Source organism: Podarcis melisellensis (genome assembly GCF_964234715.1).
Source record: "Podarcis melisellensis genome assembly, chromosome: 8".
NCBI classification, from domain to species: domain Eukaryota; kingdom Metazoa; phylum Chordata; class Lepidosauria; order Squamata; family Lacertidae; genus Podarcis; species Podarcis melisellensis.
Genome location: NC_138540.1, coordinates 45016268 through 45292323, shown reverse-complemented (window position 1 = coordinate 45292323; position 276056 = coordinate 45016268). Strand labels below are relative to the sequence as shown.

The 276056-nt window shown below is 44.0% G+C and overlaps 12 protein-coding genes and 1 long non-coding RNA gene across 22 annotated transcripts; 4 read left to right on the top strand and 9 right to left on the bottom strand.

Annotated features, from left to right (window-relative positions):
- Positions 1-2116: 2116 nt before the first annotated feature.
- Positions 2117-21981, top strand: EXOC3L1 (exocyst complex component 3 like 1; the record flags this gene model as incomplete). The annotated part of the gene is given in 15 exon segments (XM_081920307.1): positions 2117-2159; positions 5386-5465; positions 5469-5546; positions 6870-7089; positions 7648-8320; positions 8975-9092; positions 10984-11109; positions 11248-11348; positions 12751-12861; positions 12978-13119; positions 14023-14148; positions 14757-14912; positions 17080-17204; positions 17780-19989; positions 20370-21981. Coding segments are annotated over 14 exon segments (2286 nt in total). The 3' UTR covers positions 17967-19989; positions 20370-21981.
- On the bottom strand, positions 21825-25961 carry LOC309375021 (leukotriene B4 receptor 1-like; the record flags this gene model as incomplete). The annotated part of the gene is made up of 3 exons (XM_081920387.1): positions 24069-25961; positions 22250-22296; positions 21825-21997 (listed from the first exon to the last, which is right to left on the bottom strand). The coding sequence occupies exons 1-3, from the start codon at positions 25064-25066 to the stop codon at positions 21825-21827; spliced, it is 1218 nt and encodes a 405-aa protein (XP_081776513.1). The 5' UTR covers positions 25067-25961.
- A 1895-nt stretch (positions 25962-27856) lies between these two features.
- On the bottom strand, positions 27857-30585 carry LOC309376370 (leukotriene B4 receptor 1-like). Its single transcript, XM_081922659.1, has one exon. It carries the CDS (start codon positions 30571-30573, stop codon positions 29596-29598), a length of 978 nt encoding a protein of 325 aa, XP_081778785.1. The 5' UTR covers positions 30574-30585; the 3' UTR covers positions 27857-29595.
- A 548-nt stretch (positions 30586-31133) lies between these two features.
- LOC309376369 (leukotriene B4 receptor 1-like) lies at positions 31134-33037 on the bottom strand. Its single transcript, XM_081922658.1, has one exon. The coding sequence runs from the start codon at positions 32147-32149 to the stop codon at positions 31151-31153; it is 999 nt and encodes a 332-aa protein (XP_081778784.1). The 5' UTR covers positions 32150-33037; the 3' UTR covers positions 31134-31150.
- A 1444-nt stretch (positions 33038-34481) lies between these two features.
- On the bottom strand, positions 34482-67323 carry PSKH1 (protein serine kinase H1). Of its 2 annotated transcripts, none has more exons than XM_081920383.1 (3): positions 67205-67323; positions 60831-61849; positions 34482-41534 (listed from the first exon to the last, which is right to left on the bottom strand). In XM_081920383.1, the coding sequence occupies exons 2-3, from the start codon at positions 61749-61751 to the stop codon at positions 41217-41219; spliced, it is 1239 nt and encodes a 412-aa protein (XP_081776509.1). In that variant the 5' UTR covers positions 61752-61849; positions 67205-67323; the 3' UTR covers positions 34482-41216. The 2 variants fall into 2 exon arrangements, with proteins under 2 accessions (XP_081776509.1, XP_081776510.1); XM_081920384.1 differs by lacking the exon at positions 67205-67323 and adding an exon at positions 66729-67086.
- Positions 67324-82525: 15202 nt separating this feature from the next.
- NRN1L (neuritin 1 like) lies at positions 82526-96446 on the bottom strand. Its single transcript, XM_081922822.1, has 3 exons — positions 96359-96446; positions 84732-84903; positions 82526-83716 (listed from the first exon to the last, which is right to left on the bottom strand). Exons 1-3 carry the CDS (start codon positions 96411-96413, stop codon positions 83431-83433), a joined length of 513 nt encoding a protein of 170 aa, XP_081778948.1. The 5' UTR covers positions 96414-96446; the 3' UTR covers positions 82526-83430.
- A 183-nt stretch (positions 96447-96629) lies between these two features.
- Positions 96630-100559, top strand: LOC309375074. Its single transcript, XR_014170799.1, has 2 exons — positions 96630-96718; positions 100338-100559. It is a non-coding gene; the product is annotated as an uncharacterized lncRNA (long non-coding RNA).
- A 773-nt stretch (positions 100560-101332) lies between these two features.
- On the bottom strand, positions 101333-134464 carry EDC4 (enhancer of mRNA decapping 4). 2 transcript variants are annotated; one of them, XM_081920258.1, is made up of 29 exons: positions 134298-134464; positions 129190-129346; positions 128560-128671; positions 127473-127572; positions 127119-127308; positions 124694-124841; positions 124193-124297; positions 122745-122854; positions 122287-122370; positions 120809-120904; positions 120320-120422; positions 119749-119929; positions 118430-118502; positions 117709-117800; positions 116713-116909; positions 115938-116026; positions 114981-115134; positions 113669-114132; positions 112147-112245; positions 111180-111332; positions 110387-110423; positions 108778-108958; positions 107162-107317; positions 106519-106634; positions 106106-106271; positions 104465-104651; positions 103819-104038; positions 102641-102804; positions 101333-102176 (listed from the first exon to the last, which is right to left on the bottom strand). In XM_081920258.1, the coding sequence occupies exons 1-29, from the start codon at positions 134371-134373 to the stop codon at positions 101984-101986; spliced, it is 4203 nt and encodes a 1400-aa protein (XP_081776384.1). In that variant the 5' UTR covers positions 134374-134464; the 3' UTR covers positions 101333-101983. The 2 variants fall into 2 exon arrangements, with proteins under 2 accessions (XP_081776384.1, XP_081776385.1); XM_081920259.1 differs by having other exon boundaries at positions 118430-118499.
- A 5803-nt stretch (positions 134465-140267) lies between these two features.
- Positions 140268-161120, bottom strand: NUTF2 (nuclear transport factor 2). Of its 4 annotated transcripts, XM_081920460.1 has the most exons (8): positions 160966-161110; positions 157523-157640; positions 155107-155259; positions 151877-152001; positions 148571-148642; positions 146165-146263; positions 142805-142958; positions 140268-140815 (listed from the first exon to the last, which is right to left on the bottom strand). In XM_081920460.1, the coding sequence occupies exons 4-7, from the start codon at positions 151973-151975 to the stop codon at positions 142848-142850; spliced, it is 381 nt and encodes a 126-aa protein (XP_081776586.1). In that variant the 5' UTR covers positions 151976-152001; positions 155107-155259; positions 157523-157640; positions 160966-161110; the 3' UTR covers positions 140268-140815; positions 142805-142847. The 4 variants fall into 4 exon arrangements, with proteins under 4 accessions (XP_081776586.1, XP_081776583.1, XP_081776585.1 ...); XM_081920457.1 differs by lacking the exon at positions 142805-142958 and having other exon boundaries at positions 160966-161107; XM_081920459.1 differs by lacking the exons at positions 142805-142958; positions 155107-155259 and having other exon boundaries at positions 160966-161108.
- A 6967-nt stretch (positions 161121-168087) lies between these two features.
- On the bottom strand, positions 168088-170703 carry THAP11 (THAP domain containing 11). Its single transcript, XM_081920430.1, has one exon. The coding sequence runs from the start codon at positions 169103-169105 to the stop codon at positions 168287-168289; it is 819 nt and encodes a 272-aa protein (XP_081776556.1). The 5' UTR covers positions 169106-170703; the 3' UTR covers positions 168088-168286.
- Positions 170704-172557: 1854 nt separating this feature from the next.
- Positions 172558-198301, top strand: CENPT (centromere protein T). 2 transcript variants are annotated; one of them, XM_081920283.1, is made up of 16 exons: positions 172558-172787; positions 174928-175027; positions 181235-181328; positions 182793-182923; positions 186008-186041; positions 187455-187597; positions 187787-188026; positions 188872-188905; positions 192030-192172; positions 192352-192885; positions 194450-194668; positions 194883-195104; positions 195549-195645; positions 196441-196605; positions 196856-196960; positions 197917-198301. In XM_081920283.1, exons 1-16 carry the CDS (start codon positions 172647-172649, stop codon positions 198041-198043), a joined length of 2529 nt encoding a protein of 842 aa, XP_081776409.1. In that variant the 5' UTR covers positions 172558-172646; the 3' UTR covers positions 198044-198301. The 2 variants fall into 2 exon arrangements, with proteins under 2 accessions (XP_081776409.1, XP_081776410.1); XM_081920284.1 differs by lacking the exons at positions 187455-187597; positions 187787-188026; positions 188872-188905.
- Positions 198302-198770: 469 nt separating this feature from the next.
- TSNAXIP1 (translin associated factor X interacting protein 1) lies at positions 198771-219232 on the bottom strand. Of its 3 annotated transcripts, none has more exons than XM_081920313.1 (18): positions 219102-219232; positions 217964-218252; positions 216605-216631; positions 215048-215138; positions 214179-214276; positions 211701-211830; positions 211213-211306; positions 210732-210928; positions 209871-210006; positions 208691-208860; positions 207367-207526; positions 206632-206762; positions 204423-204551; positions 203234-203395; positions 202747-202856; positions 202065-202188; positions 200835-200941; positions 198771-199098 (listed from the first exon to the last, which is right to left on the bottom strand). In XM_081920313.1, the coding sequence occupies exons 2-18, from the start codon at positions 217990-217992 to the stop codon at positions 198837-198839; spliced, it is 2157 nt and encodes a 718-aa protein (XP_081776439.1). In that variant the 5' UTR covers positions 217993-218252; positions 219102-219232; the 3' UTR covers positions 198771-198836. The 3 variants fall into 3 exon arrangements, with proteins under 3 accessions (XP_081776439.1, XP_081776438.1, XP_081776437.1); XM_081920312.1 differs by lacking the exon at positions 219102-219232 and adding an exon at positions 218841-218952; XM_081920311.1 differs by lacking the exons at positions 217964-218252; positions 219102-219232 and adding an exon at positions 217828-217902.
- Positions 219161-273542, top strand: RANBP10 (RAN binding protein 10). Of its 2 annotated transcripts, none has more exons than XM_081920331.1 (14): positions 219161-219293; positions 220173-220284; positions 231557-231609; positions 243623-243790; positions 250758-250780; positions 255910-256094; positions 257668-257780; positions 258847-258955; positions 260525-260673; positions 268995-269190; positions 269550-269674; positions 270715-270857; positions 271982-272093; positions 273030-273542. In XM_081920331.1, the coding sequence occupies exons 3-14, from the start codon at positions 231561-231563 to the stop codon at positions 273158-273160; spliced, it is 1503 nt and encodes a 500-aa protein (XP_081776457.1). In that variant the 5' UTR covers positions 219161-219293; positions 220173-220284; positions 231557-231560; the 3' UTR covers positions 273161-273542. The 2 variants fall into 2 exon arrangements, with proteins under 2 accessions (XP_081776457.1, XP_081776456.1); XM_081920330.1 differs by having other exon boundaries at positions 270712-270857.
- The last annotated feature ends 2514 nt before the right edge of the window (positions 273543-276056 follow it).

Genomic DNA, 276056 nt, shown 5'->3' with positions numbered 1-276056 from the left:
ATAGCTCTGTCCGGTGGGCTTGTTATGATCTCCTCTTTATGAGTGGTGGACTTCTGTTGCCAAATGGTTAAATCAGTGCACACTCAATGATGCAACATTTTGTTGCGGGTTCCACTTGTAGGCTCCCGTACTGTAAATAGCAAACTACAGTAGTTTGCTACTACAGGACAGAAACTTTTCTTTTTATTTAAGTCAAATCTTTTGCAGAACTGAAAGAAATCACATGACTAGAAACATCCAATTTAGGGACTTGTGTTTAGCGATTTAATCCATACAAATCCACACACCTTTCATGCGGGAACCACTGCCCCATAATGGGTAGAGAGCTGATCTTCAGCTCCTGGTTTTGGATTCCTGCCCACTGATGGCCTAAGCTTGAAGCAAGTCACTCCTTTCCCATCTGCAAAGTGTAAACGCTGATGATCTATCTCAGGGTAGTTGTGAGAGCAAACGAAATAAGAATTATGCGCAAAGTGTTATTCCATAATAGTCATCTTTGTCCCAAAAAGATTTATAAAGAACAGCAATAACTTTCAAATCTAGGACCTTACTGCCATAAGGCACTTATGACACCCCCCTATTCCAAAGTCTCTTGCTTTTCACCTATCTCAACATCTGTATATATGTCCTTCTCGCCTCTCTTAGCCCTTGTGTGTCCCAGTTATCACTGTCCTCAGACACAAACTGTTTCCTGCTGATTTGATAATCTATGGTTGCAACTGGTTGGATGGATGGGTTATCTTACCAGATAGCACTTACATTGAAATACTTCTTTGGCATGCAGATCACAGCTGAATGGTGGGTGTAGCAACCCACTTTAGAAATATCTGGTCTTGCAGTGCAGGGGTGGGAACTGGATTTCTTACAGCTTGAGATCCCCCTATAAGCTGTGCCACCACATTAATGCACACCCAGTGGAAACCATACTAATAGCTGTCAGGCAAAAGTTTTCCTCAGTGTTATTTACCGGTAACTCTAACTGAGCTCAGCTACCCCAGTGTAAGTCTGAATGCAAGTTCAGCTAGGAATACACTGGCATAGTTGGCTCACCCCAGCTCACACAGGGCTTGGCTGGATGAGCAAAAGCTTGCTGGGGCTGCAGGGCAGGACTTAAGCCGAATACTATCTCCATTCATTTCAGTCATGCGACCTGGTGCTGTGCTGTTTTTATTGTAATTATTGGTATGTTTTAAACATATTTTATATATTATATATTTTTAATTCTATCAGTGTTTCATTGTATTTTAATGGTTGATTTTTCTATGTTTCTAGTGGTTCTTGTTTTACCTGTAAGCCAACTTGAGCCCTTTCAGAGGAAAGGAAATAATGTAAAATAAACAAATAAGCAATAACTATCCAGGATGGGGCACACTGACTAACTCAAGCAATTGATTAGATAACCCTTTCATTGAGAAAAGAAGCACTTCATATTATTTGTCTCTTCAGCCACATTATATGTGTGTGTTTTAACATGCTGTGTTAGGTTCCAAAAAAGGAACTCAGTATATTGGTCGTCAGTTTATTTATGGCCCCAATTCAAGGTGCATTAGTGTTTAAATCCCTGTATGACTTGGGCCCCAAATATCTGAAAGAACACGTCCTCAGTTGGTAGAACATGAAAGTCTTAATCTTAGGGTTGTGGGTTCGAGTTCCACATTGGGCAAAAGATTCCTGCATTGTGGGGGTTGGACTAAATGACCCTTGTGGACCTGTCTTCCTCCTTACTTACAAGTTAGGGGTTGATTCTGCTTGTCATTCTGCCTGCCTGTCTCCACCTATTGCTGATCTCCCTGCCTTCCTTACTAGTCCCAAAGACCAGTAGCTACCGCTGAAGGCAGAGGGACATGCAGGAATCTGGTGACCACAACCCAGGCATGCATATATACCAGAGTTGTTCTGTGCTGCTTAATCTGCATTCCCTAAGAATTAAACTTTCAAGTGCATTTTCTGTTTCCTCCGCCCTCCTGTTCCTACATCCTGAGTCTATCTGCAGTGTTACAGAACAAGCCCCTGAGGAGCTGGAAGTAGTATCACTGACGGAAACTGCTATTGCTGGCTCTGCTTCCTCTGCTCAGCCCAGCCCTAAGCTCTGGACCTGTGCACTGCAGCTGAATCTATGGGCATGTCTGCAGAGGAGGACGATTCCACCAGATCCAAAGGTAATGGGAAATGCAGCTACAGGATCCCAGTGACCGTACCATTCAGTGGGGTGGGGTGGGGTGAGGTGAGGCATATGGGGCCCTTCCTAGATGGGTTTTGGGTAAAGCAAGTCTCCTAGCTGTGTTGATTTCTTTTTCTCTCCCTACTTGAGAAAGAACTCCCTGTTCTTGCAATTGATGAGGGAAAAAATACTGTACCTGACATCTCAGCACACGTACAATGAATGAGGTTATGATTTTAAAGTGCTTTCCTTAAGGAGGAAGGTGCCAGACAATTTTAGCCTAACCATCAGTATATGGGTGCCGGGCACCTTCCACTTTAAGAAAAGCACTTAAACTTTATCCACCTGGGCTGTGAGATGTCACGGATACTTTTTCCTAGATAATACTGCATTTTTGGGGTCATGCAGGAAGGGAGAGGTCTCAGAGAGAGACTTAGATGTCATAATAACTGTCCTTTTTGGAAATAAATGGGCTAGAAAAATCAGAGCCAGAGATTGGTTTGTCTGTCTACTGTCTGTCCTCACTAGGAGCAATACCATAGATGCTTTAAAACCTTACTGTGTGGTGCTCTGATAGAGGACACTTTTAAATAAAGGACTGGCTCCTGACAGCCCTTCAAGTAGAGAAGTGTCCTCTGAAAGCAGGACACACGGCCACTCTAGTGTATGCCGCTATGTCAGGTGCTGTCAGTCTAGAGCAGGGGTCTGCAACCCGTGGCTCTGGAGCCGCATGTGGCTCTTTTACACCTTTGCTGCGGCTCCGGGGCGGATACTAACGAGGGGAGGAGGTGCATTGTGCGCCCCAACACTCCCCACTGTGGCGGGTGCTGTACTGGCTGTGATGTCGCATGGGGGCAGTGCGTGTGTTAGTCACGCACCGTCCCGACGTCACCTTCCTGCCCGCCACATTGTAAGGGGCATGTACGCTGGTCACTGTTTTGAAGGGGAGTGAAGAACACACACACACAAAAAAAGGTAACTTGTTAATTTAACGTTTATTTCTATGAGGAGGAGTAATTCTGAGGGGTCAAACAAAGAAATAATAAAAAAGTGACAAAAAAGCTATTTTTATAATGACGAGTTTTGCGGCTCCCAGTTTTTTTTCCTTTGGAAACAGGTCCAAGTGGCTCTTTTTGTCTTAAAGGTTGCAGACCCCTGGTCTAGAGTCTAGAGTCAATGTGGAGCAGTGGGTAGAGTGTCAGAGTAGGCTCTGGGGGGCCAGTGTTCAAATCCCACTCAGCCATGATGTTTACTGGGTAACCTTGGACCAATCACTGGCTCTCAGCCTAATCTACCTCACAGGGTTGTTGTTGGCATTATATGTGGGACGTAGAAGAACCATGTATGTCAGCCTGAGCTCCTTGGAGAAAAAGGTGGGATATAAATGAAATAAATAAAGTAGTGCAGGATTGGACAACATGGTGCCTCTGGATGTTGTTGGACTCCAACTCCCATCAGCCACAAGCCAGCTGGGCAATAGTCAAGGATAATAGGAGTTGTAGTCCAACAATATCTGGAGGGGACACAGTGGGCTACTTCTGGTCTGTAGGCCTCTTATCACAAGGTGAAGCCTGGGGTTACAACACCTTCATGCTTTGGATGCAGAGGATAGCAATGTTGGGTTTCTTTACATCAGCCTTCCAGATGTTTTGGATTGCAACTCCCAGCAGACCCACCCAGCACAACTAATGGGCAGCGTATTTCAAAACATCTGGAGGGCATCATATTGGGGAAGGTTGATCCTACATGGTACAGATTTGCCCAGTCATTTGAATTCACCCTTTATTTATTTCTTTAATGAGTTTCAAACCACTTCCAAACTAAAGTTTCCAAAGCAGTGTACAACAGAAATATTAGATATTCAGTGGTACCTCGGTTTAAGAACAGCCCTGTTTACGAACTTGTCGGTTTACAAACTCTGTAAAACCGGAAGTAGTGTCCCGGTTTGCTAACTTTACCTTCAAACGGTGGAAGGGCATCGGTGGTGGGAGGCCTCATTAGGGAAAGCGCGCCTCAGTTTAAGAACAGTTTCGGTTTAAGAACGGACTTCCGGAATGGATTAAGTTTGTTACACTGTATGTAACATTTAAGAAAGCAAATCTTAAAAGTCTTAAATTACAAGATGCCATTAAAAAATAGCTGAGTCACTCCTGAGTATAAAACGGCTGAGTCACTCCTCAGGGTAAGTCCTCTTTGAAAGCTTTCAATAGCTGCCTAAAAGCCCAAGTGCTTGTCTAATTTCACCAGGGAGCCGATTCCATAGAGCTGAAGCCACAACAACACTTAAGTCCTGGGTTTTAGTTGACCTCATGCATACATCTGCAGCATGCAGAACTCTTAACAATGCCCCCCCCCCCCGAACACAATTGCAGTGGAGGCTGGTCCATTAGGGCAAATGGGGCACTGCCCCACCAAGTTAGATCTCCCCACAGCCACCTGCCAACTCCTTACTAATAACCAGTTCAAGGGGTGGCCCTGGCTATTGGAACTCGGGGAATTGCAAGACTGTGAGGGCAATAGAGCATTCCTAACAACTCTCAGCACACTTAGCAAACTACAGTTCCCAGAATTCTTTGGGGGAAGCTGTGGCTGTTTATAGTGCAATAATCCATTTGCCTTTGCGAAATTTCCTATCTTCCAGCCTCCACCGCAAAGTTGCTGGATGATCCCTCAGGTAACCTGACCCCAGGTTGTACAGGGCTTTGAATGCTAAAAGCGAAAGCTTGAACTAACTCTGGTAGCATGCTAGCAGCCTCATAATTGCCGGTATGCCTATTATAAATAGAACAGCTATTCTTTAGTAGAGGGAACAAAATAAAAAAAAAATCCTTCCAGTAGCACCTTAGAGACCAACTAAGTTTGTTATCAGTACAAGCTTTCGTGTGCATGCACACTTCTTCAGATACAGTAGAGGGAATTAGTTATCAGACTCCAGACACCCTTCTAATGCCCCCTCTCCCGCCTTGTCTCTGAAGCCAGACGTCTGACAATACAAGTGTGCCTCCTTTCCCAGGTCATTGTGTCTCCAAGCCCCAGAAGCTTCCCCTCCACCAATATTCCACCTCTCCCCCTAGGCTATCCAGACTCTGGGTAGGCGGTCACATCCTGTTTCCTTCCTGCATTCCAGGGGAGCAGCTGGGGATGGAAGAGCAATTCCTGTCTTGCAAAGACTCGCAGCTGTATGTGTGGATTTTCTTCTTCTCCCTCTTCCTTCTCTGTTTTAGACCAGGAATGGCCAGAAGTGGAGAAGGCTGAAAAATTAGCAAGAGGAGCTGCCTTAAAATGGGCATCTGGGGTCTTTTACTGACCTGACAAATTGGAGGGCCTTGAGGAGTATCGGATCCGAGAGATACAACGCAACAGTTCCATCCAATCCCGCATAAAGGTTGGTAGTTGCAGCGCTGGAACCAGTGCTGGCCGGTGCCCATTGGGATTGGGAGGGCGGAAGTCAACATGAAGTGGAGCCACATGCCAATGACAAGCAGACACAACTGATTCTAGCTTTGTCACCATCCTCCTCCCTGCTGAGTTCTGCAGTGGCCACACTGAGTAAGGAAGAGGAAGGGGCAATGCCACCTCCTGAACCCATTGTAAGTATGGAGGCAGGCAGTTGGGGGATGGGTGACAGCAGACTGAGGCTAGTGGGGCAGTGCCCCACTCGCCCTAATGTACCAGCCTCCACTGACTGTTCCCTGAACACCTGGGTTGGCTCTTCCAGCTTTTGGATGGCCATTGGATGGGTTCACCAGAAGGGTCATGTGACCAAAGGCAGCTGCACCTTCTCCCAACCCCTATCACTTGCGGCGTGCTCAAAGCGGGCAAGGGCTGTTGTTGTTTGTAGAAAAGAGAACCAGCAGGATCAGGGAGTTTCAGGGCTTGATGCTGAGTTATGGGCCTTGGCAAGTGCCCATCAGTAGCAATCCCAGATGCCAGGCCTTGGCTATGCCTAGATTTATTTATAAACCACCCAATAACCAAGGTTCTAGGGACGTGGGTGGTGCTGTGGTCTAAACCACTGAGCCTCCTGGGCTTGCCGATCGTAAGGTCTGCGGTTTGAATTCCCACGATAGGGTGAATTCCCGTTGCTCTGTCCCAGGATAAAACTAGATTAACACTAGCAGCCTTGGCAAAAAAGGATTTAAATCCAAAATCACCCAACACCAATGCCAGTGGGGTCCCAAAGGTCCAAGTGGAGAGGTGTGTCTTTATGACAGCTGATATACTGATGATGCCTGGCACACCTACAGAGGCAGGTGATGCCACATCCAGGACATCACAACAGAAAAGACCCTATCCTGGGTCACTGTGTGTTGGGCATTGCCCAAAACCTCGGTTGTCAGGTTGGCATATACTAGGAGAGCCACTCTTTCAAGTATTAATGCAGCTTGATCCTGAAATCTCACTGGTTTAAGCAGCCTTGATTATGAATTTAATAGAACAAGGGTTTGGAGATCCAGATATGAGCTTTTCACACTAGAAGCTGCATTAAACTGAGTCAGAGCTAGCTATCACAGTATTGTCTACACTGACTGGCAGCGGCTCTCCAGGTTTCAAGCAGGGGTCCATCCCAGCCTTAGTTGGAGATGCTGGGGATTGAATTTAGGACTTTCAGCATGGAAAGCAGATGTTTTATCACTGAGCCACGGCCCTTTGTCCTGCCTGTGAAGTCTCTGTGTCTTCTTTGCCACTTGATTCTCTCTGTCCCTAGTCAACTGTGCAGTCCTACCTAGAGGGTGTGAGCACAGGCCTGGAGCAGTTGCACTCAGCCACTGCAGATGTTCAACATGTGCGGCAAGCATTGAGAAACATATGCCAGTCCTTGGCATCCAGCACTGACTCTTTTCAGAGCCTGCAGAGACTACGGGAGGTGGCAGTGGAACATGCCCAGCTGGGTTCAGTTGCCCAGACATTGCCCCAACTTTTCTCAGGTGAGCTTCAGTTTGTAATTGTGTTATTTATTATTATATCCACTTGTTACATCTGTGCCTCACTCTTCACCAAATGGTCCCAGAGTGGGTTACAAAAACCACACAATTAGAATGAGTGCAATGAACAACTAAAATTATGAAATTAAACTGCAAAACAATCATATCAGAAAAACAAAACACCAGCACAGAACACTCAGCCAAGGGCTTGGGTAAAGAGGCTATTCAGAACCTCAAATATCTATATGCCATTGCATCCGGAAAACTGCATGCATGCAATTCCAAAACACATGGGATGACCTTCTATATATCTGCAAGCAACGCACCTACCTTTCAGCTGAGACATTTCCCTCTCTGGCTTGATCGTCTTGCAGCAGATAATCTTGTAGAGGAGCTGCATACTTTGTACAGCACCCCTTTCCCCCTCATCTGCCCAGCCCTTGGACAGAGGGTTCCAAACCCCTGCTCTAACCACTGCTCTAACCACACTGGATATCATTCCTCTTTCTTCCCCAGATTATGCTTTTGAAGCCCTTTCTCCCTTTCTTCTTCCCTACACAGTACACAAACTCCTTTCCGAGACCTTTGACCTTCTGCAGAATAACCACCTGCTGGAAGCCCATGCAGGATTCATGGAGCTAGAGAGTTTACGGGACAGCATCCTGTTCCAGCTGCATCACCACAACCTGCTCAACTCCTCGCACCTGGCCAGTGTGGAGTCCTACTTCAGGGGCCTCCTGGAACTGAACGATGCCCTTGCCCAGCACCTGTGGCACGTTGTGGCCCACAGCACAAGACTGGTGTCTGAGGACCCCTCCCTCTTTGTGTCCACACTACGCATTATTGAGCGTGAGGAGAGCATTGATGCTGCCTTGCTGCTTCAGCTTCCTTCTGGCTTCCTCCCGCCAGGGCGCCCCAAGTGCTGGAAGCAGAAGTTCTTCCAGGTTATACAGGACACCATCATCGCTTCCCACTTCCAGGCCATGCCAAGCAATGCCCAAGGACAGCACCTTGCTCAGCATTTGGCATCCTTGCAGAACAGCATCCTGGCTGAACTGTGTGTTGTGAAAGACCTGATGGCCCAGTGCTGCCCGCCTCACTACAATATCGTCGCAGCCTTTGCTGCCATGTATCATCAAAGCCTCGCCAAACACCTGCATCACATCCTCACTCGGGAGCTGGAGAAGCAGGAGGTCTTTACTCTTCTCCAGTGGGCACTCCATGTCTACCCAAGGTCAGTGCTCCTAATGGCAGGTGTTGGGGAAGTGAGGGGTCATAATTTTTTTTTGAAAAAGAAGTGCTGGGGCTTACATTTGCCTACCGCCCGTAACTCTGACTTGGAATCCCAAACACCATCCATCTGAAGCACTCGTGGGCCACTTTAACAGTCATGGCTCCCCCCAAAGAATTCTGGGAACTGTCGTTTGTGAAAGGTCTACTTCAGTGGTGGCCAAACCTGGCCCCCCAGCTGTTTTTGGACTACAACTCCCATCATCCCTAGCTAACAGGACCAGTGCTCAGGGATGATTGGAATTGTAGTCCCAAAACAGCTGGAGGGCCAAATTTGGCCACCACTGGTCTACTGAGAATTCTCACCACTCTTGACGAAGCAGAGTTCCCAGGATGCTTTGGGGAAGCTGTGACTGTTAAAGTGGTAGGATAATGCTTTAAACAGGTGGGTGTTTATCCAGTCATGTTCTCTGTTGTACCAGCAGGCAACCGTCGGGTGGCATTTGCAAAGAAGCAGATTTGGCAATGGGCTGCATTTCCCCGTACAAGAATACTAGAAATATGCACATATAATCCTGCTTCGGGTGTACTGAACAGCCTGAATGTGGAAAGTTGAACTTAGGTACCTTTCGCTCCTGACCCTTCTTGTGTTCCACAGCTCAGAAATGATGACCCACCCAAGCCTTCTACCTGAAGTGGACATCACAGTCTTGGGTCCTCTGCTTCCTGTGGATACAGTAGACTACTTGGAGGAGACCTATGTAGGGAAAGTACAGGTGAGTCGTGAAGACTATGGGGAACAAAATGACTGTGGATATTGAAGCAGTAATATATTTAGATTTGCTGGTTGGCCTAGAAACCTGGGTGATGGAGAGTGTTAATATGAAGTTCTCCAAATATTCAGGCAGAGATCTTTTTTTACCAGTGAATGTGGAAATCTTCCATCTGAAAGTCTAGAGAGCTGCTGTGGGCTGGATGGACCACTACTGAGCTAGAGGAACCAGTTGTCTAACTCAGTATCCAGCATATTCCTGTGAATAAGGGATAAGTGGCATATTGCTGGATGCCATGCTATGCTATATACAAAGTTGTGTAAAGCGTCCTTGTTGTCTCCTCTTTCTGAAGAAAAGCACCTTCAGGAGACGCCCATTTTGAACAGGTAGGGGGTAGATGAGGCAGTGGTGCTTCGCCCTTTTCCCACCACCCATTTTCCTGGTCCAGATTGTCTCCCCAACTGATTTGGCCCTGCTCAGGGTTCCAAACTCAGGCAACCACGCACATGGGACTCTGAGGGTCAAGAGGGTGATTTGGAGCAGATGGGAAAATGGCTGGTGAAGAAAGGGCTAAGCATTCCTCCTCTGTCTGCTACTTCTCTGTTCAAAATAGGTCTCTACCCCAAACTGCTTTTATTCTGGATAAGTAGCCTTCAGACAAAATGTGTTCTGGAGTTTTCATCGGGCACTTCCAGATCACCTGTTTATTGAGCATTCATCCTGATTTGTTTGCTGGGGAGGTTGGAAGGTGTTGGCTATTTAACGAACATTCATCCTGATTTGGGAGACAGGTTTGCTGCATGAGATCAAATCCCACCCAAAAATAGCACAGAAAGTGCTACCTTTCAGGGAAACAGGTTTGTTGTTGCAAGACCTTCTAATCAACTATAATTGAGCAAACCTGAATCTGCTGGCCTGTGGCTGAATTCCACCTGAAAATAGTGACAGTCTGGAAGCATCCATTGTTTCACAGCAGTGGAGAGAAATAGGGATAAAAATAGGAGGTGGCAGGTTTTCAGGAAGACCAGAGGTGGAGGTCGAACACATACTGCAGGTCATATCCACACAGAGCTATATCTCCCAGCACCCTTAACAAACTGTAGCTCTCTGGATTCTTCGGGGGAAGCAATGTGCATTAAATGTACTGTGAATGTGTGGTGTGGATCTGAGCCGTATGTACTGTATATCAGCTGCCCCACTAAAGAGATGTTTCTCATCCGCAGGAGAAAGGAGCTAGGCAAATGAATATGAACACTGCTGGGGTTGTGAGTGGCTTGTGTGCAGTGGAGCGTCCCTGGTCTTCACTTAAAAAGAGAATACAGTATTTTTCGCTCTATAAGACGCACCAGACCACAAGACGCACTTAGTTTTTGGAGGAGGAAAACAAGAAAAAAAATATTCTGAATCTCAGAAGCCAGAACAGCAAGAGGGATCACTGTGCAGTGAAAGCAGCAATCCCTCTTGCTGTTCTGGCTTCTGGGATAGCTGCGCAGCCTGCATTCGCTCCATAAGACGCACACACACTTCCCCTTACTTTTTAGGAGGGAAAAAGTGAGTCTTATAGAGCAAAAAATACGGTAGTTACTCAGGTCTGAGAGCCAAATTTGTCCACCCCACCCCACCCAGGCCCTGGGAACTTTCCCCAGGCTATACCCATGAGTGCTTTTTCTTGGCTGGAATGTGTCTGGATGGAAGATAGAGAGCTTCATGTGGAGAAATTAGCCCATATGCAAAGGTGACATTCACATTTGTTGCTCCGCCTGCTTTTGTCTCCAGCCACACCCACTATAGGCACTTGGCCCTCAGAAGGTTATCCAGACAAAAATGCAGGCCTCGGGGTGAATAAGGTTCCTCAACCTCTGTTGCCATAAACCATCTCCGCTTGTTCTTCTAGGCCAGCTTTGCTCAGTGGATGCAGAAGACGCTGGAGATGGAGTTTAAAGAGTGGTTCAGTGAAGAAGAGCCCGAATCAGACTATCAAGGCTGCTTCCAGACCAGCCTTCCCATGATTGTCATGAAGGTCAGAGAAGAAAGACAATGCACTGCAGGGAAGCCTACCTGATTCCTGTACAACGTGTCCTATTGGCTGCGGAAGCAAAGCCATGTGTTTGATCCCCACTCATCCAATCGCCTTCCTCTCTTCCTTTGCCTGCCCCAGATGCTGGATGAAAATATCCGAGTGGCATCCCTCATCTCAGATACTCTGCAGCAGAAGTTGTGCAGCATGGCCCTGGAGGAGCTTGAGGTCTTTCTGGGCAGGTCAGTTCTCTCTCCATGCTGCTGATGCAGAGTAGGGACTGAGAGGCACAGCTCAGTAGGGAAAGCATCATGACTCACCTGCTTTGCATGCCAAAGGTCCCAAGTAGGGCATCTGCAGGGAGGACTGGGAGAGACTGCTGTCTTAAACCCTTGAGAATTGCTGCCCATCAGTGATGACAATACATTGACGGACCAATGATCTGACTCAGTATAAGGTAGCTTCCCATGTCCCTAACATTAATTCACCAGCAATAGGACCTTCAGGCCCAGCCCAATGAGACATCTTGGGTTCTTACTTGAGTTTGGTTATCATTCCTGCTAAGGGTCCCTGCTCCTTTCCCCTTTCTTTCACTGGAGGGCTGTGGAGGCTCATTTCCCTAATCCTGCTCCAACTGAGGCTCCTTTTTCCTTTCAGAAAACCTTTAGTGGGCTTGAAATGAGGTATACTATTTCTGCGCCACAAGAACACCCCTGAGGGATCAGACCAAAGGCCTGCCTAGTCCAGCATCTTGCTTCCCATACTCTGTGGGGATCCTGCAAACAGGACATGAGTGCAATAGCTCTCTCTCTCCCCCTCTTCTGGGGAACCAGAAGAGGCATTACTTCCAGATCTGTCAGTATTATGCAAAAAGAATTTAAGCCCATACCAGAAATGTAGGTGGGTGAAAGCTCTGTGTTGACCTAGCACAACAAATCCAGTTTAAAACAAATTCCTAACTTTTTGCAGTTAGGAAAGTGATAGAGAAATGCAGTAAAAATTGTAGGATGGGCAAATATCTAATAGAAAGAGGTAAAATCAACTCGCAAGCAAAACAGGATGAATCCTCATTGTTGTATAATCACCACACAAACAAATCAGAAAAAAGCTGAGTAAAGACCAAATGTAGTCTAACCTCCTCATAAGCTCAGTAAACAAGTTGTCTGCCTCCGATCCTGGAGGCAGTATTTAACAATAGTGGTTAGTAGCCATTGTCCCTTCATGAATTTGTCTAATTCTTCTAAAGCCATCAGAGGGCGCTTCAAGATTATAAATTCATTCATCCCAAACTGTAGTTTGTTAAAGACACGTTTTCCTTACAGATTTATGATTCCTGCGGAAGAGGCACTGACTGTTAAGCCATGCTGAGAAGCCATGCTGAGAACTGTAGCTCTGTGAGGGGAATAACAGTTTCCTAGGAACTCTCAGCACCCTTAACAAACTACAATTCTCAGGATTCTTTGGGAGAAACCAGAACTGTTAAAGTAGCAAAAGTGCTTTAAATGTATACTAAAGATGGGGGCGTAGGTCTGCTTATTCTTCATCATATGTGGAACTCTGCACTGTTTTGCTCTCAAGACAGATGGGGGGGCAGGTTGGCTACTGGTGTGCAAGATGCCATGACAACTGCTGTGCTCTCTACAGCCTGTATGAAGACCTGGTGGGATTTGGCAAGGAGCATCAACGAGAACCTGCAACCTCCAAGTGCTATGTGCCTTACTTGCTATCAACCCTCAACAACTGCCAGGCTCTCAGGTATTCCCAACTCCTGTGATTGATTCCTTCCACATGCCTGCTGTATCTGGGCTTCTCTTGCTAGCAGGCTACATGCAAGCCCGCTTCCCAGCTATTCCTCTTCCCTCCACTGGCAGCACCTCCATTGCAGCCCTGTGTGAAGGCAGATCAACATCCTCAGAGGCCAGCAAGATGTCATCAACCCTTCACGTTGCCCTGGAGAAAGCCCAGAAGAAGGCATGCCAGCTGCTGCTGGAGGAGATGCTGAAAGATCTGCAGGTACCCATTGTTATTAAGAAAGCCTATGGTAGAGGTGGGGACCCGCAGCCCTAGGGGCCAAATGTGGCCCTGCAGGCCTCTCTGTCTGGCCCTTGGCCATGTCCCTTGCTGACCCTGTTTCACACCCACACACGAGTTTTTCCCAGGCTAGAATATACCCCTGAACTTTGACAATGCTTCCTGCTTGCCTGGATGGAAGATAAGAGAGCGTTGTGTGAGATTGTGAAAACTAACCTACTGTGTGAAGGTAAAGTCAACATGCATTGCTCTGCCCACTTTTGCCTCTGGCCCTGCCCACCAGTGGCATGTGGCCCTCAAAAGCTTGCCCAGAAGGGAATGTAGCCCTCGGACTGAAAAAGGTTCCCCGCCTCTGACACATAGTAAACGGATTAGAGATTCCCACTTCCAACTGCCCTAATACCACCATGAGCACAAATAATGATGAATGCAGTTTTTAAAAAAGATGTCTGGAGGGGTCCTGAGTGCCTGTGCTTGCAAGCAAGCACAAAGATGCTTGTGGAGCCCTAGTTTGCAGCAGCCAAGCTCCTGATGAGGGTGAATGGGTGGAAGCCAGGCTAACTATCTGCTCTGCCTTCACAGCTATAGATCTTCTGCTCAAAGGAGATACACCAGAGCTTGACCCTGCAAGAGGCAAACCAAAACGGGTCTTTTAAAGGCAACATAACATGTAGTATTTGCAGAGGAGCTCTATGCCATTTTGTAGGTTTGCCTGTATTCTTTGTTGTTGCTGTAAGCCATTCTGGACTTCCTTCTGGAAGGTGGTGTGTGTGTGTGTGTGTGTGTGTGTGTGTGTGTGTGTGTGAGAGAGAGAGAGAGAGAGAGAGAGAGAGAGAGAGAGAGAGCTTTTTAAAACAACTTAATACGTCCCTTGTTCTGTCCCAGCCTCCGTTTGCTCAGATGCCCTCCCGTCAATGGCTGTCTGGTGAATCCCAGGTGCTGAGCAGCATATGCGAGGTGGTAGAAATGCACATGAAATTCTTCTGCAGAACTCACAGGCCAATCAGCATGGTAAGATCCCTCCATAGCTGGGGGCTGACAGCGGTGGGAAGATCTGTGCACTGCTGGTTGGCTAGCTTCAGGGAGGGTGGTCTACCATTTGAGTATTGCCTCTAGATTCTAGAAGTGGGGGGTCTGCAGCCTGAGGTTTACATGTGGCCTTTGGGCTTTGGATTTCAAGTGGGTGAGGGGGGCCTGGCAAGAAAGGGACAGGGAGCCAAGACTGGTGGAATGACAGAAAGCGAGGGTAAGCTCTCTGCAAACTTATCAGAAAGAGAAAGAAAATGGGGTGGAAGAAAGAGACGGGGGGAGAGGGAAGAGAGAGAAAGAGAGAATGTGTCAAAGGGAGGTCCTTCCCACTTTTTGCTCTGGCCATGCCCATTGCCAGCTTCAGCGCCACCCATCACCAGCAAGATGGGGACAAACCTAGAATTAGTTATCTCTGCCTGCCATTGGCTCTGGCTCCCCCTACTGTTGACCTCCCTGCCCCCTGCCCTACCAGGCCCAGTGGGCACCAGCCACCACTGCAGGAAACACACACACTGCATTTCTGCCTTTTGTCTCAGTGCAGCTCCCATTAACTAGAATGACCATGGCAATTTTCCCCCCTTGATGTCCAGCACCTCCTGTCAGAGACTGAGCGCTTGGTCATGAGCCAGTACGTGAGGGCTCTCTTGCAGAAAAGGCTAGTCTGCCGGAACGCTGAGGAGAGAAGCCGGATGGCCAGGCAGATGGTGCAGGATGCCTCTCAGCTGACGGAGCTCTTTTGCAGCCTGGTGAGAGAAAGGAACAGCTAACAGCTATCATGTTTTGCCAAACACGTTCCAAGGATGGGGCTGGCAGCTGCTGGTGATCACAGAGGAAAGGGAGATTGACTTTGCTCACCAAGCTGAATACAGAGTTGTGTGTGTGGCCAGCAAAGATTAAATATGCATCCAATAGGGATGAATAGATCATTCTATTTCCAGATCATGTCAGTTTTGCATGTGTTCATTCATAAGTTAGTTATTTACTATTTCCACATCAACCAGCTATTTGTTTAGTTTTAAACTGGGGGGAAATTCACATTTTATATATGCAGTTTAACCCAAAGTACACATTTTTGCATATTTTTGAGCCATGAACTATATTGCAAAATTTTAAGATATTCAACAACTGAAGGATAACTGCATTTGTCAGAGCTGCCCGAGGTCCCAGCTCACAAAGGACCAACGCCAGTTCGTTACTATTTACAGAGATCTTTATTGCAGTTCAGTTTCGATTTCAAAGCCGTGGCGCGCAGCCCTACGTCTCAAACTCTAGACCGCTGAAGCTCCATCTGAATCTCCTCCCCCCAGACACCAGTTTAAGACTCTAGCCTTGCTCCACCTCTTCCTTTGCTCTTTTCTCCTCTGGGTCCGCCTGTCCGCTGGGGTCTCGCTCCTTCTACACTCTTCTGACGCTGATTCCCCTGAGTCTTCCCCCTCTCTCCGGCGAGCTTTAGGACCTGGTTCCCAATCCTGGTTTCCTGCTGTGCCGCGCGCCTGCACATTTGAACTTGGCGCGCACGCCCAGCCAGCAACCTTCCTCCTGACCGTTACACTGCTCCTGTCACTGCTTCCCCCTTCAGGGAGGCTAGCTGAACCTGACTTCCCCTCCGTTCCCTCACTCTGCGATGGAGGCGTGGTCAGCTCTGGCTCATCTTCTCTCCCTGCTGGGGGAGACGCTGGCCCTGATCCATGGGACCCTTCCCCCCCACTACGCTCTGGTGGGGAAGCTGGTCCTGATCTCCAGCTGCTGCTTTGGGAATCCCCGCTGGCCTCTTGTTTCTGGTGCGTCCCCCCTGGGACTCCCCTTGCCCTGGCCATGGGCGCCCCCCTCTGGGAATCTTCTGATTTGCTGGAGAAACTCATGGAATCTCTCAGGTCACTGTCATACTCCCCTACGCTTCCCTCAGATTCTTCCCCTTCGCTCTCCATTCCCTCTCTCCCCTGTGCCTCTGCTCCTGAGCCCCTGACAGCATTCTAGTTCCTGGATTAGTCTGGGAAGTAAGAATGGAATAAATTTACTTAAAATGTGAACTGAGCAAAATTTTCAACCTCCCTAGCATCTAGTTGCACGACTTCCGGCTTTCAAAGAAACCTGTGCAGGTTTCTCCTAGGGCCGAACTATTGGGAGATCATCTTTGTTGGCTAGCAAGTCTGGCCGATAATACCAAGCTAGAGTTGCTGCTTACTCCTGAGGTGTCTTTGCATTTCAGTACCTGCATGAAAAAGTCACATCAGGCAATCATCCTTTTGGTCAGGAGGTGGCAACCCAAGCCAGTTTGGTGCAGCAAGGTGGGTTGGGGTTGGGGAATAAACAACTGTGCAGAACACCTGGTCATGATGCTGGCTCTGCCAACAGCTGCTAGTTGTTCCCTAGTTGAACTTTGTTTAAGGATGCTGTGGAAGGTAGTCTAGCAATGACTGGGCTGCTCTCTGCTTTAATGTCTATGGTACAGTATCAGGTAGGTCTGACGCAGTAGAAATAAGAATAAATAAAAAATTGTCTAGTAGCACCTTATAGACCAACTAAGTTTGTTCTGGTATAAGCTTTTGTGTGCAGGTATCTGAAGAAGTGAGCATGCACACAAAAGCTTATACCAGAACAAACTTAGTTGGTCTATAAGGTGCTACTAGACAATTTTTTATTTATTTTTATTATGGCACAGTATGATACGGTATTCTTTATCTATTGAACTTGTATACCATGTTATATTTATTTTTAAAAAACCTCCGAGAGGTTTACCCATCTCAACAAAAATCAGTGTATAAAAATGCAAAATCCACATGCAGTATAACTGCAACTGCTAACAGTAGTAATAGTCACTCGACAATCATAATTCATCTTGCAGCCTCCACATTGGTCCATCCGTTCTGTCCTCGTGGTATGATATAGTTTGTCTCCTGCTTCCTTTCCCAGGGCCTGGAGGAGAATGAACAGGCTCTCAGAGTGATTGCTGACCTGCAGGAGCTCGTCAGTCTCAAGGACCCCTCCATGCTGAGCCTGGAAGTACTGGGATTCGTGACAAAATATCCTGATATCAGGTAGGGCACTCAAAGCAAATACACTTTCCCATCTTCCACCACTGCTTCCCCAAGCACTGGATTTGCATTTTGCCCCTAAACAGGAAGCACAGGAAATACAACACAGAGAGAATCATTGTTCTTTTCCAGCACTGTGAGAGCTGGAATTCTTTTGCTTGGAGATGCCAGGTCTTGGATCTGAGGCCTTAGGCATGCCTTCCGTTCTCCAAATTCAAGGCCAAAAACATTTTCTGGCAGTCGCCCCAGCAATAACGCAAGGGTAATAACTTTCCAACCTGCAGGCTAATCTTGGCCTGCCAGGGGGTTCACGTTGGCCCACAAGGCCATTTCCACCAAAGCAATCTTCCTTCAGCACTGGCATCAGGTACCTTTCCTCCAGTGTACCTGAGAACAGCAGCCTAGCTAAGGGATTGGAGGGTAGGCCACAATGGAGAACACACAGCTCTGTTCTCCAACTCTCCACTCCATCTGCTTGTGGAGTGGCTGCCTGACTCTTTCTAAAGGTAGGGCCAGTCCTGGTTGGCAGCAGGAGGCCAGGGGAGAGGTAACACGTTTTGTGCCTATTGTTTCACCAGCGAAGACCACGTTTCCATGCTCCTCCACTTGCGTGGCGACATCTCTAAAGAAATCCACAACAACGTGCTGGAGATCATGGTGCAGAATCCTCAAGTACTGCCTGAGAACTATCGCCCAGTTTTTAGCAACATTTTTGTTCCAGCTCCAGAGCCACCCTTCTGCCTTGGGAAGTCCAAATGTGCCTGATACGTCCACAGATGCTGCTAGGCTGCTCATCTCTATAGCTGCATTGCTAACTTTGCCAGGATGGTAGCTGGTGACCTCTGGCAAGATGGAACTTGAGTGAGGATTGAGCCTGTTGGTTGTTGTTGTTGTTTTTACATTCCAGCAATCCAAAACACATGGTGCCATTTTGTGGGAGCGTGGCAGTGGGAGCAGGGGCAGGGCTAAATTTAGTCAGTTTTGTGTGCTCTCTCCCATATTCACAGCCATGCACAGCCACATGCAGTCTCCTTACCATGTGTGAGGAACCTTTGGCCCTCCAGATGTTGCTGAACTACAATTTCCATCATCCCTAGCCAGTGGCCATGTTTGCTATGACTGTTGGGAGTTCAGCAGCATCTGCTGGGCCAAAGGCTCTCCACACCTGCTCTATATTCTATGCAAGATAATACACAGGAATGGTTGTCTATTACGCACCAGTTGCACTAGTTTTCTGTGGGTTGTGTGGTTTTGGGTGTTAATATATGCTCAGATCACATCCACACCCAAACCCACTTATGAATTCTACACAGTATATGAGTGTAACACTTGTGCAGACCAACTAGTACACTGAAGCCCATCTCTTGTAGCATTTAGAAAAGATTAATATGATTGGCAAATGGCACCAAAGCCAGTTCTGGCCTCTACTCCCAAAAGAGCACTGCTTATTGCATTGTCATTACAAATTATGCAGACAGCGTAATGTGCTTTATCCTAGAACTATGCAAATCATGGGGCACAATCATGGAGCACAAGAGCAACATATTTATCAATTCATGCTTAAGAACCGAATATGCTTGCTAGATAATGTTTTCTAGATAAATAGCATTCAGTTTTTCTTTTCTAAATTAAAGGCATGTAGCCCTTATGGTGAACACGGCACTTAGGGAAGACAGGCTTATCCTTTTTTTTCTTCCTAGTGCAATGGGATCCAACCACTCCAGCATATCTTGGGCCCTAAACTCCTGGCCAATCAGGAAGGGAAGAGATAAGCTGCCATCTCTTTGCATGCTAGGTTCGCTGTGGGGATTGGGGGGTGTGGATTTGAATCAGTTCACATTTAAAGGTGAATCTACCTAATTTGCCGCTTTGCTATCAATATGGGAACCAAAACACAACCCATTCATCAAATTAGCACTTTTCTGAATCTTGCACTGCATTTCTCCAGCCAAGCAAAGTGACAAAAATGCAAATACTGAGGTAAAGTGTGCATAAATAAATATATATGTTGGTGAAAATAGCATACCAAAGTGCAATATATTAGGGGAAATTGCTTTGCAAAAAAGTTGGCAAAACTTCATGCGAGAGAAATTCACACTAAAATGCTGGTGAATTTTCATGAGAACCTTTTTTATCTTTCTAACTTGCAAAACTGATGTGGAAATGTGAACAACTGAACGTAAGACTGGAATGCAAAACTGGGGGAAACCAAAATTAACAGATTCACCCATCTCTAGTCCCCTGCAAGGATAGAGATAGAGTCTTTCTTCAAATAGAGGACTGTCATCTGTAAGGTAGTACATAGGGTTACCCAACCCAACCCTGGTGTAAGGGCTGCTTGCATGGTGGGGTAAGTGTGGATGCAAAACAATTCATTTCAAAATCTGTTGAGTACGCATCTAGAAATCGTTTCTGATGTCCCTGCAGGGAAAAACAGAAGTTCTTTCCCCCACCACAAGCCACACATTTTGAAAACTACAACCACAAGGAAGTGATGTTCTTTCCCCTCCCTTAACAGGTATAAACATAAACTTGCATTTCTTTTCTCAAAAACACACTTTCTCATGGGGCCTTTTTCAAGCAAAGGGTTTCATCAGCTACCTGCTCACAACACCTGCTCTTCAGGGATTTACCACTACCAGATTCATGAGAAATAATAAGAAATAAAGGTTTGCCTCTGAGCATCTACAGAGTGCAGTCCCCTTAACCCCAGCTAACCACAATTGCCTGCCATGTTCCATGTGCACCATGTGAACTTCACAGAACAATGCCACTCCAAAAACAATAGGTAAAGGTAAAGGTACCCCTGCCCGTACAGGCCAGTCGTGTCTGACTCTAGGGTTGTGCGCCCATCTCACTCTAGAGGCCGGGGGCCAGCACTGTCCGGAGACACTTCCGGGTCACGTGGCCAGCGTGACAAAGCTGCTCTGGCGAGCCAGCACCAGCGCAGCACACGGAAACACCATTTACCTTCCCGCTATAAAGCGGTACCTATTTATCTACTTGCACTTAGGAGTGCTTTCGAACTGCTAGGTGGGCAGGAACTGGGACCGAAAGACGGGAGCTCACCCCGCCGTGGGGATTTGAACCGCCGACCATACAGTCGGCAAGTCCTAGGCACTGAGGTTTTACCCACAGCGCCACCCGCGTCCCACCCAAAAACAATAGAATGCAGCAAAATGAAAGCTCCATCCTTGGTCGACCCCTTTCTCCTTTCACCACTGGTACATGACCAGTATGGTGAGGGATCTGAAAACCAAATCCTATCAGAAATGTTTGAAGGAGATAAGTGTGTTTAAATTGGAGAATAAAAGATGACAAGGTGACATGATAGTTGTCTTCAAATTCCTTAAGGGCTGTCAAGAAGAAAATAGAGCTGATGTGTTGCTTTAAGTTATAGCCACACCATCCATTTAAAGCTCCCATATACACACATGACTTCTCCTAAAAAAACCTGGGGACCTGCAGTTTGTTAAGGGTCTCCTCACAACTCCCAGCACCCTTAAATAGTTCCCATGACTCTGTGGACGCTAAGGATTGTTAAGAGGCCCACTATTCCTGTCACAAAGCTACAATTCTCAGAGTTCCCTACGAAAAAGTATCGACTGTTCAACCACTCGGAAACAGTAGCTCTGTGAGGGGAATAGGGCTCTCCTAACAACTTTCAGCAGCTTTAACAAATCACAGTTCCCAGGATTCTTTGGGGGGTGACTGTTAAAAAGTGGCATAATGCCACTTCAAATGTATTGCACATATGGTGCCTAAATCTGGAATTACAAATGCTACATTGCACTAGTAGTATCCTTAGCAGATTTATCATCCACAAATAACTTGGCAAAATTGGGCTTTTGTAGTCCCCCATGGAAGTGCCATATAGCACTTCAGAGAGCAGCTTAAAAAGGCTACGGTCCCTTGAATGTCTGTTATAAGCACACGGATTTCTAATAAAGCCTTTGGGTTCTCTTTCTAGAAAACATCGCATATTCATATTGGGGTCTTTTCCAACCAGAAATGTTTCTTATGTTATGTCATTTAATAACCTGCTGTATTTTTAATAAGATTTTTTTGATCATACACAATACATAGTTTTATTTACACTGGACGGGTGCAAAAGGAACAAACCCAAGTCCCAAAAGAGAAAAAAGAAAATGGTGTAACTGTCTCAAGAAATGTGATTCAAATGATGTTATTTCTTCATATCCAGTGAGGATCATCTTCTTATGTTTTAATTCTTTTTCAATATATTGAAAAATATGTCTAGCTTTCAGTAAGTTTACTGTTGACTTTTATCTCCTATGTTCCCTTAAATTCAGTTAACATCTGTTTATGCATTCTTAGTATGATGTTGTTCAATTAAAAGTTCTGAGCAGATTATATAGTGCAAGGTGGCTAACAAAAAAATTGATTTAAAGCTTGGTTTCTGGTTGTCTCTGACTGACAAAGCCTGCTTTTGAGAGCACCTGTCCTCTGGAACATACCTGGCAGCAGAATAAATGTCAAACTCTGGCCTGGAACTTCAGAAACAATCCTGCCAAAAAGTTATTCCCCCAAATGGGCTTGGTGGCAGTTGCCCCCTCATGACAACTACTGTTTTCTTCTTCCAGGAATGTAGAACTGCCAGGCTTAAGAGAAGTTATAAGAAAGAAAAGTTTGCCTCTGAACATGCACAGAGTATACTTCATTTAATACCAAGCAACCACAAGCACTAGTTATTCCCACCTTGATTTTATATGCCATATGCAAATGATGAGAGTTCATGCACAAGGCAATGCTGTTTAATGTTTCATCTTGGGTGACTTCATGCCTATAAGAGAAGAGTTTGGATTTGATATCCCGCTTTATCACTACCCGAAGGAGTCTCAAAGCGGCTAACATTCTCCTTTTCCCTTCCTCCCCCACAACAAACACTCTGTGAGGTGAGTGGGGCTGAGAGACTTCAAAGAAGTGTGACTGGCCCAAGGTCACCCAGCAGCTGCATGTGGAGGAGCGGAGACGCGAACCCGGTTCCCCAGATTATGAATCTACCGCTCTTAACCACTACACCACACTGGTTCTCCTACAATCAACAGGAGTTTCCCCAGCTGGGATGTTCCACCTGCAAACATAATACCACACAACAGATACTGGGTCCATTTATTTTAAAGACCTTCTTTGGAGGTCTTTAAGCAGAGGCTTGACAGCCATATGTCAGGAGTGCTCTGATGGTGTTTCCTGCTTGGCAGGGGGTTGGACTCGATGGCCCTTGTGGTTTCTTCCAACTCTATGATTCTATGATTCTATTTTATTTCACAATATTTTAAAGGCACTTTTCTGGAGAAGCCTATTGAAAGCGGTTTATAACATTTAAAAGCCTCACAATGAGTGAACAATAAAAAGACTATTTATAAGCAAGCCTGCAAGAAGCCACCCAGAGTGACTGGGGCAACCCAGGCAGAAGGGCGGGGTATTAACAACAACAACAACATCTTAGACCAGTGCTATCTCAAAGTGGTGCCGTCCATAAGCCATTGCTAGTCCATGCTGAACTCCACCACAGTCCAGGTTGGGTGGGACACTTCAGAGATCAAATGTACTGATGCCTGGCACATTGGGTGGGCAGGAATTGCTGGATGACTACATCAGATAGTTTAATAAGTCCTGCTCTCAACAATAATACATCAAACCAACGTCATACCTGTAAGGCTAATATCAAAACAATAATATTCATATTATCTTAGATATCTTATAAAATACAGTATTATATTATACCAGGTTCCATCCCCCAACCACCTGCTCTTTTAGTAGTAGTAGTAATAATCAGTGCTTTTATTTTTAAAAATGTTTAGGGGTACTCTCATTTTCCTACTCATATTGAAATACTGCCCTTCAATGAGGCCAAACTTAGATTCACAAAATGTTTAGGGGTATGCGTACCCCTCCTTGCCCTGCCCTGAAAAAAGCACTGGTAATAATAATAATAATAATAATAATAATAATAATAATAATAGTTTATTTATACCCCACCCATCTGGCTGGGTTTCCCCAGACACTCTGGGCGGTTCCCAACAGAATATTAAAAATACAATAAAACATCAAAGATTAAAAACTTCCCTAAACAGGGCTGCCTTCAGATGTCTTCTAAAAGTCAGATAGTTGTTTATTTCCTTGACATCTGATGGGAGGGCATTCCACAGGGCAGGTGCCACTACCAAGAAGGCCCTCTGCCTGGTACCCTGTAACCTCACTTCTTGCAGGGAGGGAATCGCCAGAAGGCCCTCGGTGCTGGACCTCAGTGTCTGGGCTGAACGATGGGAGTGGAGACGCTCCTTCAAGTATATTGGGCCGAGGCAGTTTAGCTTCAGATATACCGTTGTCACTGGAAATGAATATCACAACAGTTGGAAACTAGAGGCTTCCATTTTGCTGTTTAGCATCAGTAGGACTTTGACAAAAGGGCTGCTGCATTCACCTACTGCCCTCGGTACCCAAGTGCCAAGCAGGATGGAGTAAAGGAAAGACACCTCAGGGCTGCTAAGGCACATTGCTCTTTACAGATGCATGTTCTGAGAAGGTCTGGAAGGGACAGGGACAAAATGAATACCGGTATTTTACAGACTTTTATAAGAAGCAGGTAACAGACTGGGGTCAGGCAGAAGAGTTATGGGCTTCAGTAGACAGACGGAGTTCTCCACATGGGATAGTTGCGAGCAAACCAGAAATGTGGTTGCTATGCACATAGAAACTTGTCAGGTTCAAGAGAAGACCCCAAGGGAATCTTTCCCTGCTGCTACTCCTATTACCCCCAGAACTGTTGAAATCCACGATCATGTGCTTACATGGATGATACTCAGTTCAAACCAAGAAGTTTTTGTTATGAATCTGCCCTACCTCTTGGTGGTTGTGGTGTTAGCAGATGTTTCATCAGTGTCTTCATGCAGCTTGAAAAATAACTTGGCAAAACTGGTCCCCTGTAGCTCCCCACGGAAACTCTGTGCAGCAAAGGCATACAGGATGGGGTTGACAGTGCTGCTTAAAAAGGCTACAGCCCAGTGAATGTTTGAGACAACCTTGTCGGCATGATCCAAAGTTTTTGCCACACCTGGGAAGGTGCTTTGCAGCAACAGTGCACAGACTGTGAGGAGGCTGAATATGTGGTAAGGGAGCCAGCACACAAAGAAGCCCCCAACCACAGCAATAATCAGCTTCTTGGTCTTCATCTTCTGATGGAATTTCAGAGTCCGAACCTTCCTTGCCACGCAGGAATAGCAGATGGCGATCACAGCAAAGGGGATCACAAAGCTGAACAAAGTCTCCACCACGTTATCCACAATCTGCTGCCATTGGGCACCATACACATCATCTGAGCAATCTCCTTCCACATTCTGGCTCGATGTGAATATCAGAGTTGGAGATGCAAAGGCAACCGCTAACAACCAAACTGCCACTAATGTTATTTTTACCACATGCGGTCTCCGCCACCTTTTGGAAGCAACTGGAAGAACCACCACAGCAAAGCGATGCAGGCTCATCAGGGTGATTAAAAAGATACTGGCGTACATAGTTAAATAGTTAAAGTACACAAGGAGCTTGCAAGAAGCCTCTCCCAAGTTCCAGCTGGTCGCAAAGTCATAAATCCAAAATGGCACTGTGAGCAATGCCATTAAGTCAGCCATGGCTAAGTTCAGGATGAGTGCAATGGTGAATGATCTCCGGGGAAACTTGGTTAGGATGATCCAGAGCACAAAGCTATTCCCAGGTATGCCAGTCAGGAAGCAAGCACTAAGAATCAGGTTTGGAAGCAAAGTGTGCTGCACCCACAAAGTGTCCACCCCTGTGTTGTTCAATCCAGTCTCTGTAGAACTATTGAGAGCCATTGTGGATCTCATTCGGGGATTAGCAGTTGCAAAGAGTGAGCGAGCACCATCTTATATAAAGGTTCATGGTAAATGCAGAGGAAATGGCCTGGGGTGATGCAGTAACACGGCTTCTCGAGAAATTCATGCAATCCATCATATCCTTCAGCTTTCACCTTCTGGCTCTATGTGAATATCAGAGTTGGAATGCAAAGACAATCACCACAAATCCTGAATTCTTATGATGTTGATCTTCACTTTCATACACAAATTCCCATGCCTATTAACCTGGTTATTTAAATAATGATTAGTTACTGCCTTTGATAGCTTTATCCTCTGCAAATCTATCTAATCTCCTTTACAGCCTTCCAAGCTAATGGCCATCACCACATTCAGTGGTACAGTATTGAAGTCAGACAAAAGGAAATACTTCTTTCACACATCACATAATCAAACTCTTCCTACACAAATCCAGAGTGGAGTTTCTAAGGCGGTTGGATGGCATCTTGTATGCCTCCTTCCGGCAACTCCTGCTGCCAAGCTGATGCCAAATGTCTTGTCTTGCTTTCCTTTCCTCTAGACCACATCAGTGGGGCCAAGAGCAGGGTAGGTCTTGTTGTCTGGGCAGCCCAGGACCTCCATACACACTGCCCAGGCTTGCACCCCATAGACTCCACTCCCAAAGGTGCACTCCTCCATCTCTTGACGACAAACTGGTCCTGGAAGGGATGAGTAAATATCTTGATTTCCTATTACTTCATGCAAAGATCAGCATACTAATCATGTCTTACCAGCTAAGTTCAATTATCAATTCCTGTAAGAAAGCGTCAGGCTCTGTACAATAAAATCTTATTCTAGGAGTAAACTCATGATTCAGAAACATACAGAAAGCCAGTCAGTCATTTCTAACTAGGGCTATGTCCCTTCAACTTCAAACTCGTCAGAGTAAACCAAATGATAAATAGGCAGGAACTTGCATGTAACAAACACTGGTTCGAAGTCATAATGGTGTTACAACATTCACTTACCCATAGTTAACACTGACCAGTTTGTCATGTTCAGATGGCATGACAAGTCAAGAGCAGAAGCAATGGAGGAGGGAAGGGAGGGAAAGAAACCACATAACCTCACTTCTTTGTTCCTATAACATTAAACCACAGTTGAAGGTTCTGTTTGGCTGAGGCAACTCTCTTCTTCCCTAACACAGATGAAGTGAGATGGCCCTATTTAAGCAAACATGTGCTCAGGAACCAAAGCAACCTAATTTCACCCAGGTAGAGCTTAGAGTCATGCTGTCCTCATTGTCGGAAGGCTGCAGCAGCCAATCAGATCACATGAATTTTGTTTCCAGTCTCTGAACTTGAGGCTATTTGCTTCATTTCCAGATATGTCTATAATGTTTTTAAAAAGCAAGTCTGCAGGAAATTAATTAGGTATTTTAATGTCCATTTCTCCCAATAAAAAAACTTATATACAGTTGTGCCAAATATATGAATTTTTGCAAGTTATTTTGTCCTAATAGAACACATTTTTGTACGTTGTTTTGACCAATATACACATTTTTGTATGCATTCTGGGGTTGCAAAATTGCATTGCAAAATATGGAGAAGTGTGACATTTTAAAGAGATCTGTTTTAGTTTGTATAGGTTTTAGAAGTGCAAATTTTGTAGGTTTGAATTATGAATTGAACTAATTTCTTCCCTGTGCTGACCCTGAGGTGAGGAAATGTCAAAAGTGTAAACACTTTGGTGACACTGGAAATTCCTCAACTCCATGGTTCAGGATTTGCTGTGCAAATCCTAAACTTAGTTTTGTTTTATTTTCAGAAGGAGGGATAGGAAACATAACAACTCATTCCAAATTGTTAACTACAAATATCATACACAACTGGAAGTCTTCCCTCATTCATTCACACACACACAAACACACACACAAGGCAACCACCCTGATTCCATGTCTGAAAATGTAAGAGGAAATTATGCTCTTTCGCCAGCTTCAACAAAAACAGGAACTTGCATTTCCAAAAATTGCCACACAAACCACACTTTCTCACAGTGCCTTTTTCGGACAAAGTGTTCCCTTAATTATCTCCATGTGGTCCCTTCTCTTCAGGGATTTAGCACTACCAGCCTCGTGAAAAAACGATAAGGAAAAGTGCCCCCAAGTGCAGCATGCACAGATAACAGCTTCTTTGAATAGGAGTTGTGGGGGTTTCTGGGATGGGGAAACAAAGCAGGTAAAGCACATTGGGTGAAGACACCCCACTTACTTTCTGGTGGGCACAGCAAGTACAAATGCAACTTGAAACACAGCGGGGGGAGGGGGAGGAAATGCCCTTGCTGCACTTTAAGGCACTAATGTGTACATAGCCCTAATCTGGGGTAGCAAAGAATTGTCAGATCTTCAGATATTTTAAGACGGCTAACATGTCCCTGGTAGGCAGTGCTTTTCTTCTAGGAAAAAAAAGTGCCAGTACCTTGAGAATCTTCAGGGGGGAAAGCACTGCTGGTAGGTCTTTTCCATGCTAAACTTACCAAGTTCCTTCAACTTTTACTCAAACAACTTGTTTCCTGTCTCATGGATAATCTGCACTGCCCTCCTCTAAACCTATTCTGTTTTTTAAATAAATACTTCTTAAAGCATCCAAAACTAGACATAGTATTCCAGGTGGAGCCCAACTAGTGCAAAATAAAGTAGAACTTACCTGAAGATGGCATCATATCATCTCAGCTGCTATTATTATCATCATCATTATAATTTATATACCACCCTATACCCAGAGGTCTACCCAAGATGAGAAAATAAGTTGTCAGCCATTCCTATGTGTCATCATTGTTTATTTGTATGCTGTTTTTTCATCATAGATCATGCTCAAAGCAGCTTAGAACTTCAAAAAGTTTACATAATTCATGAGCATTTGCAAGACAGAACAACATGTAAATAGTTATATAAACAATAGGCTAATGAAAACATCTCTTATTAATAAATATACAATAAGATGAAACAATCCACTGATAATTTTTAATGAGGACTAATAACACCCAAAATAATACATCTTCAAAATTAAATCTTGACCCTAGCAACAATCACCAAGCAATAATACCCCATCTCGAGGACTTTCGGGAGCAGCAGAAGCCTTTGATGCTTAGGGGTCACATAATTACTTAGTTATAACTAGGTGTCTCATGCTGCCCTCCCTGTACCATGTATTTGTGTATCTATGTGACATACAGATAGATAGATACAAACTGCAAACATTTTAACACCAGCCATTTAACTTCTGAATGATAACTTTATCATACATTAATTCCCATTCCATCCCCACCCCCTGTTGGGGCATTCAAATTCTTGTTGCAATCAACAATGATAAATTAGCACCAGAAAAATTGATATTTGCATTTTCACAGTTTGAAAATAAATTTTACAAACTAAAAAAATGATGAATTAACTCAACATAAGTATTGTAAGAGTATTGCTGCTAGCTGTGCCCTTATTCAAAATACTTTAAAAGTTTGGGCTTTAGCAAAGGAATGCTGGGATAACAGGATAGCCAAAACAGATTCCCACCAGACACAATAATATTTCAAGGTGATATTTCTGGTCAGCAATTTCAGTTCTGCAGCAATTTCTGCAGGTAGAAGGTTGACTTGATTATTGTAAGCACTGGAAAACTTCGGGAAAGAACCTGCCATAAGCATCTTCTATCTTGGGTACCCAAGTAGCCAGCAGAACTAGGGATGGGGGGGTAAATTCAATTCATTCATATTTAAAGATGAACCTACCTAATTTGTATTTTTCTTAAAAAATACATGAAGTGAAACAGCCATTTAAATCTGCACTTCTTCCAGTTTTGCAGTGCAGTTCTCCAGCCACGTAATAGGTACAAAAATGCAAGTGCTAGATGAAAATATGCATATCATTGCTTATATTTGAGAAAATAAAACACCAGTCTGCATTTTTTTTTTTGGTGAAAATAGCTTTGCAAAAATGTGTATATCAGGTTAATATGCATACAAAAATGTAGTTACTAAAAGAAATCCACGCTAAAATGCTGATGAATATTCACGAAGACTTAAAAAAAAACTGATGTGGAAATGTGAAGAACTGAACTTAAGATTGAAAAAATGGGAAAGTGGGAGAAACTGAAATTGATAGATTTGTCCATCCCTAAGAAGGACTGAGTAGAGGTAGCACATCTTAATGCAGCCAGGGCTCATGGTTCTTTCATGGAGATATTGTGAGGTGTCCTGGTCAGAGCAAAAATGTAAGCAGGTAATAGCCTGGATACAGGTAGGAAAGTTGCTTGGATAGAATAGACGTCAAGAGTTCTCCACATTCCAAAGTTGCTAATGAACCACAGATAAGGTTGTTGCTGCACACAAACACTCTCTGAGTCTCCCTCAGATTGCCAGGTGCCACAACAGCATTGTGTTGGTCTCACATCCATTATTTTACCCCAGCAACCTCTGAGGTTCTTCCTTTGTTTATTAATATACACAGAAAATGCTCGTATCAGAGGAGGAATATTTTAGTCTAAAGTTACCCCCTTACTCCCCTGGAGTTACAGAGCCTGCACTGAAGCAGTACCTTCTCTAGTAAGTTTCTGCTCTGTGTCTTCCTGCATTTTGGCAAATAACTTGGCAAAATTGGTCTCTCGTAATCCCCCACGGAAGCTCCGGGCAGCAAAAGCATAGAGGATGGGGTTCAGGCAGCTGCTTAAAAAGCATACGGACCCATGAAGGTTGTTTAGCGCTTCAGTTGTCTCTAGCAAGGCCTTTGCCTTCTCCGGCTGAGCATATTTCAGCAACAATGCAGAGATTATGACGAGATTTAAGATGTGGTAAGGCAGCCAACACACAAAGAAAGCACCCACCACAGCTGCAACCAGCTTCCCAGTTTTCATTTCCTTGCAACGTTTCAGAGTCCGAATCCTTCTCATCATGCAGGAGTAGCAGATGGAGAGAATAGAAAACGGGATCACGAAGGCAAACAAGATCTCCAGAACATTGACTGTAAGGCGATGCTCATCCGAGAAATACATGTCATCCGTACACTCTCCAACCTTGTTCTTGGTCGATGCAGATATCAAAGTTGGGCATGCAAAGACACCTGCCAGCAACCAAACTGCCAGCAACATCCTGCACACCACATGTGGCCTCCGCCACATTTGGGAGGCGAACGGAAAGACCACAACAGCAAAGCGGTGCAGGCTCATCAGGGTGATGAAGAAGATGCTGGCATACACAGTTAAGTAGACGAGGTAGATGAGAAGTCTGCACATGACATTTCCAAAGATCCAGCTGTTGAGAAAATAGTAGATCCAGAATGGCGCTGTCAACATGACCATCAAGTCAGCCAAGGCCAAGTTCAAGATGACATTAATGGTGAATGAGCGCTGGGGGAACTTGGTAAGAACCGTCCAGACCACAAGACCATTCCCAGGCATGCCAACCAGGAAGCAAGCCCCGAGGAAGAGGCTTGGAAGCAAGCTGGCCTTCACCCATGACACCTCTGCCACCGTGTTGTTCCCATACATCATTGTAATATTGGGGGGAGCCAATGCAGAGCTCAGTCTTTGCAAATTGGTGTCAGAAAATGAGTGAAACTACAACACCAGTGCAAAAAGGAAATGACTGGGGCTGATGCAGATGATGTAGGTACATTACCACATTTTCTCAAAATGTTGGTAAAAGCCAAACATTGCTTTTGAAAGGGGGCTTCCCCTTTCTGTTCTTGTACTCAAACTAGGACTACTCAACTGGTTTGCAACATATGTTTATGCTAAGTACGGAAGCTCTGTCATTGCAACCTACATGCCCCCGGAATATATTTACCTGGGTACAAGGAGGAAAGTTACTCGGCTAGGATAGACATAAAGAGTTCTCCACATTGGAAAGTAGCTAATGAATCACAGATAAGGTTGTTGCTGCACACAAACACTCTCTGGGTCTCCCTCAGATTGCCAGGTGCCACAACAGCATTGTGTTGGTCTCACATCCATTTATTTTACCCCAGCAACCTCTGAGGTTCTTCCTTTGCTTATTAATATATACAGAAAATGCTCATATCAGAGGAGGAATATTTTATTCTAAAGTTACTCCCTTACTCCCCTGGAGTTACAGAACCTGCATTGAAACAGTAATCTCCTTAGTAGATTTCTCCTCTGTGTCTTCATGCATTTTGGCAAATAACTTGGCAAAATTGGTCTCTCGTAGTCCCCCACGGAAGCTCCGGGCAGCAAAAGCATAGAGGATGGGGTTCAGGCAGCTGCTTAAAAAAGCTACAGACCCATGAAGGTTTGTTAGAGCTTCAGCTGTCTCTAGCAAGGCCTTTGCCTTCTCCGGCTGAGCATATTTCAGCAACAATGCAGAGATTATGACGAGATTTAAGATGTGGTAAGGAAGACAGCACACAAAGAAGGCACCCACCACAGCTGCAACCAGCTTCCCAGTTTTCATTTCCTTGCAGCGTTTCAGTGTCCGAATCCTTCTCATCATGCAGGAATAGCAGATGGAGAGAACAGAAAACGGGATGACGAAGGCAAATAAGGTCTCCAGAATGTTGACCACAAGGCGATGCTCATCTGAGAAATATATTTCATCCGTACACTCTCCAACCTTGTTCAGGCTTGATGCAGATACCAGAGTTGGGCATGCAAAGACACCTGCCAGCAACCAAACTGCCAGTAACATCCTGCACACCACATGTGGCCTCCGCCACATTTGGGAGGTGAACGGAAAGACCACAACAGCAAAGCGGTGCAGGCTCATCAGGGTGATGAAGAAGATGCTGGCATACACAGTTAAGTAGACGAGGTAGAGGAGAAGTCTGCACATGACATTTCCAAAGACCCAGCTGTTGAGAAAATAGTAGATCCAGAATGGCGCTGTCAACATGACCATTAAGTCAGCCAAGGCCAAGTTCAAGATGACATTAATGGTGAATGAGCGCTGGGGGAACTTAGTAAGAACCGTCCAGACCACAAGGCAATTCCCAGGCATGCCAACCAGGAAGCAAGCCCCGAGGAAGAGGCTTGGAAGCAAGCTGGCCTTCACCCATGACACCTCTGCCACCGCGTTGTTCAAGTGTGTGTCTGTGATGTTGAGAAGAGCCATCCTGTGCCTCCTGCAGAGCTCAGCCTTTGCAAATAAGTGTCAGAGAACGAGTGTAAGTAGAGCTCTAGTGCAAAAGGGAAATGACTGAAACTGATGCAGTTTGTACATAAATTACCACATTTTAAAAAATGGTAAGAACCCAACATTTCTTTTGAGGTGGCTTCCTCTTTTCTCTCTCTTTTGCTCAAACTAGGACTTCCCAACTGTTTTGCAATAGACAAATATGGAAAAACTCTGTTATTCCAAGTCACACGCCAACAGAGAATGCATGCCTATTACACTCAATTGCTAAAGTGTTGAGAAGGAACTACAGTATGCTTTGATGTCCTGGCCGTGGTCACACTGCACTATTACATGCAATGGCTTTTTAGGGTGAAAAGAACTGCCTTGGAGTGACTACCTTAGGTGTAGACCTTCAGCTTACATTTAAAGCAGTGATATATCACTTTAGCAGTCATGCCTCTCAGCAAAAGCTCCTGGGAACTGTTGTTTGTTAAGGGTACTGACTTGTTAGAAGAACCCTTTCTTTTCACATAACTGCAGTCTTAAAAGTGTTTTAATAATCAATCTCTCTTCCCAGTGCTTGCAAACTCTCACCACTTGGACACATGTGGAGCACGGAACACCACGTTTCTTCAGATAGTTCTATAGCTGAGCCATTAAGCACGGGAATTAAAAATCACACACTTAATTTTGAATGTTGTGTTTCCCATTCATAAAGAGAGAGTTATGAGGAATAGATACTGTTGGAGGCTTTGTGGGTCCTGGTGAGGAAGCGTTTTGGTCCAGCACCAGCACCTGGTCTAGCAACTAAATTGGGCCTTCTGCTATGATCAGCTCAAGGACACACAGAGAAGTGCAGCTGCCAATAAGCTGCTTAGTCCAGATGAGGGGCCCATATAAAATAAGGAGTACCAGATCTGATGTTCCCTTGGGGCACTAACTGAAATAGCTTTCCTGTGGACAGCTGCTGCTTACCTAGACCTGCTTGGCACTATCTGTGGTGAGTAATGCCAGTGTATCACCAAATCAGGTCTGTGCCACCCGTGGTTTTTCCTTCCTTCCTCTCCTTGGGTAGTGACTGATGGAGAGACAAGATAAGCAGCTGCAGTCAGGTCACAGTTGAGAGAGAAAGGTATTGCAGCAGAGCCAGTGGAATGGCCCTGCTTCCAAGGGTGCCAACATGAATAAAATGGGGGGGGGCAGGTGAAGCCCACCCTGCATAAGAGTGGATGGCACTCTTTGTGTTGTTCTTGTAGAATTCAGCAGGCAGGAGAATATGGACAAAGCCAAAGTTAGTTGTCTCTGCTTGCCATTAGCTCTGGCTTCACCTACGGTTGAGTCTTCCTGCCTTCTACCCTATCAGTCTGAGTGGGAACCGGGCACCACTTTGCCTAAACTTTCCCTACCTGAGGTTGACTTGTTTCAGTAGCAAGTGGCTCAGCTGCCAATCTACAGCAGGTAGATATACTCCTAGTGACAGTAAGCTAGTGCCAGCAATACTGGGGCAACCGTATCACCACATCTATGATCTATATGCTGCGGGGACATGCGCTTCCTCCTGCCAGGTAAAAGTGCTAACTCAAAGAGAGTCAGAGATACTGAGGAAGCACTATGCTGAAAGTGTCTTTCTCCAAAAGCATGTGTTAAGCATTTTTTTCAGATGAAGCACCCATCCATGTAGCTTAGCTTCTCACGCTACACAGCACCTACAAAGATCCCAATTGCCTCCATGTGCAGATACAGAATACAACCGTCTGAACTCTGGTGGCATAGATTCACATGAAAATGTGATGAGGATACAAGAAATCTTGGATTACAACATCTATTTTCTCAGGCATAACTTCTCACACTTTCAGTTTGTGGCTGTGTGTTGGAACTTTACTGGGGAGTGGTAAGCTCATGTGATTTCTGCTGGATTGAATCACGGTTCCATTTTCAGCAATGCGTTAGGTAGATGCCGCTGGGAAGCTGACCCACTTAATAAATAATAATAGTAATAATAACTCTCCAGTCTTTCATTGTCATTAAAAATATCTTTGAAATACACATCATACAAACCACTTTGCTTCAGTCTCCATCGGGGGGGGGGCATACAGTACTCCATCCTGTGCTCAGCAAGTAATTGATATCCCAAGAGCAAGATATAGAAATATCAAACAGATGCAGATGGAAGAAAAGCAGAAGAAAGATTAGGAACTTTTGCTATCCTGAGAGGGGTCCCTTCATAAAGCATGCCTGAGCATAGGAACCAATATGAAGACATTGACAATGTATTCAATAAAGCAGTCACCACACCACACCCACCAAATGAAATACACTGATCACTAAGTGAGGATCAACACTTTACTGAATAAACAGAATACTTTTACAAATTTAAAAACAGACTGAATACACAAAATAAATAATTCTATACACTAATTTCAACATTACAGGTTAATTGACATGTATCAAATCACACTCTGAAAAAGTAGAGATTCCATAGTGTAAAAAATAAAAGAGGCACCTAAGGCAAAAATCACAGACATGAATACTTGAGACGAAAAGTAAAATCTCACTGTCCCATTGAGAACAGGGAGAGAGAGATTAGGAACAATCTTTTTTGGCAACTTGAGTGTGATGAGCAGGGGGTGGGGGGGAATGTCTGAAAAGTGAAAGCGAGTTCCTTAAGACTGCAGTGGAGGACTTCCAAGAAGCACTGCAGGGTCAAAAGTGAACCATTCACGGGACAGGGGAGAAGATAAGGGCAGGTGGAGGCCAAGAGGTGGCACCCCCCAGTCCAAAGGCCACCAGACTGCAGGCAGCTTGGAAAGTAGCCTGCTACTAGCCAGAGACAGTGTGTCTTACACAGTGCAGTCCTGTGCATGTCTACTCAGAAATAAGTCCCACTGAGTTCAATGGTGCTGACTCCCAGGTAAGTGGCTATAGAACTGCAGCCTTGTTTATTTAAAACAGTGGTTTTCAAAGTGTACTCCAAGAACCCAGAGGTTCTTTGAATACTTATTAGTGAGAAAAATCAGTAGCGGCAAACGAGCTTTCCCAATAGGCAGCTTGCCCATCACTACCAATCTTTCCCAGCAATGCATAGCCAGTAGTAGGTGTGTTGTGTTCTAAGGCATTCTACTTTAGTACAGGTTAAATGGCAACACCTAACAAGGCCTAACCAGCAGCCTACAAGCCCCAGAATCCTCTGCAGTGTGCTGGGGTTCTCTGATGGGCAAGCAGGGAAGGGTTCCTTTGCAGACGAGTTGGGCTAGAATGTACACTGCAAATGGAAAGCTTGAAATCCACAACTTTATAAACAACCTTTCATTACACACTACAGAGGCAGACAAGCAAAGATGAAGCAGAAGAGAAGACCGAGTGATGGAAAAGCAGAGACAAATGGATTTTTCAACACAGGGGCTGCCCAACCAGAAAGCAGGGCACCTGGTTGTTTCGGATAGCCACCCTCAGTCAATTAATGCACTTCACATTCTTTGCAATGTCTCTGCTAGTGGGGGACAAATGCTGCAGCTGAGATCCACAGAACAGTGTCAGGCTAGAAAGTGCCCAGTGGGAGATTTTTTTATTTTATTGCTCCTCCCTTTGAACCGGAGGCCCTTGTGTCATAGCAGACTCCCAAGTTCAAAAACTGTCTGTAGCAGAGCATGGGGGAAAGGGGGAAACAGGAGTACGACAAACAGAAACATGGAAGACTAGTTGATGTGCATTACTAACTGTGCAGTTCTTTGGAGCTTGACTCAGGGCTGCAAGTGAACCCTGGATTTCTGAGGGCAGAGACTGATTGCTTCAGATAAGGCACTGGTTGGCAAATGCAGCATGAAAATTGTATAAGGCATGCAGAACAGGCAACTTTTCAAAAGGTATGGAAAAGCTGCATAGGCAGAATGATGCAACCGAGCCCCCCTCCTTCCTTCCTTCCTTTTTCTAGTGCTCCCCCCGGGCATTTGCTACTGACAGATTTTTCAGAGGACCATCTCAGCTGTCTCATATTTGGATTAAACAACATGGTTGACAAACACGTTTCACTCAACTGCAATGAAGACAATCCCATACTTTTGGTGTTAGTGTGTGTCAGAGAAGAATGCAGCCTCAGCCAGGGCATCCCAGGCCACTGCTTGGCCACCAAACCAGAGACTCATGTAATGGCAGGTTCAGCTGTCTGTCTGGTTAGCCAAGGGCCAAAATACACATTATGGCAGCTAAAAAGTGCCATGTTGCCTTCACTATCTCCCTAACATGCCATCACATCAGGGACTTCCCCACCAGACTTCTTTCCTTATAAGGTAGCAATTGGATGAGGACAAGGACAGCTCATGCAGAAGTCTGTGCTTCAGTCACAGTATATTTCAGTAGCAGTGGCATCTGCACTCTAAGAAAGGGACCATATAACTCTTCAACAGATGAATAAAGTAATCAGCACATCAGAAATAAAGACCAAGGGAGCTTCCAGATGGGGGTTTAAAACTGCTCCACAGCATCAGAGAAGGAAGAAAGGAGGACGTGGAATGGGGGGGGGGGGGGAGAGACATTTATTCCTGCAGATTGTGCTACCTGTAGCAACTCCATTATTATTTCATAAAATTTATAAATCACTCAATTGTAGGGGGAAAAGCCTCAAAGTGGCTGCATTACACATGTTGCTGTCTCCCCAACCTGGTATCAGCACAGGGTTGACATATCTTCCTTCTGGCTTACTAGTTTCAGGCATGCTCCATGGCCAGGACCAGTGGTTGTTTTTTTCTGGGGGGATGTAGGGGTATGCATACCCCTTAAAGATTTTGTGAATCTAATGGGAGAAGAAACTAAAAAAAAATAGTTTCTTCTCTAGCACAGTGAATCGTCAGTTCGGTTGCTACCCTCGACGGCGGCCTCATTTCCTGTCATGGTGTTTCCTGAGTCTCAGACAGAATGAGAGTACCCCAAAACATTTTTTAGGGAAAAAAGCACTGGCTAGGACCCAAAATGACCATGCAATATTGTGCGAACTTTGGGAGGCTCTCCTTTATGACTGAAGACCTCTGTGCTGGCTCAACATGCTACTCCCCAAAATTCTTGGGGATAGTCTTCAATGCTGTACAAGGAGTGGAGGACACAGGAAAAGTTGAAGAGGGAGGGAACACCATCTGACATGCATGTGGAAATGGTTTTGTAAGCCGAAGGACCTCTTAAAGCCCACTCATGTAGGAGCATACATGAGTCCAGAAAAAGAAAAGGAAAAAACTCCATTTGGAAGCATCCCAATGCACCTCAAAACAGAAGCACCACAGCTTAGAAGGACCAAGCCAAAAGGTTCCCTTGGAAGACCCAGCTCTTCCAGATTGTTTCAGCTGGCCATCAGAGTTTGCTTAGTAAGGCTATGAGGGCAAGGAAGCCTCTATCCACTGCGAGTGTGGGCTTGGTCCCATATGGAGTGGGGGACTTCAAAGAACTAGGCATTAATGACTGGGGCACTGCCTTTATAGCAACAGAAACTAACTTTCCCAACACTAAGAGCAGAGACATAGCAGATGCTAGCCTGTCCCCTTTCTGATTAAACTACCCCAAGGCCCTTTGTCCCAGCAGAATACACCTCCTTATCCCTGCTGGCTGGTGTTAAGGCACAATTACACTTCAAGGTACTATCCAAAGGGGCAAGGGCAATTTTGGAAACCAGTAGGAGGAAGTCATCATGAAGAATCTGCTGATACAGAAGGGGAACTCATGTACACAGAGTACTTGGAAACCAGTAGGAGGAAGTAATCATGTAGAATCTCCAGGCTCAAAAATGTGAGACATTTCAAATGGCACAACCCAGTTAGAAGCTGCCTCTTGTCCATGATACCCCTATCCCCATTCCCAGTTATGTCTCTGGGGTGAGTCCTCTCTTATCAACAAAAACGTCACACAATCTGAAGCTGGCATTCTCTGAAGTGGCAATCATTGACCTTCTCCCATTTCACAGTGGATAGGTGGATTTTGCACCACTAGATCCGAGATGCTGTATGGGTTGGTTTGTTTTTTACACAGTATTGCTAAGTTCCAATATATTTACAATATTTACTGTTCCAACAGGGAGGGAAGGGGTGGTATAAGATAGAGACCAACGTCAACATCTAAAGACAATTCAGTACCCAAGTGTTGCCATCTTGTTGCTTTTTGTTTTTAAGCAAATGCACACAATGAATCCGGTTCACTGGCATGAACTCTGAGCAGGAGAAACAAAAGCTTGGACTAAGAGTTCTGGAATCCAGGACGGAACAACAGTGAGAGGTCATGTGGTCATTTTCTTTTGACCTACAAACTTAATAATTCCTTAACACAGAGATTTCTCACCACCAGGGCTGTTGAACATAGGCACCTCACATTTGGCAATTTCCCCACCGTGTAACAGAAATAACTGTGGGGGAAAGTGTGAGTGAGTCTAAAGGAATAAGCCTCTATAAAATTGGTGTCCTATCCAGAATAGACAACTGGAAATAGAGAGACGAGGCAGAGACCTTTACCACTACCACCCATGCTGGGGTGTTTCCTGAAGCAGTCACATACACACCACAAAAGTCAATGGAAAGACCAGTGTGCCACCAGTAGTGGGCAGTACTCACTGGTGACACATAAATAGCAGGTGCATCTCCAACTGCAAAGTAACCTAAGTGAAACCACTGTATGAGATAAAGCCAAGCATCAATAGGAGCCTGGTTACTGACAGAGAGTATGTTGGACCACTAGATGTCACCCTAGGCTGAGAAACTGGTTCTGCATAATGTACCTCTAGAACTACTGCAGGAACACATGGACATGAATCAATCCCACTGTAGTGGATTAAAGCTTCTTAAGCACACAAGCTGTGTGTTACATTACTTTTCCTATGTAATGCTGATGTCTCAACAAGGTGAGGACAAGGCAGACTCACATCCTTACTAATGAGCGATTCAACATCACAGCTACTGCTGCACCATCACTCCCTCCCTCTCTGTCATAGGAAAATGCACACCTGGGCTACCCCACTGCAATGGTATCACTCCCAGACACTTCATACACCTTTACTCTTAACACCTCCACTGAGTCACTGTTCATTGGGACAGGAAGTGCCTTTGTTGACGTCAATAAAATTTAACTGCCCAAAATGATATGGCCACCTGCCTACCATGACTGACGCAATGTCCTTAAGCTGATGTCTGACAATGTATCCTGACACATTAACCAGCACAAGAGAGTTGCTCTTGGAAACAGGATGTGCCACCAGAGGCTGGAAGTAGCTGGTTTCTGTGAAACAGAGCAGCTGATGTGAGGGCACAATGCCAATCATGAACAGGACAGAGAAATATTGATTTAAGGTTGGAAACTCCAATAGCTGCCTTTTTTTCTTGACCTTATCTACTGGGGTGACTGAAAGGGCAGAACAACAAGACTTGCTCCTATATCCCAAATAAATTTATCCCACCCCCAGGCCATCCTATTATTTCAGGACTCTGGTACCTCATTACATCATTTTGCTGCACTTTCAGATAAAAGTCTAACTGGAGACAGAAAATCCCTACAGAAACACGTTGTCTCTCTGCTCAGACTGGCTACTGACTCTGGCAATTTGCTGCTGTAATAAGCACCAAGCTTGCTGTCTAAATTTTTTTCATATTACTTAATTCAAGAGGCAGCTCTGGTGTGAGCACCTGATTTGCTCTCTGGCTCTTTATTTGCAGCACACTAAAACCAAGGGAAAGTGGGTTAATCCGGGGGGGGGGCATGCAGCGTAGATTATCTTTGGGTCCCTTTAAGCTATGTGATTTTATGATTCTAAGCTGCATTGCCTGCACCCCAGTGTGCCAGCTGTAGAGGCAAGCACAGCAGTTGTTTGAACCCACTCAAGCCTTTAGTGAGAGAAACAGACTTTTGATGTCACCCCTGTGATGAGAGACCCCCCCCCCCCGGTGTGTGTACAGGAGGTCAGAAGAGGAGAAGAGGGAAGAAAGCTGTCTGATGTCTCCTCAGTCACTTGCAATGTTGCAGTACTGAGTCACACATCTGAGCACTGATTGAGTCAGAATGATGACCGGGTTTCCTATAATTCATTCCAGCATTAAGTGGAAAGATACAACAGAGAGCAAGATAAGGCTCTAAAATAGTGGGAGAAAAAGCCATTCCCAGCCAACAAAATTAGTGTAGTTAAGGCACAACCATTTCTCCAGCCTTCAACACACAGGACAGTGAGAGGAACAGCACTAATTCTGATTTCCTCCAACAAGTATCAAAGGAGAATGTGGTCCCCATTTCACAGCTGTATGGATGGAAAGCAGCCATTTAAGTGCAAAACCAAGTGAAAACTGAAACTGTGAAACTGCATAGCCCAAGATTCAGAGAGCTGTGCACAGTGTTCCACACATGAACTGGGACTTACAGGCTCCCCTACCCTCTCTCTTGGGTGCAGAAAACCCCCAACTGATGTCACAAAAACTTCTGGGGCAAAAGGCTGCAGCCAGAAGAGGAACTCAGTAATCTCCTTCTGCACCTGTGGATCCATGGGGTTCCATGATCCTGATTTTAACCAACAGCCTAAGTCAGCAATAGCCAATGTGGTGCCTTTCAGTTATTGCTGGACTCCAACTCCCATAAGCCCCAGTCAGCATGGCCAGTCAACAGAGATGACGAGCTGTAGTACAACAATGTTTGGGTGGTACCATGTTAGCTACCCTGGCCTAAATCATCCCTGTAGCATCCAGACCCTGTAGCAACAGAGGCTTGCTAGATAAAACTTGGGAATCAATAAATAGGAGTAGCAAAGATTCTTGGCTAGGGAAGGACTCTTCTGCGTGGCTCCAGTATTTCAGGCAACTAACTGTAGACTTTTTTTCCAGGGCTGGGCCAAGAAGCAGGATTTTCTAATCCCCTGACCCTACACAGGTGAGATGTGCTCCCAGGGGCAGCAGCATCCCTAAAGCTCCATCTCCCAAGGCAGGAAGGTGGACATAGGAAGTTGGGCTTTGAGAGAAGAGGGCTGGAGCTTGGGGCCCCCTCACTTAGTGAACACAGTGCAGAACATGTCCCAATGACAAAGAAAGAACAAGCCAGGCAGCCTCCTGCTGAGTTGTCAGCCATTGTACTGCTGCTGGTAGCGCAAGTTCAGCTCTCGCAGTTCCCGCTCCCGTACCCGCCGGGACTTATTGGATTTAGTGGAGCGGCTGGAGCGGGTGGACTGGGCAGACTTGGTGCTTTGGCAACGAGATGATGCCCTCTTGAGGAGGTTCTGAGATATGGAGCGGTGCAGGTTCTTCATGGAAGAAGAGGCAGCCATGCTGACCACCCAGGGGTGCTTTAAGGCTTGAAGAGCAGTCATCCGGTCACTAGGATCCACTGTGAGCAGACGGTCAATGAAATCCTTAGCGAGATTGGACACGCTGGGCCATGGCTGAAAATTATAAAGAAACGGGGTGGGGAGAGAAGAAAGCATTAATTCTAAGGTTGGTAACAAACAGACCATCCCACAATGGAGTAAGAGTGGCAATGTGCAAGCAGTCTTGTTTTAAATAAGTGTGCATTCCTACCACACTTGCTCTGGCAAGTGGAAGGAACCACATCACTTGCCTCGCCCTTGTTATTCCTTCACCCAGAGCAGTGTAAGAAGCCACAGATGCTGATGTACATTGGCAGGTACATGACTGGAGACTAATGGATTTCAGGGCAGCAGAACTACAGTGGCAGCAAACGTATGATAATGAGCAACCATACTGCTACATCTCTTAATTAAGTTTTGTGTGAAAAGTCAAAAGGCATTTACTAATACTTGGGTTTTCAGTATTTGCACTCTGACAGAACTTCAGAATAGTTCTAAACATGCTAAATCAATAGTTTTAAAAATCAGTTTTGGTGTGTGTGAACACTTTCACATGTATTAAGAAACTTGCTGGATTATCTCCCATATCTCCTGAAATGGGTTTTCACTGTTTTCATTATGCTTTTTTAATTGTTTGTTTTGTTGTATATTTTAATTATGGATCTTTTAATGTTATTGTGTATTTTGATTCTGATTTTATAGTTGCAAACCACTTAGAAGCCATTTTGGCATGCAAGCAGCGTATAGATTAAATAACAACAAAAACAACAGTAATAATAATATTATTTGATTCTCCATACAATAAATCCTAGATATTATACAACAATACAGAACATACAGTATTTCCATAGGTTCACAAATTGGAGAATAATTTCCCCTTCGGTGCTGCTTACAGTTATTTATCAGCAAAGCTTTTGTTCTCTTTTTGATACAGGATTCAGACAGTATAGAAGCAGGAAGTCTGGGGCACATGTGTGCTTTTAGGCAGATAGCAATAAATACACACACATATATACTTTGATGTGCTATTGAAACCTCTAAAAATAAACTCCTACTAAAAAATTTAAGCAACTCTTGAATAAGGAACTAGGATCCCAAGTAGACAACTGGAAATAAATTACCACCTTCAGCCTCGACAGACGAGTCAGCATTACCAATCCAGTTAAGTGGAGCTAAACAGAAACAAACTCCCAAACAAGAGGGAATTGGATTTCTTATGCTTTCAATTACTCCCACGCCATCAGAAATGGGGAGTACAGAGCACTAGTAATTAGAAATCTCTTCTGGTCAGCAAACACAAATCGGTTTATTGATCTGTTTATGCTGCTGCAGGTTTCACCTGCTGTACTGTATGTATCTTTGGCTTGATTTAATTAAGCTACCCTCCTGAAGAAAAAAGGAAAAAAGAGTATATCCTGCTGAGGTTATAGCCAAGATGAGTTTACCAGCTTCTTTGTCAAGTTCCTGACAAAGTTGATCCATTTCACAGTACCACAGCAGCAGGGTTGAACTTTGATGGAAGAACGACATCAATGGAAGCGGGGGGTAGGGGAGAAATCATTTTTACAGTATAATCTTTCACTTCTCCCTTTCAGATTAATAGAAATTGAGCCTTAAAGTAACTTGCCCAAAGAGGGTCAAAGTATACATGATATTCACCACATCTTGGAAGCCCGATGATTGGGATTCTCTGCCACTTAAAAAAAAAAAAAAAATCAAAACAGCAAATTGCAGATTCTGAGGGGTGTGTGAGGGATTTTCAACACGAAACAGTGATGGAGAAAATGTTAAGGTAATCCTCCCCCAACCAAAGTCCCAACTTGGATCAAGACTCTTGCAGTTCTGCAAACCTTATGAGGAATGTTTGAGGGTGTTGTTGGGTATGTTTAGTCTGGAATAGAGGAGACTGGGAGGAGATAAGATAGCAATTTTCAAATATCTTAAGGGCTGTCACAAAGAAGATAGTGCAAGCTTGTTTTCTGTTGCTCCAAAGGTTAGGCCCTCAATGGATTCAAATTACAAGCAAGGAGATTCCAACTAAACATTAGGAAGAACTTTCTGATGGTAAAAGCTGTTTGGCAGAGAGGCAGACTAGCTCGGAATGTGGTGGGCTTCCCTTCATTGGAGGTTTTTAAGCAGAGGTAAGCACGTGAGTCCTTCTTATAGGTAAACCAGTAATAAGGCAAGCACTATAGCTCAAATGGAAAGCATAAGCTTGAAATTCTGAGATTCATCCCCTAACATCTCCAGGGAGAGCTGGGGAAAGACTCTTGCCTGAAACTACAAAGAGCTACTTGTTACTAGTCAGTCTAGCTCAGGGGTAGTCAACCTTTTTTTACCTACTGCCCACTAATACATCTTTCTTGATGGTGAAATTTTCCTACCACCCACCAGTGCTCAATGGAAGGAGGATTCAGCTTGTGCCATAGAACCTCCTACCGCTCACCTAGAATCCTGAAACACCCAGTGGATGGTAGGGACCAGGTTGACAATACGATACGATACGATACGATACATCTTTATTGTCATTGTCCCATACAGAACAACGAAACTGAAAAATCTACATAAGTCTAGCATAAGTCTTGGTCTAGCTAATGCTGAGCTAGATGTACAGTTGTACCTTGTTTTGTGACTGGGATCTGTTCCGGAGCCGCTAGCTGAAAAGGACGCAGGGCAAAGTGCCACGTCTGCGCACACAAGTGGAGCGGTTTGCGCTTCTGCGCATGTGCAAAGAGCGATTTAACGCTTCTGTGCATGCGGCAAGACCAGAAGTAACTCGTTCCGGTACTTCCGGGTTTGCCGTGGACGTTCGCCGGAATGGACGCTAGACGAGGCGGACGTTCGTGGAGGTATTACTGTATCCTATGTTCCTATGACAGCTCAAAGCTGCCCTCAAGTACATGTTTAGATGAGCACATGGATTCTGCGTATCTGCATTTCATTGAACAAAGCCAGTCTGTGTCTTCCTTCTGTATTTCCTTTCTCCTGTAATACATTGTTATTTGGGGCCATACTGTTTTTAAGCCCAACAGCAAGCTCCCCTGAGCGAGACTGAACTACAAGTCCTCTAGTTGCTGATAACTATTGAAGTAAGAATATAAGAGCCTCCTGGATCAGACCAACAGGCCATCTAATGTAGCACTCTGTTCTTACGGTCAGTGGTGAACTTTGGGCTCTCCAATTTCAATGGCACCCTGCCTCTCATGCTCTGCTCTACAGCATTGTTGTGGTGCCCCCTGCAGCATGGTACCCAGTGTGCCGCACCAGTCTCGTTACCCTAAAACCGCCTCTGTTACAGTGGCCAATCAGATGCCAATGGGAAGCCTGCATGAATGACCTCAGCACAAGAACATTCTCCCCTCCTGCAGTTTCCAGCAACTGGAATTCAGAAGCATACTGTCCCCCAACGAAGCCATTGTGGTTAGTAGCCATTGATAGCCTTATCCTCTGTGTATTTGTCTAATCCTCTTTTAAAGCCATCCAAGTTGGTGGCCGTCACTGCCTTCTTTGGAGTGAATCCCATAGTTTAATTGTATGCTGTTGTGAAACATGTCTATTTCCTTTGGCTCAGTATTAAAGGCTTTATTGTGCAACACCAAGTCTGTAGTGCAGACAGAACCACAGCCTTGTATAGAGTGAAAGCTTGTGAGGAAGGCAACTTTTGTAACACCACACTCTCTCGGATTTCTTGAGGAGGCAGTTCGATTCATCACTAAGCCCTGCTGTGAACTAAATGCTAGGGTTACTTTACTGGAAAGTGGATTATAATCTTCCACAGTGAGACAAATGAGTTAATGTCTGTTGTAGCACAAGGGAGCTTTCTGGATAGCAAGAAGAAATACACTTCTAATCCTGCAATAAGCTTCCAAGGAGCTGGTCTTGCCACCAGAACTTTCTAATCTTGTTTTTAATCTTACATTAAGATAGATTAAATAAAATCTGAACCACTCATCTAGCTTAAAAACATGACCAAAGGTTCTTGGTCCATAAGGAGCTTTCAGCGCCAAGCAAGCAGTTACTCTCCATGCTTAAAAATAAATAAATCATAGAGGCCATTTCAATACATAGCTACTGTGCACGTGATGGGCTGACCAGCAACTTAATATAAATTAAAATCTGAACTTTACTCACACAAAAAATTATCTAGACTGTTCATCTCAGTCACAAATCAGAGCTAGGCATACTACTGTCAGCCTTTTCAAAGTAGGTGACAAAATGGGCACTGCAAACTGTGCTGACATTTGCATTTTAGTGCAGTTTAGGGGTGTTAGTCCAAAACCCCAAGTCAAAAGAAATGGCCCACACTTCCTCATAAACTCTTCTCATGGCAAGGGCAGACATCTGGACTAGGTATGTTTATTTTGATCTGAGATGAGATCCATTAAAGAGTTGGGGATCCAGGTGACTTCTGTCTGTGATGCACCTTAAAGGTTTCCAAGCAAAGAATTCAAAGAAGCAAAAATAAAAATAGAGCTACTGGATTCCCAATAAATTGCAGCAAGCAATTACTTCCTTCACACTCTTGGACCAGCAGAAGCAAGAAAGCAAGCATTACTGCCATAGGAAGGGTGAGCAGCCACAATGAGAGAGGACTGATGGGGGCTCTCTGCAACTGGCTGTAGTAGCTGTTGGAATCCTTAGTTGCTGCTACAGTCACCCAGAGCCTTGTTTACAAGCTCCTGTGTGAACTAGGACAATATTTTCCCTGTAGCCAGCACTAATAGCAGGAGAAGCTTGAATACTTTATCCTTTATCTGGGCCTCTTAAGAGAAAAAAGTAGAAACTACCACTGCCCCTCTCTGACCCGTCCCCATACTCAGAAGTATTGCTTGTTTTAATGTTCAGCTTAAAAATTCTTTCAGATGTAATCTGGGCTGGAAAGAATTATATCACAGTACTTCTGGCCTCACAGTGCCAGCCCCCAACAACAGTGACCTTAGGGCAGGCTTCCAAGGACATGCTTCTAATTCCTGAACAAGAAGAATAAAACTGGGATCAGGAGCTGATCGGCTAGATGAATCAGGACTGCCTGTGCAACAACAGGCATCTCCCAGCCTAGAAGAAGCACAACTCTATCATCTTATGATGATGTGTGCTCCAGGCTTTCAACAGGGACAGCAGTGTAGAAGTTTTTCCCTTCCACAATTATAAGCCTTCCTCACCAAAACTGTGGGATCAGCTGTATGCATAGCAAGATGAATAAGACATTGAGAAGAATTGCCAGTACTCCTTCCAATAGATTCTTGTGCCATTGATGAGGGGCCTACCAACATCTAACAGGAAAGTATGGGTACCTAGGAGTTCTAAATCAGACCAGGGTGTGTTGAGGCCCTGAACTATACAGCCTCTAAAACAGGAATGGGGAACCTGTCTTCTGTTTAAAGTTGCATTCGCTTGGGGATAATCCGTCCAGGCACACATGGTAGAGTTGGGCTTTTTAATTTCTGCCACCCCTTCTTCTTCTCTCCTATAGGATCACTCTTGCCAGAGATCTGATCACTTCCAGAGAGCTTTTGAAATTAGGCCCACCCCTGCTCTTAGATGACACAATTCATGACAGATCTTAAGCAATGGGCACTTGACAGTATCGGGAGGGAGGAAAAAAAGGATAAGAGCATGACAAACCCTTTAATAATCCACAGCACTATAAGGATATGCGGCCATCTGGTGCCATCATCTCCTATAACCTAGTTTTCTCAAATGAAAATAGCCAACGTGGTCTCCATTGCACAAACACCTTGTTAAAAAGAGGTCATTGGATAACATACAACAGACACACATCATCCTAAGAAACAGAGTCTTAAGACACAGGCATACACTATGCACAACTAAAGGCAGCCACATTTAAGACCAAGCACTAGGCAAGCTTAAATGCATCAACCCACCCAAGCAAGAAATACTTTTTTCCTACACACCAGAGAAAAGAAGTTAATGAATCCTGAGAAACAGATTGCCAGGCAGTTGGTGGTAGTCAGCAATAGCCTGAGCAAGCCAAGCAGTCAGAAACCCTGTAAAACACTGCTCAAATGAAAAAGTAAAGCCGCCGTAAACAATTGCTGCATCTTCGGTGGGTACCATCCTCAACAGGCACCACCCTTATTTTGTACTGTCTGGGTTACTTGTGTTTCTTAACAACACAGAAGTACAGAAACAGATGGCAGTCCTGTACTCTTGAAGGGCTGTAGATCAGTGGCAGAGCACTGGCTTTGAGTGCCATAGGATTCAATACCCGATGTCTCCATATAAGGCTGGGAAACTGTGAAACCCTGGAGAGCCTCTGCCAGCCAGCATTGACAAAACTGAGCTAGAAGGACCCATGGTTATACCAACCCAAAAGCAGGTATAATTCTTGTCTAAGGTAGATCAAATTCAACACCAAGAAATACTGGATACTGCAATATGCATAGACTATGCAAATTTAGAAGATTTATAGAAGTTATTCAGCTAGTCATGGGGAAAGGCAAGAAGTTATATAGGCCACAGAAACCCTGCTGACAGCAAATCCTCTTCCATTTGCTCCCCACAATTTCTTTTGATAGTATACAGGCATTGCCAACACACTTTCAAGCTTCTCTTTGCTACCTTGAGGGCTGGAAACAGGCATTTAAAGAAAAAGGGAGAGGAGATTCTCAGGATTCTAAGTCATGCAATCAAAATTTGTGGAGACACAAATGTACACCTCCCAGCCTAAACTGCTATAATAGACTCTCTGCTGCAAGAGTACCAGAGTGGCCCATTTCTCAAATCAGGGCAAGGATAACTATATATAAATTTGCCAGAGACTGGACGGGCTCAGCCAAACTAAATGTTTGGTTTCTGAAGCGGTTTTTAAGCAACACCAATATCATAAATAGTGAAAACAGCAATATAGCAAGGAATGGGATGGGGTGGGGAGTACAGAACCACAAGGGAAGAAGGGGAACAGAAACACTGGCCTTGGCTAGGTTGGCCCTAGCCCTAATGGGTTTATTCAGCTGACTGCCTACACATAGTCACTTGCTCTGCTATTAATAGTATTGCTCCCCTGGAGTAGCATCAGGTTGGTTCCACCACTGTGCCTATACTGCATCAAAGCTCCCAATGCCTTGCCCCTCTCCCTCTCAGTAACTGGCAGTGACCTGCAGTGTTGGGAAGCCAGGAGAGCAACATATCACTGCTAACAACTACTGCTCGATGGCACAGAGGGTTTCCCTGGTGCATGGTAAGGTCCCATCCTCCCACTGAAATTACATCTGGCTAATAAGACTCTTTTTTGAAACCTAATTGTGACATTGGGACAATTTTAGAGGCCCTACAGTAGGGGAGGAAGAGTTGTGGCATGTGTGTGGTGCCCTGAAGCATTTTTCTGGTTTGCTAATGTGCCCACAGGCTCAAAGATGTTGGCAAATCCAGGTCTACAGGAAGAGTCTGGTGACTTGACACATCATGCAAAAATAGACCATGAAGGGCTCCAGATGTATCCACTGATGTGCCTTGATAAATGAACAATATAAAGGAAATTTTGTGCTGCCTTGTTTTAAGTGGGTACTGGCAAGCAGTTAAGCCATTATCAGATCTGGATGTCACTAGGAATGTCACTCCATATATCTCAGAAAGTTCAAGATGACAGACACGTAACTATACAAATCTCTTGAATTGTACTCATCATGCAGTCTCTACAAGATTTGAACCCCCTTTGGTCTAGGATAATACAGCTGTAAGTTAGTTTCCCAATCACTCTGGAAATCAATCTCCTGAAATATCTCAAAACAAAGGCTCCCCCAGGAGAGACGTTCCTCATGTGCAGCATGCCACAGTATGGGAACTCTGCAAGCTACAAGCCACTGGGCATGAATCTATATAGCTGGGCCGGCAAATCCAGTATCAGCAGGTGCTACAAACAGCTGACAGCGGGAAGCTTCCTCCCCATAACCAACTGTCTGAACAGCTTACCATTTAACCAATCAATGCTTGATTGGTTGCTTGAGCTGATTCTCAGGTTTTAGCAGAACCACACAATTCTTCCAGAAAAGAATTTAGGTCCAAACAAATAACTAATTGGGAAGCATGTTTGGGGACTCCAGACTGGCACTCTCCCAGAACTGCAGGAGGGAAAGGAGGAGAGGGACAGACAAAGCTACCAATTCTCAGAAAGACTGGACCACACAAAGGGTGGTGGGAATAAAGTAAACATAAACCAGAGCTTGGACAGAATGATAAGAGACATATTTGAGCAAGCAGGGTGGGAAGGTCTGCTTGGTTTTTGGAAGAGTTCAATAAACCTTCTTGTCTTTACAGTAACAGTTGCTCTTAAGTTTGTGTTAAATGTAGTAAAATGTAGGTTCTCAACTTACAGTGCATATAGTTATGGCAGCTACAATAAATTATGCTGGAGATTAAATAAGGTTTCAACTATAAGAGAGTTGAAAAATAAACTGATTGGGTTTGTTATGTCTATATCAATACAAAGACTAATAGATTTGTTGAAAATGGCTTTGCTTTTAGTAGCTTTCAGAAGAGTTGGATTTCTCCAGCTGGGATAGCTTGTCAGAACAAAAAAGTCTTCAGTTGTTTCTGGGAAGGGCAGATAATGGGCACCTGCCATATCTTGACAAGGGATGCTATTCCACAGAAAAGGAGCAGCCTTCATCTAGCCCACCACATTCTACGCATGTAAAAACACACTGATTCCTGGACCGTCCACGGACCAGATTTAGAAGGCAATTGGGCTGCATCCGGCCCCTGGGCCTTAGGTTGCCTACCCCTACTCTAAAACTCCTAATGAATGCTCCCAATGGTTTAATGTAGATGTTAAATAGCACCGGAGACATTATTATGTCCTGTGGCACCCTATAGCTCAAAATCCAAGGGGCTAAGGAGCACTCATCCAATGCTACCTTCTGGAACCAGCCGTGGAGATAAGATTGAAAGCATGGCGGAACAGTGCCCCTGAAGCCCATCTCCCAGGTGGATGCCATGATTGATGATATCAAAAGCTGAGGAGAGAAGAAGAAGAGTTTGGACTTGATATCTCGCCTTTCACTCCCCTTAAGGAGTCTCAAAGTAGCTAACAATCTCCTTTCCCTTCCTCGCCCCACAACAAACACTCTGTGGGGTGAGTGAGGCTGAGAGACCTCAGTGTGACTAGCCCAAGGTCACCCAGCAGCTGCATGTGGAGGAGCGGGGAAGCAAACCTGGTTCACCAGATTATGAGTCCACCGCTCTTAACCACTACACCATGTTGGCTCCCAGAAATAGAAGGCACAGTTGCAACATTTTTCTAAGAATGTATAAATCTTTAGAAATTTTAATATTAATGTAACAACAGTTTTATACATGATTTTCTGAGGAGCAGAATATTTGTAATAATTTACAGATGTTGAGTCTTTTGGATACTTCCATCAGTTTATATTCATGACAAATGTATCAAGATAATCTATTGTATATTTACTTATTTATGATAAGATTTTGTGTATTTTATAAGATAAAAATATTGTATTAGAAAAGGAAGAAATTTTCCTTCTGGTGTAAATGGCAAGAAAAGGCCTCTAGGTCACCAAAGAATTGCATTGTATGTGTGGACTTAGTATGGCAGAAAGAACAGGCTCTTCTGCTGGCTCCATATGCAGCTGAATAGATTCACCATATTGCCTGGTGGGTTCAGTGGGTTCCCATTGTGACCAAAAGAAACATGCATTATTAGTTAAACTAGTTTGGTTTCTTTCTTTTTTTAGTTTTCCAGGAATGTTTACTTGGGTTATTCACAAGGTTTTGCAATGCCCTGTGACGGGGGGGGGGGGGGGAGATGGAATTATTTGCATTATAGCCCAACTTTGCTGTCCTCTACTTATACAACTTGCCAGTCAGTTGTGACGTAAGGCCAACATATTTTGCTCTCTCTTTAAGCATGGCAAATCAGGCTTGTGTCAAAAGGGACCCAAGCCCAAAATATTTTAACGGTCTGTTGAAACTATGTATTTGTGATGTCAAGACGGTGAACAAATAAGTCTAAAAGGGATGCAACAACTGAGATAGCCTCTTTACTCTTCAGGGGATTCATGCTGCAGAAGAAGTCTTCACTCTATTCTGATGGGAGACTATCCCTCTCATTTTATTAAATGGACTGAGCACCTTCAGAAGGCAAATAAACTACAATGTGTACTGTGCACTCTGTCACATTTAAATCAGAGCTAGAAGCTTTGTGAGTGTGTGCATTTGTATGCTTGATTTGATATTCTCCACGTTCTCTAAATAATCACATTTATTTTAACAAATGCAATACTAGTTTTGTCCCAGTATTACTCAAGGAACTCACTTCCATCTCAAACAAGTGTTTGATGTGTGATTTTCAAACTATTTCACTTTACAGTGGTACCTCGGGCTACAGATTCTTCAGGTTACAGACTCCGCTAACCCAGAAATAGTACCTTGGGTTAAGAACTTTGTTTCAGGATGAGAACAGAAATCGCACTAGCGGCGCAGCGGCAGCAGGAGGCCCCATTAGCTAAAGTGGTGCTTCAGGTTAGGAACAGTTTCAGGTTAGGAACGGAACTCCAGAACGAATTAAGTGCTTAACCTGAGGTGCCAATGTTTTTGGAGAAAAATACTCTCCTGGAGACTCAAAGAAGTTTATAATTAATACACCATAATGGAAAGTAGACATTTTACAGAAAACAATACAGATGCTTAGTAATTCATAGAAACTGACAATGAGAAGTGTCAAATTCAGCTTGCAATACAGGTCCAAATATAGGTCCATTCTCCCCTTCCCCAAAGAAACATCTTTACTACAGGATATCTGGTTACTTCGAGCAGATTTGCACTCACCCTAGGTAACCAAGCAGGATGTTGGCATTGCTACATGAGTTTCTAATTCTGCAAAAGTTTCTACCACTGTTCCAGTTAGTTAGCCACACAGCTCAGCACAAAACCACGTCAACTACATCAGCACTGCAGATAGACAATATGATGCCCTTCAGATGTTGCTGGATCCCCAACTCCCATCAGCCCCAGCCAGCATGGCCAATGGTCAGGGATAACGGCAGTTGTAACCCAACAGCAACTGAAGGGCACCACGTTGGCTACCTCTGCCTGAGATGAACAGTTGCATTAAGGTCAGGTGTAGGAGATAAGAAAAAGAGGCAGAGCAAAAAAGGCTTCTGAGCCTCATCATAGAGTGTGCATTTGTCAGGCTGACCTCAACGTTCCACCTCAGGCATGGAGACAGCCTATTTCAGGCTCTTTTCAATGTTCCTCCGTCTTGAAAGAAAAAAAAATGAAAGAAAGAAAGGGGGGAGGAGAGAGAGACCAGAACACTCTGTCTCTTAAGTAGAGGCCCCTCAGGTCACATGCAGCCTTCACCCATACTCGCTCAATGCTCTCTTCATCTGGGACGCAAGAGCACATTCCTCTGTAAATGGATTTCTCTTCTCTTCCAGGAGACAGAACTCTCAGGTGCACTTAAAAACAGTTCCTCTTCTCAGTAAAAGCTGAATTTTCTAGCCTCTATTTATTCCAGTCAGAATTTTCATTGATTTGTTTGTTCATTCTTGTACATACGCACAATTTTAGGCCTCTGTGGGAAATATGTGCAACATTTAATGCATCTCACACATGGTGGGGGTGGGGGTGGTTCTAATAAGACCACTAGGAAGACAATCTTAAAAATCCAAAAGTTGCTTCCAAAGCACCATCCAAGGAGACAGCCAAATCTTCACATCCAGCCAAAAAAGCACAAAGTGGACCAAGGAAAGTGAAACGCCTCTTTCAAAGGGCCCTCTAATTTGTGCTGTCTTTGAATGTATTTCATTCATCATGTTATGTTTGAAGCAGCCAGTGTGGCCAAGCATGGAAAACATCAGATTGAATTTTACCTTCCGAGCACCCTTTCTACAGGTAAGGAGGGAGTTGGAATGAATAATCCTTTGAAACAGGCATTCAGACCTTTCAAATTTCAAAAAGAAAATCAAATACTGTATATCAGTCAATGGAAAGAAAGAAACAACCTTACAGTCTCAGTTGGGTTAGTTTCCTGCTGGGAACATTCTTCTGTAACTATTGCAGGAAAGTCAAATCCTCAGAAGACTCAGAAGAACTGTGCAGTCATTTAGAGGGATGTATGGAGAAAAAGGATTAACCAAAAGACCTCCTGCTCCCTCGCTGTTACAATCAGCCACCTCTTGAATGCCCCTACTATCAAAGTGTGGTGGAAGTCTACCAAAGTCAGGACCGTTTTTGTAACAGTGCCAAATGTGATGGAGGGGGTCAAAGAAAAATCACTTTCAATTTTCTGGGCTCTTACTGGCATTGATAGTTCAATCCTACTCAAAAGAAAACGCAGTGGAGTTCAGTGGAGCTTATTGCCAGGTAAGTCAATACAGGATTGCCGCACTTTATTATTATGGCTATATTTTCTTGTTATATGCTATGACTATGTTGTAGTAAGCCATCCAGGGAGTTATGGATTGACAAGTGGGTACAAAAGTTAAAGTGGCAAACTGCCTGCCTAAAGTTGATGTTTAAAGTATAAATATTTTTAGCACCAAAATATCTGACTGCACGATATTTTATCTGTAAGCTGCCTTGAATCCCTGTCAGGGGAAAAACAGGGTATGTATGTATGTATGTATGTATGTATGTATGAATGAATAAATAAATAAATAAATAAATAAATAAATAAATAAATAAATAAATAGTGGTAATAATAATAATACCATAACATCATAAACACACATCCCTGCTAGTAAAGGCAAGCCAAATTTCCATTGAGATCAATGCACATGCACTGAATTCCTGCTTGCTTTTAGATGAGACTTGGGAATGTTTAGTTTTCTTTTAGGGCTGTGCACAAGAACACAGGAAGCTGCCATACACTGATATACCATTGGTCCATCCAGCTCAATATTGCATGTGTGGACCAGATCTCCAGGGCTTCAGAAAGGGGTTTCTCCCAGTCCTACATGGAGATACTGGAAACTGAGGCCTTCTACATGCAAAGCAGATGCTCTCCCACTGGCATCAGCAAAAACTGTCCCTTTATTTGCACTGCTCCTCCTGCATCCCCACATGGCACACAGCCCTTACATGTTTGGGATACCAATTCCCAGGAGTAAACATGTTTTTGCATTGAGGAGTGGAGGAAAAATCACACATATTTACGATATCCCAATTTTATTTGGACTGTGTCCCGTGAAGCTGACTTGGTGAAGTCATAGCAAAAAGCTAAGCTTGAGTGTCAAATGGGAAGAAGGCAGATGCTATGGTGTTAGGAGGAGCTTAAATACAAAGGCAGTCTTTGAATATTTATGTTATGTTCCTTTCCCTTTCCCTTTTATAATTCTGTATGCCTCCATTTCACACTAACCCAAGCTAATGTCAACCAGAAACTGTTATGCACCACATCGTGTTCCAGGCTAAATATGCAACACGACCCTTCAAAGTGCATTGTGCGTCAAGGTGTTTAAGCCTCATCCCATCTGAAGGTGGTATTCATCAGAGAATAAAAGCTGGTGTGAGTCACAAAGCAAAAGGAAGGGGGGGTGTGACGTTGGTGGACCATTTACTCAAGCGAGTCAACAAATATCCATGACAATAGATTTCAGCCACTCTTTCAAGACAGATAATGCAGCCTACACTTTTTAAATTATGATCAGGAAAGTTTACAAAGTATGTTTTCAGGATTCTTACTTTGCTTCCAGTAACTCTAGACATGTCCTCTAAAACATTCCCCGCAGATTCCACTGGGCTTCTTTAGTAAGTAAAAGTAGATCTTGAAGTAAAAGCCAAGGCAAAGAGGATTTGTTAAATTTTTATCCTGCCTTCCTCCATGTTGCTCAGCATGGCATGTATGGTTCTCCCCTTCCCCTGTGAGGGAGGTTAGGCTGACAGACCGACTGGCCCACATTTACTCAGTGAACTGCACTGTCATAGTCCAACACTTTTAATCACTGCACCACACTGGTTTTCTCCCTGACCCTTTATCTCCCCTCTTGTGGAATGCTCTCTCCAGGGAGCCTTGCCTGGCACCTTTGTTACTATCTTTAGGTATCAGGCAAAAACATCCCTCTTCTCCTAAACAATCTAGGGTGTTTTAAACCATCGATGGCAGGCATTGTTTTATTTTCTTTTTATGGTATGTGTTTTTGTGTTTTTATAATGTAAACTGCCCTGTGATATTCAGATGAAGGGCAGTAAAAAATTTAATAATAATCTTTGTAATGCTCTTCAGATGTCAGCTAGGTTCAAAAGAAATATCGTATTTTTCGCTGTATAAGACGCACCAGACCACAAGACGCACCTAGTTTTTGGAGGAGGAAAACAAGAAAAAAAATATTCTGAATCTCAGAAGCCAGAACAGCAAGAGGGATAGCTGCGCAGTGAAAGCAGCAATCCCTCTCACTGTTCTGGCTTCTGTGATAGCTGCGCAGCCTGCATTCGCTCCATAAGACGCACACACATTTCCCCTTACTTTTTAGGAGGGAAAAAGTGAGTCTTATAGAGCAAAAAATGCAGTAGTAACTGACTGGCTCAAGGGCACTCAGTGAGCTTCATGGCTCAGTGAGAATTTCAACTCCATTCTCCCCACTCCTAGCCTGACACTCTAACCACTACAATGTTCTGGATCTAAGACAACACGCACAGAGACAGAGCAGCCAGGAAACACAAACAATATACGGAAGAATTTGAGAATGCAGCAGTTCAAGCGAAAGGCACCAAAGAACGTGGGGGCAAGTAGAAATGAAGATACCAAAATGATGCAATTTATTTAAACGAACTTCCAAGTTGTTCTATGCAAAAATTATTTGCCGGAGTACCAGTCAACTCTTATGATGCCTTCTAGGAGGGGCTGCTGAAAGGCTGAGCCACTGAGGCCAGACTGACAGCATTTAAGATGCATGGCAGCATAGTTGGAGAAATTGGATAGAGATAACTTTTTCTCCCTCTCTCATAATGGAAGCTGAATGTTGTATGATTCAGCACAGGAAAAGCAATGTACTTCTTCACACTGAGCATAGTTCAACTATGGAATTCACTCCCACAATTATGTATTGGTGGCCATCAACTTTCATGGCTTTAAAACAAGATTAGATAAATTAATAAGTAACTATTGGCCATGATAGGTATGTTCCGTCTTCATTGTTGAAGGCTCTAAATACAGCTTGCTAGGTCACAAGTAGGGAGAGTGATGCTGCACTCATATCCTGCTTCTGGGATAATAGGATGCTAGACTAAATGAGCCTTTGGCCTTATTCAACAGGACTCTTTCCTCTTCTTATGACATGCAGCTAGTGGCTTCCATTATGGGTGAACATAATAGTAAAACAACTAACTGTTTGCCTGCCACTCTGTCAAACGTAGGCTCCATGCACTATTGCAAATATTACTCAGAGCTTGCCAGGACTATAACTCTCTACAGCACTACACTGTCTGTTTCAAGACAAACGGTAGGAAGAGAGGGAATCATTCCAGATGATATGAATAGTGACCTGAGCTTGGGGAACAGAATGGCAGTGGTATGGGGAATTGTGGTGATGCATGACATGGTAGCATTCAACTAGAAACAGAAACAGACTCTGGCCTGAGCATTGCCACTGTTGTGACCAAAGGACATCTTGATCTTGACTCAGCAGGGGCACTAACAGCAGCAAAGATTCTGCGGAGATAACCTCCTGCCCAAAAAGATGGAAAATCAAGGTGGAAGACATGGCTAATTGGAACCTTGAAGAGGAGCACTCCTCTACGAAGGTGATGATACACTGCAACATTTTGTTGCAAGTCTTAGTACTTTAACATTGGCAAAGTGCTTTCAAGAAGAAGTAGGCATAACTCAGAGGTAGATCATTTGTTTTGCATGCAGAAGGGTCCCAGGTTCAATACCCAGCATCTCCAGGTCGAGCTGGGAACAAATCCTGCCTGAGACTGCCTGCCAATCATTGTGAACAATACTGAGTAAAACAACCACCTGACTTGGTATAAGGTCCTTGGTTCCATGTATATTTTCCTGTAATTTTTACAACAATCCCAAGTCTGCGTTTTTATCCCCCATACTGTAGATGGGAGAACCAGGGCCGTGAGAAAGTAACTTGCCTAAAGCAGCTTAATGAATTCAAGGTAGAGGTGACATTTGAAGCTGGGACTTCCTGATTTATACATCAGCCTCTACACTACACCAGCTCCCAAGCACTAAGTTTCCCCACAGGCCAACAGCCTCCAGTACCTGTACTCCACATATTATGCCAAGTTGCAAATAGCTACTTCTCCCTTGAATTCCAACTTTTAAGTAGTTGGAAGCCTTCTAGTTTGTTGGCATCAAATCAGAAATGCAAAAGAGTGACAAGATACATTTCTGAAAAGCATGTGAACTCTCCTCTCTATTTGAAACACTAGAACAGAAGAAGTTTTCTGCTATGTTACCTGTAGGATTTTTGACAGTAAAACTAGCTCCTTCAGCTTATTTAGCAAAGCCCTGATAAAGCAAAGAAAGAGCAGCAGGGAGCAGGGTGGCAGGGGAGAACACAATTAGTTCCTGATGGATAGGCTGTACTGATCCAGCTTCGATAAGCATTGTAACCCTTACCTAGGGAGCTAACATCATCAAAGGGCTTGCCAAGTCACTTATCCCCAGACTGCCTTAAACGCCATGCCTTTGCCATCAACTCTATACCATCAGGAGCCAGAGAATGATAATTAGAGTAGTTGAGGTCAGCAGAACCTAAATGAGCTATTAAGGTATAGCTTTCCCATCAATTGCCTACTAGCCTCTTGAAAACAGACACTCTGCTCCAGGAAAAGAACCCAAATTGTAAGCTCTCTTCATTTCTCAGCCTGAATATCAGCTTTCACATCTCTCTCTCTCAATGTTGTTGTTTAGTCATTTAGTCGTGTCTGACTCTGCGTGACCCCATGGACCAGAGCACACCAGGCACTTCTGTCTTCCACTGTCTCCCGCAGTTTGGTCACACTCATGTTTGTGGCTTCGAGAACACTGTCTTCTCTTCTCATGAGGTGGCCAAAGTATTGGAGCCTCAGCTTCACGATCTGTCCTTCCAGTGAGCACTAATTTCCTTAAGAATGGATGCGTTTGATCTTCTTGCACTCTCTCTCAATAGGACTCCACAATCTCAGTTCAGCATTTGAGGCAAGCCTTGTCTTGGAAAGTACACCTTTTCTTTTGGGGATAGGAAGAGAAGGAAAAACATCTAACCTTTTTTGGATTATTCTATGATGCAAGTTCTCTGCCTGTGAAATTCTATGAGAGCCTATGTTAGCAGACACTCTCCTCCCTGGTTCAAAAGCACATTTCTTATGCTTTAGCCCAGAGGGTCACTGCAGGCGAATCTATAACTCTATGATCGGATCTCCACAGACATGCCTCTTGGGAGTGCCACTGTCAGATAAAAGTGTGTTCATTTCACAGAGTTAAAGCTAAAAAGGGGGGGTAGGGGCCTTTCTGTAGCAGCCTTTTTCTCCCGCATTCTCAATCTTACACTCAGTTTGCCACAGCTGCATCCAGTGCAGTTTTAAAGGATTTCTGTGTAATAAAAGTTCTCTTAATTTGTTTTTGGAAGGCCAGTGATAAAACAAGCTTATGGCTGATTTCTTCCCATTACACCAGAAAAGATAAGAAGAAAACTGATTCTCCAAGATTTATCAGGTTAGCAGAAGCATGGTTTCTTCAAGACACCCATTATTGGGGGGGGGGGGAGCTAGGGAGCCTACCACCCGCTATCAGCTCTTTGACCTACTTCTCCATTGATTATCACTCATTCCTAAACACTGTGAAACATGTTGCTTAAATCAGTGCCAGGACATAGCAGCTGTCAGATTCATTCACAATTCACAAATAGGGAAACTAGTTGGATCATCTGGATTCACTGGCTGTGGTCTACATGAAGCAAAACAGGCATGTCAAAATAACCAACAACAACAACAACAACTACTACTACTACTACTACTACTACTACTACTACTACTCTACAGAATATAAATGGGGTGCCTACTTACTGTAGGTTACCTACTTGCTTGTGAAATCTGACTGCCTAACACAACCCAGCCACAAACATACAGAAGCTACAAGTCAAATCAAAGAGTGACCAACTGCACATTATTTGGAAGACTTATCAAAACCTGCACAGCCATGAAAATTGCCTCAATGTTTTCAAAAGCAACTTATATCCTGATTTAGCATCTAGAACATTACACCCCAAATAATATAAAAAGGACTCTTCATCCATTACTGAAATGTCATCACAGCCTGAGAACTAGCAAGTACCTCGTTTGTTTTTCAGTCAGTTATTTTACTGTCACTTCTCAACCCCCGACTGAAAAATTGCTCTCTTACACATATAAAACATTTGGCTCAGTTCTTGCTGAGATGCCACTAGGGGCAATAGTTGAATTATTTCTATTTCTGAGTGTAACTTATTGAAGGAAGTATAGAACTTATCTCTACAGTCATATATTCTTCTTTCTATAACCATAAGACACACAATGAAGCAGACCAAAGCAGTACAATAACAGATTTAATTGATACATGCCAGCACCTCCTAGAAATAGCCTCTAAAGCATTGCCTCTCCAGAGAATGTGTGCCTCTCCAAATATTACTAAACAACAGCTCCCATTCGCCCTGGCCATTGGCCATGCTAGCCAGAGCTGATGGAAGCTGGTGTCCAACAACTTCTGGAGGGTCCACTGGTCTTTTGAACAGCACCAGACAAGACTCAGAAGTTAGATTTAGCTCCATCTTTCCTGAGGACAGGCAGACTCCTAGAGGGGAATGGCTTTTCAACTCATCCCATCTGAAGCTGTTGTAAAGACTTGGCAGAGCTCCCATGCATTCTTCTATCTTCCAGAGGAGTAAGGCCTCCCAAACTGCTTAAAAGCCAACCATTCCAATTCTAAAATGTTAAATAATGTTAATTTATGTAAGAAAAATAAGAATTTTTGTGTTAGTTTAATACTTCTTTTACATTTTTCTTCTTTGCAAACCATTTTGAGAGGATATTTTTTCTTTAGAGGAAATGCAATACATCTCCAAAAAATGGATAAATGACTCTCAATTCCATTTCTGAAAAAGCCTGGCCTTACCACCTCCCATTAGCAGGGGCAGAGATTCCCACTGCTTGGAAATCACTTGTTACTTTTGCTTTCACCCAGACAACCTCATTGTTGTTGTTTCTTGTAAGACATTTTGTGCAAAAGGGGGCCTAATTTCTGAAACAAAAAAACATACACTATATATTCTGAAAGCAGTAGCTTTTAAAGGACCAGGGTTGCAGTAGGCTTCAAGATTTAAGGATGAGGGTGTTTCCTGTAGAGACCAGAGATTTCAGACCATCACAGAATACACTGGCACAACAGGCACTCCCTTGCTGGAACCTTGACACACTCACCTCCCCTGAGTAACTGTACTTTCCTTTCAGAATTTGCCGATACAAGCGGGTGCGGTTGTCATCTTCAAAAGGCATAGTCCCACTTAGTAGGATGTATGAGATCACACCCAGTGCCCACATGTCTACTGAGTTTGTGTAGGGCTTTCTGACCAAGATCTCTGGGGCAATATACTCTGGTGTCCCACAGGTAGTCTTCATTAAGCAGTCGTCTCCCTTCTTTCGAGCACTCGCCAGCCCAAAGTCTGTGATCATTATTTTAGAATCCATGCCTGGGTGGTAATAGAGCAAGTTCTCTGGCTTTAAGTCCCTGTGAGTTATGCCCAATGTATGTAAGTATTTAACTCCATCCAACACCATTTGCAGCACTCGGGTAGCATCCCTTTCCGTGAAGGAACCTTTGGCAATGATTCGGTCAAACAACTCCCCTCCAGTGGCCAATTCCATCACCATGTAGACACGCTCCTGAGTCTCAAACACTTCAATGAGCTGGATGATATTGGTGTGCCGAACACGACGCAACACACACAGCTCTGACTCACACACTTCCCTTCCTTCACGGTACTTAGTCTCTATTAACTTGATTGCATACGGCTGCTTGGTAGCCTTGTGCTCCACCCGTACTACACGACTAAAGCTGCCTCGGCCAATCAGGGCTTTGATATCATACTTGGCTGTCACTCTGGGATCAAATTTTGCACGGTACTTTGCCACTCTGTTCTTGCGAGGCTCTGCCTGTTCCACATGTGGGTTAGTGTGACGAGGAGGAGAAGGGATAGCAGATTTGATGGCATCTCCATCACCCTTGATGAAGTGCTTATATATGTCAGTTTTATAACCAGTATATGGCTCCACCTTTTTAACGAGATCCAAATGAACATCCTTGGGAGGCTCAGGAAGTACTTTGCTAGTCCCACAGCCCATCACTGAATGGTACTAATCATCCATCAAGGTGTTCTCCCAGAGCAACACCAGAGCAAGCATGTCTGGAACAATTCCAATCTCCGCGACATCCCAGGAAGCTGGAGTGGAAAGAGAGAGAGAGAGGGAGATGAGCATACTATATTTATTCAATAAATGCCCCCTTGCTTTCTGCACATAAGCTTAATTCAGGTTTAATGCAATATTTGAATTCTTAAACCACAGTTTGTGATCACCAACAAATCAGAACCAATAACTACAGTTTGAAGTAGATTTGCAAACCATGGTTTGCACAGCCTGGCACCCATTAGAATACAACTTCCACCATCCCTGGAGTTGATAGGAATTGTAGTCCAAAACATCTGGAAGACACCAGCTTGAAGGAAGACTGACACAAACCATACCTCTGTGTGATATCTGAGTTGAACCATATTAATAACCTCAATTCTTTCTCCTGCTTATTCAATCACTTGGAAATTATCTCTACTATGACTCAGGAGACTTGGCTTCCCAGAAAATATAATTAGGAAGGGGGAGTGTAAGTGTGCTTTAAACCACAGCTCTGTCATGAAACCAAAGGAAGAAATGCCACAACATCAGTACTTCCACTGATAAGCCAAGACTCGGACATTCTTAGTTCTGTGCTAACTCCATCAAGTTAAAAATAAAATGATCCAACAATTCTGAGCATCTCAAGATAACTTTTAGTACATATACAGTTCAAACTGTTTCAATATATCAACCCAAGTCCTCCCAAAACCAGTTGGCTAGAGCATCCTTAATACAATCTCCAGTAGAGGAAAACCTGTAAGTTAATTAATTGCATCCAAAAATGTGCAGAGATATTGTGAGAAAGGGAGAAAGTCACCAGAATCACTTCACGGGTATGAAGTGCTCACATTTCATGAGCATCTGCACCCAAATTATAGGTTACCTATGAAGCTGAAGACAGGAAATTGATGCTGGAACAGCGAATGTTTTCTGCAAAAAGAATATGGGAATGCAATGGAGTCTAGCAGCTGTATAATTAGAAGGCATTAAGGCTTCTAGCTTAGCATAGTTACTAAAAGTAAATTTCACAGAAGTCAAGAGATTTCCAAGTGAACTCAGTATTTGTCTATTTGTTTGGCTGATCAGCATATTGACCTACAGTTTGGTTTGGCACCTTCTTTTCTCTATTGTTCCTTCTAGCAGCTGGAGCTAGGGTTGCAGATGCTGAATGCTGAAACTGTTGACTCTCAAACAATACTATCAACATTATCATACAGATTACACAGGTACAAAATTCCATTAAAAGCTTTAGCATTTTCTGCTGCTGGGCTAATATTAAATTGCCAAATAACCTTCCTTACCAGGGTTTTAAAATATTTCAGATTCCTAGGAATTAAGGATCAAATGTTTCAAATAGAATAATAAATCCTTAGGTGCCAGAATTACATTTTACCAGTCTCATCATTTTTTCAGACAGATCTTTGAATTGGCTCGCTTTTTGGAAAATGAGGACCTTCCATTCAATTTATCAAAAGATAAAAGCACCCCTATATCCCAACACACCACAGAAGGTTGCTTGATTTTACAGTGTTTGAAGATTATTATTATTATTTTTTAAAAAAATGCTGGACAGGAGTTTGGTAAGTTGCCTATATTATGTCACTTTCTCAGTCTGAGTTTTCCCATTCTGGTCCACGAAAGAGGAAAAGATGTCTAAACTCAAGCTACTCAATGGAAAGTACTAGAAAGCTGCTGGATCTTCTCAAACATCTTTTGCCATTGTATATTTTACCTTTCCTCAAACGTACATGAAACCTGAGCAACCGTAAGAGAATCCCATCTACTAAGAGCAGCTAAACAACAGAATTTTAAAGGCATGTCAGAAAGAAATGCAGCATTCCACTTTTGAAAAAACAAAAAGCTTAAGGAAGTCAGTGTTCAAAAGTTAACATTTAATCCTAAAAATCTCTTTAAAGCTAAACCTAAACCTCCATTCACAGGACGGGAATGATCTTAAGGCTCAAGAAGTAGAAGGGGAAGCAAACTGCAGAGTAGAGGACATTCCACCCTCTGCTGATGGCTTACCACATGTCTTTGTCACTTTAAAGCACCTGTAACAAACATCAATCATGCACAACTGGCATTCAAAAGTATCAGGAAAATTATCTGAAGTGTGGCATTACTCAGTGTGTTAGAAGCATGCCTTTCAAAATAATCTTTAAAAAATGATGAGCACATTTTCTTCACACTGCAAAGTCAAAGCAACTAACCTTCCCTAATTTAATGCCCTCCAGACATTTTGGACTCCAGCTCCAACAACTCCAGTCAATGTGGACAATGGTCTGGGAGGACAGGAGTTGCAATCCAAATTATCAGGGGGCCACCAGCTTGGGAAAGGCTGGTGTACATACACATACAAACAAACACACACACACACACACACACACTTTTCTTCCTTATGAATGCTGTGAGAAAAGTTAGCACCTCAAGTTTTCCTGTTTTCATCTTAAAGGTACCTGTCATCATATTTAATTTTTATTCCTCCTTCAAATGTCTTTTTAAAAAATTTGCGATATTATAAAAAAAGATTTATTGTGCAAACCCTTCACAGACTGCAATAGAATTTCAACAAGAAAATGTTTTGAGAACTGTACTTTCAGAAGAGTTCAGATGTACCGTATTTTTTGCTCTATAAGACTCACTTTTTCCCTTCTAAAAAGTAAGGGGAAATGTGTGTGCGTCTTATGGAGCGAATGCAGGCTGTGCAGCTATCCCAGAAGCCAGAACTGCAAGAGGGATTGCTGCTTTCACTGCGCAGCGATCCCTCTTGCTGTTCTGGCTTCTGAGATTCAGAATATTTTTTTCCCTGTTTTCCTCCTCCAAAAACTAGGTGCGTCTTGTGGTCTGGTGTGTCTTACAGAGCGAAAAATACGGTACTTCCTTCCAATCCTACACAAATCTCAGGGGTGGAAGCGGGGGGAAACAATGCTTGTCAGTGCAATCAGGTATTGTCCCAGAACCTACTAAGGAAGTAAAATATTTCTCAATATTCGCCTAGAAGGCCGTTATAAGGAAGTGATTGGAATGCAAACAGAATAGCCTGGTCTTTATCTGGAGTTGATGCCTCTCCTATTAAAACTATCAAGGCATTGAGAGATATTGCAGTAGCTGCACCAATAGCCACCATCTCTCATATCTAAAGTCAACCTTGCTACTGCAGGCAGGAATGAAGGTAGGTAACAGACTGGTAGAGTAACAACTGCATCCTCTTAGTAAATCAGAGCTTTGAAAGGGGCAGTCACCATCTTGGGGTGGGGGGAACTAGCAATACTACACTTATTTTGTTAATTTATTAATCACCTTCCATATATATCCCAAGGTAATTTACAAAAACAACAACACCCTACTTAAAATAGCTTTTAAAATAGTACAAACGATGAAAACTATAGGTGTTTATTCTGTAGTGTTACTAAAACTAAGGCAGATACCTTTTCACCCAGTTGGAAATGCCTGTCAAAACAAAATGGTCTGCAGTCGATCACGGAAAAATGAAATAATAGGCACTTTTCATATCTGAACAGGAATGCTGTTCCACAGAAGAGGAGCATCCATGCTGAAAGCCCAGCTTTAAGCTATTGTGGAGTAGGCTTCTGATATTCTACTGACTTCAAGGAGAAAACTAATGGGTATATAAGCAAAAAGGTTGTCTCCCTAGTAAGCTGATTGAAGCAGTGGTTCTTTCTGTAAAGAGGTCCTGTGGTTTTAAAACTGTGTAACGTCACTCACAGACCCTGGATCAATTTCACTCAAATTCCATGGAAACCAGGCTTTGTCCAGGCCTCTCTTCTTCAAGTGCAGGTAATTCTTGTGCATCAGCACTTATTACAAAAGCCAATAATGCATAATTTTAAGGTTTAAAGATCAGGTGTACAATTACTTTACCAGTGCAACTTTACTATACCGTAACCATGCAGATAACACCCTTCATATTTATTCAGCACATGTGCCTCCCAAATCTTGCTTGCCACAGGACAGTCTAAGAGATGGCCACTGCCCTGCTCCTCTGAGAGAGACTATTTTTGAAAGGGCAGTTTACAAGAGTACCACAGGAGTCTGGTGTTGACCATGTGTACCATGAAATTTTAGCATGTTTCAAACTGCTATGAGAACACAAGAAAATGATGTGCCCATTAAAACCCTTGTTCTCTGTAAACAGTCTTAACAAGTTTTATTCCATGGCACATATTTTTAAAGCTTTCAAGACAAGATTAGACAAGGAGTGATCATGTAGGAAGAAAACTTCAGTCACAAGTAACAAGCTGTTTTTCACCCTTGTTTTTCTGTTTTATACATTGACAACCTATTCTTCCTCTTGCATGTTGAAGTAAACCGATGTGCACCCACACAACACTGAAGCCTATACTTAATCCTCCTCCACCTTTTTTTCTACAAGCATAAACAGGGCAGCAATTCTGTATACGATGCATGTATGGAAGCTCACTTGATTTCCTGTGAGGGCCAGATATGTTAAGAAACAGTAGCAAGCCATATTTACTCCCATTCATTCTCTCTCATTACACTCAAGAGTTTTCAGGTAACAGTCAACCAGAGCTAAATTCTACCAGCATCAAGCTATAGAAGTGAATAATACTCCCAAATTACTTAATGGCAGACCAATCAGAGAGGAACCAAAACTCCAGCACATGCTTTGCAGGAAGGTGATCCAAGACGGAGTACTTGAAATCTTCAGGTAAAAGGATCAGGGAGCAGGTGATTTGAAAGACCTATGCCTCACATCCTGAAGAACAACTGCTACAAGTGATGGAGAACATGTGTGCTTACGCATGCTATAGGGCAACTCCCATCATCTCTGACCATTGGCTAAGCTGGTTGTGGGTGATGAACTGGGAGCTCAAAACAGTTAAGAGGACACTAGGTTGGGAAATGCTGGAGTAGCCAATGCTGGACTAAACGGACAAATGGTCTTACCTGGCACAACGCAGCTTCCTTTATTTAAGAGATAAACAATTCCCTTTCCTTGACCTTATGGTGACACCAACTTAACGGGACTAAGCACAGTCAGCACCAAAGCATCTTCCTTCTTTGCTTACTCGAATTCTAAGGACAGGCGCTGCCCTACTAGAGCTTTGAGGCTGACGGGGGAAAGAGCTATGAATGCCAAAGAGGAGCAGCCTGAAGTGCTACTTTGGGCAAACGGAAGGACTACAGAGGCTCACTGCGAAAGCCCTCAAGCTCCACGCCAGGCCGGGGCGGGGGGGACGGACCTGCAAAGCAGGCCTCGGATACAGCACGAGCAAGGGAGAAATGCAGGCCCCTCTATGGTCTGGTGCGCCCAAGACATCCCCCCCCCCCGAGTCAAGGCCCCGCCAAGACCACGCCGAATAGCAAGAAGACCATGTCGAGCTCAGTGCCTTCTGCGGCCAAGTCGCCCCACACCGACTCACCTCAGCCCGCGGCGGGGTGGGCGCCGGGTCCAGCCCAAGCCCAAATGGGGGGTTATGGCCTGGCGCTCGCGTCATTGCGTCATCAGTGAGCGCTCGGGATAACAACACACATGGCGCGCGGCCGCTTTCCCCGGCTGTGATTGGCGGAGGCGAGTCGTGGGCCGCGCTTAACGCAGAGGGGCGGGAGCGGGGGAAAGAGGTGGCCGTGGTTGTCATAGAAACCGAGGCGAGGCCAGGAAGGAAGGAAGCGGGTGCCAAGAGCGGAGCTGGAGCCCTTTACAGGCCCGTGCGGGCTGCCTTTGAGAACAGGAGGCGGCGACTGGCGCGCCCCTTGGTCGGTCTCCCCTCACGGTTGTTTTCTTCTCTGTTTTTGCTTGCCTTCATACGAATACATTGTACACATGCGCCTCTTTTAATATGCGTTTGTTTGCTTAATGCGTTTTTAAAATCTCGTCTCACCAAACCGTGACAGTTAAAAAAAAACAAAAAACCATCACCGTTTAAGTTCTTTGAGGTTTATATTCGAGGCTTACAGCAAACGCAGGGCACGTGAATTATAAGAACGACACAAAACCCCTCCATATTCCGTGACTTTTTGGAAATACTTGCATTTTTTCCAAGCTGGGTGTGTTAGAATTACCAACCAGCAAAAAAGACCAGCAGCTGAGACGTCCCTTGCCACATCTGGAGGTCTGAGCAATAAGGAATAATGAATAGCAGTAAGAGAACAAAAACACAGCCGAATCGAGACAATTTGCTCCCCACCCGCACCAAATCAAGCCACCTATAGCAGAAATTCTAAGCATTTCTGCCCTTCCCTGGCACAAAAAATACAGTAATAATAAATCCAATAACTATTTACTGCCCTTCCATGCCACCCAAAACTAACCGCCTCTGCCTAAAAAATACTAAATAAAGCATATCCACACTCATCAAAATAAGTACAGCTTAAAGGCTGCGATCCTATACAGGCTTACCTGAGTGTAGATCCTATTGACTGAAGCTGTATATCTGAATAGATGTGTATAGGATTGTGCAGAAAAATGACAAAAAGCTCCCTGAAGACTCAACATGGGATGCAGCAGTTGGTTTTATTTAAGCGGGCTCTTTAGGGATTTTTTCATGTGTTGCCTACTGCTGCATTTTTTCTTTAGCTTGTAAATTTAGTTGCACACGCATCTGAATTTCTTATTTACCATCTAGCCTGACAAAGAGTTGAAAACAGCCAGTTGTACTAGATGACCCTCTTAGTCCCTTCCAACACTACAATTCTATGATTCTATTTGATGATAAAATTATTTCCCTAATATGGATTTTAGTGTTACAGTGTAATCTCACCTTTTGGCAGTATTGCTCTTCTTTTCTAGAGTTTCTGTCAGCAAGCTATGCCCTCCTGTATGAGAGCATAAAGAGTTCAAGCAGAGTAATCCATTTCCCATAACCCCCAGTTTTCTGGTTTCCTCCTTCCATTAACACTCAACATTCTTTGGTACGATCCTCACTCAGCTGGTTTTTGTGGGTTCCCCTTTAATGTTTTGTACTTCGGATTCCCCTGAGGATGCTCATACCACTCCATCTTATTTTCTAATGCCCTTGTTTTAGCTCAATCTCTGTCGGCACTTACCACCTGAGTTTGCTATTAGAAAGAACAATAAATAATAAATAGAATCCATCGCCGTAATCCAGATCCTAGCATGGCAAAGAAGTCAGGGTTCACCATGGAGACATCTGTGACAACTAATACATGAGACTGGATAAGAAAGAAACATACTAGACTGCTTCTTGAGTGGCCAGTTCTAGGACTATTAACTCACTGAAGTTTGTTCCCAGAGTTACTATCCTCTTATTGCTCAAAATTGGTACAGTTTTTTTTAATGGGGCTACTTTAGTATAAGAGGATTGTGGCTTTATGTCTGGATTAACACATTCTCTTCCAATTTAACAAAGCTGAAAGTGGAACGGCATGGGACAATATTTAAATCAGAGATGAGGTTAACTGAAAGCTTGGATGCACAAGCAATAAAGTTTGCTCCAACTGCATTTGCCTTTTGCAATAATAATATCTGTTTATTGCCCTTCTGACACATGATATCCTACAAGGGTAGCATGTCCTCTCTCCTTTCAAGGAATGCAGGATTCTTCATTGTTCAAAGGCAAAGAGAGAGAAACCACGTGCAGCAGCTGGGCCTTGGAGGCAAGCGCCTACTTCAACGGATGCTTGAAAGTGCCAGTCAGGGCAGGCGGCAGCAGTATTATTTACATATTATTTTATTAATTAAAATATTATACTGTCCTTCATGTGAAGATCACAGGGCTATTTACAAAAATTGTTGGGCACCTCTTGCGGCCAATACTCCTGCAAAGGGCCCACTGCCATTTCCTGGAGACGACTGCTGGTCTTGCTCCTCATCCTCATTGCGGTCAATGCCTGTGTTCACTTGTCATTTCTAGCATGCAAACAATCAGAAGAGTGAGGTGATACAGCAGCATCCTCTGCCTGCTTTATTCTCTCTCCATGTCTCTCTCTCTCTCTCTCTCTCTCTCTCTCTCTCTCTTTCTGAATGGTTATCTGAATGGTTGCATGGATTGGGTCCAGAAGAGAAAAGCAAACAAGTTTGAAGATGTGCATTGCAGAACAGGAGTGCTAAGGTTGAGGCCTGCTGAGAGCACCTGACTGACCTCCAAAACTGGAGCCGGCTGCACTACATTTATCAAATTAATTGCAGTAAATGAGACTGAGTCACATGCATTCAATAAGCCCAAAGATGGAGATGGGTCTGGACTACCTAGGAAGTTTGTGCTCAATTTGTCTGTTGTCATATGTGAGAGCTACTCACTGTTTGTGCCGACTGAACCAACCTAAAAATCACAATACGGGTCAAAAGAAATTGTGTCAAATCAATCAACAAACTCCAGGTCAGCAGCTCTACTAGCCTTGAAAACATTCAGGGTTTTTGTGTGTGTTTAGTATAAAGTCTTTAAATTTAGAAAAAGACCACCTCAGAGACAGGAATGTTCACTCTGGTTTCTATGAATTGTCATTTCTAAGACCCAATTAGTATTCATTAATTCTTTTGCAGAAATACCATCCTGTTTGTCCTTTGGAAATTGTAAACAGACACTGACATCATGTTGTGTGATGTGGAGGCAAGAGTTGGCCCCACTCCTGGATTAAGCCTCTACTTGACTCAAAAGCAAGCTTCTCTCATCTTTACTCCCCGATTCTTTGGATACTTCTCTTAACAAAACCACTTGTTTTCTTGTGGAAATAATTGTCTGTTGTGTGACATTAGTAGAAAAATAATGTTGCCTGCAAAACACCATTCTTTTGAAAACGAATACAATTCAGTTCATTATCCCATTGATACTAGGTCACCTAAATATTGTGTGATAATGTTTCTGTGTGCTGCAGAGATATTTTGTTGTCTGCATTTATAAAATGGTTAATTATAAAAACTTTATGTCAAACAAATAGTGCTTGGGTATTTTTCAGTTTTTGAAAACTCTCATTTGGAAAATCAGTTCCCTCCCCCTGTTCAGATCTATTGTTGGGATGGGGACTCAGGTCACTTCAAGACAAACTGCTTATTGATTTATCCTGATTTATTCGCACAAAGTTTGCAGGGAGGTTAAACGATGCTATGTCAAGCAAATGTTACCCCAAATTTCCCAGGGCATTTCCCCATCAATTTCCTTGTCACAAAAAGTCAAATTAGGGGAGTGAATTCATTATGCAAGAGCTCCAAATCAGTTTTAGTTATGTGACCTGAATTTACCAATATGTGAATGAATCCCACCCCAAAATAGCAAAACTGTGGAAGTGCTTAAAGTCTACTTCTTAGTCACAAACTATTATTCCAAGGAATCCCAAGGTAAGGGGAACGAATGACTGTTGCCCAGTGAGGATGTTTTTTAGAATTCCTGAGTAACACCACATATGAAGCTGCTAGTATTCTGTGTTTTAATTACTGACATATACAAGTGGAGCTGCTTTCCCTCACCAGAACTTAGTTCTCTGCCAGTAACAAGAGCAGGCTACATGAGGCATCTGATTTTGCCAGATGCCTGGGGCAAGGAGAACATGTGGCAAAGAAGGTGCCCTTCTCAGAGTGCAAAAAAGGCCCCTATCAGTATCTGCAAATCTGGATGGAGGCCAAAAGGAATGGATTCATGTTCAGTTAATTCTATTTAAATCCAGCTTCACACCGAATGGGGGCAGGGGTCTTCTCGAACTGAGCTTATTTTGGTAACAGCTTGAGGAAATAGCAACTTGATCCCTTGCAGAGTTAGGTGCACCGAAGCACGCTGAAATCAAAAGCTTGTGTGGTGTGCCTACATTGAGTTAGGATCAGACCTGCAACCAATACTTCTGTGTTTGTGAGGAAAGATGACTCTAGATCAGCTGTGGCCCCTCACCAATCTGCAATCTACTGCTTGCCGGTATGTTTTATATAAAACCTCCATGCACATGATACATTTAAAGCACCCAGAATACTGGGAACTGAGTTTGCCCCTCATAGAACTATTGCCAGCAGCCTTAACAAACTATAGTTCCCAGGATTCACATGCTCATGTACGTACACAAATGTACATTCACCCAGTTTCTCTCCTAAAAACAAAATAGGAACCCTATTTTACCAGGGACTAGTTTCAAAAGTAGGAACTACCCCTGCTATAAAGAGATATATGAATCACATGGAAAACTACCGCTTCCTGGAGGTTTTCCTGGATTACGGCTTGCTTAAATCATATGACATGATAGAGGGAAGTTTTGAAAAAAGCTTGTTATTTACCAAACTGAAATGCCAGAAACTATGATGATGTTGGGACCTATGGCGGTGTAACCATAAGATCCCATTCCTTTTTCTCCCCATTGTCCTGAGAAAGAAGGTTCTTTTTTTCTCATTGAGGTAACACATCTAGGGACATTGCAGGAAACTAATTGCAGGAAGTCCTAGCCCTTGGAGAATGAATTACCTGGTAACCATTAGCAGGACAAAACAGAGTAGGGCTCTCCTTGGCTCAAGGGATTTGTAAAGATTCAAATATTGCTTAAGATGGTGTTGGCCAAGCAGTGATTTCACCTTGTAACAACACCTGCTCAGATCTTGGACTCTTTGTGCAAGACCTCTGTGTTGTTGTTGTTTAAAAGGGGGGGGGGGAGTGTGATGTATGTACTACAGTTTCACAGAGTTAATTGAGTTGGTTGTTAAACCACACTAGGAATTGTAGCCCTGTGAAAATGGAAGTCTCCTAACAGCTCTCAGCACCCTTAAGAAACTACAGTTCCCATGATTCCTTGGGGGAAGTCATTACTGTTTAAAGTGGTATAATAGTGCTTTAAATGTATGGTATGGATGTGGCCCCAGTATGCTAAAGTGAGAGAGGATTTAATGTTTCACATAGAGAACCATACCGCTCCAAGCCAACTCTGACTTTTGGTCAAGCTATCCTCTCGGTGCAGGCCCTGTAAGGATCATCAATATTCCAGCATGATCTTAAGAGGGCACTGTCATAGGAATGGTCTTGGCCCCCACAGCTCTACTCCACGTGCCCCACTGCTGTCACACAGCTGCCCAGAATAGTCTCACCATCTGGTGCCCGGCTTCTCAACAATGGCTGCAGCGCAGCATCTTCTCCCCACCCCCGCTTCACAATTACAAAGAGTGAATTTAAACATCATCTCCTTTTAACTCTCCCTTCTTTTATCCTTTTCCCCCACCCGCCTGCCCCTCCCAATTCAGGGAGGTTTGTCCCTTAGCAAAGAGAGAGGGAGGGAGAGAGAGAGAGAGAGAGAGAGAGAGAGGAAGAGAGGAAGAGGAGGAGGATAATGTCTGCAAAGCATTTAATCTTCTGGCCAAAGAACAGCAGAGAGCAAATTAGGATTGACTCCAATTAATTTGCCTTGATGGGCAAAATCTGGAGCGCAGCCATTTCTAGGAATTAAGAACAAAGGCAGGGAGGGTAAAGTAGGTCGCTGGAGAGTTTTGTAATGGACAAGAGGGGTGCGCTGTGTCCATTTCCCTTGACGAAGGAATCAATCACCCACCAGTTCAAACTAGCTTTCAAATAGCTGTACAAATTGCAGGCTGAGTCTCACCTGCAACTGGGAGACAAGAGAATGCAGTCAAGAGTCTCTATTGGGTGAATTCATTTGTGTGCGCACACAGGTAACAAATGATGGCTGAGAATGGAAGCTAAATCCAGGCTGGGAATTTCCTAAGCTTGAGCCTCTGTCTATATTGCTTTTGCTGCCCTCTTAGTCCAGTTGCCTCCACCACATTCTCTTCCACCCCCTGATGGTGTCTCTAGAAGGGTAATTTCAGATGGAGGATGTCCTTACTATACCTTTAAAGCACATTTGAAATGCATTCTTTCCCTCAAAGAATTGTGGGCGCTCAAGCTTACCCCTCACAGAATTACAGTTCCCAGCAGTCCTTAACACGCCACAGTGCCCAGAATTCTTTGAGGGAAATAATGTGTTCAAAGTGTGCTTTAAAAATATACCATGCACACAGCCTAAGCGTCAGAAGAAAAGGCGAGAGTGGGAGAATAGTATTTCCCACAAGCCACAAGGGGGCTGTTCAAACCTGTGCTAGTCCACATAGTTGACTGGGCAATATGAGGATTACTGTGAGTGGCACAGGCCAAAGCAAACAGGCTTGAGCACAAAACCCTGCTTGAGCCCCACAACACCCTCGCCCTGAAGTTTCCTCCTGTGCTAATTCTGCTAGTCCGTGTGAACTATTCTGTCCTGGCTACAGGTGGGACAGGGCATGAGAGGTGGCTAAGACTGGCAGTAGTCCAGAGGTGGGCAGACTTCAGATTTGGCAGGTCTACTTTAAGATCAAGGGCAAATGGGTGGTTTTCATGCTTTTAGTTAAGGATGGAGAACTTGCAGCTTGAATTTGTGTCTGATAGCAGAAAGGCCGTAGCTCAGTGGCAGAGCACATGTTTCCACAGGAGAAGACCAGAGGTCTGTCAGCCAGAGTATTCTGAGCCTAGAAGTTTTTTTCCAGTATCATAACTGAATTGAGCTCACAAGATTGTAGTCATTGTGCCCACTAACTTACATTTATTATGTAACTAACTTACATTTATGAATGTTAATGTGTCTACTCTAACTAAAAGTTGGCTACAAACCACAGTCCTTTTACACAGCAGCCTATTCCTGGTTACTCACACACCTTTTAATTTCAACCACCTAATTTAAGTGGGAAAAGTCATTTTGTTGAGAACAATTTTGTTAGCAGCAACTGAAACTCAGAAACCCTTGCTATAGTCCAGTTGCAAATCACCCAGAGATCTACAAGCAAAAGCTGATGTACCTTCTGTCCACCTCTGGAATAGTCAGCCCAGGTAGGTCTCAAATCACAGGACCTTGGACAGCTCCAAGCCAGAAACTTGCTCCTTCCAGGTCTTTGACTTTGTTTGTTTGTTTGTTTGTTTGTTTATTGTTTAAAAATCATATACCCTTCCCAATGCATCTAAATTGCTTATAGCAATTAAAAATGAAGCAATCCCATGAACACAATAAAACAAGAGCATATAAATAGAAATAGACTCAGCAGATAGGAACATTATAAAAATGAGGGTCAACCTTAAAATGATCATCTGCCCACCAAGATAAACGGCATTTATTTATTTGATTAATTTAATTTATGGATTTCCCTTCATCCAGTTACAGGGTGGTTCACAATACAATAATATAATGCAATTTTTAAATTGTACATAAAGTGTTAAATGAAACCCAGAGTTTACAACTTTTCATATTGACCCAGAATCTTAATTCTGGCAGAACTCAAGGACTCTCCTGGTTTGCAGCCTAACCTCTTAAGCTTAGTTCTCTCTCGCAGGTCAGCCTGTGCCTGGACTGTACCATGGCTCACGGAAGAGAGGTGGATCCTGTGTCTGAAGGCTCATCCAGACACACACAAAAATGGAGTCTGAATTGGAGTCAGAAATGAGCTTGTAGTGGATAGCGCAATGAAGACGTTAACCCAGCTATATACAGTGGTACCTCGGGTTACATATGCTTCAAGTTACAGACGCTTCTGGTTACAGACTCCGCTGACCCAGAAATATTACCTCGGGTTAAGAACTTTGCTTCAGGATGAGAACAGAAATCATGCTCCCCATTAGCTAAAGTGGTGCTTCAGGTTAAGAACAGTTTCAGGTTAAGAACGAATTAAGTTCTTAACCCGAGAAACCACTGTAAAAATGAGGCAACTTTCTTGCTGGAGATCATAAGGAAAGGAATTGAAAACAAAACTGCCAATATCCTAATGCTGTTATACAAAACTATAATGCAACTGCACTTGGAATATTCTGTGTTGTTCTGGTCTCCTCACCTGAGAAAAGATATTGCAGAGCTAGAAAAGGGCAAGTAAGAATGATCAAGGGGGTGGAGTAACTTTCCTGTGAGGAAAGGTTGCAGCGTCTGAACCCATTTAGAGAAAAAGCGAGGAAGAGGCAAAACAATAGAGGTGTATAAAATGATGTGTGGCGTGGAGAAAGTGGGCAGCGGAAAGTTTTCCTTCCTCATTCGCAACCCTTGAAATTGTGGACATTCAATGAAGCTGAATGCTGAAGTACTCAGGGCAGTCGAAATAAAATGCTTCTTCCCACAGTGCAAAGTTACACCGTGGAACTCACTCCCACAGGAGTCAGTGATGGGCACTAGCTTGGATGGCTTTAAAAGAGGATTCGGAGGCAAATGATATCAACGGCTGCTGGCCATGATGGTCACACTCTGTTTCCAAGGTTCTCTGCTTCTGATCACCATTTGTGGGAAAGCGCAGGAGGGAGAGTGCTCTTGTGCTTGGGTTCTGCTTGTGGGCTTCTCCTAGGCACCTGTGACCACAGGATGTTGGATTAAATGGACCATTGGCCTGATCCAGCAGGCTCTTCAGTTCTTTTGCATGTTCGTGAGGTAATAATGAGTTGTTTTCTGTAGCTCCAGAAAGCTGAACCTGAACCAAGGGGTTCAAATGACAAGAAAGGATATTTTGACTGAACATGAGGAAGACCTTTATTGACATCTCAGGAGACTTTTACAAAACGCCCTTCTACCCTATCAGGGATGTTGTACAGTGTTGTCATCATGGCTGGACTTTGGGGCAAGAAGCCCAGGGCCTCATTCAGCAGAATGAGCAGGAGGACCCCTCACCACAAACATTGCAGGGGCGGCTTACTACATTTTGAAGTGATAAAATACACATTACCATCTAAACAACAGCCTCCCATCAACCCATGTAAGATCATATACAGTAGTTCAAAGTCTAAAATTGTATAACTGCTACACTGGGGGTAGAGTAGTGGATCTCCTACACTGGCAACAGATTGGACTAGGTGCAGTGATGGATGGTCCATTAGGATAAATGGGGCATTGCCCCACCAACTTTGGTTTGCTCCCACTTGCCTGCTTTCCTAGTTACATCTTGTCTAGGGGTGACACTGGATGTCAGATTCCTCAGCAGAGAAGAGGACGGTGGAAGTACTTGGCTCTGTCTGTCACTGTCTCTGGTGCCACCGACTGATGGGCCCTGTCTTCTGCCTCTCCAGTCTCATTGGGCACCAGTCACTACTGACTAGATGACAGTTGAGGTGCTTCCCAAATCTACAATTAAGGCTGCGATCCTATGCACACTTAGTTGGGAGCAAGCCCCACTGAACACAGAAGTATGTAATTTAGAGTATTAGTACACACATAGGGCTGGACTGTTATCAGAGTCATGCTTCCATGTGCCTGAGCTGCCCTTTCACAGCAAGTTTCTAACACTGATAGCGTGTTTAGCTGCTTGCTTGCTTGTTATCTGAATGTTGGAGAGAACCTTGTATTTGTTCCATCTTGCTGCCTTTATGGATTCCCAACTTCTTCCTTCAGAAGTGTAGTTGGTATTCAGTGCACCAGACACGTATTTCTTTGTATTGTTCAATCAAGCACCATCTAGGGGCAGGGTGCATTGTCCACACCCAGCCGCAGCCTCTTCCCAGCACAGTCCCTCTTACCTCCTACGCAGTGCATTCTCACTATGTCAATATAAAATCAAACCCAAATGAAATAAAACAAGAACAGCTAATGTGAGAGGGCTCTTGGTTCACCTATGAATAGTGACTGATGGGGATGCAGAGAGTGCAGCCAAACAGGTCGAAGAACAAGCAGCAGAGAGTACAGTTTGTGTGGGTTGTCACAGATCCAAAAGAAAATTTGGTTTGTCTATTATAGGCAAAAACAGGGTCAGCTAATTGGTCTGTAGCAGTAGTTCAGCTCCTGGGATTTTGGATCTCAGTCTAATAATAACAACAACAATAATAAATGTAAAACACTTTTCTATTTACATGCTCAAAGCATTACCAGTATAGTCCAGAAATTTATCAGAACAAAATTCAGAAAGTCACCATAGTGTTTCCTAGGGCCTGTGTAGCATTAGAAACCTACACCTGCTCTGTCAAGATAGATAATATTTTCTGTTTTCTGATCAGAGGAAAAAGGTTTTTGTCACAAAATGCATACCTGTCAGTTTTGGATACAGGTATAATTTTCTGATAACCAAGTCTTTAATTCCACCCAGCATCATAAACATACCTGCCAGCTTTGTAATGCAGTTGTAACTTCCAGAGACATGTTAGGCTGTTGCATCAAAAAGTAACACATTTATTAAGGCATAAGGTGAACCTTTCTTCAATACTGAGGACAGGATAATATCTTCCATTGCACCTGAGGGCAGGAGGCTAATTTAGGAGGGCCAGGACAGACTGTATGGCATGCACAGCTCTGTCCTCCATCAGAGGGTAATGGCTGGGAGGCTCAGAGGGATGCTACTGCTGTCTCCTCAGCATCTGCTACCTGAAGGAGTCACCCCATTCTGCCTAGTGTTAGGGCTGGCTCTGGCATATAGAAAGATTTTTTTTAAAAAATCCAGCAAAACTACATGTTTGACTATGAATAAACTGGTGGTTAATTCATGTTAAGTGATCTATAGAGTATGCCCTGGATAAGTGATTCATCTAGTAACTACTCAGGCTGAGCTGGGTATCCTCTGTTGTTCACACATACTATCAGCCTGGCTTATCCTCTTAGCTGAATCCTGCAGATATCCAGCACTAATTCACCCTTAAACACAGGCTTGTTGAAATTCTAAATGAAGAATAGGCAGATTATCTGCCCTGCTGGCTGCTTTTAAATGCTGAGGGACCTTGCAGGGAACTGCTGAATGTGCATATTTACAGAGGGCAGCCCTTTCCCTGTCCCACCCCCCTTGCTACGCACAGTTTAAAAATTTGTTGGTCAAATTGCTTGATTTTGATTTTGGCCTTTCCCCCTTCTCAACAGATTTCATCACACCAATTGTGGATTTTGGATCAGTAGGACTTTGTGTGCTCCCTCCCCTGACCAAAAAAGACAGTTTAAAACTAAAAGTAAAAGCTTAGGATGTACATTTGATCCTGGCTGCAAAGGGAGGACCCTTAAAATAACCAGATCATCTTGTTATTGCTATGTATCTCCTGGTCTCTGCACTTGGTTTCTTTACATCTCAGTGCCTTGTATGCCGCTTGGGAAAAGATGGGTGCAAGGCAGAATAATGTGGAAGAAGAAAACGAATCAAGCACTGCAATCAAAAGTTGCTTTTCCCCTCTAATGTGGTCTAGCATGATCGTGATACCAAGACAATGTCCCTGTTTGTCTGGGCATATAGCAACATAGCAGCCTATGCCTGGGCCTTAAGGATGGTTGCAGAGGTCCTGCTTGTACAATCAAAGTCAGATGAGGCACAAGTGATAAGGCTTTTTCAGTGGTAGCCCCACATTTGTGGTACTTCATCCTGTATAGCTCCTCTTTCTCTCTGATTTTAAGAGAGCGCTGCTATATCAGGTCTCAGTCCCATCTAGTTCAGCACTCTGTTCTCTCAGTGGCCAACCAGCTGCCCATGAGCCTTAAAGGCCTTTTTATTTAGATTTAAATAAGTTAGACCTGATATCTAGATCCACTTAAAGATTTGTGCTGGGTTTTAAATTGTTGCTGGTTTGTTTGATAATTTTTTACCTGGATTGCTGCACTGAATCGGGGTGTGTTTTATGCTTCTACATTCCCATTTGCCGGAGTCTTGTTCTGGACATGGAACAGATAAGGGGAATTTGGGGTAAGGGGAACTGGCAATTTGCCTTCCCATTTCCATTGGAATACTCAAACATCCCTATCAGTAGATGGGGAGAGCTGCTATCTGAGATCCTGGACAGCTACTGTCATTCAGACTAAACAATACAGACTAGATGTATGAATAGTCTGCTCAGGTATAAAGCAGCTTCCATCATCTAGTTTGCATCAAAGGACCTGGAGAAATTGCTGCAGGATTTAAGTAGAGTGTGGAATTTCAAGTGGGATACCTGGTGAAGGGACATAGGAGATTAGAAGAAGACACTTTACCTGCCTTAGCCCATTTTTCCATTCAGTGAGATATAGCCTGGTGAACAGAGTATCTTTCCTCCCCTGCTTGTCCCAGTGCACACCTGCTGCTATATTAGGCCTTAACAGGGAAGAGACCGTTTCTCCCTGAAGCGTGCCAGCACAGAGCGTGGAATGGAAATAAGCAGGGGGCCTTTGGGGGCAGAGGCTCTCTGGAGGCACCAGACTCTTGTTTGTGCCTTTCAGAAAATGCTGAGCTCATTGCCCCAGAGACAGCAGCTCGCAAGCCCAGATTTCTGTCATGTTCAGGTACAAGAAGCACAGGCTAAAGAAAGCCAAAGATTTAGGGCTGCTTTGTACAGGCCAACAACCACCCCCAGGTCACTTCCCACCTATCCCTGAGTACCAGGTAAAGGTAAAGGATCCCTGGACAGTTAAGTCCAGTTGAATTGGACTGTGGGGAATGGTGCTCATCTCTGCTTTCAGGCCAAAGGAGCCAGTATGTGTCTGCAGAGTTTTTCCAGGTCATGTGGCCAGCGTGACTAAACAGCTTCCAGCACACGGAACACCGTAACAAGTGTCGGGGCACAGCACTGCATTGGCACACTCCTGCTACAACTCAGCAACCACTGCAGCTCTTAAAATCCTCCAACCAACATTGTAGAAAGCACAAGGATGAAGCTTTGGAGCCTTGACATTATGCAACCCATTTATCTAGCAGAATATAGGAGCCCTGCTGGATCAGGCCAAAGGCCCATCTTGTCCTGCATCCTGTTCTTGCACTGATCAATCTGAGGCTTCTGGGAAACCTTAAAGCAGGACAAAACGCAACAGCACTTTCCTCACTTGTGACAATCACAGGCGCCTTGCCTCCGACAGTGGAGGTAAAGCACAGTCATCATGGCTAGTAGCCGATAGCCATTGACATTAATATGCCTAATCCTTTTTTAAAGTCACCCACACCAATTACATTGGTGACCAACGCTGCTTCCTGCAGGAGCCATTTCCAGTTTAACTATGTGCTGTTACTGTCTTTGGTCTGCCTTAATCTTCAGCTTCATTTGATGTCCATAAGTTCTAGCGTTATGGGAGAGGGAGAAAAACTTGCATCTATTCACTGCCATGCATACCTTTCTCCTCTTCTGTCATGGACTACTGGGCTTTATTTCAGTGCAGAGTCCTGTATCTGAAATGCAGGAACCAAGTAGTGGAAGCTTCTGACGTGGACTGAAGTTTCCTCCATCATTCTAACCATAACGTTTAACTTCTGTTTCCCACCTCCTCAACATAGCCCAACCATCTTTAGGTATCATCACAGGAGAAAGGCCCAGGGGGGTAAAACAGCAACAATTTCCCGTGCAGAATCAGTGCCTCAAGTGATTAAAGTAGTTTAGAGGATCTGGCCTGAGCAGAAGCTGACTGTCCAATCCAGCTAGGATTTGGCCCATTCAAGAAAAATAACAAAAGAAAGAGACATTTGAAAACTGAATAACGAGCAAGATCTGTGCCATAGCGGCGGATGTTTGCCCCAAGGTTGGAAGCAGCCATTGTACCTGCATGCCCTGGGCCATGCGGCAAATGCGTAGAGGGTGCCAGGAGATGTATCAGAACTGCAGCCACACTATGGAAGGGCTTAATTGGGCTAGAAACAGAGGTGGGTGTCGAGGGCTCAGGAGAGGCTTTAAGCAAAAAGGCAGATTAATTACATTATGGGCAAGCAGCGCTGGGAACACAGAGCTGAAATCCAAGCAAAGCCGTTAATACCCTTAATGGGGGGAAACATGTGCCAGTTAGCACACCCTCTCTCCTCCCTCCCACTCCCCCCCATCCAACACCAGAATGCATATATCCAGCGTCCTATTGCTGCAGACACACCACAGAGTTAAAGCACACACCTGGCTCCAACAACCCTGGGCACTGGAGTTTGTTAAAGGGCGCTGGGAATTGCAGGCAAACTGTGAGGGGTACACTATGGTTCCCAGGATTCTTGGGAAGAAGCCGCGTACTTTATAAAGGACTGGCACTCAGAAGCAAGATTGCTACTAGCATATATAAAGAGGATGGTGTGCCTGAACAATAAAAACGTTTGGAGGTTTGATATCCTTGGAACAAAAATATTTTTTTTTAAAAAAAGGCCAAGGAAGACAGCTCTCACTCCAGGAGGCATGGGGTCCCCTTATGTTGCAGTTCTCTGAGCTCATTTACCCCCAAACGCTGACTTCTTCCAAGTTAAGTCACAAGACATGACAGGCAGAAAGGCTCCCGGCAGCAGCACCCTGCAGGAACGGCAAAAGCCACCACACAGGACAAGGCAAGAGAAATGTAAAAGTGCCTTTTAATATAAATATATAGATACATTTGAACAGCTGACACCAGCAAAAAGGGAGGCCCAGGACTTCCATTGCTTACACATTTGTCATTCCGCATCTTGGCCAACAGGTACCTGTGTGCTGGGAACAGAGGGGATCTCTGAACTGAGACTGGGCTGCACAGGCAAGGCAGCCCTGGACGCCCCCTTTAGGAAAGTGCTTCCTCCAAAAAGCCCCTCTCCACAAGGAAAAGAATAGTGCAGAAGTGTATTCAGGATATGACCTTGTGAATGGCAAGAGCATATACTACCCCTTCCCCAACCTGGTGCCCTCCGGCTGTTTTGAACCACAACTCCCATCAGGGCTGATGGCATTGTCACCCCTAAATATCTGGAGAGCACCAGGTTGAGGAAGGCTGCCACAGACCCCCTCTCACTGGCAAAAGAGTTGGTGGAGGGTGCTCCGTTTATCATCAGGTCCAAACCAGCTCCCCTGCCAGCTGATCCTGGTGGGTGGAAAGCATGTCTGGAAGGGCACTGGGCTGGGAAATGACCTACCCATGGGGAAATGCTGTACTTTGGAGGCATAAGATGTCAAAAACCCTGCAAAGGGTAACCTGGAGGGCTTGAACCTCTAGGGCAGAGAATTATATAATTCCCAAATAAGTATACTGTAGCACCCACCTGCAGCCAGTATAGATCCCTAAGGTGTCCAAGCTCACTGGTGACAGCTGTGCTCCCACTGAATCAGGTACACAGAGTGCTGCAGGACGGGGGAAGGCTAGGACAAGAGTGCTGATGTCATGTCACATCCACACACATTACCTTTGGCACTCTCGGGGACACTAGTCACTCGGCAAGGATGCTGTAAGCAGCTGGGTGTACTGATGCCTTTCTTACTGGAATAAGGAAGCAGGGAGGCGGTAGCTTTGAGATATTACCCCTAGGCAGAGTTTCTTGGGTGGTACAGGATGGGGAAGGACCATGGCTCAGTGGGCGAGCATCTGCTTTGCATGCAGAAGGTCCCAGGTTCCATCCTCAGCATCTCCAGTGAGGGCTGAGGGAGACTCCCTAGCTGAAACCCTGGAGAGCTGCTGCCAGCCAGTGTGGGCAATAATGAGCTAGTTGGACCAATAGTACAAGGCAGCTTCCTATGTTCCTAGCATGAGGCTGGGGAGCAATGGAGATGGACACAAGGGGCAGTGTAGGCAGGAGTACAGGGCACTAGAGCTGCTGCAAAGTGCCGGCTGGTAAAAGTAGGGCACACGGGGACAGGAAGAGCACCATTAGCCCAACCCAGCCTCTTTGAGCAGGGCAAGACACAAGGCAGGCAAGCCCATGGCATCCTGCCTCTTCCACCCAGTGGGCCTTGTGCCCCCGTCATCAGGACAACGCTGAGCACCGCTGCCGACTGCCAGGCCCGATCCCAATTTCCCTGGCAGGCAGCGGTGCTGGGCCACTGGTCTGCACTGTGGTGGACAGGAGGGAGGGAGGCCTCCCACTGCTCCCTGGCTAGGCAAAGGGCACCAAAGCCAAGAGAGCCACAAGAGTCAGGCTGCCCACAAAGCTGGGCCGAGGCAGCCAGGCTTCCCCCCGCAAGGTCTCCTTGTTGGTCTCATCCATATCTGAAGCCCTCCCGCTGCCGGCCAGCTGGGCCCGTGAGCTGCAGAGGTCGTGAAGGTTGCCTTGGAACTGGATCTTCCGGGACTCCTGCCGAAGAGACTCCCAGATTTTCGCTGCCTCCTCAGGGCACCGGGACAGAACCTGGGTGGCACAGGTGTGGAAGTCATCCCAGGACCTGCAAGAAGAGGAATCTGCATGAGGAACAAGCAAGGCACCTCACAGAAGCAGCAGAAGCAGGAGAGCTTTGGCTAGGCCTGGGGTGGGGAAGTGGTGGGCCTCCAGATGTGGCTGGGACTCCAACCCCAATCAGCCCCAGCCAGAATGGTGAATGGCAGCCTTTGCCAACCTGGTGGACTCCAGGTGTTCTGGATGACAACTCTCATCAGCCCAGCCTGCCTGTTGGGCACCTTGTTGGCTTAACCACATAGCTGATGGCTACAGACCTGCCCCTATGACTACAGTCGCTCTGCAGCAATCTTTAAGAACCACTGAGAGTCTGTGTGGGGTAGTGATTAGACTGCCGGGCTAAGACTGAGAGGAGCCAGGTTCAAACCCCACTGAGCCATGATGTTGATTGGGTGGTCCTGCTTGCGTATTTCCAATGGACATCTAGCTGGCTACTGTAGGAACAGGATGCTGAACTACATGGGTCTTTGGTCTGATCCAGCAGGGGTAGAAGAAGAGTCATAATGGATCAAAGCAAAGGCCTGCCTGGTCCAGCAGGCAACCAGATGCCTATGAGAAGCCCACAAGCAGGGCAAGAGGACAACAGTTGTCTCCTGTTGTTGTTTCCCAGTAACTGGTGTTCTTCCTCAGAGGTTCTATATAGCCACCACCATAGCCTAGCTGTGATATCAAGTGGCTGCAGTATGGCATCCAGCCTCAGAGAGCTACAATTCCCAAAGTGGCTTAACAATCCATCCCTCTTCCCAGGGAACTCTGGGAATTGTAGCTCTAAGAGGAGAACAGAGGGTCTCCTATCAACTCTCAGCACCCTTAGCAAACTACCATTCCCAGGATTCTTTGCAGGGTGGGGTGGGAACCATGACTCTTAAAGGCGGCATGATACAGCTTTAAATGAATTGTGTAGATGTGGCCATAGTATTATGTTCTATAAGGCAGCTGTCTGTCGAACGCCCACTATGGGCATTCTTATCTACAGGTATTTGGAAGAAGGATCCTGTACTCACTTGCAGATGATGTCCAGCTCCTGCTGCTCCTGGATGCTATCGTCATCCGGCTGCTGCTCCTGCTGTGCACTTTGAGCCATGCTGTCCCCAAGGCTGATGAGGCACTCAGCAAAACCTTTGTAGATGGTGTTGCACTTACTGCCGGCCACACTCACCGGCTCCTCGGACAGAACTGCAGAGGGAAACAAGCAACACTCAGCTTGTATCATCTCCAACACAGATGGGCAACCTGTGTCCCCAAGGGTCACGGACGGCTTGTACTTCGGTTCATGGGGCCTTCAGCCTAGCCTGAAGCCACCTTGTTCCATCTCACCAGGCTTCCGCCCTTCCTTGCTATGCATTTCCTCCTTATTTTTTCTGGCTTTTAAAAACATTTCCCGATATTTCTATGTACTTTTGGAACAAGTGGAAGGGGTGCCATGTTCCTTAGTGCAAAATAATTAGACATTTTGTTTTGGATTCTGCCCCTCAGTTTCATTGCCCCCCCCCAACTGTGAGAAAACAAATTTGCAGACTTTAGTCATGTTAAGTGTGCATTTCTGTGCATTTTACATATAACACTAAAGTCAGAGAGGAGTTCTTGTAATAAGAATAAGAAAATGCTGAAGACTACCTGTTATAACAAGGATTGGTTAACTTTACAAATTAGTCAGCAAATGCTCATCTTAAAAAACCTCCTAAATATGGAAAGTCTGAAAAACAGGCAAATCTAATTAAATTGGTCTGGTCAAATTGATTCAAAGCCAGATGACAAATCAGCTTTAAAAACTCTCTTTATATCACTAGACAGCCCTCATAGTGACCCATACTGGTTTTAAATATATATAGGTGCCAGTATCAGAAGACACAGTAATTCTGACCTTGCTGCTGTCAGGACCTCTTGTTAAGGTGCTAGTCTGACTGCACTCACACAGACACCCTCCATTAAAGCTGACTTGGACCATTCTTGGCTGGGAGACACTTACCTACTCAAGGCTGACAGAGAAAACACAGTAAGATGTCCGCAAAGTAGAAAAACGATTAATATTTTAAGTGAGCTGGCCTAGTTCAGTCTGATCAAAACACATCCGTAGGCTGCCTCACTCCTCTGAACACACCAGCAGGAAAAGGAACAGCCAGAAGATTTGAACAGCAAAGCTGACGAAGACGGGATTCCCCTCGGAACCGGGGAACCCCCAAGAAGCTGATTAGCAAACTCTGAAACTGCTCTCATCTCTGATGACCTCTGGCCTAGGCAGACGTAATGGGAACAGGCTGAATCAGGTCCAGAATGACAAAGGCCTCCAGTCCCCATCTGCACAGTGCATTTTGAAGCAGTATCATACCACTCTGAACAGTTGTGGCTTCCCCAAAGGAATCCTGGGAACCGGGGTGCTGAGAGACATAGATTCCCCTCACAGAGCTATAATTCCCAGAGTTCCTTGGGAGGAGGGACCGATTGTTAAACCACCCTGAGAATTATTCAGAACTTTATTTTTTTGTTTGTGTGCAAGTACTAGGAGTGTGCTATCTGCCTATAGAAGGGCAGTAGGTTAAAGGAAAGAGGGCAGTTGTTTGGGGCAAAGTGCAGAAAATCAATAGAAGGTTTAGCACCCCAAGGATCTCCACTTTCATTTTAACAAAAGAAGTTTCTAGTCCTCAAGTTGTTCAGTTATGCTCAGGAGTATGGGGGCCATGCCTCATGAAGCCTGAAAAGCCAGAAAGAGAAGCAAGTCAACCTGTACAGTGGTACCACAGGTTACATACACTTCAGGTTACATATGCTTCAGGTTACAGACTCCGCTAACCCAGAAATAGTACCTCGGGTTGAGAACTTTGCTTCAGGATGAGAACAGAAATCGTGCTCTGGCGGCGCGGTGGCAGCAGGAGGCCCCATTAGCTAAAGTGGTGCTTCAGGTTAAGAACAGTTTCAGGTTAAAAATGGACCTCCAGAACAAATTAAGTACTTAACCCGAGGTACCACTGTACTTGCAATAACAAATAACTAGGATCTAGTGCTCTGCATACATTCTTGCCCTCCTGCCATTACCGCTATGTCACCAGCAGTGCAACAACTACAGGCACATCTCAGCCAAACAGCAGCCAGGCATCTTCCCATGCTGCCCAAGGAGATGGAACCAAGCACAGAGATGTAGGTGAAGAGCATATTTCAGACAAAAAGCAATTCACATGCTACGTCATATCACTTATACAGAATGATAGAAACCTCAAGGGCTAGTAACCCATGTCATCGTTTTAAATGCAAGATGCTCATGTCATGATTCTTAAAAGATGCTGCTGTAAGAATCCAAACTTCCCCAGATTGCACATTAGAACATAAAAAAAGCCTGCTGGATCAGGACAACAGCTCCCAGTGGCCAACCAGATGCCTGTGAAAACCCCAAAAGCAGAACCTGAATGCACTAGCGCTCTCCCCACTAAGGGGAACATTGCCACTATGGCTATCGCTGCATGCAGATGATAGGGTATTTGCCATGCACGCTTACTGTTGAGTAACCTTGCAAGAAGCTGTGCAACAACCTTTGCTGGTCACCCAGGGCAACCCGCCAATTCAGGATGGGAAGTCTGTCGCACCCGCAGGTGGCAAGCCATATGTCAGCTTGAGCCCATAGTCCCACCATGAGATTAGCATTAATCAAATGAAAGTCACATTGCAACTCAAGGACTCTAATTATTTATTTAAAGACATTTTAACCTCTACGTCCATGAGGTTGGCACAGAGCTACCAGTGTCACTCCAGATTTTTAGGGTCCCTTGGGCAAGATACTCTCTGTGAGCCCATCACTTTGCTGCTGTCAGTTCTGTCATTTGCCTGCCCATACCCTTGCCCAGAAAGAGAGGGCAAAGTAAGGAGGGGAAGAGAAGGTGGAACAGAATAGTCCAAACCCCAATGGTTGCAAAGGAAGTCACTAGTGGAGTGTGAAAGATGACGAATAGCAAACTTTTAAAGTTTCTGTTCCATGGTCTCACCCAGATTCGGAGGCGCTGATACATTTCCTTGCCAATTGTGCAAGGGACCAGGTACATGTGCACTGGTATAGCTCCCTGTCAAGGGCGCAAGGGAGCCTAGGTATATCTCTGCTCATCCCTACTCTAGGGATTAGTCAAATGTGGGATAAGCAGCCTCATATAACTAACATTTTAAAGTCTAATTAATGCATGAAGGGGTTAAGACCACAGAGTAAGCTGTTCTGCCAGGCTTAACTCATCTTGGGAGGGACTATCAAGACTTTGTTCCTCTTCAGTCTACTGGATGAACTCAGCATGTGAAGAGGCCAAGATGGTTGTTCCAGATTAGCTGCATGGCTCTCACAAGCCATTCTTGGGTTCCTATACCAATAATTTATGAACTTCCACCATCTTGGAACTAAACTAAGTCTTACTGCCTGTGCAACTTTTCTGACTGATGTATGGAAAAAGCACATGAACCTGACCTTTGAAGAGTGTAAGTAAACCAATTTTAAACTTACCAAATGTGTGGTCTTTTCCTATGCTGGGAGAAGAAGGAAATTTTGGAACTCAGAAAGGCATATTTTAAAGGTCTAACAACCTATACTTCCATACTTTACTTTGCTGCATATTTTGTGATTTTAAATCTCTGCTGGGGTACTCTCATCAAAAAGTACTTGCCCCAAACTTGGATCTTGGCATCCAGGAATTCTTCTTTATACCGCCCCTTGAACCTTCATAATACGGCAGATGAGGATTATAAATGGTAACACCTAGTTTTAGCCTGTTTTGTGGCTGTGTTGATAGGAAGTGCAGAGATCTAAATTCTAATCCTGCTTTCTTTCCCCCTCCAACCCCCAACCTTTGCATGAAGCTTGTAACTTAAAAAAAAAAGGTTGGGGGGGAGAGGGAGTTCAGAGCATATACTGTGAATGCAGAAGGTCCCAAGGTCAATCTAAGCATCTTTAGTTCAAAGCCTTTCAGGTAACAGAACTACCCTCTGCTTGTAAAGCATGTGGTTTGCCACTGAGTTATGACTCATTGGCTAGAAGACTCAGTGGCCTCATGGTAGAAGGCAGTGCCATAAGCTACTTCTCTGTGAAGAACTGAAAGCCTAAATATTCCAGTGCCCATAATATTCAAAGCAATAAAATAATTATTTGGAACCCACAGATGGGCAGTGCCCTGAAGCAAGTAGAGGCTGCTGCTTTAGGTGGCCGCTCAGGGGTAGAGGGGAGAGAAATCTGATTTGTGGCAGAGTCTGCTGTGATATTCTCTCAATTGAGCCACATATAGACAAACAGGAGCTGAGTAAGGGCACAGTTGTGGATGAATGCACAGGTCCCATTTAAACCAATGATGGTTGTACAGGGGAACATCTAAGTAGGTTGTGGCCCATGTGAATTAAAGAAAGAGAGTGGGGCTTGTCATGGGATTATTCATGTTAGGTATCAAAATATATGATGCTGGCTCTTTTGGGATCTCTTGTGAAACTCAAGTAACATGCCAACAGTTTCAGTAGCAACTTGATACAGATAAGAGTTGGCATGTTACTTGAGTTTCACAAGAGATCCCAAAAGAGCCAGCATCAGATATTTTGATACCTAACATGTGGACTGAGTTTTCTGCTTTCTAAACAACGAAAAGGACGACTGACTTTGGGACTTAGGCTAAAACCCTACACCCACATACTTCGATATAAGCCCCATAGGATTAGCTTTTGAGTATAGGCCTGCCTGCACTGTTATTTACTTAGCAATCCACTGTCAATATCTCATTGAAATGAATGAAGCTAGGCTGTATCCATTAGCTATAATTAACAGCCTATTGAAACCTATTTCTAGCACCAGGATTCGGTACTGGAAAATTTCAAACAAAGTCTAGACTCAACCAAAAGGATGGTAAACAGGATAAAACATAAAAATAAAAAGCAACAGAAGCATATTTAAACACATGACACAGATGGGCATAAATGCATAATGGATTTCCAGTTACAGAACTTGGGATTCTGGTTGAAATTTAGTACAGGATTATTATGCTTGATCCTGCAAGCATCTGGGGGGTGGGAAGGAGATTCATTTGACACAATTTAAACCTTTTGCACCAAATCTGGAAGCCAAATTTTATTACTGACTGAAATTCAGTAATAAAACTAGCTAATTCATGCTTCTCACTCTAAATCAGGAAGAGGTTCAATATGAGAAATAATATGTTCTGTGCCATGTACTTTGATATTTTTTGTAGTCTTTTTCATTATTATTATTATTATTATTATTATTATTATTATTATTAAGGAATTTTCTTTTGTAATTTTGGTTGTCTATATTTATATGTATTTATTTAAAGCAAAATAAAAGTATATATGTGTGTGTGTGTGTGTGTGTGTGGATCTGAACTTGGTGCTACAAGTATAGGTTGCAAATGTAAACACACTGCTCCAACCCCTAGTGGGGGGGAGGGGGTTGGAGATTAAAGAAAATGAACTCCCTCCCACCATTAGCATCCAAAGAAAAGTTTGCTGTGGGGTGGGAGATGCCATCCATAGAACATTCTGTGGGCATACACAACAGGAATTTAGAACTATACCAAATCCAGCCAAAGAAGGCACTTTACATGAAGGAATACTCTATGTTTCCATACCCAAATGTTCTGGTGCTTAATGGCTGAATTCTGCCATTTAACTTCCGAAAACATTGTGTTTTATCCAATAATTTCCCCAAATGTGTATTTCAATCAGGATGAGTGGCTGCAGCTTCCTGAAGCCACAAAAATTTCTACCAAAAACTTTCTGAAGAAATCTTTTTAAAACAAATTGCAACTTTCATATGCTTCACAGCAATGAGAACTTCTGCTTCAGCAATCATTCAATCATAATAAATGCCCTGAATTCTTCTAGAGAGGACCTGGCTCTTCTCAACTGACACCAGGGTTGGGAAATCCATGACCTTCCAGAGATTATGGAGACTGCACCTCCTGCAAGACCCAGCGAGCTAGCATGACCTCTGGTCAGGGATGGCCACAGGTTGCCCACCCCCATCTCAGAATCACAGGGTCAGAAGGTCCCTACAGTCAACACTGCTGAATAAATATTCCATCTCTCTCTCTCTAACACACATACCACAAACAATGTCAGCTTGTAGGATGGGAGTCTGTGGCCCTCCAGGCGCTGTTGAATTCCAATTCCCATTAACCCCAGTGGGTAATGGGATGGTTCCTTAGCATTGTACCACATTAATTGTATATGGAAAGGAAGGATGAGCTTGAAGTGTGTGCTACCTTTGTGGTCTGAAGCGTATGGATAGAAGAAAGAGATGGGACCCCTCTGTGGGCAGCAGGAAAAAGAGAAAGCTGTACAAATTCCCGCCTTAAAATATAGGTCCCTTTCCAAGCAAGAGACAGGCATAGAAAGGGGGGCAGAAAAAACGTAAATAGCCAAAGGTGGAAGAAGACAATTGTTGCTGAGATTGCATTCATGTCTGCTTCTTTCTTTGTTGCCACCGATTTATTAAAACCAGTTCCTGAGCAACACTTGGAAGAAATGTCCCTTATTAGATATCTCAGAGGCTGCTGACTCTATAAAGGGCTGAGAGAGCTCCTTCATGGCTTGTCCAGATCTTATTAGGTGGAATAATGAAAGAAAAGATGACCCAGTGGCCCCATAATAGAATAGATAGATACTTCATGCTCACGAGCGTAATATTAAAATGTCTTTTTTAAAAAGGGAGGATGGAACTACAGAATACTCCTTCTCTAACACACACACACAATTATGGCATAGCTACAGCACAGACTTGACACTGATTTAATTGTCATTTCCTCTCCTGAGAGAACACTGAATTTTTAACTTCTGGGAGGAGAGAGGCTAGGTATCTCAACCTGGGAATTTTCTGTGCTCTCACCAAAACTACAGTTCCCAGGATTTTGAAGGGAACCATCACATTTAAATCTGATGTGTACACATATACACATACACACTTACAGAGAAAGAGATACTTGAGGTGTAGATCCAGATAGAGGTGGACAGATCTGTCAATTTTTCGTTTTTCTTAATTTCTCCTTTTTTCCTAATCTTAAATTCAACTCTCCATACTTCAGCATCAGTTTGTGAATTTTGTTTAAGCCCTTATTAAAAGTCACTAGTATTTTAGTGCACATTATCCTGATTTATGTATACAATTTCCCCTAGAAACACATTTTTGCAAGCAATTTTCCCATTTGTATTTGTTTTTCACTTGTTTATACATTTTATGCACATTTTACTCTAGAATATAGATTTCTGTGGACACTACTTGGCCGGACAGCTGCATCACAAGATTTGGAGAAGTGCAATTTTAGAAGGATGACTACGTTTCAGTTTGTGTATTATTTCAGAAAGTGTGAATTAAGTAGATTCCAGTGAAAATGCCAAGCAAATTTCTCCCCCTTCCAATGTGTGCTGCTACTACTACTATTTTATTATTTGTACGCTGCCCATCTGACTGGGTTGCCCCAGCCACTCTGGGCAGCTTACACATGGTAAAACATTAAACCTTTAAAAGCTTCCCTACACAGGGCTGCCTTCAGATGTTTCCTAAATGTTATATAATTATTCATCTCCTTAACATCTGATGGGAGGGCATTCCACAGGGTGGGCGCCACTACCAAGAAGGCCCTCTTCCTGGTTCCCTGTAACCTCACTTCTCACAGTGTGGAACTGCCAGAAGGCCCTCCGTGCTGGATCTCAGTGTCCGGGTAGAACGATGGGGGTGGAGACGCTCCTTCAGCTGGGCCGAAGCTGTTTAGGGCTTTAAAGGTCAGCGCCACCAACACTTTGAGTTGTGCTCGGAAACATCTTGGGAGCCAATGTAAGTCTTTCAGAACCTGTGTTATGTGTTATATGCCCACATATTAACCAACTGGAACAAGGTGAGTCAACAAATCACAGATTTGTAAAGCTTCCTAATTACCTCACTGCCTGTCCGTCACTGGGAACATTGCTCTGACGTTGGAGAGGGGGCAGAACAAGAGTATACTCAGTCTCAAATGTCAGCTGCACTGCAAATCTTCATTCATTCTTGTCCTTTCCAAACTGACACTGCCACACCCCAGGCAGGGCAAAAACCAGAGAGTGCCACTATGGCAGGGCCAGAAGACAGAAGACAACCCTAGGCATGTACTGTATACTCAGAAGTAAGTACTGTTGAACTCAGGTAAATGTCTATAAGATCACAGCCTAAGAGGATAACCAAAACAAGGTGTGAAATATTCCATGAATTGTTATGCCAGTTTGTGCCAACTATTTCTGATTATTACAAGTAACCAACTACAACAGATGTTCTAGAGATGATCTTGCAATTTATGCTTGAATGTGAGGGATCACAGCTCAGGGGCATATCACATGCTTTGCATGCTGAAGGCCTGACATTCAATACCTTAGCAGATCTCCAGGTAAAAGGGTCAGGTAGAACAGACCACCAGCCTGGGATCCTGAAGATCAGCTACCAGAATACACAACAAAGCAGCTAGATTAACAGACTGGAAGCCAGGTGATCCGGGTTCAAACCCTTGCTCAGTCATGAAGTCTCCTGGGGGATGTTGAACTAGCCACACTCTCAGTTTAGCCCACCTCACAGGGTTGTTGTGATGATAAAATGGGAAGAAAGGATGGAACAAAAATAGCACATCATAATGTGGCAGCTTGCTGTATTCCAAGTAAGTCCATCAGTCCATCTAACTCAGAATTTTGTGCACCAGGGATTCCCAATCTCTTCCCCACATGGACCACCTGAAAACTGCAGAGGACCTTGGCAGACCACTTAAGGGTTTTTCTGACAACTGTAGCAACTATAATGTGCTGTGCTGAAGTCTGAATACAACTGGTAGTCCATGGACCAGCTTGGGAACCCCTGAACTACACTCAGGGTTTCACTCTAAGGTCTCTCTCAGCCCCACCTGGGGTTGCCAAGGAGTCAGCCTGAGACCTTCTAGATGCAAAGCAGATGCTCTAACCACTGAGCTACAGCCTTTCCCCTAATGATAAATAATTCATGCTAGGCTAGAGGAACAAACAAAGGATTGTAATTAACTAACTTTTGCTCAGGGTAGATGCACCGAAACAAACAGTCCTACATCAGTAATGTTCATTAATTTTAACAGGTCTAGACGGGTGGAATGCAACATACTTTGTAATACAATCAGAAGCAACAATTGCTGGAATTGTTGCCTCCCTCCCATCCACAGATACATCACTGCAACTGAGGGCACATTGGGGTCACTGACCGTCTTTTCAGCGTCAGGAAATAACTCTATGCCAGTTATGCCAAGCTCAACTGAAACGCCACGATTCAAGCCACAATGAAAACTCCATCCATCTGAAAAGACTTTGCCAAGCTGAGCTAAAGACAGCTCCAGCTCCACCAGTAAACCCCCAGGGGATCCATTCTGGGCAATTGCATGGCAATGTGGTGCTCTCTTGCTCCAGATTCCAGATTAACAAGGACACCCTGCTTCTCTCACACACACACACACACTCACTCATTAAAAGAGCTGCCACAACAAACCTGTTAGTCTTTTAAGGGGCCATTAGACTTTCTGTTATGCTTGCTGTAGCAGACTGGCACAGCTACCACCCCCACCCCCCACCCCAGAACAAATTCAAAATACCAGTCCACCCATAGGAAGGCATTTGAAAAGGGGGGAAGGAAAAAGGAAACTAATTCAACCCCTTTTTTCTCCACCTTGATCGTGCCAAAAAAAGGGGGAGGAAGAAGAGTGCTTTCAACATGTGAAGCCATCTGTTAGAAATATTGGATTGTACCCAAGTTATACTCCTAGTAGACACATTGAGATTGATGGACCTAAGTCATGTCAGTTAATTCCAGTAAATCTACTCTGCGTAGGGGTAACACTGGATACAACCCACAATGTAGGATTCCACATCCTTTGTTTGCCAGCGTGACAGAGGATGCAGCTGTGCCAAACTTCTCCAACCTGGTGCTCCCCCAGATGTTCATTGGACTCCAACTCCCACCTGCCCCTACATGCCGCATGGTCAGAGATGATGGGAGTTGTAGTCCAACAACATCTGAATGGCACTAGGTTGGAGAAGGCTGAGCCATACCACCAGAAAACGGACCGGTTGTTGGAGATCGTGGTGCTGAAGAAAAGGCACCCCGGGAGAGGTGCTATACGAGCGCGCAGGGTTTCTAAGGTGCAGGAGAACAAACTGGCGAGCCAGAGGTCTCCGCTGCTGGCCTGGCAACGCAGCCGGGGTTTGAGGAGAGGATCGGAACGCTGGTCTCCGGTGTTCACACACTTAGGAGAAGGCGCGCACGGCGCCTCCATTCATAGCAGGCAGACCGCAGACAGGAAGCAGGGAGATCCTCCTGGCGCGGAGCCCTGGGCTGGGGGAGGGAGAGAGGCAGTCTAAAGCGCTCTGAGCATCGCAGGGCAGGACTTGGAGGCCTTGGAGGCCGATGTTCTGGGTCCTATTTAGCAGGATGAGCTGAGGGTACCCCCCAAACGCAGCGGGGCTTACATCCTTAAGTAATGCACTTTTGCCATTAGATCGCAAAATTAGATGCACAGGCGCGCGGCTGCAGAACCAAGCAGCGGCATCTTCACGAACACTTGTCACATAATTGTAGAGTTGGAAGGGACTCCAAGGGTCATCTAGTCCAACCCCCTGCAATGCAGAAATCTCAACAAAACCATACAAGAAAAGGGCCATCCAATCTCTGCTTAGAAACCCCCGAGGAAGGAGAGTCTGCCGCCTCTCATGGGAGTCTGAACCACTGTCAAACAGCTCATACTGTCAGGAAGTTCTTCCTGATGTTTAGTTGGCATTCTCTTTCTTGTAACTTGAATCCATCGGTTTGGGTGCTAGCCTCCGGAGCAGCAGAAAACAAGCTTGCTCCATCCTCCCTGGGGCAGCCCTTTAAATATTTGAAAATGGCTATCTTATCTCCTCTCAGTCTCCTCTTCTCCAGGCTAAACATACCCAGCTCCCTCAACGGTTCCTCATAAGGCTTGGTTTCCAGGCCCATTATCATCTTGGTCACCCTCCCTTGCACATGTTCCAGCTTGTCAATCTTCTTAAATTGTGGTGCCCAGAACTGAACACAGTATTCCAGGTGTGGAGTGACCAAGGCAGAATAGAGCGGTCCTATGACTTCCCTTGTTCGGGACACTATACTATACAGCCTAGAATAGCATTAGCCTTTTCTGCTGCTGCACCACACTGAGGACTCATGCTCAGCTTGTGGTCTACTAAGACCCCTAGTTCCTTTCCGCATGTCCTACTGCCAGTCCAGGTGTCCGCCGCCTTATAACTGTGCAACTGGTTCTTCCTGCCTAAGTGTAGAACCTGGCATTTGTCCCTATGGAAAATAATTTTGCTCGTTTTGGCCCCGTTCTTTCATCGCGAGCATCACACACACGTGCAGCCCAAGCCGATCCGCGCCCACTGGGACACAAGCCCCGCTCCCGAGCTACCAAGCAGGCGCAGCGATGCTCGCGGTCTTCCTTTGCTCGAAAGACTTTGCACGCCTCTCGTCTGTCCCCTTTGCACGCTCCTCCGAGCGCCGGGCTGCCCTCTCTCCCCACCCCTTACGCGGCTGGCAGCTTGCACACTCAACTCCCTCGCCTCTTGCACTCCCGTTGCACACTCGCCGCCCTGCTTAGACATCTCTGATACTCACCCAGGTGCAGCGGGAGCAACAGCGCCAAGGACCCCAGCAGCGCCCCGCAGCCCATGGTTGTGCCGGCGCTCAGTTCCAGCGGCAGCAGCGGCTCAGTGCGGAGCCAGGCGGGAGAGCAAGAAGCCGAGCGGCGCCAAGCGCCTCCCCTCTCGGCCCCGCCCCCGCGCCCCGCCCCTCGGATCCGGCCCGCGGAGCTTCGCCTCGCGGCCTCTAGGAGCGGGCCGAGGTGGAACTGATCTGCGCACCTGCCCTTTGCCGAGCGCCCACTCCGAGCGCTCGCGCGGAAACCTGGAGCAAACTATTCTCAAATGGCACAGAATCCATGCAAGTTCCTGGTGTCGTCGTCCTGCACTGCAGCTCGTAAGGAGCTGAAGTTTTCTCTCTCTCTTGCCTCGTCTTAACGTCCCTAGCTCCGCCGGAGCCGCAGTGCGGTGGCTGCCCGGGCGGCAAGCTTGTAAAAAGTTACTCTTCGCTCAACCCTCGAAGCGGCTGGCCGCAGATGGAGGAGAAGGCGGTGGCGGCAGCAACAACAACAACTAGGGCGCTGGCGTTGCATAGATCAGGGAGCAGCAAATAGCCCGACTACCTAGCACCACCAAAATAACGGCCAAATCCAGCCAACTTATTTTAACACTTGGAGCAGAAAGCCCTACAAGCACCTCTCCTCTTCTTGGCTATAAAAACCGGTTTTAGGTTCTACTCCGAGTAGACCTGTTGAAATTAATGGGTCTGAATTAGTCGTGTCTATTAACTTCAATGTATTCCTCTGAGTGAGTAGAACTTAGTTGGTTGCAACCATTTATAACAAATAAAATAGCTAACAATGAGTTGCCTAGGCAGCCACCCTACACAGTAGGATTAGCCGGATTTAGGCAGGGGGACTGACAGGTGCAGGGGAAGGCAGGGAGACAATGGGTTGCCTTCAATGCAGTGCTAAGGCCATGGAGTTGCATCAGCACAAGGATTTCCCTTGCAGATTGGAACCTCTTTCCCCAGCGTGCCCCCCCCCCAATCTATTTTTGGGTATCCTCCCAACCCTCCAGAGCAGGGTATAGTCAGGAGGGAACTTGGGGGAGGAGAGAGGGAATTCCCATTGCTCTAGCAGGAATCACTGTGCCGGCTCCCACTAGTGCAATAAGTTACTTGAACTTGGCCTAAACAGTATGTGAAACCAGAGCCAATGACAACCAGAGCCACATGATCTGTTCAAAAGTGTGCCCACGTGTCCACTCTTAGTCCATAGACCACAAGTGAGACCTTGAGGTCATAGTAAATAGCTCGATGAAGATGTCGCCCCAGCTTGTGGCAGCCATGGAAAATGCAGATTCCATGCTAGGCATCCTTAGGAAAGGAACTGAAAACAAAACAGATGCCATTATACGGATCTATGGTGCAACAACATTTGGAATACAGTATACAGCACTGGTCACCTCACCTCAAAAGAGTTGGCAAAGTTTCCAAACAGGGCAACCAAAATGATCAAATGGTGTGACTCTCCTGTGAAGAAAGGTTGCCACGTTTAGTTTGAAGAAAAGGTAAGAGGTGACATGATAGAAATGGATAAAATGATGCCTGGCATGGAGAAAGCGGATAGAGAAAAGCTTTTCTCCCTCTCACAAAATTAAAACTTGTAGACATGCAGCAAAGCTGAATGTTGGAAGATGTTCTGGACAGATAAAAGAAAGCACTTCCTCAGGCAGCACATATGGAACTGGTTTCCACAGGAGGCAGTGATGGCCGCCAACGGGAATGGAAATTAACGGAGGAGAGAGCTATCCGTGGCTACTAGCTGCAGCTGTAGCAATGCTTCTGAATACCAGTTGCTTGAAACCACAGGAGGGTAGAGTGCTCTTGGGTTCAAATTCTGCTTGCTTGGTTCCTAGAGGCAACTATTCAACCACTGTGTGAACAGGATGCTGGACTAGATGGGCCATTGGCCTTATCTAGCAGACTCTTCCTTGTTCTTAGGCAGAGCCAACTCATCCTAGTTTTGTCTACACCTGTTTCCCTACTGTCCTATCCAATGGCAACACTGAGATTGAGGGAGAGGAAGCTGACCGTGAGTGCCGCCCCATGGACCAGAGGATGCAAGTGAGCAGGCAAGCAGGCAGGTGTGGGCTGGAAGAGGACAGCTTGCCTCAATAAGGAAGACGGATGCATGAGAGAATTGCCCTTCTTTCCTAGCCCGCACCCCACTTGCTCTCAGATCTGAGCAAGCTGGCCAGCCTCTGAGAGGCAGGCATCTCAGCCCTTCCCCACCCCCAGCCCTGGCACAGAAGCCAGCTGGGAAAGGGATATTTCCCTTCAGAATATACTTTAATCCCTAAAGCCCTCATTCCCAACTGCTATCTGGCTCCAGCCTCTTCACACACACACAAACACGCACACACAATTGTTTTTATTGTTAAATCACTTCAAGATGTTTTAGGAATGAGTCATAAATGTAATGGAAGTGGTATTGAAATGGGAGGTTAAATGGTCTTTTACAATGAGGGATTTTTATATAAAAAAAACCCCAAGCCTGTTACTCAGGAACAACTCCTTGTGAAGACTGGAGACCTGGGCATGGGTGGGTTGCAATTACGTCAAGTATCTCATTTGTTGTCAGACTCTCAGATCCGTGACCAGACTCCCTGGCTTCTTACACAAGTTCAGAGGGTATTATATTGAATAGGGTTTATTCTGGGAAAGGATTGGTTGCTGAACTTTATGCAGAATTATTTAATGTTATTTTGGGCCCAAGGACAGGATTGGAAACTATTTCAAAGACAAATTTGAAAGCTAGATTAGAGGGGGGGGGAATCAGGTTGGAGCAGCCAGTAGTATCTATATTGGCAAATATTAGGAAAACTTAAATATTTAACATAGATGATATAGGACCCCCAGTTCAGATCTCAATAATATGAAATCTTGTTCTACACTGCTGACTGATTAGTATTCTACAGCCTTTAAATGTGTTCGTGGGAGGCGGTTATTGCTTTGTTGTTTCGGTTTTAACTATTTATTTGTGCCTTTATCTTGTGTGATCTATTAGATATAATATATAAATCTAATAAATTACACATATACACATGCATGTAAATAACTTGTAAATTTTTACTAGTTGCTGTGCGTTTATCTATTGTACACAAATGGAAAATGTTACAGGAGTCAGATGTGATGCTCTGGTATAAAAACAAATGGAATAATCCTGTATATGAGATTACATACTATCTTAAGGCCTTACAAGGATTGGCTTAACCTTCAGGATGTATAGTGGAATTTTATTGTGCATGTAAACATGCATCATCTACATCAACAGCTCCCAAGAGTTTGTTTTGAACTTTGGAATTACTGATCTGTTGGGTTTATATGATGACTTGTTAGGTTTTCCAGGTTGCAGAAGAAACCATAAGAAACTCATAGCAAGTATTGCTTCAGAGTACACTGCATGTGCGCAGGTGGAAAAGCAGATTTGCAAAGTGGTCCCAAGCACATTTTAGACAGTGGTAGGAAGAACAAGAAAAAAAAGTACGCTCCAGCATTCAAACAGCACCATGTGTTCTGGTGAAAGAAAAACCCTCTCCACAGCAGCTTTCTTGTTCTACTTGTAATTTAAAAAAATGTATCCCAGGGATGTTGAATGCTGCAACATCTGCCTTAGCCCACAAAAAGCTTGATGCCCTGGCAACAGGAATAATCTCATTGGTTTGTCACAGCTATAAAGCCTGTTAAATGGCTTTCTTGCTTCTTGGGTTGGGAGCAACTGGGGGCTCTAGAGAGCCACAAAAAAGGGGAGATGCATTGAACCAATGAAATACTAAGGAAGGAGCCAACAGCTGGTGACCTGCAGTTGTTTACTTTAATTTTGGGGGTGCGGCTGAATTTCAGCCGTTGACACTGTGCATCCCCTCTCAGTCTGGGCCAACTGTATCCTGCTTGATGTTCCAGTGTCGGCAAAAGTGTACATTACATTCTAGCTGTGATTTTTTTGTATCAGGTTTGTGTCCCTAAAGAACAACACTGACAAGGATAGAGACGGATTTAAAAGGAGGGCTGGGGTAAGAAGACTGCTGAAGGTTTACTCCAGGAAAATGCATGTCAGATGTCACAGAGGCACCCCACCGTGGGACTGATAGCAATGTAATGAGGGATGCCATGAGGAAGAGGCAACAGGAATAGCTAAGGCTGTGGCTAAATAAACATGGCATGATGAAGCTTCTCTTTGAATGAATGACTTGTACATTCAGCAGGGTTCATGGAGACGGGCCCTCTGGCTGTGATAACTGGGAGAGGGGGAGGAAATGCCTCTTCAACAAGCAGTCTTGCTTAAAAAAAAGCCTTTCCAATTTACCTGATATCACTTTGGTTTGGCAGCTTCAGGCATAAAAAGGGAGTCAGAATCCTCCCTGAGGATGGGTGATGGTGGGGATTAAATCTCTCAGCCAAAGGGTCACATTTCTTCATAGCTAACCTTCCAGGGGCTGCTTGCCAATAAGTACATTTGTTCATATGCCCCCCTAACTCTCTTTTACACACACACACACACACACACACACACACACACACACACACACCAGCAGGAACCATCAAGCTTGGAGACTATCCCCTAAGGAGAGGCAATTAGGCTTCAAGTCCCCACCCTGGACATCTATACATTTGAGAACAACCTCTCGGACAATGAAACTTCTTTTCCAAGACTACTTGGGGAGGATTTTGGCAGAGGCACAGCACACAGAGAGGGTTAACCCTTACCTACCTAAAGGCAACCCCGCAAGGTTCCTTCCCAAAGCAATTAGGCTTGAAAACAGCTTCCTATTGGCTCAAAGGCTGCTTTCAGGCCTAATTGCAGCATGCAGGGGTGAGGGTGAGGAGGAGTGCTGTAGGCCATATCGGGTCAGTGGCCTCAAAGTTTCCTAGCCATCAGTTGCAGTGTGACCAGCGCTGACTAAGAGAGTGAGCTCCCCCACCAGGCCCAGAACGAAACAGAAGCAGTTTTTTTTCCTCCAAAAAAGTCATTTATTGAACTTGTTAAACATTATTCAAAAATGAAAGATTAAGAGTCTAGATAAAAAGGAAAAAAGTGGTGTAAAAGCAAAATAATAATAATAATGAAAGGAGTTGCCTAACTCATGAACATGCTCCACCACACAAAGAACCAACGCTGCTTCCCAGGACGGGTGGGCTTCATGAACCTTTCATCCCTCACCCACAAGCAGCGCAGGTGGAGGCAATACTTCACTATGGCTGCTGTGACTCACAACCCGCTGGCCCCTTTGACCTCCGACTACCTTGGCAGGGTACTCCTGAAACAAAAGGGCAAGGCTTGCCAAGCTCTGCCAAACCCCTCAAATTCTTGGGGAGGGGCTCCAAGCTAGAAAATAGGAGGAAGATGGGATTAGTGTCTGCGCATCTAACTTGTACAGTACAAAGAGAGGCAGGTGGTGGGGAGGGCCATGGTCTGCTCACACAGAAAAGAACTGGATTATACGGGGCTAACACAGCTGGGGCTCAGACCCTTCTATCCATCCCACACATCTGTAGCGCGGACGTATTTTCCCAGCGAGAGCATTAGAAAAAGAAAAGAAAAAGCCACATTTGGTTAGCAATGATGGACGCCCTTGTGGAGAGGCTGCTCGAGCCTTGTTAGGACATGCTGGGTGTGACCAGGCCTTGAAGCATGATCATGAGTCGGCGGGCCGGCTTGCTCAGGGTATTGTGAGGCTCTGCCTGCAGGAACTGGAAGAGCTTCTGCCGCACTTGGTTCATCACAGAGCCCATGTGGTCGCGGGTGATGGGGTCGCTGTGGTCTAGATGCATCACTGCCTCCTCCAGGTAACTGCAAAGGAGAGAGCACAGCACGGTTGTGATCCTGGCTGCAAAACTGCAGGCATGTGTATACAATGAGATTCCATGAATGTATAGGGAATGGGCAGAATTGAGCTCCCCAAGTTTCTCAAGTTTTATGTGTGAAGAAAGCAAGTTTCCAGACCTTATGGATGCAAAGATGCACTTGAAGGTATGTGTACAACATTTGTCAAACTCAGAAATAAGAGAGATAGCTGAATAAGATGTCTAGCAGGTGCAGCTGGGCCTTTAGTGTCCTGCACGGCATCCTTCCATGGCCAGCAAAAACAGGCTTGTACAAAGTAAGATAAATAACGCAGGTTTTCCCCAGATGCAGGAATTTTGTCTGCATTTTAAAGGGCGGAACATACAGGGCCCTGAAGTAGGAAGCACTTGCCACTTCCCTGTGGAAGAAAAGGATGCATCTACTGTTAGGCACTACTGGGCGATACTCACTTCAGTTTCAGTTCTGTCCGAGCTCCCAAATCTGAGGAGAGCTGCTGAATGAGAGACAAGAGGACAGGCTGGGACAGTGGGCAAGGATGCTGCCCAAACACTTGCTGAGGGTCAACTGTCTCACAGACGTAGAGGACTAGGTTCAAATCAGCTGCAGTGAGAGCCTGTAGAGAGAAGAGAGTGCCCTGGTTAAAAATCTACATTTCTAGAGAAGCTCAATATGGCTGAATAAGGCTTTGAGCACAATAACGCGGTACTCTTGGCCGTTTTGTTCATACATTGCTGAAAGCCGCTTTGGATACCATCTTGTGGAAAAGCAGGACACAAACAAATGAGTGACTGATGTTAAATAGCCTGCTATTGCTGTTGGCACACATACCACCATCCAACTGTGTGCATGTATATATAGCGGCCAATTTAGGATTACACTTTGTGCAACTGATGAAGTGGAGTCTGGTCCACTAAAACATATGGCGTCATAAATGTGTTAGGTCTCTAAAAAGGTGCCACAAGCCTCTGCTGTATTTGCTGCAACGGATTAACACAGCAATCCCTCTGAATACTGCCAGTCAGTTTCACTGGGAGGTCCCAAGTTCTACTATAATGAGAGAAGAATAAAAATATCTCTATCTACTTTCTCCAAACCATACCCTATCTTATAAACCTCACAGACTTAAAAACACCGATGGAAAACAACCCTTTCCTCAAACCTGAGTGGAAGTATGAAAGACACAGCAACTGTTAATCCATGCTAAACTGCCTTGAACACACAACATATAGGTTGGTTATATATGCACCAGCAGGGCTACGTAGTCATGCTTAAATGATACACTTTGAACTATAAGACAGCTGCTCTGGGCGCCCCCTGCTGGTTCTAAGGCAGACCACCAGCTGCCCCTTCGTGACTCCCAGAAAGATGCCTCTAAAAAGGATGGGGAACCTGTGACCCATCAGAAGCTGTTGGGACTACATCTCCCAGCATCCCAGCCCACTGACTATCTGGTCGGGGCTGATGGGAGTTGGAGTCCAGCAACACAGGGGTTTCTTCTCTTTAAAAACCTCACGGTTCTCTCTCTACTGAGCTTTGTGCCTGCTTCCTTGAGGATGTGGCCATCTGGGTCCTTCAGAGAGCAGTTGCGTAGCCGGTGTGTTGCCTCTATGGTTGGAGAGATGCGTACCTGCTGGAAGGCTTGATTCAGGTGCCCCTGCTGCAACAGCTGCAACACGTGAGCCTGCTGGGACTGGAAGTCGAGGTGAGTGGCAGGGATCGGAGTGCCTGCAGCAGAGCGCATGGCCTGCATGATGCTGGAGGTGACAGCAGCCTGCTGCTCCTTCATGGCCATGCTCACCTCCCCTTTGATCACCCGCTGGACTTGGGCCAGGATGGACTCCTGCATGCTGGAGAGAAGGGGGAAAAGGGAACTTGGAGGGGCTGTGTAGATCCAGGGGGGCAGCGGTGGGGGGACAGAAGTGGGAAGTCTGCAGGAGCAAGAGACTGGTTGTACATAATTCCAGATAACGTTCCCATTTTGTTCTCTGAACATTGTGCCCATTCCCAAGACAGAGCAGAGGAGACCCTGGATCTAGGGAAGCTTCCAATACTGATATTGCCCAGCTGGTAGAAAACTGCACTGCTTATGACCAGTGTGGCAGGGCAGGGGAATTCCAAAGCGGGTGTGTGCCCTGTTTCCTCATCTTATATGTGAAGGATCAGATGAGTCAGTTTCATGCAGATCTCAGGACCTGCTGCTATTAATGTGGCACAAGGCTCTCTGTTTTGCCCTTCTTTCTATGGGAGATGCCCCCATCTGCTCTGCCACTCACTTGCCCACGATGACGTGAAGCTGATGCTGCACCTCGGAGTGCATGCTGGCTGTAATGGTGGCTGCCAGCTGATCAGTTGTGCTCTGGAAGTTGTTGACCAGCTGCCGCAGCTGGCTCACCACAGAGTCCCGGGCATCCTGCTCTCGCGCTTTCTTACTCTTCATGTGGGTCTCCAGCTGCTGAATATCTACAAGAGAAGATTCACAATTACTCAAAAGCCAGCTGGGTACCATTGGAGTCCATTCCCACGGCCTCTGGCCTCTCTACCACATCACCCTCAAGTCCAGCTCCCCTTCATGTTCCCGAAGCTTTCATACTTTAAACTCTGCAGCAAGGCACGAAAAAAACACACAGGAGTTTTGTCTAATGCAGGGGTGGGCCTCACCTGTGGCCCCCTGGGTGTTGCTGGACTACGAACCCCATCATTATGTTTTTATATGTGCTGGAAGCCGAGTGGCTGAAAAAACCCAGCTGAATGTGTGGGGTATAAATAATAAAATCATCATCATCATCCCTGGCCATTGGGCCATGCAGGCAGGAAATGGTGGGAGTTATAGTCCAATAACATCTGAAGGGATGCAGGTTCCCACCCCTGATCAAAGGCACCTTTTTTATTTCTGCTGAGGAACAGGGGTTTTCTGAATGCACAATGTGAAAATGCTTGAGAGAGATTTGGGCCATTGCCTAAACTGCTGGTCTGGTACGCTCACATTGTGTTTCTCCAATGGCAACCACAAGACTCTTTACCAGGAACATTGCCCCATTCTCAAAGGTTCTGGGCAGTAAGAAAGGAGGAAGCATCTCACTAACAATTCCATTTGAACCCCATTCAAGAACCTTAAAGATTTAACAAGTATTAGGTATTCTGATCTACCAGCTGAACCCTGACTCCTAGAAGCTGACCTGAAGAGGAAGACCTTCTCAAGGGATGCTCAGGCATTTTTTTTCAAATGGAGAGGGCACTAGTGTCTTGAAGCAACCACTGAGAATGCCTCCTGGTTCACCCTTTTTGTCATAAAAGGTACTGCTAAGAAGGCACTTGTAGTTTAGGAGAACGAGAAGGGATCTCGTGGAGCAAGCAGGCTCCAAAATATACTGCTGTTCAAGTCAAGGAAGTGCTTCATCAGTCAAAATCTGAATCATGAATTGTGCCCTAAAATCAACAGAAAAATAGTCTGTAGGACTGGATCAATGTGCCACTCCTGTATTCTGCACCAGCTGCTTAGGCCTGAGCTTGACAAAAGGTGTTGTAGCTTTATCACCTTAAGAGCAGTCCCGGCTAGCAGCCATCACTGGACCATAAGTCTACATAGCCCAGAATTCTGTTCCCACACTACTTAGCTGCTTCTAGGAAGCCGACATGCTGGAGAAAAAGGTATGAGTCTTTCTACATAGCCTTCTGGTAGCCTCCAAGCACGGGATGTTCCATTTAACCATAATGGCTGGTAGCCTTAAGAAACACTCCCCTCCAGATTCATGAAAGAGAAGCCTATCAAGGCTATTGGAGATGTTGATGGCTTTTCAAAAGGGCATTCCTGCTTTCTGGAGGCTCTTTATTGCCCCACAGTTCTGTAAACTAGTGTTTCCCACGACTGACAGTATACAAAGCTGAAAAGGAGAGAAGCAGAGAGTGGGGCATACATTCTTGTGTGCCTTGCTTGAAGGTGTCATTGATCTGCTGGAACATTGATTGACAGCTCTTCTCAAAAGCAGGAAGCACCACACTCTGGAAGGCCTCCCTGTATGCCGACTGCATGGGGCCCTGCAAGGCATCGGCAGCCGCCCGGGCAATGGCATCTGTAAGGTTCTGCAATTAAAACACAATCACAGCTCCGTTCACTGAGGTTTCTGGTCTAAAAAGGTGTCGCAGCCATCAAAAATATGAGGTGATGTCTGGCCTAGCACATCAACACCTTGAAAAGGCGCTGAGAGGCAGCAGTGTTGCAGCTGAATGGGCAGCCTGACCAGCACTTGCTATCCCAGCACCACGAACCAGCTTCACTCCCGGTCAAACTGGCAGGAATCTGCTCCCAGCAGCCAACCCCACCCATTACCTTTGATTTCACCAGTTTGGTGACGTTCTCCTTCAGTGTCCCCTCAATGGCTGTAAGCTTGGTGGCAATGGTGTTATTCAGCTGCCCAGTGATGGGATCCAAAGTCTTGGAAACACCTTGTTAGCAGAGAGACAACAAAACAACAGTCATGCCCCCATTTTATCCCTGTTAAATAAATGAAGAAGTATATGAGGACCTTGGGAGAGGTCCACGCCTGGACCATCCCTTGAAACAATGGCATCAACCCTTCCTGCTTTATTAACTCTCCAGGGAGAAAGAAACTGGAATATGTCGATTATCTGTAGCAGAGAAAACTCTCGGGCTCTGCTCTCAGCAAATCCTGGGAACCCAGATCTTCACTGGGCTGGCTGCATTGCCTTTCCTGTTTTTCTCTTCAAAATCCAAACCCCATGCCAGAAAGCTTTCTGGACACCACAGGATAACCACTTACTGCCGCCTTTGTCAGCTTGGTGCTCTACAGATGGACCAACACTCCCATCAGTCCCAGCCAGCACCGATGGGAGTTGTAGTCTAAAGCAGTGGGGTCGGGGGGGGGGCAGGATGGAGAAGGCTGCTCTACTTCCAAAGAAGCACCTCCTTTGTTGTTTTGCAAACTGATCAGAATCCAAGATGCGGGACTTACACGGGGGCACCGTCTTTTTCATCTCCTCGCGGATGGTCCTTTCCAGCCGGTTGCAGGCAGCCGTGGAGAGGGACTGGGAAAGCTGCTGGGACAGATGCTCCTGCAGTTGCCCGCTGCGCTGCTGTCCCTCAGCTAAGGCCTGGTCCAGCCTCCGCTCTGAAACCGCAGGAGTTAAGGAAAGCAAAGGGAGAGACCATGGCTCTGCGGTAGGGGACATGTATGGCATACGAATGGTCTCTGCCACCTCCGGCTACAAAGGAAGATGCAGCAGGTGCTGGGAGAGGCCTCGGCCCTCAACTCTGTGGACAGCCGCTGCTGAGCTAGATGATCAACAGCCTGACCTAGCATGGGGCAGCTTCCTCCCAAACCATCAGGTAGGATCCTCATTCCTCATACCTTACCAGCACCGCTACCACCAACACGAGCAAAAAATAATTGAAAAAAATGTTTTTATATACACCTATCTGCATATATTGCCTTTGGAGTATAAACCCTACTTCACAGGGCTTTTGCAAGGAAAAAAATAGAAGAGTGCTTGGAAGAAAAGCAAGATACAAATGTAAGAACACAAGAAGAGCTCTGCTAGATCAAGCCAAAAGCCCATCTAAGTCCAGCTTCCTGCTCTCACAGTGGCCAACCAGAAGCTTATGGCAAGCAGGACCTGAATGTTTTTCATTAAAAAACTTTTTATAATGCAGGTTAACAGTATATATTTAGTTTTATTTTCTACAAGTGGTATTTCACGCCTTTTCTTTCAGGACTGGAACTTAAGAGGCTCTTCTCATTGAAAGGGACCCAAGCACTAAGGCAGTTGTTTAGCCTTACCTACAAAGAGAGAGAAGGCAGAAATAACCATTCCTGGATAACCTCCGCCACTGAAGGAAGAGAGGAAACTATGGAATAAATTCTATGGACAAATATGACAAAGGTCTTAAAAGGTGTGCACAATCAACACATTATATTGCACTCATTGTTCCAATGCATTCTAAAATTAATGATTTAATATTAAGAATATCACCCATTTTCTTTGTTAGACTGGTATGGGTTTTTGTTTGCTGGATATTTTCTCCTCTGTCACTCTTTTTATAGCAGGGGCAGGGAAGCCTTGTCAGCCCAAGGGCCACATTTCCTTGGCAGCCATCTCCTGGGGGCCAAATGTTGGTGGTGGGTGTGGCCAGAGAAAAAAAAAGTGGGTGGAGCAATGGATACAATTCCTGCCTTTGGACAGCAGGCAACATTCTAGCCTTGCAAAAGTTAAGAGGTTTTACACACACACACTGAATCTCTCCGCTGTTCACCCAGAGAAGCAGGAGGCCAGTGTCTTATTCCAGCTAAGCAAAAGCATTCAAAAGCATGGAGTAGGACTGATGAGAGGCGTGGCTTGGGAATGGGGTTCCCCACTCCGGGACAGAGCAATGGCTAAACTAGACACAATAAAATTTAATGGACATTTCCCTTCACTCCATAAAGCAGTCAGCTATATTTAAATATGTGGTTTTAAAAAAGGATCAGGGATTCCAACAGAAACTGGCCAGAGTCCTCATAAGCGCTCAGCTTTGAATGGGACAAACCCAAGACAGAGTAGGTCCCAGAAGGCATTTTTCTGGGAAGGATACGCTCCTGCTCTTGCTGGGAATCCACCACTCGCTCAATGTGGCCCATGAGGGAGCTCTGCACAGCATCCAGGTGGTCGGTGAGCCTCTGCATGAGCTCCATCTGGTTCTGTCTCAGTTCAACAATCTCCCTCTGCTGGGTCCTCAGAAGAGACAACAGCTCATCCTGGTACTCAGGAGCGACCTATTGGAAGAGGAGGCAGGGGAAATGTAAGCACTCCAAGCACTCTCAGTGGATCCTCTCTGTGTTACATGGGAGGCAGCAACATAAAGAGTTCAACCCAATGATAGGGAGCCACTTTAGAGAAGGGCAAACAAAGCAAATTTAGCAAATCTCAAGATGCAGAAAGTCCCAGGCTCAGATGAGTATCTTAGTGGAGGAATATGGCAGGTAAACCACAGGCAAATAAAAATATGAAGAAATATTTTAATTATTTATTTGTGCTTTTATCTTGTGTCTTTATATTGAGAACTGCCATAAGATCTTTTGATGAAGGGTGGTATATAGTAATAGCAGCAGTAGTAGTAGTAATATGAGGATCAACCACCTAAATTATTGAGTGTTATCTCAATACTGGGTCATTTTAAAGAATAGCATGGAATAATCAAGCTCCAAAAAGATTTCTTGTTTTGGTATGGAAATAATAATAATAATAATAATAATAATAATTATTATTATTATTATTATTATTATTATTATTTATACCCCACCCATCTGGCTGGGTTTCAAAACTCTTGACATCTGTTTTACTAAATAGGTTCCATTAGTGCTTCTAGGCTTGATCTGAAACACAGACCAGGTGGAGTGTGTGAGGCAGAAGCAAGAAGAAAATCATATTCAGTGTCTGCCAGACATCAATGCAATCGCAGAAGAGCAATTGAATTCTGAGTCAATATTTCTCCTGAGGCAGACAAAGCTTTTGATTGCCATGAACAGATCTCAACATAATCTTTCATTTTTGGATTCCCAAAACAAATTTAGTCGATGGATGAGGACAATCATAACAGCTGTAATTGATATGTGTACCCCAAAACATCTGGATGGCACTAGGTTGGCGATGGGTGAACTATATAAAAAACAAGCAGTGGCCAGAGTCTTAGCAAAAGGCGTCACACCAGAACATAATAATGTTAAAAAGGGGGCATAAGACATGGGGGTGTCCATTTACCCACTTCTCCACCTTTTTAAAAACTGAGTGTTTGAACTCTAAGTCTGTAGAATTCCATAGGAGGAAGAGATGTAGGGCATTCCCCCACAGAAGGAATGTGGCACTGGTATGCCTTGTCCTGATTTCATGTGGGGAGTGAGGGGAGCAGAGAGAGAGAGAGAGAGAGAGAGAGAGAGAGAGAGAGAGAGAGAGAGAGGAGAGAGCCGAAATGAACAGAGCTATAGAAGGAAGGGAAGCTCAGTGCAAGCAGTGAGTTGGAATCTCTGGCAAAAGTGACTTTTCCCTCTCCCTGCAGCTTGCTAGAGGAAGAGGGTTGAGGAGGGAGAGAGAGAAGAGTCCTATTTTTGATCCCTGACACAATAAAAAGTTCCCCACCCCATCTTTTGGGAAGAAAGAACTGAAAGCTTTGCTGTATATGGAATTTCTAAAAGAAAAATACTCACCTGCTGATCAAAGGCTCTTGGGGACTGTTGCACATCCCTGGAAATGAAGGGAAGATGTTAATGTGACGACTGCGTGAACTGCACATCACAAGCACTGCATGCATAACCAGGGGGATTATACCAGAAATGTGGCCTGCTACAAATGTCCTGGCTGCTTCAAAAAAATAAAGCGTGTCTTTTCTGGCTTGGAAATGGCTCTGCTACAGGGTGGTTACCTCTACACACACACACACACACACACACACACACACACACACACACACCCCAATTGAAAAGTACAGAGCTGAATGAAGACTTAAGAATAAATTTTCTACACTTCTGCTCATCTCTTCTTCCCTAATGACCAAGCGGAGGAACAAACGCAGGATTCATTTCTAATTTTGCCAGTTTCGGGCTCGTTGATACGTGCAAAACAGGGATCATGGTTTAAAATAAATCCCAATCAGCTTCAAAACAAGCCACCTTCAAGCCATCCGTGGGTTATGATGTCGCAGCCAGATCACCCTCACATCACAGTTATGAAGCTGGCTTGTTTTGCGAACTAGGTTTTTTTTTTAAACCCTGATTCCTGGTTTGTACGTAATGACAAGCCAGTAATTGGGGAAGAAGCACAGAATCCTGATTTATTCCTCCTCCTGGCTGAGGAGGAGCAGAAGAGGGGAAAGCTAGAGCCTAAGGCTTCACAGGTTCACAGAGGCTTGGTCACTTAATACAAACCCTACCACCGTTTCCAGCCTTATAAGGAGGCTCCACTTTGCCACCATTCCCAACCTTCCAAGCAGCATATGCTCACCCATCATCTTTCTTCCCCTTCCTCTTTAGCTTTGGGGATGCTCGAGGCGACACTTTGGCTTTCCAGTCCTTCACAGGCAGGCGCTGTGCAGCTGCTTTGGCACTAAATCCACCAGACGTAGAAGCCAAGCTTGCAACTTCATCATCATGGTCACTGCAGAGGGAAGCCAGTCCTGATGAGTACTTGCCCCAACACAGCAGTCTTAAGACAGACCCTTTGGTCAGCAACAGAAAAGGGGCAGAAACCACCTAAGTGGAACTGGGGTAATGCACCAATTGACGCTGCCACAATCTTCTACAAGAAAGCTGCCTCTAGTTTCAAAATTTAACAAAGATAGCTCCACTCTTATCTAAGGGACGCAGCTTTGTACCATCATGATTAGCCAGCCTGTGGCACTAGTGTCACAGGCAGAAGGAGCCTGAGGTATTGCACGTGCCAGTAGGGCATATGCTACATCCAAATTCCTAGCCAGTTCTCAGTGTAACCGGGTGGAGTTACTAAGTGTTTTTCCTTTCGCTTCTGTGTAGAAGCAGAGTCGAGTCATAGACTCTTCTGTTGTACTGCTCAGCTGAGCAGATATGATTTGTACAGTCTTAATAAAGTAGCAGTAGACTATGGACTCCTCTCTTTCTTTTGTGATGAGATGCCAGAAGATTGCTAGCGTGCTCCTCTCAGGAGGGAGGGGTCGCTTATCATCGGTCTCTCTGGACTGAAGGTGGATTCCAGGCAGAGAGTGACCTCCGGAGAAAGGCCCCGGAGTGTCTGGGATGCTGGCACCCTTCCCGGGCGGGCATTTTTCCAACAATAAGCAGCCAGTTGTTGCATGCAGAAGGTCAGAGGGCAGCATGTGTCCTCAGTGAGCAAAACGAGGTGAAAATTCAACTGATTCACTGTGCCCAGAAACGTCCGCTGAGCCCATCAGAAAACTGCAAAGGGGAAAGAGAGGGGGATTGGCACCTGCCAATACCTTTGTTCAGCGCTGGCATCCTGGCTGTCGTGCTGCAGGAGGTGGTAGCTGTGCCTGTGGTAGGAGCTCTTGTGTTTTTCTTCCACTTCATTCCTGGGGCTAAGGGCAGGAGAGACCGGGGAAGAAGAGGAAACAATTCCATCACACTGAATTTATTCTGCCTCATTTTATTTATCTAACTTTCTTATATGCCCCTTTATGTTACACAGACTTCAAAGTGAGTTTCCATAGAAATATACAGCTATAGTAAGAAAGGGTTGTATAAGTACTCAGAGGAGACCCACTGAAATCCATGGGCCTATGTTAGTATTGCCCATCTACTCTGAGCAGAACTAACATTGGCTAGAACTCAAAACAAACTAAGTATCATACCATTCAAAGTATACAAAGTAATTCTTAGCAGTTTTCATGCCACTCAACAATGGAACAAGAAAGAGGGCCGAATTGGAGAAAACAGAGTCGGCTCCAAAGACTTTTATAATAAGCGAACGGGTCTGGTAAAACCCATTAACGTGGTGGCAATCCATGCTTATGAGTGGAGGATGTTCCATAACGAGGCTGCCACCACATATAAGGCCCTCTTCCAGGCCCCTGCATAATGAGCAGCACTCACAGGCAGGACCACTAGTAGCACCCCTACTGCTGGCTTCAGGGCTCGAGACAATTGGTATGGTGGGGTACTCTGGCAAGTACTGAAGTCTCAGATCTCATCCATGCAAAGGATGGGAGCTGAGCACTCAGGTACAAAGTAAGTGCTGAAGCTTTCATTTCTGTGCGAAACACGCAGAGCAAGTATGATATTCTTTCAGGCTGGTCTGTGGGCTCAAACCAAACATAGCCATTAAAAGAAAGGGTCAAACAGTAGAGCTGGGGTTAGGCAGCAATTGTGTCAATGAAGACTTATTATCTCTTATTTTATTTATAGCCTCCAAGGCAAGGCACCTTACTCTTCTCCTCCTCCATTTTAGCCCTACAACAACCTTCTGAATTAGGTTAAGCTTAGAGATAACAAGGCCACCCAGTGAGCCTCGTGGCCAAGAGGGGATTTGAACCTGAGTCTCTAAAACCTTAGCTCAACAATCTAATAAACGCTATGCAACACTAGACATGACTGCAATAGGTGGAGGGGAAATGGCAGAGCACAGGCTTTGCATGTAGAAATCCCCAGGTTCAATTCCTGGCATCTCCATTTTAAAAGAATCATGTGACAGGGCTGGCATAGGCCCCTCTATCCCTGACATTCCACCACTGCCTACTCAATGGGCCAGATGGACAAATAAGCTGACCTGGGATAAGGCAGCTGCTGATGTTCCTGTGTAGAAAGAAGATGGGAGTTCAAGACAACATGTGATGGCCCATATCAGGGAACTTGTGACCCTGGACATCATCTTGCTGGACTACAACTCCCAACATCCAAAGCCATTGGCTGTGCTGGCTGTGGCTGATGGAAAGAGGACTCCAAAAACATCTGGAGGGCCAAGATTGGTGCTTCCCCAAAAGAAAGGAAGGAGATAGCAGGTACCTGTCTGCCATGCTGTTCCTGGTCTCTCTGGTGATGTCAGGGGCAGCTGGCCATGGTTGGCTCACGCCAGCGTCAGAAGCCACGTTTTCCTGAGGTAAGGCTGCCTCCAGCAGCGAAGGCGCAGTCAGCATGTCCACTTCATTGGGGGCCATGTCCAAGGAGTGATGGCTGTGCTCCGAGCTGTGACGATTCCGCGGGGAGAGCAAGTGCAAGGCTGATGCTGCGGAAGCCATACTGTCCGCATGATGGTTGGAATCCAGGATCTCTGTGGGGAGCCCAGGGGGGCCGCCTCCAAAGCTGCGCTGCAGGGTCTCAGAGGCAATCTCTGGGATGTCCTGAGACATGGCGGTAGAGGCAGAGGAAATGACGTCTGGGGAGCGCTCACGAGTAGGCGAAGACTGGGGCACCACCAGAGGCTCCACTTCCTGCCGCTCTAGCGCAAGAGGGGCATTCCCTGGGGAAACCTTGACCAGAGAAGGAAAAAAGTTAACCTTTTCCCTTCCATTCTCCACACTACCTAGGAAGTTTACTTAGATGCCCAATTGTCTTGACAACCTTCCTTCCTAATCCCATTTTTCTTTCTTACATTTTAAGTATATATAGACTGCTTTTTGGAAGATGCCCCCAAAGCAGTGTACAATTAACACAGCAAATCGAAAACATGATGATGATTTGTACATAGCGAGGAAACAGATTAAAAGTTTTGCAATATTTACTGATCATTTTATTACTTTGTTTTTAGTAGGCCTTTCCCTTATAGAGATTAGGGCAGCATATATGATTACCTCAGTTTTATCCTCACAACATGAGATAAGCCACAATTCTATGATTCTAGGTGGCACAGGAAACTCAGGACTGAAAAGAGGTCATGGGGAATACCTATATATCTTTAACACACAGCTTGATAAAACTATATGTCTTGGGACAGCTTACATAAGCAAATATATTTTTCTAAACATAATGACCACGTTGGGGCACCCCTCTTCCTATTTATGGGGAAGAACACATGCATTGAACTCAGTATGGCAGAAATCAGACAGTATACCCGAGACCAGTGCACTCTAGTGAGGCGTGAGGAACCTTTGGGCCTCCAGATGTTGGTTGGACTCCAACTTCCATCAGCCCTAGCCAGCATGGCCAATGGTTAAGGTTGATGGGAGTTGTAGTCAGTAATATCTAGGGAGGGGGACTGGTTCCCCACCCCCTGTGCTCCAGTGGCTTTGGGCACCCATCCCACATGCACACAGTGTAGACGATGACACAGTCAGCGAGAAAGGTAAATCTTTGCATGTTCATAGAGAATCCACCTTACCGGGATGGGGGCCTTTGGGGTCAGTTTGTCAGGAAGGCCAGGGAGGAGGACTGAATGACTTCGAGGGCTTGTCTGCAGACTTCCACTGCTGCCGCTTAGGGTAAGGCTACTATCAAGCTGCATCTTTGGGCTCAGAGACACTTCTTCAGCTGGCCTGCAGCGGGCAAAAGGCAAATTTGTCCATAGAGGTTACAAAAGAGAGTGGTCTTGCAAACCCCAATTAAAAATCAGCCCAGGGAGAAGGTTTCTGACCACAGCATGCTTAAGGAACTGTGCCATTGACTTTACTGTCCTATGGGACTGTCACCCAAGCAATGCTCTCTAAAAGAAGACTTCCTTGGGGGACACTGTATGGGAGAAGCTGAAACAATGAATGCTAAAAAGCTAGAAGGGGACCTACAAGAGGTGGCCATCCATTCCCTCAAGTAATTCAGAGCTGTGGTGAGAAGCTAGTGGGAGAGCAGTGACTGCAGTCTTACTTGTCTCACTATCTGTTAGTACATGAGAAATCTGAAGCCTAATGGCCCCTCGTGGTTCTTGACTGGTAAACAATGCTGAACTGGCCTCTGTGCTCTTCTATATCCTACAGCTATATTCCAAGGAACAGGGGTTCTTCCCCTGTCCTGCAAGTCTAGGATCCTCCACTATCTGCCTACAAGATCACTTCATTACCAGCCTCTGCTATTTATTCCAATTATATGAAGCAAAACCTACAAATCTCAGGAAATGTTCTGGGGAATTGAGCCGAAGAACAAAGGGGATGCCTCTCCTTGGGAATAGGAATAGCGCATTTGACAGCTGCAATTCTGAAGATGACAGAAGCTCTGCCTTAAAAAAAGCTCCCTGAGATATCCATGTGAGCCATTTCATTTTCATGCCTGATTCTGAAGGAAGTCTCCTTGCCCTTGAAAGTACTCAGTGGGTAGCACTGGGAAGGAGTCCTTGCCTAGGGCTTACCTGGGAATGGAGGGGTCACTGACGGAAGAAGTGCTCATGGTTGTGACAGCTGTGAGGGAACTAATGCTGCTTCCAGGTGACACCGTGACCTGGCACAGAAAATTCAATGGTGTTAGAAAACTCTGCCAGCAAGCATTTTAATTGAATACATACACAGTACTGCCTGCTAGTAAACACTCCTCTTGTGCTATATATATATATGTGGAGTAAATTAACTCTGCACCACATGAAAACTATTTCTATTTTGCCATTATAAGAAGCACCACACTTACTCCTTACTTCTGCTTACAATTCTGATTTTCTTAAAGCTTGTTTTTAACTTTGACTTTTACTGACATTTTAAACATATATTTTATATTCTTTTAAGCAGCTCAGAGGTTTTACTTACAATTAAGTGCATAATTGCACAATTAAGTGGCATACAAAGTAGTACAAATTGGGTCAAATAGTTAATTCCAATTAGTGCTTAGAACAGATTTGAGTAACTGCTGGCTTAAAAATATATACAAGGAACAAAGGAAATTGCTTCTCTGTTCTTTGTTGTCCTGAGCACTATCTAATCCAGATTTCCCCAACATGGTGCTCTCTAGATATTTTGGATGACAACTCTCATCAGCCCCGGCCAGTAGAGCCAGTAGTCTAGAAGTCCCAACATTCCAAGCCACAGGTTCTCCACTCTTGCTATAAGGAACCCCAAGTCTTTTATGTTAAAATGTCCAAATTGAAGGCAGCAAAGGAATTTGCTCCCATCTGAAACACACTCTAAGGAGGTTACCTGCTGCAGAGATGTACTGGGAGTCATGAATGCATCTGGAGTCATGAGCTTGGGTTTTGTGTCATTGGAAGGGGAGAGGAAATCCACGGGAACAGATAACTCTGAAATACGGCGCAAGTCAGGCTGTGAGCCATGCACGGATCCCTTCTCTGATCCAAGCCCTTCTGCGCCCAGGTCAGCAAGGTGATCTGGGAATGCTTCAAAACACACCAGAAAGTTTAAAAGCAACTTGTACAGAGAGAGAAAACAGACTTATATCAGATCAGACTCTTTGTTCATGTAGCCCAGCATGGTCTACTCTGCCTGGCAGCAACTGAAAATGCCAGGGACTAAACTTAAGGTAAAGGTACCCCTGCCCGTACGGGTCAGTCTTGACAGACTCTGGGGTTGTGCGCCCATCTCACTCAAGAGGCCGGGGGCCAGCGCTGTCCGGAGACACTTCCGGGTCACGTGGCCAGCATGACGAAGCTGCTCTGGCGAGCCAGCACCAGCGCAGCACACGGAAACACTGTTTACCTTCCCGCTATAAAGCGGTACCTATTTATCTACTTGCACTTAAGTGTGCTTTCGAACTGCTAGGTGGGCAGGAGCTGGGACCGAAAGACGGGAGCTCACCCCGCCGCGGGGATTCGAACCGCCGACCTTTTGATCGGCAAGCCCTAGGCACTGAGGCTTTTACCCACAGCGCCACCCGCGACTAAACTTAGATATAAATAAATGTAATCAACAAGCCAATACATCTTCTGATGTACTCTACCACTGAATTAAGGTCCCTTTCCTGAAATGAAGTACCACAATTGACAAAAGGATTGCCCACAGTCCAAAAATAACTCAGCAACTACAACAGACTCGGGATCCAGAATTCTCGAGCACTAGCAAGAATTTCCATTGTCAGCTTTGAGACATAGCAAACTTTCAAATTAGGGTACCTTGATATCAGACAGGATAGTCAAATTAACAAGGAAACACAAACATTTTTTACAACAGAGGACTCACCAAAATCTTCATGGGAGCCATGGGGAGGAATTGGAGCAGCTGTGTCTGGACTATGGAGAGGCTGGAATCTGATCTGCACATCCTGAAGGGCTCTGCAACATCCAGATAGATTGTTTTGGTTTACAAACTCGGCCTCAATAGGCAAACACCATGCTAAACAAGCAACGTTGCTTTGTGCAAAAGAAAACGAGCAGCAGACAGAGATTCCATTAAAACAGTGTACTCCACTGCCACTTCTCATTTGCATCTGACACTTGTAGCTTGTTTGCTAAAGCTTCAAGCACAGGTGCAACTGGGTCCCCACTGCTCCCCTGCACACGCATGCCTTGTGATCCTGCAATCCACAACATCCCCTATTAAAGAGAGGTTCATAATCCCAACAACTAAATGTTTGCATTATCTGCACCTAATATCTGCATTGCATTCCAAGTGCAGAATGAGGGTTTATTTGGTACATAAATGGAATTATTTTGGTGAGAACCACTTGCATTATGATGTAACCCTTTGGTCACAAAGCCCAGGACTGCTGTTTTGGGAGCAGCAAGCAAAAGGTATCTCTGTTTAGAGGAAAAGCATGCAAGGTCACTCCAGGGCAGTTAAGAGGCAGTTAGTTACCTATGGTACCATCCCATCTTGTGGGCTGGCAAAAACTGAGCCTGTAAAGTCTTGTTAAAAACTTAAAAGGCAGGCCTGGAGAACAGCTGTCCTACAAAATACTCACTTGGTGTGGACACAAAAGAGTTTGATAAGCACCCCCGCTGCTGATTCCACTGCTCCAGTACCTTGAGTACCTTCTAGGAAGAAGAAAAAAATGGATGAAATTTTATTTTTCTTTATAACAAAATATATATACTGCTTGGTTGTAATAAAACCTCTAAGTGGTTTACAAAACATATTAAAATAATCAGTAAAAACAGAAACATTTCAAAATATTTTTTTAAAAAAACATGTTTCCTTCCATGTTTAGCAGGTAAAGTCTCCTTGCTCACCTTCTGAGTAAAGTAGGATAAGGCTGCTCACAGCGTAAGAAAGTGCTCAGGATGGCTGCTCTGGGACAAAAGTACAAGCCTTACCTGCTCTCAGGCAGAAGGAGCCAAGGGGGTATGTACCATTCTAACACTCAACACTTGAGAAGAAAGACTATGACAGAATTCCAGTATCGCACAAAACCATGGTTTGTGCTAGCAGCAGTTTAAAAACAAACCATGGTGTGCTCCAAAGATATGATGAAACCATCATTTATACTGTGTGTTTTCTTGCCTACTTCCTGTGGAATCCCTGGGATGCTGTCCCTTAAATGCTCTGCTTTGGCCTATTGCAAAAAACTGACAGTCATTAACAGTCATCAACAGGTTTACCGTACCCACTGAGTCAATCACCCATCTCCTACCACCCTCCTGAGAAAATCCCCACCCCACCCTCCCACTGTATATAAAGGTCTGGCGACTTCTGTTTCAGTGTATCTGAAGAAGTGTGCATGCACACGAAAGCTTATACCAAGAACTAACTTAGTTGGTCTCCAAGGTGCTACTGGACAATTTTTTAAATATATTTCGACTGCACCAGACCAACATGGCTACCTACCTGAATCTAGCATCATCTGTTGTTTGCTTCTGTTTTGGCATCTTTGTCTTACACTGTTGATATATTGGCAATCACATTAACAGCTGAGACCAAAGCAGTAGACAAACTGTTAGCTGGGTGACCACCAGGAACCCAAACTAAGAGCCACTCAAGTACTTCTGTTTCCATCCAATCAGGCATGGCGGACTCCCAAACCAACAATTCAGACTTCAGTCCAAATGGCAGGTTTCAAGTCAGCTTCAAACTATGGGTTTCACATTATAGTTTGTGGGCCAATGACCAATCATGGTTTACAGGTTTGGACACCATGACAAACCAGTTAAACTTTGTAAACCATGGTTTTGTGTGACTAGAGAAGCAAAGCTTGCCTAGCATTTGGGGAATCAGGCTAGCTACCAGAGAGACAGTCATCTTTCTCTTCCTTACTTTTGATGAGACACATCTTTTATCACTCACCTGCACTAAGGCCATCGGTCTCCTCTTCCGCTGGCAGGACCTCTGTGTGTCTCAGCCGGCAGCGGCTGACCACCTGGATGCCAAAACTCAGGACTGGATGGGTCAGCAGAAACTCTGAGATGGAGCTGAAATAAGCTTTGCCCTCCTCCTGGTTCTGCACAAGTTCCATCACATACAAGACCTAAGAGGAAAGAATCAGGTAGATACCCTGTAGTAACGTAAGCAATAAGGGGCTCTTGTACCAGGAAGGACACAAGTGCACCTGCACCTTGGGCCAAGGAACAGGCTAGGGACAATGGGAGAAGCCAACACACTGCCTCTCCCCAAACCCAGCATGAAAGTTGGTCAGCAGTACTGAACTAATTCTGGATTCACAGATCTTTTCTGAAAATGAGAACTTTTAAAAGTTTACACCCACTAAAAGGAACCGAATGCTTTGCTTAATCAAACAGCTGCTGCTAGCCCCAACCATCTCTTTTATATGTTAACAACAGGCCCCACACTCCCTAGCCTAGCAGTATTGCAGATGCCTTTTCCTCTTGCACCCAACCTCTCAACAGAACTTGCCTACCTTTCTCTGCACATCACTCAAAATCAGGTATTCTGCTGAGAGATCCAGGCAGGCCTTCAAACTAGGAAGGACACTCATGGAGCTGAATATATCCGGAGAAAATCTGAAAATGACACAGTGAAAACAGTTTCCCTCAGATGTCTACTAATAATCTTTCTCTTTAGTGACGTGTTGTGTGCATTGCTGAAGCCTGCCTTTTTAGGTACATAGAGAGCCGCCTTATACAGAATCAGACCATTGGTCCATCTAGTTCAGCATGGTCTACTCCGATTCTCCAGAATTTCAACCAGAAGTATTCCCCAATCCTACCTGGAAACACCAGGGATGGAATCTCGGAACTTCTGCATGCAATACAGATGCTCTAACACAGAGCTAAATCATTGGCAGGGGGACAAAGACTGTTAGTTGCCCTTCTCGGTTATCCTTCCACACACACACATTCATTACGGGCTCCTACCATGCACAACTGATGACTAGAGCAATACTTACCGGACAGTCTGTAGGCAGGTCCATGATACAGTGCACCACATCTTCAGCTCTCGATTCTGTTCTGCTCCTGTGATGAGAAACCTCCAGAAGGGAACTCTGCAGAAATGAAAGGATGGATGAGAAGGAACGAGTGATGACTAGAAACGGCTATTTTGCTTGCTCCATAGCTTTATTAATTTGTTTGCCTTCACACTATTCCAGCCACGTGAGTGGGGAGTCGGGATGTGGGGAGATGTTGGCTGTGCTCTGTCACGTTCCCAACAGGCCATCTCTCCAAGTCCTCCACACATTCAGGCTCAACTTTTGCAATGGGACGCCTCCTCTATCTGTGTAGGCTTCCTGCGTCATACAGAACTCTCAACACGCAGGGACCTAAATCATGTGGGGCGCCTATAGAAGTAGAAAAGGCTCCCCACTGCAAGACCTCAGCCAAAATCCATAGAAGTCAAGATAGCTATGAGCCCTCAGGAACATAATGGAGGTGGTGGGGCCAATGAGCACACCCCTACTTTCCTTCTCCAATTGTGTAGAGGGGTGAAAGCCTGAACAGCAAGCCTCTGAAAATTCTTAACTGGCAGATTTTCTCTCATACAAGTTGATGCCTCTTCTCAAAAACAACTAGATACCAGACTCTCTTAACTGGCTGATTCTCTTTGCTCAAACCAAAGCATTACAAGATTGTGGTACAAAGACTGGACCTACAGGACATGTGAATTGTACTCATGTGTGCATAGGTAATCAGCATACCATCAGTTGCTGGGAGCCTTAGCCCATTCTCCTGTGGGTCTGCTCCCGTCTGTTAACTTCTTGCAAGGATGGGGAAGGAAGAGGAAAGAGGGGTTGTTCCACATGGGTGGAACTGCCACTCAACATCTGCTCCTCATTCCATGCTGTACTTGGGAATGAGGGGCAGGTAGGTAAGTATATCAACATTTCCTGGTACAGCAGCAGTGCTAGGTCATATTATGCCACACTCTACTCTTATTGCAAACACAGGGGGAGTTCGTTTTCCAGTAACTTGATCCCTATAATTTACACTATCTTAAAAAGAGTACAGAACTCAGGAACCTTAATAAAGCTTATGGATCAACAGGCAGCCAGAACTGACACCAAATTTGAAGCCAGAGACTAGGTTTCCAGTTTACGTCAGGCTCATAGACACTCCAGCCACAAGTGTTCAAGTAATGAGGGGAAAACTACAAGGCATGCCTATGTTGCATCCCACAATGCTTCAGAAATAATCTTTAAGTTAAAATTACAGACATAAAGGCTCCTCCTTGCCAGCACTTACACCTGGAGGAATAGAGGAACTAGACTAGAAAGTTGTAAATGACTGATCTGTAGGGTCCTGTTACTTTATTATAGCAATGAACCTTCATGGGGTAAATACAGAGCAAATATATTTATTTTTCCATACCGTCCTGCTTCCCACCAGAAATGGGACACCCTTAGCAAATAAAAACAGAATCATGTCTTACTCTGGATCTTGTTTTTTATGGTTGTCACAGAACAGCAAGCAGGAGAGAGGTCTCCCATCATGAGGCTTCCATTCATGCAGGCACCTAGGTAGGAAATCAAAGAAATGATGACTGAAAGCCCGCTCCTTCATAACTGCGGGTGTGAAATGGCTCCTTTAGGCAGCAACTTGCTCTCAAGAATCCAAACATTGTTTACAAGTGGACGGTCAGACAATAGAGCACAAGAACTTTAATAAAGCTTGGAGGTCAGATGCTTTGGACCACAATTTCATCAGCTCCAATCAGCATGGGAAAGAGGATGGTGTGAGTTGTAACCCAAAATATCTGGAGAGCACCAGGAATATTGTTGTAGAACAACAAAGTCATGCCAAATTAGGACTATGTTTGGAGCAAGGGACTGGGCATGTAAGTAGGTTTGAGGCACACAAAATCAAGAGACACTGAGCTTCTGAAGTTACCTTGGTTCATCCTGCCCTTCTATGTAAATCTGCCAGAATTTGACAAAGCCATCATGGCTTGCGGTGGCCAAGACAGTTCCATCTGGGGAAAGGGCTCCCTCACTCAGACGCTAGAAAGGAACAGGGGGAAAAAATCAGCTTTCACTCAGCAATACAACTTTAATGAAATACAAAGCAATGACCTGGTTTGCACCCAATGATAAGCTGTGGTTTATTTAGCTTAAATGTGCTTGCTTATGCCTGAACCCAACCTGGTCAACTGTGGTTTGTTTGTGGCCAAGAAACCAGAATACTGTATGTAATCATGCTTTAAAACTGGCTTATGAATCGTGGCTTGCAATAGCCATGGCTTCTTATTACACCTGAACTTAACCCTGGTTTGTTTTGGTCCCCCACCCCAGACCATGACCCAGCTACAGATGCACAAGTGTTTAGAAAATGCAACCAATGTAAGGTGAAATAAGCCGTGGTCACTTTGCTCATCTGTCATCCTGGTTTGTTCAACAAAGCAAAGTTACGAGTTAGTGTTACATGTGGAAAAACCCAACATGGTTGTGCTATACATGTGAATCACATTAATAACCTGATGTTTCTTTCCTTCTTTCTTTTTATACAGTGAGTGATTATCAACTTTTATATCAGCAGCAGCACATATTGCCAATTTGAGCCAAAGTACTTTCGATTTCCCAGGTGTTCAGTATGTTAAGTTGATAAAAAATTAAGACATTTGGGGGGATATATGTTACGGTACTTTTTCATTCTGTATTCTCCAGGTGACAGCCTCCATCACCATCTTGGGCTCAGCTGCCATCAATGCACTGACTCCCTCTGGCTCTGACTATTTTAACTTCTCCCACTACCTCATGCATCTTTGGATCAGTGAAGTGTCAAGCACCTTTCCATTCACAGCAGGACTCTTACCCAGTCATGCTTTCAAACATCACGCTGTGCCCTCTCACCTCACTTCCCATTTTAAAGAGGCTTCTTTTGTCCCCAGTGCTGTTAAACCAAGACATAAAGCTGTGCCATACAAAGAGCCCCCTTAAGAAGAGGCTGGAAGTTTTCCACCCATAAGTGTGCTTTGAGGGGGAGGGAAATACTGTCACAAAACCACACAATGGAAAGGTGAAAAAGATGCCATCTTTACTTGTCGAGTCATAAAGGCCTGTTCTTTGCCATATGGGAAAAGCAGGATCTCAGCAACAGTCTAATAAGGGATGATAGGAGTAGTAGTTCAGCAAAATCTGCAGAGCCAAAGGTCCTCTGCTTCTGGTCTAATAGCTCACACACTCCGACCCTTTTGCCATTGATCCCATAAACCAAGTGGATGAAGCCACAGGCCTCTTAAGAATATTGAAAACTGTTGGATTAAGGAATTAAACATACGTAACAGATGGCTCAGCTCTGTAACGGGAGACAGACACCAATGACAGCAGCAGAACTCTTACCGTGCTGTGACCTTTTACCACAATAAAGCCCTCTTTGATGCTGGTCACTTCCACTGGCCATGAATTATGATTGGCTCGGATTATATCAAGGTCCCAAACCTCTGCCTGCAAAATGAAGAGAAGAAGGAAGTACACAAACTGCATACTGAAGCTCTGCCAGGAGTGAACATAAAGTCACCTGCCATTCCAGTTACCACCTCGCTCTGCATACACTATCCTCCCATGCACTCTGCACCATCTCCTGTGTTTATTCCTCACAAGTACCACACCCAAAAATAGCACAACACAACCACACTTGCCAGACTTACAAAAATAAAAGCAGAGGCTGACTTGATAAAACTTGTACCGGTTTACATGCTGTGAGGTGCTTTGTGCATGGATGTATAAGAACCTGGAAAATTGACCTAACCATGGGGCACATCTTTCTAATTCCTTATATACAACTTATTAGTACCTCAATACGAACGACCGCCTTACGAAAGAAAAGAAATCAAAACTTACCCTATCCTCATGTAAGAGTGCCAGGGTCTGACTGCCTTCCTCACAGCTCTCCTCATTCTCATCTGGGATGAAGGGACACCATATGATCCTCCGGGAGCTGTTCAGAGGAGTCCCATCAGGTCGCTTGATGTTTACCAGGATCTCCTCCCTGATCACCAAGTTAAGGAACAGCTACAAATCACTTTCCTTTGTAGTATCAACTGCTTTGTGATTTATCCCAGATGTAGTAGAAACAAACACACAGCCTTGCATAGTCGGCTTTGGGAAGGCAGTGTGAGGGCTGAGTGGGGGATGGGGAGAATCAGATTTTGGTCTCACTCCACCCACTATGCAACAATGCAGTGTGTGGCCCACAGGATCCGTTTTGAAGTGCTTTGAGACCCACTTGGTATGACAAGTTGGGCCGCCCTGTGCTAGGTAGTAAACTAGGATTAAACCACAGCTTCCTGGTTTGGATATATTGGGTAACTGTGGTTTAAGCACAACAATAATAATAACAACAGTAATAATTTATTATTTATACCCCGCTCATCTGGCTGGGTTTCCCCAGCCACTCTGGGTGGCTTCCAACAAAATGTTAAAAATACAATAAAACACATGTGACATACGCGTGTGAGAGCTTGATGTCTATTCTCATCTTAATGAGCCATAGTTTATTAAGCCACAATTGTTACTGGTGAAGGAGACCTTTGAGTCACAATACAAGGAGTCAGAGTCTTGTTTCCTGAGTGGATAACTTGCAAAAAGAAAATATGTATAATGCTTGGATGCTGGCTGGCAGAAATACCCGTATTTTTCGCTCCATAACACGCACCAGACCATAACACGCACGTAGTTTTTAGAGGAGGAAAACAAGAAAAAAAATATTCTAAACGAAATACAGTGGTGCCTCGCAAGACGAAATTAATTCGTTCCGCAAGTCTTTTCGTCTTGCGAGTTTTTCGTCTTGCGAAGCACGGTTTCCCATAGGAATGCATTAAAAATCAATTAATGCGTTCCTACGGAAACCGCCTTCAGACCAGGTCCGGGGACAGTCTGTCCCCCGACCTCTTCTGAAGGCCAGCGGGGGGCGAAAGTCTTTGCTCCCCCCTGCCTGCCTTCCCGGGAGAGCGGAGAAACGCAGCGCTGCGTTTCTCCGCTCTCCCGGGAAGGCAGGCGGGGGGAAGCAAAGACTTTTGCCCCCCGCCCGCCTTCAGAAGAGGTCCAGGACCTTCTGAAGGCGGGCGGGGGGCAAAAGTCTTTGCTCCCCCCCGCCTGCCTTCAAAAGCCGACCGAGGGCTTTTAAAAGCCCCCGGGAAGGCAGGCAGGGGGGACAAAGACTTTTGCCCCCCGCCCGCCTTCGGAAGAGGTCCTGGACCTCTTCTGAAGGCGGGCGGGGGGCAAAAGTCTTTGCTCCCCCTGCCTGCCTTCAAAAGCCCTCCGGGACAGCGGAGAAACGGGCTGCGTTTCTCCACTCTCCCGGGAAGGCAGGCAGGGGGGAGCAAAGACTTTCGCCCCCCGCCAGCCTTCAGAAGAGGTCCAGGACCTCTTCTGAAGGCGGGCAGGGGGCAAAAGTCTTTGCTCCCCCCGTCTGCCTTCAAAAGCCATCCGGGATAGCGGGAAGCACTTCCCTGCTATCCCGGACTGCTTTTAAAATGCTGGCGGTGGGGAGCAAAGCCTTTTGGCCCCCGCAGGCCTTCCTGGACCTCTTCTGAAGGCCGGAGGGGGGGAAAAGGCTTTGCTCCCCACCGCTAGCATTTAAAAGAGGTCCCCGGAGATTTCCCTATGGGCTTTCTTCTTGCGAAGCAAGCCCATAGGGAAATTCGTTTTGCGAAGCGCCTCCAAAACGGAAAACCCTTTCGTCTAGCGGGTTTTTCGTCTTGCGAGGCGTTCGTCTTGCGGGGCACCACTGTAGTGGATATATGATTTTTGTGGTTCATGCTGTGGCCACAGACATGTGATTTGACAGTGAGTTTTGAGTAGCCCAATGCAAAAATCCTGAGGATCCATGCTTTGTAACCATGGAGGAGGGAAGGAAGGGGAACCATGGATCCTCTGCTCACGACTGCAGCAGATCCCCCCCGCCACCCGCAGGCATTCGCTCCATAACACACACAGACATTTCCCCTTACTTTCTAGGAGGAAAAAAGTGAGTGTTATGGTGCAAAAAATACGGTAAATACTAGTACATAAATACTAGTACATCTCTTTAAGGCAGGGATGGGGAAACTTTGGCCTTCCAGATTTTCTCAGTTGTCAACACCTATAAGCCCCAGGCACCATGGTCAATGGCTAAGAATGACAATATCTGGAAGGTCACAGGTTCCCTGCCTAAGATACAGAAATAAACAGTGCCCACTTCCTATCTTGTAGTTACAAAGTTGCCTAAGTATCTAACAACACTGCAGCTATTTCCTACGAAGAACAGTACTGAGAGATAAGATACTGGATTTTTCCATTCTCCATGGCCAGGCGCCAGACAAAGAGGTTGCCAGCTTCATCCAGGCAAGCGAGCTGGTTGGAGTTGAGGTGAGCAAAAGCCAGGTCTGCCACTCCACCTGTGAAGCCCTTCAGCAGGGTTCGCTCTGCCGTGCTAACGCTCAGAACCCGAACCATTGCAGAGCCATTGCTGGCACCTGTCAAAGAACAGCAACAAGAAAATGACAGTTAAGATGGCTGAGGCAATGCCAGTGCACTTTCTACAGGTGTGGGGAAAGCAAGGGGACCACAGTCCAACACAAGGCCACCACAAGAAGCCTAGCCTAGCCAAAAGAACCAAGTTGATGGAGAGATGCCTCACCTCTAATGGCATATGCCAGGTAGGCATTTGACACAGCAATCAGGTTACCATAGTAATATTTCTGCTCCCAGTCATACCTGGCCACTGGCTGGATTTTTACCTGAAGGGCAAAAAGGAAAACAAAGACCAGCTGAAGTGTGGAATTAAATTCAACATTTGCCAAAATAGGGACAAGGCATCCATCGCTGAACATAAAACTGTAATATCATCTATATATGCTCAGGAGAGAGGAAACAGCCAACACCTAGTTCAGGAGTCACCAGTCCTGTCCCCTTCTTCAAGAGATGCTGGGGACTGAACTGGAGACCTTCTGCATGGAAAGTATGTGCTCTGTGTGGCACTATGTGAACGAGTCTTTAGGGACCTTTGGGCTCTTATACCGTAATCCTTCTTCCCAGGTACCATGATTCCCACTGCCCTCTCTGGTTTGCAGAAACTGTTTGGGATGAAATTGCAAGCTACAGTTTGTCATAAACCAGGAGAAGGCAGGGAGGGAATCATGGCACATGAAAGGAAGGTGACTGGAAAGGAACTCGGGGACGTGGGAATTCTTAAGGACTTTTTCATATATCATCAAGTGGTTAAAGGCTACATCTGAACCAGCCCAAGACAGCAGTTTGAAGCTAGTGCCTCAATCCCCAACCTCACACAACCATTTTCTTGTGAACAAAGGCTTCCCATGGCACTTAGGCCTGTCACCACTGAACATTAGAGGGAATGCTAATATGCACAGAAAACAGGCTATTCCAAGACTGAGGCATGGATGCCTGCTTTAAAAAAAGTCTAAGAGAAGCACCACAGTACTCAATCCGCCCCTCCAACTTATTACGCTCTTCAGCCTCATTCACCAGCAATCCAGGCACTGACTCCTTAAATCAGGGCTGAGGAACCAGGTCTCCAGATGTTGAACTCCATCTCCTATCAGCCCCATTCAGCATAGCCACAATGGTAAGAGATGGTGAGAGTTGTAGTCCCATGACATCTGGAAGATCTCAGGTTCCCCTCCCTGCTTTACACGCTTGAAAAGATGGCAAGTGGTGCCCCAACTGGTTTTGTACATTGTCCAGATGAATCTTTCCGCTTTTACCTTGTTGCTCCCTCTAGCTTTACTGGTGATGCTAGAGTCGCTGCTGGCTACTATCTCAACATCTTTAGCAGTTATCACCATACAGGTAGAGCTATCATCTCCAGAGAGGCAGCTAAAAGAAAAGGAGAAGAAGTACTCAAAACAAAAGACCTCAAGGACAAACAGCTTTTGTTATGGAGAGCTAGGGAAAAGTTAGGGATATGACTACTGAAGGCCCCCAATTAAACATACATGCCTGTTACTATGAAGTAGCAATTTTACCACTTGTCTTTCCTGCTGCAAATGGTCTTTCATGGACAAATGAGCGCTTTACTGGAAGCAACACAAGACAGCAAACAATGCAAACCACAAGTTGCAAACCTCAATCCCAGTCCCTGTCAATGAAGCCTCCATTATTGTACAAAATGTATCCCCATTAAGCTGTGTATGAATGTAGTCCCTCAACTGTGGAGACAACGCACTATCTTAAATTTGAGTCTCTCTGTATCAGAAGCTACAAACAATGTTACACAACTTTAAAGCAGTAATCAAGAAAGCTGGAAGCCCAGTCTTTGTAGGAGCAATTACCGAGCTGAGATTTTTCAGCAGACCCATGACAAGCTCTCCACTTTCTCCCACCAAGATACCTACATGACTTGCTTCTCCTGAAGTGCTCCCAGAGGAACTGCTTGGGGTACTGGCTTCGTCAAGGAAGCTCCATCTCCAGATGCTATGGGATCTGGCACCAGCAAGCCATTCAGGTCTCCATTGTATGAAGTGGATGATCTCTGGTTTTCGTTGACTGAACCTGAATGGGGGGAGGGGGGAACAGAGCCAATGTTCACATTTATGCAGGCATTTAAAGGGTCATGAAAGTTTCTGAACCATACAGTCTCCCTTTGATGGTCCCCTGTCCCAGATGAAAAGAACATAACACGGGAGAGTGGTTTCATTCAAAAGAAATGCCAAACTCTCTCTCTTTCTACTGAAACAGGAAACAAGGAGCCCATCAATATAGTAATGTTCTAGAGAAGATATGAAAAACATTCTGTCCAAGGACAGAAAACCTGAATCAGTGGTCCTCCTCTACAATTAAAAGGTAAGTGTTTTGCTCAAGGAAAGACGGCTTGAAGATATAATGCCAATCCTGGCCTAACTGCACTGGCTGCCGATTAGTTTCTGGGCCCAATTAAAGTGCTGGTTTTGACCTATAATGCCTTAAACAGCTTAGGACTGCAACACCTCATGGACTGCCTCTCCCCATATGAACCGACAATCATCATCTGCAATCATTATCTGAGGCCTTTCTTTGTGTGCCTCTTTCGTGAAAGGTCCAGAGCAGGGGTCAGCAAACTTTTTCAGCAGGGGAGCAGTGCACTGTCCCTCAGACCTTGTGGGAGGCCAGACTATTTTTTTTTAAAAAATGAACCAATTCCTATGCCCCACAAATAACCCAGAGATGCATTTTAAATAAAAGCACACATTCCACTCATGTAAAAACACACTGATTCCCTGACCATCCACGGGCCAGATTTAGAAGGCGATTGGGACGGATCCGGCCCCCGGGCCTTAGTTTGCCTACCCATGGTCCAGAGTGTGGCAACACAGGAACGGGACTTTTCTGCAGTGGCTCTCTGTTGGTGGAATGCTCTCTCCAGGAAGACTTGCCCGGAGCCTTTGTTACATATCTTTAGGCACCAGACAAAAATATATCCCTCTTCTCCCAGGCCTTTGGCTAATTAAACAAACTATTGCTTTTTAAACTGTGTGTTGGAGTTTATTTGTTTTTTGGTACTGTTAATATACTACATATTTTTGTGATTTTATATTGTAAACCATCCTGTGATCCTTTGATGAAGGGTAGTATAGAATTATTAATTCTTAATAATTATTCTTATTATTATTAATCAATAAAAGCATGATGGATGATGACATAACTACACACAAAGACTATTTCAGTCAAAGGCTAGATTAAAAAAGAAAGTTTTAGAATCGCTATGAAAGCTCAACCGAGACGTAGTTCCTCTAAGCACTTCAGTTCAGTGAGAAGCCTCCATACTATGAGAATAAAGGAGAATGGAAGGGTGGGCAGGGAAAATGAAAAATGTGGCCTGCTTCTCTTTTTGGTTTGAAAGTCATAACTGAGAAGGCTTGCCTTCTAGCTGTGCCTATCCTAATGAGCTGTAAAGCATGGAGCCAGTAACACCACTTGATGACTAGGCTTCAACTGGGAAGGATTGTGTGGGGAAAGGTATTCCCCAAACTCTTGATGGGGCTATATGATTTTGCCAGAACACTTAAAAATCTCTGGATAACTGCCATTCCAGATGCTGACTTCTGTTTGTTCCCGAAGGCTAGAATAGACCTGGGAAGGGAGTTAGAAACAAACAGGCCGCGGAATTAGAGAAAAGACAAAAAACAACTTTTCTAGGCAGGTTTACCAGTAGCAAGAAAGGACATATGGGACAGAACCTATTTCTACTGTTTCATGTGCTGTGAGAAGTTGGGGCTCAGCAATCCTGCTGGGTAGATGTTAGAAGGTCAAAATCAATTGCTTCAGCCATCTTGAGCCAGGGGATTGTTGTGGAGAATCCAAAAACCCAGGGCCAGAGAAGTCAGCTGATGATCCTGGGTAAAATTCCTACCCAGTCCCCTTAACTGATGACTAATGCTAGTTTCATACTAGAGTGCAGCATGGCTCAATGCCATAAAGTAACACCGTGAGAAGAGGAAAGGTAGGTGGGTGGGTGGCATGTAGGCAGAGCACACAATGTTAGTTCTGTACAGACAGTGAATGGACCACAGGGGGAAAGTTCCCTCTCTGCCCTCCTCAGGCTAAGTTCCCCCACCCTTGCCAAGCCATAATCTGATTGTGTGAGGAGACACAGAAGGCATGCTGAGGAAAGGCAGAGCTGGCTGTTGTGAGCTGCCTGCCTCACATACGATGTAAGTTCCACCCAACCAGAACACAGGACCCTCCGTGAAAATGGGGTCCCAGCCTTGTATGAAAATGTGCATGCCTATGGTCATAAGCTCAGGGGCACAGCATATGCTTCACATGCAAATGGTCCCAGGTTCAATTCCTTGCATCTTTAGGTAGGGCTGGGAAAGATTCTCAATTGAGGATCCTGCCTGAAGTCTGACTGGAAAGCAGCTGCCAATTTGGGTAGAATCAAAACTGAGTGAGATGGATCAATGCTCTGGCTTGGTATAAAGCAGTGAACAGCAGTGAACGATGTCTATATATTCCTATGCTGATCAGTGAATCACACAGAATACTAAGGATCAACTTTCGCTTTCATTTCACTTAGTTTCACATGGTTTCTTGTGGTTACAGGGACAGTTGAATAACAAAGATAACGCCTACTGGAGGAATCAAAATCCAGAGCAAGTTCAAGGAAAGGAAAGTAATAGTAGCAAAGGCATTTCCTATTTTCCACTAGAATAAAGAAATTGCCTACTGCAAATTGAGTTAATATCCATATCATTGCCCTCCACCCCCAGTAATTCTGCTATCAATCCACACTCTGCCCTGGGATATGTCAGTGATCTGAATATAGTAAGTCCTTCCTACAAATAATTAAGAGATTGGTGAATACTTTACAGCAGAGCCTTTGCTCAAAAGCTGGATATACATGCAGCACAGTAGGAACTAAACGCCACCATCTAGCCCAACCGAGCTGGGTGAGGTTATGGCAGGAAATGTCAACAGGCACAGTACGCTGCTCACATGAAATGGTTACTGCTGCAAGCACCATGGAAACAGTATCTCACAAAAGACAAAAAGGGAGGGATCTGGCTGGAGAAGTTCAGATAAAAATCTAGGATGCATCCTGCACCTAAGTATACTGTATTAGTATTATAATATGTGCAGATAGGTATATCATATTCATAATAGCCATTCAGTTGTTTTTACACCAATGGAGAATGACAACATTGCCCCCATATACCAATGTTCTTGTTCATGACTTATGAGGCTAATGCAGTTTCCAAGGCAGAAATGTTGTGATTTCCTCCTCAAATAAAGTACAGCACAGCATGCTAATTAGACACTTTACTAAAGCAACAGGTGCATTCCAAACTATCCCTTTAAAGACAAACCTCTTCCATACTCTGCACTGCAGATATTTCTAAATTTATGAAATTTCCAAAACTAGAAAGCTACTCGCTCAACTTTGTCCATCACTCCATCCCCACATTATTCTTACCACAATACTAACCAGGCAGATCACCTATCAGTGGGGAGATAGCGTCTCAGCAAGGGCACTATTTGATTTGGCTGCCTTGTCATGTCCAGTGCAGGATACATCCTGGAGCACTGCCCAGACCTCCCTCTGGATAGGTAAGGAACCTGCTCAGGTATGACTCTGGCATAAGCCACAGTCTTACCCCTACCTTCATCTTTGCCTTGTCTGGATTCAATCTCAAGTGTTTTGTTTATGTCATCCATTTGCCTGTGGCCTCCTCACACTGTTCAGATCTGAGACAGCCATTGCTGGACACTTATGTAATGAACTAGAAACCTGGGTGTCAACTTCTTGTTAATTATATCCAACTCTAAAGCTCTGATAATATTTCCCAGCACCTTCATGTAGTTGTTGAGAAACACAACTTGTGGAGTACCACAACTAACTGTGCCCCCTCCAAAAAAAATTCTGAAAGCAGCTGGGTAGCGGGGGGAAAGGCATAGAAGTGGGAGACCAGGCACACCAGATATATGTTCAGTATACAAAAATGTTATGATCTACAGCAGGAGTGGCTAACTCATGACTTGGTAAGTCAGATAAGGCCATCATTTTTTTCTGGCCCTACAAGACCCTACCAAGTGGTAAAATAGGGTTTAGATCTGACAACACTATTGCTAAGTCCTCCTTCCAGCTTGAGAAATGTAGCAAAAGCAGCTATTAATACAGAGAATTACAACTGGAATATGACTACAAAAACAAAGAAACCAAAGAACGTACATTAAGGAAAGGTCAAGTCATCCAGTATTTGCTAAAGAGCCATAGAATAACAGTACTGAATCACTAGTTGTTCATTCTCAGCGCCAGCTTGAGCAGCCTGGCCAACCACACCTTGCCTAGAGTGCCTTCACAAGCATCTGCAGATATATGACACCAGACTCTGGGCTGCAGGCTTAAAAAGCTGCAGGGGGAAAGGGCCTTTGAAAAAACAAGCAGTCAAAGTCAAACCAAGTGCCTGCTCCATTAAAGAAGGGGGCGGGGCAGAAGCAGAACATGAAGGGGGTGGGGTAGAAAGAGGCAGCCACGTTTGAAAGAAAGCTGAGCACCACACTCCACCAAAAAGAGCAGAAAGTACTGATGCAAGAGCCACTGTTGCAGAGGACCTTTTTAGTCAGATGGGACTTTTTGGCCCCAAACGGGAAGCCCCATCCTTGAGTTCTGGTTACTCAGAAGTAGGTCTCCACTGTGCTCAAGGAGGCTCACTTCCAAAGAAGTAGACGCAGGATTGCAACTCCCTACCGTAACCCGGCACAACCAGACAACAAATCCCATCATGCTCCGTTGGGTTTACTCCCAAATAAGCGTGTATATAGGATCGCGACCCCCTGGGCTCTTCTCCCGCCCGTCGCCTCCCGCCCTCCTGCCAGCGCAGTTGGCGCTTTCCCGCTCACGCGGGATGGGCTGAGCAAAGGGGAGCACCGCCGCCCGAGACCACGAGCCTCTCACTTCCCAAAGGAGCTGCTTCCAAGGAAAACCCCCCGCCTTCTTTTTAGGGTCCCGGCCCGAGAGCCTCACCGCTCGGCCGATCCAGCTTGAGGATGTCTCGGAGATGCTGAGTCGCGTCCTCGATATCGATGCTCGCGGAGGCCATTGGGCCCCGCCAAGTCCGCCAGCAGTACCACAGCTACCGCGGCTTCCACCGCCCGGACAGGCCAAACCCCGCTTCTCCGCCCCCACTTCCGCTTCCGGTCCGGTCATTGCTTTCCTTCCCCCAGGCAAATGGTATCCAGACGTCCGGGTTCCGCCTCTCCCAGCAGAGAATAAATACAGATAGTGTACGAGGCAGGCAGAAGCGCGCAGCAAGGAGAACGAGGCCCGGGAAGAGGGCCCCCCTCGCACGTACAACCTGTGGCCTTTTAAACTGTGGGTAGCTGGGGGGTATTGTTTTATATGTTCATTTATTATGTATGTTTGTATTTTTACTTTGGCCACCTCATGAGAAAAGACCCTGATGTTGGGAAAGATGGAGGGCACAAGGAGAAGGGGACGGCAGAGGACGAGATGGTGGGACAGTGTTCTCGAAGCTTACCGGCATGAGTTTGACCAAACTGCAGGAGGCAGTGGAAGACAAGAGTGCCTGGCGTGCTCTGGTCCAGGGGGTCATGAAGAGTCGGACACGACTAAACGACCAAACAACAACATTATGTATGTCTGTATTTTTATATTGTAAACCGCACTGTGATCCTCGGATAAAGGGCAGTATAGAATTTAAATAAAGATAATAAATAAATAAAATTAGTCTGGGGTTAATTTGGGGCCCTAAAAAATAAAGATACCGAAAGGCGGGACAGTTCTCTGCAGGAGGAGAGGCTACAGCTTGAGCTGCAGACATACATCTCCTGGACGTTAAGCCCCAAATGAACACACAGCGTCACTTCCAAGTAGTATGTTAGGTGGTGCTGCCAAATTATTATTTTTTAGCAGAATTTATACACTGCTCAACCTTAAAAACCACAGAGCTATGTATGTATGTATGTAGGATCGCCCCAATGAGCGTCACTATGTTTGGGTCACAAAGTCCCAATGAATGTAATATTTGAGTGGAGTAGACCTGATGTCTTGACTCCAAAACCCCCAAACCGTATGAAATAAAGATGGATGACACCACTTGTGGAAGCAAGTTGAGAGGCAGCGTCACCTAAGATACGAAGGGATTTTGCATTGCAATATCGTAGGATGCGCTTCTTACGATTCAACGGTTTTTTAGTCCCCACTGTTTAGTTTTTTCTCTCTCTCACTTTTAACTCACGCATATCCGTTTGTGTAGTGCGTGCGTACACACACAGACAGACACGCTAGTCTAGAATAATCTGGCCATTCAAAAGTTTTCCAGTTATGCGAAATCCTTATCAGAGAAAGAAGCACGTTGAAAATACTTACCAAGACAGGAAGATGATTTGCATACAAATGCAGGCATTTTCAGTCATTTCAAGTATATTAGGCTGCGCTCTGTTCCTTAAAAACACCCTGCATGTCAAGCAGACAAAGCTGTAGGGACAGCTTCTGTACCATCATTTTCAGCACTGCCTTTGTCTGTTGACTTTGGCCTGTTACACAGAGCCTCTGTCAGTTTAAAAATACACCAACCCTATTAATATAGAGAATAGCCTGTAGCATACAGAAAATGAAATACTGTCAGCAGCTGCTGTACATAAGTAACTTGTCCACTGTTATTGATAAATTACTTGAAATTTTTTAACTTTATGGAATTAGAAGTAATTTCACCATCCCTCTCATTTCCTTAGTTTTGCATGAACATGTGCAATAACCTGTTAAACCCCTCCCCCAACCCACAAGACATATTAAGGCAAGTTCTGCACAAAGCAGTGAAAATAATCTCTTTTATATTTCCCAACATTGTTGTTTTAAGGTTCCATAACAGGCTTGTTTGACTTAGAACATCTGCTTTGCATGCATTAGACCTTAGGATCAATCCTTTGCATATTTAGGTAAAAGGCTCTTGGGTAGTAAAACCTGGAAAACCTCCTATCCCAACCTGGAAGAATTGCTGCCAATCAGAATAGAGGCAATGCTAGAAGGTTCTTATCCACATACTAAATTATTCTGTCAAGAACAGCAACTTTCCTTTATCCCTACCCACCTCTACAAGGAAAATTACACTAGATTTCTAAATGGAAAAGCTTTCCTGGGATACCAAGCCTAGAAATGCACTAGTGTTGCTATTGTTCCCCAAATCCACAAACCACATCTAAGGTGGTAGTACCTTTCAGGCTGTGCCTCCACTAACCTTTGGCTTGTTCTGGTTCAAAACCTTTGCAACATCATTGCAACAGACAATTCACAACCAGAAATAATGCCCGTGTTATTTTCTTTCCTCCTCAGTCCCTTTCCCTTGAATGTCATGCATTTTAGATTGTAAGCCTGAAGGGAAGGACTGTCTTATGATTGACATTTGTAAGCCATTTTGGCCGCCCTTTTTGGCTTAAGAGATACATATTTTAAATAAAATAATTTTTATAACACATGATGAATACATACATGGACCGCAAAGGATTGCATAGCATGATGTAGTTATCCCCATATTGTGCACTGCAGTGTACATAACATGAAAATTTGCCTTAATAACCTATAGAGGCAAGTATGCGTGGCTCACATTTCATGTATTCTGTTATCTGTAGACTGCATGTCAATAACAAAACAGAAAGTTTACCCTTCACCAGCCTTCTTATCAGCCCCAGCCAGCATCACCAATGATGGGAGTTGCAGTCCAGGGAAATGGAGGGCACTGTTGGGAAAAGCTATTCTACAAGTAGGCATGTTATCACACATTTTGTTCTTTCAGAATTCACTAAGTGGTCAGGATAACTATTCTCTTTGGGGCTGATCCTCTCCAGGGTGGGTGAGACATGGGAAATTACATGGGAAGGAAAAGGGGCTGCCACTATTAAACAAATGGTGACAATATTAGGCTTGTTCACATAAAGTGCTGTCCCTTCCCTTTTATCACTAGACAACAGGGAAAGTGGCCACAAGATTATTATTTCAGAGATGAGAGATGTCCTCACAAAACAATCTAAACACAGATGAGTTATGCTGGCCCCCTATTCTTATGCTGCCTCATGAAGCAAGACAGCACACACTTCCTCACTCTTTTTCTGGTTTCTAGTCTTAAAGCAACAGTATTTGTTAAAGAGCCTTTATTTAAACATTTGCTGCTGGTACAATCTTAATAAGTCAAGATTATACAGTAGATATGGTATAGGTAGGTAGTGCTGTTCTGCAATTGAAATTCTGCATTTCTACAAATAGTGTTTTTCTCCCCATGTACATCAAGCATCTGCTATAAAGCAGTATGTAAGCTGCTGCAGTTTTTGGAACATGGTGTTTCTACTGTCAACTGATGACAAGTTTTGTATAGAAGCAAATTCTCAGTGCCTTCTTTTGTATACCCCTCACAAAAAGGAGAACCCTACCACAATATTAACTGGATCCAAACCCTGCTGTTTTGGGTGCTGGCCTAGAACTGCAAAAATACACTTATGGAGCATGTGGCAAGCCATGGTATGTGGCTGATGGGCTGTGCTTTGGTAGTTGCACAGGTCTGCTCTATGTATTGCCCCAAAGCAAAGTAGCACTTAGCAGTTTTATGAAAGAATTTACACTGTTTTCAGAATGAGCAGTTTAACAGCTTTCATCTCCTTACACATAATCTACAATCCTAGATCAGGCTTTCTATCATATACCTTCTTGTAGCAGTTTATAATATCCTAAGGATGTTTTTTGCTCTGAAAACAAATGATTACAAGGCAGTTTCCATTAAGGGATGATAGGAAGGATGGATTTCTCCTTCAAATTGGGTTGGAGAACACAGCTCTGAGCAGCCTCTATCTATTGACTTTAACATTTTCTCAAAGGGCAAGCCAATTTTTAATAAAATGCCATAAGATGATGTTGTGAAGTTGACACAAGATATTGGGAAACAGTCACTCTTCTCTCGTGGATGATAATAAACATTCCTCATAAGCTTGGCCAAAGAGTAATGCCCCCCTTCCAACAAAATGTTGCCTGTGAAAAACATTCTCATGGTGTTTTATAAGGCATTTTGTTTTCATATGGCTATTAAGCAAAGCTCTCACCAAGACTTATACAACATCCAACTCAAAACATGGTACCCTATGATGACCTCACCCAAAGATTTTCATCTGGTGTGCTAAATTTAAAATGAGGCTATCTGGAATTGCCTCATCTTATTTAGATACAGAGACAACCGTTTCCCAATAGTTGCCTGATCACCTGATTTGAAGGGTGAAGTTCTAAGCAAACTTGGCACTAAGTTCTACACATCATTGGGACTTCTGCAAACTAAACCTGTACACATGCACTAAGGCATGGATGCCAGCCTAAGCTCTCTTCCACAAGCACATTTTAAATTCATGTAACTGGCTGTTAACCAAAATCCTTGCAATGAAGTGATGTCTATGGAACTACATCTCAAGGACCATAAGCGGCAGCTGTAGTCGCCCCAAAAGCATTGGCTTGCCAGGGACAGTGACAGTCCTTTAGATCACTTCTGTGTAGGAAAATGAAAGCACAAAAAGAGTGGGTGAAGTAGAACGATCAGAGCAAGGAATCCAAACCAGAGCGGAGCTGAAATGGACTTTTGTAAACCATCCAGGGGGGATTAGAAATGTACCTTTATTTCAGGATATGCTTGGAATTGCATACCTTCCTTGCCTTGGTTTTTATATTGATTTGGTGCCGACTACAGCCACGGGGTGAGCTCCCGTTGCTCGGTCCCTGCTCCTGCCAACCTAGCAGTTCGAAAGCACGTCAAAGTGCAAGTAGATAAATAGGTACCGCTCTGGCGGGAAGGTAAACGGCGTTTCCGTGCGCTGCTCTGGTTCGCCAGAAGTGGATTTGTCATGCTGGCCACATGACCTGGAAGCTGTACGCCGGCTCCCTCGGCCAATAAAGCGAGATGAGCGCTGCAACCCCAGAGTCGGCCACGACTGGACCTATTGGTCAGGGGTCCCTTTACCTTTACCTTACCGCCACCTATCAGTAGATGTGATAGCAAATCCATCCCTTCAAGAGATCTTTTTCCATAGTTGAGAAAAACACACTTACTGTTCCTCCTACTCATTGGCATATGAAACTAAACAAGTATCAGGTCAAGTGACCAGCACAATTTGGAAATAGCTCAATTAAACTTTAGGAAAGGCCCATGGATGCAAGTCTGCTCACCTCATACTAAGCTCATTAATAAAAAATCCTATAAGGACCTGGCCATTTTGAAAATGTGTTGTCTCCACCACTATGTTGTTGCAGCAAATCAGCAGAGAAAAACGTATTTGGAATTTTCTTAGCAGTTTGGTAGTACTGGTACTATTTAATTACTGAAACACTGCTATTGGTGGCATGTGGGTGCTGCTTACTTCAGCAACAATACTACGATAATTCAGGACATTATCCGAAGCAAGCCACAGGCAAACGTAAAAAGTAGTGTGATTGTACTAGGCTAAAGTTATAGCTTGCTTTAAAATGGCTGTCCTGGAAGGGCAAAACTCTCTAAACAATTCATGATGATATACGGACCCATCTCTTGAACATTAGAGGAAAAGCAAATGGTATGAATATGCTAAATCTTGAGAACTTAGTGTAGAGAAACAACCCTGGAAGCCTGGAAAAAGTACATTCTACATTGTTGTTTTTATGCATGGTTTTCCATCTATTTCTGTAAGAAGGACTGAAGAAAATGATTGATGCTCAGTGTAATGATCTGCTTTACACGTAAGTAATTAATATAAATCCGTATTATGACTTTCAGGGGAAGGAAATGTCTCAACTTTCAGGTATATGGAGCAATTGTTAAGCCTTAAACAATGGCAAAAATGTACTACAAAAGAGCTATGGAGACGTTAAGAACTTCAAAGTTCTGCCAAGTCGTGCGTTTCCAGGCTAGGTATTCAGATGTATAGCTGAAGATGCAAGAATCTAGTTACATAGTGAACATCCAACAATGTAAACTGTTAAGAAAATTTCATGGTTTTATTGTATAATGTAGCACTGAAACATCTGAACAAAAAAAAATAATCAGTATCTCAGCTGGATTCAGGCTGCCGTTCTTTCCTTTCCTTTTGCTTCTTTGGGCTATTAGAGAAACTTGTCAGTACAGAAACACAACCTTTTGCATTACGGATGCTTCCCGAGGCATGCTGGTAAAAACACACATTTCCTTTGTCAAATGCAGCTAAGTCTAACTTCCAAACATCATGCACAAGGAACTCTTCTAGTGACACAACATAAACTCTTCAGAAGGGCATGTCGGACGCAGGTCTTGCTTGCTTGCCGTGGTGTTGCAGGTTTGTGTATGATATTTGGAATGTTCCATGAATGTGATTAATATCTGTAAGGAGGAGAGGAGAAAAGAAAAGTACAGGTGCCTCGGGGATGCTGTCTCAACCAAAGTTGTGCAATGCTAGCCTGAACATGTCATTGGTGCAAACCCAAGCATCATTGATGTTCTTTAATAGAAATATCTGGTGGAATCCCATAATAGGATCTTCATCGGCCTGTGAAGACAAAATAAAAATAAATTTTAGAAATTCTCTACTACAGCAAATGTCTAACAAGGCAAATTCCTGCAGCTGGTGCCAAATGCTGTCATGCATACTTCACCTGTCTGCACCAACATTCAGCTTTCAGATTTATCATGTCATCCCTGTGCTAATGAATTAAGGTAGGCAAGATTCTGACATGCATTTTTGAGTCTTAATGATGCAAAATTGCAATGGCATGGACAATACTCAAAGAGCAGTAGAAACATGGAGATGATCCATTACCATTGTAGCAATTACTGCTGCACTACAGATAATGTTTATGCTTATGGAAGTTGAGAATTATAAGCTTCTTGAGAATCAATACAACCCCTTAACAACAATTTGAGGAGGTAGTAGTGTGTTTGAGAGTTCAAGGTTAAGTCCTGCTAAAGCCAACAAAATAGGCCTAAGGTTTAGAATGTACAAAAAGATAGGGCAAAAAAAATAAAAAATGGGATGGTGAGTGGTGGTCAAAAATTTGAAAAATGCCATGTCCTTATAACAATCACTAATATATTTGGCATAAGAATGACTCCCTTCAAATAGGAGGAATAAAGCCATTACAGTGACATTCAGTGGGGAAAGGCTGGTAATTATTGACTTGTTTACATCTTCTAGAATATATACCAGTACATATAATGTTGTGTTTCAGCTCCATATAATTTTTCTGCAGAATTCCATGGAGCAGTTAACTGTGAGCTAGTTTGCCCATAGTTTAGAATAAACTATGGTTTAATGCATGGGCATAGCCAGGATTTTTTTTTAAGGGGAGGCAAGCATTATTGCTGCGCGGGGGGGGGGGGGGGAGAGAACTGAGCTATCTGTGTTGCAATTGGGCACTTAAGTGTTTTTCACTCCCCCTGGCTATGCCCATGGTTTAATGCAAACTACCTGTGTGCACCAGCACACTGCTCTTAAGTGCCTACTCTGCTTTTTCCCTGTTCTTGCTGTTGCCAGGGATGAAGCAAACCTACATGTCAAATATTTTGAATAACTAGAACTATGACCTGTGCTTTGACTGTCACCTTATCCAAAAGATGGCTGCACTCAGCAGATTGGCTCCAAATCTAAAAATGCACTCTGCACTCAAATATAACCAGATCTAGATTCTAAAATAAACTTTAATGCATACCTGTCCATGCCATTCACACACACAATCTCCACTGAAGCTGAAACAAGTGGGCAAAAGTGACTTCAGAGTGCCATAGAAGAGACATATATAAATGCTTCCTAAATAGAAAGTATTTTTGCATATCCCCGACATTTGTTTCTCCCTCTGCTTATTAGCAACCAAATCAGGGAGGCCCCACAGACCCATGCTATACATACCAAGAGCCATTCTTACTGCTGCAGTTTAAAAACACCTGCCAAATCCTTCTTAAAACCCCACTTTTTCTGTAAAGCCTTTGTCTTAATTCTTATCCCTAACTGAAACAAAACCTAAAATAAATACATTTGCTCACCCATTCTTTGCCATTTCCCTTTCCCATCTCCTCCAATACTCTTGTTATTTAAACAGTAAACGTCCTGAAGCAGAGACCCAACTGTGTTTATGAGCTGCACATTTGTGGTGCTTTAAAGTGTAACCTGACCTTGGCTTAAGGGCATTTTGCTGATCTAAGAGGAATCTTGCACAGATATACCTACAGGCTCTAGCCCAGACAACTCCAAGCACAACAAGGTGAGTGTTCGTTGTGTGTCACACAGATGTCCTAGATTTCTAAGCAATGCTAGATCTAGGATGTTAGGCAAGCAACTGACTGGCATAAAAAGTTATGCTAAATTAATTCCGCAGCAGCTGGTTCCAAGTGGAAAACTCCATTTGCTCATTTCAAAAGCCACAACCCTGAGATGAGCAGGATTCTCATTCTTCAACCCTGCTTTAAGAACACACAAGCAATGTCCATGCTCTTCAGACTGCAAGTTCAACTAGGATACAGGAGCAAGCAGTGTGCTTCTTACTCAGTGAGGACTGTGAAGATCAGAGGTAGAAGGCGGCCAGAGGCTAAACATTGTGGAGTGCTAGCCTGAAGACTTCATTGGTGCACACCCACGCACCTTGTAAGCTTTTCAACAAAAAGGTCTGATGGAAACCTAGAATTTGGTCATCATCTGCCTGAGCAGAACAGGAGAGAAACCATTACTAAAGTGATAGGCTCTGTAGATACAGAATGCCAGTCTCCTTGCAGGATTCCATTATGAGTGTATTTACTGCACTTAGAAAGAATGTTCCAGGCATGCAACAGGTACCTCTATGGTTGCCAATTACTCAGAAGCAGTACAATGAGGACAAGGACAAGCTTAAAAATTAGTAAGATAATTTCAGTCCACATTAAAGGGACCACATTAACTTTTTTCCTGGAGGTTTTTGTAATGGGTGATTCATATAATTTCATTCACAACAATAAATCTTCCAATAGCTTACAATAAGCCACATGCAAACCATGAACTAAAAGCCTGCAAACTAAAGTTGCTTATCTGTGAAGCTTTGAACAGATGAAGCTGCCTTATACAGTCAAACTATTTTTCCACCCAGCCTTGCACTGTCAATTCCAATTTGCAGCACCTCTGAGGTCTTTCCCATCCCTTCTACACGCAATCATTTGAATAGCAGGTGTCATTGGCTGAACCTAGAACCTTCTGCATAGAAAATACTTGCTTTACCATTGAGTTTGGGCCCTTTTAATTTTATTACTAGCATGAAGATGCCAAGTAAACTCTGAAAGGTTAGCATAAAACTTACTAGAAAACAGGTGTTTGTCTATAAAGCTACACTAAGTAATCTTTATGTTTAGATAGAGATTAACTTTCTTCTTTCCAGAATCTATCTTCCTAAATGCCCTCATCTGCCAAGTGATGCAACAAGTATGCACTGATAATGAATACTAGTGATATCACACTGACTACTCTTTTGGACAGGGCAACATGCAGAAGATATAGGAAGCACCACTGATCTGCACTTTCCCATTCTGCCTAAAAGTGCCCGGGAAGATGCACATGATTCATTTCTGGCAAGACATAGAAGTGAATCCCTTTCTCCTTGCATCACTTCTGAAACAGCATTCAGAAAAAAGTATATAAGCTTTATCTTCTATTGATAAAAAATCACCCCATCCATACATTAATCCTTCTACATAGCCTCTGTATATAACAAGAAGATGTGCATTCTTTTAGATTACTGCTTCACATGTTGGCTTGAAAACCTGTAAACAGGCTCTCGTTCTTGGGTGGGCTAGCCTAGATGCTGACACTCATGTCAGCCATACTTCTCAGACATCGCACAAACAGCAGTTTGAAGTGGATCCAGTGCGGGTAATAATCTTTCTGAAGCTCATTAATTCCATTTTCATAGGACTCTCTCTACAAGGACACAAACTCTACATGCGTTAAACTTGTTTCAGACTGGTGCTGACTGTGTATCAGCACCTAGGACAGTGGTGTCCAAACTTTTTTCAAAGAGGGACAGATTTGATGAAGTGAAGGGCCGTGAGGTTTTTTTAAGGATTTTACCCCAGGACATAAACTGGGGCCAAATTAAACCAACCAGCAGGCCAGATTAGGCCCCTGAAACAGACTTTGGACATGCCTGATCTAGGAGGTGGAGCTAAATTGTTTCTCCATGTAAACCTCTTTGTGTGTTTAGACTGAAGGCACAAAGAGGACTTCCATCCAAGCACAAAGCTGCTAAAGGTGATACCAGTACTGATGGGCACATGGAGAGTAATGTGCACCCCCTTGTTTTTTCATGCCACTTTTGCAGGCTTCTCTTCAACTCTTGCAGTAAAGTTAAACTCGTAGCAATTTCCAAAGGGGTTGTTCCAAAGGGCTGTTGCAGCAAAATCTTGTAGCAGCATCTTAAGAGACAAACTAATTTATTATGGCATAAGATAGTAGTCTTCAATCTTACAGGACTCAGGACCCACCTTTAACTACAAGCATGCATTTGGGGACCCATTTCTCAATCTTTTTCCATATAACTGCATGCAGTGGTAATGCTGTTGCAACCCACCTTGGACAGGACTATGATCCAGTAGTGGGTCCTAACCCACCAGCTGAAGAATAGTGGTTTGAGCTGTCATAAGCTACAGCCCATGAAAGCTTTTGCCACAATATATTAGCCTTTGAGCTGCTACAAGATTCTTTTGTTGTTTTTACATTCCTAGCAGGTATTATGAAGTAAAAGTATTTTGAAGCTGGGTTACATGTGGGGCAAAGTGTGTCCATATGCACCTAACACAGGCCCAAAGACGGAAAAGTTCTTTGTGCCTCCTTCCGATGGGCCGTGTCAAGGGACAACACCTCTGATGTGTGACGCAGTGCTTACCAAAGTCTTTGTGACCAACATTCCAAGTTCACTGTAGCCAGACAGTTTTCTTTAAAATTGTCCAATTGAAAGTCTAAGTTTTCAGAGAATAGCCTCACAACCCTGCCTGCTCACGGGTGTATTTCAGTTTCCAAGGCAGCACAAGATAACAAGCTTCTTTAACCACGGCTCCACCTAGACATTTTTGTTTAAGCTCCTCTGTCAGAGAGGGAACAATGCTGTGTGTTGGTTAAGGCCCTGGCTCTTCTTTCCATCAGTTGTAACAAACTTGCTGACTCCTTTGGTTCCTCCCCTCCAACTGGTAGCATGAAGGCCTTTACACCCACATCAGTCAAAACAAGACATAGGAGTATTTAACGTTTTCAAAGACAATGCAACATACAGTGGTACCTTGGTTCTTTAACAGCTTAGTTGCCTAACAAATCAGCTCCCAAACGCTGCAAACCCAGAAGTGTTCCAGTTTGCGAACGTTTTTCAGAAGCTGAATGTCCAACGCAGCTTCCGCTTGAGTGCGGGAAGCTTCTGCAGCCAATCAGATGTCGTGCCTTGGTTTTCGAACGGTTTCGGGAGTCAAACGGACTCCTGGAACGGATTAAGTTTGAGAACCAAGGTACCACTGTATTAGAGGGGAGGGACGGGGACCCCTCTAAGAAACAGCCCTGGTCATTCAGCTTCCATGACCCAAGCAAAAGTAGGCCTGTTCACTTGAAGTGCTAGAACAACCTGCCCTAATGGATTAGACCTGTTTCATATGTAATTATCAAACTGTGGTTTGGCAGTCATGAACAGGCTTTGGGCTCAAACACACCTACTCCCCCTCTCCTCTTTGTGCTCTAATTCTCTCTCTCCTTGGTTTGAGCAAACCAAAGAGTGGGGGTGAGGGAGGCAGAGGACATGTGAGCCCAAAACTCACTTGCAGTGGCTAAACCCTGAACTGGTTCTGAAATTGGACTCCAACTATTCCTTTCACAGGACCAAAAGTTGAAAAAAGCACTTACCTTAAGCTGCCCAACTACCATACTGAGTATACAGCTGTCAGGCGTGGGCTGATGGTCTTGCGCTGTGATACTGTGCTGTATTTTCTGAAAGGGAAGGCTCTGCAAACAGAAACAGAAAAAAATGTAAAGTTTTGCTTAAAATTTTTATGGTTAAGCTCATCTGTGAAGCAATCTGTGGCACCAAGCCAGGTTCTTAGGTGTTGAATTAATTCTGAAAATGCAAGCACCCTGAAATGTATTCATTCAATCGCTGACCAGTTTTTTGTTTAAAACAGCATGTGAAAGGCCAAGCCAGGCTCCCACATTTTTGGTCATCATGGTAAGCATATTGCTGCTTTCTTGTAAGCAATTCCTCCCAACCTTGCAGCTGCGAGGCAGTAATTGTACTAGCCGTTTCATGGTGATTCCCACCTCCTCCCTCCCCTGCTCCAAGGGAAGCTGATGTGTGTTTAAGCTGCTGCTGCTGCACTTAAGCTGCACGTCATGAAGATGTTTTATAGGTGGTACTTGACACCCATGAAATTATCAAAAATGTATAAGGTGGATAATAAGTGCTGGAGATGCAAAGACATAGAGGGCTCCTTCTACCATATGTGGTGGGAGTGCAGAAGGGTGAAACAATTTTGGGAGAAAGTACACACTGAATTGAAGAAGATATTAAAGTACACGTTCATAAAGAAACCAGAAATCTTTCTTCTAGGGATATTAGGACAAGAGATAAAAAAGGAAGATCGCAGATTGGTATACTATGCGGTTACGGCAGCAAGGGTAGTATTAGCCCAGAAGTGGAAACTACGGGAAACCCCAACGGTGGAGGAGTGGAGATCTAAGTTGTCGGATTACGCAGAGTTGGATAGATTAACAGGAAAAGTTAGATACATAAGAGACCAAGTGTTCACCAAAGATTGGGAAAAGTATGTAGATTATCTGGAATGTATTAGTGAAGGGCAAATAACGCTAAAGGGATTTAGAGACGCACTGTGAAAGACTAAGAGTTATTGTGCAAAGCAAACAGGAATTAGGAATCGGTATAATGACAATATAAGTAATGAAACGTGTAATTTTATTTATTGCTTCGAATGATTTACGGACAGGCTGAAGGAAGTCCCGTAAGAGACGACTATGTTATACGGATGATATGGAAATGATAATTGCTGTTTATTACTTTTAATTTTTTTTTCTGTGTATTTTTTTTTGTATTTGTGTGTTACCTTGTGTTCTTTTTGGAAATAACTAATAAAAAAGAATTTAAAAAAAAAAAGCTGCACAGCCAACAAGCCACCCTCCCACCTTATTTCCAGCTCTAAACTTGGAGCTGGGGAGGGGAGCAAGGAATTATTCCAGACCTTGTATAGTGTGTCATGTGAAATCAACAACATAGGAAAGTGCAGTCATATTTTTTTGGTCTATTAAGATTAGGCAAAAATTGTGGACCTCGGAATTCAGCCCTGTTAAGGAGAAACTCACCTATTCCAAAGGGTGTTTCTTTTGAGCTCCATTGCTGTTCTCATTCTGGACAGAGTACACACAAAACAAGGAAAGAGAACCTGTAGCCTCCAGATGTTATAGATAATAAGTCTGGTTATTCATTATCATGCTGACTGAGGCCAACAGGCATTCAGCAACATGTAGATGGTTGCCAGAGACTACCATTTCCTCTCACTTAGGAGAAGCTTTATCCTGAGACAATTAGCATGTTATAATCCCAGAAACTGTTGCAAGGCTGTATCTGCTCTCAGTATACAATATAGACATGCGTGCAAAATAAAAGACACTGTATAATCACTTGTTGTATGCTTAAAAACTTAAAACCATCTTTAAAAGCATCTGGAGGGCTACAGGTTCACCACCCCTGCTTTATATAGACTGCAACCACGATGAAAGAGGATGCAACTGTGCTGTCTGGAACACATGCAAATAAGGTTTTGTATAGCTAGGTGGCTAACAGACTGAGCCACAAATCAGGATGCCCTGGGCCTTCATCTGCTTGGAACTCAAGAGATAGCCTTAGGCTAGACACACCTCCTCAGACTTCATCTGCAGTCTGGAGATAATAAAACTGAACCACTTTACTGAGTTAGCACTAGAACAAAATAATGCATGTGAAGCACTTTGAACATTCAAGTACACTATGTAAATCTAAGCGTGTGTTTTTTCATCCTCACTATCACTGAGTCCAATGGGACTTACTTCCTAAATTAACTGTGCTTTACATTTCTGGAACTGAAATAACTACAATTTCAGACAGGCAGATTAGAAATGCAAAAGTGTGCAGCCTGAACCTGCTTTCTATAAATAATACAAAAGAAGTAACACCAGAACTTGGCCTGCACCAAAACGCAAATATTTCAAAAATAATTCTGAGCTGAACAGAAATGTCAGGCGATGAAGAGGACAGGAACTTACTGAGAGTTTTTCAACAATAGCTGCTTTGCCCTGAAATTGTTGTCCTTCCCATGTAAGGCATGAGGCATCTATCTAAAATTATTAAAAGAAGAGGGAGAGGGAGACGGTAAAAATCTGCTTGGAAAAGTAAGATTTCATTTTGCATAAAGAAAACAGCAATAGTTATTAAACTCTCTCAGCTACACACAGAAACAGAGAGCAGTAAGTTTGCACCTTTTTCAGAAGGGCTAAGCACAGGCTCAGCTGAATCAGAGGTTGGCTCCATGCCAAAGACATCCAGCAAATTTTGAGTCCTAGTAGTGCACCACAGTAGGCAACATCCTCCACCCCAATCACAGACTCCTTACTTTTGGCCCGTACAATAAGGCTATATTTTGTTAGTATAGGGTATGTATTTGTTCTACGCAGCAACTATAGACCCACAGGCCACATTTTGCCTTCTAGAAGGAGGTCTACAATTTGGCCTTGCTGAACATGCCAAAAAGTGCAATTGCCAGGCCTCCCCACCTGTCAAGACCTTACCGCCAGGGTATTTAAGTTTGGGAAGGCCAATTTTTTTGGGTGGGGGAGTGCAGGCCATTGGACTTTACTGCCTCAGTGCCTTCAAACTGCTTAAACCAATGCTCTCTGTCTCGACTTGGAACAGGAAAAACTAGCAGGGTATGCATTTGTGCTGAAGAATCTTCACCCACATCTCCAGCTTCTAAGTTGGGAGGAAGCTTGGTTGCTCATCATGCTTACCACTGAACAGTGCCACACTTAAAGCTTGCCATTTAGAAAATTGGCTTTTGCTATTTTGCTGGGAAGCCAATGGATGGGGTGGAGGAAGGCTGTGGTCTCCCATCTTTGCTCCACTCTTCCAGCCAACTACCTCTTGGTCAAAGATCTATAGTCTAACCTCTCCCTGTTCTTGGACCCCCAGCTTTCTAGCTCCCATCTACTTCAGTTTATACAGCAAATCTTATAAATCTAACACTCTTTGGTAACTTATACACTATATGGAACTAAGAATGACCAAAGTCAGTCAAGCACCATTTTTAAAATTGTCATTCCAATAGCTTTCATGGCTTTCCCTTGTGAAGCATACACTACTAAGAACAAAAAACAAACAAAAAAGGCAGCTGTTGAGGTCCTTCATTTCCTTAAAGTTTTAACAATACAGAATGATGCAAACTGTCATTCAACACCCACATAAAAAAGAACTGCCAATTGTTCAGAGCAGCTGCGATTCACTATTTCATCCAGGAGCATTTTCCAATTGGATCTGCAATCTCTACCACCTGCCATTCTTCACCAGAACCTTTGGAAGTGAAAATTGACCCGCCAATATAAAGCCAGATCACTTGCTATGAGTAGAAGTGATGTGGCCTGGGCACAGAAGTTATAAGTAGCATTTCATTCTCACCTAAGTAGTCCAATATGCTTAGCAATCATCCACATTTTAATATGGCTAGAAGTCAAATTCTAGCAAAAATGCCATTTTTAATTCCCTCCAGAAAAATAATTGTCAGACCAAGGAAGAATTCCCCACTTTGTTCCCAGGCTTTCTTTGCTTTTAGGTACTCAAAACCTTAAAAATTCTGAAAATCCATTTCAATTTATTCCATGAATAGTACTAGAGTATGGACGGCATCTAGTAATAGCAAAGTATGAATGCTTGAGGTAAAACACATGCTTTCCTGCCAACAAAGTTTAGAGTCCTATGTGCATGCGCATCACTCTTGCATTCTGATGCATTCAGGCAGGCCCTAAATGCACTTAGTTCTCTTGAAACACTCAGGCAATGCCAACCTAAAGGTCAGGTACAGCCTCTAAGCTATATACAATGTATTGAAGTGTATTTTGAACCCTCCCCAAGTTTGCTGACAGGAACTCGGAGAAAAGACAAAAACTGCATGTGTAAAAGTTAAATCAGCACTGTGCTGCTGATCACGTTAGTCTAAGCATTACTAAGGCTTCATTTCTTTGTTTCATATTAACAATTCATCCTGTATTACTGATCTGCCTAGGAGATCCTTGTTTATTTAGAAAGGCAACTGAACATCTAGAGTGGAAATGTCACCATTTATTAGAACTCTGGTTTCTCTTTGGAACAGTGGTATGGAAGGAGTGGTCGACACAGTCACTCCCAAGGGCCTCTCCAGCACTGCAGAGCATGGTTAGACCCTGGTTTTCCAGGGAGTTATGGGTGAAGCAGGAGGTAGCAAAAACAGACAGAGCACAAATGGTTTAAGTCTCCTAGCAAGCGTGACTTTGTGCTGGTGAGTGTATAATTATGCCTACCACATGGCAATGAAGAATGTTTACTTCACTGCCACAATTGCATCCTCTAGTAGACATCCAGCAGAGCTTCTCAGGGTGGCGAATGGGTTGGCAATATATGAACCTTCTGAGGCCTGCTGTGACACATTTTAGAGCACTTTTAAGGTAAAATCATTTGCATTCATTCTGAATTAAACAATAATGTTTATACAGTATCAGAGGACTGTCTGGAGCACCATTTTGTCAAATTGTGGGGCATTTATTTCAGCTGCTGTATGCTAAGAATTTGAACAAGATGCCTGAAGCTGTTCAGCCAACTAAATCTGCTCTTGATCCCTACACTTCATGTCTATAAATGCTAGGTAGCGCCTGACACACAGAGGGAAAAACAAGCTCCATCGGTCTGTTCCTCCCTAGGTTTGAGGGCAAGAGCGTGATGGCGTCTTCACCCAGCGGTATGCTGCGGGAGCAGTGGGAGTTTCACCTGTGATATACCATCAGATGAAGGCGCCATGCTTTGGTAACCTCACATTCTTGACTCCTATAACTTGCTTTACTGTAGCTACTGTAAAATGAGGCCACTAGAACGCCGAGTGGTGCATCAAATCAAAGTCATAGAACATGTTGACCAATCAATGGGGTAGGTAATTTTCAACTGACTAGAATATCTAAGCAAGTCATTGACCGAATAAGACTGCCTATTTATAACTGTGTATGTCAGAAGCGGGAAACCTTTGGCTCACCAGATGTTGCTGAACTAGTGTCCATAACCTCCAGCAAGCATGGCCAATGGCCAGGAATGGTGGGCGTTGTAGTTTAGGCACATCTGGAGAGCCAAAGGCTTCCCACATCTGATGTGTATCATTTGGCAAGTGAACATGTCCTTGCCTTAATTCTCTCCCTGATAACAAGATTGCAACCTACTTCACAGGGCTGTTTGCAAGAGTTTGTAATGGACAAGCACATAAATGGGGAGGGGGGTGTTGGAATAATTGAGCAATAGTTTAAAATAATCAAGAAAAATCTGTTACAATAGCTACTTACGTATATTGCTCCTAACTGAGTCCTGTCTGTATCAAATAACTGGTAGTAATGCTGTACAAAGCTGGAACCAATCTGCTCCCAAATAGGCTTGTCTCCCATTCTGAATCCTCAGTCGGAGCCAGCAACTGAAAAAGAAAAAGCAGTGAAAACTGACAGCCCAGGGCAATGAAAGACTGTAACAATACAAGTACAATAGGCTGATCTTTTACCAGAATCGTCCAAATTTTTCACTTAGCCATGATTTTCCTTCCTGAGGATTTGAGCATCACACTACAGAGAACTTTCTCCAGTTTACATTGCTGTAGTGCAGCGGTCTGTCTGCAGCATATTTAGGCACCAGCATTAAGGCACTCCTTGGTTCATACCATGACACAGAGGAAAAGAAAACTATGGCTCTTAAAAGCATGAAAAGTCTGCTCTGTAGCAGTACCCTCCTCCTTTGAGCATTTTTGGCCAACATACAACCACCAAAATTAGAACACAGAATCCAGAAATGTATCATACAAACTAGTGACATCCAATTGTTTAGTTGTATTAATACAGATGTGCAATTCTCCACACATTTGAAACAAGCAGCAAACATTCTCAGCTCAATTGGTAGAGCATGAGACTCTAAATCTCAGTATCATGGGTTTGAGCCCCACACTGGGCAAAAGGATTTGTGCACTGCAGAGAGTTGGACTAGAATCAGTGTTTCCCAACCTTGGGCCTCCAGCTGTTTTTGAACTACAATTCCCATCATCCCTGACCACTGGTCTTGCTAGCTAGGGATGATGGGAGTTGTAGGCCAAAAACATCTGGAGGCCCAAGGTTGGGAAACACTGGACTAGAGTTGGTTCCTTCCAACTCTACAATTATACAATTCTATGACCAAGTGTCAACCTGTTGGTGGCCTTCATGCTCACATATGTCACCGAAGCACCTTCAAGTACTCATCCTGGCTAACTTGAAGCTGGGGTAGGCTGCCAAAATTGTGCTGTGTTGTAGAAGTACAGTAGTGTGCTCAAAGCTTTCTCTGTCCTGTGTCCTTAAAAGGCTCATATACAGGAGTCACTCTTTTTCCTTTTTTTTTTGCAGGCCTTGACAGCCAAGCAAAATCAATTTGTGCCACAACCCTAGCCTCCAAGGAAGTGGACGGGGCCTTCTCTGACATCATGTTGAGCTCAGGGTCAGATGAAACCACAGGGATAGAGCCTCTGCCCTTCTCCACCTCAGCAATCAGCTGGGGCTCATCCCTGCTGCACTGAGTCACATATATACACAAACAGCAGTAATATGTCTCACTGCTTTCTGAGTACCTGGAGAAGAAAACTCTCCCTCATGCTGCACTGAATTCAGGCACAAAAAGCAACAGAACTTATTTGGGAGCATCCAAAGCTTCCTTCCACCAGGTCAAATTATCTAGCTCAAAATTGTCTTCTTGGATTTTCCCTGAACTCTAATATTCAGAAGGGAAGGAAGTCTTCCTGGTGCTGTGCTCATACCAAAAGCAAGCTGGAAGGTATATTGGGGGTGGAGGTTATAGCTCTTGAAGGCAGTGTAGAAAAAGAGAGCATTTCTGTGCACACTCCACTGCCATAGATGCTTGTTATATTTTCCCTGCCTATCACAGTTCCCCTGTCTTTTCTATAATGCTGGATATTGTAAAGGAAGGAAGCCAAATAACAGCTGCATTACTGAAATATAGTGCAGTGATCTGGAAATCTGCCCAGCCTAATAGCAAGAACAAAAGGTGACAGCGAACTTGTATGTCCCAATTTTCTATGATAAAGCAGAGCCAAACACAGAAGATCAAAGGAGTCCATTCACTATCTATTTGCAAGACTGTTCCAACTCTACAATTCTGTATCACCAATTTGGACATCACTTTCCTTCTGTTGACTTAGATCAACAACTTGCTACACTGTAAACTTCAAGGCAAAACTTTAAGAGTAAGGGGGAACTATGCATTCTTCTGAATGGCAGCAAACAGAAACACACCTATTTATCGTGTAAGCAGATCACTAAAGTTGCAAGGTAGATGAACGGAAGATCAAAGTAGATGAACAGAAGATCAAGGTAGTTAACTCTCCAAAGAGGATATTATGGATTGGCTGATTAGCATGGGTAGCCTCAAGCATTTCCTACAAGACCACCAAAGCCATTTAAAGTGCTTGGTAAGGAAGAAGAAGAGGAGTTTGGATTTGATATCCTGCCTTTCACTCCCTTTAAGGAGTCTCAAAGCTGCTAACATTCTCCTTTCCCTTCCTCCCCCACAACAAACACTCTGTGAGGTGAGTGGAACTGAAACTTCAAAGAAGTGTGACTGGCCCAAGGTCACCCAGCAGCTGCATGTGGAGGAGCGGAGACGCGAACCCGGTTCCCCAGATTACGAGACTATCGCTCTTAACCACTACACCACACTGGCTCTCCAATAAAAACTGGCTCTCCGATAAAGGACCAATTATTCTAGCAGGACATGCACAAAACATTTAGATAGGTCTAATGTTGATAAATTTTTGAGGCATAAAAGGAACAAAGTAGAAAGCTAGAGAGATTGATGAGAGAAAGCTCAGGGTAAACAGCTAAACTGTCCAATGTTTTCTGAGAGCAAGTACACACAGCTTGACTTGCACATTCATTTTAATCTGGGATTAATGTGACCATGGAAACATGGTCAGTCAGTTCTGAGGTGGTGTTCGGAGTTTCTGAATAGACATCTATTCTTTAAAATCCTACATAGATCCAAATTGAGAGCCAGCATGAGATTTGTAGGCATTTGGGCAACCAATTAACCAAGCTTTCTCCCACCCTGGCATAGATAAATATCAACATCATCTAAAAATTCAGCAGTGAAGGGAAACCAAGACCTATTGGTAAAGCTAGCACACGGGGTGGGAGTGGGGAGCCATGAAAGTATCTGAGCAGACTGAAAATAGGATCCTAACTTGTAACTAAAAAAATAATTCCTATGGGTCAGGGATGGTGAATATGTGGTACTTCAGATGTTGTTGGACTACAATTCCCAACATCCTTTACCATTGACCACGTTAGCCAATAACATATGGAAAACCACAGGCTTCCCAGCCCTGCTCTAGACAATGCTTTGACAAGCCTCAGCCCATAATAGAAGCAGTTTGCTCATCTCTTGCAATGTAATTGTGCCCCCTTCTTGAATGAAGAGCTTTCCTAATTTATTTTGATTAATCCATGTACCAAACACAATATCCAAGTGTTCTCTACTGCCTCACCTCTGTCAGTCTCTCTTGTCCTCTGTACAGTTGCCAGGTAGTTCTAAGATGTTTTAGCTGATTTCTGGGAGCCTGTTACTGGATGGTGTATTAGTTTCTGGTTTAGATTATTGATGTACTTTGTTACTAACTTAATGTGGTTTGCCCACAGCCCTTTGGATAGAAAAAGAAAAGAAAAGAAAACCTTAATGGTATAAATCTACTATTACTTCTCTTTTTAATTTTGGTTCTTAAATAGCAGTTAAAGGTCAGTCTGCAGAGTAGGCCAACAACTTTAGCACTTTTCCCTAGGAGCAACGCAGATTGTTATTACTACAATAATTCCTTGATCCTTACCAGGAGGTAGACCCAACATGTCAGGCACTGAAAACATAGTGAAGTCTGATGCTCAGATCTCAAACATAACAGATTTTTTTTGTTTTTAATTTACAGTCATACCTCGGGTTACAGACACTTCAGGTTGCGCGTTTTTGGGTTGTGCACCGTGCCAATCCCGGATGTACCAGAATGGGTTACTTCTGGGTTTAGGCGCTTTGCGCATGCGCAAATGCAGCGGTTGCGGGTTGTGAACGCTGAGGGTTGCGAATGTGCCTCCCGCATGGATCACGTTCGCAACCCGAGTGTCCACTGTATATCTGAATTCTAAAAAAGATTTGTTCTTTTTTTTTACACAAATACAACATACAAAATCACATTGGTCACTTACATGATAATGAAGTGTTACTCTAATATCTAGTGCTTTTTCTCATTATGCAAACACTCATGACCAGCGATGGGGTACCTGTAGCCCTTCAAATGTTGCTGGATTACAAATCCCATAATTCTTGACTACTGGGTATGCTGCCAGGTTCTGTTAAGAATTGGGAATACAGCAACATATGGAGGGCCAGGGGGTTCCCCCATCCCTGAGGTATCTTCAGCTCTCTATGACTTTGTGGACCAGATAAATGCCTCTTCTTATGGTATGATTCTCATTCCCTTCTACGTGTGCATTAACATTTAGGGATAATATTGCCTTGCACAAAAACACTGGCACCTTTCCTCATCATAAAATCACTTCACAATGTGGTTAAAATACATTTCAGGATTAAATGAAAATGCAACTATGAGAAGGATGCATATCTAGGGTGGGGAATATTTGTGGCTTCTTAGGCCAGACCCTTTTATGTGCCTGTTGTCTTTGTCCATGGAGTTTTCTTGGCAGGGATACTGGAGTGGCTTGCCGGTTCCTGCTCCAGACCCTTATCAATACTGATGGGGGGGACGACTACCAACCTGTCAGTCACCTTACATCATAATGATATCAGGTGCAAAGTGCTGCTAAAATAGGGTGTTCTTCTCCTTTGTATTAACAGCAGTTTGAACGGAATCCAGCTGAAGTAAGCAGGATTTAACCTAAGTTCATCAGCTGAAGAACAAGCATGCACAACCAATGCATGATTTAACACTGCCCATCAAAAGATGTTACAAGTGATATCAGCTGGTGAGGGGGCTGTGGTTTGGGGGAAATGGCCTCACCAGCCAACTTGAATCCCCTGGTGGGTCAGGGTTGGCCTGTGGGCCTGAGGTTTCCTACCCTTTCTTTACAGCACCAGTAGGTTCTAAACTGCTTTTGAAACTACTATATATGCTTTTGGAGAAAAGGTGGGATGCAAAAGTTATAATAAATAAAATAAGCATTAACATGTTTGACACCAATACCCTTCTCAACCTTGCAAATAAATCCACAAACATTAGCTCACAACATGTTTTACTACCTCTTCTGTTTATTTCTGGGCATGGTAGCATGTGCACTGACTACATATTGTTTGGATCACAGTAATGTGCTATATATGAGGCTGCCTTTAAAGAGCTTTTCAAAACTTCAGCTGGTTCAGAACGCTGTATCTGGGCTTGAGCAGGGCCTCTTAAAGGGACTATGCAATACCACAAAAACAATACCTTCACTCACTACCAATTCATTTACAGGAACAATGCAAAAAGCCTGGGACAATATTACTTGAAGGACTGCTATTTCCAGTACGAGCTGACACAAATCTTGAGATCTTCCAAAGAGACCCTTCTCAGTGGCTATACCTAAGCTTTCTCATTCTCTTCCCCAGGGAGACCCATCTAGACCCTCTCTATGACATCCTTCCGCTGTCAGGTAAATATGTAAATATATAACTAAAAAAGGCATTTAGCTTATGGATTAGCTATATTTTTAAATTTTTACCTTAACATGTTCAAATACAATTACTGTTTGCTGTTTTATTACTGACTAATTTTATCTGGTCTTATTTTTATTTTATTGTTAGGTTATGGTTTTTCCCCAAACTACTGTATTTTTATTATTATAAGCCGCCTTGAGTGCTACATGTAGAAAGGTGGGATTTACACTGAAAGAAAGAAATAAATAAAAGGAAAAAGAATCAACCTTTATAATGCTTCTGTGCCTGGTTGCCTGGAGGAGATTCATATTCGCCACAGGCGAGTGGCTGTTCTTTCTAAAGAGCAATAGTCCACTCAGTAGAAAACCTCAATCTCTGTCATTCCTAATGGCAGGCAAAAAGAACCACTGTTTTAATACTGTATTAAATTGAGTTAATACTGTATTGTTGATACGATAACAAGAATATAACTTTCAAGGATAAGCACAGGCTAGGGAGAAATTCAGTTTTGTAGATGTATCCATTACTGACTTGAAGCTGTTCTGCTGACATTTTGTTGACTGGAGCGTATGTTCAAGAAAAAAAATCTACTGTTCATTTTATTTCCTACCAATAGTACATGACATAAGCATCATCTTAAGCACTTGGATTAATCATTGTGACATCCTATAGAATCTACAAATGCTTACATTCAAATCTGTATTCATCACAGTCCTATCTACAGATAACTGCATTGTTCCTATGCACTCTCCTCCACCAATTACTCACAATACTATACCCAGTTCCACATTGCACAAGACTAAGGAGGAATGCCTCACTCACTGTGGAGTTTTATCAGTTTCTTGGTTTCATTTGTACTAACAGAAATCATTAAGTAAAATTTGTAACTTCATTTTTCAATTTTAGGAGAGCACTACATTGCAACACTGCAACATTCATAGCTATTACAGTGGTACCTCGGGTTAAGTACTTAATTCGTTCCGGAGGTCTGTTCTTAACCTGAAACTGTTATTAACCTGAAGCACTACTTTAGCTAATGGGGCCTCCTGCTGCCGCTGCACTGCCAGAGCACGATTTCTCTTCTCATCCTGAAGCAAAGTTCTTAACCTGAAGCACTATTTCTGGGTTAGCGGAGTCTGTAACCTGAAGTGTATGTAACCCGAGGTACCATTGTATTTTATATTTAAAAATCCTGCAAGGTCAATAAAATGGCAGAGGCACCAATATGGGTTGGGGGTAACAGTTTGTTCATATAAAAAAATATTTTATTTTGATTAAACACATAGATGTGCAATCCTGCTCTTCAATAGTATAACAATGAAAAGCACCACTGCCACAGCATTAATCTATTATATGGATCAGCCAGCTATGTGCAGTTCATAGATTTTATTTATTTTTTAAACATGTTTGTGATTTCTGTCTCTCCAAGATTATAACTACTCAATAAAATTCCAATAAATTAAAACTTTTCTTGAGGGAAATCCACCCTCCTTTTTGAACTCTGAAGAGGTAGGCTAAGATGAACCACTCTGGAAAGCGGTTCCAGAATGTAGGGGCCATGACTAAGAAGGCCATTTCCCTGTATCTATTCTTGGATAAATGAATATGGAGGAGTCCCTGGCAATTGTAATGGGGAAGCAGGTTCAGAGAGATGCTGGCATTCTAGGTCACTCTGGCCCCCAAACATACATGTTACATACCTATGCCTAGCATACTAGCTCTTAAAATGAACAGACACTAATATCTTCTTAAAGCAACTACTATTCATTCACTAGTCACCCTTTAAGGCACCTTTTCCAATAATGCCAGTTGCCTCATAAAATTGAGCAGCATATTACAACTGTATCAGGGATTAGGAATATTTTTCCTGTTGAGGGTTGCATTTCATTGGTGTAATATGATGCATGATGGTGGTAGATGGGACCTGAGCCAAAAGTGGGCAGAACATAGTGAACTTGGTCACACAGTCAAGCCAGGCACATCTCTACCTGTCCCACACTTGATGTCACATATGTGAACACAGTTGGAAGAAAACAGTATTGCAGAGCAAATTTGGCACACTGGCTGCAAGTTCTTCACCCCTGATATATAGGAATACGTTTTATTTCAATGCTTTACTTGTCATTCTAACACTGATGATCAGCTGACTGCTGCAGTTAGGTGGTATATATCTCAATAGACGAGAAAAGCCTTCTGCAACATGATGCCATTCAAAGACTGTTAAACACCAATGTGACGCCCTTCAGAACAGTACCTATCTTTCTTAACTACTAGGCATGCAAGCTGGGAGTCCAATATGCAGGACACTAGGCTAGAGAACGCTGACCTAAAATATCTCATATATCTTCCGCACTTTTAAGAATTCTCACATATCTGCTTGCTTCCTACCCCCATTCAATAAAAAAATCAAACATCTCAATATCTTGGATCCTAGAAAACTGGTGGCAATTTCTAGACACTTGATGGGGGGGTTGAGATTTATATACCAGCTTTATTTCATCATGGAAGGCAACATACATGGTGGTCTCTTATCAAGGGTCTTACTAGACAAGACTGTTCTCTCATAAGCTCTCAAGGCCATGCCTTGGGACAACACTCTTCAAATCACTTAACTTTTCTCATTTTCCAGCAGATAATAACTAATGTCAATCCACCTTGGATTTCATTTACTTGGATACTTTTGTATCATACATAGTTTTTGTCACCTTAGTTTTTTTCTTTTACAATTACTTAATTAATAATTAATCTGAAACAGAAAAATTCCTGATATTAATACCCAGGTCAAAATAATATTCTTTTCTTGTTCAGAAAATTATTCAAACCTGTCAGTTCTCAAATTTAATTTCTGATCATGAGATTTTTTTTAAAAAAAAACACCTTCAAGGATTTCATCAGGTCAGTCCAATGAATGGCTCAGTCTTACTAGCAGGCTTGGGAGTTCAAAAACAAATGACTACACTTTTGTTATTTACCTGTAGTTTTCGATATATGCTTTGTCACAGGCAACTGGAGGTAGCCCTCAGAGACCGTCAGTGAACCCCTTTAGTACATTCACTGAGAAGAAACTTCCACTCAGGTAGGTGGGACTAGGGTTGCAGCCTAAGTTTTAATGAACCACTTCCTTTCAAACAAATTTCGACGTGTAGGGCCTTAACGTTTTTGACAAACTCCTACTAAAACCTATTGAATATCAGGCATTGACCGATTGTAAAAAGGACGTGTTGGAGCAAAACCTGTCCGAATTGCAATTAACAAATATAAATTTGGGGAGGGGGAGTTCTTTGCCCAAGGCCTCAAACTTTCAAACAGTGCGCTCCCGGTGTATCCAAATAAGAATCAAGAAGCAGGTAACGGAGAAAGCGCACACGTGGGAAAGGGCGGACACATTCACACATGCACACCCACATGGGTTTATCACCCCCCCCCAAATGCGTGGAGAGTCTTACACGATCCCATGCTATTAATCACTAGCAAACAGGGAGGGGAAGGAGAAGCAACAGAATTCAGTGGTAACTCAGGAACACACCCTTATCCTCGCCCTTCCCCAACTCCTAAGGCCTCGAAGCAGCCGAAAAGAGAGGCGGGCGGGCCGGCAAACAGGCGGACAGCGCCCAGGCCCAGCACAGGAGTTTGAGAGGCGGGAAAGAAGCCCCGCTGCTTCTATGTCTTTCACTTCAGGTTTCCACCTCAGGCGCCTCGCAGTACTCACCTCGCAAGCTCCCCCTCGGCTAATGGCGGCGGCGGCGGCAGCAGCAGAGGCGGCGGCCCCGAGTGCGGCCCGAACCCACTCAGCGCTCCCTCTCTCCGCGCTTCGCCCGCCCTCCCCGCCTCTTCCGGCCACGCCCTCTGGCGCGCGCGCGCCGGCCATGCTGGGAAAAAGAGTTCCACCCGCAGCCCTTCGACTCCGGGACGCCTCTGAAAAAGGGGGAGCACTACAACTCCCAGCATACAACGCGCGGCAGGCTCTCCGGGCAAAGCATTGTGGGGGTTTGTTTTGTTTTAAAACGGTTTGCGCACGCAAAAAACCCGAGGGCGACGCCCTTCTGAAGCACCAAATTTACTTTATTTGACTTATATACCGCCCTTCAACGTAAGATCACAGGGCGGTTCACGCGATAAATCTGCGGGATGCAGTCAGGATAGCTTTGCTGAGAGCGAATACCTTCTGTATCATGCATTCTGCCACATGCAGCATGGGGTTAATGGCAGATGCCGTGCCTACAGGATGCCCCGCATCCATCTCTGGCAATCTCCCGCCACATAGGATCAGGGATGGGAACATCTCCGCCGAGCATACTGGACAGCAGCTGTCAGCCAGAGCAGACGCACGCTATGTCATAGTAGTTCAGCAATGGCAACTTAATACTGTATGTTCAGACAGGGTGAACAGTGCTTTATTTGCTCCACAAACGATGCCTGTGTTTCATCTGTCACCTGGAGAACTAGAATAATAATATAATAATTAAAAACTTTGCTTGTGTAAAATGGAGTAAAGGCATTTGTCGAAATTGATCTTCCCAACACATTTGCAAGTATATTGTTAGAATTATGGAAGTGAACCACTTGAAGTAACAACTACCACCTTTGTTAACTTGGTGCCCTCCAGTTGTTGGACTACAGCTTCCATCAGTCCTAACTAGTATGCGAAGACTGATGGGAAATACAGTCCAGCAACTTCTAGGGGGCACCAGGTTGGCAAAGGCAGCGTTAATGAACCTATGCTGTACAGACAACATTATGTTTATCTGTGGTGGGATCCACCACATAAGAAAATGTTTAGTAACACCACAACTTTAATTAAACCAAAGGTAGGGCTGGCCTTAGAAAAAGGTGACTGACTTTGTTGCAGGGGGTAGCAGACATAGCTGTCAACAGTCCACAAATAATAAGCCTCTTAGAGCAAAATATACATCAGGAGGCTTAGTTTGGTCAGAATTGAGTATACACTTCCAGAGTTAATGCTAAATACTTTACTTCTGGTAAATGAGCCACTATAGCTGCTAGAGGGGTGTAAAAAATTGTGTCCCAGGCTTTTTTGTCTGCCCATGTACTATTTGAATCCAAAGGGGCACATAGGCTGCCAGATGTGAAATTTATATAGCTGCAAAGGCTGAGGCTGCTGAAGAAGCTAGAGATCACATTGGCTGGGAGTCCTGGAAGACCTGCTCCACCTGGCCTGGGAGAGTGAAACCCTGATGACTCCAGCTACAAAAGCTGAGGCTGCTAAACAGACTCTCAGGCTGGGGTGCTGTTTTGTGGGGGTTACTTCTTTTGTGTTGTTGTTTTTGTATCTTTGCTTTTTATTTTGTTGTGATTTATGTGGAAATTATTCAGTTTGATTTTGTATTTTTTAATGCTTAATTTATTGTTTATGACTACATTTGTTATGTTGTAGCTACGTATTGTATGCCACCATGACCATGATTTGGACTGTGAAAATTGAATTATGTGTGTATTTATCCTTGTGCCTTCTGAGCCCTCTCACCATCAGCAGAGAGCAGCAGTAGTGTTGTGATCTTCCACCTGCACTCAGCCTGCATCTCATATTTGTATAAAGCAGAGATGGGTCCAGGAACCAAAAGACTACTGTTTGTGACAGTGAAACGAACAGCAGAGAGAGAGAGAAAGGCCAAACCCTGCCACCTCCCTGTGAAGGGGAGAGAAGGGAAAAAATGCTAGCACTTGACCTAAGTGCTGCATAACCATCTCTACCCAGCTCTAAGATTCTCTGATTCTATATGGATGCTTTAGCTGAGATTCCTACATAGCGGAGAGTTGGACTAGATGACCCTTGGGTCTCTTCCAGCTCTAAGATTCTATTATCTTCGCATGCCTAGTGGCTTTGCTGCTACAAAAGCAACAGCAAAGATGCTGAGGCTAACAGGTGATGTCTACCTTATCTCCCTGTTCCTCCTGTGTACTGGTAGTTAAATCCTGCCACTCCATGAAGGGGAGACAAGAAGGAAGAAAAAGCAAAAATGTATGGTGTGGGAGGTGGAGCAGGCTGGGAAGGGGGCACAAAGCACAGGCACTTGGCAACTGTGCCATGTGCCAGCTCCTTCTCCCTTACTTAGAAGCAAGCCTCCCTGAATTTAAAGGGGCTTCCAGCCAATAATGCTTACATAGGGCTGTAGGCTTTGTTATGGCTAGATCCAGATTCTTTTGAAAGAATAGAGGTTTGCGGCTCATTTTATTACATTGCTGTTTCCCACCTGTCCTCCATTATAGAAACCTAAGGACTCTAATGTGGACTTCTGGGCACCGACTGACCAGACTCAGAACTCCTTCACTTTAGCAAACCCCTCGTGGTTTCAGTCAATGACTGGGATCCTGATTCATGGCAATACAGGACTCTGAGGCTACCCATGTAGTCCAAGCAGAGGCCAAACATATGTTATAGGAGGGTAGAAACCTTAGACACTATGCATGTAAAAGTACAGGAACACCGTTCACAAAAATGTTGTCTGAATGTCCAGCATAAATGTAGTCAGAAAAATGAAAATCCAGTATAGCTGCAAGTCAATTAGAAACACCAAGTCAGGCAAGAAGATCCATTATTCCACCATACACAAAAAATTATGACACATCACTAGTTGTCAGTTCACATTTGAGAAAGAAAAATGATGAAATCATATTAAGAATTATGTGGAGCCTGGAAAAAGAGACTTGTATATCAACCTGTTCTGATTAGCAGAAAGAAAAAATACATGTGTCAGTTGCAACCATACATACTCTTCATCACCTTGTCGTGGTGAATGGGCTTGCACATTCCTATGACCCTTGTGAGCGAAGCCGTCAGGAGTCTTGTACTTCCAGCAGGGTCAACTAAGATAAGGTCAAGGGGAAGGTGCTAGACAAAGAATGAGCCAAGACGTCTTCAATGGCAGAACAGGCAGAAGATAACAAGCAGTATGTTACAAGCGTTGTGAAGGCGGATGAAGGCTGCAGCAGATAAGAATCTACCAGTCGTCGTGATACTCATGCCATCAGAATAGAGCTTTACTGCGAAGATTGTTTGTTGGTCAGCGTGCACTGATCTACACACATAAAGCAAATTCACAAACAGGCGTCTTCCAAAAATCCATCCCAGATAAGAATGGCTTTCCAAGTGAACCATTCACAGTGGGATCAGGTGTTAAACAGGCTTGTGTTATCATCCCAACTCTACTTACTATTTTCATTGCCATGATCCTACACTTTGTTGAAGTGAAACGCCCCACTGAAGTAAAAATCATATATCGAACAGATGGAAAGCTCTTTAATCTGAGTATGCTGAAAGAAAAGAGTAAGGTTACCATAACTTCTGTCATAGAGCTTCAGTATGCTGATGGCAATGTAGCATGTGCACACTCAGAGAATGACCTCCAAACCATCCTAAATATCTTCAGAGAAGCTTACGAAAAGCTTGGCCTATCGCTCAACATCCAAAAAAACCAAAGTGCTGCACCAACAAGCACAAAACAACCCTTCTGCAGAGCCACAAATCAAACTCATTGGTGTAACGTTGGAAAGTGCTGAACACTTTTCCTACCTGGGCCGTTATCTTTTCACAAGAGCCGACATTGATGCCGAAATCCAGCATCGCCTGAGCTCTGTGAGTGCAGCTTTCTCCTGATTGAAGTACAGAGTGTTTGAGGACCAGGACATTCGTAGGGAAACCAAAATGCTTGTTTACAAACCTATTGTACTACCAACCTTACTGTATGAACTTATAAACGCCATCTCCAACTCCTCAAAATCCAGCAGGAAGACAGGCAACTAATGCCAGTGTACTGAAAGAAGCAAAGATCACCAGTGTCAAAACAATGATTCTTCAACATCAACTTTTTGAAATGGTCATGTTGCTTGGATGCCTGATTATCGTCTTCCAAATCAACTACTCTATTCCAAAGCGTAATGCTGATGGTCAACAAAAGATTTTTAAAGACTCTTTCAAGGCAAATCTTTAAAAATGTAGTTTAAACACCAACAATTGGGAAACACTGGCCTGTTTGTGCTCCAACTGGAGAACAGCCTTTACCAAAGGTGTCATGGACTTTGAAAACGCTCAAACTCAGGATGAAATTAAGAAACGTGCTCAGAGGAAGGCATGTTTGGCAAACCCTCACCATGATCAACTCCCATCCCGAAACCTATGTCTCCACTGTGGAAGGACATGTGGATTCAAAACGGACTCACGGTTATGACCGTGTTCATGGAAGACAATCTTACTCAGCTACAAGTGATCACCAAAGAAGAAGACCTTGCAAATAAAAGTCTCTTAACCAAGTGAGATAGAAAACAAAACACTGAAATGTGTTTAATCAAAGCAGAAACAAGCAAATGCCATGGAGTAGGTGGAGGAAGAAAGAACTATTAGATGTTACAGACAAATTACAGACTGCAGTACTGTATAACAAAAACAAAATATATTTTATTCAAATTAAGCATATTTGCTAGCACCTCAGGATAACCAGTAAACTAGAACAGTCCAACAGATAACCAGTCCAGTAATCCAAGCAACTGAACGTATTTTAGTGCATAATGATGGTAGAAAAGTACCACGACTTGTCACAACACACTTTCGAAACACTCTCAGCCAGCTAGAATGCACCGTCTATTTACAAAGAAAGAAAACTAGTGTGCTGCTTAAGGTCTCAACAGATGCATACAGAGCAAAATGCAAGCTGTGTGACCAAACTTGACCTAAGCACAACACATGGCAGTAAATTTGTCTGTAGTTTTCTTCCCCACTTCAGAAGTATGGGGGGGGGCAGCACAGAAATCTGCTAAGATTGGAAAAGAAGATAGTTATTAAATTTAAAAAAATACTAGTTACAAGCTGAATCATGTTCTAGCAACTTCTAGTCAAATAATTTGATACAGTCTACTATCTTGTTCAAACAACAGACCAATTCCCCAATGACTACAGCAGAACATCCATGAAATCCAATGAGGCTAGATTTTATGGTGTGCTGCTGCCTCCTGCAATAAACTGCAGAGTCAATTACACCAAGAATTGAACATGTTTTACGACCTACAGTATATATAGTCAGACGAACAAGGGACATGTAAGAAATAGGTTTTCTTTATGGTATTTTTTCAAGCTTTATAATTGTTTGAGGGAATAATCTCCCCCTCTCCATTTTTTAAAAAAATATTTTCTTCATTGCTTTTACTGTTATTGGTATATACAACGTATATAAGCAATACAAGCTTGTGGTTTCTAATTGAGATTTGTTATATAAAATATAAAAAATACTGTAACAAAAAAGAAAGAGAAAAAAAATGGGGCAGATGGCCATTCTGACACTAGCCAATCCCTGCCAGTCACAATAGTTTCAACCAAAGGTATTTTTACACTTGAAAATACAAGCCAATCTACATGCCTACAGTTGTGATTTTTAGTTATGGGTTTGATAAACTCAAAAACTCTAGCTATTGCATTGTGTTTTTCTTTCTTTCTTTGTGAAATGAGATGTTCTGGCATTCTCTGCATAGCCATGCAGAGTACACACACCGTTGTGGACTCTTATTTGAAGTATATCATCAACCACACTGAATACAATAATCAGAAGCATCTATTTGGTGCTACACAGACATACAAATATTGGTGGGGTCTCAACATCTATTTCTGACAAAAGTGAATCAGGCTATAGGGCAGGCTGCTCTCTAATCTCTTTCCATCTTCATATCCATGGAGATGCAAACTGGCTCATAAATATCTAAAAAGTACAAGTGTATATCACAAATTTATCAGTCCATGGTTGTGATATTAACATCTTCCAGGTTCTTAACAGAGAGTGTTAGAATGCCAATTTATTTAGAAGTATGAAAGGTTTGCAAAGCCACTGTAACTTAACCTCATTCCTCTTATGCTAGCCAGATTGCATCCCAGTATATCATATGTGAAAAGGAAATAAGCCACACAATACTGGTTTACACAAGAGAATATTGAATCATTGCTTAAGTAAAAGAAGCAGTTGTTGAATGCCATGATGGGCAGGGAGTCATCCAACTATGGCATGGCCATAATAATCCCTTGAAACTAGAAACAGAAAAAGGGCAAAACACCAAATATAACTGCATCCTAGGAATACAGACTCCAGTTGCCCTCTTTAATGATTAAGAATGAACTTGGCATCAAAAATGGCATACTCCATATCAGTAGTTTGTGGGTGGGGGATGACAACCCACATTTTCTCTCTCTCTCTTTCCATAAAGAGAAACAAACAAAATCCACTGATGGCCATGGTTTCTAAGGCGTTGATCACCAATACATTTACTGCAGAATAATCATAGGAAAGTGCCATGACTTTCACTAGACTATTCCAGAGTAAATGATTTACAACCCGAGTGTGCTTGTCTAGAAAGTAACTGTTATTGTTCCTCAAAATTAGCTTTGCACTAAATTTAATCCCACTGGTGACAGAAGCTTATAGCCCTACACCCGCCCACTTAATGGAAACATCCAGCTTTACTAGAGACATTTTCCCAGCAATGCTAAAAATGGACCAGCTCTCACAGAATCAACATTACTGAGAGTACCAAAGCAGCTGCTGTCTGCTACTGTGCTTTGAACAGGACATAATACGAGTAGAGCATCAGCTGATAACCAATAATCCAAACTGTACCCATCTTTTTATGTATATAAAAATATTGTTGTAGCCAACTCCTGGTGGGTACTTCTCACAGAAAAACATGTAAAAAGTGAGTGTGTGGGTCCAGTTAAGTGTCAGCCTGCTCACACACCACCCTGGGCTTCCTGACAGGAGAAGGAAATGTTGTCAGTACATAGTCAAGAACTGGTGATTTGCCTGTCACAGTGTAGACCTGACTGAAATGGTGTGGAGCACCATTTGTCCTTGCTACAACTGCCTGCCTGCCTGCCTCCACCCACCCACCCCCCCCCCTTCGTCCTGTTTGGGCATTTCTTGCCACTTCTGTTCGCAAACAATACCACACAGGTCGATTTGTGCTCGGTCCCCTGCCCTACATGAAACAAGCAACTTGAAGAGCAGGACCCCAATCCTAAGGAGGGCACGTATGTCTCAGAGACCATGGCGCTTGCGAGCCACCCCTCCCATGCTGGCAGCATGCAGCAGGCGGTCCTTCTCCCGGATCTCCTCACGGAGTTGGGCTTCGGACAGGCGCAGGCGGCGGATGCTGCCCTTCATCTCCTTCATCTTCACCTCCAGCAGAGCAATGATGTCCCGCTGCTCGTTCAGTTTGCGCAGCAACTCCTCCGACGTGGTACCCGACGACAGTGAGTAGGAGTGGTCTGGCGGGCTGTCCACCAATGGCCCGTTATCTGTAAGGAATGCCAGGCTAACAGGGCCCCCGATCATTGCCCCGGGGCCTCCCAACATCGCCCCTGGGGCCCCGAGCATCGTCCCAGGACCTCCCAGCTCCACCTGCACGGTCAGGTCCATAGGCTTCACATCATCTCCTGCGCCTCCTCCCCGGGGCACACCTTGCCCAGCCGCCGCGGCGGCAGCAGCTCCCTCCTGCAAAGCGAGCAAGACCGCGGCTTGCGCGGCGGCGACCGCGGGCGCCTGGGGAGGCGCGGGGGCGTGGCGTGCGCGCCGGTTCCCACGGGCGCCCTTGCGCTCGTTGACGCCCCGCAAGGGGAAGATGGTGGGCACCCGCACCAGGTAGGACTTGCGCCCGCCGGGGAAGTGCTCGGAGCAGACGCGGTGGCCCGTCGTGGGCTGGAAAGTGCTGAAGCATCCGCTCACTCCGGCCCGCGACACATTCTTCAGCCAAAGGCGGCGCAGCTCCGCGTCCTTCGGGAAGGTGTAGAAGTGAAGCGCCTTGTCTCGGTGCGAGTTGTTGTAGCAGCCTGGCACGCAGCACGTGAACCCGGGCATGGTCTGTGTGGTGTTTCGCTGCGCCCTCCTCCTTTCCCTCGGCGGGCCGAGGCAGCCGGGACTACAGATCCCACAAGGCCTCCCGATGCCGAGTCCCAACGACAAGGCGAGCCTCCTCCGCCACCGCCACAGCAGACCGCTCTCCGCAACAGCGCCACAGGAAACGGAACTACCCGCCCCACAAAGCACCGCGCCGCCGCCGGAACTACGTTTCCCACAAGGCACCACTGGGCGGGGCAGCTACGGGAGTGTTTAACTTGGCCACAGAAGAGCGGGAGAGAAAGCGGGCTGGGGATTCCACGCGCGCTCTCCAGCTTCCCACAATCCTCCGCGCGCCCCACAACTTATTTGGAAGGCGGCTGGAGGCTTTATGAGGCAATAAATAAATATAAATAGTTGGCCTTTGTTTTGGCTTGTGCTGTAATAATATTTGTTAGTCTTTAAGGTGGCCCAGGACTTCTTATTTGTTTGCTGCAGCAGACTAACAAGGCTCCTCGCTGGAATTTATTTCGAGTCCTCCTCTGCATGCTTACCTGGGAGTAAATACAATTGAAGCCAATGGATTTTGCGTCTGAGTAGACGTTGGTAGCATGGCAGCCTGGACTGCGTTCACACGACACTGCTAAAGTACATTCTTTACTTCACATGTATTCTGGGCAGTGCAGTTTACCCTTAGAGTTTCAAATCCCAGCCTGAGAGTTGATGTGGTAGTTACAGTGTTGAATTAGGACCTGGAAGATCAGGGTTCTAATCCCTACACAGCCATAAAGGTAAATCACTTTCAGTGTTATAAAAATTTAGGTTGTACACACATAGCAGACACACATTCCACAGAAAACCAATCTTTCACCCATCAACATTTAGGAAATATTCCCTGAGAAAAATTACACTTTATTTTAGCAAATAGAACAATCCCAAAAAGTCATTTTAGCTCTCCTAAATCTGTAGAAGGAAATATCTTGGAGAAACTTTTCCCAACAGTCATTTCACTTTCAAATCCTGACTTAACGTCATATTTTGTGTATGAATGGGGTAGGCCTGTGCATTTTTAAAAATGCATTTCTATACTGCTGCTTAATGATGTGGATGTGGTACACCCTAGAAATTAATAACTGCTAGGATTTTGGTTATTTGTGGAATGAAGGGATAATGCAAGCTGTAAAGGAATTCGTGGGCTGGGGTATTCATACCAGTCTAGCTGGCTGGGTGAACAGCAAACCTGTTAGCATGACAAAAAAAAGGTGTTAATAAGACATCAGAGAAGGATCCTTTGCCCTGGGGAGTCAGATGTCATAAAGGTTCCTGGGGTAACTGTGTGTTTGAGTGGATAGGAAAAGGGAGTTTTGAAGCAGGGATTCCTGGGAAGAAGAAGGAGGAAGAAGGACTGAAAGCCATCTTGGCCAGGCAGAGGAAGGGTTGCTTGCAATGCCATAGGCCATGCTGTAAGATCTTGACTCCCTCCATGCAGACTGAAGGTGTAAATAGGTGAATAAACCATGTTTCTTAAAGCACAACAGTCTCTGCTGTGTCTTCTATTATCCAAAGGAACACAGACCCTGTGTGTGTGCCTGAGAACCCATGGGCTATTGCCATCGCTCGACAGAGAAGAAGAAGAGGAGTTTGGATTTGATATCCCACTTTATCACTACCCGAAGGGGTCTCAAAGCAGCTAACAATCTCCTTTTCCCTTCCTCCCCCACAACAAACACTCCCTTAAGGTGAGTGGGGCTGAGAGACTTCAAAGAAGTGTGACTAGCCCAAGGTCACCCAGCAGCTGCATGTGGAGGAGCAGAGACATGAACCTGGTTCACCAGATTACGAGTCTACCACTCTACCACACTGGCTCTTTTGTAACAATATTAAAAGGCACAATAATATAAAAAATAAAAACTATTACATATTAAAAATTAAAAGCACAATGTAACAGAATATAATGCAGATGCAACAGGCCAAAAAAGAACCAGAAGTGAAATTACATATATGCAAGTACCTTATTAACTGCCCATACTTTTGTGTTTTTAGCACTTTTAATTAATTGGCTGTGTATACACTATACCTTTGAAGAACATTATTTACATCAAAGAATCCTGGGCACTTGTAGTTTGTTGAAGGTTGCTGAGAATTACCTCAGTGAGGACTAAATTGCAGTGCCCACAATTCTTTGTAGGAAATAATGTGTTTCGAACTACAGCACAAGCTTTTGTGCACTGAAATCCACTTCATCAGATTCAGTAATCTTCAACTGGCATGCATGCATACACCCACAACCACCCCCACACAAAGGTATGTGAGGGAAATGTAAAAGTTAAGAGTTAAATAGCAATGAAATACAAAAGGCACCAGGCTGTACATCATACATTTAAACCATATTTCTTTCCCCAAAAGAATCATGGGAACTATAGTTTACCCCTCACAAAGCTACAGTTCCCAGCACCCTTAGCAAACTACTGTTCATATAATTCCTTGGGGGATAATAGTGTGCTTTGAATGTAGTGTGTGTATGCAGCAAATATCAACATGGCTGCAAAAGGAGTACAGTGGTACCTAAGGTTAAGAACGTAATTCATTCTGGAGGTCTGTTCTTAACCTGAAACTGTTCTTAACCTGAAGCAGCACTTTAGCTAATGGGGCCTCCCGTTGCCGCCGCTCCGCCGCTACACAATTTCTGTTCTCATCCTGAAGCAAAGTTGTTAACCCGAGGTAATATTTGTGGGTTAGCGGAGTCTGTAACCTGAAGCGTATATAACCTGAAGCTTATGTAACCCGAGGTACCACTGTACTGGCCTTTCAGTTCATTTTCTATGGGTTAACCCTTTTACAGACATGTTTTCATATATTGAGGCTCACTCTAGATAGTAGTGATTCTGGATTTATACTATTCTAAAATATCCCGCGCTGAACTTCATACATGCAAGAACTTACGTTGCACCACTCTGTAAGTTACAGAAATATGAATATTTATTATTAGGGCACAGTCAAGTGCTAGCCAACCATATTGTCTCAGTGTTTGATCCTAGGATGGGAGACCTGTGAGTGGCCCTTCAGATATTGCCGACCCACGATCAGGGCTAACTGGAGTCATAGTCCAACAACATCTGCAGAGCCACGCTCTTTACATTCATTACAGTAGTTCGAGGAATGCTGTAAATCTAGACATCCTTCTATTTCTCAGCCTTAAATCATCAGATTAGGGAAACGGGGTGAGCGGAAGTATGTGTTGGCATAGAATGCGCCCATGTGAACTTTGAGCTCTACAGGTGCATCCACGTACCGGGTTTTATTCGCTCTGTACAGTATTGGATCAGGGAGGGCGCATGCAACAGTAACAGACAAAGGAGCCTCCGCTGTAGCTACTTTCAACGGCAGAACTACATCTCCCAGCAACCAATGCGAGAGGCGACGACCCGGTCGTGGGCCGAAGCGAGGAATTATCGCGAGACTCTCTCAGCTGATACCGCTTGAATCCCTGAGCGGGAGAGAAAGAAGCTGGCTTCGGCAGCCGTTTGAGTCTCGCGCCTGCCGGCCCGTGGCCGTTTGCACTATGCGAGAGACTCGCCTCAGCGGCCGCCTGTCGGCAACTAAAACGCATAAAGAGGCAGCCATGGCTACTCGGAGGAGGTCGCGCGAGGAGAAGCTGGAGACCCCACGGCGCCTGAGGCGGTCTCTGCGGTTGGAGATGAAGGTAAGATGAAGGTACCGGGCGGGGCAGCACGGACCCTAATTATCAGTTATAACAATTTTTTTTATCTCGCCTTTTCAGGATACGTATCTTTCCGAGCAGCATCCATGCACTTTTAAAAATGCACGCATGTGAAAACAATAAACATTTAGTAAGTCACAGGGATCTCAAGAGTTGGCCCTGAGGTCTAACAGGAGCAGACTCGGGTGATTTCTTCTTGCCCTTCTTTATCTCCTTTACAAACGAGCTGGTTTTTGTTTTATTTTTACTTCTTAGGTGTATATTCTACTATTATTGTAGTATATCCTTCTCCCCCCCTCCAAGGAACTCAGGGCTACAAAGACCGTTCTGACGGCATTACCGTTTTATCCTCAAAATAGCCCTGTGAGGTATGTTAGGGTGAGATACAGCATTTTGTCCGTAATCACTCCAGTAAGCTTCATGGCTGATAGGGGATCTGAACCTTCTCTTGGGCTGTACATGCACCATACGTTTAAAACAGTTCCCCCCCCCCCCGCCAACCATGGGTCTCCAGTTGTTTATAGACTACAGTGCCCATAATCCCTGACCACTGGTCCTGCTAGCTAGCAATGATGGTAGTAGTCATCTGAAAACAGTTGGCGATCCAGTAAAAACAGTGTTTCCTGTTTGGGAAACACTGATTTAAAGCATGGTCGTCCCCACTTCCCAAGCTTGGGAAGTGTAGTTCACCCTTAACAGAGCTACTGCGAACAGTTTCCAGAATTCCTTGTGATGGCAGAAATGTGCTTTAAATGTATGCTGTGTACACAGCCCTTAGGCTGGTGCTCTTAACTGCTATATCACCTAGGTTGCTGAAGGAAATGGCATAACTTTGCAGCAGCCTGTTCCTAATGTGGTTACTTTACTCATAAATTAAGCCCTACATAGGTGTTGCAAGAGTGGGGCCTGCTCCTGTGCTGAGCTTCTGTCATCACTTGAAAGAAGGGCACTTTTCACATACGTACAAATTATAACTGAATCATAAACTGGAGTTTAAAATCAGGTTGTAATCTTAAGTCTGCTTTCTTGAATGTTTGCTAAAATCAAATGAAGGTATTAGTGAGTCATGTGTTTCACTTAAGTCCTCTTGGTGCTTACAAATTTATTAATTTATTACAAATTTATTAATATAAAATAAAATCCTTTTTAAAAAAAAAAAAGCATACTCTAGTATAAACCAGCTATGTACAATAGAAATCTGAACTATAGAGAACAGCTTGTTCTCTCTCATCAGTCTCAAAACAGGATTCAGGTAGCTTTTCAAAAGTTCCATACTCTCCCTGGGATTAGTAGGTAGACAGGAAAGGTAGAACTACTTGTCATCAGCATTTAGTGGCAGTGCAAACCATTATTTCCCCCAGTGGCTTCATGTAGATTTTGAAGAGCTTGGTGGTATGATGAACTCTTGAAGCACCTCACAAGCCAGAGGACACAAGGTAGAGAAGAACATACCCACCCACCACTGCACTACCTTCATCAGCATTACATCAGGGTCTTCTGTGTAAATAAATAAAATGTTTGGGGGGATTTAATATGAGTATTTTACTTCATAAAAACAACCTCTAGTCAGTCTGCGCAGTAACTATCAGACCTTACTTGAACCTATCAGTCATGGACATTTCATGTTTGTTTATTTCTGTGGGACTGGGGTTAGACCCAAAGCAGAGAAAAGCAGAAATGAGCAACACTGAAAAGAAGAGCAGAAGACAGAGTTGTCCATTGCTCAGGTTCTTGTATTCCCATACTTAACCTCATTGTAATGGCTGCTGTTCAAAAGAAAGATTGTATATGGGAATCATTAAAGACATTCCCTCAGGAGGTGAAACAGTTTTGAAAAACATATGCACTGACATGGAGGATCTAGTTTCTAAACGTGAAACAACAATAATACTTGGTTATAAATTAACAGATTTAATGTTCATATTTGTACTATTGTTTAGGAAATATCTGAAGAAGTAATCAATGGAAAACTTGATTTAGATCAATGGCTTATATTGGCCCTTTTCTTGCTGGTTTAAAGCACTTTGATTTAAATCCATTCAATCTAAGACATGCCCTTAGAATTCTGTTGTAACATAGAAGTGTGCTACCTGGCTTCAGGAGTGACTTTTTATCTCCCCAGGAGAGACCCTTCAGATCCATGGCCTATCAAAGATCTGGTGCCTCTATTTATACGGATCCAGTAACACCTCGAACTCTATTCAGGAAGGTTCTGGAGACCCGTAAGTAGGGGATAGAAGAATGTCTCTGGTGCTGTTGAGTAGAGGGAAGGGGCAGTCATAGGAAACAGCATTATACCAATAGACAATTGGTCCTATTAGTTCAATACAATTACTGATTGGCAACAGCTCCTCAGGGATGAAGAAGAATTCTGGTCCTTCCTGGAAATGTTGGGGATTGAACCTAGGACCTTCTGTATAAAACCTTCTACCACTGACTTCGGCAGTATGGTTTTTTTGGTAAAGCTGCTACAGTATGTCCCAAAACTAGAAGACAATTGTTACTCCTCCAAACAACAGGGACAAAGTGTCATTTATATAAGTGTCAAAGCAAGTGAGGAGTAACCCACTTCAGTACAGTATACCATTCATCCTCTGAGAATAAATCTTCACATTAAGTTCAGTCTCCTGATGCATTTCTGAAACTAATATAAGTCTAATAAATTGAACATATCTGTCAGGGAACTGACATCTAAAGCGCCGGAGGCGCAAAGGCTCACTGAGGGTGAGAGAGCAGTAGCAGCGGAAGAGGGAACCAGTAGAGGGCGAGCAAGAACTCCAAGGGAAAGTGAGTCGGAGGGATGGCTCAGAGACGCTTCAAGCGAAACCAGTGGGGAGGTCTCAGGACCTCCTATAGGGACACCCACACCTCGACGGAAACTGTCACGCCGAGAGGCCAGACGACGTGTTTCCGTTAAGGAGCTTTTATGTTGGAAACGTTTCCGAAAGCAGCCACTTTCGGATTCTACTAGTGATTGACGCAGCCATGCTGGAGGGGCTCCGTCACAGGCAGAGGTTTGAAAGCCTGATCAAACTCTGAGGGACTTGCATTTTACGCACAAGCAGCTCATCGTCCCATCACAGCAATCCGAAAGTCTCCGAAAGCCAGCTTGTGCAGGGAGAAGCATCATGAGCAATCCAGCCGGAACCGGGGAAGCAGGAGCAGCTGGAGGAGGTCCAAGCCTGGAAGAAAGGTACAGGGCGTTGGAGATCCAGTTGGCGCTGCAAACGGCGAGGCTTGAGGAGAGGAGGGCTCAGGATGCAGAAAAGGGAAAGGAGAAAACCACCCCGCTCGCCAGAAAGGTGCCAGGATTGGTGCAGAAATTCGGGGGGGATCCCAGGAACTATCATGCCTTTAGAACAGAGATGCAATACGCTCTAAACTTGCAGTTTGATGACTTCCCCGATGAGGAATCGCGAGTGGCGTATGTGATTGGCCATCTCGAATCCGGGGCGAAAGATTGGGTTAGACCCCTGATGGCAGCGAATAATGAGATCTTAAAGGACACGAGGAAGTTTTTTCGTGCCATGGACCTGATGTTTTCCAGCGATATTGAGCAGGGGGTGGTGCGAAGGCAGTTAATGGCTTGCCAGCAAGGAAGCAGATCTGTCCGTGAGTACTGGACTGAATTTACCATGTTGATTCACAAATTGGGGTGGGACCTATCGGCGGAGCCCATCCAAATGCTTTTCGAAGAGGGGCTTTCTTCAACCGTCAAAGATGAGCTTTCCCGGGGCCCCAGGGCGGAGTCTATGGACCAGTTAACCAAATCTGCGCTGGCCATAGGAGCGCGCCAGGAGGCGAGGGCTATGGAAAAGCGGGAAGGGAAAGGAGACCGTTGGAGGGAGTTCCGCATTCCAGACATTCCAGAGCCACCTTTCCCGCCGGCAGAGCCGATGGAAGTTGGAACAGCGCGGGCGCGCGCAGTTTCAAATCCCAGTGAAGGGCGGAAAAAGGAGGGAAAGAGCGCCAAGAGATGTTATCTCTGCCAACAGCCAGGGCACTTTGCCAGAGTTTGCCCACAAAGAAAGGAATGGCAAGGGATGGCAGGAGCTGTTGGGGGAAAGGAAGAGGAAGGCAAGGAGCAAGTAAAAGCCAACGCCTGGCTGCCACCGTTGGGGCACAGCAGCCAGGCCAAAGAGCAATGAAAGTGCCCATGCCAGAACCCCCCAGACCCGCTTTAGTGATAGAGGTGTTACTAGAACTGCCAAACGGACACCCACTAAAGGTCAAGGCGCTTTTGGATTCAGGCAGCTCCTGTAATTTCATGAGTAAGGAGTTTGCAGCTGAGCACCAGATACAGACTATCCCTTTAAGTAACCCCTTGCAGGTGACTACGATTGACGGCAGAGAGCTGTTGGGGGGAGAAGTTAGCCAACAGACTGTCCCGATGATAATGAGAGTGGCAAGGCACACCGAACAGATAGCGTTTAATGTGGCCATCCTGGGAGGAGCGCCCATCATTTTGGGGATGAGCTGGCTGGCGCTACACGATCCGCTAGTGGGCTGGCATCAGAGGGTGGTCTCCTTTGGGTCAGCGCATTGCCTAGAACACTGCAAGGAGGGGAAGGTTTCGGGAGGAGACAGAGTCACCCTAGCGGGGATGGAAGTGATGGACAAAGGGAAGGTGCCCCCGCAATACGCAGATCTGAGCAACGTATTCAGCGAAAGGGAAGCAGACAAACTGCCACCGCATAGACCCTTTGACTGTCAAATCAACCTACTCCCAGGGGCCCAACTCCCAGTAGGCAAGTTGTACGCCATGTCAGACAGGGAGATGCAGGAGCTGAGGGAGTTCATTGACAAAAACTTGAAGCGAGGTTTCATCAGAGAGTCCCGAGCGGTGGGGGGCAGCCCAGTGTTCTTTGTGGACAAAAAGAACACAGACAAACCGAGACTGGTGTGTGACTTCAGGGCCCTCAATGCAGTGTCGGAGCCCCTGGCTTTCCCTATGCCCCGAATTGATGACATTTTGACCAGAGTAAGGAAGGGAAAGATTTTTACAAAACTGGACCTGCGGGGGGCGTACAATCTGATACGCATAAGGAAGGGAGATGAATGGAAGACCACCATGTTTACCCCGTTGGGAGCCTTTGAATACCTCGTTATGCCCTTCGGTCTACAAGGGGGCTCCGCGTGTTTTCAAGCTTTTATAAACCACGTTCTGGGACCTTTGCTCTACAAGAATTGTGTGGCCTTTTTAGACGACGTGTTGGTGTATTCGGAAAATGAGGAACAGCATGTGAGGGACGTTCGAGAAGTGTTGGGCAGGCTGCAAGCCAACCAGCTGTGGGTGAAACTGGAGAAGTGCCAGTTTCATACCAAGGAGGTGGAATTCCTGGGGTACCGCTTGTCAGACAAGGGATTGGCCATGGATCCAGGCAAGGTCCAAGCGGTACTGGAATGGAAGACACCGAAGACCAAGAAGGACGTGCAAAGATTCTTGGGATTTGGGAACTTTTATCGGAAGTTCATCAAGAACTTTGCCCACTTGACGGCGCCCATCACCGACTGTCTCAGCAGCAAGAAGAAATTTGTTTGGACGGCAGAGGCGGATCGAGCCTTTGAAGAACTGAAAAGGGCTTTCGCCTCGGAAGAACAACTTCTGCATGTGGATTTACGAAAACCCATGAGAGTGGAAACAGATGCATCCGACCGGGCGGTAGGGGCGGTCCTTCTTCAACCGGGGAGGAGTGCGTCGGAGTGGAGACCGTGTGCCTTCTTCTTGCGGAAGCTGAATAAGTCCGAGAGGAATTACACGGTGTATGACAGGGAACTACTTGCCATTCACGAAGCATTCCGGAGGTGGAGACATTTATTAATTGGGGCACAACACAAGGTGCAAGTGTGCACCGACCACAAAAATTTAGAGTATTGGAGAACAGCTCGAGTGCTCAACCAACGACAAGTGAGATGGGCACAGGAATTCTCCAAATTTAACTTTGAGATTTGTTATGTGCCAGGCCCAGAAAACGTCAGGGCGGACGCGCTCTCACGCAAACCAGAATATTGGGAAGGGGAGGGGGTGATCGAAGAGAGACATGTCATCCCGGAGGACCGCTGGGTGTGTGGGGCGGCGATGGTGGGGCAACGAGAACTGGTGGAGGAAACGGAAAATGATGAATATGCCCAGGATAAGCTCAGAGGTCTCAGGGGGGAGGGCGAGAGCCCCGGAGGTTTTGAGGAAAGAAATGGGGCATTGTATTACAAAGGGGCACTGTATATACCCGAAGGTGAATTGAGGGGGAGAGTACTCAAGCAGTTGCATGATAGCCCCACGGCGGGACATTTTGGGCAACACAAGACCATGTGGTTGGTTACCAGGGAATTTTGGTGGCCTAAGGTGAGGGAAGATGTAAGGGAGTATGTAAGAGGGTGTGACCAATGTCAGCGAGCCAAAGGGGAAAGAAGGGCGCCGGCAGGGTTATTAGAACCTTTACCCACACCAGAACGGCCTTGGGAAGCGATATCAATAGATTTTATGACGGATCTGCCAAGGTCCAAGGGGAAAACAGCCATCATGGTAGTAGTAGACCTGTTAACTAAGATGTGCCACTTTGTAGCATGCTCACATGCAGTCACAGCGGAAGAAACGGCGAAGTTGTTTGTGGAACATATCTTTAGGTTGCACGGGGCTCCCTCGAGGGTGATATCAGATCGAGGCAAACAATTTACTTCCAGGTTCTGGAGGAAGCTCATGAGCTTGTTACACGTGGAAGTCAATTTTTCAACTGCCCGGCACCCTGAAACCAACGGGCAGGCGGAAAGGGCAAATGGCATTCTTCAACAATATCTTAGGTGTTATGTCAATGACAGAAAGAACGATTGGGTCGAAAAGTTGGCGTTGGCAGAATTTGCCTACAATAATGCGGAGAATGTGTCCACAGGGATGAGTCCCTTTTTGGCTAATTACGGGTGTCACCCCAGGGCATTTCCAGGGGAAGGAGGGGAGAGATGGAGCGTCCCAGCGGCTGAACATTTTGTAGAAGAGATGGAAGCCATCCATCAGCAGCTCCAGCTCAACTTAGAAAGGGCTAAGGCACAATATAAGAAGCAGGCAGACAAGAACAGAAGGGAAGGTGAAACCATAAGGGTGGGGGATCAAGTGTGGTTGTCAACCCAAGGGTTGCCGTTCAAAGGGGGTTGTAAGAAACTGAGGCCCAGAAGATTGGGACCCTTTGAGGTGATTCAGCAGGTCAACCCGGTAGCTTTCAAACTCCGATTACCCAATCACATGAAATTGCACCCAGTGTTCCACAGGTCGTTACTGTCACCATACAGGGGAGGAGGTGAAGGGGAGCACGTCAGGGGACCAGCCTTGGAAGAGAGGGAACGCCGCAACCATGTAGCGGAAATCCTCGATTCCAGGTGGAAGGGAAATCAGGTGGAGTATTTAGTGGCGTGGGAAGGGGAACCGGAGTCAGAAAACACCTGGGTAAGTGCGCAGGAAGTCAATGACGAGGTTTTAACAGAAACGTTCCATCAAAGGTTCCCGAGGAAACCTCAGCCGATAGCAAGGTTTAGGAGGGAGTATTTCGGCACCACTGATGAGGAAGAGGAAATGGAAGGGTTCGCGGAGTCGGAGTTGGAAGAGGGAGTGGACTCTGATGACGAAGAGTACCTAGAGAGTAGGAACAGCAACAAGTGGAAGGAAGTGTTCGCTACGTCGGAAGATGAGGGAGGTTCTTTCAAGGGTTTTACCTCCTCACCGCCAGTAGGAGAGGAGACGGGAGGGGGTGAAGGGGGCCCTGGAGGGGAGGTGGATGTCAGGGAACTGACATCTAAAGCGCCGGAGGCGCAAAGGCTCACTGAGGGTGAGAGAGCAGTAGCAGCGGAAGAGGGAACCAGTAGAGGGCGAGCAAGAACTCCAAGGGAAAGTGAGTCGGAGGGATGGCTCAGAGACGCTTCAAGCGAAACCAGTGGGGAGGTCTCAGGACCTCCTATAGGGACACCCACACCTCGACGGAAACTGTCACGCCGAGAGGCCAGACGACGTGTTTCCGTTAAGGAGCTTTTATGTTGGAAACGTTTCCGAAAGCAGCCACTTTCGGATTCTACTAGTGATTGACGCAGCCATGCTGGAGGGGCTCCGTCACAGGCAGAGGTTTGAAAGCCTGATCAAACTCTGAGGGACTTGCATTTTACGCACAAGCAGCTCATCGTCCCATCACAATATCTGTCTGCCACTTTAAATATTCATTTAAAAAGTTTGTTTTGCACAATGCTATTTTGAGTATGGTGTAAAGGACAAAGTCTTTTTTATGGTCACAGTCCAGTTAAATCTCTCTTGTCTATGGCAGTGTTACAGTCATTATTCTCTGCTTTAAAAGTGCAGTTAGACATATTTTTCCCACTCATCTTCTTGCTGCAATTTTAATTTGCTTGGAGTTCCATTAGAAATACAATTTGTCCATGTATTCTTTTAACAGAGCCAATCGTCTCCCCTCTTGTTCCTGAAAAACCTGATTCCCCCAAACCAGTGGAGACAATAGTCCAAGCTCCTTTGGAGAGTGTACCCTGCAGGTAACTAAACATGATTAAGGCTGCAATCCTAAGCATATTTCTTTGTAAAATTCTTTTGAAAACCTGTAAATTTTGGCCAGGTTGTTTTCTTGTGTTCTTGCAGTACGTTATATTGTGCTCACTGACATTACGTAATGGAACAAAAATGTAGAAGTTTGAGGAATGACTATTCAGTTTGTAAGGGATGATGTGATGGATTCCGAAACGTTGAATAGCTGTTGAATGGTTGCTTTAGGCAAGTGGGAGCTGGAAGTTAACTTGCTTTGCTCCTGGAAGAGGACCAAATTGAATCAACCAGCCATTTATAATAGCAGAAGTTTTAAGACAGGGATGAGGAGCCTGTGGCCCTTCAGAAGTTGTGTTGGACTTAAGTTCCCACCAGCCCCCACCAGTGTGGTCAGGAATGATGGCAGTTGTATTTCAAGAGTTGTTGTCTAACAGCATCTGGAGGGACACAGCCTGTCAAACTCTACTTAAAGAGGTAATGGGGAAAAAATATTTTCAGAAGCTTAATAACAACCCCACTGCTTATGTGGCAACTCTTCTATTTTGAGACACTTTCACAGAAGTAGGGCAGCAAAAGTACTGAGTGGCTAGAAGATGATGCAGGCAATAGTGGTGACTTGGCATAAGACAGGTGGTTCTGAGACTGAACTTTCTGCACTTGGCTGGGAGAAGAGGAGAACAGCTCAATAACAAAATACTTGCAAATTTTATTTTAAGTTTGTGTGGGCTTACATTCCTTTATAATGTGCTATGAACACTGATGGTGCTACATAAATAATTTTAATTATAGCTAACAGCAAACAGATTCTTTCTGTAGTTTAGTCTGCTCTTGTAAATAGTAGGTGGTCCTTAATTAGCAATGAAATATATAAAGCTTTTTTCCAGCAAGACCATACAGAGCACAGAAGTGTAATTAGACACATGGATGATGACTAAGAGCATCTCAGTATGCTGCTAATATAGCTAGTATCCTGACATTTCATAAGAGTGTGATTTCTCAGATGTTCTGTGCATGAAGCATGTTTGTATACTTGCTGACAAATGTCTTACTCCTGAGTATACAGTTCTACCAGATTATGGCTACAGTCCTATCAACACTATTCTGGAAATAAGCCTAAGTGAACTCAGTGGGACTTATCCCTGTAGGCTTATAAAGGATTGCACTGTAAAATGTCTCTCCCCCCCCCCCCTTTGACTTTCCAATCTGAGCAGGCAGTATTCCTGTAGGTATGGTCCCACTATGTCACTGACAGTAAGATTGAGCAGCTGTATGTTGGTACTGTGCAAGCTCTGCTCAGGTCACCCAGTTATAGTGACACTAAACTTTTGGCCCTCATTTGTTCCTTAACTATGAAGGCAAATTCTTTCTTCAGCAAGGCTGGAGAAATGTTGGCATATTTCCTGGAAGTTGACATTAAACTGTTTTCCTGATTGAAGACTGGCTTTGTCATCTTTCAGCAACCTAGAAATCCATTTGTCTGACTCTGCTCCCAAGGCTACATCTCGGACTGCACTGCTCAACACCAGGTCAAAAAAGAAGGTCCGTCTTTCTGTGTTTGAGAGAGCTGTGGATGAGCAACTTGCCTCAAGTGAGTGGGAGCATTGAAGGTTAGGGTACACTAGAAAAGCTGAGGATTTTATGAATCTTCTTGTTTGAAGATCAGAGTAAAGTAAACTGTTAAATGAGTTGTCTTCTTCTCCATTGCTTTGGGGAGGTTATAACTTTAAGAAAACCAAATAGGAGAATGTCACCCTTGGGCTGCAATTCACTGACCAAGCTCAGTAATTTAGACACCAATAAAAGTAGGGTTATACCAATCTAACACTAATTTGAAATGGGGAATAGAACTACCTGATATATATTTGTGAAAATTATGTTACATTTAAGTCGTAACTATGAAGGAAAATGAGTTCCAAAAGGTTCGTTATATTATTTTTGTTCTGAGAATATCCTGGAACAATCCACCTTACTGTAACCTTGCTTGCCAAATGAAATTATAAACAGCAATGCACCACCAGGGTGGGGGTAGTAAATGTGAAAGGCAGAAGTGATACTGCCTCTCTACATAAAAAACTCAGCACATGCTCTTCCTTTGACTAGTCAAGTGCCCAAATTGGGGGCCGGGGCAGCAGTGATGGCTAAAGAGGATAATTAGCCACTATATGTGTTGCAGAGGAAGGAACACCAGTTCCTAAACAACAAGCATTTTTTCTATAGCTGGAAACAATAGAATGAGATGTTAATGGTTTGTTGGTGCCTTAAGTCTGATATTTCATGGGTCAAATTGCGCGTGCGCCCACAATTTCCAGCATCTGTGCTGTAGCCTTATTGGAGTTCACCAATTGGGTCTGCGTTGCTCTGGGACAGGAGGAAGGAAGTCAAATGACACCGAGGTTGGTTCAAAGAAAGAGTTTATTCTGCTCTCCGGATAGCAGAAGGCACTTGCATGATTAGTCCCCAGCAAGTCCAAAGAAATGACAGGATTCCTGCAGTTTATATATCCTCCAGGCATCCTCTCACTCTTCCCCTAGGAGCCCAACCATGTCGGCGTACGTACACAGGTTGACATCACATATGTTCCTGCTCTGGTACTCTCAACCATAAAAGGATCTTCCTTCCTGTACTTCTGACCATAAAAGGATCTTCCTCTTCCTACTCTTATCTGGGAGGCAGAGATGACCATTTCCGAGAACACACTCTGGCGTTATTCCCAGACGTGGGTCTGCGTGTCTTTGTGGTCAGCACATAAGATAAGGCACACACGCATCATCCCTGCTGTACTGGAACTTGACAAGGTCACTCATTGCCGCCACAGACTGATAAGGGAGAGAGCTTTGTTCTTGTTATGGATTTACTCAACGGCTTGAGTTTATGCATTTTAGCTAAGGAAAAATAGGAATTTTGGTGCAGTTTAAAACTGCCTGCACAGTCAGTTTTTGGATTTTGGAAACCCATTCCTTCAGTGCAGACGCAATTTCCGGCGTCATGGAAGCGAGTCCCCACACCACGCTGCGCTGGTTTAGCGCAGTGTGCAGGGACTTGCCTTGGGGGTGGTTCATGGGCTGGTTAAACGATCCCTGTGGGCTGCTTGTGGCCCATGGGCCTTAGGTTGCCTACCCCTGCTCTACTGCATTTTCTCCTTTTTGGATTACTTGTTTTATCATATTCTCTTTCTCTCTGTCTGAAGGGCGGGGGGAGTATCTGTTTTCTCCTTTCTAGTTTTCTGAAATTGCTCTTTGTCCCCTGCTGGTTCTCTGCTTTTTGGCTTAAAAATGTGTGTAATTCTTGTGCAGGGGCCGTACTAATCTTGGTAATGTTCCAATTTTAGTATATCTGTTGCCAAAGTGAAAATTTCTGCTTTCTGATATAACCCATCGCTCTTCCCAGTGACATGGAAAAGTCACAGCCACCTATTTGACAGACAAAAAATGCATTAGAGTTGTTAAAGCTCTGAGTGCACTAAAGAGAATAACATCTGTTGCACGTAGCCTCTTTCACCATGCACTTCTTTACAATGAGACTGTGAGTGCTTCAGCGACTCCAGCATGCCCATGACCCAGCTAATGCTAGTTGCTTTTGCAAGTCCTTGACACAACCCTCTGCTGTGCCTGCCTTAAAGGATTTCACACCCATGCTCCTAGCATGAAGCTCCTCAACAGTCCTACCCAGCTAGAGCTAGTTGGTATTCAGCTTCTTGATGACATGGGTAAGATTGCTTCAATTCCAGACAGGACTTCATCCCCTTCATTTGTTAGCATAGAAAAATAGTCATTTGCATCCATATTTCTGGGCGAGTGGCTGTCTTCCACAGATTTTTCAGTGCCATTTTTTATCCTAATGGTTGCATGAAGAATCCTGCCAGAATGTGGCATTTCCCTCTCATTTTCTTCAGTTAGACTTCTCCTTTCCCAGAACCAACCTTGGGACCAAATGTCTTTTCCCCATCTTTATTTTATTGGGGGGGGGGAACCTTTGATTTTTGCTAGTCTGTAAAGCATAGGTTGTTTTCCTTCCTCAAAAAGACCTGTTGAATCGCTGTATATTTGCTTGGCCATAAACAGAAATGGAGGAAGCACTAGCAGGGTAAAGGAAATATAAAAAAGGTGGTTATATGATTCCTTGCCTCTCTAGGGCAAAATGAGGGCTTAACCAATTACAGTCATACCTCGGTTGTCGAATGCCTTGGTACTCTGATGTTTTGGCTCTCGAACACCGCAAACCCAGAAGTGAGTGTTCCACCTTGTGAGTGTTCTTTGGAACCCAAACATCTGACAGGGCTTGCACAGCAGGAAGTCCCTGCAGCCAATCAGAGGCCATACTTTGGTTTCCGGACATTTTGGAAGTCAAATGGACTTCCAGAACAGATTCCATTCAGCTTCCAAGGTGGATGGATGCCTTGTTCACCTCTCCAGAGAAAAGTATGTTCAGGGTAACTATCCAAACTATACATAACTCACTCTGAGCTGAGAAGAGGAGCAGTATAAGTGAAATAAATAGTCCTTTGATGCATGGTCATATTTTTTTTAAAAATATGTTTCTCTAGTCTTAGAATGTGATATAATTGAACTTTTTCCAGTAGTAAAGCATAGTTTATTCATTAAATAATATTTCTGGAAAACTTGCATGCTTCATTAGCATAGCCATCTAAAACATGTCTTGACTTCTTTTTCAGCTCATTCATTGTTGGACATAACATCTCAATCAAAGTAAGTTATTTTTGCTCTGTGACTATGGTGTAACAACCGATTCTTCCCCTGCTGAGCAACATAAAGTCAGCATCTAGTATATTGTGGAAAGGGATGAAAGAACAATTACAAAATTTTATTGTATTATTTATTAAATCTCTCACCTGCCCTTCACCATAACGTCCCAAAGCAGGTTACAGGAATGATGACAGAAGTGTTGGAAGTACTTGGTTGAACTATAAGTCACTACATCCAGTGTGCCTACATTCTGATGATCCTTCAACCCATGGTTTGAAGGGCTGGGAGTGAGCACCATAAAACCTCAAGATGATGAGCTTCCTCCTCCAATTTAGATAAAGAGAGGAGACTAGAAGCAGAAGTTTCTAATCTCCTCTTACCTATGTGGCAAAAAAGGGGAGTACATAAGCCCAAGGACTGAACTGCTTGCTTCTGATCCTTCAAATCATTATTTGGCACAGGGGTGGTTAATGCTTGGTTTGGAGGATTATGTTGCCTACTTGTGAATATCTAGGCAGCTTAAAACACCCTGTTTTTGAACACTGTCAAAATTTAAATGATATATGTGGGAGTGGGGTGCATTTGCTGAGGTAACTGAAATTCATTAGGTATTAATTAAAAAGAAATTAAAATGGAATACATGTGGGAAGTAGCCATGTTTATCAGCTTTCTCTTTTTTTTACTCTCCTGCCCAGTGTTAGAGATTTCAGCTTGGTCTGCAACATGGACAGGATGGGGGAAATCTGCCTATGCTATATCAGCCTTTCACACATAATGTCAATTTCTTGTTTCCTGCTTCAGAACCACAAATATCCAGATTATTAATTTTGTGCGTGTGTGTGTTTTAAAAAGATACTGTTCCCTGAGTTTACAAGGTTTTCCTTGTGGCAATTCAGTAATGAATTTTCCCTGATTCCCACGCTGCTAAATAACATATTCATGGAAAAGGGTAACAAAGCTGTCACTAAAGACCGCAATGACCCATTTTCTCACAGGGTCCTTGTTTTTATTTATTTGCATGGGGAGGGGGGTGTTGTTAGCCTATGTGCTGAATTCCTAAAGGAATTCACAGCTGTTTGTTTAGCTGACTGAATTCTATGGCTGTGAGGGGTCTTTCACCAGCTACTTTGTGGGGTTTATCTGTCCACCCTAAATTGTGTTCTTTGAGCTTGGTTTGAGTATGGCTATGACAGGTGAGCTCCATGGGTCCAGTGATATGGGAACTGTCGGCTCCATTGGGATTCAGTGAGAAAGATCAGAGTCCGTTGGGAAGATGAATACAAGAGCCAGCTGGTGATTTCTTGTATAGGGCTCCCTGTTCATTATACTAACATGCAACAATGACCATTATTAGAGGGAAAGCAGTGCTACATAAACAAGCAATATGTTTCATGTGCTCTGTTCTTATATTCTCAGGTCTCAGATCTCTTTTAGAACCCCACCACCATTGCGCTCTGCTGGGAAGAAAGGCTTAGTCCGAAGGCCAAAGAATTACAGAGTTGTTAGTGTGAAAGCTTTTGAAGATGGCATTGAACAAAACTTGCTGCAAACAAAAGGCTGTGAGTTTCCTTTGGTTCTCATTTGGACCAGGTGCCTATGTCTATTTGAGTAGCAACCTGTGAGTACAGGGGAGATTGATATTCCAGCGCAGAAGGAAGTGTCTGAAAGTTGTTATGGTGGAGCATGGAATGATCAGACTGTTATCTCCATTTAAAAGGCTAATCCGTATTTGATTTTTTTTTCAACAGCACAGAGCTACCTTGTGGCTCCAAGTATGTTATCAAATGATTCCTCAGCACAATTTGCTGATACAGAGTTGTTTGCCCAACCTGAGCTCAGCAGGCAGAGTGGAGCAGGGCTTTCTGCTGTTCATTCTCAGCTTCACCCGTCAAGGCAGTCTTTAGCCAAAGGGAGTTTGCCATCCTCCATTCAGGGTGCGGAGACTGATACGGCTGTTGAAGTTGTGACAAGGAACAAAGGAAATATAAGTGAGTAGTCTACTTTTCCCCATCTGTCTATTTAAGAAAAATCAGCTCATGCTTGTCTTTTGCCTAGTAATGTGCACAAATGGGAGCAGCAGCAGAAATAACCAAAGAGGTCTTTTTCAAGGAGCACCAGTGCACTGAACAATGAACACTCTCCTTTGTGGAGAATTGTTGGAAACAATCAGAGCTAGTGTTAATGGTATTCTGGTGCCTTAGCCAAATATGTCTTGCAATGAACAGGGCATGTGTAGGCTTTGGAATATGTGACTAAGAATAATTGCTGTGTCCTTCTGAACTCACCCATGAATATGGCTCAGATTAACACTGCAGAGAATTTCCATATTTAATATTTCTGAATTGCCTAGAGAACAGTCAGAAGGCACATGATACAGTTTTCTTGCTGAAACTAAAGCAGGTCTGGCCCTGGGAAGTATTATAAGCCACTCTGAGCTATAAAGAGGAAAAGTATAAGTGAAATAAATAAATATTTACACAGTACAGTGGTACCTCGGTTTAAGAACAGTCCTGTTTAAGTACAATTCAGTTTAAGAACTCCGCAAAACCGAAAATAGTGTCCCGGTTTGCAAACTTTACTTCGGTCTAAGAACGGAATCCGAATGGTGGAAGGGCACTGGTGGCAGGAGGCCTCATTAGGGAAAGTGCACCTCAGTTTCAGAACGGTTTCAGTTTCAGAACAGACTTTTGGAATGGATTAAATTCATAAACAGAGGTACCACTGTATTAATAATAAAGAATAGTTGATTCATTAAATAATATTTTTGTAAGATGTAGAATTTGCACCCTTCACTACCATGGCCATTCAGTATATGCCTTGATCTGTTTTCTAGCTCATTCATTGTTGGACGACACATCTCGGACAAAGTAAGTTATCTTTCCTCTGTGACTATGCTGTAACAACTAATTCTTCCTCTACTGAACAACATAATGTCACCATCCTGTACATTGTCAACACTGATGAAAGAAGCATTACAAACTATTATTTTTCTTATTTATATGATTTCTTACCCACTTTTCACGATATGTACCTAGTGAGGGCTACAACAGTGATGGCAGAGGTGCTGGAGCTACTTGGTTGCTCTATATGCCACTACATTCAGCATGTCTACATTCAGCTGATCCTCCAAACAGTGATTTGGAGTAGCAGGAGTGAGCACCAGAAAGTCTCAAGTGGATGAGCCTGTTTTCTCCCTGCTGCCCGCCTGCAGGAAAAGGGAGAAGATTAGGAGAGGTTTCTAAATCTCTTGTTTATACGGCTAGATGGAGAGAGAAGTGAGTGCATAAGCCTAAGGCTTCCACTGCTTGTTCCTTATCATACCATGGTTTGGAGCAGGGATGGCTAAGCTGTGGCCTGCATAACCACCCCCAAGAATGCCTATGTCCCCCAAGCAATTTGGCTGCTGTAGTGGATGTTTGGGGGGACGAGTTGTAATGTTTTGCAAAGCAGCAAGTGGTGCTGTTGAGCCCTCTAGGATCTTAGTTAGATTCACCTCATTGTCAGGTATCTGGGTGAACAATGGCAGACACTGAAGCCAGCAAGGGAGAGCAAATAAGAACTACAAGTAAGTAGCTATAGAGCCTGATTTGGATGGGATGGAAACAGGAGGAATGATGGAGCATGGCCAGGCTCCCCATCCACAGTTGTAATGCTGCCTTAGAACTAACAACCCATTGTTAATCTTTCACCAAAAGTAGCTGCACGAGAAATAAGAGGCAGAGAAAGTCCCAATTTTTCCTTCATGGAGAGGAAGCTGCAGCTGCAGGGTGCGGTTTCATGGTGTCTGGGATGTGCATGTACGCCGGGGGTGAATGGAGCCCACCATGCACGAGTCCTTGCCGCCAGAGTGACACCAGCCCCAAGCCACTTGGCAAGGCTGGAATGATCCCAGCTTTGCAAAGTGGCTCAGGGAGGACAGCATGAGAAGGGCACAACAGCCATGCACCCTTTGATCCCAGCCCCTTAAGGGCAAGGCTGAGATCAATGGGCACCTGGCTTCCTTCTCACCCTCCCTGAGCCAGTCCCGCTTTGCGAGGCTGGGATCTGATCAGATCCTAGCCTTGCAAAGCAGCACAAGTCTGGCTTGGGGAAGGTGTTGTAAGTAGCACACCGCTCAGAAAAAAGTGCCCAGGGTGATTGCCCTGACAGCCCCCCGCCACACTATACCCCTGGGAAGCTGGAACCAGTGCAAAAGCCTTTCCAAGCTATTTTCCTTGTTTCTGGAAACAGCTGTGAATGAAATTTTCAACTTGAATGTACATCGAAGGAATAAGGAAAGTTGAAGTGCAGTGATGTTGGATAGTACTTATTGAGGAAAGTGAAATTAATAAGCAATAATGGTGAGAAAAGGCCATGGCTGCTTTTATGTGTGGCTCCCAGTGGGTTGTCCATGGCCAATGTGGTCCTCTGTCTGAAAAAAGGATAACTATTCCCTGGTTTGGAGAATTGTCTGATTTTAACCTATGTGTGAATATTTAGACTGTTTTTGCACTGCTGAATAGTATCAGTGGTAGACCTTGGGATCTCAACTTTAAGTGGCACCCCGTGTGACACCAAAATTCAGCCCCTCTCCTCTGCCTCTCACTTTCCATTTTACCTCATAATTGTGGCACTCCCAAGGCTCCATTGCCAGTGTGACTGAACTGGTTGCACTCCCCTAAATCTATCTCTGGCATCATCACACACACTGTGTGTCAGTAAAAGTTATCAACTTTCTATTCTTACTTTGCCTCCCCATAGTTAGGGATTTCTGCTTCATCAGCATTTGACACATGATATATACCAGGGGTTGTCAACCTGGTTCCTACCACCCACTAGTGGGCGTTTCAGGATTCTAGGTGGGCGGTAGGGGGGGTTCTACGGCACAAGCTGAATCCTCCTTCCATCAAGCACTGGTGGGCGGTAAGGAAATTTTACCATCAAGAAAGATGCATTAGTGGGCATTAGGTATAAAAAGGTTGACTACCCCTAATATATACTGTCAATTTCCTTAGGTTATCTGTTTCAGAGCCATAAACATCCAGAGGTTATTTTGGCTTTTAAATGAGTCTACAAGTAGAGTTTCCTTGTGGTAAATTAATGGCTGAATTACCAAGTTTCCCTTATTCCAACAGTGCTAAATAACATACTTGTGGATATGTTATTTATAACATATAAGAAAACTGTCATTAAGGCCGCAATGATCCATTTCCTCACAGGGTACTTACTCTTGTGTTGTTTCATTTTTATTTATTTGCAGGGATTATAGGAACATCAATAGGAATATAGTTACAGGAGATACAATTAAAAATCTGTATGAATATTTAAAGTGATGGATGTTCTTCACACCCACACCTAAATGAAGTTCATGATCCATTGGTGGTCTGAGGACCACAGTTGGGAGCCCCTGGTCTAAGTGATGTGTTTGAGTTAGCTTGGTGGATGAAACTGAAAGATGGGTTTGTCTTCTTTCAGGTTTCATGACACCTTCTTAAGGGGCTGTAGGTAGCTTTTTTACTTGAGCTTTGATACCTTCAACAGGGGAGCTTGCCCTCTCTCTCTCTCTCTCACTCGCCCTCCCACTACAATGTAAGAACAGCTCTAATTTGCATATTCCTGCCTAGTGGAGTGAGTGGGAAGGACAACCCATCCAAGGATCACCTCTATTACCTACGTAAAATGAAACTTTACGGTAGGTCCAATGCCACATTTGTCTACCCAGGATTGTGTTCTCTGAGCTTGGTTTGAGTATGGCTATGACAGGTGAGCTCCATGGGTCCAGTGATATGGGAACTGTCGGCTCCATTGGGATTCAGTGAGAAAGATCAGAGTCCATTAGGAAGATGAATACAAGAGCCAGCTGGTGATTTCTTGTATAGGGCTCCCTGTTCATTATACTAACATGCAACAATGACCATTATTAGAGAGGGAAGGCAGTGCTACATAAACAAGCAAAGGCAGTGCTACATAAACAAGCAATATGTTTCATGTGCTCTCTTCTTATATTCTCAGGTCTCAGATCTCTTTTAGAACCCCACCACCATTGCGCTCTGCTGGGAAGAAAGGCTTAGTCCGTAGGCCAAAGAATTACAGAGGTGTTAATGTGAAAGCTTTTGAAGATGGCATTGAACAAAACTTGCTGCAAACAAAAGGCTGTGAGTTTCCTTTGGTTCTCATTTGGACTGGGTGCCTGTGTCTATTTGAGTAGCAACCTGTGAGTAGAGGGGAGATTAATATTCCAGTGCAGAAGGAAGTGTCTGAAAGTTGTAATGGTGGAACATGGAATGTTATCTCCATTTAAAAGGCTAATCTGTTTTTGAATTTTTTTCAACAGCACAGAGCTACCTTGTGGCTCCAAGTATGTTATCAAATGATTCCTCAGCACAATTTGCTGATACAGAGTTGTTTCCCCAACCTGAGCTCAGCAGGCAGAGTGGAGCAGGGCTTTCTGCTGTTCATTCTCAGCTTCACCCGGCAAGGCAGTCCTTGGCCAGAGAGAGCTTGCCATCTTCTATTCAGACACCCTGGCAGGGTGCAGAGAATGATTTGGCTGTTGAAGGAGTGACACAGAATGAACAAAAAGAGATATTCACACAATACACTGACTGTGTTGATGGGATTAAAGCTGTACTTGAGGAAAATGCTGCTAATCCAATGGAAGAGCATCAGCAGACCCTGCAGGATACTGAAGAAGGATCAATACGCCATCATCAAAAAAAGATGCTAAGGCAGAGCGCTGAACATGCAAATGGTTTGAAAGTTGGGTTCCAGGAAAGGACTGTTACTACTGAAAGAGGGCAGCAAGAGAGCCTGCATGGGAACAGTGATATGGAAGACTTCTTAAGTCCTGGAAATCATCTGCCCACCAGTAAGTAATCTGCAGTGGAAGTGAGGAAAGTTGAAGACTTTCACAACTAGCAATTGCATTAGTGTTTTATCTCCTCCCTTCCAGGTGATTTGGATGCTTCTCTTCTTGCTTCCAATACATTCATTTCCTCACCATAAGAAATCTGCTATGACTCCTGGAGCACATCTGGGACAAGCTTAGCTAATACAAAAACCCTCCACCTTTTCCTTCCTCCTTTCCCTTATATATAAGGACAGACATTTAGGAGGTGTCTGTCAATTTGGGAATCTTCCTTCTGCCTATCTTTTGTATTTTCTGAACACCTGTAATGCCTCTCTAACTTAATTTTGCTCTTGTTAATATAAACCCAGTAAGATCATCACCAAGATCATTCCCCTTAACCCTACTCTAACTTGTGTTTCGGTGTGACAATACAATTCACAAATTAATAATAAGAGTCATAGGTCTATATTAGCATTTGAGAATTTCTTCCACAGTCTATTACGGTTGACTGAGTCAAAAGCAGCAGATAGGTCAATAAAGGCAGCAAACAGGTTATGTTTGTTCTGTTGAGTATATTTGTTGATGATATGAGACAGTGTAAAACACTGGTCAATAGTACTATATCCAGCTCTGAACCCTGCTTGTTCCTCATATATTTATTTATATATGAGGTTATTTTCACTTAGCCAGTCTGTTAATTTGGTAAGCAGATGACGGGCATAGAGTTTGGAGGGGATGTCCAGCAGGCTAATGGGGCGGTAATTTTGAGGGAGGGTTTATCCCCTTTCTTATAAATTGGCATGATGATGTTCAATTTCCAGCCAGCTGGCATTTAAGCTGTATTATTTTTGTGGGTGTAGACTTTGGCCAAGATGGGTTGTCACCATTCCATATGTGTCTTAAATAGCTCTGGCGGCATCATGTCCTCACGTGGCACTTTATTTGATTTTAAACTCTCTTAAAATCTCTGATGGAGTTACCACTTGCCATTCTGGAAGATTTGACTGATCGATGGTCACCTCAGCATCGAATGATTGCCCTGTCTGTTCTCCAAAAAGATCAGCATAGTAATACAGGCCATGTATAGTACTACTTTTTGTTTTGGCAAACCTATACAGACATGTAAACAAATTATGAATTTTGCTGGGTTTTATTTGTATGTTGATCATTGTTTTAAATTGCCCTATATGCACCAGTTACAGATTTTTGGTTTAAGTGGTTTTATAAATTCTTTTAAATAAAATAAACATCCTATGGATCTCATCAATTTGAAAAGTTTGTGGATCATAACGTTGCAGAGAACATATGTCTCAGGTGTGATCTCAGGAGCTAAAATGGGATTGAGTAGTGCCAGTACCCAGAATGTAATTCCTTTTTTCTTGTGGAGATGAGGCTCCAGAGGAAATTTTTTCACGTGCCTTCTCTGCTGAACTCCAGCAATACTGTCAAAGCTAAAAAGTATTTGGCAATATGTGAAAGGGTAGTAGCAGACCCAGGTGTATTGTGTGTGACTGTATTTCTAAAAGTTCTCTAAGATTTTATTTGTCACTGAATGAATACCTTATTTGCCTCTGACTTGTAGATATTCAGAACCCCCAAAGTACTAAAGCTGGAACCCCAAGCAGACGTGTAAGTAGAAAGAGATCTGAGCAGTTTGAGGGGCTACCAACGAAAGAAATGGAAGACGGAACCTCTCAAGAAAAAATGGACCGAAAAACTATGGATGACATGGTTTCAGAAGCTGAAATGGATTCTGAATCTGAGGAGGTGTCAGAGACTGAAATGGATTCTGAGAATGTTGGTGAGGAGATTTGTTTTGGGAAGGGGAAAGGAATTGTGGTTACTCATGGAAGTGTAGACAAATGGAATTTGAAGCTACCTGTTGGTGAGCTCATTCCTCCAGATTTTCAGAACAAAACAGAGTATTTTAGCTCTTTGGGGACTGTCACGGTGAGACTTATCAATGTACAGCCCTATTCTGGAGCATTACTTGTTCTTGAATTATTTCCTTGTAGATATTCAGAACCCCCAAAGTACCAAAGCTGGAACTCCAAGCAGACGTGTAAGTAGAAAGAGATCTGAGCAGTTTGAGAGGCTACCAACAAAAGAAATGGAAGACGGAACATCTCAAGGAAAAATGTTGGACCCAGAAACTATGGATGACATGGTTTCAGAAGCTGAAATGGATTCTGAATCTGAGGAGGTGTCAGAGACTGAAATGGATTCTGAGAATGTTGGTGAGAAGATTTGTTTTGGGAAGGGGAAAGGAATTGTGGTTACTCATGGAAGTGTAGACAAATGAAATTTGAAGCTACCTGTTGGTGAGCTCATTCCTCCAGATTTTCAGAACAAAACAGAGTATTTTAGCTCTTTGGGGACTATCATGAGAGACTTATCACTGTACAGCCTTATTCCTGAGCATTACTTGTTCTTGAATTATTTCCTTATCTCAAACTCCCAGCAAGGATTCACAGCTAGACTTCTACCCAGTGCTAAGAAATCAGTTGCTGGTGAATCTCTCAAGCCCTTGCTGTGGAGTATTAGGTCAGCGGTGAAAAGGGAGGAAATCCCAAGTTGCTTCAAGCAACCCTATCTGTGACTCACCTACTGCCTTTCAGCCTACTCTTGAGTGCTTCTTGGAGATGGCATGCACAGGGCTTATCTTTTTTTTCTCCCATCAGACTTAACTGAAAAGACACCGGCATTTGTACGTACTAAAGTTGTCCAGTCTACGCCATTGCTGTCTGCCCTACATGCTCCAAAAGTGGCTGCCTCCAGGTAACTATATAATTGCAATGGGATAGAACTTCAGCCTCAGCAACTGACTATGGCAACTGACTTCTATTAATCTGAAATAGCTGTTTTGCCTTATGCTGCCTACAGCATAAAAAGACTATACATTTTGGTGTCAGGTCTGCACAAGCATTGTAGCTTCTTGGGCTTCTTTGCAATGCTCGGTTTCTCAATGCAAGAGGTACAATGTGTTACCTAGAAGTCATTTCCTCTGACCTGGAAGTCCTGCTCCAACTCTCTGTTTTTAATGGCTGGTTGCTGTTACTCAGTGATGGGTAAACTATTCTTTAGCTTTTCTGATTTAGTATCCTAGTTGCAACAGTGCCTGAGATTGTAGCTGCTGATGCTAAAAAAGGTGTGGGAATGCAGATCTGCCAATTATCTGTTAAATCTTTCTAGTGGAAACACAGGACTACTCTTTTTTTGATGCAGGCGATGTTATTGGGTTGTTTTTATTTTGATTATGCTGTGGTTTTTATGTTGATATTTTCTGTGAACTACCCTGAGACCCCTGGTTATAGGGTGGTATATAAATTCATTAAATAATAATACATAGGAATTCTGAATTTTCATACTACTTTGCCATTTCTGGCTATTATATACATTATTTCTTCCCTTTCTGTGTACCTCTGTTGGTAGGCCACTAATGTACATAAAGCACTCACTCTTTTCAACATTAAACTAAGGTGAAACTTCCCTGAGAAAGTAAAACAGGAGGATTATGTGTTGTGTGTTGCTGTAGAGCTTGCTGCATACATTTAACATTTATTTCCCTTGGAGGTCTCTTTCAAAACAGCTTTCAGTTAAGCGGGCTGCAAAGCCAGCTGAGAGGGCATGCAGAGGAAAACGTGAGCCGGCTCTCCCCAGCAAGTTTGTAAAAAATGTATTTGCCCACTGTGTGAAGATGCCAGTGGCCAAGGATGCTTTCAAGACTGTGGAGAATTGGTGAGTAACGATGAACACCTTTCATACCAATTAATGATATGGGAGAAGAGGTTGCCAGCTGAACACTGTTGGACCAAGAAAACCAAAGTGTGGCTATATGGCATGAATGATGTTGTGCTGTCAGTTTCCATCATTGCCACACGTTTTGAGGCCTGGGTCCTCTTGTTTTTCTTGTGGCCTTGCAGCATAGCCATCCCTTGGAATGTGGGAAGGCTGCAGCTTGCTTAACTTGCTTTTCGTATCCTTTTAGTGTGAACTTGTACTTTAAACAACTGAGTGACGACTTGGAAGCCTATGCAAATCATGCCAGAAGAAAGACTGTGGAGCCAGCTGATGTGGAGCTTCTCATGAGGCGGTAAAGGATGTTTAGTTTGTTGTTTCAAGGGCTCTTCATCAAACTGAAGGGATGTTCCAGTCCAGTGTTACTGAAGTGTATATTTCTGAAAACAGATCTCTCAGACAGTAATTGACTAACAGAAGGGCATGCATACTTGAAGACTAACACTTTTTATAGAGTCCTGGGGCCTTCTGCAAGTCAATTTCCAGGCAGCTTTATTGCAAAGCAAGTAGTCTCTAACCTGGCCCTTGTTTTCCTTCAAGTAGACATGGGGTGTAGAAGTAGTCAAGACTACTTTGTTGGTGTCTTTGAGTTCTGCTCAAAGACACGTTCTGCTAAAGAAAGTTTTGAGGTCATTGTAATACAAGAATCTCTTTCCAATACCTGACATAAAAAAGAGGCAGTTGTGTGTATCATGGGGTATGCAGTACAAAAGGGAACTAAAATGGACATTTCAGCAGAGAGGAATGTGATGAAGAGGGGCTGATGAATGCTAACTGGGCAGTCCCATCTTACTCTTACACAGCTTGCTACTCAGGGTCAATACCCAGCTTTGGACAAATGCCTGATGAATGTGTTAAATTAAGAACTGCTATTTGTGCCTACTCCTGAAGATCCTTAAAAAAACATTGTGTGTGTGATCTCTATCAAACATAGGTTTGTGCTGTCTCCCACATCATGTCCCCAATGCTCATTCATTCATGTCCCCAATGCTTTTAGTTTGACATGGTAAGTAATTTCTGTATACCCTGCCTTTATTTAAAATGTCTGTCTGGCCTCTCGATTATCTGAAGCTACAGTCACAGTTCATGAGGGCAATGATCAGAATGAACAAATTTAGCTGAGAACTCATTTTCTGCCTAATAGCAAATGGCAACCTGATAGTTATTTGAGTTATAGCCATAATGACCATTAGTTGTAAACAAACTTTATTTCCTAACTCATGTATTATTTTCTTCCCCTTTTTAATCCAGGCAAGGACTGATAACTGACAAGATTCCTTTAAATGTGCTGATAGAGTGTCACATGCCTCTGGAGTACAGGCAGCTGCTAATTCCTGTTGCCACTAGTGGAAATAAAGTGTTCCCTCCCATGCTATGATGAGATGCTGGTGACAATCTGTTCTCAATAAGGGGAAAGGAATGCAGTTCCAGAAACACCCTGGGAGGCTCTAGAATTAGAACATTTACAGTACACCCAGCAAGTTCTCGGTACTTTACTTAAAAGACTAGGGAAAAATCTCAATTATGAATAAAATAAGTATTCACTCTTTTTACCTTTATTTTCCTGTGGTACAGAAGCTTTCTTCATATTCCTGTACAGTGGTTGTAAAATAAAGCAATGATTTGCAGAACATAAGTTCTGTATTTTACTTTGAAAAACTGATATGTATTACACAGTGTGCTGGAGGACTGAAGAGTCAGAGGCTCAAATGTGCCATCTTAAACTTCATAGCATAAAATTTTGCTCCACTGAAGGCTACACAAACACCTGATGAACTGTCTTTGCAATAACAAAGCAGATCTAGGCTTAGTGGAAATACTGGTTTAAGTGCCAGAAAGAAACAGAACATTTTATTTTCATCTCACAGAAATTCTAGCAAGGGAAGTAGATGTAAAGAATCTTCTAAAACATTTATCCCCAAGCTTTCAATGTATAGTTGGGTAAACTGCCACTTTGACTTAATGGAGGAGCAAGGCATGCTGCCAGTTGTGAACAACTTTTAGCCCTTTGGTCACGGCCTCTAAGAAGTCAAACCCTCTATTACCTAAGGCTATACTCCAGCAGGGCTGTCACCAGAGCTCTTTGAGGAAAGTTTTGTTCTACATTACTATTCTGTAAAAATTATTACTCTAATTACCCTTGGAAGCGGTGGGTATAGGGTGTGGCCAATTTAAATATTGACAAGAGCTTCTGTTTCTTCTAAAGCGTGGGATTGGAGCTGATACTTTGCATCTCCTATAACAGTTCCTTGTCGTCTGATATCTCCAGCCTTAAGCCTTTTCATCAGTACTTCTATGGGGATGGAGACCGCAGGGTCCAATTGTTCTTTGGAAACTTGGAACGCATAACAGATGTAAGACTCCAGGGTTCGCTCTGACAAACCATGGTCAAGTATGCAGAAAGCTGCCCGCAAGTCATCTGGTCTCACTTCCCTGTATGTAAAAAGGGTAAAGTAGTCAATGAGAGTCATTGATGTGTAAGTATGGCCTACATTAGAAAACTGGTATTCAGGTTTAATGCTGATCACATATCCAAGTTTACTGCATCCTGACCTGCACACTACCAGTACATAGTTTGAAGTTAAGAAAACAGGTCATTAGTCTCACTTGAAGGGTGGTTTTCAAGGGTATCAGGCTGTCAGATGGGTCATCAGTGCCCCTTAGTATAAAAAAGCAGGAAATGCACAAGTGAAGAAATATATGACTGCTTTCCATCCTCACTCAGACTAACACAGGACCTCACTAGCAGACATGATCAGGAAAACAGAAAGATGTAAAACACAGGAGGCACACAACAAGTAACAGCTACAAACAAGCAACAACAAAAACAACCCCAAAAAGGCATTGAAGACCAGTAGTCCCCCTAGTTCAGAGAATGGTTCTGACAGTGTCACCCATGAAAACCATCCTGCAGATGAGACCAATGGTCCCTTTTCCATGGGTGTCAGGCCATCAAATGGGATGTACCAAAGCCCACATTCCCAGTAGAGTAGACTCGCCAGGCTGCCTAGGTCTGCAAAACCACTTGTGACACTTTCCGCTTGCCAATTTACAATGCTTAACAAAGGTTATAGCCCTGAAAATGTCAAAAGCTCAAGGTGTTAGTGGCAAATGAGCCATGATGTGCTCAGTGGGACAGGAAGCTTGAGACACTCATAGGCAAGTTAAATAGAGACCTGCAGGTAGCAAGCCGAAGTAGCAGGTGAAGCCTTCCTCCCCAAGGTCTTGCGAAACGAAACTAGGAGTTTGTCAAGTGGAAGTATTTGGTTAGACTTCTTCCAAAGAACAAAAGGAAGGCAAAATGAAGACAGATGGACCACAGCTGCCTAAGGGACAGAGGACCCAGCTGGAACCACAACCACCAAGGAACAGGCCTGGAAATAAATGATAAGTGGCGAAAAATTTATCTCCATGAGAAAAAGACTGGCAGGCTAGGATGGCAGAAAAACAGCCTGGGGTGTGGGTGGAGGTGAGCAGAGGCAGGAACAAATGGCAGGCAGGAAAAATTTGGGTGGGAACCAAGGGAGGCAGCCATTGGAGTGATATGGCAGTCTGGGAAGGTAAACGGGCCAATTTTTAATTTTTTTAAAAGTGGAAAACAGAATCAAGAAAAATAGGAGCAAAGCCACTGGAAATCATTGAAGCAGAGAGGTCTGCCTTAGGAATGCAGGAAACGGACTGAGTGGTGACAGAAAGTATCAGGTGCTGACGACTCATCTGATGACCTGATACCGACGGAAAAATTGCATTTATCGCATGTATAGTCCTTCTAAGGAGATCTCTTGCTGCCCTGGCTAACAGCTTTTTTCTATTTTTTAAAGTGGCAAGGAATTCATGAAAAGGAAAGCATCACACATCTCTCTCTCTCTCTCTCTCTCTCTCTCTCTCACACACACACACACACACACACACACGTTTGTATGTGAGAGGGGGCAAAAAAGGGAGAGAGATTAACTGTCCGACCAACCAGGGATTAGATCTAGATGAAGGCTATAATACCATACATATAATTTGAGGAGTAAGTCCAATTGAATTTAATCATGCAGATGGAAGCTGCAGTGTGAATTTGAATTCCATTGAGACAAGTTAATCATAGCTTCTATTGAAATCAATGAGTTAATTTCCAATTAAGATAGTCGGGATCCAATTCTTTTCAGGCTGATACTCACATCAAGGTTCCTAACTGAGCCTGTATCTCACGGATATAGTCTCTTTTTTCATTCACATATTGCTTCTTGAGTTTCCTAACAAAAGGTTCTGTTTTTCCTTCTTCATCCTGCAAGAGTAAACAATCATTTTCGGGCTGGCTTTGTTTGATGCAATAAACACCCTGAGTTGGGAGAGGTAGCATATAATCTGCCTTCTGTCAGTGGAGGCAGTTGTCAAACATTAGAAAATTAACTGGAAACAGCTCTCCAGTTTCCACTGTCCAGTGGACATCTAAGCAGGATGCTTAATTGCTGTTTTTGAAACAAACATGTCCAGCCATTCAGACTTTGAAACAGCAATTAGACTCAGTTGTAGGCTTTGATTTGCATGTTTCTGGAATATGATAAGCTCTTAACCGCTAGTATGGAGAAGCTACATTGCCCCTAGGGTTTGTCAATATAGCTTTAATTACCTACTCTATTGGCAGGGGAGTTGCTTGGATCCTGCCCTCCATGGATAGCCAGTGTTTTTTTAGCTTGGTGTCATAGATAAAACAAAGGAAGAGCCAAAGTTAAGACTTCAGCTTCTGCGACAACACCACTGGTGCACTATGAATTCAGGAAGTTCCATCGGTGACTTAAAAACAAAAACAGGCACAATGCAGCCCAAAGCAGTGTGAACAGAAGACCTGCTTAATTTATTTAAAAATCCATCTAGTCCAGCATTCTTTCACACAGGGGCCAACTAAATGCAGTAAGGCTGTGGCCTTCTCCCATTGATTGTTCCTCTTCCGCTAGTCAGGGACAGTGTCTCAACATGGAGGTCTGTTTAGGCAGCATAGCTAATATAAACCCACCTCTATTAAAGTGCCTACTCTCCTTTGAAAGCCATCTAAGACAGTGGCCCTTCACATAACCTTATGACAGTCAACTCCATAAGCTAATGAGGTGGTGTGTAAAGAGCTATTTTTTAAAAAAAGAATTTACTGAATTTATTGCCCATCTTTAAAAAAAGTATACTGAACTTTGTCCACAAAGCAGTGTACAATCTCCAAACAAAATTTCACTGGTCTTGCAGAAAGAAAGAGAAAAATATTCTCCCCAAAGAAGTTTGGCCAGTTCATTAGCTCTTCTGTTTATGCTATTTTTACTATGTATAATTTTAAAAACCTAATCATGTTCCCCCAGCCATCCTTTTTTCTAAAACTAATTAATTGCTTCTGGTTCTATGCTGTGAGCGGAGAAACCTACCTCTATGAATAAGAGCTTGTATGAAAGAGAGGTTTCAGGATACTCCGGTTTGTAGCCTGCAGCTACAACTAACTCTTGGATAGATTCTTCGGTCTTTAGTGGAAAAGCTGCCCTCAGGGCAGGGCTACAGGAGAAGAGAGAAAACCCTTCAGCTTATGTATTGGTTTCATATGTACATGCACTATGTATGTGTGCTGTTTTTTAAAATACTGATGTTTCAGGAGAAGGAGGAGGTGACTTTATGAATTTCCCCATACCATAATGTACCAAAGGAAGGGGCCCCATCTTCACTCCTTGCTTTTCAAATATATTCAGAATACTGTACTATAAAACTCCAAGGCTGTCCATGCAGAGAAAAACAATTCTGTTTAAGTTTGCTAAAATTAAATATACAGTGGTACCTCGGGTTATAGGCGCTTCAGGTTACAGACTCCGCTAACCCAGAAATGGTACCTCGGGTTAAGAACTTTGCTTCAGGATGAGAACAGAAATCACGCTGCGGCAGCATGGCAGCAGCGGGAGGCCCCATTAGCTAAAGTGGTGCTTCAGGTTAAGAACAGTTTCAGGTTAAGAACGGACCTCCAGAACGAATTAATTTCTTAACCCGAGGTACCCCTGTACACTTCTGCTCAGCTCCTTTGCACCTGGCTGCAAATGACACCTCCTTGCTCCAAACTCTTACATGAACTCGTCGCATGTCAGCTGGCCAGTATTTGCGGTATCAGCAGCTGTCACCTCCCTTACGAGGTTGGCAAGTTCCTGGAGGTGGCTGTGGTATACTGCTTCATCCAGCTGGGGAAATGAAGGTAGAAGAGTTAGGCTACAGCACCCTCCAGCATTGACTCATTCTGCAATAGGAAAGGAGAACAGTAGCATGGACCATCAGCACAACTACTGAACATCTCAATCAGCTGAAATTATTAAAAAGATTCTTCAGTGCTGAATTTACTCCAACTGCAGGTGAATTTCTCAGAAGAAAAACACATGCACCAGGGAAACTTGCTCAGACGAAGTGAAGAACATGTGATCTAAAAAACCACTGTGAGCAAGAAAGGGGAATACACAATTTCTTCTTATAGCGGGTTAGGAAAAAAAGTAGATTGGAATTTACTGTAGGGTGTGTGCGTGGTTATGTAGATCTACTTTAAGTGAGATGAAGGACTGCTCACCTCTCCAGTCAGGATTTGATGAAATAACGACATAGCTTCATTCGATTTATAGAGCTTGATGTTTTCATAGACGCTGTAAGTCCAGTCAAAAGCAGGAGCGTCACCATACCTTTTCTGGAAGAAGTTCAGGAAGAACTCGGGAAGGCTGGATTGTTTTCCTTTCTGCAAGAGAGACAGATGCAGTTTCTGGAACAGAGTTCTCAGCTGTTGAGAGCGATTCTTTACAGCTTCTGCTTGAATCACAAAAGGCTTCCCTCCCAATAATTTTAAATTGCATAGTAAAAAATATTCCTCATCAAGAAGATAGGCTTGAAATCACTTGTAGTACCAACTGCTCAGCTAGGTTTGGGCCTCTCCTTTTTTGAAGTTAATCAACCAGCCGCCCATGGCTAATCACAGGATTGGTAACTATACTTATGGATGCTTCTGGATCCAGTTTTGTCACACAAGGTCCTGGCAGCCTCAGTGGCTAGAAGCGCTTTTTACCAGCTGTGACTGCTACAACAGCTACGTCTCTTCCTGGACTGGGAAAGCTTGGCCATAGTAGTTCATGCACTGATTACTTCAAGATTACTGCACTGCGCTATGCAGAAGCTGCAGTTGTTGCAGAATGCTGCAGCACGATTGTTGACGGGATTGAGATCCTGTCAACATGTAACATCTTTGCTCAGAGACTTGGTTGCCAATTTGCTACTGGGGGCCAATGTTCATACTATTACAAGTGGTACCTTGGTTCTCAAACTTAATTCGTTCCGGATATCTGTTCGACTCCCAAAACGTTCGAAAACCAAGGTGGGACTTCTGATTGGTGCAAGTACCCCAAAAACAATAGCCAACAGCCGCATCAGACGTTCGGCTTCCAAAAAACGTTAAAAACTCGGAACACTTACTTCCAAGTTTTCAGCGTTCGGGAGCCGATTTGTTCGTCAACTGCGCAGTTCGAGAACCAAGGTTCCACTGCACTACTACTACTACTAATAATAATAATAATATGCAAGCACAAGATCCCAGAGTCAGTCCCCAGCATCTTCAGGAAGGGTTAAGAAAGACACCCTGCCTGAAACCATGGGCAGCTGCTGCTGGTCAGTGTAGGTAGTACTGAGCTCAATAGCCAATGGTATGACATGATACAACAGCTTCCTATGTTTCCAGTTGCCTCAAGCACACCCATAAGGAAATCCAAAGATACCTGTAGATCCGATGCAATTTTCTCTTTCCATATTTCCTTCAGAATGATCACAATCTCCTTTTTGGTCAGCTTCTTATTCCTAACCACACCATCACACCTCAGGTACACAGGGACCTTCTCACTTCTCCCCTAGTGAGAGGAACAGTATTAAGTCCTGTACAAAGCCAAACTCTTAAATCAATACACAAGCCAGAGTCCCTACTGCTGCTATTACTTAAGCCTTTATAAAGTGCCTGGAGTGCTGTGCAAGGACACAAAACCGACACACCCACTGCACTTTCAATGCAAGTGAAAAGAAGGAAAATGCTAGCAAGCAGGCCTACCAGGTCTCCACATATAACCCACAAAGCCATTTTGGCCAAGCTGCATCTACCCACCCATCACCAGATGGCTGGTAAAGATGCAGCTGAGAGGACAGCTGATTGTTGGCACCTGCAAACTCTTGTGCCTTTGTCTGCATAGTTTAATTTAAAATTCTGTGAACCTGATGTCATTGAGATGCTGGGGGGGGGGGAGGTGGACTGGCCAGATGCAGTCTAAGTAGTGTTCTTCTTTCAAAACAGCTTCTGAACAGCTGCGGAAAAGTATCAGAACACAACATTTTGGCTAATTTAGTAAGACAGGACTGTGTTGATTTCAATCATAATTAGTTTGGTTCTGCCCAGAAAGACTGATTTATCTGTTACATCATATCCCATTTTCCCCAGAGGAGGGTTTTATACATACTGTGTATCTCCCCTGCTCCCATTCATTATTTTTATTTCATAAAATTTATACACTGCTTGATTCTAAACAAAAACCTCAAAGTGGTTTACATTTATCCTCACATCAGTCCTGTGAGAGAGGTTAGGCTGAGATATAGAGGTTTGCCCAACATTTGCTTTGTGGTTGCATGGGGATGAAATCTAGCAAGCTAGCCCTGACATGATTTGATTCCCCAAGAGGGATGGACAAATCTATCAATTTGGTTCTCTCTGTTTCCAGTTCTTTCCATTCTTAACAATTCTTCACATTTTCATTGGAATGCAATATTTCTAAGGCCTCATGAAAACTGATTAATATTTTAATTTATTTTGATTTATCCTACTATGCACATATTTATATGCAATTTTGCCTAATAGATACATTTTTGCAAAGCAATGGCCCCTAATATATTTATTTTTGTGTTATTTTCACAAATATATACATCATAATGCACACTTTACCCTAGTGTGCATTTTTGTACACTTTACTTGGCTGGAGAATGATACTGAAAAATCTGGAGCACTGTGCATTTCAAAGGATAAGATGGTTGTTTTTCAGAAAATGTCCTGTTCTGGAAAGGATGAAGTAGGGAGACTCTCCTTTAAAGGCAAACTGAATCAAATTAAACCCCCATTCCTGCTCTCAAGAGATGGTTAGTGGCTCACTTTATAAACCTTTTGCAAATACAGTGGTACCTCAGGTTACATACGCTTCAGGTTACATACGCTTCAGGTTACAGACTCCGCTAACCCAGAAATAATACCTCGGGTTAAGAACTTTGCTTCAGGATGAGAACAGAAATTTCACAGCAGCAGCGGGAGGCCCCATTAGCTAAAGTAGTGCTTCAGGTCAAGAACAGTTTTAGGTTAAGAATGGACCTCCAGAACGAATTAAGTACGTAACCAGAGGTACCATTGTAAAAGATAGCAAATTTTGAGAAAGGCACCTCCAGTTCCATTTTGCTTTCACTGACTATTTTTTCAGGCAAGAAAGGAATACAAACAAAAAAGGAGATGGCCCAAGAATCTTCTGCAATGTGCAGGTGTTTTTAAGGAAATGGGTCGGTGTGGAAAGCAGCACTTGCATTTGGGAGAAGGTTGTGATTTCCCTGTGCTCTGCACTGGGAAAGTTCCTGGTTCAATCCCCAGCATCTCTGGGTAGGGCTGTGAAAGATTCCTGTCTGAAACCCAGGAAAGCAGCAGTGTAGAGAATGCAGAGCTAGAGGAACTGATTGTCTGATTCAGTATGGAACATTTTGAAAACTGTTCATCTCTTAGGCAGGAACTGCTTCTCTTCCCTTGTCACACTTCAGCACAAGAGAGGGAAGGAAAGGGTCTCCAGGTTGCTGGGAATGAGGCCAGGCCCCTTGGAGAGGTGGAGACCAAGACTCCTCTTGACCTTCTCTGCAAAATGAGGAACAAGCAGGTGAAAGTCCCAATGGATACAATAACCAGCACAGCCATACCAGCGCCACAAAGGTGTCCCTCTCTCTTAGAAGTCCCGCACCAATTTCTTCCAAAAGCACGTCTACCAACTGATCACTAGTTTTGCCCTCTGACAAAGCACTCCAGCGCTCAGCCCCATCAGCAATCACATCTGCAACAACAAGAAGATGTGAGGTATTGGATAGGGCCAAGCAATTCATGCAGCTGGAAGGAGAACTTTATATAAGAGTTTAATTAGTTATCAGATTTGTTGTAATGAGTGTTGCACGTAAAATTATTCCAGGAGCTATATAAAAGACAAAGAAATCCCTGCCAAAAGTGGCTTATAGTCAGTAAAAGATGTAGCTTATAAACTCTGCAAACATTCTACTTACTAATCAAAAGAAACAGGAGAGAGAGCCAGTCACACATGTGCGCCCTGCTGTGCTTCCTCAATCTTGGAGGCAACCTGGCAGCTCTGATAAATAGACATTAGCATATGCAGATTTTATGCACTTTTATCTCATGGGACTTTGCCCCAAGTCCTTTAAGTAACCAGTAACACCTCTGCTTTCTAAGGCATAAATAAATATGGGATCCAGCAGTTGGCATGGTGAGCTGACTGTGATTAATTAGATTACTCCTTTAGATTTATAATTTTTAGACCTTTTGATGTTTTCTGTTGTTCATTGTGTAATATTACTGTGTACTTGTCCTGGGCATATAAAGACAACACCAACAACAACCACAACAGCAGCAACAACAACAAAAAGTACCTGCACATTTTTCCCAGCTAGGCCGCGGTGTGGAGGACCGCTGGACATTGATGAGGTCATTATAGAATTTGTCCCGTTCCTCAGAAACTTGCTTGTGTATGTCCAGCATTGTGTCATATTCTTCTTGGAGATCATCAAAGTCTTTTTGAAGAATTGTCATCTGAAAGGCAAGGCCAAAGGACACAAGTAAATATGTGGCAAGGCATGCATCTATTCTCTGGAACTCCCTGCCCTTTGATATTAGGCAAGCACCTTTCCTGTATTGTTTTAGCACCCATTAGTTTTGCTTGCTCCTTTAGGCAATCCTACTCATACAATTTGATTATATACATTTTAACATCTTCTGATTTTACACACACATGCACATGTGTGGGGGGGTGTATTTGTTCTTGATGTTAAATTTTATTAATGTTTTTAAATGAATATTCTACATTCTACATAGACTTCTTACATTTTCTGGATGATTAAGTGGTATATAAATAAGATGTTAAAATAGTAGATAGACAGCCTACAGGTGTGTGGGTTGCTTTAAGTGCTTGTCAAGGAATTCCTGTCAGAACATTAAAATCCCTGTCATAAATGCTAAATTGGGAATTAAAAGACATTCCAGAGAAAATCACCATATCACTGAGAAAACAGGAGCGTGATTAGGAGAAACCTCTTCCACACATAAAGGAGTCTTGCTTTGAATAATTAAACCCTGCTTCTAATAAGGGTGAGGAAATGGGCCCCAATTCTGAGGCCCAGATTCTGAGGCCCAGATTCAGAAGTGGCCAGCTATTCATGATAGCCACTCACTTGTAGAACGTATGATGTCAGGTGACCCAAACTGCAAGCTGTGACTGCAATAGGAGAACTGGGGAGGGGGCATACTGTGCTATGGATTCTTCTTTTCTACTTTTGAAGCCCCAGCTTGAACTCAAAAATAATTCAAATGGGGGCTGCAAAGATTAAATTCAGGGCAACAGAAAAAGGTGTCAAATTTTAAAAGTGCAAAATTCAAGCAGCAAAAAGAAATAACTGGGAATGCACTTCAGCGTGAGCTCCCATTTCTTTGTTTTTAATTTGGCACCACGGATTCACGTGTTAGATGCCTGATGTGATATGACATCAGACGAAACTCACAGGCGGGTGTGGCTGTCCAAAACAGTTTTGCAGGCCAAATAGGGCAAGCCCAATGGCCTAATTAGGCCGATGGGTGAGAGGTTCTCCAATACTACTCTAGAGCAAATGGGAGGAGATCCCACTCTGAAAACCCTCCTCAAATAATGGAGAACCAGCCAACCTTGGAGCGTCAGTAGGACTCAAAATAGCCTTTGGTTACCTTTTCAGTCAATTCATTACATTTGTGTTCCTGCAACTCAAACTCTCTTCTGGGCACTACGTCTCCATAGTTTGCCTTCATAGTGTTCAGCTCCACTTGGGCTTTGGTGAGGTCGTGTCGTGCTACCTTTAAAGCGAGCGTCAGCTTCACCGAATCTTCCCCCTTTTCATCTTTAAGAGAAAATGGTTCAGACAGGCCCAAAGTTGCCACTGGAAATTATGCTTAAGTTACTCTTCTCCATTAGGGTGAGATTCCCCCACCCTACCCCCCAATATGGCAGTATCTATTGATTGCTCCTGCAAAGGCTGCCTCAGGACAATAAGATAACACAGATCAACTGACTTGACATTTCTACGTGATGCTAAGCAGAAAAATTCCACTGACTACATAATGGGCTGAAAAAGTCAAGGAAAGAGGGAGAAACAGTGGCATAGCGTGGGTTGTCAGCACCCGGGGCAAGGCAAGTAATTTGCACCCCCTAACCCGTAGATTTGCGCACCCTAACCCTAACCCCCAGATGTTGCGCCCGGTGCGGCCGGCCCCCCCCCTGCACCCCCCACGCTACGCCACTGGGGAGAAATGTTTAGCCAGGCTAGTCTAGGTTAAACTAGGGGGCAAAGCAATGTTACATTAAAGCAACTGCATATTTTTAAAATGTAAAAAAAAACTACTGTAGGAGCCATTTGCAAGATCAGTACTATGGAGAAAGGTTAGTCATCAGTCCCTGGCTCATTTCCACCCCGCCTTCCCCATCCCCTGCTATGGTCTCAGTGGCTGAGTTCTTCCATTTCCTAACAGCAGTCTTGGTGGGGCAATTTTTTGACCCTGCAGCAGGGAGGGAGAGCCTGTATGCCATGGATCCTGATATACCCTCCTGGAGGCCCAGTCCTGCTCCTCTCTCCTGCATCATCCATTTATAATTGCTAAACGTGTGTGTTAATTGACATTTTTATCCAGCACTCTCTCCAAAGAACTCAGGAAGCCATATATCACAATCGTCCTGTGAGGCAGGTTGATCTGAGACAGGAAATGACTCCATCTTCTGATAGCAAGCAGGGAGGACATATTTGGGACATATATTAGCCACCCCTACATTGCATTCCAGTTTCCCACCTGAAGAAGAATCTTCAGCCCACCTTATGTAGAAGCTACCCATTACTGGGAAAACTACATCTTCTACCTTGGATTTGGGCAAACTTCATTTCTTCCTTCAGACGGTACATTTCATTGAGATCTATAAGTAGCAGCTTGCGGGCATCAGACTCATTCAGGTAACGGAGGTATTCCTCTGCCACCGCCTTCCGCATCTTAGCCACCTATGTGATGTAAGGCAGAGGAAACCGCTAATCACTGGTGTGACAAGCTCACTTTGTCAGTGGCTGCAGCCTCAGCAGTGGAAGCAAGTACTGTGATCTCTCTACAGCCAACCAGCAAGTACCCTTGATGGGCCAAGGAGGTGATAACTTCTGAAGTGACACTGTATGATGCAGTGCTGTCAAATGTGTGCGTCATGGAAGGAAGCTAACAAACTGTATTTCTAAAATTGAAGGCAGCTGTGTTGGTCCATTAGAACAATGCAGCTACCTGCAAAATTTATCTACTTTGGGAAGAGTGGTAGTAGTACCAAATTTAGCTGTCCAAAGGATTCTAGAACTTCTACCACCTAATGGACTATGTAGGAATCTTGCCCTCAAACTATCCTATGAAAAGACTCCTACAAAACTATTCTGTGAACAATGACAGAACAGTCCCAGTCAAAGCTACCTGGAACCCAGGGGGTGTGGTGCAGCAGAAATGGACCAGAGCGCCACTGTTTTTTGTTTTTTTAACCAGAACAATGGCTTCATCAGCCAAAGCACAGAACTTGCTATTGTTATCTCCTGATGTCAGACAACCTCAACTGATACACCTTAAAGCATAAGGGTAGTTTTTGCAAAAACTCCTAAACTGACTTGTGTTTTCTATTTTAATAAACAGGATGCAAGATCAGATTCTTGAGTCATAGTTGATTAAAGTGTAGATGGGGAGGCGTCTGTCTCACCTGGGTTTCTAAAGAATATTTCTCCTCCTTCATTTTGTCAATAAGCTTCAGTAAGTAGATCCTCTCATCCTTCAGCTTTGCAATTTGTATTTTCTCTTGCTCCTGAAAGGCCAGGATTTGCCGAGTACATTGATCAGAGGCTGTGACCAGAATGGCATTCACTGACTCCAGGGAGTAGATCTTCTCTTTCAGATATGCTAAATGTCATAAAAGTCAGGTTCCGAAGTTACTTAAAGTTTCCAGGACCCATGAAGGTTCCTTTTTAAACTAAAAAAAGTAAAATGTGTGGGTTTTGTCGGAAATCTTTTGTCTGTTTTCAATGTCTTGTCCTCATTAGAAGGGAGTTAATAAACAGTTCGTGTATTCATTTTTAGTGGTGAAGTCTACTGTTTACCTACTGTTTGGCCTCTGATCCACTATAGCTAAGCAAATTTGCTTGTTCAGAATTACATCTGGTATAAAATAATTGATGCTCTCTTACCTATAGTCAGTTCATACTCTTTCTTGATAGAAGCCAACAAAGGCTTGTAGGTTCTGAATTCTTCCATGAAGAACTCAAATACTTCTCTATAGGGCTAATGAGAGAAAAAGGGAGGGGATGGCAACAGTACTACTATAAATCCTGTTAATTGAATATATTCTATATCTAGACATGATAACCAGCAATGAGATATAATCCTTTATTAAACAAGGATGTGTATCTTACTTTGACAGCTATTAGATTGCTTACATGGTATTTTAAGGAGATGCTCAGTCAGGGGAACTGACACCAGTTCTGTGTTCTGTGTGGCTGTTGGATAAATTGCAATTAATATATCCTCTCCTACCCATTAAAACCTATCCCCAAGTCAGCACTGGTTATATGAGGCTTCTGCATAACCCCTTTTCCTTTGAGAAAAATCTTGGTGGGCTAAATAAATGTGTCCACACTCAAGATTGTAAAATTAGAGCAGAGTTTATTACTCAGACCTGGAGTTTAAGTTCCTGAACTTTCCCTTTAGTAAGGTCAAGTGCTTGCAGCTCTCTCCTCAAATGGGATTCCAGATCTTCGAGGTAGCGTGGTTTTGGTATGGAAAGAGGAAGCTGCTCTTTGTTGATGCTGAAAGACAAGAAAATGAATCTTTATACACATGTTCACATTTTGATATACCGTACATTTTTGTGCATTGTTGTAACTGTAATATGATCCAAAATATCTGCATTTCAGAATGGAAATTCAGTACAAAGTCACAAACAGCACTCACAGAGATGTAAAACGGCTCTTGGTGGTCACATCTCAAAAGACAGCTGTTTCTTCTTCTCAGAGAGCCTTGGGAGTTCTGAGAAGGTGTTGGGAATATTTAATACAAGTCTCAATATTTAATTAAACTATGGTTCCCAAAATGTCCTCATGACAATTCATATATGGAACTCCTGTCAGAAACACTCACTGAAAGCTGAGGAAGAGAAGGAATGGAACTCGGAGGGGCTTCCTCCACACAAAATGTCCTGGCTCTCATCATATAAAGAACTTGGACTCTGATTTTAACAACATAGGAACCTTTAGCACTCAAATTGCTACAGGGTAAACTGTTGGTAAGGGTAAAGAGGTGCAACAGGTGCAGGCAAGGTTAGGCAAGTTAAGATGTTGATCCAACAAATGACACACACACACCCCTACAACCCTCTTACATAGGAATGGGCAGGCACAACTTAGCACAGTAAAGGGGACTGTTCCTTCAACTGGGCAAGCAATTGGGAACTCCTCCAGGAAGGCTGGGCCTGAACTGTCTGTTATGCCTGCACTGGCATCTCCATAGGAGCCAACTCCTAGGGGTCGAAGGGGCTTTGCCCCCCCCATAAAATATTTTAGGGGGCTGCCCCCCCCAAGTTGATGGGCATTGGTATTCAAATGATATGTGCACCCCATCATGTGATAGATTATGTGGGGCCAGGACTTACTTGGAAAAAAACCCCAATATTTTATCCAAGTTTGGCACCCCTGGGCATCTCCATAACCTAGGCAATGAAGGAGCTGTTGCCAACATCTCTAGAACAGACAGAGCAGCAGTGTCCTCTTGGGACTCTTGAGCCAGTGTTGGTGCAACAGGCAGAAGTTGTGCAGATGCTGTGTGCTGGGAAGACTGGTAGGGAGAGGGGATGGGGCGATCAGAAGCCAGGATCCTCTTCCCCAAGCAGTTCCTCAGCCTCCCCACACCCTGGCAGGGTCTATCCTAGACAGCTGAGTCCCTCCCCAAGATTGTCTGCAGAATACTCATCACCTGCCTTCATATCATCATCATCATCATCATCATCATCATTATTATTATTAATTAAATTTGTATGCCATCCTTCATCCAAAGATCACAGGGTGGTTCACAACATAAAAATACAAAATGAGAACACAAAATACATAAAAAACAAAAACAAACCAGTAATCCCCCCCCAACAAATGCATTTAAAAAGCCATAGAATGTGTAACCAGTGTTATAAGAATTTTAAGGTCTCACATATAGAATACTCATAAATGCACACATATCTAAATATATGACCTATGTGTCTGAAATAGTATAGGATAGCAATCCTGAAGCCATTTTGACTCTCCCAATGACCTCGACTATTCCTCTGCAGTAAGGGAGGCAAATGGGGAAAGGCTTTCCATTGTCTTTTTGCTTGCAAATCCTGTCTTGAGAGTGTATTTGTGTATGAATAGGGTGACCTGGATTCAGGAACTAAAGTACTGAAGCATAACTTCTTCTGTTTCTAATAGCTACTACAAACTAAAGAACTACTGGCTTGCATGAGTGTTACAGCTCCCACTCAGCCATCTAGTCACTATATAGATAAGACTCTCCCCACACACAGAGTCAGGCAGTCAGGAGCGGAAGAAGAGAAGAGCAGTTCTCAAAACATCAGATCAGGAGATTCTTGCAATGGGAGGGGGTGAAAATATCAACAGGCGCAGGTGTGCAGGGCCACTGCCATGTCCACACACCTCTTTCCCTGGCTTAGGCTGCAAGTTGCTGCGGCATGCAGAGCAGCCTGCACCTGTGCCACCCATGCATGAGCCCAAGCCCACGCTGCCCAAATCCCAAAAACAAAACCCAGACATCTGCTTTGAAATGTAAAAATCCCCCTGGATGGGCATGTTGGCCTCCCAAAAGAAGACATGTCTGGGATTTCCTGGACATATGGCAACCCTACCCAAGGGTCATATGAAGAGAACTATGGGGCCACATTTGGCACACGAGCCTGAGATTACCCACCCCTGCTCTTGAGCATGTGGGAGGAGAAAACCCATTCTGGATATGCTTCTCCCCTAATGAGAAATTTTGATATCTTTACCAGACTACAGTTCCTAGATTCTATGCAGGAAACCATGACAGTTGGCAAAAATACAATATCAGTTTACAATGCAGAGAAGCCCAGAAAACTTCACATTTAATGTACAATGTTTATCCTTCCTACCTTTGCCATTCAGAGGTAGTACATGGTTTTCGATTCTGCAAGATAATGTGTCCTGGTGCGTATGCAGGCCATGAAGACAACTGACTGCTAGAGTGGCTCTGAAAAGTGATAGATTATGATTATGGGCAGTGGCAAATCAGACCTTCAAGCAGGATCCTACCCATTGGTGTGCGTTTCAGACCTCCCAACATAATAGTGTTTTCAGCCGCCAGCCAGTGACATCGGCTAATATGAACCGAAACGTATGACCTTTATTGTAAACATGATCACACCTGTACTTCTGGCATTCAGCATAGGAATGGTTCAGCTCCTTTAACAACAACCAGTCACCCAACAAGGGAAGAGAATAAATCCAAGACTTAGGATGTAATCCTTACTCCTTACTCCACTTACTTAGGAACAGTGCTTTTTTTCCTATAAAACAATGTTTAGGGGTACTTTCATTTTCCTAATCATATTGAAATACTGCCCCTCAATGAGGCCAAACTTAGATTCACAAAATATTTAGGGGTATGCGTACCCCTGTGTACCCCCAGAAAAAGCACTGCCTAGGAATAAGCCTTATCAGAATAGTACTGTTAGTACTGTTAGTCCTTTCCTCTTGGGCCCCTCTTGCTCAGGGTGAAACAGACTCTTGCTTTTCTTACTTTACAAAGGGAGGGCATCAGAGCATCCTTCTTGCCTAGACCTCTAGCCATGTGGCAGCCCTAGGATAGCTGAAGTAGTTAGCAGACTGCTGAGATCAGAAGGCCTGGCACCACCACTGTTGTTTTTATATTGAATTGTCACTTTCCCTACAATAGTGACCCAAAGCAACTTACAAATTAGCAAGGGGTGAGCATTGTCATGCCTGATCTGCTCAAACTCACCAGAGATTTTCTTTTCTTCTGAAATGATTCCTTCAGATCAGGTAATTTTTCTTGACAATTTAGATTCTGATTGCATTTCAGGAATGAGACCCTGGATAATTGGTAAGAAGGGGAAATTGCAGTTCTATGGAGGAACTCAAGTCAAAATGAGAATGAGCAATGTCATTTCTTTCAATCCAGGGCCTCCTTACTGCATTTCAAAGGAAAGGCTGTTAACACAAATCAACCAGCTATTAGGAACAAACTCCTCAGTTGCTATGTCTGATATCTTTCAGTGTCAAATTCCTGCATCCCAAGGCTCAGGTGTAACATCACTTCTTTTTTTAATGAAGCCACAAGTAGGCACGGGGCTCATGTACTCCTCTCTTCCTCCTATTGCACAAAAGCTTTGGCACACAGATCCTGGTATGTTTAAAGCAGAGTTCCCTATTGTGTCCAAAACTGGGAATTTTGATTTCATGTCAGGTAGTTTACTAACCAGGATATTAAGGGCATGCTATTTGAGGGTCTATAGGATGTGGCAGAAGCCCTGCTTTGCAGGTGGAACATCAGATTCAATGATTCCAATGCAGATATGCTAGTGGAACAGGTATGCCAGTAAAATACTCTATGGCAGAGCCATTCTACCAGCAAAGAGAGATAGTGTTCCACTGATGTATATGGAATGTTCCCGTGGTGTGTTTTTCATGCCACAGACATATATTGAATCCACCAATGTAGCTGGGTTTTCACCAAATCCTATGGCCCATCAGCCAGTGTAGCTCGAATATAGGATTGCTCCATAAAGCTGTGTACACAGCACACATTTAAAGCATATACAGTCATACCTCGGGTTACAGACACTTCAGGTTGCACGTTTTCAGGTTGTGCACCCTACTGAACCCGGAAGTATCGGAACGGGTTACTTCCGGGTTTCGGCACTCGCACATGCAGAAGCACTAAATCATGCTTTGCGCATAAGCGCCAAATCGCGACCCGCATGTGCACAGATGTGGCGCTGCGGGTTGCGAATGTGCCTCCCGCACGGATCACATTCGCAACCAGAGCGTCCACTGTCATCAGGCCTGCCAAGCCTCCTCATTTGGCCCACAAGGCCATTTCATCCAACCCATCTGCCCTACATTTGAAGCATTTGCATGCATGTCTTCCACAGCTCCCTGAAACAGTTGCTTGGCAGGCTGAAGAGAGCACATTTGCCAGCACATCTGCTGGGCAGTGAAAAGTTATGAGGTGATGGGCAGATATCTCTGTCCAGAGTGTGACTCCTCCTTTCCTGCTGCTCAACTGGTGCTGGGAACTATGGAGGAAGTAGCTAGGTAGTGAGCAGTTATGGGGTGCCTCCTACCTACTCCAAGCCCCTGCCTGCCTGCCTGCCTGTGTCAGTGTGCATGAGAGAACAGAGATGGTACATGTGTGTGCAGCCCACTAGCTGCCAGTGAATGTAATCCTCAAGACCAAATATGTGGCAAACCTGTAGTAAGAAATGTCAAAGCCACAGTTCTTACTGCAACCACAAAGCTAATTTAAGTAATTAACTCTTCTATTTTATTGCAATACCTTTTATCAGAGTCCTGACTACTGACCCTGAAATAAAAAGAGAAAAAAGCATTATTGTATGACTACAAGATGCTGCTGAATCCTACCAAAGTCTAGTTATTTAATCAGCAAAAGTGTCTTTGCCACCGTATTCCAAGAAGGACAACAGTCAAAAGCAGGAAACTTTGTCCGTACATATAGATTTGCCCAACTGCCTAAAACACTCAGATACTAAAGGTCACCAGAGCTAGTCCTACCATTAGTTAGATTGAGGTACTTGACTCAGGCAGCAAATATTGGGGAGCAGGGTGTGGTGGTAAGGTCTTAGAGTGCTGAGCTGTTAGTCTCCTACACTCATGTGCGATGGAGGATGTTGTCCTATCACTAGTGTTGAAGTAATACACAACTACCAGTCCACCTGACTTCAAATGGAGGGGCACTATCTCATCCTTTGCCAAATGTCTTGGGAAGTATATTGTAAACTAGAAGGTTTGCCTCCATACCGAAAAACATATAATAATCTCCATACTGTACAGCACATGAGTAATATCGTTCAGGGGTCAGCAAACTTTTTCAGCAGAGGGCCGGTCCACTGTCCCTCAGACCTTGTGGGGGACCGCACTATTTTTTTTTGGGGGGGGGGGAGAACAAATTTCTATGCCCCACAAATAACTCAGAGATGCATTTTAAATAAAAGGACACATTCTACTCATGTAAAAACACGCTGATTCCCAGACCATCCGCGGGCCGGATTTAGAAGGCAATTGGGCCAGATCCAGCCCCTGCGCCTTAGTTTGCCTACCTATGGTTTACATCTAATGTTGATTAAAATGATCAGGGCTGAACTGTACCTGGTGAAAAGTCTCTGCACTTACCCTATGAGATGCTGGTTTACATATTGTTTTGGAAAGTGTGAATTAGGTAGCTTTGCCTTTAAATGCAAACTGAATCAGATTTCTCCTTCATCCTCACCAGGGAGAACTTTGTCTTAGACCCTGGAGAGCCAGTGCCAGTCAGAGCAGAAGGCACTGGGCCAGTACAACCTTCAACATACTAGTGTCCTCCATGTTTTGGACTACAACTCCCAGCAGCCCCTGCCAGAACACGCTGTAGTCCAAACCATCCGGAGAGCACCAGGTTGGGGAAGGCTGGTTTGGTAGACGAAGAGGCTGACCTGCTCGAAAGCAGCTTTCAAGTACAGTATGTTGCTAAGCTCGCCAAAGAAATCGTCAGAAAGAACATGCCTCGCCTCATGTGCGAAATGCCTTTTCTTGGAGCAAGCGCAAGTGATCTCCATCTCTCTGGGATTAAGGATATATTTCCAGAATGGCCTTTCCCGGCCACTCCCTCCCAAACCCGTCTCCTTCCTGATGGACTCACCGCACAAAGGTCGAGGCGCTACTCTTCATGGCTGCGAGGAGGGTAGAGGAACGGCGCCTGCAGAGGATGTTTACACTCGGTCGCCATGGCAACCACCGCCACCTGCTGTCTAGACTGAGGCCGCAGCGCCCTCCAGAGGCGCTTGAGAGAATAACGCACGACTCGAAAGCTGTTTTCCCAGAGGATTTCAAGCCTGTGCCCGGCTATGTAGCGCGGGTAGCTGGCTTAGTCCGACGGGTGGTGGTAGTAGTGACGTTGGGCTCCAGGATGCTGATAGAATGCAGTCGTCCTGTGGGAAGGCACAGGGGAAAGTTTGCTAGCCGTGCCGTGACTCCTGAGCCGTTCAGGAGGTGCTACAGGTTAAATGAGCTAGTCGTGACGCGTCCTATTTGGCTCGCGCGCCCACGCAAACACACGCACACCGTTTATTTTCTTTTTGCTTCTCTAAACGCCGCTTTCCAGCGCGTGAAGGGCTCGATCCTGTGTGTCTGAAACTAGTCCCTTATATAAAAAGCGAGCTTGTGCTTTGGGACAGTGGTGAGGCTGGTGTCACTTTTCTTAACGAGATGCATGCGTGACACGGTGTACGTTGCGTATTTGTGTAACTGCCGTCACTGGGTAGAAGTACCAATCTATTTGTCCGTCCATCTCCCTTTTCTGCCACTAGTTTATAGCTGGCCTGGATGATCCTATGCATTTTTATTCAGAAGTGAATCTCGCTTTACTCACTGGCGCTTACGTTAAGCATGCAAAGGACTGCAGCCGTCTTGCCCAACTCCGGGCATGTTTACTGTATGGGGCTCCCCCGCCCCGCCCGGCCCGGCTTAAGAGTTCTGAAAGGTGAGAAATCTCCTGGACTGTCCCGCGGAGTCCTTACTATACTCATTATCCCGGCGGGCTCAGCGGTGCCAGGAGTGGGCGGGCCCTCTTGTGCAGTGTTCCTCGGAACTTGTAGTCACTCGCCACCTGTTTTGACCCAGTCCAGAGGTGGCGCTCGGACTCGATTTCCCATCGCGCCCTTCGGCTCCATTGTGGCCGAGCCCGCGTCCCATTGGACAGCCAGGGAAACAGGTCCCGCTCCCCTCCTTCTGACACAATAGTGTATCCAAGATGGCGGACGCGGGTGCAGCGAGCTCACCTGGGGGAGACTCGGTGCTGCCGCCGCCGCCGCCGCCGCCTCCCCCGGAGGAGCAGGAGCTGAGCCAGCGGCTCCGACGTCTCTACCCGGCTGTAAACCAGGCCGAGACGCCGCTGCCGCGCGCCTGGAGCCCCAAGGACAAGTACAACTACATCGGCCTCTCCCAGGGCAACCTGCGCGTCCACTACAAAGGTAGGGGGTGGGGAAGGCGGCGGGGGGAGACGCGCTGAGGGGGGAGAAGATTCCGGGCGGGGGCGCTTGGGGCGAAGGCCTGGGGCTGTTGGGGGGTCACCCTCTGAAGGTGATGAGCGGTGGGTGTGAAGGAGAGAGAGGCGAAGATGGTGACTGGGTGGAAAAAACGCTTCGGGGAGAAGGCGTTGAGGATCGGCAGGAGGGTTTCAGGAGGGGAGTGAGGTGGCAACGGGCCCTTGTCGCATCTGAGGGGTTTCGGGGGGACCTGATCCATCGAAGACCCTGCCAAAGGGCAGTTCTCCTGGGGCGCTGTTTGAGGATCCGGAGCGCGGGTAGGTTTGGGGCTTGGCTCGACCTGACTTAATTGAACTTGCCTGTTGCGCTGCCAGCGATGGGATCTCTCCAGGGGTCAGCGCAGTTCCTGTGAAGCAGGCAGAAGGTGATTTCCTCCCTGTCCTGATAGCTGTGTGGGGTTGGCACGAGCCTTTCCCAACAGCAGACAGCCAGATTATTGTTTACATGATCATGGCAGAAAATAATTCTTTTGTGCCTTCCCTGGAATTTGGAGTGCTGATCTGTTTGCCCCCAAATAGGGCCCTAGTGCCTATATTTCTTGTTGTCTTTTCATGAGAACTGACAAAGGAAGAGACATAACCATGCATGCTGTTTCCTCGTCCTCCCCCCCCCCCCCCGTGGTGCAGTGCAGGGGCCCACTGCTTTGTCAACCAAGCATCATCTGAAGGGTTTCTGTGCAGAATGATTCTGGCTCTTTTAAAGTCTGTGTTCTAGTCTGACAGCTGTCACTGAGGAGTAAAAGGGCCCGGAACCTCACTCACCCCTTTCCCCCTTTCCTATATATGTTCTTGGGTTTTTTTGCAGGACATGGAAAAAATCACAAGGATGCTGCTTCAGTCAGGGCTACCCATCCTATCCCTGCGGCCTGTGGTATTTATTACTTTGAAGTGAAGATAGTCAGTAAAGGTAGAGATGGGTAAGTGTGTTCTTCTAATGCCTCTTGGACAGTTTGTCTTTCTTTTTAGAGGGTTTGGAACAAATCTCACCGCATACACTTCAACTAGATAGGGATGCTTTGTATGTGGGGGGAGCCATATGGATTATATCAAACTCATACTTAGATCCACTGAAATTAATGGACATGACTAATTTAGGTCCATTACTTCTACTCTGAGTGTGATTCAGATAGGTAAAACCTAATGTGTCTATGCAGCCCCAAATGTAGGATGTTGCACTAGTTTTAATTTTAAAATAGGGAACTGAGCCAGGTCTTTGGTTTGGATTCAGGTTCAGTTGGGAGGATACAGCTGTGATTCAGGTTCAACTCCAGTTCAAGGAAAAAAAAACCGGTTTGACTTCCTGCCATCAAATGCCAAGCCAGTAATATAGACCTAGATGAGGCATGCTTATTATGCTGCTCCCTTTGCTGGCTGTTATGGATAATTATACCAAGCAGACGTCTTAAAATTCCAGTGTGGCTTGTTAGTGTGTTGGGACTGAAATCCAATATGGCAGTGACTGTAATGGATGTGGAGGAGAAGAATCCACATAGCTGAGTGGAGCGGAAGAAAGTGCTATTCTGTTTGTACTATCAAAAATGTGTATAAGAATTCTCTTTTTGTATTTGCTCAAGACAAAATATATGGGTGACATGCTAGGTAGTTTTATGGTCATGAGGAAAATGAGAGCATGGATGGTCCATTAAATCTACAGGATAGTTGGAATTGCAGTTCAGTAATCTCTGATCAATAGGAAAATGGCAGCTTTCATCTGTTAAAGCAGCATTAGAAAATCTTTTTCCATGTGATACCACATAGGCCATAGACTTGAATCCGGGAGAGTCTTATTGTCTTCTTTCTTGCATGTTATTATTATTTAAATTTATTAGTCACTATATCTTGCTGAGGGCAACCCAAAGCAACTTGCTATCCAAAGCATACTTTACAACAAGTAGCTTTGAGGTATTGAACTCTTAATAATGAGCAAAAAGGGTTTTTTCAAAGATGAAGGTGCTGAAAAAAAGAGGCCACAGCCAAACATAGAACTCTTCTAAGAAATTTCTTCATTTGCTTTGCCAGAAATTGTGTTTGTACATTGAACAGTTGATAACTTGGAGAGAAAGGAAATAAGAGCTTAGCAAAGGGAGGTGGACTTTGGTGACTTACATTTGACAAATAGTTACAACTGTTTGTTGGGTGTGGTGATATATCTGTGGGCACCACATCTTTATAATTCCAATGTCACAACATGGGTGTGGAGACTCAAAAAACCTCTTCTAAATACTGTTTCCTCCCTCTGGTACTCCAGTAGAATTTTTTTGTGTCATTGTTTCAGTTGCTGAAGTGAGAAATCAGATACCAGCTACTCTTGAAGTATCTGTTTACTCTGGGCATTGCTAAGACCAGGGTTCAAATCTCTTCTCAGTCATGGAGCTCACTGGGTCTCCTTGGACCAGTCACCATCTCTTAGCCTAACCTACCTCACAGGATTGTTGTGAGGATGAAATGGGGAAGAGGAGAAACATGTATACCATATTGAACTCCTTGGAAGAGAGAGGTGGTATATAAATAATTAAATAAGTTGTACCAGAGGCTCCATTTTTAGGGTTCCATATAGACAATTGATGACCAGTGGAGGTAGATAATGTTTAGATTCTTAACCAAATATCCTTTGGGGAGCAGTGATTTATACCTTATTAGCTATGCCCAGAAGAAGCTGCTAGTGGAGGCATTGGTATGGTATTTAGCCAAGCCATCCTCTTATATTGTATGAAATTTATAATCAGAGTACTAAGGTGCAATCTGACATATAGCTTCTTGTATAAGAATGGGACTCTCATTGCTTCCTTTGGACTGTCTTTGTCCAAAGAGTGGTGGATATGGGATTTTGCTTTGTTTGTGAGTCCTGTTGAAAAGGCACAGTTGGGGATTCCAACGCAGCTAAGGGTGGGAGGCCTGGTGATGAACTTGGGAAAGCAGAGGTCTGCTTTCCAAAAATATTGGAAACTAAGTTATGCAGATATCTTCATCCTGGACCACCAAGTGTGTTTTCTAGGCCTTAGAGAAGTATTTCACCTGCAACTAATTTCAGTCTCTTTGGGGTTCAGACTGGGTGTATTAATTAATTTTCACTTGGCTAACCAAATATGGAGCATGGAGCAATGTGTCCTAGGACAGAATTTCCTTGGTGGTTTTTTTTGATGCCATCATTCCACAAGAGCTTCAAAAACATCCAGTAAAACAACTCCTGTGGTATATATGGTCTGTTTTTGTTCAGAAGACACTCATTTTTGTTACCATTTAGTCATGCTTATTTATCCTTCAAACTGGAGAACTAAAATAAAAACCACTTGTACTTTTGGGTTACAGGCCTGCGGAAAGTGCAATTACCAGGCATTAATTTTGGCTATATTTTGTGTGGGTCTGCATGTGGAGACGCCATTTCTATTTTTAAGTTCAGGGTGCATCTTGCCTACTTCATGAAGACTGAAGCAGCATTACCAAGCAGCTAAGTCATTTCCCTGCAAAAGAAACTGAGGAAGAAATATTGGCTGAACACTTTTTAAAGTTGGGAGGAATTTGATGCATTGAAGTCCAAATAAAAATCTCTACAAGGTTCTAGAAATGATAGCAGCATGGCCTTGTCTGAGAAATGCCTAAGCCATTTAATATTCTTCTGAAGCACTTTTTTTGTAGGTTCTACTGCCTGCTAGGTCCTGTTCAGTTAACCAGAAAACACTACCTGTGCCAAGGAGCAAAGTTTACTAATGTCTGCAGCATAAAATGCTTTCAGTATCACATTTACTCTGAATATTATTACTTCCTTTTTTAAAAAATAATATTTTTTATTGGCATTTTTAAAATACAATACACAAAAATAAACAATATCACATATGTTTTAACATAGTTTCATAGCTTCTTTGGACTCCCTCACGTCTCCCGCTCCCACTTTCATCCCAATAATATTTCCCAGCAATTTATCTCCTTATTTCCAATCTTCATATCTAACTTTCTCTTATTACTTCTCTGATTTCAAATGCCCTATTTTCGAATCCCTAAGGTTTTAAATATAGTCCAAAAATTATCCAAAAGAAAAAAAAAAATTCCCCCTAAATCTTACTTATGTTCATAACTCCGTCTAATTTTGTGGTGCCAAATTATTTATGATCTAGCATCCTTCTTAGCATTCAACCAAGTTACAATGTTTCTGTAGATAAATCTTGAATTTCTTCCAATCTTCTTCGACCTTCTCCTCTCCCAGGTCTCGGATTCTGCCAGTCATCTCGGCCAGTTCCATATATTCTATCAGTTGCATCTGCCATTCTTCCAGTGTGGGTAAATCTTGGGTTTTCCAATGCTGAATATTATTACTTCCTTCCCTAATGCAGAGAGGAGAATGGTGGGGTAGAGAAGAGCTGGACAAAATCTCTTAAGTTTTGTACATCCTGCCCCCCATATTTTGTCCCCCAGCTCCTTGTGGAGTTTCCTAGTTAAATGATCTATCTGGCATTAAGTGTACAGTGTACCTCGGGTTAAGTACTTAATTCGTTCCGGAGGTCTGTTCTCAACCTGAAACTGCTCTTAACCTGAAGCACCACTTTAGCTAATGGGGCCTCCCGCTGCTGCCGCGCCGCCGGAGCACAATTTCTGTTCTCATCCTGAAGCAAAGTTCTTAACCCGAGGTAATATTTCTGGGTTGGCAGAGTCTGTAACCTGAAGCGTATGTAACCCGAGGTACCACAGTACTGATAGTAAGATTTTATGTTGCATAAGTTTGGAGACAGCAGTCCAAAGAATGTAGAGTGAATTGCTATTAACAGAGGTTGAATGGGAGGATCTATTTCAACATTCTGTTTCCAGAAGATGTTACCCAGTGGTGAATGCAGTTCTAGATCTATGTAGATAGACATATATAAAGACATGGGGTTATTTCTGGCTAAGTCAGAGGAGATCCATGGAAATTAGTGGATTTAAGTTCATCATGACTAAAATCCACTTATTTCAATGGGTCTACTCTTAGTGTTACTTAACTGGATACAGCCTTTTCACTTACACAATTTGGTGAGTGAATCTGGATCAGATTTTATTACAGTATTGCTTTTAAGTAGTAAACACTTCTGGCTGGAAGAAATTTAATTTGTTATGCAGTTCCCAGAATGATTGTAAATATTTGGTATCTGATACTAACTGGTAGGTAAAGACAATTTCCAGAGTGACCATGATTGTCACAGAAGTGGTCTGTGGCCTATAGGGATGTGAGGATTACCCTGTAAAGTAATTTTAAATTGAAACCTTGAGCATAAATCCAGTTACTGGATGTTGATTGTTTTAACTAGACCTCAGAAAAGGGGCTACTATGCTGTTCATAGGGCAGGTGAGAATTGAATAGTTTGCTATCAGTGGTGTTATCAGGAAGTATTCTGTTCACAACAACTGACTCAAAGTGATCAGATCCATGCAGACTAGAATCAAACTTCTGAGGATAACTTGAGTAAATATCAGGTATGTGATATTTCTACACTTTCCCAGCTGTAACCAGTTGGTCTTGGCAATACAGAAACATTGATTGCATTGTCAAGTCAGAGAGAGGCTGAGCCTGGTGGTGGAAACATTCATTCCCTGAATGTGGCCTATTGTGGATCCGGTGGGAATTGTCAACCCTGAAGCTGCTGGAATCTTAGAGTATATCTTAAAAACTGTACCAAGTTTGTTCTAGCCATGCTAGCTTCCAAAATTATACTGGTTCATGCTGATTCAACCTCATGGGAGGAGAGCATGTATATAAAAATTGAAAGTAAAATGGTTCACTTGAAGAACTGGGTTGGTAAACAGTTGCTTAGTACAGTGTGGTAATACATATAGTTATGCCACAGCATTGTGGCTACATCTAACCCAGCAGTCTCCCCCCCCCCAAAAAAAAGAACTATTGAGATCTATAGAAAAGCTCACACATTCACTATGCATTTGTTAGGGACTGCATGAAGCCCATTCCATTAATGGAATGTATGAACCCTTCTCCCATATAACCAGTGCAATTGCAGGCTGTTTTGTCAGCAGCAAAGACTTCCTTCTTGGATCTTAGGCTCAGGTGAAATCAGCAAAAAAATGCTATTTGGAGTGCATTTGGTGGTGGCTCACTTTGGTACCCTAGGCTTGTCTGTTCAGACAATTGTTGGACATGTTGTGTTGTGGGAATGGACCTATACCAGGGATGTCCAACAGCTCGACTGCGATCGACAGGTCGACCCCCAGTTGTTAGAAGTCAATTGCAGTCGATCGCAGACTCATCTTTGTCCGCGGGTGAAAAGGAGCATTCGGCCTGCCCCCTCCCTTCCTCTTTCCTTTACCGCACACAATTTCAAGAGCGGAAGATGGAGTTTCTGCTGGTGGAATGACTTATTGTTTATCTATTTTTGTTGCTGCCCCCCCAAAAGGTCGACAATTTCGACCTCCCTCCCTCCCAAAAAAATAGGTAGATCGCTTCCAGTTTTTCATTCTGTGAGTAGATCACAATCTCTTGGGAGTTGGACGTCCCTGAACTATAGTATATGCTTTATGGATATAAAGTGATATTGACATTATGGAAAGAGGTCTTGTTTGTATATGTTTGGTCCTTAATTACAGAATACCCAAAGTTCCAAACCAGTATGGTATGGGGATGACGAGAGAATGAAATTGCCCAGTTCTTAAAAGTGTTATACTGGCTACCAAGAGGCTGATTTTGCAGAAACGAAAGCTCAAATGAATAAGATTATAAATCACTTGGGTTTTTTGTGACCCTTGCAGTAATTGAGAAAGTGGCCTATATGAAAAGGGAGATGTTTGAAGGTATTTTGCAAGGCTTTTTTTTGGCCTCAACAGGGTTAAGGAGGTGCATAGGACTTCTGCTTACCTGGGGCAGCTGACAGAGAATCGTACACACACCTTTTTTTCTTACATATATTATTTATCATATTACTGAATCCTTTCTCATTTTCACTGTTTTAGTCAGCTTGCCATTTTGATTTGGGTATCTTGGAGTTAGGACTATGGGAGGGAGGAAGAACTCTTAAGGGATCTGTAAAGTTCTATAAGGAAGGAGTAGGTGGGTTGGGAAAAGGAAGAGTTAAAAACTCAATTTGAACTTTCTTTTTTTTGTATTTTGGTTCTTTTAGTATACCATTATATTTCAGATAGTGAAAACTGAATAATGAAAGGAGGGGTGATGTTAGCATGACAGTAGCAATTAATAATACTTGTTATTTGCACAGTGTGTTTCTACAATACATTGATATAGTTTTGAGTATTATATCAGTAAGCTTTACAGCAGCCCTGTAAGGTAGTCTTGCTGGGTGACCCTCAGATTACAGATGGGAAACTGAGATGTAATGGGTTGTCTAAGGTCACCCTGCAGGTTCATGACTGAGCTGGGTCTTGAATCAGGGGCTTCTGATTTCTTAATTGTTAAATGACAAGATTGTTTTGAATAATTATGACCCTGAAGAAAAAACTAAAAATGGAGACACGTGGAATGCCTTTGGAAACAGAAGCAGATTTTCTTCACAGGAAAGTGAGAAGTCACTCCCATGCTGTGGTTCTTCTGGTAGTACATTTCTGTCTACTACAGTATAAGCATTTCCAGGGTAGCCTAATGATATGAAACACCCTTCCGTTAGGATTTAATGCATAGTGCCAAGGGCTAACTTAGACAAAGAGTTCCTGTACCAGGGTTTGTGGCACTCTTTCAGTAACAAACAGAGCCACTAAGGATCTTAGCCTTCTTATAGCTGAAGAAAAACTGTCTTCTCAATTTTAAAGTGGTGGATGATTATGCCTAGACCATTCCTTGCAGAGCAGTGGGTTCATGCCAGTACAAGTGCCAGCTAGCTGTAATGACAAGTGAAAGCCAGTGGACATTGACATCAAACAGTAGCTGAAAGGAATTGTAAGGAAGAGATAATAAAAAATGGAGGGGGGAGCCCTCAGGAGCAGAGGCAGCTCAGTACAGTAAGAGCTCTCAATGAAGGGATTAGACTGTCTGCAACTTATTCCTGTAGGCTTCCAAAAGGCTGAATTCATCCAGCATCTGTAGCTGTAGGCAAGCCATTTTAAGTATTTGCACTTTTCCATTTGACCATACTAATACCAGCCAGTACATGCTGTGCTGGTGGTGAATGTGTCAACTTTGATGACAGAACATGGTGGATTTCATAGTAACTGTTAGTAAAAATGGCACAGTGCTTTTTGTGCTGTTAACTGTGGCATTGATGCTTATGCTACTCAGCTGGTGATGCTGGGTTGAGCGAAGTTTTGTGTTTGAAATAATGGTGATGCAAAGAGCGCTGTACAATTGCTTTGTACTGTAAGTAGGTTTGTATAATTATTGTACAGTCATACAAAGACCAGCGATCTCATGTTTTTAATATTTTGTTGGGAGCTTCCCAGAGTAGTTGTAACAGCCCAGTTGGAAGGGCGACATATAAATAATAAAGTTGTTGTTGTTGTATTTTCCCTGGAATACTGCAATTTGGCAGCACCGACATTGCAACACGGTAGTGTGTTTGGACATGGGAATCTATATATGTTCAGTCATGACATCTCAGTGGAGCATATCAGTCTTTCTGCCTCATTCCATCTGCAAAATGGATAACAGTTATCCTAGCTCATAGTATTCTTGCAAGTGTGGTGTCCTGATAATACATACCTGCATGTGCATATATAGCTGTAGTGATATGGCATGGCATGATGGTATTGTTGGATTGTTTGCTTGGTTTGGAATTCTGTACCCTGGTTGTACCCGTAAATAATTTTCTGCTAAATTGGGTGTTTATGCTTGGCTGTGAGAGTGGCTCTTCTTTAGAATGGGGATGAGCTATTAATACAATAAACAACATGAACTGTGACTGTCACAACTAGTATTTCATCCCTGGCATGCAGTGTTTAGAAAGTACATGGATTTTTTCATATGAGTTACATACACTTAAAAAAAAAACTATGCTCCAGCTATTGTTCATAATGGGGTTGGAATGTGTCCAGTCCCCCTGAAGCAAACAGAGGTCAGTGCCAGCTGCCCACTGGAGGGAATTTTAATTTTTGAGAGCAACAGCTTTTCTACTTTGGCACCCAGACCTTTAGCAATCTACCAGTAATCTGGACTGATATGAAAGAGTACTTCTACTTGTAGATTCGCCTGAATCTTCTTATGGGAGCCATTTTGCTTTGCCTTCCCCATTGACTTTGTGAAAGTCATAACTTCTGGTGCTTAAGAACAGTTTTTCTATGTTTAAGAATTTGAGACTGAGAACCAGATCACCAAGGATTGGTATACTTTTAAATGGGGCACTTGCTTTTCCTCTGTGTGCCTGCAGAGCAGTTAATCACAAAACATACAAGCTTAAAGCATAAATGCAATTTAAAAACATAAGTAAATGCCACAGGAAGAAAACAGATAACAGAGAAACATTTCAGAGGATTTTTCTTTCTTTTTCTGTACAATTACTCATCTCCCTGAAATTAAAAACAACAAAAACAGGAAAAACAGTTACTGATGAAGTTCAAGAGAACCCCCTTCTTCCTGAAAATATCGTATTGTTTGAAAACTGATTAATAGTGAAATAATTGAGGGGAGAGGAGTTTCTCTCCATATTGACAAGAATAAGTTCTACTAAAGATGTTCTGCTGTATAAAAGTAGGAATCTTTGCAATGGACTTAGTGGTATTAATACAGTGGACCCTCGGGTTACGTTACCTTTGGGTAAAGTAACTTTCGGGTTGCGAACGCGGCAAACCCTGAAGTGTATATTTCTGGGTTTCGCCGCATGCACAGAAGCGCTCTATCATGCCACATGCGTGCGCAGAAGCAGCGCTTCTAGATGCAGATTTTTTGGGGTGCGTATGGACCCCCGGAACGAATTAAGTTCTTATCCGGAGGGTCCACTGTAATCAGCTCTGGTGGTAAGGAGCACTTCTTCACAATAATGCAAGACAGGCAAAACAATCCCTCCAAGATCTGAAGAGCTGTAGCATGGAGGCTAGGTTGTTTTGGTAGCATATGAGCACAGTAGGAAGGAGGAGAAAACATGAGGGAAAAGTTATCAACTTTAAGAGTATGTAGTTTGAAATACTGAAATATGGTAACTAAAAGTGGGTAGACTGCTGAGTGGTTCAGCCAACTGAGATTATGCAGCTGTGGCCTTGAAAGAGCTGCACTGGCTGCCAGTATGCTGATAACCCAAATTTAATGCACTGCTAGCAATGACTCATAAAACCTTATACAAAATGGGACAAAAATGCTTGAAGAAGCATCTCTTTCTGCATCAGCCTGTCTCCACTCTTCATGCTAAGATCATTGGTTGGATTTCCTCCAGTTGAGATCAGTTATGTGGCAGCTTGGGAAAGCCTTCTCTGTGGTGGTGCCCCATCTATGTAATGTCTTCCCTGCTGAGCTAAAGCTGATGTTGAATCTTACTAGATTTTGTTAAGAGGTGGAGAGTTGTCTCCTGACAAAGGCCTTTATGGTTACAGGTTATTAATGCTTGGGCCAGGTGCTGAGATGGTTGTACTGGTTTTGTTCTGTGTGTGTCCTTGCTGAGGTTCTCTCTGCCCTTGTTTTATGGCATTACAGTTGATACTGTGGCTTTTTATTTTTATTGTACCATGTTGTGGGTTGCTTTGCAGTCAAGAGCCAACTTACAACACTTCTAAATAAAAATAAAATGAATAAATCCTTTTAAGGATTTTGGATAAAAACTGGACTAGAGTCTGAGGTATGGGGGCATGTGGTCAGTTCCTTCCAGCTTCAATATCCTATTACTGCCCAGGGCTCCTTTGTGAGGAAAAATAGAAATTTAATAAATGAATAAAAAATAACTGATGGACTTATCTTTAATTAGAGCTAGACTAGAAAGTGCTCTGGACACCTCTCAAGAGTCATCTGCTGGTAACACTGGAGTCAAGTTCCTGGTGGACGCAAGCAATTTTGTCCTCATAGTGCTTTGCAAACAATTCATAGCAAGCTATCCTTGGTTCTGTCACCTTCAGGTATGCAGCAGTGACTCAGACGTAGGGAGGTCAGGTGACCAGTGCAGCCTTACCACTCCATCCAGTATGGGTAGTTGGTCTGTGCATATCAGGTTATTAAATCTAGGCTTAGAATTTTGAACATGGACCCTCTTCCAAACTTCTGTTGTCTGTTTTGGAGTAAAGACCTTAACTTCTCCTGTCTTTACAGTGGCAGTTAAATACTGCAGGTTCTTTGAATGTGTAAACCTCTTTTTACTTGTCCCAGCCAATTAGGTTTCCTTTTGTGTGAAACGGTAAGGTCAAGGATTACAATGTAAAAAGATCAGAAGCTTCATGAACTGTGGGAGGCCAAGATGGGGAAGAACTCCTGCCAGCTGTAGATAATTCAACAAGCCTATCTCTGCTCGACAATGCACCCTGCTTAGTCACTGGAGAAGGAAGCAGCTTGTGTGCAGCTGGAGATGAGGCATGCATGCAGTGCTTCTACAAAGCTGCTGTTCCCACATTGCTGCATGCTAATTCTGCCTGGGGGGTGGGATGCAGCCCCATTTAAGAGGCATCTCAGTGTACAATTCTTACCTTTGGGATAGGCCTCCTAGCAAAATTAATTTACATGTGTTACCAATGACTACGGTATATTTTAAAAGCATATACCGTATTTTTCGCTCTATTGGACGCAGTTTTTCCCCTCCAAAAATTGAGGGGAAATGTGTGTGCGTCCTATGGAGCGAATGCAGGCTTGTGCCATCTCTGGCAGGGAGAGGCTGCATGGGGCTATGGATTCTTTAGCCCTGCACAGCGTCTCCCGGCAAGGAGAGGCTGCACGGGGCTAAAGGGGAAGCCAAAACAGCGTTGCCTTGCCTTCTTCCATAGCTGCGTGAACCCCTCCGGCAGGGAGAGGTTGTGTGCAGCCTGTACGTTGCTCTTTGGGGCTGGGGGAAAAAATTTTTTTTCCCTTGATTTCCCCCCCCCCCCTAAAAACTGGGTGCGCCCTATGGTGCGAAAAATACGGTACTTCTTGATATTCCAGCAAAGGGAGGTAGTTTGCTGAGCACATCAAGAAGGTTTGATGAGGAACTACTGCCCTGGCTAGCTGTACCATTTTGTGCAGGATTTCAGAAGGAATCTGATCACAGCCTCTGTTGAATGATAACTTAAACTGTGCTTTCAGTTAGGAAAAGCAGCATTGTGTGATTTTGCTTGGCCATTCTCTCTTTGCTGTATTAACACACTTTTGTTTGCTTGAAGGTACATGGGGATAGGACTCTCAGCCCAAGGTGTCAACATGAACAGACTTCCTGGTGAGTCACTGTTAATAATTGTTTGTGCTTGTCCTGTGTGCCAGTAACCACTACGCTGCAATTGTACCAGTGACGTAGCGTGGGTTGTCAGCACCCGGGACAAGGCAAGTAATTTGTGCCCCCTAACCCATGGATTTGCGCCCCCTAACCCGTGGATTTGCGCACCCTAACCCTAACCCCCAGATGTTGCGCCCAGTGCGGCCGGCCCCCCTGCACCCCCCACGCTACGCCACTGAATTGTACAATTCTAAGAGGGGGATGTGCCCACTACCTGTGGAGGCAGAACATTATTTGGAGGGAACTTTGCTACAAATTTACTACTTAAAATTTGTTAAACACATACAGCTTATGAAACCTCTTCCAACACCCTTGAAACTTACGCTTCCTTGCTTTTCTTTCCACAAACCTTTAGCTGTCCATCAGTCTTTCCATTTCTATAATAGGATTCTGATTTGCAGTACATCTTTGATTGCAGCATAGTTCCTTTGTGCCACAGAATGTCACTTGATCTGTCAGATGGGTATGGCGCGTAGGAGAAATGGGCATTGTAGCTTTCTGTTCTCTTCTGCATTGTGCAGATATATTTCTTCTGTGCTTCCGAACATATTTTAAATCACTTAATATTTTATTCTGTCCCCACGGCTACTTTTTTTGTTCAGAACAGGAGTCACTAAGTCATTGTCTCAAAACAGAGTTCAGCCCTTTGAGAAATGCTACTTCTGACACGCACCACCATCACCCACATTTCCTAGTCCCTCACTTAGGTGTGGTATGCCTAATGCATGCTTGTTGACTGGCACCAGTTAGGGTGTTGTGGGTCAGTCTAGGTATTGACATGTGTGTTCTGGAAGTGCCTCCCTTGTTGTGCTAAGCTGGCTAGATGCTGCTTGGGTTCCTCCCAGTCCTGGTGATATTATTTGATCCCAAATGGTGGTAATTTAGTGGCATAGTTCCGGTGCAGACACTAACTATAATGGACTTGGTTTATCCTTGGCATTGTAAGGATTGCTCATTCAGGTGATCTTTAGCAATCATTAACAAGTTTGAATAAAGTCTTAGGATATTCAGTCCTCAATTCCTATATCAATTAGCACAGAAGGACTTGCATTGCGCATGAGTTACTCAGTAACACCAGCTAATCTAGTGATGATGATGAGAGTACAGCCCTAGTTTGCAGTCATTTTATAACAAAGGTATTGATGAAGATTCGGGACGCGGGTGGCGCTGTGGGTAAAACCTCAGTGCCTAGGACTTGCTGATTGTAAGGTCGGCGGTTCGAATCCCTGCAGCGGGGTGAGCTCCCGTCGTTTGGTCCCAGCTCCTGCCCACCTACCAGTTCGAAAGCACCCCTAAGTGCAAGTAGATAAATAGGTACCCCTTTATAGCGGGAAGGTAAACAGCGTTTCCGTGTGCAGCGCTGGTGCTGGCTCGTCACGCTGGCCACGTGACCCGGAAGTGTCTTCGGACGGCGCCGGCTCACGGCCTCTTGAGCGAGATGAGTGCGCAACCCTAGAGTCGGTCACGACTGGCCTGTATGGGCAGGGGTACCTTTACCTTTTTATTGATGAAGATTGGAAGAGCCACTGGCTCTGTGTACTGACTCAACACCCTCAGGAGCCACAGTACCTCCGGTAAGCTTTTTAACCTCTCTTGTCCACTATGAACAGCAACAGAGGATTTACTAAAGCTTTCCCCTTTGTATGCACTGTAGCTCAGCTGGAACTGCTGTATTTCGGATCCCTTCCAACTGTGTGCATTTATACCTATAACACAGGATAACACTTCATGCTTCTGATGAAGTGGACTCTGTTCCACAAATGGTTATGTCCTAATAAACATGTTAGTTTTTAAAATGACACAAGATACTTTGCTGTGGTTGCTGTGACATACTAACATGGCCACCACACTGAAACTCATAATTTTTCTTTGTCTTGATCTGAGTAGCAAAGGTAGTGCCGCCACCAAGTTCTTCAGGGGCATCTTTTGCAATTGTTCTTGAACTTGTCTGAAGCAAACAGGCCAACGCTCCCTCTCAGTGAAATGAAGAGCTCATTTCAAATTCCACAGATGGAGATGCATGTCCCCATGTGAGGGAGTGCTAGAGTTTGGGCAGTGCGACTAACTTTCCTTTTGGCCCCTCATGCTCCTGCTCGCAGGCAGTTCTGCATCCTTTTGCAAAGTGGTGGGAAACTGCTACAAAATGGAGCTCCCTTTACAGGTTGAAAATGTGTGCCATTCCCTCGCTTCTGCTTAGCTCTAGTTTGAGATGCATAATCAGCCAAGGCTCTGCCAAAGCCCACTGTTGGTTTTCCCTCTAGAGAGCCCTGGGCTTGTCAAAAGTGGGTAATGGATTGGGATGTAGGATCCTTGGAATCAGGAGTTAAACTAGGAGCTGGATTAAGCCCTGAAATGGCCAGATGGCCAGTTTTGTTTGCTGTCTGGTATCTCCTGACTGCCATTTATTCAAAGCTCAACTTTTTATCTCCATGTGTTTGAGTTTATTTTGGAATCTGTTCTTCAGATAGATGGTTCATCTTTTAAAAACAACATCCTGCAGTGGTACTAATTAATGATCGGTCTTTAATAACAGCTTCTTACTTGTCCTGGAACTGCACATGCTTTAGTATTTAAACTTGATTGCAAGGTCACATGGAAATGACAGTGTCAGGTGAGATCTGCAAACATTATTAGAGAGTGCTCATGTGATTTGTTCTAAATGCAGGTCTTTGGGGCTGTGTTTGCCATTTAACACCTTTGTCACTGGCTACTAGAAATGCACTGGGCTGCAGCTTCCCATAGAGAGTCCATTCATATGGCCAAAGGGCTGGACTGTGGCCAGACTTTTCTAGTAAAAACATTTTGACAGTGGGTTGCTAGAAACAGCAGGTGTTGAATGTTAATTTGCAAAATTTGTGAGAGATGATGACTCTATCTTGAACATACTTAGGCTGTTTTTTTATATTAGAGCAGAAGGAACAATTCAGAAGGGAGAACAGTTGTTCCATATGCCACTCTGGACTTTTAGAATTACTTGGAGCTGGAATTGGCCACAAGACAATGTATTTGAAAATATCACTGTCGTTAATCTAAAATGGCTTGTGGTAATTTGTGGCCTGTCAAGTTGAGCACAACCTACGAGTTGTATGTTGTGATCAGCTAAGTACTTGAGCTGCCCATCTGCAGTCCCAGACAGACAACAAAAGCAGGTTTGAATCCTGGTGGACTGTCATGCAAAAGGAGGTAGTAATATTGCCCCAGTGTACTTCAAGCCGAGTTGGCAAGTGAACAGTTTATTCCCATTTTATCCTTCCAATATACACTATGAGGTCACTCAGTGAGATTCATGGCTGAGCTGGAGTTTGAATTTGGGTCTTCATTATCCAAGCCCAACTTTCTACCCACTATTTCACAGTGGTTCTCATAACTATCATGCTAGGTTATGTCCATGCCTGACTGTATTACACACAGCTGCTAAATGACATTAGCTGTGCTATGCTAGAGATGTCTGTTCTGAACTCAGTGGGGCTTACTTGTGTGAGACTTGCATCCAGGCGAGTCTAGTAATGTATACCACTTTCCATGTTAGTGATTTGATATTGCCTCAGTTTTCCATAGTTCATTACCAGGAAGGGTGAAAATAGGTTGTTACTGCGTTGTGCTTGGAACTGTGGGAAGCGCAGCCTTCCCCAATCTGACAACTTCCAGATGTTCTGGACTAGATTACCCATCAGCCCCTATCAGCATGGCTGTCCAAAACATATGAAAGGCACTAAGTTGGGAAAGGCTACTGTGGAAGAAAACACTCTTTAAAATTTAACATGCACTGAAAACTCCACAAAGTGTTACTTTAGATAAGTCTTGCCAACTTCTGTAGGTATGTGTTTAAAAGATAACCCTTGCCGAAAGGTGGAGTGGGTTTGGCTTTTCTTTTTCTGTTTTGTGACGTTTGTATTATTTCTACATACTTCTAATTCCAAGCATTTAATCTTCTTCAGCTGGGTGTAGACATAACTGGGAGGACCCTTTTGACACCAGGATTTTCTGGAGACAAAGGAATTTAGGGATTTTAGATTTCTATTCAAAATTTTACTGAGAGGAAGGTCCTATGGTACTAATAGTCGGGTGCCACAAATTTTAGCTAACCTTGGTAGCAAGCTGTTATTTATGATTTCCCCAAATCTTCTTCCACTCTTATCAGTTCTCCGGAACACACAACAGACTTGGCATAGACGGGCAAGTTAACCTTTGCCATAGTTCTTTGAAGGTACTCCGAAGTAGTTGGAAGGATTCTTCCTAGATCCTAGGAACTGTGAGGTCCAGTGCAAAAGTGAGAGGCTGACCTCCCCTTCCCCAAGACCCTTGCACATACCAAAGGAGTTAGGCAAGAGTGGGTTTTCTCTCCCTCTTAGCACCAAGTAAGATAAGTCTCCCTCCCTTGTTGTCATGCAGAGAGAACCTTGAAGGGAAGGGAGGGAGGGATGTATCACATCACTCAGGGACTGGGCAGATAGTTGCCAGGAAGACATGACTGTATTTATGGAACTCTATTAATGGGACTTCATAGTCAGCATGTTCATAATTACTTTTAATGTAAAAACAGGGCAGTTGGTAGTGTGCGCTTTTGTGCCGCTCTGTTGAGATGCTTTGTTCTAGACATTTCCAAGGTCTCATTCAGAAACCTACTTCAACAACTGCAGATTTCAGCCATTGAGAATCTAGTGGGGTGGCAAAAGTCTTATTCTGTATTCATTTTTAAATGAACTTCATGTAATGCAAAACCTTATTCTAAAGTGTGGTATGTTGGTAAGGTGTCTGTTGGTTTCTGAATTTTGTCGCAGAATCCATTTGCGCCACTTATTATAAAACAGAATGTTGTAGTGCAGGGAGCTCCTGTTCAGCAATGCCTTTTCTTTCCCTCCAACAGATAGTCAGCATTCTGTGGTTACTGAGCACGCACTGGGATCTTTGGGGTCCCCCCATTTAGGACTTTTTTGTGCTTATACAAATTTGCGGGTTCCCCCAAGCCTGGTGATACTTTCTTCCTCTTCCTTGTGCTTTCTTACCTACATAAACGATGGTATTCACAGAAGTATATAATGATTTTAGGTAGCTGTGGTTGGCAATTTCAAACCCTTCGTTATACTATTTTTGTACTTCCACTTCTTTTCTTTCCAGAATAGAAACTACCTGGTTGAAGGACATTCCTCTCTTAACCTCATTTGTTACTGACGTAAAGCAGCAGCTGTACCCATTGTGAGGGAGGCTTTGCAGGTGTGCGTGTCTGGCTCTTTGGTTTGTCTCCAAAGCTTTTACTGCAGTTTCATTCATCCAGTCCTCTTTCCTGTTGTCTACTTTCCTGGTGCTTATCATGCAAATGGGAGTAGCTCAGGATCCAGAGTGCCCTAGTGGCTGGGTAATTCAAGTGCACTTTCAGAAGGGTGTGATGACTAAGAAGTCCTGGAAAATACTGGTGATTCCACTCCTCATTTGTCATATGGGTGTTCACTCCAGAAACTATTGTTGCAAACATCAAATTGTTGTTCATCATTCTTAAATTAGATGATTACAAGTTTGTGGCTCTAAGAATGAAGTAGGTCACTCTGTTCCTTTTTGATTCTGACTTAATAAGGAAGAAGTTGTTTTCAGGTGGAGGAGTTTGGTATATACTCTTGAGTCATTCTAGATAAAGGTGTTGACAGCGTTTGGGATAGTCTGGCAGTTAATTAAAAAGTACTTAGAAAAGGAAGCTCTACATGCCATGTGCCCAATGCCTGGTGATGCTGGCCATGAGATTGCAAAGTGGTGTTTACAGTTCCTGTTGTAAACTTCATGTCAGCAGATCCAACGTGACATGGAGTATAGTACTACTCCAGAACCTGCTGCTTTTGAAATGGAAGCATTGAGACCCCGTATTGTGTGTGAAATTCCACAATATGCATTACATCAGGGCGACCAACATGATGCCACCCAGATGTTGTTAGGCTCCCAGCCCCTTTGTTCCTGACAACTGGCCATTTTGGCTGGGGCTGATCTGAGTTGGCGTTTAACATCTGGAGGGCAGCACACTGGCTACCCCTGCATTACATATATTCAACTACAAATAATCCAGTCTGGACCTAAGAGGCTTCGCTTTCACTTCTCAAAAGAAACCCAGGAGGCAATCTGTTGCCCTGGGAGCATAGGGCAATATCCTCGTGCTTTTTTGGCTCTGAGTTGCCAGGACTCTTTGTCCTGAACATGCAGTGGGTTATTTTGGTAGCTTTCCTCTCGGGAGTGGGATCCCACTCCTCTGCCAGCCCATGAGTGCTTGTGGAGTAGCAAAGTATATTTAGTCCATGATGACTGGACTGTGGTTTGTGTAACATGATGCTTCAATGCCTCCTTGACTGGAATCTCTGTGGTTTATGTTAAAAGAAAGAGAAATGTGTCTGCAGCATGTGGCTGAACATAAATCTCCTGGAAGCTACACAAGAGCTAGTTTTGTCGACTACAAGGCCTTTCTATTAAAACAAAGAGGCCTTCTCCGCAGCTGCTGAAAGATGGGCTTTCAAGGAGGATTCTTCAGCTTTCCTGCAAGATGCAGGTGCTTATTCCTGGCTCTTGGCAGGCAGCTGGAATCAAATAGTGCTGAAGGCACCAAAGGTGGCTTACAGTCAGCCCTTCATCTCAATCAGAGAACAAAAGTGTCAAGAGAACAAAAAACAACAACCTTGTAATGTTAGTGCTGTTCCTATACAGAGATGCTAGCTCTGCATATATGCAGTTCTCAACTCTGGATAAAGGCTGATAGGTAACGGTGTTTTCCTGCAAGATCTACAGCCCAGTACAAACATAATTTCTCAATAGTGATTAAGAGATTAGAATGGGGCCATGGGATCACCCCATTTTCCTTTTTAATTAGAATTTGAAGTCAAGACTTGGAGCTTACTCACCAACTTTGGGTAAAATGGGATCTAATAATTAAGGCTGTTAGAAATTAAGATATTAGGGTTGTGAAGTAATTGAGAAATTTAAGGTAAAGAGGGCTGGGGGAGAAAGCATGCATTCCATAGCATGCTCCCAATATCATGGCCATACAGTAGTTAAGAGATTGACAGGAGAGAGGCCTATGTGTGAACCACCACCCTTATATCTTAGACTTCTTCCTGCTTTGTGCTGAACACTGTTGAACATGTTGTTCACAATAAGCATGAAATGCTTCTTCCTGTTCTGGCTGTTATATCCACTCAATAGCAAAATGTTCTTCTGATTTTGGGGTTCATCCATTTGCTACCCAAGAGTGCCACTCCCATAATTGCACTTGGATCCTGACTTAACCCTTGCAAAAGGGTGAAAACAAACAATATTTAACACTAGTACTAATCCGTTGAGCTGCCCTCACCACATTCATTTATTTGTAGGTTATTTACTGCTATATGTTTAAAGAAGGACAATGGAAACTTTTCAGCCTGTCAGAATAGAGCTTTAGCTCTCTGACCCCAGCAGGCCAAACTGGATAGGTGAGCTGCTGTCTTTTGGAAAGAAAAATGCTTCTTTAAAAAACGGATAATTTTTTAATTCACAAAGGAGCTTGCAGAGCCCTTTACCTGGTGCTTCCCAAGAGCCTGTTGTCATCTTTGCTCCCTGATCTGTAAAAATGGTTTTGTAAGAAGAATCTCATGTTTGCTTTTTGTATGTGCTGCATTGGAAGTTGCCACTGATCAGTCCTTCCATGGCAGTAAACAAAAGTGTGTCTTTGAAACAACACCAGTAGGTCCTCCTTGACCTACTGAGTTTATAGAGCTTTCTCAAGTGCCCTCTATCTCCACAGTAATGTGACAAGAAAATAGGAAGAAAAATGTATACTAGCTGGGGCTGGCACTCAGACTTTAATGCAAGACTTTCTTGACATAATATGCCTCTCCTCAAGATAGCAGGTAAATTGGATTACTAGAAGTATTTCTGGTCATTACTGCAAGAATTGCTTATCTTCCTTTCCCCACCTCACCCCTCCTTGACTTGGTTTATTTATTTGTTGTTAGTGCAGCTTTCTCAGATCTATGTTTACTTTAGTTATTAGCTATTTCTAACCTGTGTATTAGTTGATCTGAGGATGGGGTGTATTTCATTGAAAAGATCTCTGTATAAATAGTCAAACAAAACCATAACTGACAAGTGAAAAACGTAAGAACACTGAGCAGATCAAAATACTTAACTGCAATCAAGAAAGCCCTAATTCCTGAGTAAACAACCAGGCATTGGTGCTGAGACAAGGCCAGTGTTGGTGCTCATTAGACCTCAGAGAGGAAGGTATTCCATAAATGGGGCGGCACAGCAGAGAAGGCTCTTTCCCATGTCAGCATATAATGTATGCACTGCCTGGGAATTTTTAGAAACAAAAAAAATTGTGATTTTTAAATGGATAGTGTGATTGGTGAGTTTGGACCCATCATGTCAAAGATATATTGGTCCACCATCTTTATTCAAATTGGTACCTGGCATCATTGCAGCCCACCACCCCCACCTTGGGAAACATTGTACTGAATTTGGTGACGATCTCTTGAGAGAAGACCAAACATAATGCCAAGAAATGGGCAAAGTCATGCCAAAGTCATATTTTGATCCACCATCTTGATTCAAAATGTTGCCCAATGCTCACAAAGTCTGCCATCCTTACTTTGAGAACCCTCTGGCCTAGTTTGGTGATGATTTTCACTCCCTCCCATTGCAAGAATCTCCTGATCTCATGTTTTCAGAAAGGAGGGGGCGGAAACTGCTCTTCGCTTCTTCCACTCCTGCCTGACTCTGTGGGGGTCTGTGTGTTATCTATGTAGAGATTAGATGGCTGAGTGAGAGCTGTAACACTCAGCTTTCTTCCGGGTTGTTCATACTCTGCTGAGTTTGGTGCTCACAATGGGCAGTTGTGGGTCCAGTGCACTTAGACTTGCTTTCCAGGAGTGGAAGGTCTCTGGAAGTGCTCCAGCCACCTAGCCCAGTCGGGGCAGAATAAGTTGTTGAGCCCAATCGTTGACATCGGCTCAAAGGCGTATCTCAAGAGGCAGGCAAACCTATGCCAGAAAGGGCCCAGTTACATACCATAGTCACAGTTTGGCCCTCAATTCAAAATGGTGCCTGGCACCTAAACATTGAATAGACCCCCCCCCCACCTCAGGACCCCTCGTGCTGCATTTGGCGATGATATCTTGAGAAGCAACCGAACGTATAGAGAACAAACTGACAATCCACTTCCCAAAATTACAGTAGAATTCTCAGTGGCTGAAATTTGCAGTTATTGGGGTAAGTTTCTAAATAAGATATTGGAAATTTCTGGAACCATTACTGACACCTTGAAATCAGACTGGGAAGTATGCTGGCAACCAGCACAGTTCTTTTAGAACTGGAATTATATGGGCCCTCTATGCCAGTGTTTCCCAACCGGTGTTCCGCGGCACACTAGTGTGCCGCGGAGCCTTGCCTGGTGTGCCGTGGGAGGGAGGCGGGCGAGAGGCGGGGCGGCGGCGGCGAGGATCCGCGTCGAGCCGGGGGCGGCTCCGCGGTGGCGGTGCCGAGGTTTCTCTCTCCATTCTCCCCTCACACACACACACAGGAAATAACACAGGATCAGCTGACAGGACCCGGCCAATGGGGCGGCGGCGGGGCAGCGCGCGCAAAAGGGAGGAGCGCGAGACAGCGGACGAGGAGGAGGCCGGCATGTCCGGGCAGCAGCATGGAGCCTTGCATGTCCTTTCAGCCCCGCACCCACCGCAGACCCCTTCCTATGCCACTGGTAGCTAGGCGAGGCGGGGGGCACTGGGCGCCACACCTCGGCGCCTGCAGCGTGCCTGAGCCATGCGTCTGCGGGCGAACTGCCCGCAAGCTCCGCTCTGGCCTCTGCCCACCGCCTCAGCCTCCCTACAGCTGAGGGGGAGGCTGCAGCGAGGCTCCACGCAGCGCGCCCTGCCATGGCTCGCCCCCATGGCACTCGCCCCTGGCTGCAGGACGTGCGCGCCGCCCCGGGCCCCTGAGCGGCTAGCTGCGCCGCTGCGCTGAGCGCAAGGAATACGTCCTCTCCGAGTTCGGCGTCGTCTTCGTGGGCAGCGCGAACCGCATCTCCAGCTTCGGGTGGAACTTTGGCCAGGTAGGGGAAAGCCTTTGGGCAGGGGGGGGTGGAGACCGGGGTGGGGAGGGGTTAGGAGAGATGCTACCGGCGCCGTCCAGAAATGCCCAGAGCAACTGGAGCTCAGCTACGCGCACACATGCGCCCTCCAAATCCCGTTTCCCACCCCTTTCTCAAAAGAAGAGAGAAAAAATGGGTCCTGGGTGTGAAACCAAAGGACCTTTCCAGCTCCTCCTCAATTCCAGGTGTGGATGGCAATGCCTCGTGTCTCCTCCCCCGCGACCAGAGCACACTTCCTAGGCTGGTTGGACGGTCCCTGGGGGTCTTCGGGTTGCCATATTTTGAAGAGCAAAAAACAGGACACATTTGTCGACTTCTGCTTTTAGCTATGGATCAGTGGCCTAGCGTGGGGGGTGCAGGGGGGGCCGGCCACACCGGGCGCAACATCTGGGGGTTAGTGTTAGGGGGCGCAAATCCACGGGTTAGGGGGCGCAAATTACTTGCATTGCCCCGGGTGCTGACAACCCACGCTACGCCACTGCGGCCCTGAACGAGCAGGAGAAGGAGCTCAAGTGACGCTGCGCGCTGACGTCACGGGGCTGTAATGGTGGTGTGCCTCGATATTTTTTTCATCAAACAAGTGTGCCTTTGCCCAAAAAAGGTTGGGAAACACTGCTCTATGCTTCCACTTAAGAGGCTAGCCACACATTCAGCAGTAGCTGCTGCTTCCACGTCACCTTCAGATTTGTCACAGTGGATTGTAGAGCCATTTTGAACCTTATCCCTGGAAATCCAGCTGCCTTATTGACTTTCAGGAGTGTACTACATGTCTCATTTCTTATGGGCTCTGGATCAAAATCAGAAGAATCAGTTAAGCCATGAATTACAACTATGGACAGTAGCGGGAGCAGGGACAGCTCGAATGAATAATGTAGAACCCCTGTAATTCAGCAGAAGAGTCTTGAGGCTTGTAGATGAGCTCCCGTCTGTTCTCTCTGCCAACAGTTGGGCATACTTACCTAAGACAGGGTCATTTGAGGACATTTGGTGCTGCCTGGGTTCTCTTATCTCTCAGGCACAGCATATGTGCCTAGTCTGCTGTCCTCAACAGTTACAGCATCCTTTGCTAAAGGGAAGAAAATGCACTCAAGATATAGCAGAAAGTGTGTGCTGCCAACAAGTCTATAGGTTAAGAGGAAAAGGAAGACCACTTGGAAATGTACATGGGAACAAGTTAGCAGTCCCACAAAAAGTCACAATAATCCGTTGTGTAGGAAAGCAAAATTAATAGTAATTTGCTCTTAAGAATGAATGGAGGAGTGGGTGAGAGTGTATGTGTATGTATACACACACAAACCATGCACATGCACATACGTACGTGTGTGTGTGTATGTGTATGTGTTTATTATCCAAACTGTGCAGAGAAACAAACTGAACAAGATGGAATGAATTTTGATTGTTATTAGTACATTAATGTTGAAAATAAAAACCTGATAGTCTAGTTGTATCAGCACTGAGTCAGCTCTGTGTGCAGTACAGCACGTAATTTCAAACACTGGTTACATCCATCAGAACTGAGACACTTAAATCAGTCCGCTCATCAGAATTGGATTTCTGCTACAGAGTGCTGAATAGCTTGATGGTGTAAGGGTTACCAGTCACCATTTTTCTGACTTCTCCTCCAGAGCTTATTTGTGTCTGATATATGAGAGCTCAGAAGTTACCACCTTGTATTTTAGTAACTCTTCTTTTCATTAATGCTCTCAAATGTTAACTACATGTCTCTTTACTCCTGCTTTGTATGAGGATATATCTCTGCCTCTTCCCTGTTTATGTATCCTATAATATGGTACTTTTTGTTCCTATTGTCAGGCTCAGCCATCGTTTAAACATGCCATCTGATGTTGTCTTCTCTAGGTTGGGATAAACATTCCTATGGCTACCATGGTGATGATGGACACTCCTTCTGCTCTTCAGGGACAGGACAGCCTTATGGCCCCACATTCACTACTGGAGATGTGATTGGCTGCTGTGTAAACCTCATCAACAATACCTGCTTCTACACAAAGAATGGGCACAGTTTAGGTAGGCAAACAAACTTCTGGACCAGCTTTATTTTGTTTTGGGCTTACAAACTGAGCCACTATCTGCTCTTCTTTAATGTGCAATCAGCAGCATGATTTCTTGGGTGAAACAAAACCAACATGATCTCATTTATTTGTGTCAATACTGGTAGATTACAGCTAGTGCTGTGAACAATTCATGTATCTACATCCAGTTTTTTCCTTTACTGCTATCTCTTTGTCCCAGCTGGAAAGGAAGGACTGATAAAGACTTACCGGTACTCCCATTTCTCATGGTTCAGATTGGGAGCAAAAGTTCAAGGTTATTGCTCTATATACACTAAAGCAGACTGTCAGCCCCACTGCAGTTCTCTAAGCAGGTGAATATATTGCTATGTGAATATACAAGATTGAGTGGGGAGGGGGAGAATCTCAGTTAATATTCATTTTAGGGATTCTTGAGCTCACCGTGAAGTGTCTTAATGATTAAACTGATTGCTAGAGAAAAGCAAGCAGCAGCTGAGGAATATTTGATTCAGGATAAATGATGTCTAATGAATTATAATGAAAATGTTTTAATTATCCAAATAGGGAGGGTAGAACTAGACATTGAAAATGCATGGGCATATGACAGCAGTCCAAAGAGGCCAAAATGCCATAGGATAAAACTCATGTGCCAAAGACCTTTGGAGAAGAAGACCCTATATAAGTGTTTATATGCTGATGCTAGAAGCCTCAGAGCCAAGATACATGAGTTGGAGTGCCTGGTTTTAAGGAGAGCAAAGGTACAGTGGGCATCATGGAATCCTAGTGGAACAGAGAGAACCAGTGAAATAAAATTATCTCTGCATATAATCTCATTCGGAAGGGCATACTGGATGAGTTGTTGCTGCTTATGTCAAGGAGGTTGTATAATCCCACAAACTAAAAATCTTAGAAGGGACACCCATCTCAACAGAATTGCTGTGAGTGGCAATACCAAGCTGCCAAAATAATTTAGTACTGGGGATCTTCTAAAATGTTCAAAGCGATCTTGGGATGGAGAATGATACCAAAGAGGTATCCAGAGGAGGAAGTGACTTCAATTATTTCCACATAGACTGGGTACATGCACATTTTAGTCATGACAAAGCGGTAACATTTATAGGTATCCTGAATGACTGAGCCCTAGAAGAGTTGGTCATGGAGCTGACCAGAGGGGAGGTAACCCTGGACTCAATCTTAAGTAGTGCCCAATGTGATGTGAGAACTACTGGAGACCAGAAACCATGGCACTGTCAAATTTAGCTATTTGTAGACAATTGCCAAAAAAAGTCCAACACAGTCACATTTGACTTCAAAAGGGGAAAGTTCCCAAAAATTAGGGGATTGGTAAAAAGGAAGTTGAAATGCAAAGTCAATGTACTCTTAAATGCTTAGCGGTTATTCAAAACTGCAAAAATAAAAGCTCAGCTAGAAATATACTGCAGAGCAGGAAAGGGAACACCGGGGTCAAGAATATGGTAGCAGAGTCTAGTAAGGCTTTCATCTAAAAAATAGAAGTCTTATCCAAATGAGGAGAACCAAAAGGAACATAAACTTTGGCAAATAAAGGGCAGGCAGACAGTAAGGGATGTGAAAAAAGTGAGGAGCACATTGTTGCCCGAAAACATAAAGACCAACAACTAAAAAGTTCTTCAGATGCATTAGAAGCAAGCAGAGAGAGAGGCAGTTGGACATTTGGATGACAGGTATACTAAAGGAGACAGCACTGAAGCTGAGTGAATTCTTTGCATCTTCACTGTGGAAGATACAGGGAAAATTCATGTGCCTGAACTTTCTCAGGAAGTGAGTCTGAGGAACTGAGGTGTCAAGAATCAGGTCCAAGGAACCAGATATGAAAAGGCCCAGATGGCACTCACTCAAGAATTTTTAAATGTGAAGTTGCTGATCTTTAAGAGAAATGTGTAATTTGTCCCCAAGATCAGCCTCCACACCAAGAGAAAGTATGCAGATGACATTATATAATCACATGTGCACAAACTTACTCTTCATTTTGATTTGGGGCTAAGATGTGGAGGTACTGGCCAGAGACTAGAGAGCTATGTAGAGCATGGTAGTCATTTTCCTATCCACTAAAGCCCGCCCGCCCCCAAAACCCTATGGTTTATTTTCCTTTTCTTTCTGAGCCTTCAGTATCATGGTGAGAATGTAGTCAGGTTTCTTTCTTGTAATCCATCAGTCTAGGTCAGGGATGAGCACCTGTGGCCCTCCAGTCTATGTTGGGCTTCAGCTCCTTTAATCCCTGACCATTATCCATGCTGGCTGGAGCTGATGGGAGCTGTAATCCAGCAAAATGTGAAGTCCACGGGTTGCCTGCTCCAGTCTACACAAAGAACAAGTTCAGCATCAAATACAGCTTCCACTGAATAATTATCAGTGAGGTCCTCTAGTGAAGGCACTACATGGGGCTGTTCTCTTTCTAGAATATCAGCAGATTTTAGACAGACTTTCCTGCATTCCCATTGGTTGTTTGTTTGCTTGCATGGATGGATGTTGTCTATAGAATTCAACTGCATTTTGTGCTTTAGTTGTTAATTCTGATTGCAATCAGAGAGAAAGCTAACATACTGGGGAATTTTTTAGTTGTGAGAGAAGTTTGCCAAGCTCTGGTCTCCTTTAATTGTCTTTGAGAGACAGCTGAGGTTTTATATAATGATCCATGGTGTGATGGAAGTAGGATTTTTTCTCTTATCTCTCTATAAATTGATTAAGAGTACAGTAAGCCCACAACTTACACAGGGGTTATATTGCGAGGTACACACCCAAGGCCAAAATTATGTATAGTCAAACGCATCGGGTTCAATGGTGAGTGGGATGGCCAAAGTCTTTTTTCCTAGACTGCCCCCTTTCTATTTTAAAAAAATTGCCAAGCACCTAAAGCTGAACATACACAAGTTAAATGCTTGTAAGTTGCGGACTTACTGTCATTTCAGGACTGGTCAGAGAAAGTACTTCTTCACACAGCACCTATCTCATTGCCTCAGTGCAGTGAAGGCTGTTGGCTTAGATAGCTTTTAAGGGGTACAAATTAGTGGTGGCTTTCCACTTTGTGGCTTCTGGGTGTGATAGCTGAATGGAAAGATCCTGATTCAGAGGCAACACGCCATTGACATCCATTGCTGAGGGACAAAAGCGGGAGATGGCTCTTGCCTCCATCCCCTGCTTGTGGGCTTATCCGGCTGTCCATTTGTGAAGCTTTGCTGGATTGGAGAGTCATTTGGTCTAACCCAACAGATGTTCAGATGGCCTGCTACCAGAACTGCAAGCTTTGTTCTTCTGGCTTCATTGAGGGGAGGATTTTTCCTACTGTGGAGGGCAAAGTTGAGAGACCAAACCTATTCCCAAAAGAACTTCTTGTTGTTGATGGGAATAATAACCTGCTTTCAGAGCATTCAAGTTATTTATTTTAACAATCAGGTGCTATGTTGCAATTACATTAGCACTAATGTGTTTCATGCCCTACTCTTCCCTCTATAGTGCTTGTCGTCCTTTCCAGCCTCCAGCATTGCTGGTCTGTACGTGTTAAAGCTGCTGTGCTTGGCTAAAACTGGAAGCAATCTGTCCTGAGATGCTCCTATTTTAGTGACAGCTTTCTAAATGCCTGTAGAACAACTGTGTCACCAGAGACAGGCAGCCTCTCGTGCAAACCCCAATTAGGGTTAAGTGCACAGAGAGTTGTTCTGGCAAGAGGGAGAAATTGGATGAGCTATCTTCCTGGTATATATCCGTAGTATATTATTGGCTTAGTTCAGGTGGGCCCAGACTGAAGCATAAAGGTTGGTTGGTCAGTCAGTGTAAATTTCACTGATAGGATATTGCACTATAGTTTATGCATATTGCCTTTTCCATTAAGGCTTGTTTCTGGATCTACACATCACCCTGGATCTAAACAGACATGTTTGAAAACTGATATTGTCTGACCAACAGGTCAGATGAGTAGTTTTGTATTCTGGGAGCTCTTTCACACTATTGGATAGAAATTGTTGCATTTCTCAGAGTGTTTGTCTATCCAAAAGTGAACAAAGAGCAAATTCTCTAAAATCAGTTGGACAACAGAAAAATCTTTAGGTGTTTACAGTCAAGAAAGGTAGGACAAAGACAGAGGTCTACAAGGAATGATTTCTGCATGGAGGAACTGCCATCTTCAAGCCTGAGGTGCAGTAGTGAGATCCCTAAAAAGCAAGTGGTATCTTAATGCAGATTCCCCTCTATGGTAAGGATATGAAAAAATAGGTCTCAAATGTAGTGAGGGCCTATGCTGTTGTTTGGTTGCTTAAGATGTGGAGATGATATTTCAGGGCTTCTGAAAATAAGGTGTGTTTTGCAGGGCTGGTTATTTCAATCTAATACCAAAACCTTGTTCTAAAAAAAGAGTCCTGATAGAATTTGACAAAGTAAGAAATCAGTACATTTTGAGGATGGCAGGGAGTGCTTGCAAATTTCACAACCCAAGCTCCTAGTATTCAGTTCTGTAGGATGAGTCTGCCTGACATTTTCCACCCTGCTGTGAAAGAAATCTGCCCCCTCCCCAAGAGCTTAATCTGTTAAAAGGGCTAGGGTATTTTTGGTTCAGATTCCAAATGAAACACCAAAGTTGAAACACCACAGTTGTTTGAGGGGAGGAAATAGATATTTGCTGAATAGCCAGAAACCATAATTTCAAATTTTCAAACAAGAAAGCACAAGTGAAGCCTGGGTAGAAATAACAAACCAGTGATATTAAGTTCAGTAATATCTCTCTCTCCCTCCCTCCCTCTCTCTCTCTCTCTCTCTATATATATATATATGAATCTCTTGTTAATATGTAATCTTATATTCTAGGGCTCAACATCTATACTTGTGAGGTCTTAATTTATCTAAGTTGGTACTCAGCATCTCTTTCAAACCTTCAACCTGGTTTGGAGGAGCCTGATTGTATCAGATGTGGCAAAAGGGAGCAGTTGCAGGCTCCCTGATTCTGCCAGCTAAGTTGACAGCCTTCTTGAGAGCCCTACAACCTTCTTTGAAACTTCTCCTTGAGAGTCCAGTAGTGCATTGCTTTCTTGAAAGGAAAAGGTGGTGATGGTGGAACATCTAGTTTATTGGGAATTAGAGCCGGCAGTGTAATTGACCTTAATCTGGAAATGTACCAAACTCTTTACTTTGAGTTCTGTAACCCTCAGTGTTTTATCTTATCTCACTTGGGTGGAGTGAAATGGCTGTAAGTAGGATACCCTCTGTTAATGCCAGAAACTTCCCTTCCCTTCCCCAAATACAAATTCTCTATCCCTTATATATCCTGTGTTAAAACTTTCATTCAGATCTTCAGTGCACTGTCAGAGGATTATTTTCTGTGGGACAGAATTACTTCTTGGGTGTTGCTTTAATAACAACACCAAAAGCTTTGATTAGATGTGCCTGGAAGCCATTTTGAATTATGCAAAGTATAATGCACAAAGTATCTGTGGTTTTTCTTCAATCAGCGAAAGCTATAGGGGTAAAATGTAGGGTTCTCTGTGTGTGCATCTGCATGCAAATTCTTCTGTAACAAGTAACGTGAAAACTGTTGCTCTTAGACCTGTTTCAGACGTTACTGCAGGGCACCCATATTACAATGACTTTTGTGTCACTTGAATGATTAAGATAGTAGTTTCAGTGTGGATGCAGTCAGCTGGTTTCCATCTTTCTCTAAGTTAGGGTGGGCAACCTGTGGCGTTCCAGATGTTGTTGGAATCTATTTTCCATCAACCCTAGGGATGATGGAAGTTGTAGTCCAACAACATCTGGAGGGCCACAGGTTGTCCACCTCTGCTGTAAAGAGTGAAAGTGACACCTAAGAATTTCAAAGTGAAACATGTCTCCTGAAACAATGGTTCTCTCCAGTACTATGTGCAGTTACCCTGTAATTCTCATTTTAAGGAATGGTATTAAATCATTTGAGTGTGGCAGTGTGTTTTTCTAAGGTGTCACCCATGTTCCTAAAATTTTATAGACTAACATGACAAAGGCCTGGTTTCTACTCTACGGGGCATTCAACCTGAACTTTGTAACTGAAGGAGATGACAGAGAGTGGAAAGGGAAAGTCAGAAATAAGAGAATGAATGTACACAGATGTAGTTGCAGGTAATTGGGCTTTCCTGCAGCCGAAAGCAAAGAGAAGAGGAAGCTCAGAGCCAGCTCAGACCTTCCAAACCTTTCTGTCTGGGACACTTGGGACTCTTGCTTGGCCACACCCCTCTCCAGGCCACATTCCTCTCTTTCTTCATCTGAATCCTTGGCTGTTTTTGTCGGTCTGAAATAAATCCTTAAATCATGATGATGTCTCTCATGTTCCCCACCTCTGCCTTAAAGAAACAAGTAAAACTAACTTGAGCTTTTAAACTTTGGATGAGTTTTATTGTCACTAACAGATCTGCATTAAATTAACACACACACCCCTAGTTTAATTTGATTCCTTATGCAGGCAAACTCTGAACTACTAGCTCAGATCCTATGAATTCCATTGGTATGAACCCGTTCACTCTGTTGCAGCCTTCTTGGAGGGCAATAGAGGGCAATTAATTTTTGGTGTTGCTCTTTGTCTGAAAATTTATTGACAACTTTAACCTCCCTGAAAAGGTTCTAATTCACAATGTGAGTTAATTCACTATTTATGAAACCTTTAGTTCAGCCTTAAATTGAAGGTTAGGTTGAGGAACTAATGCTACAGTCCTAAATATAATTGCATGGAAGTAAGAACCACCAAACACAGTGGGAATTGCTCCTGAGAAAGGACAAATAGACATTGCAAGTCTTCCTAATGTCACTGAAGATTGCAATACATGGAAGATCCTGCTTCACAAACCACAAATTGCTTCTGTTGAGGCCCAACATAGAATTTATTATGCTGCAGTATGTGTAATACATTAAAGTTGTAGGCAAATGGGAGGAAATCCTTTGTCTTAATTCTAATATTTTTTCCCCCACAGGTATAGCCTTTACAGACCTCCCTGTAAGTACAACTATTTTCAGTATTTTAACAAAAGATTCAAATTGAAGGGGGGGGGAATTGACTGAGATATTTTGATGTCTTCTCTTTGCCATGCCATCTGGAAGTGGTTAGTATGAGGCTCCTTGCTTGATGTGTTTGCATTGAATCAGGTTGGCAAGTTTCTTTTAGCAAAACTAGCTACAGAAAGGGTGCTGGTTATTATCAGGCTTTTCTTGGAACATACTGGAAGTGTAGGGAAAACTCAAATTATTGCAAGGTTGTTTGGAATTCAATAGTTTTTCAGGGATATGGTTTGCCTGCTTTAAAATAAACAATGCAAGATGTCTGTCTAGAATAAAGCAGGACCTCTATGTTGCCTTGGCTGCCTCAGGCAAGCTAAAAATAACATGTTAGTGAATTGTTCAGCAATGCAAGTTAGCCAAGCAAACAAAGAGAATTCCCAGTTTCTGAAATGTTCCATTTTGTTTTTGCTATACAAACTACTGCATCCACAATCCAAACATTTCCTTGCCTGTTGGACTTGCTAGTTGGAGTCCAAATCTAACAACACCGTAGCAAATCAAGTAAGAAATTTCTTTTCAGCATGAGCAAAGTTCAAGGGCTCTTGGATAGAAATGGTAGTCTGAGGGTTGATTTGTTCTATGGAACTTTGTACAAGAGTCCCAGAGCTGATAACAAAATGCACATGCATTGGTTCTATTAGAAACAGTGCATGTATGTGTAATTTTTCCCCTCTTTAGAAATGTGCATCAGCATGTGGGCTGATGCATTCTTGCTTACCACTGGAGTATGCGGCAAAGGAAAAATCTGAGATTATGCATTTTATGTGCTGGAATTAGCACCAGAGTACAAAACATGTCAGCAGTTGCACTTCCGAAACATGCAAGACAAACAGGCTTACAAAAAGAAAATTTTGCAACAGCAGTAGGGAGAACAGGTAGACCATTCATGAGTTAGGTTAGGAGTGGGAACCTGTGGCCCTCCAGATATTGCTGGGTTACAACTCTCATTTGCCCTGACCAGCAGATCTAATGGTGGGGGGTGATTGGATTTGTAGTACAACAGCATCTGGAGGGCAATAGACTTAACTTGAGCATATGCAAGTGCTGGAATTTGCACTTTGAAAGCTATAGCAAAGATACCAACCTTGTATTTAACAACTTGCTCGGTTGCCATGGGCAACCAAGAATTTCATGCAGGCAAGTGAGCAAGCTGGCAGAAGAGGAGCATTCACTCCATCACTTTTCCATTAGCCCACTTGGTATCTGTGCTAGCTGTGGAAGAAAAGAAGTAATTTTCCTCCAATAACCATCAGGGAAATGCAGCAGATTAATGTAGGGATGGATTGCTTTTTATCTTTTCTGTCAGCCTACTTGATGGAAAGCGTTAAAAAAAACAACCACCCGTTAACAGGCCAGTAGTTTGCATTTACGTGCTGCCCTCTCTTCCACAGCCAACATGGGACACACAGGGTACTAACCCCTAAGCAGGTTAGCATCCGCACTCCCAGATTAGTAACTTTGGGGAGCTAGTTTACAAGGCTGGATAATATTGCAATGCCAAATGGAAGTGTGCATTTTGTGGGTACATAGCATAATAGACCAGCTTAATACTTTAAACCTTCTTGAAAATCAAAACCAAAATGTATGTAAATGCAGATATTACATGCCCCATGGTTGCTTAGCTTTGAAAGCAACTATTTAACAACCAAGGAACAAACTTTTGGGGGGAGGGAGAGCTTTGTTTGAAACCTTCAAGTCAGGCTTCCTCAACCTCAGCCCTCCAGATGTTTTTGGCCTACAACTCCCATGATCCCTAGCTAGCAGGACCAGAGGTCAGGGATGCTGGAAATTGTAGCCTCAGAACATCTGGAGGGCCAAGGTTGAGGAAGCCTGCTTTAAGTGCAGCTGAATTGCAGTCCAAGGTTTTCATTGCTATTATCAGTCTGGTTGTTTCGCTGTTATCTCTTGCTGCATTCAGACATGTCATTTGTTCAGATGATTTGTAGGTAGCATTAGTTCCTTTCGGAAAGTGTTCATGATCAGTTAAAGATCCAGCCAAGGAGCAGGGCCCCTGCTTGTTTAAATGTAAGTTTATATAATTGCAGAGTTCACTCTTAGTTGGGTAGCTGCAAACAATTTAAGAGGTACTTCTTTGCAATGGCTAGTTCCCTCCCCAATTTGCTTCCACGTCCTGCAGCACATCCAATATCCTGCCTACATGCTGTGTTTCGGGCCAGTCCTAATGAAAGATAGAATGCTACATTTTCTAGTCAGCCTTGGCTCCCTCAGATTTTATTGGACCACAATCTGCATCAGCCATAGCCAGCATGCCTAATGAACAGGGACGATAAGAATTGTAATTCAACAATATCTGGGGAACCATGCTTGGAAATCTGTTCTAGGTTATGGATTTGGTTACTGCATATGGACTTCCCTGTGATCCAGAACGGGAGGATATTGACTTCACTAGTAGAGTGTGAATTACAATACAATGCAAATTCAATATAGTTCCAGAATCAATAAAAATAAATGAAAACACCTAAATCATATGATTTCTAGCACCCACTGTTAGAAATGAAATTAAGTTGGTTCAAATCTGTGAACGATGATGCTCTTTTCAGAGATCATCTGCTTCTCCTATGCTGAAAAGTTCTTACACAATCAGTCTGCAACTCCATGAAATACTTGCCCACGATAAACATTCTTCGCCCTTTTGTCTACAGTCTGCTACTTCTGAAGTCGTCTTCTTTAGTAGCAGTCCTTGAAGCTTAAGCTGCCTTTTATCTAATCCTTCCCAGTACACTGGTTTTCTTACTGCAGTTACTCTGTTGCTTGGAAGAGTGTTGCATGAGTCTTACTCTGAATTTTAGCTCTTCAGCTTCCTTTCTGCCTAGGCACTGAACTCTTCTCTACCTGTCCACTTAATTCTGAACCTTTGGATATTCAGTTCTTAGCTGCATGGCAATGAATTTATTTTCTGTGAGGGCTGTTCCTGTAGCATCACTTTAATTCAAAATCAGCTGTAAAGGAGACCGGCTATATACAATTTTGACTTGACTGGTATCAGGAAAGATTTTTGGATTTAAAAAATACTGTGAGTCATTGGTAGACTGATCCAATCAGATGTGATTTTAGACTTCTTTCTACTTTGAAATTACAACCAACAGGATAGGGTACTCTTCCAACCCACCCCTCTTCTTTACTGTCACCCTCTACACAGACTTAGGCTGCATCTAGTCAACCAGCCTGCCCATTCTTCCTCTCCTGGTGTGAAAAGTAATGCAATTCTAAGAATGTTTCTTGCTGAGAAAAAGTGAGCACCCGAAAAAGTACCTAGATATTCAGAGCATGCTTGACCATTGCTTCTCACTAAGGGTACTGGGTTTCAGATTTATTTATTTTTTAAATTACATTTATATATCACCTTTTCCTCAAAGGAACTCAAGGTGGTGTACATGGTTCTCCCTTCCCATTTTGTCCTCTTAACAACCCTGTGAGGCAGCTTAGACCTAGAGACTGGCTGGTCCAAGGTCACCCAGTGAGCTTCATAGCTGAGTGAGAATTCAAACCCTGGTCTCCCAGGTCCTAGTCCAACACTCTAACCATTACACCACCCTAGCACCTGGAAGGGAATGCAAGAAATGGATCTTCTAGCTAGGAAAAAGAAAGCAGCACAGCAAGGTTACCTGAATGAAGATAAGGAATAGAAGGGAATATTGGGGAAGGGTCGTAGCTCAGCAGTAGCGCACATGTTTGCATGCAATTGGGAAAAGACTTCCTGGAGATCTGCTACTGAGATACTCAGTACTGAGTGTAGACAGTACTAAGCTAGATGGGGCCATGGTCTGACTTGGTATACAAGGTGGCTTCCTATTTCGATTTCCACAAAAATGTGGACAAGCTCACTAGAAGGTGAAGTGTAAGTTATTAGGGAGGTCAGACGAGTAATTTGGAATGAATGCACAAGATAGATTAGAAAAGCACAATTCACTGCCTGGCATGACTTTTTGGAAAGGAAATGTAGATACAGTGGTACCTTCATTTTTGAATGTAATCCATTCCGGAAGACAGTTCAGGTTCTGAAACATTCGAAAACCAAACAATAGCCAACAGGTAGGCCTCAGGATCTTGCACTCAGCAGAAGCCACGTGGTATGTTTGACTTCCAAGGCCTGTTTGAAAACAGAAGCATTTAGTTCCGGGTTTACGGCGTTCGAAAACCGAGGTACCACTGTATGGGCTAAGTATCTTACTTACCTCTTAAAGCCTTGTTTTGTAATTATTTGGTATATAGGCCTTGTGACAGTAATCAGCGCTGCTTTCTCTTAGTTGCGGGTATGTTTTTCCTCTGCTGGTATAAGGCCATTTGATCCCTGTATGTTATTTAGAGCTCACCTGTGATTGTTGATTTCTATTTTGATTGGACTGGGAAATACTGCTTGCCTCCAGATGCTGAAAGCTCTCTTTCAGTTCTCCATAGTAGCTTTGCTTTATCTAAGCTTTTTCTTTCTTTCTCAAAACTGTTGGTGCTGTTAAAGCTCTATCCAGCACACATTGCTTGTACCTTTCTCAGAGGCACTTAGAGGATATGTTTACAAAGTATTTTTGCCATAGGTAACTACAAGCACGAAGGTAAAATATTGCGGAGGTTCTGGAGTAGCTTTCATTCTAGTCTTGGAAGATTATGAGTACATATTCTGTGACTGTCATTAAGGCAAATGATCCTTCCTCCATTCCCACAGTCTGTTTTTAGGAAGTCCCTGGGGAAACTTGCAATCTGCAAACTCATGCAAGGATTGACATGGAGCCATGTGTGTTTAATTTTGCTCTCTCACTTCCCAAACTGCTCTTGGAAGTCACAAAGATTCAGTAAAACCTTATAGCTATGTCATAAAGGGTTGGGGTTTTTTTGCTACTTGGTTCCTCATATATTGTGTTCGGTTTCTTATAAATTGCTCTGCATAGTGCTCGTCACGTCTACCTAATCTGGAGGCTTCATTTGAGCTTCCTCTAAGATTAGCACCCTTGCTTGTTTTCAGCTGATCCTTGGAGGCTCAGAGAAAAATGTATGATAGCTTTCTTCCCGAAAAGGGCCCTATTTTTTAACTGGGGTTTCTTCTTTTGGCAGGCCAATTTATATCCCACTGTGGGGCTCCAGACACCCGGAGAGATAGTGGATGCCAACTTTGGGCAGCAGCCGTTTGTGTTTGACATCGAAGATTACATGAGGGAGTGGCGAGCAAAGATTCAGGGCACCATTAAGCGGTTTCCCATAGGTGACCGGCTAGGTGAATGGCAAGCCATGCTACAGAAGTGAGTGGGAGCATTAATTTCTTTTTACTTAGAAGCTTCATTAAAGAACATCCATTGCTATAGAGTGGTCTGCTTATAAAGTACATCCTGCACCCCTCTTCGTTTATGTTGGACAATTTTGTGTGTGTGTTAAAGTTCCTTAATGCTAATGAGGAACAAAGAGCTTACTGTTTGCTCTGCACATGTGTATCGTTTTTAAAAAACAAAAACCTGCACAAATCTCATTTTCAGTAGCAATCTCAAGAGTGGAGGGCTGCTTTCAGGAACTGTCTGGCTTGATTGCTTTTTAGCCTGTCTGAGGACAAGTCACTGGCAAATCACTGAACCAGATGCGGAGGGAAAGGCGATGGTTTGGAGAAGCATTACAGCCTCTATATCTTTGTGTCCCAGACAGAAATGAGGGGAAATGAAGCACAGAGCTCCAGAGCACAGAATTTGAAGTGACCGAGAATCTGATGTCCCCTCTTCCCAGAATTTTTTTTGGATGAAGCTTTGCAAAATCAACAGGCAGTTGACCATTGGTTGTGAATTGTAGACCACAACACCTGGAGGGAAGCATGTTACATTCCAGAGGACAGGGGTGCTACCGCTTTGGATTTTTTATATATTTTGACATATTTTTATAATGCCCTTTGATTATTTTTGTAGAGTGGTTTACAGCACAGTGATTAGTGTTCTATTATATATGACTTTCAAAAAGGATTAGATAGGCTTATAGGACTGCTACAGACCTCAGTAAGACAGGCAGTGTATTTAATGGTTCATTATAGGATTTCCAGTAAATTGGTCCAGGGTCACTTGCTGTTCACTTACATTAATACAGTATCATTTTGAACATCTTATGCAGTGATACTAAAAAAAAATATGTTTGCAACATTAATGTAGGTTTCCTTCACCATAATGCATGCATTTCCTGGGTGCTCTTTAATAACAGTTTGACTGTTCATACCCAAGCAGGAGTTGATCTCTTCCCTTTGGCTAGCCTAACTCCTGTGTTGCGTGTGTGAATGTACCAAGAGTAGTGTCTTCTGTTCCCTTCCCAAAATGCTTTTGTTCACCATATAAGAGTGTGACATTTTCATTGTAGGAAGCAGGGCCAAGGACAACTCTGGGATACACCATCTGACTTCAAATTAATGTGATCCTCCCAGATATATTTTACTGCAGGGATAACCAACTTCCAAGAGACTGTGATTTACTCACACAATTAAAAACTGGCAGTGATCTACCCCTTTTTGGGGGGTCCTGGTCAAAGTTGCTGAGCTTTTTTTAGGGAGGCAAATCCCGTTTATTGGGGGGATCAGGGCAGGGGAATAAATAATAAGTCGCTCACCAAGAGATTGCTAATGAAACAGTCAACATCGCAGTGACAGCTCCGTCTTCCGGCGTAGCAGTCTAGGGGGTGGGGCCAGATAGAGGAGTCAGTGATCGTCCACGATCTACAAAAACCTCCTGAGGATTGACCAGTAGATCATGATTGACCTGTAGGACAGCCCTGTTTTACATCTTTGCCATGGCTCTGTGCTGACAGAGATACCCATTCTACAATTTGCTTTCTGTATTCTCCCCCCAGTATGGTCTCTTCCTATCTGGTCCATCACGGGTACTGTGCTACAGCAACTGCCTTTGCCAGGGTGACGGAAAGTACAATCCAGGAAGAACAGATCTCTATAAAGAACAGACAAAGTAAGTTTATTCTTCCTCACAACTTTCCCTGAAGACTTGAGAGACAGCCCTTCCTGCCTGCAGCACGACTTCAGTCCAATATCCACATATTCAGATGCCAAATGGAAGTGGTCACTAGGTAGAACCTCAATATCCTGCACAACTTCCCTTGGGTCCTCTTCTGTGGCTGCCAGTGTTCCAATGTCTCATCATTTCCCCCCCTCATCCTGCCACTCCCAAACCAAATGTTTGGTTTGAGAACTTTAGAAGCAGGATAGTCTACTCAAGGAAAATAGGTACTCTTTGATTTAATCTGCCAAACCTATATTATGTATTTCTATTTTTTTAAATGCATACATAAAAAAACCCTTGCATGTTGTCTTTGGCCTTCCTTTGCAAAGAACTCGCTGCTTTGGGTACAGAGTTATACCTCTAACTCCATGCAGGATTTATGGCACTTGAAAGACCACTATCTTCTCTCAATTGCTGAATTACTAATATTTATTTGCAATATTTATTGATAATCTTTCTGCTATAAGAACTCCCATAGTGGTTCACAATGAAAATAAAATCATTTTATGTGGGGGGTTTTCCTTTTGCCTCTTAACAAGTTCTCAGACTAGCTTTCATATAAAGTAATGTAAAGCATCAGTAAACAACTATCAGGTACAAAGTTCACACATCAATAAAATCAATAAACCAACAGGAAGCAGCATGAAGGTATTGCAACACCAGCAGATAAATCAGTATTACTGTTCAGTTAAAAACTTAAGACAAGAATAACACTTTTTATCTGACACCTAATAATCTGCAGTTGGCACCAGGTGTACCTTCTGGGGAAGAAATTCCACAACTGGGGTGCCATCACACTGAAGTCCCTATTTGTGGTCACTTTTATCTATCCTCTGAAGTTAGGAGTATCTAGAAAAAGGCCTTTGAACATCACTTGCAATTAAATAGGTTCGTGTTCTTCAGGTATTCAGATAGTCCAACATGTTTATTGCCTGTCTACCTATGGGATTATATGCCGCCTGTCATTATAGGCAATCTTACTGTTCCATCCCAGTGATTCTGCTTTCATCTACAGGAATACAGAAGCTGGTCTTGGCAGGAAGAGTGGGGGAAGCCATTGAAGCCACACAACAGCTATACCCAGGACTCCTAGAGCACAATCCTAATCTCCTTTTTATGTTAAAGTGAGTACAACCAAATCCTTTCAAGTACAGTAAGACCTGCAATGTGAGGAACATAAGAAGACAGAGGCTTATACTGGAACTATTGGCTGTGATCTATCAAACCGAGTCTAATGATACAAACATTCCAGGTTTTTACTTTGGCAATTACAATTAGAAGCTGTCAGGAGAAGATCACTGCACTTTGAATGGTGGTTAATAAATTTATTAAATGAAGGAAGAATAAGTGATGTGTAGTGCTGAAAAGGTGACCCCATTGGTTAGGGTAGCAGGCTTGAGCCACATTCCAACTTATTCCAGAAGAGCTGGGGATGGCAAATCATCCAGTGAAAGGTTGTTTTACCTATAGAATGATGCTTTAAACATCTCTCTGTGTTAAGACGTTATTTGCAATGGCACCGTTTTCCTCCGTGGCATCGTTCCTTTTCCTTCTCTGTACTTCAAAACAGGCATGCAGACCTGAATTGCTTGCTTTTGTTATTAGCACTCATAAAACACCTTACATTTTTAATTGCTGTACAAGCATCAAAAGAGAAGACCACCCTTGCTCACAGTCTAATAATCTAGTACAGGTAGATTATCTGGTTGTAGTTCATCAACATCTGGAGATCCAAAGGTTCCCCCCACTGGATCTAGTTGGTCATACTAAGTAGTGGTCTGAACCTAACCACTTTCACAGAGAATCAGCTTTTTTTACTCTTAACACACCTGTGATTTTAGAAGTGGCTGTCTGCAATGATGGAACATGGAACAAGGTGCTAGACTTTGCTGTATCTGTTCCTTCAAAAGTGAACTATAAAAGGGTCTTGTAATTTAATTAATTAATTTGATGCCAAAGTAGGCTTCTAAGCAGCTTACCAGTATAGAAACTTGTCTCATTTCTTCTTCCTGGTTCTCTTATTAACACTTGCTGCACAATTCTAATTCTTTTCCATGAGAAGCAAAGCTTAAGGGTGACTGGTTGCTCCCAGTGTGAAGCCAAAATGCTATGGCTCAGTGGTAGAGCACATACTTTGCACACAGAAGGTCCCAGATTCAAGCGCTGGCCAGTCCAGGAAGGACTGGGAAAGACCCCTGCCTGAAACACACCCTGGATTAGACAATACTGAGCTAGATGGATGAATGGCCTGACTTGGTGTAAGACAGCTTCATGTGTTGACCTTATCTACTAGCTCCAGCTCCTGAAGAATACTAATTCAGCAAGAGAGAAAAGTTTCACTCGTTAGTGCCACTTTCAGACATTTCAGTAAAAAGATTTTGCTCTGTGGCTGGAGTGGTTTCCTGTCTTGGGAAGAGGCTTAACATGTGTCTGTTCCTTTATACTGGCCTTTTGAACGGAACATTAAATTCATGCATCATCTTGCGGGTGACATCTCTAGCTGAAAACTTTGCTTTCGACACTAGAATGCTGCTTTTCTCATCCGGGTGTTTCTAAAGATCCTTGTTTGTTCTAGGCTGCAGCTACTAATGGGTGCTAAAATGCTTGTATGCTTCTCATGATCCATTGCACAGCATCCATTGCTCTGGCATTTTGTGTTTCAAAATTTTCTCTTCCTCTCTCCTTGCACACAGGTGCCGGCAGTTTGTGGAAATGGTGAATGGAACAGACAGTGAAGTACGTTGTTTCAGTGCCCGCAGCCCCAAATCCCAGGACAGCTACCCTGATTCCCCCAACCTAAGTCCAAGGCACGGCTCTAACAATTTGCACATTCACAGCACTGGTAAGTGTTGATTAATCTGCTAGGAAATCAGTTACTTGGCTTTCTTCTACAGAGCACTCTAGCCACATTCAGGCCTTCTGCAAATGAACCCTAACCCTTTTAGTACTTTTCCAGCTCCCTGCCCAAGGGTACTTATTACACAATGTGCACCCATAATGAAGCACTTGAGATGTTTGGGGAGAATTCTTGGTGTGTTCACACCTCACTCCACTTGTTAGGAATTCTCTCCCTGTACTGTGAGCGGGTGGTGCTGTGGGTAAAACCTCAGCGCCTAGGACTTGCTGATCGCATGGTCGGCGGTTCGAATCCCCGCGGCGGGGTGCGCTCCCGTTGCTCGGTCCCAGCGCCTGCCAACCTAGCAGTTCGAAAGCACCCCCGGGTGCAAGTAGATAAATAGGGACCGCTTACTAGCGGGAAGGTAAACGGTGTTTCCGTGTGCTGCTCTGGCTCACCAGAGCAGCTTTGTCACACTGGCCACGTGACCCGGAAGTGTCTGCGGACAGCGCTGGCTCCCAGCCTCTAGAGTGAGATGAGCGCGCGCTTCCGGAGGCGGCGCGAAACAGCAATGGCGGTCCTCTTCGCGCTGTGAAGAGGGGCTCCGCGGAAAAGGGTCGTCCGCTACGGCAAAGCGGAGACCCGCTAAGAAAAACCACAGGTAGAGTGAGCCTGTGGTCGTGGGACTCGGCGGGCACCAAGAGCGACCTCGGAAACGAAGAAGGGACCCCGTAAGGGGCTCCGGAACGTGGAGGGGGTAGCGGTGCTGTGAGTTCATCGCTCTTTCCGCGGAAGTGAAGCCGCGCGGCTGCTGCTGATGAGCGCTGACCTTTCTTCCTTGAACATTCGATTGGAATCAACTTACTTGTGAGTAAGATCTTTGAGATTTGGGACCCTAAATTTCTGAAATTTGACTGAAAGCGGGAGACGTTAAAAAGGAAGTCCGTCTTCCGGCTCTGTTTAAACACCAAGCAAAGAGCTATAAATCTGAAGCGCTGAGAGGGACTTTTAAGAAGTTGGAGTATATTTTGCAAATTCGGATTAAAGTGTATGAAAAGTTAAGAAAAGTTAAGAACTTTCTTTTTACAAGAGGATATAGACAGCAACCTCTTCCTTTCCCTTTTTTGTGGATTACAAAGTTTCAAAACCCAGCTCTCGGGCTGTCTGGATACAAAAATCATCAGACTGCGGTAACTGTATATAAAACTTTAAAGATACATTGGGGCTACTTTTGTGGCTACAAATAAGGAACTGTTGCATGCACCACTGTAAAGAACATCTATCCTCTGCTAGTTAAAGTGAACTTTTGAAGGTTCTACCCCTTGGTTTTTGGTTCTTTTTTTTACTTTTGGAACTTCTTGGAACTTTTAAAGTGGGGAATTTAATGGTGGAAACTTTTCACTTTTTCTTTCTTAACTCTTGGGGAGCTCCCCCTACTGGATTGTGGAATATCTAGTCTCTGGGAACTGCAGGTTGTTTTTGTAAAGCTTCTGCCTGGATGTTTTCCTTTCGGTTTGTCTTTCCCATGGGATTTACAATTTGACCTTGCCACATGGACAGCTGTGGAATGAGTGGTGCCGCAAAAACAAGAGCTGCCAAAAAAGCAAAACAATCTGAACTAGTACAAACAACTTTGCCTGTGCAGCCTCGTAGATCATCAGTTCCAATTGTTACAGGTCTGCAAGAAGGAGAATCTAAACAGCCAGCTTTTCGGGACATGGCTGCAGGAGGGCTAGATCCTGTATCTAAGGAAATTTTGGAACAGCTGGCTGCGTTGAATAAAAAAGCAGATGAGCAGGCCTCTAAGTTTGATCAGGTGACAGCCACAATTAACAAACTGACTGACCAAGTTTCTAAAAATTTAGAGGCTATTGGAAATTTGCAATCAATAACAGCAGAAAATCGTAAATTAGCTGAAGAAGCAAATTTAAAAGCAGACCAAAACAAAAAGAGGATAGAAGAAGTAAGAGGAGAAGTAAGACCACTGAGCAGACAGCTTAATGAACAGCAAGCCTACCTGTCCATGGCAGAATTGAAAAATCGGGAAAGCAACCTTAGGATCAGGAATATACCAGAACTTGAGAAAGAAGATTTGATCAGCTACTTGACGGCAGAAATATCAAAGTTCTGGGGCATTGCAGAAGACAAGGACTTTAAAATTGTCACCGCTTTCAGGCTGGGAAGAGTAGCAAAGAAGGACAAACCAAGAGATTGCTTGGTCATTTTGAGATCTAAGCAAGAAAAAGATAATATACTCGGCCTTCATTTTAAAAATACACTGGTGATTCAGGGAAGGACTGCAGAAATCTTCAGAGACATACCGAAACAGCTGTTGGATTTAAGAATTGTATATAAAGACCTCGCAAGCCTATTGAGAAACAACACAATCCCTTATAGGTGGGAATTCCCTCAAGGACTATCTTTCAGCATCAAAGGGAAAAAAGTGAGAATTAGATCAGCAGAAGACCAAGAAAATTTTTTGAACGACTACGGGGAGGACCTTCGGAAAGGAGTAGCAGGTGCCTGGCCACCACCTCCGCCTGGTGCAATACCTCCAGATCTTGACGGCAAGAAAGACACTCCTACTGGCTAACAATTTGATTCAAGATGTCTCTGCAGCTATTTAGTTGGAACATTCATGGTGCAAATTCCCCTGAGAAAAGGAAAAAGATTTTTCATATATTGAGAAAGGAACAACTGGACATTATATGCCTACAAGAAACACATGTGACTAGGCTCCATAGGAGAGTTTTAATTAACAAAAGATTAGGCCAAGAATTTGTTTCCTCAGACAAAGTCAAGAAAAGAGGAGTAGTGATTTATGCAAAAGAGAACCTAGCACCAAAGTTGATATTTAAAGATGAACAAGGAAGAATTTTGGCGATTGAAATCCAAACACAAGGAGAAAAATTTCTGATAGTAGGAGTATATGCACCAAATGAGGGGAAATCGGAATTTTATAAAAAGCTGCATGAGATAATGTTGGATCATATAGACTACACCAACATCATTTTGATGGGAGATATGAATGGAGTCGTCTCTACACATATGGATAAGTCACAAAACCAAAATCTGACTAAAGATGGCAGACTACCTAAATCTTTTTTTGAACTGACAGACAATATGGACTTGATTGACATTTGGAGGACCAAAAACCCACTAGGTAAAGAAGGGACTTTCTTTTCTGAGGCTCACCTATCATGGACAAGAATTGACCAAATTTGGATAACTAGAGGGCTGGCCCCTAAGACTAAAAAAATAGAGATCTGCCCTAAAACTTGCTCCGACCATAACACATTGAAAATGGATCTGAGACTTGTGCCAGCTGGATCCTTCAGATGGAGAATGAATGACACTTTGTTTAGAGATCAGGAGATTGTGAAGAAGGCCCAAAAAACGTTGAAGGATTATTTTGAAATTAATATGAATACCCCGGTGGACAAGAGAACAATCTGGGACGCAAGCAAAGCTGTAATGAGGGGGTTTCTGATTCAACAAAATTCTATTAAGAAAAAACTCTGGAATGGGAAAAGAGATAAGATTCTAGAGAAGATACGAGAGGGTGAAAAAAGGCTTAGACTTAACCCAAAGTCAAAAGAAGTGTTAAGAGAAATTAAGTTCCATCAAGCACAATATGCCAAATTGATAAATCAAGAAGTGGAATGGAAAATTAAACAAATGAAACAAAGATCTTTTGAATCAGCAAACAAATGTGGAAAATTATTAGCATGGCAGCTGAAAAAGAGACACAAACTGAATTCTATTACCAATTTGGAGGTTGATGGAGAAAGTATTCAGAAACCAGAAGAAATTAGAAAGTGCTTCCAGAGATATTTCAAAAAACTGTTTACTCAAGGTCCACAGGCGGAGGAGGAGATTTTTCAATTTTTAAAAAGTAATGGATTGAAAAAATTATCCCAACATAAACAAACAACCCTGAATTACAGAATAACACAGCAGGAAATAGAAAGTGCCATTCAGAACATGCAATTGGGGAAATCCCCAGGCCCGGATGGACTCACCTCCAAATATTATAAGGTTTTAAAAGATTATTTGACTCAGCCATTAGTGGAGGTGTGTAACCAAATTATGGAGGGGAAGGGGGCTCCGGAATCGTGGAAAGAAGCATTCATCACTTTGATACCAAAATTGGAATCTGAAAAGACTCAACTCAAGAATTATCGTCCTATTTCACTCTTGAATGTGGATTATAAAATTTTTGCTGACATTTTGGCAAGTAGATTTAAAAAAGTTCTGAATGAAGTAATTCATAAAGACCAAGCAGGCTTTCTCCCTGGTAGACATTTGTCTGACAACACTAGGAATATTATTGATGTTTTGGAGCTATTGCAGACAAATATGAACACAAGAGCTGTATTAATTTTTATAGATGCAGAGAAGGCCTTTGACAATATATCTTGGAAATTTATGAAGAGAAATTTGGAAGGGATGGGAGTGGGAGGGGCGTTTCAAAATGGTATAGAAGCAATCTATTCAGAGCAAAAAGCTAAACTGATAGTGAATAATGTGGTGACAGAAGAGTTCAGAATTGAAAAAGGAACACGACAGGGGTGCCCCCTATCACCCCTGCTATTTATTTCGGTCCTGGAGGTACTGCTGAACTTGATTAGGAAGGATCGGGTGGTACAAGGAATACAGGTCGGAGGTAAACAATACAAGTTGAAGGCCTTCGCAGATGATTTGGTTTTAACACTACAGGAGCCAGAGTCTAGTACCAAAAGAGCTTTAGAATTAATTTATGAGTTTGGTCAGGTGGCAGGATTCAAGTTGAACAAACAAAAAACAAAGGTTTTGGCGAAAAATCTGACTTCTTTAGAAATAGATGAGTTCCAGAAGGAAACAGAGTTAACGGTGGTTAAAAAAGTGAAATACCTGGGGGTTAACTTGACTGGGAAAAATTTGAACTTATTCAAAGATAATTATGAAAAATGTTGGAGCGAAATTAAAAAGGATTTAGAAATCTGGTCAAGATTAAAACTTTCCTTGTTGGGAAGAATCGCAGCTGTAAAGATGAATGTATTGCCAAAGATGCTATTTTTGTTCCAAACCCTGCAGATCGTGGATAGAGTGGAGTGTTTTGGAAAGTGGCAGAAGGACATTATGAAATTTGTCTGGCAGGGCAAAAGGCCCCGGATAAAATTTAAAATATTAACAGATGCCAAAGAAAGAGGGGGGTTTGCCCTGCCGGACTTAAGGTTATACTATGAGGCAGCATCCTTCTGCTGGCTGAAGGATTGGTTTCTACTAGAAAACACTGATGTCCTAGATCTGGAAGGGTTTAACAACGCTTTTGGATGGCATGCATATTTGTGGTACGACAAGGTAAAGGTACATAAATTATTTAAGAGCCATATTGTCAGGAAAGCTTTGCTTAATGTCTGGACTAAATATAAGGACTTACTTGAAAATAAGACGCCGAGGTGGTTATCACCAACGGAGGCCAAGGCCACCAAAGGACTTAACATGGAGAGTGGTTGGGCTAAATATTGTGAGATAATAGAAAAAGTTGGAGATAATTGGAGGCTGCAGAGCTTAGAAAAAATAAAGGACAAGGTGCGAGATTGGTTTCTCTATGCCCAAATTCAAGAGATGTTTAAAAAAGATAAAAAGATTGGTTTCCAGGTGGAAAAATCAAAATTAGAGACAGAACTACTTGAACCTAAGACGAAAGTGCTCTCAAGAATGTATAACTTGCTGCTTAAATGGAACACACAAGACGAGCTAGTTAAATCAGCTATGATTAAATGGGCTCAAGACATTGGTTACAACATCATGTTTGAAGACTGGGAAAGGTTATGGAACACCGGTATGAAATTCACGGCATGTAGTGCCTTGAAAGAAAACATTATGAAAATGATATATAGGTGGTACATGACCCCAGTCAAACTTGCAAAGATTTATCATTTGTCTGATAAAAGGTGTTGGAAATGTAAGGAAGCTGAAGGAACATTCTTTCACCTCTGGTGGACATGCCCGAAGGTGAAGGCATTCTGGGAAATGGTTTATAACGAGTTGAAAAAGGTATTTAAGTATACCTTTTATAAGAAACCAGAGGCCTTCCTCCTGGGCATTGTGGGCCAGAGAGTGACAAAGAAGGATAGAACTTTCTTTTTATATGCAACTACAGCAGCAAGAATCCTTTTAGCTAAATATTGGAAGGTACAGGAGCTACCCACGCTGGAAGAGTGGCACACGCAGCTGATGGACTATATGGAACTGGCCGAAATGACTGGCAGAATTCGAGACCTGGGAGAAGAGGCAGTGGAAGAGGACTGGAAAAAATTTAAGGACTATTTACAAAAACATTATAAGTTATGTGAATGTTGAGAATTTGTTAAGTTTTTAGACAACAAGCTTCAGATATCAAATTTTGATTTTGCTGGAATTTAAGTTTTGATTGTGAAATGACTAAAGTCTAGGGTAAAGTTTCTATTCTGAGGACCGTTGGAATCGTGAACTAATAATATTTCCCCTAAACCTAATATATAATTGAGGAAAGTACAAAAACACAGGAAACAAGGTATTAATTTGCTGTAAACTTTATTTTATTGAAAAAGATGCAGGGGATGGAAGATGTGGGGAAGTCCAGTAGATCATGAAAAATTGTTTGCAAAGTATGATTTCTTTCTTGCTTATAACTTTTTTTCTTTCTTTTCTGTAAAATCGCTTTTGTTGAATAACTGATGTTGTATTTGGCCTTGGAAAAAAGCAAATAAAAATATTATTAAAAAAAAAATAGAGTGAGATGAGCGCACAACCCTAGAGTCTGTCAAGACTGGTCCGTATGGGCAGGGGTACCTTTACCTTTTTTACTGTGAGAGAAGAGCCAAAGCTCAGGAGGGTGTGTGGAGAAGTACTGTCCTATAGGCCTTACCACTGTGTTCATTCAGTGCCCTGTCTGTACATAGGAACATAGGGCGCTGCCTTATACCGAGTCAGACCCCTGGTCCATCTAGCTCAGTACTGTCCATGTTGACAGGCTGTAGCTCTACAGGGGCTCAGGCAGGGATTTCCTCAAACCCTACCTGGAGAGGCCAAGGATGAAATCTGGAATCTTCTGCATGCAGAACTATGGCCCTTCCCCACTGTAGGTTCTGTAGGCCTACAGGGAAGGCCAAACTAGAAATGACCTTGACGTGTAACTGGATATCCTGTCTAATTTTAAACTTTAAAAAAAGTCAACAGGGGAAACAGGCATTCAGTTAGATCAGGGCCACAACACTAAAGGATGGGGCTGGGGCCAACCTTTTCATCTTGTGCCCTTTGCCCATTTTAAAACTCCTTCCACTTCCAAGAAGAATTGTCTCTTAAGTGTTTTCCTAATAAGGAAGATAGCAGGAAGAGAGAGGATAGTGTCACCTCCTCCCAGCACCACAGTCTTGATCAGAACCCACACACAGAAATGTAAGTAAATGGCAGATCCATGGGTGGGGTGAGAGAGGTGTAAATCCTCTGGCCTTGCAATGCTGTCTCAGGGATCACAGAATTGCTCCTTAAGGTGCTTGTCTTTAGAGGTATTGTCCAATATGGATGTCCATGTCACATAACCATTGCATTAATTAATATCCATGTTGCTTAGGCACATTCCTCATACCATTTTATCTTGCCAGTGCCTGTCTACTGATAGTAAGTACTGGGCCACTTGCCTTTGCCTGGATATGTGTGTTCTGTGCACATTTCAGTAAGATGTATTGGGGTGTGTGGTTTTCAGCTTTGAGTAAGCATTAGATCAGACCAAGGTCTTGCTGCTTGTGGTTAGCTGCATCAGAAATAGGGACTAAGTACCATATATACTTGAGTATAAGCCGACTCGGATATAAAAAGCCAAGGCACCTAATTTTAGGACAAAAAACTGGGGAAACTTATTGACTCGAGTATAAGCCGGTTCAACACACCACAAACCTGGTGGTGGCGGCAGCGGAGGAGGAAGAAGATCAAGCAGCATGAAAGGGCTGCTTTCGGGCTGCTCGTTCCTCCTCTGCCACTGCCAATAGTGGCGGAAGAGGAGGAAGAACAAGTAGCTCACTTCACTGCCGCCACTGCCGACAGGGACAAAGGCAGAGGAGGAGGAAGGTGCAGCCCAAAAGGGCTCCTTTCTTACCGCTCGTCCCTCCACCGCCGCCTGCCTCACTCAAGTATAAGCTGAGGGAGGCTTTTTCAGCATTAGAAATATGCTGAAAAAGTCGGCTTATTTTCGAGTATATACGGTAGTCTAAGGTGGGCATTGAAGTGGGTTTGTCCAGATCCCCTTGCAACATTAAAACAGAGCAGGGGCACCAGTCCTCATTCTTTTCCTTCTGTTTTAGGAGCGGACAGCCCAAGCTGTAGCAATGGAGTTACTTCCATAAAAAACAAACAGAGCCACTGTAAATATCCAGCACTGAGCTCGTCGTCATCATCCTCTTCCTCGTCATCCCCTTCATCGGTGAACTACTCAGAGTCTAACTCCACAGATTCCACCAAGTCCCAGCAGCACAGCAGCACCAGCAACCAAGAGACCAGGTAGCACAGAAGCGCTCTTTCTAGTGAGAAGTGTGTAGCAGGCAGCTGTAACAAGGGGTGGAAACTGATGTAGCGTCCTGCTTCTTACGCCTAGTCATTTGCAAATGCAGAAGCAGCAGACACACACACAAATCCATTTTTCCGACCCAGTTGAATTCCCTTTCAATATAATTTGACACTTGTGTTAATCACAGCAGTATATACATTTTATAATTTCAGTCTGAAAATCCACCAAGAACTTCTGGTTGATCTGCAGTGTGCTTTAATCCTCACTGACGCTGTCTTTCCTGTTAGCTATTCCTCTCATTCCCCCAGGAAGACTCCTTTGCTTTCTAAGACCCTCCTTTTTTTCCACACAGTGACAGTGAGATGGAGATGGAGGCAGAGCACTACCCCAATGGAGTCCTCGAGAATTCTGCTACAAGGATAATGAATGGCACTTACAAACATGAAGAGATTCTGCAGACAGATGATTCCAGCATGGGTAGGGTTTAGTGTAGAAAGCATCTTCTCATCTCTGTTCCAGGGAACACTCAGCTTAGCAAGTGTGGGTGATGTTCCCTAAGGAAGTGTGGGTGATGTTCCCTAAGGACTGCTACTTGGGGTGCCTCTTCCAGTCCAGAAACCTGCAGAGAGGGCATGGGATGCAAAAAAAATTTGTTTCTAAAATTTGTTAGATCATTAGAATATCAAACAGCAAAATTTTGAAAACGATGAAGTAATTTCTTGCACCACGACTGAAGTGCCAGTGTAATTTATAGCTGCTGATGGACAGCATTTTAAAACTAAATGCCAGAGATTTACCAACTGCCTGCTGCAAAACCAGAACAATTTAACTTTTTAAAATGTCTGCATTTTATTAGTACCTGAATATTAACCTCAACATTTCATTGTCCTAACAAAATAAAAAAATTCCTTCCAGTAGCACCTTAAAGACCAACTAAGTTAGTTCTTGGTATGAGCTTTCGTGTGCATGCACACTTCTTCAGATACGCTATCTGTATCTGAAGAAGTGTGCATGCACACGAAAGCTCATACCAAGAACTAACTTAGTTGGTCTTTAAGGTGCTACTGGAAGGATTTTTTATTTATTTATTTTTTACTATGGCAGACCAACACGGCTACCTATCTGTAACATTTCATTGTCCTGTTATATGTCACTTAAAAGCTATAATTTCTGTTTGTAAACCAATAGCCAGCCGTGTACATCAAAGCAAACATTTCTTTCTTTAATCTTACACTTAGAGCTGCACTTCACATGTGCTTTGGCACAGGATTTTGGTCCAGTCTTAACAATTTTACGCTACATGTTTTTGGAGGTAGCTAATGCTGGAAACTTAGCAGCCCGAAAGGACTTTTGATCATGCTTCTAGGGGTGGGACTTCCCTGAGCCTTCTGCTGTTGACCTTACTGGAATTGAACTAACTGGCTTTTTGAGAGACAGAGATGGAGGATTGCTTTGGTGCTCCAGCCCTTCCCTTCTTTTCACTTTCCCTTCCCTTCTTCTTTCCTTTGCTCTAGAAGATGGCTGTCCTCAGAGGCAGCTCTGTGGAGGGAACCATGCTGCCACTGAGCGGATGATCCAGTTTGGGCGGGAGCTGCAGACCCTGAGCGAGCAGCTGTGCAGAGAGTATGGGAAGAATACGACACATAAAAAAATGTTGCAGGTGTGCCATGTGGCTGAGAACCCCATTCACATTCGTGACCCAGAACTTGAAACCATTCATTCATTCAAAATATCCCCATTTCACCTCTCAATATAAAATTGCTATGGTGGTTGCTTGCCATAAAAAATAAAAACAGTATAATAGGAAGCTGCTTTATAGTGAGTCAGACCTTTAGTCCTTTCAGCTCAGTCTATACTGACTGGCACCAGCTCTCCAGGATTTCAGGCAGAGGACATTCCCAGCCCTACTGGGAGATTCCAGGGGTGGAATTTGGGACTTTCTGCATTCAAAACATCTTCTACCACTCTTGCTATGGCCCCGAAATAAAAAGTAAAAATAAAAGGCAATAGAGCAGTGTCGCAGGAGGAGTTTTTAAAACTAATAAAACCATCAACACCCAATTGGTCACTTAAAACTGTTTTAAAACCCAAGGAAAATAGTACTGTGTTGACCCTGACACCTAAGGGTTTTAGATTCGCTACCAAGAAATAGCTAAAAGAATTCCACAGATGAGATACCACTGCCAAGGAAGCCCTGGAGCCCTCTGTTTCATATCAGGAGAAAGGGTTGCACAACAAGGACACTCTATGCCCTCCCGTTTTCCAGAGAAGTCACCTTGGTTTGCACTTATCATAGTTCATAACCCAAACTACCATTCAGGCTTTCAAAGATAGAACTGGCAAAGATGTAGATTAGTGTCACTTGCCTGCTTTCATTTCTGTATACTCATCACTTAGCTTTATCTTTGTGCCTGCATCCATGGTGCAGTAGCCATAACTGCAGTTTGTCACATGAGATGGGATTCCTTAAGCTTGGTTTTTCATACTGCCTGAACTGAGCCATTACACATCTTGCTTGGACCAAGAATAGTCTTTGGGTTAAAAACTATTTAGTTCAGTATTTTAAAACACGCTGGGAATCCATATAATCGTTTCCCTGCAATTTCTTTAGATCCACTTTCTCCCAAGCAGAGCAGTGAGTTCATGTGACATACTGAGTATGTGTTCTCTGGTCTCAATTTGAAGAGACTCAGTAATTTCGGGTGGCCCATTCCATCACTTAGAGAATCCTGGTGTTTTGTATATGTGTTGCAGTGCCGTTCAAGCCTCTCTTCTTTCACTCAGGACGCGTTCAGCTTGCTGGCCTACTCTGATCCATGGAACTGTCCCGTTGGCCAGCAGCTAGATCCAATCCAGCGGGAACCCGTGTGTGCTGCACTCAATAGCGCTATATTGGGTAAGGTGACAAACGGTGAGGTAGCTCAGACCTTTCTCTTCTGCATGCACCTGTTTCTGCAGTGAGGCTACTGATGCTGGAGGGCAGCTGGCAGAATTATTGCTTGCCTTGCAAAATCTCTGCAGTGTTCTTTAATTTTCCCCAACATTTTGCTTAGTTTTCCCCATGTTCCATGAAGACCTCCTGAAATATATAGTGTTATGCCGCTGCCATAGTTTTAAGGACTGCTGAGCGAAGCCATAGCCACTGTGTGTGCTTTTGCTGCACACATATTTATCATCACAGAGCTGAAAGCTGGAGTGGGGAGCAGACTTGCAAAATCTCACCTCACCCATGAATTCAGTAGGTAGCTTGAGCGTCAGCCACCCTTTCTATAACGAGGGCATAATGCCACTAATTTGCCTTATAGGGTTATTATATAGAGTAATGTGGTAACATATGTAATGAATTTGGGATACCTTGATAAAACTTGAAGGCATAGTCCAACAGATGCTGAGCTTTCATCGGTCTCACTGCTTACCATGAAATAAAGCTATGCCTGTGCATAATTTACATATTGAAACCAGTGGGCTGCAACATTGCTGAACTTGGGCCAGATTCATGTACTTAACCTTTGACTGTCATCAGGCTTCAGATGGATCTTTCCCTTTGTAGGGCCTGCATGCATTCCAGAGCCTGTGTCCCTCCAGATGTTGCTGGACTACAGCTCCCATCACTCCTGACCACTGGCCGTGCTGGTTGGGGCTGGTGGGGGTTTGGAGCCCATTGACAACTGGAGGGACCCCCACTCCTCTTCTGTGTTTTCCAGTCCTCTATGGGGAAGAGCCTTCTTGCAGCTTTGGGGTGGGGGTGGGGAATGGAATAAGTAGCTTTTATCAATGACATGCTCTTTGTGCATCGCCTCATTGTCACAATGCCCTCTTTCTCTTTCTGCAGAGTCTCAGAACCTGCCAAAGCAGCCCCCACTGCTGCTTGCCCTGGGCCAGGCCTCGGAGTGCTTGCGGCTCATGGCCCGCGTGGGCTTGGGCTCCTGCTCTTTCGCCAGAGTGGATGACTATTTGCACTAGCCACTGAGTGTGACAGAGTGACCCCTCCAGTGCTGCCACCATCACTTCCCCCTGCCTCGCATTTTCCCACTGCCCCCAAGGGCAAGCTGCCCAGCGGAAGGACACATTGCTGACTGAGGGGGAATCCTTGTGATGCCTTCATTTCTCACCTTGGAAACTGCTGGCAGGGCCTTCCCCCTGTCGTCATCACCACCACAGCCTGCTCTGCCCTGCAGCCATTGCAGCACTCAGTATTTTCACTGGTCATTCTGATGTAGCGCCTTTCCTACTTTAGGATTTTATTTTATTTTATTTTCTGACTGAGCCACCAGTATTTATATCTGGAGAGTTTGTGCTGAGCTGGTTTCTACTAATTTAGAGATAAAAGTGTATCTGTTGGTGATGGCCTGCTTTTATTTTCACGAGGGGAAACTGCTGGCACTTATGTCACCAGGGCAGTGTTGTTCTCTAGTGCTAGTCCCCTTAAAGGCAAGAGGCTTTGTGTTTTGACTGGAGACCAACCTGTGCCACCACATCTCTACTGCCTGAGCAGAAAGGCTCGTTTGTCTCTTTTTTGCCATGTGATATTCAAGTTCAAGAACTGACAGGTGGCCATTGGAACTTCTGTGGAGAAAAGCTGAGAATGAGAACGAAAGGTGTGCAGTATTTTGCTCTCATCTTCTAGTAAAATGGCCTGATACTCTGAGGCAGATGGAGATGGTCTTAACCGAGCATACCCCACCCCCACCCTAAACATGGTTGAGAGCAGGAACAATGTCTTGCCTAAACACATCCAACATTATAACACAGGCAGCTGAGATGACGACCTCCAGATGTTGGACTCCAGTTCCCATCAGCCTCAGCTAACATGATCAGTGGTCAGGGATTATGGGATCTGTAGTCTTAACAACATCTGGAAAGCATCATCTTAACTACCCATGCATTAGAGGAAGGGATCCTAGGCCCAATGCAGTTTGATTAGCACATTTAATCCAATATGGGCATTTAGGTGGCAGCTAGCATCAAACAAATGGGACTTGTCCCATAGAGATGTTGAAGGCAGAGTGACTTTACCTGTCTTTTAAATGGAATAACTGGGAGATATGTGTCACTCTAGCCTTTTCTATTTGAGCTAGAGACTCTCCTAGGGGTTTTCACTTGGACTGCTGTCTGCTTTTTTATACAGTTGCACGCCCCCTGTGTGTTGGGGTCGTTCATAGTTGACAAGCTCCCAGTCCAGGTTTGGGGCTCAGGTAGATCAGATCACAACCTCCCTCATTACCTGTGGATCTTTGTTCCACACTGAACTTGAAGTCCGTCAGATGCTTGAATGACAACTGATCAGCCACAAATGAAAATGTGAAATTGAGGACATAAGCCAATATTTAGTTTTTCCTTTTAAAAAAAGTGTACAGTTTTTATTCCAAGGAGTAGCCATTAAAAAAAAAAAGGACAGACACTTCTAAACCAGGGTATTGCAGAAATCCTCACAAAAAGTTGCTAGGCATAATGGGTGAAAAACTCAGGTGCCAGTCTAATTTATATGAGGGTGTATATATGTATATCAAGAGAGGCACACTACTAAAAGCATTTTTGTCAGATTATAGTGTGGATTATGCAGCTTCAGAATTGTTGGCTTGCTGGCATATTTCAACATCTTGTCTAGCTTTTAATATACATTTCTGATGGGAAAAGTGACTCCTATAAAATCAACAAGCGAGACATTTAGCTCAAGTGGTTTTTCAGTATTGCAGAAGGTTACGGGGAATGTGCTAAATAAGAAGTGTGCTGCTTGAGGTGAAGAGCAGTGGTCACATTTAGAACAGGCATAAGCAAACTCCGGCCCTCCAGGACCAGGGATGGTAGGAATTGTAGTCCCAAACATCTGGAGGGCCGGAGTTCGCCTATGCCTGCATTAGAAAGAAGCTGACAGTTTAGTTTGGGTCTTGGAGGTATAACGGTGAATAACATGTGTGTGCAGTAGACTTGGAACATACAGAATGAGCATCACATTCAATAATGTGACCTGTACCTGTAATGGGAATGATCCTGCACAGTGCTCATCAGTTGTAGACCACCTCTATTTTCATGTGTTTGTGTGTAAAGTAGTGGTGGTGGAAGTAAACACACTGTTTTCATCCCTTGTTCTGCTGGGCTGACTATTACTGAGAGACTACAGAAACACTTTAAAATTAAAGAGATGGCTGTGGAAGACACAGTTCCAAATTCAGTCCCCCCGCACTGATAGTGTTACATAACTGGCTATGATTGCTCTCTTGCACAGGTTAGATCAAAGCAAAATATCATCCTGACTGCATTGAATAAAGGAAAGCATTATCCTTTTTTGCCAGCTGCCATCAATAACTGGTCAACATGATACTCAAATGTGTAGTGTTGTTTTAACAGTTCTATCCTGTCTTAGATCTTTTTAAAGAGTGCTCAGTCGTAGCTTACACATCAATAAGCAAATCCTGTTTAAAACACTGATTTTAAAGTCCATCCCTAATTGTGTCTTGGTGTGAAAACTGACATCTTCATAGCTCCAATCTCATTTTCTGCACCAGCAACCTATCAATTGGCTGCTATTGCTGTATGTAGCTCTTAGGATTTAATTTTTTAATTTTACCTATTTTGGATGAGTCTTTAACCAGCGATTCCCTGCCTCCATAACATTACTTTTTACAGAGTTGCTTTGAATATTTTCTCAGAAACAAGTTACCCACACTTATGGTGGGTAACATGCTTTTGATCTAAAGCAATCTGCTGAAAGCTTGAAATCCTGTAGACATTGGAGGTACTCTGTGTCACACTTGAGGAAGACTTTCAGTACCAGCCAGCTCAGCTCAAGAGTTTCCTTGTGGTACAACTGCTGTTTAGACCCAGAAACTCCTGGAGTGTGTAGCCCAAACGTGGCTGT

What these genes read in the sequence shown, in the direction of transcription:
- TSNAXIP1 (XM_081920311.1), bottom strand. Translation starts at nt 217,880, where the DNA reads ATGGAGATCACTTGCGCTTGCTCCAAGAAAAGGCATTTCGCACATGAG. An exon ending in AGAAGAAAAGAAAATCTCTG is followed by an intron (nt 214,277 to 215,047) that starts GTGAGTTTGAGC and finishes ATCACTTTTCAG; the next exon opens with AGCCACTCTAGCAGTCAGTT. An exon ending in ACTACCTCTGAATGGCAAAG is followed by an intron (nt 211,831 to 214,178) that starts GTAGGAAGGATA and finishes CTTGTCTTTCAG; the next exon opens with CATCAACAAAGAGCAGCTTC.
- RANBP10 (XM_081920330.1), top strand. Translation starts at nt 231,561, where the DNA reads ATGGGGATAGGACTCTCAGCCCAAGGTGTCAACATGAACAGACTTCCT. An exon ending in AAAGAATGGGCACAGTTTAG is followed by an intron (nt 243,791 to 250,757) that starts GTAGGCAAACAA and finishes TTTCCCCCACAG; the next exon opens with GTATAGCCTTTACAGACCTC. An exon ending in TGGCAAGCCATGCTACAGAA is followed by an intron (nt 256,095 to 257,667) that starts GTGAGTGGGAGC and finishes TTCTCCCCCCAG; the next exon opens with TATGGTCTCTTCCTATCTGG.
- THAP11 (XM_081920430.1), bottom strand. Translation starts at nt 169,105, where the DNA reads ATGCCCGGGTTCACGTGCTGCGTGCCAGGCTGCTACAACAACTCGCAC.
- LOC309376369 (XM_081922658.1), bottom strand. Translation starts at nt 32,149, where the DNA reads ATGGCTCTTCTCAACATCACAGACACACACTTGAACAACGCGGTGGCA.
- PSKH1 (XM_081920383.1), bottom strand. Translation starts at nt 61,751, where the DNA reads ATGGGCTGTGGGACTAGCAAAGTACTTCCTGAGCCTCCCAAGGATGTT. An exon ending in AGTACAGTTACTCAGGGGAG is followed by an intron (nt 41,535 to 60,830) that starts GTGAGTGTGTCA and finishes TATAATTTTCAG; the next exon opens with CCATGGCCCAGCGTGTCCAA.
- CENPT (XM_081920283.1), top strand. Translation starts at nt 172,647, where the DNA reads ATGCGAGAGACTCGCCTCAGCGGCCGCCTGTCGGCAACTAAAACGCAT. An exon ending in AATGGATTCTGAGAATGTTG is followed by an intron (nt 195,105 to 195,548) that starts GTGAGAAGATTT and finishes TTCTCCCATCAG; the next exon opens with ACTTAACTGAAAAGACACCG. An exon ending in TTCAAGACTGTGGAGAATTG is followed by an intron (nt 196,606 to 196,855) that starts GTGAGTAACGAT and finishes GTATCCTTTTAG; the next exon opens with TGTGAACTTGTACTTTAAAC.
- EDC4 (XM_081920258.1), bottom strand. Translation starts at nt 134,373, where the DNA reads ATGGCCTCCGCGAGCATCGATATCGAGGACGCGACTCAGCATCTCCGA. An exon ending in CCTGGCATATGCCATTAGAG is followed by an intron (nt 127,309 to 127,472) that starts GTGAGGCATCTC and finishes GTTCTTTGACAG; the next exon opens with GTGCCAGCAATGGCTCTGCA. An exon ending in CTCTTTTGTGTCCACACCAA is followed by an intron (nt 117,801 to 118,429) that starts GTGAGTATTTTG and finishes TGGATGTTGCAG; the next exon opens with AGCCCTTCAGGATGTGCAGA.
- NRN1L (XM_081922822.1), bottom strand. Translation starts at nt 96,413, where the DNA reads ATGGGCTGCGGGGCGCTGCTGGGGTCCTTGGCGCTGTTGCTCCCGCTG. An exon ending in GTTGCTCCCGCTGCACCTGG is followed by an intron (nt 84,904 to 96,358) that starts GTGAGTATCAGA and finishes TTCCCTCTGCAG; the next exon opens with TTCTGTCCGAGGAGCCGGTG. An exon ending in GAGCTGGACATCATCTGCAA is followed by an intron (nt 83,717 to 84,731) that starts GTGAGTACAGGA and finishes CTCTTCTTGCAG; the next exon opens with GTCCTGGGATGACTTCCACA.
- LOC309376370 (XM_081922659.1), bottom strand. Translation starts at nt 30,573, where the DNA reads ATGATGTATGGGAACAACACGGTGGCAGAGGTGTCATGGGTGAAGGCC.
- NUTF2 (XM_081920458.1), bottom strand. Translation starts at nt 151,975, where the DNA reads ATGGGAGACAAGCCTATTTGGGAGCAGATTGGTTCCAGCTTTGTACAG. An exon ending in CTCAGTTAGGAGCAATATAC is followed by an intron (nt 148,643 to 151,876) that starts GTAAGTAGCTAT and finishes TAATAATTTTAG; the next exon opens with ATAGATGCCTCATGCCTTAC. An exon ending in TGGTAGTTGGGCAGCTTAAG is followed by an intron (nt 140,816 to 146,164) that starts GTAAGTGCTTTT and finishes TTGTCTTCACAG; the next exon opens with GCCGATGAAGATCCTATTAT.